The 286,188-nt window shown below is 43.7% G+C and overlaps 5 protein-coding genes and 3 long non-coding RNA genes across 15 annotated transcripts; 1 reads left to right on the top strand and 7 right to left on the bottom strand.

The window, feature by feature from the left end:
• Positions 1 to 10,341: 10,341 nt before the first annotated feature.
• UBE2I (ubiquitin conjugating enzyme E2 I) lies at positions 10,342 to 45,797 on the bottom strand. The gene is made up of 7 exons (XM_067534099.1): positions 45,407 to 45,797; positions 36,817 to 36,893; positions 36,475 to 36,558; positions 25,814 to 25,886; positions 21,592 to 21,701; positions 21,331 to 21,410; positions 10,342 to 10,998 (listed from the first exon to the last, which is right to left on the bottom strand). Exons 1-7 carry the CDS (start codon positions 45,636 to 45,638, stop codon positions 10,935 to 10,937), a joined length of 720 nt encoding a protein of 239 aa, XP_067390200.1. The 5' UTR covers positions 45,639 to 45,797; the 3' UTR covers positions 10,342 to 10,934.
• Positions 45,798 to 52,149: 6,352 nt separating this feature from the next.
• On the top strand, positions 52,150 to 61,742 carry LOC137144011 (uncharacterized). 2 transcript variants are annotated; one of them, XR_010917308.1, is made up of 4 exons: positions 52,150 to 52,685; positions 52,888 to 53,004; positions 56,334 to 56,427; positions 61,587 to 61,742. It is a non-coding gene; the product is annotated as an uncharacterized lncRNA (long non-coding RNA). The 2 variants fall into 2 exon arrangements; XR_010917307.1 differs by having other exon boundaries at positions 52,150 to 53,004.
• Positions 61,743 to 67,582: 5,840 nt separating this feature from the next.
• On the bottom strand, positions 67,583 to 111,490 carry KCTD5 (potassium channel tetramerization domain containing 5). 4 transcript variants are annotated; one of them, XM_067534096.1, is made up of 7 exons: positions 111,128 to 111,490; positions 96,541 to 96,649; positions 94,533 to 94,624; positions 91,816 to 91,911; positions 79,634 to 79,759; positions 74,381 to 74,439; positions 73,357 to 73,540 (listed from the first exon to the last, which is right to left on the bottom strand). In XM_067534096.1, the coding sequence occupies exons 1-6, from the start codon at positions 111,380 to 111,382 to the stop codon at positions 74,395 to 74,397; spliced, it is 723 nt and encodes a 240-aa protein (XP_067390197.1). In that variant the 5' UTR covers positions 111,383 to 111,490; the 3' UTR covers positions 73,357 to 73,540; positions 74,381 to 74,394. The 4 variants fall into 4 exon arrangements, with proteins under 4 accessions (XP_067390198.1, XP_067390197.1, XP_067390199.1 ...); XM_067534097.1 differs by lacking the exons at positions 73,357 to 73,540; positions 74,381 to 74,439 and adding an exon at positions 67,583 to 68,649; XM_067534098.1 differs by lacking the exon at positions 74,381 to 74,439.
• A 496-nt stretch (positions 111,491 to 111,986) lies between these two features.
• PDPK1 (3-phosphoinositide dependent protein kinase 1) lies at positions 111,987 to 199,951 on the bottom strand. Of its 3 annotated transcripts, XM_067534092.1 has the most exons (16): positions 197,427 to 198,160; positions 173,153 to 173,201; positions 172,615 to 172,687; positions 168,932 to 169,201; positions 163,524 to 163,566; positions 163,127 to 163,264; positions 161,374 to 161,518; positions 142,140 to 142,237; positions 139,535 to 139,610; positions 137,914 to 137,982; positions 137,194 to 137,290; positions 136,261 to 136,434; positions 122,625 to 122,842; positions 121,962 to 122,019; positions 118,931 to 119,083; positions 111,987 to 118,328 (listed from the first exon to the last, which is right to left on the bottom strand). In XM_067534092.1, exons 4-16 carry the CDS (start codon positions 169,142 to 169,144, stop codon positions 118,221 to 118,223), a joined length of 1,590 nt encoding a protein of 529 aa, XP_067390193.1. In that variant the 5' UTR covers positions 169,145 to 169,201; positions 172,615 to 172,687; positions 173,153 to 173,201; positions 197,427 to 198,160; the 3' UTR covers positions 111,987 to 118,220. The 3 variants fall into 3 exon arrangements, with proteins under 3 accessions (XP_067390193.1, XP_067390194.1, XP_067390192.1); XM_067534093.1 differs by lacking the exons at positions 172,615 to 172,687; positions 173,153 to 173,201; positions 197,427 to 198,160 and adding an exon at positions 199,420 to 199,951; XM_067534091.1 differs by lacking the exons at positions 172,615 to 172,687; positions 173,153 to 173,201; positions 197,427 to 198,160 and adding an exon at positions 199,070 to 199,197.
• Positions 186,424 to 189,322, bottom strand: LOC137144010 (uncharacterized). Its single transcript, XR_010917306.1, has 3 exons — positions 188,452 to 189,322; positions 188,258 to 188,317; positions 186,424 to 188,061 (listed from the first exon to the last, which is right to left on the bottom strand). It is a non-coding gene; the product is annotated as an uncharacterized lncRNA (long non-coding RNA).
• Positions 199,952 to 217,768: 17,817 nt separating the features above from the next.
• On the bottom strand, positions 217,769 to 226,726 carry LOC137144046 (interleukin-9 receptor-like). The gene is given in 8 exon segments (XM_067534158.1): positions 217,769 to 219,534; positions 220,611 to 220,695; positions 222,384 to 222,498; positions 222,767 to 222,950; positions 224,485 to 224,621; positions 225,494 to 225,669; positions 226,122 to 226,242; positions 226,648 to 226,726. Coding segments are annotated over 8 exon segments (1,437 nt in total). The 3' UTR covers positions 217,769 to 218,994.
• Positions 226,727 to 230,257: 3,531 nt separating this feature from the next.
• On the bottom strand, positions 230,258 to 236,037 carry LOC137144118 (uncharacterized). Of its 2 annotated transcripts, XR_010917331.1 has the most exons (4): positions 235,940 to 236,037; positions 234,338 to 234,628; positions 233,056 to 233,141; positions 230,258 to 230,315 (listed from the first exon to the last, which is right to left on the bottom strand). It is a non-coding gene; the product is annotated as an uncharacterized lncRNA (long non-coding RNA). The 2 variants fall into 2 exon arrangements; XR_010917330.1 differs by lacking the exons at positions 230,258 to 230,315; positions 233,056 to 233,141 and having other exon boundaries at positions 234,287 to 234,628.
• Positions 236,038 to 236,611: 574 nt separating this feature from the next.
• Positions 236,612 to 252,191, bottom strand: IL21R (interleukin 21 receptor). The gene is made up of 7 exons (XM_067534122.1): positions 252,109 to 252,191; positions 251,042 to 251,247; positions 250,045 to 250,196; positions 248,161 to 248,338; positions 245,371 to 245,458; positions 244,271 to 244,355; positions 236,612 to 238,709 (listed from the first exon to the last, which is right to left on the bottom strand). The coding sequence occupies exons 2-7, from the start codon at positions 251,229 to 251,231 to the stop codon at positions 237,777 to 237,779; spliced, it is 1,626 nt and encodes a 541-aa protein (XP_067390223.1). The 5' UTR covers positions 251,232 to 251,247; positions 252,109 to 252,191; the 3' UTR covers positions 236,612 to 237,776.
• Positions 252,192 to 286,188: the final 33,997 nt, after the last annotated feature.

The following is a 286,188-nucleotide window of genomic DNA, read 5'->3' as shown; positions in this document are numbered from 1 at the left end:
CAGATAGGATACCAGGCTAGAAAGACCATTGATCTAACTAAGTATAGCCATTCTTATTCTTATGTACTTGTGGCCACACTGATGGCCACAGCTCAGGGAAATGGCAAAAGGTGCTTTAAGCTGCACTGCCATTCCCCTGATCATGGGGCGATCTTACCTCATGGCGGTCCCCAGTGTAAATTGCAACGGCCACAGATGCAGACGTTGGCCGAGGGGGGACAGAGGCGTGGGCATGCCCATGGGGGCGCGTGCCGCAGCTAACACTTCTGGCGTCGACAGCTCTTGCAGGGGTGCTCCCCCACCCCCAGTAGTCGGGGGAGGCTCCCTGCGAGGAGATGCAGGTGCCGGAGTAACCTCAACAGCCCGTGGCCAGTGCATCTCCCAACTCCCCCCAGGCCGCGGCTGCGGTGCAGGGGAGACCTGGCACTCGGTGTCCTGGCGCTTCTTCTTCTTCAGCACCAGTGACTTGCAATGGGTCAGCTCTGGTGCCGGTGGAGCGCTCCGCACTGAGGAGACGCTCGGTGCCGTGGGCAAATGCGCTGGTTCAGAATAGCCGTCAAGCGCGCATCTCGTTCTTTTTGCGTGCGCGGCTTGAAGGCTTTGAAAATCTTGCATTTGTCCTTACGGTGCTGCTCTCCCAAACATGGAAAGGTAGCGGTCGTGAGGGTTGCTCACGGGGACAGGTTTGCCGCAAGCGGCGCAGGACTTGAATCCTGTTGTGCCAGGCATGGTCCAACAGTAAGCCCCTAAGGGCTTCTTATCTAATCTAATCTAATGCTAACTATACTTTAACACTACTTAACAACTAACTAACTCTAAATGTTCAACTATAAAGAACAGTTCAAATGGGGAAAGCTACTTGCTTGTAAGGCAAGAGGCAGACGTTCCAGTAACCATCACGGGCGGAAAGAAGGAACTGAGGGCCGACAGGATCGGCGGTGCCCTATGTAGCGCGGCATGAGCATGGTATTCCAGGGGGCGCCTGAGCCAACCCAAGGGGTCTGCTAAGAGGAAAAAAAGTTCCAGGAACCAGTGCACGATGGCGCACACTCACCTATATTGGAATGGATATGAGCAATCACTCGAAGTAGAAGCTGGGATTTCCCTGCATAAGTGGAATCCTCAGAAGAACTAAACTGCACAAGGCAGCCATAGACAAGAATAGAATCTGGCCCAAAGTATTTGAGAATTCATGGATCTGAATACAAAATAAGACCTTCACAAGACAGTGGTGACTCAATGTTGAATTTCCAACTAAGGAAAAATCTGTATGCACATAGTAGCCTGATTCTTTAGTGGTTATTGATTATTATTGATTTCCAAATAATGCTGATTTAAAGAGCTGGGGAATTGTAGGATTCTAGCCCCAGAATCAGGCACAACAGAATCAAGGTTATTAAGTTCATCATCTCATTGGGAACCCCAGTGTGCACTTATGGAGACACACTGTGGGCAAAGAAAAGCTTTAACCAGTTTTACTAGTTTAATTAGTGAAAACAGAAGAGCTCCAAATCATATAAAAAGATAGCAAAAATAAGGAAGTAAGATGATTTCTCATACCATTCCTCACTCATATGCTCATATACTCACACCCTTCCTTGGGGCTCTGATGGTAAGCAACAAGGGTCCAGCCCTGACCCTGGCATGCCAAATGAATCCAATGGTCCAGATCTTTCTTACATGGTGGTCTGGCCTATTACAGGGCCTAGGGGCTGTCATGAATATTCATTCAAATGCCCAGCCTCCTCACCCTAATAAAGTTGAGGTAACTTTATCCTATAGGTTAGTATATAAAGGATTTCAACTAATTATCATATATGACAATTCGTTGCCAAAGTAAATTCACAGTTAAGCATTTGCCAACCTTTTAGCCTAAAATAACCAAGTCTAGTATCAGCTCAGAGTTCTTGTGGTTACCTGGTATCATTATGCATAAACTCATTCCTTAAGCACGCTATTCCCAGGTCCCCAAAACTCAGGGTAACTGTTGGACCATTTTTATGCCAAAGGTCATAGACCTCGTATCCTTATGATAATTTATGCCATATGGTAACTGCTTAAGCTATTATCTTATCTAATACAGGCCTGTAGGTCCTTGCATTACTTCGAAGTGAAATAAAATGTTAAAGCTAGCTCTATAGGCTATAACATATTCCACTAGGGTGAATTATTTTATGAGGAACCATAGAAATCCAGGGCTCGAAGGGACCTTGAGAAGTCATCTAGTCTCCGCACACTACACCTATGCTGAGGAAGGATTAAGTATACCTAGACTATCCCTGACAGATGTTTGTCTAAAGCATTCTTATAAATCTCCAGCGATGGGGCTTCCACAATCTCCTTAGGTAACGTAGTCCAATAGCTTTATAGTGAGAAAGTTGACCTAAATGTGTTTTGCTGCAGATTACTTCTTGTTCTAACCTCAGTGGACATGAGAAGTAATTGGTCACCATCCTCTTTATACTAGTCCTTAATATAGTTGAAGACTTAGCAGGGCCCCTCTGTCTTTTCCCAAGACTAAACATGCCCATTCTCTGTTTTGTTTTTTTAAAAAAAAACCATTTTGATTGGTTAAATTTTTCTTTAAAATTTTTTTTGTTGCTCTCCCCTGGACTCTTTCCTCTCCAATTTGGTCACATTGCTCTTAAAGTGTGGTGTCCAAAACCAGACATCATACTCCAGCTGAGGTCTCACTAGTGCCAAGTAGAGAGAAACAATTACCTCCAAGGTCTTACATACAACACACCTGTTAATACATCACAGAATGATTTTTTTTGCCTTTGTTGCAACTGAATCACACTGTTGACTCATTCAACTTGCAGCCCACTATAACCCCCAGAGCTTTTTCAGCAGTACTACTACCTCACCAGTTATTTCCTATTTGTGCATTTACTTTTTGTTTCCTACGTGTAGTATTTTGCACTTGTCTTTATTATTCAGAGATTCCAAGGCCAGAAGGGACCATTGTGGTCACCTTGTTGCTTTCAGACCAATTCAGCAATTTATCAAGGTAATTTTGAATTCTAATCCTGTCCTCCAAAATTCTTGCAACTGCTCCCAGCTTGGTGTCCTCCACAAATTTGTAAGAGTAGTCTCCACTCCATCACCCAAGTATTAAATCTTGATGTGCTCCCTATGCATCATCTGACTCAACTAATGGCATTGTCATTTGTAGGGTTTATGCATCGGTTAAGAATAAATACAACAGCCCCTGTGCCATTAGCTAATTTAGTACCTTTTTTGCATTTGCTTAAATAAAATATTTTGTTTTCATATTGATCCCATACTCTAGTTACTTGTATGGATATTTTCCTGATTATTCTTCAGGATCTTATTCAAAAGCAAGTGTTGGAATCCATCCTAACATTCTCAAAAATGAAATTACTGAAGCGCGCCAAACTTTGTGCTCAATCCTTACTTGCCTACGTGCCTCCACTGCCACATTTGTGGGGAATTCTCTTTTGGCCTCGATTTCAAAGCGGTTAGAACTCCTGGAGGAGTCTGGATTAACTTAAGTATGATGGCTGATGTAAAATTTAGCAGAGTAAATACTTCAGCACCATCTGTGGACCAAATGCTTCTAATGGAAAAAAAGTCTCTCAGTTCAAATGTTCAGAAGTGACTAGTAGTTAGGAACACAAAAATCGCCATCCTGAATCAGACTCAAGATCTATCTAGTCTGGTATCCTCTCCCCGACAGTGGCCAGCACAAATATTTCAGAGAAAGGAGTAAGAATCATGCAGCAGGCACATGTGGGATAATGTACCCCCAACATTAGATCTGACCCTGATCTCTAATAAACGTAGGTTTAATATCCTTTCCAAAATTTGTCGTCACCTAGTATTAATTGTGGATACTTGTTATCCACATAATCATCCAATCTTTTTAAATCTTGCTGAATTCTTGGCCTCAGTCCGTTTTGGGTTCCCAGCTTGACAACTTAAAGGGACCTGATTTTTCAGAGTGTGCGTGTTTAGCACTTTCTGAAAATGAGGCCCAGATAAGGCATCTTGAATTGGACACCCAAAATCACTACACACTTCTGAAAATTAGGCCTTCATCTTTACCTCAGTGGGAGCCAAGTATCATATAATCAGATCTATATAGATCTGGGCTAAAACCCTGAGAATGGGGGATAGCTTTGCATGTTTAATTCATTGTTCATAGCCTTTATTTTCCTCGATTGTCAGGAGTGCTTTGTAGAAGGGGTGTTATGCAAACAGACTTTCCTTAATGGTGCATTACTGGAATTTGTTGTAGTTTGATTTCTAAAAGCATCAACAATTAAGCGATTAAACTAGCCTCAATTATTTCTTAGATCACATACTTATATAAAACTTTCATTTATCATCTGTTTTTGACAATGTTACTTACATCTCTGGATATCAAATGAAAAAGCTTATTTACCCTCTGAGGTTGCTTTATGAATATATGTATAATTTTGGTTATAAGTGCCCTGTGACCAGTAAGTGTAACTCAATTAGCATCTCAAATGCACTTCTCCATATTCTTCATTTTTCCCCACAAACTCTTGGGCCTCTTTGTCCACTCTTCCCTCTAGCATCTTCAGTATCAACTTAACTAGAGAAAAACAACATGCAGTGGAAGGTCAGCAACAGTGACAACAGAACCAAATAATTCAAATTTTCAAGCTAAAAATCTAGGCAGAGGTTTAAGCAGTAAATTATGTTAAAAAACCAAAAACAAAAAACAAAACAAAAAGATGGAGAGGAAAAAAGAAAAAGAGTACTGAGAGAGCAGTGGGGTTAGAGTGCCTGGAGTATGAAGGCAGAAGACAAGAGTTGGTTACATGAATTCTCCTCTATTGATCAGTCAAGTAAACATGAAACTGATGACTTTCCAAAATTATTCACTCATCCTAGATCATATAAATAGGAAGTTCAGGATTAAAAAACAGCAGCCGCAGCTGCTACTCTGAAGCCTACTGCAACTACTTAAAGATATACAATTCAACAGATAAAAGGTCCTAAAGTTGAGTTAGTATGAATTCTTTACCCAAGAATTTAAGGATATCATCAAATCCTCCCCCAAACTCCAAGAGAAACTCTACACTCTTCTACACGCTTCTCAAGATATGCAAAACAAGGGAACCCAGGCAGACCCATCATATCTGGCCATGGCACTTTTACTGAAGGAATATTGGAACTCCTAGAAACTATCCTCAAATCACTGATCACACAAAGGGCCAGCTTCCTCCAGGACACTACTGGCTTCCTCCAGAAACGCCACAACTTTAACAACCTCCCTCTGAACACTATCCTTGCCATGATGGATGTCACCTTCCCTGTACACCAACATCCCCCACAATGATGGCATCGCTGCCTGCTTCAAATATTTACAAGATAACGAGCAACCCTCAGATATCCACTGCAAACACATCACCAAACTCATCCGTTTCATTCTCTCCCATAACAATTGTACATTCAACAACAAACACTTTGTCCAAAACACAGGAACAGCCATAGGTAATAGGATGGCTCCCCAATATGCCAACCTCTTCATGGGCCATCTTGAAGAAGAATTTCTAGACAAATGCATCACAAAACCAGTGATATACCGGAGATACATCCATGATATTTTCATACTCTAGACAGATGATCTAAACTCCCTCATAGATTTCCACCACAACTTCAATCACCACCACCATCCATTAAACTCTCACTAGAATACTCCCACACTATCATCAACTTCCTGGACACCACAATCATCTTCAACAATGGAGCCCTATAGACAACTATATACAATGGAGCCCTATAGACAACTATATACAAGGAACACATGGATCACCATATCTACTTTCACAGATCCAATAACCACACAAACATATCAAGAAATCAGTTATCTACAGCCAGGCACGTAGATACCACAGAATATGCTCTGAGAAGAAAGTCTGGAATATACAACTTAACTCACTTATAAACCACCATCACCAAATAAGGATACTCTACCAGAGAAGTAGATTGCATCATGGAATGGGCCACCCAATATACCCCAAGAGAACCTGCTTCCATTCAGAAATAAAACCACCTCCAACTGCACACCTCTAGTTGTTACCTGATGCCCCACACTGGAACCCGTATGGATATGATCAAACAATTACATCCCATACTTGATGAGGACCATATCCTGAAATACATTTTTCCTGAACCCCCTTCTTCTGGCCTTCAAGCAATCCCCCAGCCTCTCCATGTTCATCATCAGAAGCTAGCTCCCCACAGAACAGGACACACCAACTCAAAGCAGCACCTGACTTGGTCAGAACAACAAATGCAAAACCTGTAGTCCGCGGCTATGATGATTAACACCCGCCTCCCCAAAACACCTTTCAAGATCTATGGGTCCTAACACTTGTCGTCATGGAGTCACAGGCACAGCACTATAGAACCGCTCTGATGAAAGCAGTCAGGACACTAGTGAAGCAAATTCAGTTTAATTAGACTTTTTATTGTTTTGCTTCTCATGAAGCAGCAGCATGCTGTTTTGAGTTTCCAGCACTGCAAGAAGTGATAAAAACAAGCCAGGTTCCCCCCACCATGTTTTGCCATGAATACATTTCCATTCATTAGGTCTTCACTGCTTACGGTTAGAGAGCCAAAGTGATGGGATAAACCCTCTCTCATGGTTACATTCCAACATGCTGACTTGGAATTCATCCTACATAATGTTCTTTCCAGTTTCAATTGGATGACACCTAATTTTCCCTCCTAAATTGCTGCATAGTGAGTGAGTGTTAGAGAGCTGTTGTCTCAGTCCAGGCATAGCTGAAGCAATGTCTCTATGTAACTTAGTGTTTTGCTGTTGTATCATAAACATGTTCTTGATAGGCTGTAAAATTCTGGATTTATACTTACATTGCAGAACTCTGTTCAGTTTTATAAAATGGTTGCTGTAATCTCACAAGAAAGGCTCATTTACTACAGCTGGAGACAAATTATACAGGTAAGGGACAATTAAATCCTTACACAGACCTAAAGCAAGCATTACTGATTTGAACTAAGATGAGCAGTCAAACTAGTTCCTGCATCTAGAAGATTTGCTTCATATCCGACCACCCACTAGTTTTATTTTAACGACGACAGCAAGGCAAACCTATCATTTTGATCCAATAACTTGTACAGGTAGAAAAAAGAATATGTGCAACTTATTCCTGCAGAAAGCTTAGTCCAATTCCTTATTTTTTTGTGCAGCAGTTACAGGAAACCTGATCTGAACAGACATACAAATACCATGTATGCAAACATTAGAAATAACTAGAGTTGCATTTAACAGGCCCTTGCATGGCATATAATTAAGCTATACAGAGGCCCTTTCTACTAAAATATTTAATATTTTAAGGTTTATCTACCATCATGACAGTTGGGACGTATTTACTTACCATAAAACTATTTACTTAATATCTGTGAAATTTCACATTTGTTGAACTTGACAGGATTCTTTTTGCAGCATCTGCTTGTAATGGCTGAGGTGCAAGATAAGAAAATTGACAGACTCTCCTAATCGGAAGGGAGTCTTAGTGGATCTCCTGGGAAAGATGGCTGCATATCACTCCTCTTCACCACATGTCTATCCAACAGAGGACAAGAAGGATGCAAGAGTAAGGTACTGCACGAACAGGAAAAAAAATTTGACATTATGTTATAGAACACCATTAGTCAACAGAGTCCCCTCAGATAGTCACCTGTTTTCCTCAACAAGTCCTTTCTATAGACGTCTCATAGGAAAAACGGTTTTTCATTTAAATTTAAACACTATCAGTGATCTTGTGTGTATTATCGTGAATGTATTACAAGAGTCACATCTTTATTAAAGTCAAGTATCAAGGTACAAGAATTCTACCACTGGCGTTAAACTGCTACCTTTTCACAGAAATATTAGCATAATGACATTACCTGAAAGATTCGTCCATTTTCATATGCCTGTTTAATCACTACTCAACAAAATGCTAGATTTAGACAAGTAATTACAAAAAAAAGGGGAGCAACCTATAGGTATAAAATCCATCTGAATTGTGTATCTGATTTCCTCTGTATTATAAAAACCCCTCAAACTGAGGAACATGCTAACTATGTACATCATCCTGCTAAACAAGGCACTTTGCCTCAGACATGATCATAGTTTCACATACCTAAAATCTTTTATCCCTTAATTCAACCAACCTTTAAAAGATTAAAAGTTAAATATTTTCCTAATGTACATTTGTTTTATTTCCTTTATTAAAAAAAGCATGTGATGCAGATGTTATTGTAAAACTAGAGCATAAGTTTCTGGAAACACCAGAAAAAGATTAGTCTCAGGTTTTTTTTTTTTGGTTTTTTTTTTTTTTGAACTCCCAGTCTGTTTACATTTAACAGTTACCAGCAAAGGAAAAGAATATAGGTATTCCATTTTTCCTAATCTAGAATATTAGTGACAACATTTAAACCACTAGTTCACTTAATAGTATGTTGGTTATTTTTTGTATTTCCTTCAGCAAGTACAGTTAGATTAGAATTTTTATTGTTTTGCTTCTCACGAAGCAGCAGCATGCTGTTCTGAGTTTCCAGCACTGCAAGAAGTGATAAAAATAAGCAAGGTTCCCCCCCACCATGTTTTGCCATTCATTTTAGATTTTGTAGAACAAAAAACCTGTTAGGTCTAAACTTCAGCATGCCTCTGAAAATCCTCCAGTAAAATTAGAGATCAGAGATTACTACTCATCTCTGATGTTACTCTCTCATGCCCTAGCAGGGATTTTCCTCTAAATCAGCCTCCTCCTCCCCCATTTTGGGGGAGCAGGTAAACTATCACTGGGTTTAAAGTTAGCAGGAGTGTTACATTTACTTCAATGGATTAGGATTTCACACTGGTTTTGAAAAAATAGATTAGGGACCTCAGGTAGCAAAAAACTCCCTCCAACAAAATGGAGGAAAGTTTCTTTCTAACTTAACATTTTTTCTTCTCTCCATAGGTTCAAAGGCTGATTTCTCAATTAGCTATCTTTAATTAATATGGTAAGACTTGAGGAAAGCATAGTAGCAGTGTGTTGGATCAAATAGGAGAGAGAGTAAGCAGCTAGCCTCAGATTCCAGGAAACATTTTCACACTTGGAAGACAACGACCATACTTAGATATAGCACTCAGCCTTCAGCCTTATTTACTATACTTCAGTAAAAATCAAATACAAATGGGATAGCAGGACAATTGATTATTGTTGCAGACAAGTTAGATTTCAAGGCAAGTCTAACTACAGTACTAATTATATACCAGTTGATTGAAGCTTTCAGCATGTCAACACCAGTGATACGGTCTTTTAAAAAAAAGAAAAAAAAATGTGCACACCACATTTTTACCTAGAGAAAAGCTGTTACATTTCAGAGTTGGGGAGGGGGGAGGGAGATGGTCTTGCATAGAATCATAGAATGATAGAATACTAGAGTTGGAAGGGCCCTCAGGAGGTCATCTAGTCCAACCCCCTGCTCAAAGCAGAACTAACCTCAGCTAAATCATCCCAGCCAGGAATTTGTCAAGGCACAGCTTAAAAATCTCTAAAGATGGAGATTCCCCCAACTCCCTAGGTAACCCATTCCAGTGCTTGGCCACCCTCCTAGTGAAAACTTTTTCCTAATATCCAACATAGACCTCCCCCACTGCAACTTGAGACTTGCTCCTTGTTCTGTCATCTACTACAATTAGAGAACAATTAATGCATATTAAATATAACATACACTGACTTTCATAACCATGTTTTTTTTTTTTTTTAAAAGCAAAATAATTTTAAATCTTTAAATACTGCAGATCACATGCACTCCTGCTTAGATAACATTTCTTGCATTGTTTACACTTCACCCTTCTTTGGAGTGTGGGTGTCAGGCATCCTATTATATACCTGGGCTTCAAAAAGTTTTGATATGTGAACCAGTCACTCTAAACTGGTTACCCTAAAATCTCAGATTCCTAAAGATGATCAGTTGTGCTTCTTGGCATTGGACAACATTGTGACTAAACTACAAATTTATCAACAGGCTAGTCAGCACCACTGTAAACATCAGTTTAGGTAATGCCAATGTGCTGGTCAGAGTTGACTTTCCTTAAAAGATCTGAGAAATTGATTCATATTAACCAAGTCTCAATGACTATCATTCAGGTGTAAAGGGTTAGAGAAGGGTCACTTCTACAATTTGGGGAAAGGGGAAGAGAGGGGGTAACAATGAAACAGGCATACAATATTAGAGGCCTTAATAAAAAAAGGAAGGATCACTGAATTTTGCTTTCTGAAACAACATTTAACTGGAAGTCTCTTCTCCTTTTAGTCATTTCAATGAAAATAATGAAACAAAAACCTTTATATAAACAGTTTATTTACTCTAAACAGCAACACAGACAAAACGCCATATAAACACAAAGGAAGTGATGCAGAATCAAGATGCTGGCTGACTTTGGATCTCTGAGGCTCTTAAGCAATAACAACCTAGTTTCTGAAAGATAGAAAAACAAATTAAGGGGAGGGAAGGGGGTGGAGGGTATGATTTTTTCATACAGCCAGCTAGAGTCTAAATATAGTTCTAAACATTTTAAAGCATGCCTGCATCAGATAGCAAAGTAACTAGAGATACTAGTGAATTTATAGAAGTATAAAAGTTTATAATTTTACAGCAGTTGAAATACTGACATCAATATTAAAATAAAAGCAAGTTTTACATAACAATCAAAAATACAAAAGACTGAAGGAAGAGACCCTGTATGAAAAAACTGGGGGCAATTCAGCGAGTTCAGAACTGTATACAAGTGGCGAATATGGAAAATGGCACACATACAACCCCCTCCCCTAAGTGAATATTAATTGTACATAGCAACATTAGATTTTGCAAAAATTTTGTAAACAAGTTCTTGCCAAACCAATCCCTTCCTTTTTAAGATGCTGTATGACAGGTGCTTATGATGGCGCAAACTTCTTGGCTTGTGCTCGAACCCTCTTTTCATATTCCACTCTGTTTTGGCTGGATATAAAAAATAAAAGGCATTAGACGTTTCAGATATCAATTACATCAAGCTACACAATAAATGCTATTTAAGTAGTTCTCATCCATACAAGACTCTCAAATTATTCCTTAAAGCAAGAGAAATTAGACAGATTAAATATTTTACATACTCATTACAGTAGAGAAACCCATGACTGAACTAACCAAAGGATAAATGAAAAAAAATCTTGGCTATACCAACAGCTCACTGTCCAAACACTGCTCATTTAATGAGAGGGTCATTTGTACTGCAGGACACATTTTGTTTGGAAAGAAGTGACTAGTCTTTAGCAGCCTGGTAGCCCGAGTAAGACAGAAACTAACACGTCCAGTAGAGTTTGCTGCAGGAAATAGGAAGATGATTGTATATCAGAAGTAAGAGCATTTTGTGGAAGGAGACAAGACATTTACAGAGTTACTGTTAGATTCACCACATAAATTGATGTCAAGCTTCAACATGTATTAACTGGTAGACTGAAAATACCATGACATTTCTATTATTTCATTAAGTGCTCGTCACATATTAAAGTAATTAGAGAGACAAGGTGGAAGAGGTCTTGTGTGTCTAATATCCTGGGGCTGATACGACTACTACTACACTGTATACTAAAGTAATGTAATTTCTTCTAAAGTTTCTCTTACACAGGTTGTATCACCACAGAATACAATCTCCTTCTTCCCACCCTAAAAGTCAGGCAAAAAAAAGATTCTGGGCTTAGGAGACTGTGTATAGATATGCAGTTTAACTTACTTTTTCTATATCTATCAGGAGGAAAAAGATAGGATAATTCTAGGAACTGGTAGTCTACTGTGTGGCTAATATTGTAGAACAACAGGCCAGTAGTGAAAGAATAGAGTACAGCAGAAATCTAAACAAAACATTGGCATATGAAAGAAATTTAATCTTGAACAGGGACATTCAACAGTTCATATAAAAGGACACCTATTTATGAAGCATCATGTCTTCCCATGCATTCAGATACCAGATTGAGTTGCAACTGCAACCTTTTGTTCTGCTGAGAGTTTTCTCTCACCATCAGTTTTTTCATTAAGAGTAGCCCAGAGACCCAGAATATCAATATCTGGTGCACAGAAACATCACAAGTGTATTTATTTGGATGATTTTTTTTTTGGTTGGGCTCTAGTTTATAAATATAGAGCTAAGTGTACCTTAGCTGTTCTTAGATTCCTGTTAGATAAAATTCCTCCAGATGTAGAGGTTAGCTCACCAAGTCTTTCACTTTGAGTGACCTCGATTTTAATCCTAAATTAAGATCAAACTTTGTTTCTGCATGTGCATGAAATAGATCACAGAATTCAGCACTATTAGGAGTCCCCGCTCTGAGGAGTGCTAGTGTAGGGTATACACAGTTGAAATACCTTAGCTTAGCTGCAAGAGAAGCTTGCACACCACCAGCTGCAGGCTTGCTGTAAAACAGTTCTGTGTAAGAATCCCTTCCTTATGAACATGAAATTTGCCTACAATTAAAGATTTAGTCATTTTCCTAAGTACTAGAGAATACACACAGGGTTCTAACTCTAATGTTTCCAACATACCAACAAACTAATGCCTCATTACAAGTGACCAGGCATAAAACACCCGCCAATGTGTTCTCTTGCTGCCTTATTCCAGAGACTCCAAACAAAGGGATCTAGTTTATTAACTGTTTGATTTTCCTTGTGTAGTGGCACGTTTTTCTTTAAGTTTATGCCTTTAAAATGTAAGTACATAGAACTGGAAGGACAGCTTGGGTCATCATGTCAGGTCCTTTACTATCACAGGAAACCATGTCATATAATCCCATTCATAAGATTATCAAGCTGCATGTTAAATACAGTTACCTTTCTTGACCCCACTACTCCTATTAGAAGGCTGTCCCAGAAGCTCACTTCTCTGATTAGAAACCTCCCAAGGTTCAGCCTAAATTCACTGATGGCCAGTTTATACCCATTTGTTCTTGTGCCAACACTGTCCTTTGGTTTCAACAGCTCTTTTCCCTGCTTGGTGTTTATGCCCCATGTATTTGTAGGGATCAATCAGATCTCCTCTCAGCCTTAATTTTGCTAGGCTAAACAAGCCAAGGTCTTTTAGTATCCTATTGTAAAACAGGCTTTCCATTTCCCTGATCATCAGCCCTTCTCAGCACCTATTCCAGTTTGAATTAATCTTTCTTGAACACAGGTGACCAGAATTGTAGAGTATTCCAAATGAGGTTTTGCCAAAGCCTTGTACAGGGGCATTAATACTTTCCTATCTCTACTGGAAACACCTTGTCTGATGCAAAAGAATTCCTAGGATGTCTTTTTCATGGACACTTCATACTGGTGGCTCACAGTCATCCTGTGAACAGCTAATACATCCAAAATCTCTCCTTTTATTGTTTACATTATGCCTCTTCTCCTATGACACAGTCTAGTGAGCTTTTTCTGGGGAGAAGTATTTTAACATGGAATTGTGAGTCCCTCCTCCAACCAGATACAGACAAATTCCTTTACAACTAGTCAGAAGTAATTGTGTCTGCTCAAGTTCACCTTTTTTTTTTTAATTATTATTATAACCATCACTGCTGAGGTCATTTGAGAGTTTCACATTGATAATGAGGTGCTCAAGCAGATGAGCTCAAAAAATCACCTCCCCATTTCATTGTTAGATTTTCATTTAACAAATGCAAAAATATCATCTTATTCCCTTCATACCTCATGGTAATTTACCTTTTAACATAATCTGCTCTTGCTCCATGCTAAAAACCCACCACTGACACTATTTGCCTCACCTTCCTTCATCTTTAAATTAACTCAATGCACTGTCTACAACCATTGCCTCCAATTCCTTTCCTCCAACTACATCCTGGTTCTATTCAATCCTGCTTCTACACTCTATACTCCATTCACGCTGTTCTCAAAGTAGCTAAAGAGGGTGTTTCAAAAAAAAAAAAAAAAGAAATCCCGGGGTCAATACTCCATCCTCATCCTTTCTTGGTCACTGTAGTACCACTCCCATCCACTCAATCACTCAGGTCCATAATCCAGGTGTCATTTTTTGATTCCACCTTCTCTATGAGCCTTCATATCCAGACTGTTTCCAAAACTTGGCACTTTTTCCTTCATAGTCTCCAAAATCTGGTCTTTTCTGTCCAGATGGCCAAAGCTCTCATTTACACCTTTATCTCATCATTTCTGGTCTTTACTACTGAGACTTTGATCCCATAAAGTCCATTCAAGACTGCTGCCAAAATAATTTTGCTTCAAGGTTACCACCCAATTTGAGACCTCCCACTGGCTCTACTCTTCACCAAATTCACAGATTCTAAGGCCAGAAGGAACCATTGTGATCATCTAATCTGACCTCCTGTATAACACAGGCCACAGAACTTCCCCAAAACAATTCCTACAGCACATCATTTAGAAAAACATCCAATCTTGATTTAAAAATCATCAGTGATGGAGAATCCACCAAAACAGTTGGTAAATTGTTCCAGTGGTTAATACTCTCATTGTTTAAAATGTACGCCTTATTTCCAGTTTGAATTTGTCTAACTTCAATTCCAGCCATTGGATCACGCTACACCTTTCTCTGCTAGATTGAAGTCTGTTACTAAATACTTGTTCCCCATGTACATATAGACTAAGCAAATCACCCCTTAACCTTCTCTGTTAAGCTAAATAGATTGAACTCTTTGAGATCACCACTAAGGCATGTTATTTAATCCTTTAGTCATTCTTGTGGCTCTTCTCTGAATCCTCTCTAATTTATCAACATTCTTCCTGAATTGTGGGTATCAGACCTGGGGACACAGTACTCCAGCTGTTGCACCTGTGCCAAATACGGAGGGGAAGATAACTTCTCTGATCTTACTCAAGATTACACTGTTTTATGCATCCCAGGATCACGTTAGCTCTTTTGGCCACAGTCTCACATTGGGAGCTCACATTCAGCTGATTATCCACCATGACACCCAAATCTTTTTCAGAGTCACTGCTTCTCAGGATAGAGTAAACCCATCCAGTAAGTATGGCTTACATTCTTTGTTCCCAGATATATGATTATATTTAGTTGTATTAAAACACATTGTTTGCTTGTGCCCAACCTACCAACAATTCAGATCGCTCTGAATCAGTGACCTGTCCTCTTCATTATTTACCACTCCCGCAATTATTGTGTCATCTTCAAACTACCAGTGATTTTATATTTACTTCCAGGTCATTAATAAAGATGTTAACTAGCGTAGGGCTAGGAACCATCCCTGCAGGACCCCACTATAAACACATCCGCTCAGTGATGATACACCTTTTAGTTACATTTTGGGACCCATCAGTTAGACAGTTTTTAATCCATTTAATATGTGCCATATTATTTTAAAATTGTTCTAGTTTTTTAATCAAAATGTTGTACAGTACCAAATCTAATGCCTTATAGAAGTTTAAGTCTATTCTGACAGCATTATTACCTTTATCGGCCAAACTTGTAATCTCATTAAAAAATATATCAAGTTAGTTTAAAAAGATCTACCTGCCATAAATTCATGTTTATTTAAATTAATTACATCACCCTCCTTTAGTTCTTTATTGTGTCCTCTATCAGCCAATTCATTATCTTGCCCAGAATCAATGTCAAACTGACAGCCCTATAGTTTCCCAAGTGAGCTCATTTACCCTTTTAAAAATGGGCACATTAGCTTTATTCCAGTCTTCTGGAACTTGCCCAATGCTCTGAGACCTATTGAAAATCAACATTAATAGTCCAGCAAGTACCTCAGCCTTTTAAAACGATTGGATGCATGTTATCTGGACCTGCTGATTTTAAAATGTCAAACTTTCTTCTGCTTAAACATCCCACAGAGATACTAGTGAAACGGAAAGTTATCACCATAGGATGAGACTGCATCATCTATTTTTCCTTATTGTCCCTAACACCGCTGACCATAGATTTTTCCTTGTGTCCCTTGACTTCCCCTATACATATTCTGCAATTCCCACTTCTCATTTAGAGTCATTACTATCAACTTCCCTTTTCTTAGATTTCTTATATATTTTTTTCTGGTTGCCTTCCATTCCCCTCTAAACCAGGTTGGTTTTTTTTAAAACAAGGTTACTTACTAGTAACTGCTGTTCTTCGAGATGTGTTGCTCATGTCCATTCTACTATAGGTGTGTGCACGCCTCTGTGCACAGCTACTGGAACTTTTTTCCCCTTAGCAGATCCCATAGGGCCGGCTCCAGAGCCCCATGGAGCCCTGCGCACATGCCGTGGTATATGAGACGCTGCTGGCCCTGCGCCTCCTCAGTCCCTTCTTTCTGCCAACTCCGGCAGCGAGGACGGGGGCTGGGTTGTGGAATGGACATAAGCAACACATCTCGAAGAACAGCAGTTACTGGTAAGTAACCTTGTTTTCTTCTCCAAGTGCTTGCTCATGTCCAGTCCACTATAGGTGACTAACAAGCAGTACCCTGGAGGTGGGCCAGACTTAGCGATGAGATGCTTGTAGCACAGCTCTACTGAAATCCGCATCTTCCCGCGCCCATTGGACAAAGGCGTGGTGGGACGTGAAGGTATGTACCGCCAGCAGATGACCTGCCCTGGCACTTCCGCTAGGAAGGCTGTAGATGGAGCTTGAGCTCTGTTGAGTGAGCTATGATGGCACCTTGAAGCAGCACTGTCACCTGCTCATAGCCAAATTCGATGCAGGAAGTTATTCACAAGAAAAATGCACCAGGCAGAGACTGGTGAACCTTTCATTCGGTTGGCTGCTGCGACGAAGAGCTGCATCGCTCTCCAAAACGGCCTTGTACACCTGATGTAGAAGCCAGGACCCCTCTCACATTTAACGAGTGCCACCCTCTCTTCTCCTCCAAACCGTGTGGTTTGGGGAAAACATAGGGAGAATAGATGTCGGTCACAATGAAACTGGGAAACCACCTTAGGCCGGAAGGCCCGGTGCAGCCTCAACTGAACCTTATCTTTATAGAATTCAAACCCCTTGGCAGAGGCTTAATACTTTTCTCGGCTCATTTAGATATCAGGCTATGGAGGAGGGGGGGGTTTGCCACCAGGCCCTCACTATCTTGAGCACCCCTTTGTAGACCGGGAGAGCTACCCACACTGTGGGGGCCCACTGCTAGCACATTAAAAAGACTGTCTGACACCCCTTTAGCTCCTTTGCCTCCAGTCCCAAAGTGGAGGCCATCTCTGAGCAGTTCCCAGTGTGCCCTAGAATCAAGCAGGGCCCAGGAGCATGCTTCATCCAGTGGGGAGGAAAGGGGGGATTGGAGGGCTCTGCAGGTTGCAGCACCTCTTCCCGTCGACAGGCGGTCCCCACAGGAGTCCCTGCCCATGAGGTTGAGTCATCATCCAAGGGCGAATGGTGGCCCTTTCCCTGTACCCAAGACACTGACTGCATCCCCGAGGGGTTGACAGACTGTGATCCCGTTCCCCCCCAGGAAACGCCATAGGCCTCCATACAGCCATTGGGGTGACCACTGCCTCTGAGGCCATCTGGGGCTACCTGCGCCTGGGGCTCTGGCACCTTTCGTTGGTGGTGGCTCCCACAGCGACTACCTCCCCAAAAGGACACCGAGGCACCATCAAAAGACCATGGTGGGGCTGCCCCAAAGGCTCTTACTGTGCAGTACTGAGCCCGGGCGGGAGGGGAGGCGGTGCCCCGATCCACAGGTACTCCATCAAGCGTCCCCTCGACATTGACAACCTCGACTACTAGGTTTGACGTGGGTGCTGCAGCCAGAGCAGGCGTATGGACAATGCTGTGGTGAGCTGGGCTGACCAGAGCATCATCCCAGTATCAAGGACTTTGTGCTCTGCATGCATCTTGGTGCCGAGTCAAACTCCTGCGACCAGGTTCTGCGCAGCCTTGGTGCCAAGTGAATTTCTCGGTGCAGAGTCTGTCTCCAGCAACCGAGTCTGACGCAGCCTCGGTGAGGGGGGCGAATCCTCAATGCCGAGGCTGTCTCCAGCATCCAGGTTCAGCACTGCCTCGGTGCAGGGGGCAAACTCCTCGGTGCCGAGTCTGTCTCCGGCAACGGGGTTCGGCACCGTCTGGCGAATTCCTCAGTACAGAGACTGTCTCCGGTGATTGGGATCAGCGCTGCATCATTGTGGGCGAACTCTTTGCTGCCGGAGTTGCGGGAACGGTGGGATGGACCTCACCCAGTGCCAGGGGGTCGAGACCAGCGCGAACAGGGCGACTTCGCTCTCCGCCTTGATGCAGGTCGATCTGGCGACCGCGACCTGGGATAATTTCTAGGGGAGCGTTTCTGCTCTACCCTAGGAAACCGATCTGCAAGAGATCTTCCTCCCTGTGCTGGGGATCTCCTGAGCCATTCAGGGGGTCCCAACGCGGGCTTCCCCCATAACACCAGCCCCTTCTTTCTCATGGGCAGCGGTGGCGTATGCAAGGCCAACAAGGCTCTTGCTGCCCAACAGCCTCCAAAGTCGACGGTGCCGGTAGGTGCTAACGGGCTCCCCCACTCCCAGGGAGTCAGAGGAGGCTCCCTGGCTAGAGACGCTGGCTCAGGCAGTGGGCCTCCATCAATCGACCATGGTACGGATCGGTGCTCCACCCCACCTGCTTAGACGGTGCGGGGGAGTGTCCACGCGCCAAGCGCTGATTCCATCTCTTTGCGTGCCAAGTCGATTCAGTGCCGACGGTGCACTCTGCACTGACAGCACGCCAGGTACCGCAGTAGAGCGGGTCGGTTCAGAGCCGGCTGGGGGCTCCATGAGCAAGGCTTTCAGGTGGATTTTCTGGAGGTCTGAAAGCCTTGCAGATCCATTCTTCTCCTTATGAAGGGCTTCCCCCCACACCTGTTAACGGGGGTCATTAACAGGAAAGCCTTCCTGCTGGAAGCACACGGCTTGAAGCCATGAGACCGGAGCATACCCGCTCCCAGCAAAGTCTCAGCCACACTATCTCAAAGTCTCTAACTACCACTAACAACAGTTATTAAGCTAATTAACACAAAAAATCATTGCTTAAAGTTCAAAACACAGGGAATTAAGCACTTGCAATGCAAGCACAGGCAGTTCCAGTAATGTCATGGGTGGAAAGAAGGAACTGAGGGCCAGCAGCACCTCATATACCGTGGCATGTGCACGGAGCTCCAGGAGGCACCGGAGCCGGCCCTACAGGATCTGCTAAGGGAAAAGAAGTTCCAGTAGCCATGCACACACATATAGTGGAATGGACATGAGCAAGCATTCCAAGAAGAACCAGTACAGCCTTCCTCAATTGTGGTTTTTGGGAATCTAGTAAAGGTTCTTAAAAGATAATTGGGTATCATTCACATTTTTCTGATTAAATTCTTCCTCCCAGCTGCTTTAGCTCCTAATTATTTTCAGCTTTGTAAAATTGGCCCCACTAAATCACCAAGTAGATATAGTAGAATCTCAGAGTTACGAACATCAGAGTTACAAACTGACCAGTCAACCACACATCTCGTTTGGAACCCGAAGTATGCAATCAGGCAACAGCAGAGACAAAAGAAGCAAATATAGTACAGTACTGTGTTAAACGCAAACTGCTAAAAAAATAAAGGGAAAGCAGAATTTTTCTTCTGCATAGTGAAGTTTGAAAGCTGTATTAAATCAGTGTTCAATTGTAAACTTTTGAAAGAACCACCATAACATTTTGTTCAGAGCTATGAACATTTCAGAGTTACAAACAACTGCCGATCCCAAGGTATTCGTAACTCTGAGGTGCTACTGTATATTACTGGTCTGGACTTTATTCTGCTTGCACATTATAAATGTTCCTCTTTATACGTTAGGACAAGGTCTAACATAGAATTGCTCCACATTGGCTGCAACACTTTTTGAATTAGGAAATTCAACTATGATGTTTAAAAATTCTAAGGATGTTTTTACACTGGCAGCATGAGACCTCCAGCATGTGTCTCTCAAATTGAAGTCCTCCATGATCTCATTTTTTCCCCCCTCTGCATTATAGATAGATGTGGAAGGAGGCAGCTATTCTGTTCCCTAGTGTGATTTAGTGGTCTGTAGCAGGAATCAGCTAGACCCCATCTTGTGCTTTATCTGTTAGGACATGGATCCATAAGCATTCAAGATAATTTTTTGTTAATTATCAGTGACTCAGAAACAGATCATGCCAATTTTTGGCATACAGTGCACTGTCCTTCCCCTTTTGCCTCTTTGATCCTTCCTAACTAGGTTATAATACTTGATTTTAATATTCTAATTACATGAATCATCCCACCAGATTTCTGTAATAAAAGTCAAATTTATCTTCATAAATGAGCAATGCCAATTCCTCTTCGTTACCCAGGCTCTTAACACTTAGTGTATAGACAATTAAATAATTTCTTCCCCTTGTGTCCTTTGGCTCCTTGATTCATTTTATCAACACCTCAATTTTCTGCCACCTGAGTGCTCCTATCTTCTCTCTTTTCACTGTCCCCTTTTGCTATGAATTTAAACCCCTCCTGACTATTCTTGTTAGCCTATCTCCAAGGAGACTGGCCACTCATCCAAGCTATAGAGCCACTCTTCCCATAGAAGGTGGAACAAAGTTCCACAAAGCAAAGCCCTCCACCACTTACCTAGCCAACAATTAACTTTCGGAATCTTCTATTGTCTGTCTTCCTTTGCTTGTAGGACAGGAAGGATCTCAGAGAAGATTACTTGAAAGAGATGTTCTTTCCTACCTTTAAGATTTCACAACTTAGACCTATCCTACTTATCAGATCCATAACCTCATCGCATCCCATGCCATTTCATTCTGCCCAAGTTCCCAGCCTTCACCATCCATTAGCCCACTTCTCACAAAGAACTCCATACTCTTTTCGATGCTGCACCATATGCTACCCTGTGCCCCACCATTTTAAAATCAAAATGGCTACAGAACCTGCCAGCTTATTACAATTAGGCACATAGTGAGGAACAATTGTGCACATAGTTACTGTACAGGACTTGTTAACTCATCCTTCCGCTCCCTTTCCTCTGCACATTAATTTCACCCATTTATGTCTTATTAACCTAGGATTTTGAACTCTTTAGGGGCAAGGACTCTCTTTAAATAACTGTACAGAACTTTGGGACTTTGGTTCCTGATTGGGGCCTCTATATGCTACTGTATTAACTTTCCTTGCTTTCACTGGACCTTCAACCTTAACGTTAAAGTTAGTTGTTTTGTTGAGGTTACCCTAACCCTAAACATCTATACATAAAACAGCCCCAGAATTTATTTTCTACACACTACTTTACCTGTCACACTGTCAATCACACAATGGAGACCAAGGGCCTACAACAACTTTGTTTAAAAAAAAAAAAAAAACTAACCAGTAAATTGTGTAAGCTTCTGCTTGAGCTGGGTCTTGAATATTTGGTTCATTTAGAAGTTCTTGTATTCCTAACAAGATCTGTATAAGAAAGAGTGGAAAGAAAAGAATTTATGTAAATATTACTATGAAACATATACCATTTGGAACTTCTATAAATGAATTGTAGAATTGTGCACAAGACATTTCAGAATCACACAAACAAAAGAAAAGCTGACAAAGCCAGCAAAGGTGTACAGTTTTAACAGAAGACTGTTATGACCTGTTTAATTGTGATTGCTGGCCTCCAATCCTTATCCTCCTCTAAGATGGAGAGACAGACTGTGCCTGAAGGATACACATTTGGGTGGAATAATGGTGGTTCAAATTTACCTAAGAGAGAAAAGAGTTCTTTATGTACAAATTTAAATTTTGTACCAAGTCCTCAAAATCAGAACATTTAAAAAGTAGCCTTCTAGTAAAGCTAGCCACTTCCCCTACACCACAAGGTAGTACAACCTCCTAGCATCACAATACCATTCAGAAAATCTGTGAAGTTTTTCTGTACTGCAGCTACCTTTTGTTCTTCCTCTTTCCTTGGGTCTACTTTTATCTCCACATCAGATCTCAGCCACATTACTGATTAACATGATCAGTCCTGGCCAAAATATGTTCTAAATGAACAATGTTTCCTCCTATCTTAGCATGGATAATAGGTTTTCGCTAATGTTAAATGGCATTAAGTGCAGTAAAAATATAAAGGGGATCATTTATTAGTTAAAGAATTCTATACAGAGCAGCTCACCCAAACTTTTACCACTTCCTTGCAGAGCTCAGATCCCACCACTATGAAATATGATTGACTGAAAGAGTAACACAGATATAGTCTTTACAAGTTTAAATTGCTGGATGGACAGTCAGTGGATATTAACATTAATGGGCACTGATATTATGAGGAGCACAATCTAGTTCCCAAAACAAGCACTGTGCCACAAGCAACTGCTCTTACACTAGAGGGCAGTTTCCCTTGCTATTTCACCAAGCTCTCTATTCATAATAGCTTTGTGATGGCAGAAGTGTCTCTAGGCCCAAAATGCAATACTACTTGTATCAACACTCCACACTCCTGCATAAAATAATAAAGTAAATGAAAAAAAAAAAAAATGAAAAAAATGACATCTAGAATTTTTCACCACTATTCCCCCACTTCATTGAAAGTGTTACATTAAAGAGACATTCATAGTACCTTTAAAAAGTCTCAACAAGCGTGTTTATTTTAAGTTTTTGGTTTTTTTTTCCTGTTTCACTTTATCTTTATGAACAAGACCACTAGTTGCATTCAGAACACAGAAAATTTTAAATTAAGCATAAATTGCATTTAAATTAAGATGTTTCTATTCCATTTGTACAATCAATTGTACAACCAATTTTGTCCCTAAAATTAAACTGTGTTTCTTTAATATGTCAGTTGCCTTTGTAAGGACTTAAATGCAAAGTGGCATTCATCAAGATGATAGATGACTGATTCAGTAGCAAGCCAGTTCCAGAGATATTCCCTATTTTTTAAATGAGGAATTCCATTAATACTGGCAGAATCTTTCATGCCAGCTGATATTTCTCAGGATGCCTCCTGTATGGTTTTACAAATTAAAAGGTAGGCTCTCTGTTATGTCAGCAGCATTAAGTTGGAGATCAACTGAAGTAAGAGACCAAATGCATCAGGAAAATTTCCAAGGCCCTGAAGAAACAGGACAAAACCTTTAGGTGGCATATTCTATTCTCTCAGGGAGTACCCCATTCAATTCATCATCCCAATTATATACAAAATGATGGGGTGCAAATTAGCTGTTACCAGCCACAAGAGAGATCTTGGAGTCATCATGAATAGTTCTCTGAAAAGATCTGCTCAATGTGCAGCAGCAGTTGAAAAAGCAAACAGAATGTTGGGAACCACTAGGAAAGGGATAGATCAGTGGTTCTCAACCCGTGGCCTGAGAGCCAAAAGTGGCCCGCAGGGTCTTTCAAAGTGGCCACCGCTCTCCTCCCAATGACTGCTGAAGGGAGCTGCAGCCCAAGGACCTAGGCAGAGACGATGCAGCGGGGCTACAAGACCGGTGCAGGCTCCCTGCTGCTGCCAAGGGGACGGGAGATCAGTGGTCCTCTCCCATAGGCTGTAGCAGGGAGCACAGCAAAGCGTTCCACCTGGGTTCCTAAGCACTGGGGGTCCTGCTAGAGCCAGAGGGAGGGGAGCATTGATCTCCCATCCCCCTGGCTGCAGAAGGGAGCCACTGCCTAGGGATCTAGATGTAGCGCACGGGGCTACAGGATGTGTGCGGTTTCCCTGCTGCAGCCAGGGTGATGGGAGACCAGCAAGGACTCCTTCTGTTTGGCTATATTGGAGGGCAGGAAGCTGCTGGGGGAGACTAGTGGCCCTTCATGGCTGTAGAAATGATAACTGTGGCCCTTGAGCCAAAAAGGTTGGGAACCACTAGGATAGATAATAAGACAGAAAATAGCATAATGCTTCTATATAAATCCATGGTACACCCACATCTGGAATACTGAATGCAGTTCTGATCACCCCATCTCAAAAAAGATATCAGAATTGGAAAGTATAGAGAATGTCAACAAAAATTATTAGGGGTATGGAACAACTTCCATATGAGGAGAGATTAAAAAGACTGGGACTGTTCATCTTAAAGAGACAATTAAGGGGAAGGTTATGAGATCTTTAAAAATCACAAATGATGTGGAAGAAGTAAATAGGGAAGTGTTATTTACCCCTTCACAACACAAGAACTAGGGATTACCCAATGAAATTAATGGGCAGCAGGTTTAAAACAAACATAAGGAAGCATTTCTTCATGCAACACCCAATCAACTTGTGGCACCGATAGCCAGGGTATGTTGTGAAGCCAAAAACATAACTGGGTTCAACAAAACACTGGACAAGCTCATGAAGGATAGATCCATCAGTGGCTATTAGTTAAGATGCAACCCCATGCTCTAAATGTCTCTACACCTCTGACTGCCAGAAGCTGGGAGTGGACCACTTGATAATTATCCTGTTCTGTTAACTCCTTCTGAAGTACCTGGTACCAGCCACTGTTGAAAGACAGGATGTTGGGCTAGATGGACCATTGGTCTGACCCAGTATGGCCATTTTTATATTCTAACTGGGAAAACTTAAATCTTGTCATCAATGAGAGAACACACGCCTGCCTCAGATGATGCTCCAGACACCCAAAAAGCAACAGCCTTGTTTCCAAAAAGACATATGTAATCATTTAAATAATAGTTTTGAAAAAATAATTTGTTCAAGAAAGCCAGTGATTAGCTGGGGCAACAGAACTCCATAGACAGAAAAATCTATGAAATGTAAAGACTTTCTGTTTTCCTACAGATTTCCCTAATGGGTACTGGAACGTTAAGATCAATAGTAGCTACATAGCTATTATAAAGCAGAAGTGTATAGACTCAGCAGCCAGAACAACAGTATTATAAATACCAAAGATAATCATAAATACAAGTGGTTTCCACAGCTTGGAGTAGGATAGAAAACTGCAAAGAAATAATTTATGTATTACTCTACATAATGTGTCCTGTACGCACAACACACACAAAAAAGCCAAACTAATGTTAATGTAACGTTATGATTATGGTATCACATGTTAAAGTGAGAACATACCAAAAAATGTTATTACAGTAAGTTTGCACATCCTGTATATCTTATAATACATGGGAACATTTAAGGGAAAGGAACAGAAAAAATATTAAGTTAAAAAAATTGATGGAACAATCCTAGCTTTTGAATGTTTGATCTCCCATCTTTAATATTTAATTAAAACTAGATTTTTAAAAAACAGAATGAAGAAAAATCTGGAGTTAAAGGGCCTGAGAATTCTTGCTGTGTCTATTCAGCTTATGGAGGTCTTTCTAAACAAGACTAGCTGCACACATATTCATAGTGCTTCCACTTAAGTGCAATCCTCTTAAGATACTTTTCTAACAAGAATGCACATTATGCAATTTTCAATAGTTTTTAAACCAAAACTAAGTAGATGCAACACACTATACTAAGTTTCATAACTGAGACATTTTTACTGGACCTGTATTAGGAAAAAGTGATCACTAATTAAAAAAAAAAAACCAAAACATTCCTTCATACACACACCTCCAAAAAAACCCCAAAATAAAAACAACCCACAGATTTTTCTAATCTTCCTGAACTTACATTGCTGAACAGCTTTCTTAAGCTTTCTAAAGAGGCAAGCCTGGAAAAATTTTATTCTAAAGATGAACATGTAAACGCACATGAAAATAGGAATTATAACCATTTAAATTTTTACTATAATAGGCATTAAGCACCCAGGATAATTAATGAAGTATTACAAAAACTCCACCCTACCATTAGCAGAAAATGGCTAGTTAGTTTTTCATACTACCTGAAGCATTCAGATTCAACATCATTCTACTAAAAACTGGTATTTTTTCACCTTACTTACATTTTGGGGGTGAGGAGGGATAGTCATCCTTGAAAAGCATCCGTAGTTTAAATAAGCCTCCTTCCCATGGTGTCTGTCGGAAAATTTCAGCAAAGCTAGTTAGAATATGGTAACAGCCAAAGTATGCCAAGCACTTTCAAAACAGATGGGGAGTTTGTAGTTTAAAGAGGACAGAGAGAGAGATTAAAGGTGTGTGCAGGGGACAGTAAGCAGAGCTGTTGTGTGACTATCTGCTATATTATATTTAACATTTTGTACGGGATACTTAACCCTCTGCCTGCCTATAGTTTGTTCTTTTATTTTTTTTTTAAACTGTCTTATTTCCTTCTTTAAAATGTATTTTGTGTTTTAAGGAATTAAGTTAATCTCAATTAAATGTTTCCTGGACTTTGAGGGATAAATGGGAGATTTCTAAAGAAGAGTAGCTTAAAACAGTGTTATTTTGCTATGATTAACATCCCAAACCTAACTAATACTATTATCTAACTGATAATTTTTCAATTTCCCAGTAAGAATACCACATCCACCCATGATTTAATGACAATGGGAATGTCACAATCCAACCTTCACTACATGGCCTCCCCTGAGGAAAAACAAAAGATGAAGCTGCTCTCAACCCCAAGACCAGAATGGGCACACATTTGAGTCTCTAACCACAGACAAGGAAAGTTCCATGAAGGTTGATTCTGATGATACCTTCGCTGCTCCAGCAGTCAATTATATCTTTAAGGCTGGAGTCTCTCTCTAGGGTGCTGGAGTCTTTACAGGCCATCCCTCTAGAAAGAAGTTGGTTGAGCTACCCAAGTCACATGGCTGTGGTAGAACAACGGCGGCCTAGTACCGTATCTGCTACCAGTGCATCTGGGTCAATGTGGCCTCTTGTCATTTAGGTAGGAAATACTTAGGTATACCCCTTAAAGGATGATGAATTTGGTTATGTCTACACTGCTGAGGTAGCAGGCATCAATACAGCAGCATTGATTGAGCGGGTCTGTGTGGACCCGCTCAATCGATCAGAAAGTGCTCTCTGGTCAACTCAATTAGTCCATCTCCCCAAAAGGAGTACGGCTGTGTTGATGGGAGGGTGTCTCCCCTCGATGCAATGCCAAGAAGACACCGTGGTACGTCAATGTAAGTACGTCGATGAGAGATACGCAAAATACATTATGTAGCTTGCATATCTCCCGATGACCACCATCACCAGTGTAGACCTGCCCTTTGATACAGAGTACAACCATACCACTTCTCATTGAATCTCACAATGGGAGATTACTACAGGAATACTCAGATGCTGCAAAAGTGGTGTCACTGTTTCAGTAAGGTTGGTCCCCCCATCATGTCAGGACTGTCCCAATACCCCTCTGTTGCATTAGGGAGCACTGTGTAAGATGCAAGACAGCACCCCTAAACGCTTGATCATTTACGATCCCCTAGTACCTTTGGCACCAGTAAGGGAGCTGCACCATCCTGGGTGAGTTCAATTTTGGCACATGTACTCTGCCTCTAACTTCTCCCTACAGATTCAGATATAGCATTTGTCAGTTTCTGACCTGGATCATTACGCAGAGTTCTGTCATTTGCTGAACAGCTGCATCATTCAATCATTATCTAGGTTTTATAACATCACCCATCAGGATATCTGAGCACTGAAGTGAGAGATTTGCATATCTAGTTTGTAAGAAATCCCAAAATTTGTTTGTGGTTGGTTGCTATGTACATTACCATAAAGAAGAGTAGCCAATACAGAACTCTAGTCACTTGCCAGAAAGACATCTTTCTTCTTACTAGCGGCAATTTATTTAATTAATGAGTTCACATGGTGAGCTATGTTTGGGCATTTGTATTTAAGAGTCAGAGACTCATAAGATGTTTAAGAGTACAAGTCAGTTTTTAGTATTGCAGTAATATCTCACAACTGCACCTGTGTACCTGTTGAGTCCATGTACATGAACAAGGCAAGTAGTGACATACAGATATGGTCAAGTAACTATCATATATAGAGAAGGCACTGACTGAAAAAACCTAAAACTTGCTCTGCCACTTAATAAACTTTATAAACACTTCAGTTTGCCAATAAGTATATGAAAGCATCTAGTATGAATACATCTGAATTTCACTGGGGACACACTATTATTTAAGTGCAGATATGCGTATGGCCATCAATAAGGTTTAAAACCTTATGGTGCTATATGTCATACAAACATATAAGCAACCCAACCCGTCCTCAAGAGCTCGCACTCAAAAGACAGATATCTGACAGACAGTGGAGGGAAACAGGGTACAAGATACAAACAGAATATTAATTGTTTCCATTGTGAAGTTTGATCTAAAGAGAAGAAAAGAATATCAAGAAAGGAATTCAAGGACAAACCGTAAAAGCTAGAAAGGCATTTTAATATTACTCAGTCTAGCGAGGGCCTAACTATGCTTGAGAAGGTGCTCTGGGCTTGTCTACACTTGAAATGCTACAGCACCACAAGCTGCTGTAGTGATTCAGTGTAGATGCTCGCTACAGTAATGGACAGGTGTTCTCCTGTCAGCACAGTTAATTCACCTCCCTGAGGGGGTACTTAGGTTAATGGAAAAATTCCTTCATCAACCTAGCACTGTCTACACTGGGGGTTAGGTCACCCCAACTACATTGCTCAGGGACGTGGATTTTTCCACATACTTGAGCAACTTAGCTGGGTCAACTTAACTTTTGAGTGTAACTTTTGTCTGCTGTAACAGGTGGTTCTCTTATTTTGGATGACTTTTTATGTATTAAGTTGGCAAATCTCATGCACTGAAATGAAAGATTCTCCTTCTAGTTTGTATATTTTTATACAAGAACTAAGAACGAATTTGAGGTTTGCAAGTTTAGAAATTCATACCAAGGAAAACCAGATGTCAATTTGATTGCAAAGTAACACTGAGGAAGTTGCCCAAATGCTCAAGTTACTCAAAAGAGATATTAGTCATTAACAGCAGAGTGATTCAGGATTCCGTACTAGGTCTCATGTTCAAATATATTTATTAATTATCTGAAAGAGGACAAGTAATGAGGTAGCAAAATTTGCAGATGACATTTATTTTGGTTAGTCAGGATTAGAGGAATACAAAAAACTTCAGAGATATCTAAACAAGTAGATGAATGGGCAACGTGATGGTAAATGAAGTTCTAGATCAATAAATATAAAGAATACACAATGGAGGAGAAGAGAATAAATTACTCATACACTTTCCAGGATTCTAAATAGTCCTGTGCATCATTATACATAATGAAGACCTCTGCACAATATGCACTTACAGTCAAAAAGGCAAAAGCAAGAATAAGATGCCTAAGGAATGGGATGGAGAATAAAACATATATAATGACTATTACAGTGGCATGGCAACACTATAGTTAAGGTTGCTTCCCAGCTTCTGTTTAAAGTGTGACCTAGTCCTCTAAAAACAACACACTAAGTCAGATTCCTCTGAAATTTGGCGTGCCTCCAGAGGGTTAGTGACCCAAATCTGGGGTCATTTGAGCTAGGAGTTGCAGTGATAAAATCCCTGAAAAAAACCCACCACTTTTCAAAAAGTTTCTAGATGGGTTTTTTTTCATGCAGAGCTAGAGATCAAACTATTGATACAACATAGGCCAAAATGGTCTCAACCTATGAAGTTTTATCCAAGGTGGTGCATGGCACCCAGTAAATCTTTAGGGGATTCAAACAACGTTTCAGAAAATGTACGTTTTTACAGTGTGCATGTACAGATACAGAAAATAGCTAGAGGGTTTACATTCCTGCCATTATAATATGCTTTAAAGCAGGGGTTCTCAAACTGGGAGGTCATGACACCTCAGGGGGTCACAAGGTTATTATTGGGGGGTGGGGGAAGGAGGGTATTGTGAGCTTTCAGCCTCCATGCATGCCAGTAAGGATGGCATGGCTGGGGGTCGGGGTCATCGCTTTTGTGGTGGGAGTCGTCACAGCCTGAAACATTTTCAAAGGGGGTCCCAGCAAGAAAAGTTTGAGAACCCCTGCTTTAAAGTTTGACTCTTGTAAGTGCTCTAAAATCTGAACCGTTACTCATACTGCTTTGAAATTTGGTGTGCCTTACAGGGTTGTGGAGTAGTGTTAGTGATCCAAACTTGATGCCATATGACCAAGGGGTTCCTGAGTTAACCTTCCAAAAAAATAAAATAAAATTTCCTTCTGTTGCCTTGTACTATTAAACGGACGACTAATGACTGGATGAATTACAGACCTTACTAAAATTGATGGCTGTGCACTCATCCTCCAATTAACATAACTAAGGTTAAAATAAACACAAGCCCCCACCTGAGACAAAAAGTTTTGCTGAGTAGCTGGAGATTGCTACAATTTGAGAGCAATGAGAGATAATTTTGGTTTGGAAGGAATGTAATCAAAGTCTTTTGGGAAGAAAAATTAAACATGTGAATGCTTCCTAGGAAGGATGAGGTATTAGGGCTGTGGCAAGGTGTGATGTGGAAAGGAATAAATGGAGAGGGGTAGTAGGAAAGGGGGAAGTGGAAGCATAGGGCACTGGGAAAGGCACATGAGAGTGAGTGGCTAGGAAACTGGGGGAGAACAGGGATAGGCGGCATCTGTCAGCTCCACATTCTCCCCTCCCATGTTTGCCCAGATCTGGGAGATTCTTGTCCCAATTGGGAGGTCTCGGACCTCTTCCCTGCCTCCCCCAGGAGCTGGATTATGGTGGGCCTTGCCCCTCTCGTGGTGTCTGCGCCTCTTACTGGCTGTCTCCAAGTGTGTGCCAGGATCTAGGGGCCTGTGCCCATTTACAGGTGTTCAAGATTCCCCCATGTAAGCTGGATTCTGGAGTGTTTGCCCTTTTGGGAGGGTCTCAGGCCCACTCCCTACCCCCCATGTGAGACTGAATCTGGGGAAGGTTTGTTCCTTTGGATGAGGAGCTGAGAACAGGCACCCTTCATGCATCACAATCTCTAAAGCACTCTGGAGGGGGCTAAGAACAGCCACTGAGATGAATGGAGCACTTTATAGGTCTACACTTAATGTGCTGCAGCAACAACACTACTACCTGAGAGAGCTTCTCCCTTTGGCACAGTTAATTCATCACCACCAGAGGTGGTAGCTACGTTGACGAAAGAAGTCCTCGTGTTGACACAGTGCTCTCTACATCAGGGGTTAGGTCAATATAATTGTGTCACTCAGGGATGTGGATTCGGTAATGTAGCAATGTAGTTATACCGAGAGCCCTGCGCGGATACAAATATGTGGATCGGCATCTGCAGGAATAAACTTTCACCCCACCCACAACCTGCTCTCCCTTTTTTAGATTTACCTGCATCCACCCATCAACTGTTTTGGAACCAGCAGCCCATCATCAGATAAGCCCCGCCCTCCCGCCTAACAGCTGATGAGCCCTGCCAACAGCCTAAGAGCTGATCAGCTGTTCACTGAACCCCTAGCTGGCAGCTGCTCCGCCCTGCCCCAGAAGTCACAGGGGTCCTGACCTCTGTGACCATCCAACCACAATCCACAAGAAATGGTCCGGGGATATAAAGCGGATATCTGCAGATTTGCAGGGCTCTAGTTATACCAATGTACATTTGTAGCGTAGACCTGGCCTCACACCTATTGTTTCAGGTTGTATTCATCTCAATGGGTGTTCCCATTCAACTGACAATGTCATATTGATATGAATGGTTCACACCTTTCAGAGCCTCCTGCCCTGGAGAGGATGTGTAGAGGGGCCCTTTCCATCCATCATCCCTGTATAGAGGATCATGCTTTTCAGTGCTCTAAAATCCATACGCTTGAATGGCTTTTCTTGAAATTTTTTTATGCCTCATGGGAGTGCAGAAGTGAGTGACCCAAATTTGGGGTCATTTGAACCAGGGGTTCCAGAGATACAAGCCCTAAAAAAAAAAAAATCTAACAGTTCTTCTAAATGTTTCTAGATGGTGGTGGGTGGTTTTTTGTTTGTTTGTTTGTTGGGAGGGGGTTGTGTGCGCAGAGAGCTAAAGATGTATGCTGTGATGTGGATCAAAATGACCTCAGTCCATTTTTATACAAGGTATTGCATGGCACCCATTAAGCCTTTGAGGGCCCCAAATTCTGAACAGTATTTAAGAGAATGGGTTTTTTTGCTTGCGTAGATGTGCATTCTGGAAATATTATGTTATACATGTGCCAATAAAGAAAAAAAAATGTGAGTGGATTTCCATGCAACCACCTTATGCTGGCCTGAATCGTTCAAGAGACTGTGCGAACACCACTGCCCGTGATAAACATCCTGCCATGGATGTTTCCAATCACGACTTTTGTATACCTGTGCAATGAGTTATTAAATCTTTGTTGCTTCCTACAAACTGTCTGTTACAATACAATATTCTCCAGACTAACTAAACCCAATTTTTTCAATCTTCCCTCATATGTCATGTTTTCTAGATCTTTGACCTTTTTTTGTTGCTCTTCTGTGGACTTTCTCCAATTTATCCATATCTTTCCTGCAATGTGGTGCCAGAACTGGAAGCCTTATCAGTACAGAGTAGAACGGAAGAATTACTTCTCATGTCTTGCTTACAACACTCCTGCTACTACATCCCAGAATCATGTTTGCTTTGTTAGCAACAGTGTTACAATGTTGACTCATATTTAGCTTGATCCACTCTGACCCCCAGATCCCTTTCCACAGTACTCTTTCCTAGTACAGGGCTCTGGGAGCCATGCCAGTACATAAAAGGTTGTTACAAGGAGGAGGGAGAAAAATTCTTCTCCTTAACCTCGGAGGACAGGACAAGCAGCAATGGGCTTAAATTGCAGCAAGGGCTGTTTAGGTTGGTCATTATGAAAACTTCTTAACTGTCAGAGTAATTAAGCATTGGAATAAATTGCCTAGGGAGGTTGTGGAATCTCTGTCACTGGAGATTTTTAAGAGCAGGTTGGACAAACCTGTCTGGGATGGTCTAGATAAAACTTAGTCCTGCCTTGAGTGCAGAGGACTGGACTAGAAGACCTCTCAAGGTCCCTGCCAGTCCAAAAAAATTCTGTGTTTTTATTTTATTGGGAAGTTTACTGTGTACACAGCAGAATAGGCAGCAGCCAGTCTAACCACAATTTTTGTTATATCAGGTGGGGAAAAGTTGGAGGCAAAAAACTTTGGGGGGGAGGAGGGGTGAGAGGCAAGCCTTGGACTGGTTTGAGAAAAAAGTCTATTTTACTAACCTCTGGGAGACAGATGGGGTGGGGGCAGAAGTGGCTCCTTCCTAGTCTTAGCACAGATTAATGTGGTTTCCAAAAACATGCAGTGTGCAGGTTTAGAACGGACAGTGCAGATACCTTGACCACTGAGGGGAAAGAAATGTGTGCTCCCAGGGTGGATTCTGCATGATTCTTGGATCACAAGCTTGCAGAAGTCCGCAGGACAGCAATGAGTGCACCACGAGATGGGGATTGCTGACTACCAGCTGATTTGGGTGGAGAGGTGGCTTATGTTGGCATCATGTTTTGCCCACTCTGCAGCATTTAACCGGTGATTTTAGAGGTTGTGCTCTATTCAACATTGTGTTGATTCACTAAGGTGAAAATTATCTAGGCCTTGCTCCTGCATGCATCTCACAGAATGTATGAGAACAGATTTGGACCTCTGAGATTTGCATCCAGGAACTGTGATAGTATTCTCTGATTTGGCTGAGTGTCTGAATAATTGTTACAATGACGATATAAAAAACTATTGATAAGCGCTGGAAAAATATTAAATCAGAAACTGGAGGTTCATGGCTGACCAGAAAAATGTATGTTGTCTGACATAGAAACATTACAATCTTGGACACCTCACTGTTTCTCAAGATGGGCCATATCCATTGGACAGGAGTCAGTGGATCTTCCTCTCAAACATAAGATTATCAGTAGTTCAGAACAGCAAACTTGTCTGATTTCCTCTTGCTGGCCCCGCAACAAACTCCATCCCTTCAACCATTTTGAAACATGACTAGGAACAACATTCCACTGTAACTGCATGGGAATCAGGTTATAGGCAGAGGGAAGTAATGGAAACAGAAACATCTGTTTATCAGGTGACAAGGACTCCAGGGAGATGCATTTCCTGCTTACTGGGGGGGAAGGGCAGGAAAGACAGCAAATGGGTCAGGGGCATGGACAGGGAGATGTGCCTGAGCAAGGCTGGTGGTGTGATGTGTGTTGGGGGGGGCATGGCTGGCGGGCGCAGCTCTTATGCAAACTGCTTAAGTGACTATTAACTCCTACCAAAGTATCTTTTCCTGATAAAAAACTAGAAAAAAGTCAATGGCAAAAAAGGACATTATCGCAGAGTTACAGTAGTTTAAGATATCCCCTTGCAAAAGGCTGAGTTAAAGAAAGGTTGTCCATGCTCTCTTTCACCAATAGCCCAATAGGGCCCGTTAACATATATACCTGTACTCTGCCAAGCCCAGTTGCTGAAATATACAAGCTCTTTGCCTCTTTTCACAACTCAGTCACTCTCACCCACAGGATTGCACCTAACTCTATTAAAAGATAAAAAGGGAGGGGGGGAAAGATTGCCCATGCCACCTTTCTTCTGCCCTCTTTGAGCAATGCCTCAATGTGTACATATTCACACTGGCCCTTAGCACTGTAAGATTCCAAAGGTTCCAGATCCTGTTGTACACTCACACACTTGGCCAACACCCTAGAAAGAATACCACTCGTGTATAATTTAAGAACCATTTCACAGCCTTTTAAAAGTTACTTACACTTAACCTCAGGTTACCATCTTAACTTACACTTTCATTTAACCATCACTAAAACATTAGAATCCTCTCATTCCACCTCACTACTGACAACATCCTTTGTAATAAAAGTCTTATGCCTTGCTACTGACAACCTACACAATTCAACATAGAAATGATGCATACTGCATCCTGAAGGTACCTATACACTCTTCCCTTTCCTCACACACAAGAGGGTAGAAAACAGATCACAACTCTCTCAAACATCAAAGTAATCCACAATTCTCCCAAACACACTTCTACCAAGCAGAGCTAACTACTGCCTCCATCTTCCAATACAGCTACACCTGACACTGACCCCATGGGATGCAAGCAGATAATAAATGTTTAGACTGCTCTCATATCCCAGCTTGCTACTAACAATACCCTGGAAATAAAACCCCATGCCCTACTAATTAAATAATGTACAGTTTTATACTAAACTGATGCATGTTGGATCATGATACACATGCAACTCTTCACACATGCAAAAGGTACACATGCAACTCTTCCCCTTGCTCACACACATCTGAGGATGCAACATATAGATTTTGTATCATAATCACAGCTGTCACACACTTCAAAGTAATTCACGCAAGTCTTCAAAACACAAACAGACCTTTACTAGGCAGCCCTACTGCTGCCTCCTCCATTTAGTGTACATACACCTAACACACTGGCTGTACCTAAAGCATATCCAAATTCCTATCGGATACTGCCAGCTCCAAAGAAAAAAAGAGGGGAAGTGGGGTGGGCAAGCTCTCCCAACTCCTTTTTTTGGTCCTTTCAGTGTTAGATGGAATCCTGGTGGTGAGAGTGAATGGGTTGAAAAAAGTTCAAGATCATGTATATTTCAACAACTGTGGGGTTGACAGAGTAAAGTATATTTGTTAACGGGCACCCTGGGACATTGCTAAAGAGAGTAGAATTAAGGTTCCCTGGGCTACCTTAAAATGTACATTTCCTGGTTTTCATAAATTTTGACTTTTGTTCCACTCTGTGTTCTGCAAGGGGATGACATATAATCAAGCAATCTTCACTGTACGTTAAGTTTTTTGCTATTGAACTTAAATCGATGGTGCTGTTTCACCTGAAATACTCTGTAAAGTACTGATCGATCACCCCATCTCAGAAAGGATACTGTAGAATTAACAGACGTTCTGCAAAGAGTGATGAGAATGATCAAGGATAAGGAAAAACTATGAAGAGAGACTGAAAAGATTGGGATTGTTTACCTTAGAAAGGAGATGAATAAGAGGGACATAAAAACATCAAATAAAAATACATAGATAAGGCAGATGCGAGAGGGAGAGCAGAAGCTCCCTCTCTCATTACCCAAATACAAGGACACACTCAATGAAATTAAAAAGTTGGAAAATTCAGAATTGTTAAAAGGAAACACTTTCATACAACTTTTAATTAAAACTGTGGAAGTCATGCCACAGAACGTCACTGAACCCAAGATTTTAGCAAGATTCAAAAAAGGTTTGAACATTCATTAGGTAAGAGAATATCCATAGTAATTAATGACAATATTTTAAAGGAGTATTAATCCTTATGTTTCAGGGCTAACCCAATCCAACTATTAAAGGTTATATGTTGACACTATGTAGGAGGAAAAGGGGGAGATTATCCCCATTTGATTACGGTAAGGTATTTGCACCTTCCTCTGAAGCATCTGGTACTGGCCACTGTCGCACACGGGACACTGAACTAGACTGACCTTGGGTCTGATCTAATATGGCTGTTCCTATTCCATGTAGCTTCCAAAGTACTTCTGGAATTTGATTAAAACTGGACACATGTTAAACTGTATTTCATAAACTGCACTCTAAAGTTGTTCATAGTTTATATCTGTCAAAAGCTTATGTTAACATCTATCTCCCATGCTGAAAACTAAATTGACAGTAAGTCTTACCCCTTTCTTTCCTGGAATAGCACATTCCCAATTCATGAGATTCATCGTGCCATCTGGATTTTTTGTAGGTACTGCTACAAATCCCTGAATTAAAACAGAAACCCAAACAAAGTAAGACTTCAGAAAGTACATTTAATGCTACTGCAGCAACAAAACATATCTGTACAACGTAATTCCTCTCTACTTCCATTGGCTTGTTTGATATTTCTTTATGCATCAGAGGATGATTTTTCAGCAGCTGCTTTATAGCTCCATTTCACATTAAAAAAAGGTCACCAAAAACAACCCAAGTTCAGTGTGAAGTTGCAGAAATAAACCATTTGAAAGTACTGTTGTACTTACAAATGGATGGTCTTTTCTCCAAGCTTTCCTCTCCTGTGCAAGTCTGCTGAGGGCTATCCCAGACATATTCAAAATCCCTGTAAAACACAAACAGTTGCCAGTTAGGGCAAATAGAACCCCTTAAGTTAATCATGCAGTGATGAATACACTTCAGACTCCTGTCCCCCCACTCCCTTTTTTTAAACATTAGATTGATTAGCAAACTATCACTTTTTAAGTCTCTACACGGTATGTAAATTCTGTTACAAATGGAAGAGCATTAAGATCAGCTTCTCTACACAGGGATGTTTACTGGCATTACAGGCATAATCTATACCAGTATAGGTTATACCACTAAATTTCCCCATGTCAACAAGCCTCTTAAGGTACTAGACTTGGACTAAATCCTTGAATACTACCTCCACCTTGTGTTTCATATTTGAATTACGATGGCAAAGGGAATTCTGTAGTAGTTTAACAAATATACTACACTGCCAGTAGTAAGAAAAGGGTTCAGGAAGAATAAGGATTTAAATTTTGAGAGCCAATATTCTGTCTCCCTAATGAGACCAATGTGACACTCACCTGCAAAGGAGGACATCTATGCTGCTGATCCTGCATTCTAAGCTTCTCTACCAGCAAAACAGAAAGCAGCAGCAGCAGAATGAAAAATCACCACCCTATTTAGTCGGTAAGCTGCTCCCTGGGGCACAAACTATTCTGCGCAGGAGCAACTAAGATTTCAAACCTTATCAAGATGGCATCAGTTTAGTGACCACCAGGTAATAGTTGGCAGAAACAGGAGTACAGATGAAAGAGGCTGGCAGGGACACAAGATAGCTGGCCCATGGTGGCATTTCAATTCTCTGGACTTGAAAGCAAAACTTAGTTGTGTCTTTCTGGAAGCAGCACAGGCTTTTAGAAGCAGGATAACTCCATGGAATCAAGGACACAACTGCAAAGTGTGCCAAAAAAATCTCAGACCTCAATCCCAGAGAAAAGGAGAGAAAAACAGAGATCCATGGTTGCAAGAGGAAGGAGTGACACACAATAAGAGAATGGGGAGAGAAGAAAGCTTTACACAAAATTCAAGAGGGGACAAAACTAAAGCAATGATAAAGCAAGAAAAGAAGGTAGTTTATTTTAGACAATTACATTGGTACCCAAAAAGTTAGTTACATTGTAATTACACTGGTACCCACAAGTTAGTTTATTAAATGGGTGGTAAGAAGCTGATAGAATCTCCTCACAAAAGTTTTAATCCCCCCAGCTTAAAAAAATTGCAGGTACTCGGCACCTAAAAAGTTAGTACTCAGCATCTCAGGCCAATAAGTTTAGTTTTCTTTGTGTAAATACATAAATCTGTATGATGATCAGAGAGTTCCCAACAGTTCTCTTTCAGTGCAGTCTTACAAGACTAACGAGATAATAATTGCCTCTTGTCTAAATACATCTAAATACATGTAATCTATAAAGGGCTTATAACTACTTTTTCCTGTTAAATTAATACCCAGACTGTTAGATTGTAGAATTTGAAATGTTCATTAAGTTTATTATTGCAAAGCATTTTAATTCCAATTTATAGAAGTCTTCATTTTAAAGCTTCATAATGGCTCATGTTATCTTCCCAGGCCCTGTTTAAATTGGAAATTTGTAACCTTCAAAATTTTAATATTTTCCACTTCAGCAACACAAAGAAGGCCCATAGAGATCTGACACCTTCTTCATACAAGTCTTGTGTAGGAGCATCAAATTAGACTTTGAAGAAACACACTCACACATTAACACATTCAATGATATTTCACAACATATTTTCCATTCAATCCTACTTCTGGGTTTCAGAGTTAGTTTTGCTTGAATGGATATAGTCCAGAAATGCCATAAATACAACTTGAAAGCTAACCATTAAATTCATGTTTATACACAACTAAAATTTCACTAGAAATAATGAGTTCTGGTTAGGGTGAATACCTGTAGTAATAATACGGTTTCCAGAATTCTTTAGTTACTCTAATTTTCCCTAGAATTCGAAACTAATCACTCATACACAGACGAAGTTAGATGAATATAGTAGAAGTATGTATCTGGATCTTCACTATTCCTGAATGTTTGTGGAGCTAGTTAGATACTGTGCTCAAAGAATACTGTATGTGCCTCCAATAATTTGTGCTGCACATGAAGGCAAAAACAGATTTCATGGAAAGGATGCTATCAGAATAAGATAGTCACTTTATGAGAGCAATACTTTGCTTCAAAACAACATTCTCGGTCATGCTATAAAAGGAATAATTTATTCAGTGTCATTTATAGGTGAACACTGGTCAACCCCCGAGTAAGAATCAAGAAACATGTGCAGTAGAAACCTGACATCATAATATATTCAGTAGTTCATTAAAGAGAGTGATGGTGAAAGTTGTGTATCGGCTGCAGAGTCTGCAGAGGATACAAAATCACTCAAGATAGTTAAGTTGTAGTAGGCAGACTGCAAAGAGTTACAAAGGAACCTCACAAAACTGGGTAAGAAAATGGCAGATGAAATTCAATGTTGACAAGTGCAAAATGATGCTAATTGGAAAACAAAATCCCAACTATATATAAAATGAGGGGGTCTAAATTAGCTGCTACCACTTAAGAAAGACCTTGTTGTCACTGTGGATCGTTTCTGCTCCATTTCCAGCAGCAGTCAAAAAAGCTAACTGAATGTTAGGAACCATTTGGAAAGAGGTAAGACAGAAAATATTATAATGCCACTACATAATTCCATGATACAGTCAGACCTGGAGTACTGCATGCAGTTCTGCTTACCCCATCTCAAAAAAGATATATTAGAATTGGAAAAAAATACAGAGAAGGGTAACAAAAATGATTAAGGGTATGGAACAACTTCCATATGAGGAAAGATGAGAGAGACTGGCACTTTTCATCTTAGAAAAAAGAGATGACTAAGGAGGTCTAGAAAATTATAAATGGTATGGAGAAAGTGAATAAGAAAGTTTTATTTACCCATTCACATAGGCACACAAGCCAGGGGGTCACCCAGTGAAATTAATTTAAAAACAAACATAAGGATCTATTTCTTCACACAATACCCAGTGCAACTCATTGCTAGGGGAAGTTGTAAAGGTCAAAAGTATAACTGGGTTAAAAAAATAGAATTGAAGAAGTTCCTGGAGTATATGTCCATCGATAGCTATTTGCCAATAGGGTCAGCGGCACAACCCTATGCTCTGGGAGTCCCTAAACCTCTGACTGCTAGAAGCTGGGATTGGACAACAGGAGACAGATTGCTTGATACATTGCCCTGTTCTGTTCACTCCCTCTGAAGAATTTGCACAGGCCACGGTCAAAAGACAGGATATTGGGCTAGATGGACCATTGGTCTGACCCAGTGTGGCCATTTTTAAGCTGTTAAGTGCAGTCAGCCTCTCTTTCTCTTCAACCACTAAGGATCTGTAGACTCATTACCAGACAGATACAGTGTAAGTAGCTGCTGGTCCACACTAATACTATCACTATACAAATTGAGAAAACTAGTTGTGTTTACAACCTAATCGAGTATCCCTAGTTATGAGATACAGAAAAGAGGTAACCTTTAAGAAACATTAAGGGCCACATTTTGCTCTCAGATACACAAATAACTCTTGTGAAGTTAACTGATTAAGGCATGGTCTGCACTAAAAAATTAGGTCAGTTTAACTACATTGATCAGGAGTGTGAAAAATCCACACCCCTGAGTGGCGCATTTAAGACGATTCAAGTCCCTATCTAGACAGCATTAGGTTAATGGAAAAATTCTTCCATCGACTTTGCTACTGCCTCTCAGGGAGATTCATTACCTATGCTGATGGAAGAACCTTTCCAAGCAGCATCTAGGCTGAAGCACTACAGCAGTACAGCTGTGCCCCATAGCGTTTTTAGATGTAAACAAGCCCTAAACTGCATATGTACATCTGAGGAAATATGCTGGCTTTTCAGAATGCTGTAACCTAGAGAGTATCTACAAGTTATTGCTAAACAAGGTTCTCAACAAAATGACACACTGAATCTCGAGCTACTATCTTTGGCTAAGGTAAAGGTCTTGTGTATCTTTCTGTAGCCTAGCTGCCTGATCCAGCAGCTATGCACTGTGTAATGGACTAGCAAGTCTACCATTTCTTCTTACACTGTACAAAGTTTTCTTCAGATTTCAATGGAACAGACATTTGACTCATCAAGTTTAGCATATTAATCAGAATAAATTCAGGCTACTTTCAAAAGGTATCTACACAATATTAAATCTATATTAGTGTTTTAAGTGTTTATATCTCAAGATTAATTTAAACTAATCTTGAGAAGGGCCTTAAAATCCCACTGAGGTAAAAAAAAAATACTTATACAACCTAATACATTTGACTCTCTACCTATCCCCGCCCCCATGTGAGAAATGGGAATAATTCTGACTTCTCTCATAGTAGTGTGGAGAATTAAGTTAGCATTTAGAGCTTTACAAATATTAAGTATAACAACACAGAAATCATTTTTCTTTTACATTACTATAATTTCAATCAGTGTTACATGGAAAAATAAACCACAGCCCTTAAATAGTACAGGATTCTCACCAGGCTACTCCAGCAGTTTAGTCTAGTAGCCAAATGGTAACATTTCCAAAAACACCTAAGTGACTTAGAAACTTAAGTCCCATTTTCAAATAGAACATGGGCACTTAGGAGCCAAAGTTACATTGAAATTCAATGGGATTTAGGCTCTGAAGTGATCTGTGAAAAATGCAACATAGGTGCTTTTGAAAATTTTACTAATGCACACAAATAGCTCAAATGAGTCTAATTGTTAGTTGACCTAATTATTTTACAAGAAAACACAAAGCCCCTCATGCTGTGAATTTACTTTTAAGTTCTAGAATTCATTTAAATAACTCAATCTGTACCTATCACCTGGGCTAAAGAATAATCAGTCTGAAGACCTGAACACGGATTTCATAGCACATAGCAAGTTTTCTACCTTAAAATCGCCTCAAGAAATACTACATATTTCATTCTCATGATAAAAATACTACAGATGGGGCTACAAATACTGTGTTGCTATTATACGAACCTAGACAGAAAACTGATTTCCTTATTTACAGGTTAATTTATAAGGCTTACAGACTGTCAAAGTGACTAGCTGGAAATATGGAAAAACAAGAAATTGAGAAGATTTTGCAGAAAAAATTTAAACTCAATAAAGACAAAAATCTGCCAAATATGACTTTAGACAAGTTAGTATTTCCTCTGCTCCTTTAATAGAAACATACTCAGTGAAGTACAACAATATTTGTTACACAAAAATCAAAAAATTATTGTCTAGTGGTTAAAGTGCAAGTCTGGAGTCTTTAGATCTGAGCTTTATTCCCAGGCTATATGGATGACCTTGGGCAAATTACTTAAAGGGACACAACCCAAGTTTGGCCCACAACATAAATTGATGTGGGGAAGTTTTATAAAAATGTATGAGGAGCAGAATGTTTCCATGTTGTCTCTTTAAATTCCAATAGAAAATTTTAAATATTCCTCTACAGTGTTTGCAGCTTAAGTATTCTAACCACCAAGCCCTGGGAAGTGAAAATGGCTAAACGTTTCAATGCTTGATTTTCATTGTTTACTTCATGTATTTCTTTCCACTTGGACAAGCATTTGTAAACACAAAGTAAAATTGGAGATTTCAAATCATTTCAGTTTCAGTAAATTAAGCTATCAGTGATATAGATTAAAAATGTATAATACAATTAAAGTTGGCCATTTATTTTAATCTCTGCCTCTGTTCACTCTTTTGTAAAACTGGATATGACCACCTACCTCATAGGGATGAAAAGATGTAAGATTAACAGCTATAAAACACATTGAAATCCTCAGACAGAAAATGCCACAGATTTATAAGGTATTATTTGCATTGTAGGGAATTGTTACATCTAATTTTAAACACTTTTTATTCAGAATCACAGGCAAGCCAAGAACAGTGTTAGAGCCTTTATTTTCCTTATTCTTCAGCAGCCTCCCTTTCGGATCTTAGCAACTTCCTCATGAAATACTCTAAGTATTTAGAGTGTGAACATTACAAAAAATAAAGCAGATGAGTAATGAAACTTGCCATTTTGTTCCTCCAGGTATTTAGAAATCTAGGAAATCATATGCTTGTTTGAGGTAGGGCTTTGACAGCTGCTGTAATTTTTGGTGACTAGTCAACACATCAAGTACCCTACATCAGCATTTCCCAACTGGTGTGCCTTCAAGCCTGAGCAGGTGTACCATGGAAGTTTTTGAAAAACTACTTGAAGAATTCTGGATTGGCTCATGAATATTCATGGATTCGTTTGGAGACTATATGGTGGTGTGCCTCAAAATAATTAAAGGTATCAAGGTGTGCCACGGCAGAGAAAAGGTTGGGAATCAGTGCCCTACGTTTCAATGACCCCTAAAGATAAAAAACAAGTATCTAAAGCCTGCCATTTCTTGTGCACCCACTGACTGTAATTATGGCAGAGCTAAAGGACTATATAAGAAGAGCCATTTACTAATGCAGATCTCCTAGGTTATGACTGTACAGTAGGAGAAAAGGCAAGCGACTGTCTAACCTCCAGTGAATGCCCCTTTGTTGTGTGCCTTCAATGAAAGGGCCTACCTAGCATTTACTGCTCAGACTGGATCACTGTTGGAGTTAGAAACTGAGGATTAATAGATTGATCATTTTGGTATACACTTTAGCAACAAGAGAAGCCAATCTAGCATCTCCTAAACCCATCTCCTCCCTGCTTTTCCACTAAACCACTCCTCAAAAATATTTCTAAAGGGTCTCATTGTTTCCCCTTGGCTTCAACTCCCCTCCCTAGTATTCTGTTCTCTATCTATTTTCCTTTAAAAGTAGCAGTTTTACTTGAAATGCCTGATTTTTCAGTTATAGCTCCTTGCTTTTGAGACCATTAGCAGTGTAAGAAGTTTCTAGTAATTCTATCTCACACTTTTTAACATCCAAAGTCATCTCTTTTCTCATGAGAAGTAAATCCTGTTAAGTCTGATTATTTTTCTACACTTGATGAGTTTACTAGTGGTGACTGGAACTGAACTGGCAGTCACGAAGACTGAAGAGGCCTGTAGAGGCCACTTGAAAACAAAAAAGCTCAACCTTCATTTCCCATTCACTCCTTTGCCTCAGAGCACCAACCAAGGTGCTGATTTTTTTATTAGTTTGCCATTGAACCACTAGGAACTAAATCAAGATGCACAAACTTGTTTCACATAAGACATCAAAAAAACACCACGTAAGACCTGTCCCTAACTACTTTGGCTGACTACAAACCCTACATCCAAAAGATGAATTGCTCAATATATCCCATTACTGATCTCCCTGGCTACCCAGCTTGTCTGGTCTAAGGAATCGGTTTGTTGCCCTGTGATGCAATGTCTCCAAAGCAGTATCTTTCCTGTGGTACAGCAATTAGGTCTGCTTACAATATTCCAAATGAGGTCTCGCAGGTGCCTGGAATAGTTACAGAATCACCCTTTTGTTTTGCATCTTGGTTACCTTTAACACGTCTATTTAGCCCACAGCAGAACTGTAGTATGAAAGTACCTTACACACCTACACCTCCTATGTGAGGAGTTAATTATCAGCACAGAAAGAAAATACACCTATGAATAATTTGTCCAAACAGCAAAAATCTTCTGCTTCTGTGAAGACAGGAGAGAACCTAAGCAGAGGATCCAACCAGGATAATGGCATAATACCGGACTGACAGAAGAAACTACCCTACTAACAGGACCTGAGCAGAAAAAGGGGGCGTCATAGCGGACACAAGGGTTATCCAATATGGAACAGTGAAAAGCGACTCTCAGTGATTAGCCCTATTACCTTACTCAGCTACGTAACTTTAGGAGGTCTACAGGAGTTTTCAAGGCAGTGCTCAGAAACGCATCACAGCGCTGCGGTACCGACACTCAGTAAGTAGTGCTGGTGCCTCAGCAGGCCCTGATAGTTAGTATGCTTCGCAGCAGAGACCAATTTAAGTTCCTAAGCGGGGCTGAGAGGAGCCATCTCCCTGTTAGAAATCTCCGGGGACCAATCTCCGAGGTCGGCCCTAGAGTGCCGCGAGAGCGAAGAACCCCCGGGCGATAGGCACTTGCGGCCGAGAGCTCCCCTCGGGGCAGGGACTCGGCCCGGCCCGGCCAACTGCCCAGACCCTCCCACGCCGGGCTCCGATAGCCAGAGCCCAGGCTCCGGTCCCCGAAGGTGGGGGAGGTGGGCTCCCAGAAGCCCGCCGAGTGCAAGTGACGCCGGGAAGGGGGGGACGCTGATCCCCCGCCCCTCCCAGCGCTTGCAGGCCGAGGCCGAGGCCCGGCCCGCGCTGGGCGCAGATGGGATGGGGTCCGGCCGTGGTACACGAGTATTTGGGCCCTCGCACCAGCCCAGCTCCCCCCTCACACCGCGGCTGGCGAAGCGGCTGGGCCCTGAGGAGCCGGCTTAGGGAGCAAGAGAAGCCGGAGCCCGACACCCCCAGGACTCGCTCCCTGCCACACAGGCTCCGTCACCAGTGCCGCCTACGGCCCCGCCGCCCTCAGGCCCTCGCCCGGCCAGGCCTCACCGTAAGCGGCCGCAGCACCCGCGCGTGTCCCGGATTGAGGCGGCGGCGAATGACCCGGATGTTCCCGACTTCGGCTCCCCCCCTTTGTCTCTGGTCCGGACTTTCCCTCCCTCCTTGCTCGGTGCGGAGCGCAGCGGCGCGGGATGTCCCTCAGTCCGATCCGTCCGTCCTGCTGCGCCGGCGCAGTATGACCCTCAATCCGACCCGTCCAGCACTCTCTACGCATCCTCATGACACAGTGACAGGAAGGACCTGAGGGTGGCTAGTACAGCGCCAGAGTGGAGACCACGGCGGGATGGAAGCGCTCTGTGGATGTCTTCCTAGCTCATTTCATTCGCTTTGTGCTTCGCCTCTCAGCGGCGTCGCCCCCTGAGAACCGGAGCGGATTTTTCCTTCAGGCACTGAGTTAGTGACCTGTACCTTTGGAAGGAAGAAAAGGCTGAGCCTCGTTTGCGAGCAGAGGGGGAGCGCGCAGAGACGGCGGCTCCGAGAAGAACGAAGGGGGCGGGGACCTGTGATATCAGGACCCCCCCGCACGACCCTCCCAGGTCGCCGCGACTCGTGTAATGTCTCGCGTGCCCCACTATGCGGCGCCCTCGGGCGCGGAGGCTCACGTCACAGGAGCCGGTTTGCGCGGCCTCGCCTTGGGCTCACGGTGGGGTTTTGTGCGCTGCGAACCCGGGTCCTGTCCGGGGCCTGCGCTGCCGGCGGCACCCGCGGCCTGGCCGCCGCTGGCCGGTGCGTGTGGCCCCGCGGGCAGCAGAGGAGGTGGGACGTGTGCGCGTTGTGGGGACCGGACCGGACCGGACCGGACCGCCCGGCGGCCTGGCAACGCAGCGCCCCGTCCCGTCCCGTCCCGTCCCCCACCTCCCTCACTGACGTAACCGGCCCGGCCTGCCCGGGGAGCCCGATCGCTGTCAGCGCCCCGGCAGCGAGGTGAGCCGCCTGCCAAGGGGACCTCGTGTCCCCCCCACCCCCCGCGTGGCACGGCTCCCCGCCCCCGTGGGGAAGTGGGTGCCCAGCGCAGCACCCCCAGCCGCGTATCCCCCGGGCCGTAGATGTTTTCTTTGTCATTCCTGCGTCCTGCCACCCTCAGCCCTCGTGTGTACAACGACCAGTAGCGTTCATGGAGCGCTTCACCCTGAGAACTTGATACAGCTCATTTAGAACTTCGTCACCTCCATCACAGTCTCTCAACCGGGGGTAGGGGACGTGAGACACAGGCGGGGTACTCGGGAAAAACAGAGACGGGGAGGCAGGCAGCAGCTGCTGACTTCTGAGGAAGCCTGGCAGCAGCAGCCCACTTCCCACCCAGTCCCTGGCTTCTGGGGAAGGCAGACAGCAGCCCCCCCCTTGCTTCCCACCCAGTCACAGCTCCCAGCTGGGTAGCAACCCCCAGCTTCTGGGGGAGGCAGTAGCAGCCCACCCCCACTTCCCACCAGGTCACAGCTCCCAGCTGGGAGGCAGGCCCCTTGGGGGAGGTAGGCGGCAGCTATCCGCCTCCCGCTGGGTCCCAGCTCCCAGGCGGAGTCTGGGGGCAGCCTCCTGCATCTCGGGAGCTGGGCTCGCAGCTGGGTGGCAGCCACCCACGCCCAGCTCCGAGCCAAGGGACAGCCTCCTGGGCCCTGGCTTGAAGACTGGCAGCAGCTGCCTGCCCACATCTCTGGGTCCCAGCCTGCGTGGAAGCCTCCTCTGCCCACCTCGGAGGGGGTGGCAGTCACCCACCTCCCAGGCTAGCAGCCAGGTCGCAGCCACCTGCAACTTGCCCAAGTAGAACCCCCCCCTCCCTGGCTCAAGGCTCACTACCCAGAAAACTTGTCCATTTCACTGCTCTAGCTGAGCAGTGACATTGACAACTATGACAGCCCCAGATTTTACCAGTTTAAAAATGTTGAGGGGCCCACCCGTCCCCCCTAGGGACAGCCATAGGGAGCCCTGCTATCCACTCTGGGCTGCTAGTGCCTGCTCATACCTCAAAAGTTCACACCTGTGTGAGGAGAACACCACTGTAACCCCTGCTATCAGGCCATAGTGATTAGCCGGTGTTGACCTTTGCTCCTAATATGGAGGAAGGAGGGGAGAGAGAGCAGGGGGGTTTGTGATCTGCCACAGCCACACAGCATTGCAGAACTCTCCTGCTTTATGAGAAACACAGTCATCCAGGAGTCAAGGGGAAAAAGACTGTTTCTCAGAGTTTAAGCATGTGCTAGTTTGCTGTAGTTTCCACTTTTAGTGTTTGAATGTAACTGGGCTTGTGTTACTGTTTTAATTTTACTGAGGGTGAGGGTGTTAAAATGGATCGTTTTCTTGTAAAAAGAAAGACTTCAGATTTAGAAGAAAGTCGTTCCCATACAAATGTGGAACAAGGGTTGGATCCAGAGGATCAGATTTCGAAAAAAAAAGTATCAGCAGTGAAAGTACAAAATCTTCACAGGTTCATACAGCACGTAGCTACGATCCCAGTGATCTGGCTTTCGGATTTACAACAAACAGAGGTATACCTCCATTACCACTTTGTGTGATCTGCAGTGATACATTGTCTAATCACTGTATGAAGCCTTCCCTTTTGAAAAGGCACCTTCAAACAAAAGATCCTGATCTGAAGGACAAATCAATAGATTTTTTCACATCCAGAAAAAACAGTTCACTTTACAGCTTGATGAATCTACGGATGTATCCAACTATACACAATGGATGGTGTTTGTCAGATACATTGATGATGAAGACGAGCAAGGAATACAGGAACAAATATATGACTGCAAAGAATTGGACACAAGAACAACAGGAGAGGACATTTTTAAGATCTTTAATGAGCACATTGTAAAAAATGGATTGTCATGGGACTGGTATGTGTCTGTATGCACAGACAGAGCAGCAGCAATGGTAGGTTGACGAAGTGGTCTTGTTGCTCACTTAAAAACTATAAATCCTTCAATCAAGTGGAACCATTGTATTATCCATAGACAAGCATTGGCTGCAAAGCAACTGAATGAAGATTTAAACAGCATGCTAAGAACAGCCGTGAAAATAGTAAACTTCATAAAAGTGCGGGCTCTGAATTCACGTCTTTTCCGATTGCTGTGCCATGACATAGGATCTGAACATATTACTGTACTTCTTCACGCTGAAGTTTGGTGGTTGGCACATGGAAGGTTGTTGAATCGCTTGTTCAAGTTGAGATATAAAGTTACTGTCTTTCTCAGAGATATGAAATCTGAATTCTTACAGCATTTTGAAGATGAAGTATGGATTTGCAAATTAGCCTATCTTTGTGACAGTGTTGATAAAATCAATAACTTGAACCTTCAGCTTCAGGGATACAACACAAATATATTTATCTTGCATGACAAAGTAAGAAAAAGTTTTAGAAAAAAGTTGAGGATCTGGAAAAATCAAGCTTTATGTGGAAATTTTGTTTCATTTCCACAACTCTCAGAATTCTTGAAGAAAACGAAATCACTCTGAATGAAGGTGTGAAAGAAAATATTAAAGAACACTTGATAAATTTGGAGTCAAATGTTGAACATTATTTTCCTAATGTTGAAGAGCATGAAGATCCACAGAAACTGGATTTTGAATCCATTTCATGACAGCTCTATTGAACAAGCAGGGATTCCAGAAAGCATGAAGGAAAAACTTTTTGAGCTTTGCACGAATACTATGTTGCAGAGGATCCAGAGCATGGGACTGGGAGACATCCCTGCATTTTGGCAGAAAATGAAACGGGAATACCTACAGCTGAGAAACATGGCTCTCACAGAGCTTATCCCATTTGCCTCAACATATTTGTGTGAGACCAGTTTTTTCACACTTGACTGGGCTAAAATGTAAGATAAGAAATCATTTGTGCCCGGAAAATGATCTGATTGTAGCAAAAAATAGTTTAAAACCGAGATTTGGAATGCTTATGTCATCCAAACAGGCCCAAGTTAATTAAATCCAGCTCTTACAAGAACTCATTTTTATGTTAGTTTGTTTGAACTATCAAAAAGTCCAGTCCAGTCCCCCATTTGTAGAACAATTCTAGAGGGGGCGTATCAGTTCCAGTCACAAAGATACCTATTTAGAGAGTTTTATTAATATAAATGTTTGAGTTATATTGTTTTTACTGTTCTATAATTTTTATGATTTGCGTTATTTTGTTTCAAAAGCTGTTGTAAAATTCAATAAGAAAGAATAAATCTTGCATTGTGAATTATTATATGCCTATTTGTGTGTGCGCGCGCGCGCACGCCTCCATGTCTGCTTGCACATGTGTGTGTCTCAGCATGTTGCTGCATGTGTCTGACTATGTCCTTGTGTCTTTTTATCTCTGAACTACAGGTCCAAACACTCCCTTCACCCCCTGCCACCACAGTACTCCTACAACCACAATCTTCCCCTCCTTCCCCCTCTCTCTCTCACACACTCTCTTTTCCTGTCTCTCTCTTAATCCTTCCTCCTCTCAAATCTATGGCAAAAAAATTGGCTCCCATTAGTCTGTAAATATAAAATCCCATGGAAAATTGAGTGTTGGGGTACTTATTAAAATTTTCAGATGTTAGGGGGTACTTGCTATTTCAAAGTTGAGAAACACTGATGTATATGACCAGATCCATTTTTTTCTTCCTCCAGTGACCCCCCCCCAACCCTAACACCCCCCCCCCCCCCCCGGTCATTCATAAATCTATTAAACAGTAGGCCTAGTACAGTGTATTGGGCCCTGTACTGATAACCTTTTGCCATGATGAAAATTAATCTTTTAGTTCAGCACTTTGTTTCCCATCTCTTAGCCAGTTGCTGAGCCATGCCAATACTTTGCCTCTCACCCCATGACTCCCAAGTTTCTTTAGTAGCTTCATGTGCAGGAATTTGTCAAAAGCCTTATGAAATCCTAAATAAAGATGTCAACTAGTTCTCTTTAGCAACTATTTTAATTACTTGGTCTAAGAATTCTAATACATTAGTGAGATGGGATTTTCAGGTGCAGAACCCCCTCACAACCCCGCTTAGATCCTATCATGGCATGATTTTCCAGGTGTCTTTTAGTTAACATTTTAGCCAGTTCTTCAGGTACAGTTTTAACATTTACTGGTCTATGAGTCCCCAGTTCATTCTTAATTGTTTTTTAAATTATAGGTACAACTGTTTCTAGCCTCCAATACTCTGGTACAGTAGTTTTAATGAGTGATTATATATTTTTGCTGGGAGCTCAGCCACCTTCGTATTTATCGCCTTCACAACTTTTGGGTATGCCCTCCTGGTCTGATGACTTACTGCTTTTTATATGGGTTTATTCTTCAGACATCTCACTCTCTCATAACACCTCATCTTCAGGAAGGAGCTGATCTGGGATAGTTATCTTCCTAATTTCCTCTTCAGTGAAGACTGATGCAAAGAAATTATTTAGCTTCTCAGCAATGTCATCTTCCTTAATTGCTCCCTTAACTCCTACTGCTTCAGAAGACCAATTAATTTTTTCACATGCTTCTGGCTTCTTAGGTACTTATATAATTTCTTTTTGTTTGCTTTTGTGGCTTTAGTCATTTGCTCTTTGAAATTTCCCTCTTTCATGTTGCCTGTTTGAATTTAGGCTCCTGTTTACTAGCTTCACTAGGATTAGAGTTTTAAATTTTTAAGGATTTCTGTTTGTTTCAAATAACATTTTAAACTTTGCCACTTAGACATATTGGTTTACATGGTGCCTTTGTGGTTCCCTTTTTGTTCAGCAGTAAGCATGCTTTCTGAGATTGTCTTACGGGTTTTTTGAGTAGCAACCATGCCACCTTTAAGGAATTTATTTCCTTTATGAGGATAATGATTTATTTGCATTAGTGTAGTGCCTGTTTTTATTTAACTCCTTAATCTCAGTGTGTTGATTTCTCAGAAAATTCCTTTATGATCCTGTCCCTGCTCTACTTCAGTTGTATTTTGCTTCCGACATGTTATTGGATACCCAGATGCCATTGTATTATCAACATCCTTAACAAATGCATCAGTTCAATTTATGTGCTCCTTGTCTCCTGCTTGCTTTTCCCCAGCTTCTAGTTTAAACATACAACCAAAACCCTATTAATGTTATGTGCCAGCAGCATGGTTCCACTTTGAGTAAGGTGGACTACATATACTCCTTACTGGGTTCTAAATATACTGTAAAAAATTCAGGATGCTAAATGAAGTGAGCCCAACCAGGGTATTAGCTGCAGGCAGGGCCCAAGCATAATTTTTTTGGGCCCAGTACAAACTTGTAACACAGGTCCCCTCCCACACATACACCCATGGGGGTTGCAGCCTGAGCCGGGCCCCAGGAAAGTGTACCCTTTTCCCCCCCCCTCTGGAGGCCCTGGCTGCAGGGACAGAGAAGAAAGTCTGGTCTTAGAGATGTTATGTAGGAAGAAGTAGAAAGATTCAGAGAGAGCCTGGATATTAGGATCTAGAGAGAGAGGGAGAGAGAGAGAGCACGCTAAATTGAAGGTGTTGGCCTGATCATGGACCTGAGTGATGGAGGATGATTCATAGATTCTTAAGGCCAGAAGGGACCATTGTGCCCATCTATAGCACCCTGCAAATCCATGGAAAAATTTTGCAGATCAGATAATAGATACAAATTTTATATCCACACAGGGCTCTAGTCATGTGGTCTGAACTCCTGTATAGCATAGGCCATAGAACTTCCCCAAAATAATTCTGAGCAGATATTTTAGAAAAACATCCAATTCTTATTTTAAAATAGTCAGTGGAGAATCCAGCATGACTGTTGGTATATTAACCATTGGATAATTACTCTCATCATTAAAAAATTATGCCTCATGTCCAGTATGAATTTGTCTAGCTTCAACTTCCAGCCATTGGTTCATGTTGTACCTTTCTCTGCTTGGTTGAAGAGCCCATTATTAAATATTTGTTCCCCATGTAGGACTTATAGACTACAATCATGTCACCCCTTAACTGCCTCATTATTAAGCTAAATAAATTGAGGTCTTTAATCTATCACTATAAGGCAGGTTTTCTAAACCTGTAATCATTCTTGTGGCTCTTCTTTAATCTCATACCAATTTATTAATATCCTTCTTGAATTGTGAGCACCAGAACCGGACACATTATTCCAGCAGCGGTCTCACCAGTGCCAAATACAGAGGTAAAATAAGCACTCCACTCCTACCCTTGTCTACTCTGTTTATGCATCCCAGGATAACTTAACTTTTTTGGCCACAGTGGGAGTGCACATTCATCTAATTATCCTCTGTGACCCCAACTCTTTTCCATGGTCACTGATTCCCAGGATAGAGTCCCCCAGCTTGTAAGTATGATCTACTTTCTTTGTTCACAGATGTATACATTTACATTTAGCAGCATTAAAATGCACATTGTGTGCTTGCTCCCAGTTTACTAAGGGAGCTAGATTGCAGTGAATCAGTGACCTATCCTCTTAATTATTTACCACTCCCCCCCTTGCTGTCATTTGCAAACTTTATCAGTGATGATTTTATGTTTTCTTCCAGGTCATGGATCAAGATGTTTACTAGTGTAGGTACAAGAACTACTCCCTGCTAGAACCCACTGGAAACCTACTTGGCTTAGTGATGATTCCCCATTTCTCAACATTTTGAGATCTCTCAGTGAGCTGGTTTTTAATCCATTTAATGTGTACCATGTTAATTTTATATCAGTCAAGTTTTTAATCAAAATGTCGTGCAGTACCAGGTCAAATGCCTTACAGCAGTCTAAGTTTGCACAATTCCTTTATCAACCCAGTTAGTGTCTCAGGCTCTATTTACCATAAACCCATGTTGATTTGCATTAATTATATTCCTTCCTTTAGTTCCTTTCTTTAGTATCATCTGCTCCATTATCTTGTCTGGGATTGATGTTAGGCTGACAGACCTATAATTACTTGGATTATTCCATTTACCCTTTTTAAAAATTGGCACATTAGCTTTCTTCCAGTCTCCTGGAATTTCCATTAACAGGCCAGCAATCTCTTCAGCCAGCTCTTTTAAAACTCTTGTATGCAAGTTGGCTGGACCTGCTGATTTAAAAAATATAAGACTTTAGTAGCTTCTATTTAACATGCTCCACAGATGCTAGTAGACTGAAAAGAGTATTATCATCACCATCTGATGAGCTGTATCTGCTTTTCCCCCAAATACAGACAGACATATTTACTGGAAGATTAAGAGCTTTGCTTTGACCACCTGGAGCCAAAATGGCTGGACATTAAAGAGGGCAGAAACATGAGATTTTAGTTAGGACAGAAGACGACAGATATGGAGTGTAGAGGTGGATCTGTGAGTTCTTAGCATAGAGTTGGTAGCTGAATTTCTTTGTGACTGAAGTTGCCCAGCAATAAGATGAAGAGAAGAGGGGCAAGGAGAGAGACTTATGGCACCCCCCCAGGAAGCTGGCGGGGTGGATGAGGAGGATTCTCTGAAGGACATTCTGAAGGAGTGAGCAAAATGGTAGGAGGAGATCCAGGAGAAGATGGAGCAACGGGAGAACAAGATTTTGAGAAGAGCATGATCAATGGTGTCAAAGGAGGCCGATAGGCTGAGGAGGATGGGGAATAGTTTCAAGCTTTCCTAGAAGAGAAAATTAGAGGTGTTAGTGAGGACTGTTTCAGTGATGTGCGGGTGATGGAAGCTGAATTGAAGAGGGGGTGTAGGATGAAACTGGAGGAGGGGAACTTCAAAACGGTGGTTGTAAATGATGCTTAGATGGTTTAAGGAGTTTAGAAGAGAAGGGAGATGGAGTCATAGCTGGAGAGGAAGTTGTGGGAGAAAATAAAGCATGCTTGTATTGTGAGGGAGGAAGGAGCTTGGGGAAAAGAAGTTGAGGAGAAGAGTAAGGGGGGGATGAGAGTTGTGGGCAAGGGAGATGGGATAGAGTCACTGGGACAGGTGGAGGGGTTAGAAATGAACCAATCAAACTTCTGAGTCAATGAGGGGAGGAGAGATCATGCTGGATCTTGTAAATTCCCTTTGAAGAAGTTAGTGTTCAGAGAGGAAGTGAGGTCAGAAAAGAATTGGGGGGCACCAAAGATGCAAAAATATGTCTGGGGTATGGGAGTTGATCAGGATAGAGTAGAGTTGCTTGGCTAAGAATGGCAGAACTGAAGGAAACAAAAATGAATTTGTAGTGGAGGAAGTCATCGTGGTCATGAAATTCCTGCCAAAAACACACTGCCTCCACAGGAGAAGGAATGAAAGAAATGGATTTTGGGCAAAAGCAGGATGGATCTTGTGATGGGAGAGAGAGTCCAAGGAGTCAAGAGCAAAGGAGAATATTGTACTCAGTAACACAGTCAGTTGAGGGGAGGGCAGGGAGAAGAACAAAAGTCATCACTGCTGATGGTGGAGGTTGCAGAGCAATAGAGAGAAAACAGCATTATAATAGCTCTCCTTCCTGCAGAAGATCCCTAATCACAGTTCCAGAGGGGTAGCCGTGTTAGTCTGTATACAGCAAAAACAGCAAGAGTTCTGTAGCACTTTAAAGACTAACGAATTTAATTTCAGCAGGCATAAGTTTTCGTGGGCTTCAGCCCACTATTGTCTATATTTGCTGTATTATTTCTACCAACTGCATCTGAAGAAGTGGGCTGAAGCCCACAAAAGCTTATGCCTGCTGAAATTAAATTTGTTAGTCTTTAAAGTGCTACAGAACTCTCGTTTTTCCTAATCACAGTAGTGCAAATGCCTCTGTAACACTAGAGGGCATTGTAGCACCACAGTCTTCATTTACTCCATAGACTGGTTCCAAAACTGACCAAATGTGCACTTTACTCCATTTAGACTGGGTCAGGAAGGCAGCTTCCTTGTGACACGTCAGCACCTCTGCACTGCATCCATCCCAAATGCACAAGTTTGGGGGTTTTTTTGTAGTAAACGCTGAACATTGGAGCTCTAGTTCTTTCCAACATTAAATTGTTGCTGTTTTCCAGTTACTGTGGGCATCCGTTTTTTAAAATTTACATCCCATTTGCAGCACAACTGGGTATGCAATTTAGGGGGCATGCAAGGTTTTTTTTTCTAATAGCTGAAATATTTACCCTTTCTTAACTTGACCTCACAAGTCAATGACTGCTTTCTTGCAGTGCAACTAGAAGAGATGTGCAAGAACCACCAGCACATTTTTAGTGACTCATAAAATCTCAAGCAATTATTAAATGGGGAGATTTCCTTAGAAAATTCTTTTCATAGTATTGAAGCAAAGCAAGACAGAGGAGAGCAAGTTGTTCACAGGCTGTCTGCAGCTACTGCACTGAAGCTAATGAATCTACTGCCACGAGAAGGTTCTGTCTCTGGGCTTGGATCCCCAGCTCCTTCCCCACTGCAGGAGAAGGCTTTGACTCAAATCCGAGTCCCAAAGTTTAACTGTGGCAGTTAAACTGATGCCCCCCATCCATTTACTGTAGTGCTGACTTTATGCTGGGATGCCTCCTCAGAGAGGTGAAGGGTCTGACTGGTTACTACAGTGAGGGGAGTTACAAAGGGTTGGGCAGAAGGCTGGCAGTGGCTTGTCAAATGATTGTAAGAATGCATAGTCTAATTGCACCTTTAGATAAACAGCCCTATTCTTTCCTGGCACTAGCCTGCCCAGTTCCTGCCACACCCTTATTCAGCCCCTCTGCTTATGATAAGCGGAACTGGGCCAGTTTTTAAAAAAAAACTGTTTTAATATTTTGAGAGTTGTGGGTTTTGGGGCTTCTTTTATTTGGAGGTCGCTTATTTGGACTTTTTTGTAATAGGTGACTTCCACACAAAGTTAGTTTAGAAATGCTTGTAGGTGTGGTTTTTGCTGATTGACTGGTGTCAATGTAGATGCATGTTGTTAGAATTTTAGAATCCTCCGTCTCCACTCATGTTCAATTAAGAGAAAACACCCAAATTTGTGCACTTTCTGGCCCACCTACTTGACACATCCTATATTCCAATTTTTTGTCCCACCCCAGGCTGTGCTTCCATGGTTCAACACGGGAATGTACCACATTGAAGCAACAGAGACCATGAAGGATGAACAGAGTGAGGATGGTCTTTTTTAATAATGTAAGTACACACATTATTTTAATGTGTATGTAATGCAGCAAAACTAGCACTACTAAAGAAATGGAATTTGTATGAACCCCCCCACTGCCTCCCTTAGAAATGGGCTGGGCTTGTTTTGAAAGCAGTGATTTTTTTTTCCTCATGAGAATTGGCAACACTGCTTATTGATCACTATGCAGCAGCCTGTTCATCTGCTTCTTCAGGCTCTCATCTGAAGGGGTGAACATGGGCACACTTATTACAACTTGAATTGTAGGGGTTGAGTGTTATGGTCAGCTTGACATTGGTTTATTCTGTTTATATTGCATTTATAGCATGGCCCAGAGATAAGCGTTGGGCACATTTTAAAAATGAGATCCCACAAATAATCTACTCAGTGGAAAAGTTGTAAAATTCAGACACTTCTAATTGTAAGAAGAAGTCAGGATTCAGGGAAATGCATTTGAGCTGTCAAAATGTTTGTGAAAGGGAAAAATACTTATAGGCAGCTGTCTATTTACCATGCCATTAGTCAAAATTGTGAGAAAACAGCCATAGGAGAGCTAATGCCTTGAATGCCTATTAGAAACGTGGCAAAAGTTGTTTGTTTTACTTAGGGAGTGGGAGGGTGGAGATCAGTTTGCCTCTTCATGCTGCAGGGGGAAAATTCTGAATTCTCGGGGGTCATAACTGAAGGGAAGAGCCTACAGATGCACTGGGCAGTTACCAGGGTGCAGAAGCAAATGAGCAAGTTACAACCATCAGGAGCTTGCTTACACTGAGCCATTGGGAGGAGGGGGGAAACTATTCTTGCTATCAGTTATTTTCCACTGACAATAGCAAAAATGGGAGCATTAGTATAGGCGAGGAATGTTTTTAACAGTGTCACACAGACCTGCTCTCCACAGCTGTGAATTTCACCAGTCTGGCTGCTTGCTTGGGCACTGTCCAAGCAAAATAAGAAGATTTAAGCCATCTAAATCTGGTCTTTAAGAGCCTCTTGTGTGAAACAGCTCAGCATTTTTGGTAGGAAGGTAACCCTCTCAGTGCAGATTAGCATTCAAACAGGCAGCAGCTATACATTTCCACGGTAGTAGCCACTGGACACACAAGCAGTTGTGTCAGGAGCATACTGCAGGGCAGGAACATCAGGCTGCATTGACTTAAGCAAATCAAATTCTTGCAGGGTTTCTGTTGTGTTTGTGCTTGAGATTGCTTCCAATGTGCCACCTAAGTAAGCAGCTGCAGAGGTCGGACATGGACACACCCAGGCTCTCCATGTGGAAAAGCAGAATGGATTATTTTGTGAGGCATGAAATTCATGCTAAAGCTTAAGAGGTCCAGCAGGGCAAACAGTGCATCCAAGTAGTTGCATAAACTCCCATCAAACTATTACAATCGCTCCTTGCATGCTGAGCTGTACATGATTTTAAGCCCCATGACTAACTCTAATGGGATTTGGACAAGACTGTGATACGAAGGGCCTGATTTTCAGAAGTGCTGAGCACCCAAAAGTCCAGCTGAAGTCAATGGAAGCCGTGAGTGCTCAGCACCTATGAAAATCAAGGCCAAGACTTCATGTTTTGGGATATGCATTTGAGGGGTTTTTTTGGCTCTGATCTTCAGAATCCAGAAACAGTTATATTTCCCAGACCAATAGCCCATGTAATCTAGCATCCTTGCTCCACTAGTAGCCAATGTTGGATGTTCCAGGAGGTATAAACCCTCCATACTCATGTAACTAATTAGATTTACAAGGTGAGATGGACTAGCTGTAGCTGGTCATCAGATTTATTTCCTATAACATGAATAAGAAAGACCTTTACATTTTGTCCTTGTTGGTGACACTGCAGATGCTGTTGTTACTCATGTTTGTTGTTAAACATCTAATCTTTTATTAAAACCTATTCAAGACTATTTGCATCACTAATATCTTGGTGCAGCAAGTTCCAAGAGGTGGTTACTTTTTATTTACCACACTCGTCCATTTCATTCTCACCCATAACAATTTTACATTCAACAACATTTTGTCCAAATCCTTGGGACAGCCATGGGTACTAGGATGGCTTCCCAGCATGCCAACCTTTTTATGGGCCATCTCAAAGAAGAATTTCTGGACATATGCACCATGAAATCAGTGATGTACCTGAGATACATCAATGATATTTTTCATGCTCTGGACAGCCAACAAACTCCCTCAGATTTCCACCATAACTTCACCCCTACCTCCATCCATTAAACTCTCTCTGGAACACTCCCCCAACTAGCATCAACTTCCTGGACACCACAATCAACTTCAACAATGCAATCCTACAGACAGCTATATACAAGAAACCCATGAATCACCACACCTGCCTTCATAGACCCAGTAATGACACAAACACACCAAGAAATCTGTTATCTACTCAGATACCACAGAATATGCTCTGAGGAGAAAGTCCAGGATATACACCGTAAACACACTCAAAACCACCTTTACCAAAGGAGGAGACTCTACCAGAGAAATAGATTGTATTATGAAACAGGCCACCCAAATACCCCAAAAGAATGCTGCAATTCAGAAATAAAACAGACTCCCACCCTTAGTTGTCACCTAACATCCCCCACTGAAACCCATATGGGAACATCACACAATTACAACCCATACTTGACAGGGATCCCATCCTAAAAGAAATTTTTCTTGAACTCCCTCTTCTGGCCTTCAAACAACCTTCGCTCCCCCAACCTAATCATTAGAAGCAAGCTCCCTACAGACCACGGCACACCAACTCAAAGCGGCACCAGAACAAAGATGCAAAACCTGCAGACATACCTCCACTGCTACAATGATCATCCCCGTCAAACACATTTGAAGATCCATGGGTCTGACATGTCTCTCGCTCAATATGTGGTGTATCTCATCCAGTGTACTAAATGCCCACAAAACTACTATATGGGTTAAACGAGATACTCACTAAGCTCAAGAATAAATTCACACAGGAAACTGATGAAAGACAAACACACATATGGATTAAACACTTTTCACAAAGCAATCGCACTGTATCTGCCCTATCAGTTCTAAGCCTCACAGGAAACTTGCACAACACTTTCAAAAGACGAGCCTGGGAGCTTAAATGCATAACTTTGGTAGACACTAAAAATCATGGGCTTGTGTAAACCCCTCTTCTTGTCCTATGACAACAGGGGTGTTGAAGGGCCATTTCACCGTGAATGTCCCTTAGAATGTGTAACTACTTATGCTAAACTAGCTGTGTGACCTTGTAGTTGTCTGACATGCTGAGTGCCATTTCCAGCCCTGAAGAGGAGCACCATGTAGATTGAAAGCTTGTTTCTCTCTCAGCAACAGAAGTTGGTCCAATAAAAGATATTACCTCACCCACCTTGTCTCTCTACTAGGTTAGTGGTCAGGCAGATAGGGAAGGGCTGCCTCCCCAGCCAGAGATGATCTTCAAGCACCTAGCATTGTACAACCCAGGAAAAGACAAGGCAGATAGGGAAGGGCTGCCTCCCCAGCCAGAGATGATCTTCAAGCACCTAGCATTGTACAACCCAGGAAAAGACAAGTAATGAACCATTAAAGTTAATGGGAAACAACTGAAAACTTGAAACTGGAAAGAAAACTGAGGGCTGTTCTACAATTCTAGAGACACCTTTGTCGACAGAACAGTGGCGGTGTACACACGCAAATATTCCCCTGCTATGCGGACATAATAAAACCACCTCAACAAGGTGTAGGGTAGGACTTAGTTAGGGCAACTCAGTATCCTTATAGACACTGCATCCCTTAAATCAGCTGTGGGGCTGTCATTCTTGTCAATTTCACTGCTGGATTGGTGAAATTGACAAGAATGCACAGAGAGGTGAGCAGTTGGTCTCCACTCCTGGCTGGGAACAGGGGAGAGAAGTCCAGGCACTTCTCCACCCGTTCCCAGCTGGGACCTGGGGCAGCCTTGTACTGTGCCATGAAATTGAGAAGGCTGCCCTGGCGGGGAGCAGGCAAGGAAGGGTGAGAAACCAGGGCAGCTGGACCCCACTTCCCACTCCCCTGGGAACAGGGAGGGGGAAAGCCCCGGGCAGCTTCCCCTGGCTCCTGGCATGGAATGGGGAAGGGAGAAGCCCTGTGCTGGCTTCCGGTGGCAAACGGGGTTGGGGGAGAGGGGCAGCCCACTGGAATCTTATGCGGCTTCTGGCAGGGAGCTGAGAGACTGGGCCATCAGCTTCCCCCACTGCCTCTCTTAGGTTGGTGGAAGTGCTCCTGGTGAGGACATGCTCCACCGACCCAAGGAGGGTAGCGTGGCCATCAGCCACCGCAATAATTACTGCAGTGGCTGAAAGTCATCCTATGTTAGGTCGACTTATTTTTCTAGTGTAGACACAGCCTATGAAACGAGGGAATTTTCCCCACCATGAATCACCAGTCAGAGAAAGATCCCCTAACCCATCCATTCCCCAATGAGGGACAGTCTCAAAAGACAAGGGGGCTGGCTGTAAACACTGGAGACCTTTCTTAGGGCTAAGGGACATGTTGAGAAACTGACGCAATAGGTAACTTGCATAATAAAAGAGATTTTTAAATCTAATATATGCGTAAAACCTGAGGTTACATCTTTTACTTGTTTGCTTTCCTTACTAGTTCATATTTGAATCTCTGGTTTTTCCGGTAAATAAATCTTAAGTTTATTTTTATGCCAAACAGGTCTCTATTGTGCAAAGGGCATGCACAGAGTGTGTGTGCCAAAATGAACTGATAACCGGAGAGCAGGTCTCACTTCTTCAAGGGGTGACAAATCAGAGGGAAATGTCTGCGTGTCTGGTAGCAAAGAGCTCAGGGTAGACAGAATTGGGGAGACTCAGGCCTGGAGTAAGGAGTAACTAGGCTGGAGAAAACTGGCTGATGGTGGCAAGGCTCTGAGCCATAGCAGCATAGCATTAAAGCACCCAGTTATAGGGCAGGTGGTGTGAGAACTCTTTGGTGTGTCTGATCTCAATCATCACAGGAAGTGGGAGACCCTAGGTCCAGTCTCCTTGCTCCAATCACTCTTTATTTATCCAGAATGCAACAGCTTCAACAGAAGAAACTGAGGCAGCCCACATCAGAGTATCCCATAGCTCAGTATTCAGAGCATCCTCCTGAGAAGAGACCCCTGTTCAAATCCTCTCTATTCTCTCTTCCTTTTCAGCTCCCCCAGAGGGAAGAATTGAACCTGGGCCTCCCACATCCTGGGCAAGTGCTCTAACCACTGGCTAAAAGATATAAGGGCAATAGCAGCAGCAGCAGCACTTCCTCCTCTGAGCGAGGAAACAACCCCACTAAATTCCCATAAAAAACTACTTATGCACTTAAGCTGCCTAATGCCACTCACAAAGCAAAGCTAGGTCCCTCTCTGCAGCCTGGACATAGGCACCTAGCTTCAAGATGGGTTAGGGCTCAGCACACACCGCTCCTGTCAGCCTCTTCCATTGGCTATCTTAGGTGGCTCCCTGCTTAGTTTGCTGGCTTCTGCGGATCACATTCTAAGGTGCTTCTCTCTCCCAATTCATTTTATAGGCACATAGGTGCCTGTTGTGGATCACAGTAGGGTTGTGCCTCTGATTTTCTAAGCACCTAAAAGTTAGGCAGCATGATGCTCAATGGTACAACACCTACCTCCTTTTTTGGGTCTGGGACTATGTTCTTACCCCCCTCCTCACGTGGGTGTACGGTAGAGCACTTTCCAACAGTATACACATTACGTGAGAAGATTATACCCACTGTATAGTAGTTAGCAGCAAAAGTATTTTTAATCTGACAGTGAATAAAACGTGAGTTTCTTATGTCTCTATTGAATACTCAAGGGGTATCCCAGAGTCTTTAGTAACTAAGAATTTTCAACGCAGTGTAGAAAAAGTGTTTTCTATCCCATATCATTACACAAAAGTGATCAGATTTAAAACTTGGTCAGTAGTTAACGTATTAAACTCTGGGGGTACCAACTATGATACACTCAAAATGTCAGCAGCCACAAAGGTTTGGGATAAAGATTTCAAACATCAGACAATTATTTTAAAAGGGAAAAACAGGTTTATTTCATGCATTTTACAATAAACTAGTGTTACGAAAAGGTTAAAAAATACCCACACACGTTTTAGTTGTATATTTGTTCTAAAAATGATGGGTAACTGCATCTACACCTTAAAACAAGTTGGGAAGCCCTATTAGAGGTTTATCCAGGGAAATTTCTGGATTCAGCTCCATGTCAATTTCTATGCTAATCATCTTGGCTAATGCAAAAGCATTAAAGCCATGTTAGAATTCAAACTTTGCTGCAATAAGAACACTTCAGAGATAATGAACTGGCACAAAAGGAAACTATTATTGCTAATCCACTATCCAGGAAATAAAACATTGCAAGTATATCCAGCTGGGCTCTAACACAAACAGCTGATGCACAACTTACTGTCAGACCACCAATAAAACTGGTGAATTGGGTAAAGGGGGCCTGGACAGCCCATAGGATATGAAGATTTTCAAACCCAGGTTCAAATCAGGCTCAGGTCTGCAGTGGATGAAAGTAGTTGGCATCTGATGTCTGTTTATTGATCTAAAGAAAATGGTTCTGTGGTCTCAGTTCAGTTCCTAGTAGTCAGATTGGCACTATCTGGCTCATAGTGCATAGGCACTTGCTCTTTTCTGGCAAGACAAGTGGACCAAGTTTACTTTAGATTAAGTTGTGCATAAGCTTTGGAAAAAAAATGCAAATGGAGCAGGAACCAGGCACACAAATACATCATCCACTAGATTCCAGAAGACCAAGACTTAGAGATGAGACCATTGTTAAGGTGGGTCAAAATTTAAGCTCAACAGCCTTGTGTCTTTAAACCTCAGAGGGAGGGCACTATGTAAGTGTTACAGTAAAAGCATGAAATTACCCACAAGTAATAAGGTAGCTTTCTATACACTAATGTAGATTTCTCTCTCTGCATGACAGTCAGTTAATGTAGCTATCACTAATATAATTAAGAGCCCTTTGAATATTCACTGACAGCTGCATTTGCAACAGCATTATTAGCTGAGTCTTACAAGAGTTTATTCCTTGTTAGGCCTATCTAAAGTAAAGGGAAGCTAATTTGCAATGGAATAAACCAGTGACTATTTCCTGAGGAAGGAGAACCTTCCTAAAGCCTCCTTATTCCCAGTTCTATTAAATGAATCAGTTACGTTTCAACATTTACACGAGAGCGATGAATGATTGTACTGTCTTTTGCACGTGCAATCCTACCAAGATGGAGGCTGCAGTGTAATAAAAATCCAAGAGCTCCTATTTGTGACTGGCTCATAATGTTTCTAATGTTTTCAGTTTGTATCTTAGAAAAATGCCATAGCTGCTCTTTCAAAGTATTTATGCATGTTTAATCACAACCAGAACTTCAAATCAGCCCTGGGAAGTGTGTTAGCCCTTCGTACGTCTGAATTCAAAAGTGCTGAGAATTCCTTCTGTCTGTGATAGTTACCTCAGGCAAACTGAATAATAAAGGGTGGAAGATTTAGCCCTTTAAAGCCTCTATTTGGCGATAAGCCTTTAAAGACAGTTGCCCATTGCAGTGGGCCACGAGATACTACGAGTTACCTTTCAAGGGAGTTTGAAGGATCTCCTGCACGTTTCAGTGAATACTCAGGGGACTCTCTCTGTTCCTGAGTCTCCTATTTTACATACACAGATCCAACTGGTATCCTGAGATTGGTCCTGAAGCAGAAAACAGATGCAATATAAAATAGTACAGAAAAACTGGGAGCAACTTCAGGGCTTATGTATTTCAAAATTGCTTTCTGTTAGCAATGGCACATTTTGAGCCACTGGCCATCAGAAGTTCTAGCCCCAGGCTCCTGAGTCGAAAGGATGCTGATGAAGAAAAGAAACCCTCTTTCCTAAGACCCCAGATGCAAGAGCTGACTGAAGAGCAGCAGTAATTTGAGATAGCGGCATTCACAACTCCTCAAGGAGAAGGGTTGTGATATGGATGGAATAAATCAAATAGGTACAAAGGAAGTTCAAAAAGATTCTTTCCCCACCCCCAGTGAATGCCACCCAAACTGCTGGCTCTTTTGTTCAGTTTCTACCTGAATGAAAAGGCGCATCTCTCTCCCATACTCCTCAGGAAGCTTTCACTGTCCCCAAATGCCAGACTGATTGGATTAAAGTGTACCAGCCAGTTTCTGGATTATTTACTTCAAACAGAATATGCTGTTGCTGTTCTTGCACCTAAAACTCCTTTCTGAGTAGTGTTGGCTAAGATATAGCAGAGGTTCCCAATGAACGTGAGAGTTCACTAGCTGGAATCGATTCCTACAGTGCTTCCCTGCTCAAACAGCACTTGCTAATCCCCCCTCCTCCCTCAACAAAATGCTCTGTAGCTTCAAGCGCAACTGTGTTCTCAAAAGTGGCTATGTGAAAACACTGCCATGTTTACTCAACAGACATGCTCTTCAGGTGTGAGTCAGACCTAGCAACGTTAGTGTCAAAATAAGTTTTTACTGCTTTTTACTTTTAGCCTTGCAAAACCAAAACAGCTATGGATGGGGCTGAATTATATCTGACGTTCATCGAGGGGATTGTTTACTAATTTTTCATCAGTTACACCTGTGAAAACCCACTGCTTGGACTTGAACTGTGCAAGTGTCATTCAGGGAAGAATTTGAAGACAATGGGGTGGCACAGATGCAACTGCAGAACCTTTTACTGGTAAACTGCTGAAATGAAAGATGGAAAGAGCCCAGCTGGCTCTCAGAGCCCAGACTGAATTCGCACGAGAAGCAGACAAAGTGCTTCCTTTTACTTGTAAATTGAGTATATGTGACACAGACTCCCCAAGGATCGAAAAAAAATTCCACAGCGAGGTCCCAGGTTTAACAGAGAAGCAGCAGTTTAAGTCTTAAATACAATCAATCTCAATGGGTTAAAATGGTTCATGGGACTACAGTTAAACTCAGATTGAACTATTGTTTGAAAAACAGCCAAAAGTGTTTGACTTACAGTTAATCATTTCCTCTGAATCCAGAAATTGGCCCTTACAAAATCCAATGCCAATAGTTTCACTTTTTTCCTGATTTAAGTCTACAGGGGTTTCTGTGGTAATAGTGAGTTTTACAAATTTAAACTTACTGTGTTTTTAAAAAGGTTTGCAAAACTTCTGGGTCTCATTTAAAATAGTTTAACGAATCCTACTGAAAATCAGTCTAATTCTCTACTTAAATATTCCCTTGGGTCCATTCATGGAGCTCCAAATGACTTCCATACACTTAGAGATGGAGAATGTTTGTACACCTAGTACGTCAGGAAATTTGGCCTGCCATAAAACAGCAATAACTGACTCGAGAGAAATTATCACGTGTATGAAAAATCACCTGGTTTTCTGCCTTGACCTAGTGTACCCCCATTCCCTTCTGCTAGAATCTACCCATGCTCACGATTTAAAATCTTAGGCTGTAATACTGTTTTCAGCTAGTGATAAAGTAGCTGTACAAATGCAAAGAGTCTGACCTGGCTATCCAGTCTACCTCTTGCTAGCATAGCTAACCTTACTCTGAGTGATCGGATTTCAATACAAAAATAAACCAAGTTTTGTAGAGGGAAACTCCTGGGGCCTTAGGAAAGTAATTTGATCATACATGCGCCTAAGTGAATGTCTCAACTGTTAAAGAATTAAGAAATTAACAAGGGTAACAGCAAGAACAGAAGATTAGTTGAAGAGGTTTGTCATAGCAACTTGCAAAATCATTTACCAGATATTTGCCTATTAAAATTTTCTTTTTTTTGCTGAAGTCAGAGACAGACAATAGCTCTGTGAGGTATCAAAACAGAGAAAGTGCAAAATGTTAATGATTCAAAATCTTCCCTAAAATAATTTTTGCTACTACAGGGGACAATATAAACCAGGGTGCAGATAATCCCACTAATAAAAACAAATTGATTAAACTGTAAAGTATTCCAGTGAAAACATCACTCTCTAAAAGTGACCTCTTTTCATATATATCCTCCAAGTTGTTTCAATTTGCTCACTTTCTTACTTATGTTTTACTGCTGCAATCCTTAAGGATATCAGGTAGCTTATGAAAATCAAATCTTCTGCCTTCTTTTGTTTAACAAAAGACAACACAAAAATACAGATTTTGGAATGATATCAATATACATTTTTAATTATTGTCAGGCATTAAAAGCCATTTAATCCAATGCTGAATTTACTCTGTAGAGCACAGCAGAAAAATAGGAAGCCTTAAAGGCTGCAATTCCATGAGCCACGGAGCCTGAAGAACATAGGTGGTATCAAGCTGCTTAAACACAATTATTTTTGCAGCAGAGGAAATGCTTTAATATGCATTTGAAGACAAACCACCACTATGCTTATCTTTAGATACACAAGATTATATGTTATTATTTAGGGGCAATTTAGGCATTAGCTTCAGGCTGATAAAACATGGATGCTTAAAAAAAGTATAAAAGTATAAACATTTCCCCCTACACAATAATTACATTTGAGTAAATTCAGTTAAGTTCTAACATCTTAAAAAAAGACAAATGCATTACTTGGTATTGTGGAGGGGCCAGCAGCTTTCTGTGCAGTCCACATCCAAGTGGCAAAATGCATAACAAACCCTTTCAAGCAATAGATGCATGGACAAAACGTTTGGCCCATTGCATAACCTGCTTCGTAGAAATGGTTTCACAAATTGTTTACGCCAAACTTATCAATGTACAATAAGTCTTAAAAATATAGGTAGACCCAAGATGCTTGGGAAACTGGTTTTCATGTGGAGGATTACACATTGAACTGGTAGAGGATATGGTATATGCAAACATTCTCAAGTTATTGAATGGAACAGTTTAAAATGCTTTTAGGATCCAATCCTGTTTAAACTCCCTCCACTGTTCCACCCAGAGCTAACCAAGCCAACAAAGCCGTAAGAGTCGAGAGTTTTACACAATCAATCAGGTTAGTTAAATCGGTTTTAAAAAGACATGCTGCTGCTTTTGTTTAAAACACAATGCACTAAAATGCTCCAGTCTTGTGTGTTAACATTTAACACGGGCCAGTCCTAATGCAGCTGTGTGAAAATGTTTTCAGGCAGTGTTCTTAGAAACATCACAAAGAACTGCATAGTTGAAACAATATAGAAAGATGACTGTAAACATCCTGAATATTCAAAGCAATTAATTAAGATTTTTAATTGGGTGAGCTTGTGTTCACACTTAGGGTAACTTTAAGCCCATTCACAGAGATCGGAATCTGACATTATCCAGCCATCTAGCAACACAGACTCCAGCTCTCAAAAACACCTAACAAAGTCCAGGAGTTTGACACTCGTAGGCATTTCTAAACTGTACAACTAAACATTTGGTTAACACCACACACTTCAAAAGAGACAAGATGTTCAGTTGTGACATTAAGAAATTTTGATTTTCCTTTCAAACATTTGGCTAAGACTGGAGCTTAACTTTTGCAGGATGAAGTTATTTTGACAGGAGAAACATCAGGAATGAGTCAGACAAAAAGGACATTTTCTCTGAGTTTAGTCTTTTTTTGACTATTAAAATAAGCCATCAACCCAGTCAGTGTTGTACTCCCATTCTTTATGGGAACCATTTGTCTGGGGTGTAACTTTTTACAAGGTAGTTTCACTTGATCTCCTACACCATTCTTATAGAATAGAAAATGTGTCAGAGCCATAGGAATGTGCAATACAAGACAGTAAACGGGCTGTTACTGATTCCAAAACCAACTATGTAGGCCCAAATATTTGCATTTATGGGCTGTAATATATATGTAGCACCAAGTACATCGTCCTTTAATTGTTTGCAATTAAAACCAAAATCATTTCAAACTGATCAACATTGGGTCATCCAGCACCAGGTGTAAGTGCTACATGTCTCAGAAGAAAATGAGTGCATGATTGTTTCTTTCTATGTGACCAATATCATTAAGCCCATGAAAGTACAACCATGCACTAGAACCAAGCTTAACACACACACTCACATCATCTATTCTCATTCAATAATCTTGTGATATTTTCAGCCAGCAAATTCAGTCTATACCAGCTTATAGGCAAAAATGGTTCAACCCAGATCAATAGAAAATTATCTAAAGCAGATTTCTTCCTCTCACAGCTAAGCCACTTCAATGGGACAATTCACTGCATCGTGGAATAAAAGAAACATTCGTCAGCATTCAATACGGTCTTCACATCCTGGAACCTCGCTCTTGCAAAATCTGAAAAAGAGAGTTAAAAATTACATACATAAAAATTTCTTAATACCATACTTAAAGTGGGGGAGGCAGAGATCAAAAGAAATCACTGTATTTCAATCAGGTGATAACACCTGAAGAAGCTGGTTTAAGGACTTTCCTGAAGTTAATGCCTTAATACAGAAAAACAGAGAATAGGCTATACTATATCATTAACACCTGAACAATAAATCACCATTAGTGTATTTGAGTCAGACTAATAAGAAGAAAGCTAGAGCATTTAAATATTGCAAGGGGGAAGTAAGTGTAGAAAGCAAATAGACAAATGAGTGCAATTGGTCATCAATAAAGTTCACAGCATAGGCCAAACACAAGAGTTCTTAAAAGTCCCAAGAAGATAAAAGAGGGAGCTGCAGGGATGGTAGGTGTATGGGCTAGGCTAGTTTTTCTGATCCTAGTAGCAATGTTGCCTACTTTGTAAGTTACCAGAGCACAATGGAGCACAACTGCCTTTTTCAAACCTTGGATTTTTTAAATTGTACTTGCTTTTGTAATATCTCCTGTGCTTTCCCATGTTTTATTTATGACCTGTGTAGCAACAAAACATGCATAAGCAGCACAAGATGCACCAAGGAAATCTTAGCAGGGACACTGCTATAGTGTGAAAAAACAAGCAGTCAGTGTTTGAAGGTCAGGCGCATAAGAGCTTGCATAGGCTAGATCAACTCATGTACAGAGTAGGTGGATCCACTAATCCTACAGTATCTACCCTGACCTCCTGAAGCAGTCCTCAGGTTTACTTATATGGTAAATACAAACAGCCAGATTCCTGACCCCACGGAACTGATTGTTAGGCTACTGATACATTAAAGTTAATGGCCTGATGTATTTTTTGAATATATATATTTGTGTTTGATCAATACTATTTAATGTATTTTCATGCAATAAACTGGCTTACACAATTTCTCTTGGGTCTGTGAAAAGTCACAGTACAGTCCATATGCAAACCTTTCCTTTGGTGGGATGGGACACTGTGGAGATCCACTTTTCATGTACTACTCGACCCATTACTGTTCTGCTCAGTGAGGTGAAAGAAAGGCAGTTAAGAGTGTGTGTATTTTGAAGCATATTGGTTACATTTTATAATGAAGTGAATTCAGTTCAGTGGACAGAGGGAAGAGAAGAACCACCACACTTTCGCAGGATTCCTGGGGCCCGTCTCATTACAGTTGTGAGACCTTATATTTGTAAGAGGAGACTACACTGAATTAGAGACCTCCTCTGCCCTTCAGATGCCAGTCTATAATCAGCCTATAACCCAGATAGGTGTCCCAATTGTGTGCACATGAACCCGAAATGCTGTTTGAAGGATTCCACTCTCCTGCAGTGAAGAGTGAGCACAGCTTCTCCTGGAGTGGGGCGAGGGGATGTACTTGTTTTGCCAAGAGAAACCCGTTTACTACAATATTCACTGCAGAAATCACATTCTGAAAACTGGAACAAAGTGTTTTCTGAAGACAACAGAGTTTAAGTATTTGCCTCTGAAGGTCCCTTCTTCTTGGCATCTGCTCACCACTTTTCCTCTGCTCCCTCTAGTGGTTTTGGCTTTCCGGCCACCACCCTCTTCATCTCATCCCATAGTAAAGGGCTCTAAACTCTTTTATCATTGTATCCAAGCACTTTAGATTAGTCTCTCACATTACCAGTCTCAATTTTTTCATGTAATAGGTGACCAGTTAACAATAAGCTCAGTTATGGTGGTGATTGGCACCACAGGGGAGCCTACAAATAAACTAAGGGGCATGTCTTGATAGCCGTCTGACAACAGACTAAACAAAGCTCTGAATGTGCTAGCCACAAGTACAGAGCACTGTGTGCTAATCAGTGAAATTAACACCAACTGGTCTTTACTCTCTCTTGGCACATGGCTGACTTCATGGTGCTGGAAAAGGCTTTGCAGTCCAACCTGGAGAAGGATGACAGACCAGGCACATTCCCCTGCAGAGGCAGCCACTGGTCTCTCATGCAGAATTTCCTTCTCTAGTCCTTGCAGTGGAATAGAATGTTAAAACCAGGAACATCTTACACTGATAGTCAGTAGCACCTTCTATCCCAAAGGGCCTTTACAATACACACATACACAAATCTCCCTCCCTCCATATTTACAGGGCAGAATATGGCAGCTGCTTAGTAGGGCACAGCAGCTCCACATTAATGAATGTACTAAAAAACTTGACATTTAACTTTCAGAGGGATTTCACATAGCACGTAATTAACTTTTCTAGTTTCAAAACCGGCCAACAATGGATAAATCTTTCACATCCATTAAGCCAATTAGGATAGTCATTCTTGATGTACATAATGCTTTGGAATCTTCAAGGATTACAATTATGAGACCCCTTAGTTGTATGATTCATCCTACAAAAGGTAACTTCAGATGCATAGCACCACAGTTGAGGCCTTGGTTAAGTGATGACTTAGGGAATGTCAACTCTGCAATTAAAATCCTATGGCTGGCCTGTGCCAGCTGACTCAAGCTAAAAGGCTGTTTAATTGCTATGTAGACATTCAGGCTGCAGCCCGGGCTTTAGGATCCTGTGAGGAACCTGAACCTCTACACCGCAGTTAAACAGCCCCTCAGCCCACATCAGTTGGCAGTGTAGACAGATCTCTAAGAGGGAAAGGTGCCATGTATTGACTCACCAACAGTACTTCCTGGAGCACCTGGATTTTATTTTGTGGTGGGAGGGTTCCTATTCACACTGTATACTGTTCCTGCTTAGGTTATGAAAGCAGATGAGATCACAACTAGTGGTGCGATGAAGATCCAATGAAAGGTTTTCTAAATGGAGTATGAATAGTTTCAAAGTATGTATTAAAAGCAAATGCTACATATTTCAGCATTAAGAAAATTCACCACCTGTACTTCCAGTTAATGAAAAGCATTCCATAAAAAACTGCCTGGAAAACAAGTGAATTCAGTGAGTAAAACTCAGGCCTTGAAAATTTAAACAACTGCTAGTAAAGAGATTTGCAATGGTGAAAAACGTGTGTGCTACCATGCCCCTTACAACAAAGCTAGAGAACAGGTAGATACTGTAATTGTACAATTATCAGCCAACATTTATGATATACACTGCACCAGCACCATGTCTGGTGCTTTCCAAAAGACAGAAAAGGGCACTCCTTACCCTGAGCAGAATACAATCGAGTTAACTAGCAAACTTTAAAAGCATGTATCTTACTACTAGGGGTGGTCAACTGGCAGGAAAATACATTGGCTATGTTATTCAATACATTTCACCATATGATACTCACCACCAGAATGTGACCACCAAGACTGAATACCACAAAGAAAACGATCAGTGAGTAAGTGATTTGATGAACTCCAGTGAGTTTGGCTAAGCGCAGAAGTTATGCCAATTTAACTAAAGAGGTGGTGCTGAACTGATTAATTAATTGAATTTAACATCACACATTTAGTTAAACCTGTGTATATAGACACTCATATCAGGCTCAACCTGGCTTGTATCAGTTTAGCTTGCACCTGTAAGTGACATCATAGAGTCCTAGAGTCAAGGCCAGAAGGGACCTCCAGATCATTTAGTCAGACCCCTGACAGCACTCAGCACCTGCACACTAAAGCCAATAACCAAACTCAGCCTGAAGTATTGCATCCCACAGGAAACTAAACTATTATCATGCGCCACAGGGAGAGAATAGGAGGGACTAAGATGCACACCACTCATAACTTTAGCATATCATTTAATTCTGTGTAAAGCAGATCACATTCAACGGGACGAACTTAGGCCCCCACCCTTTCGTGCTTTTGGTTACTTCACTTCCTCTTTCCTGTAATAGCTCATGGTGATGTTTCTCAAGTCATCTTCAAAATGTTTCCTAATTACCTTCGCTTATTCTCTATCTCACCTCTTTCTCTTCAGTGTGATCTCTACCTCCTGCCATATAGATTTTGGTTTCTTTTCTTCTATCTACCCCACAATTCTATTTCTCTCAGATTTTATGTGCACACACTGTTCTTCTCTTTCCTGGCTTATCCCATCAATCTCCCACTCTTTCCCTGTGCCATTCACTTGCCTTATCTAATCCCAGACCCCCCCTTCACCCACAGACACAAATAGGGTATGGAAATTTTACAATGTGCCCAGTAGCCAGAGAATTAAGCCCACAGACCTATATGAGATAAAGAGCAGGAGGGAGAACCATCCAGGGCAACAACCTGATGAGAAAGCAACTGATCCCCACCCCCCATGCCAAGCTGTTTGAGAAGGGTGTTGTCCTGGACTCTGCTCAGTGGCTTCATTTTCATATCAGCCTCTGGCTAGTCAGTGTCGGACACATTTGAATGCCTCCTACCTTTCACCATGGCTGGGAAGTAACATAGGTCTGGTTCTGATTTTCATTGCTGCCCACAGGATTCTGAATAGGAGTAAAAACTGACAGATGTTGGTCAGTATCACTCTGCCACTTAGGGAAGCTCTGAGCAGCAGCAGAAGCACTGGAGCTGATTGCTTGCAGAGCCCCTGGGTTTATGATCACGTGATGTACGGAAGTTTCATATGGACCCTAAGGACTAATAATTTAATTTTTAGAAAATGAAAGCTTAGATTTTGCACAAGGAGGCAACCTTCCCCAGAAGCAATTCTTGCTGGCCTTGGTGAGTAAGTTTTTCATGTCCTGGCAATAGTGATTGTTACACCATGCACGCTTTTCAAACATTTTATTACCTCAAGATAAATTTAACTTTTCCAACCCATATGAAAGCAGCACTGAAGGTATTTGTTAAAAGGCTGCCTTTTCAAATATACACGTGGGGATCTGACGTATGATCCTGTAAGATGCTGAATACCATCAGTTTCCAGTGACTTCACCTGGGCCTTGCAGTATTGGAGTCCTGATGAGCAGCAAGTAACAGATATAAGCAACAGCAGACTCATAACAGAATGATTGTAAACAAAACCATGAATTATTCTCCATGCGCTGCTTCACATTGTAAGGTCACTCCTTGGTAATTCCTAGTAATAATTTGAATTTCAATAGCACTGTCTATTCGGGGACCTCAAAGCAATTTACACACAGTAAATTAGGAGTTGGCCCCTCCATAGTGAGGGTTATTTCCATTTTATACATGTGAAAACTGGAGCACAGAAGTGACTTGTTTATATTCATACAGAGGGACTGAAGCAGAGCAGAGGAAAGAATGCAGGCCTGCTGATTCCCTATATTGTGCTTTAGTAGGACCATCCTTGGCTAACATACTTCATTCAGATGGACAAGCTTCTTAATATGTTGCCAAATCAGACGTTTACTGAAGATCTGTTCCACAGGTTTTTATTAGCTACCATTATACACAAAATATTTGACAAGAGAAAAAATAGGCCATGTAATAAACACAATTTCTGTCTAAAAATGTTTTCTCTCAAATTTGTATAAAGCATTTTCCCTCTCAGAATAGCTTTAAAAGACTGATAACGGCAGCGAGACTAATGTAAAAAGGCACAAGAGTCAGTACAGGTCTAATCATGTATTCACCATCTGTGCAACAGATCATATTATAAAACCTATTACCATTTCTACCACTGTGATTTTCACCTGAAACTAGGAATAAAAGGCAACTATGACTACGGAACAAATACACCACTAGGACTAGCCAGAGGATGGTACTGGTGAGGGGCGGGTGTAGATGGGGCAGAGGAAAGCGTGTGGGTGAAGTCCTAGGGCAGCTAGTGCTCACCATGACATTTACACTTAATCTGAGTCATTCATATCGTAATCCGTCTCTTCATCCTCGCTCTGAGTGGCATGCAGCATGCAGCAAGTATAAAGAAAGGAGGGAAAAGAAAAGATTGCAAGTGAGTCAGAGCCAAGGCAAAGTACAATCCACTTACATGTGAGGTAGGTGAGGCTATTTTACTTTAAACCCATTCTCCAAAAGGCAAGAAGATACCAGACAATTTAAAAGCAGGAACATCATGGATAGTAGGAAAACTAGTTTTCCCAATTGTCCCATGCATCAGCAGACTACTGCTAATAGTGCCATTCAATTCAGCATTCACTTGACACAATGAAAGGGCAACACTATGGAATGGGACAGCTGATGCAGAATGCTACAGATGGTACCTGAAACTTGTGAGCTCTGCAGCTGGCTCCAAGTGTCTGTGGACTCAGCACAGGTAAACTTAACTTTGTTGGCAGACATCAGGAAGAGCATTGTGTCATCCCTCCTAATAGAGCAGCTCAAGAAAGCGTGCAGGGAAATGAAGTTGATTTGGGAATGGAGAGCTCTTAGAAACACAAGTTGCCCTTCAGAAGGGCTCTTATGTCCTGCTTTCCAATTAATGCCATTGAAACAGTTTAAGTAATTGGCTCAAATGGGTTAGTTTACTCTCCCAGCTACATTAGACAGTTACATGTGCATTCCAGCTATAACAGGAATCAGAGAAAGGCAGTGGTTAAGTGGCATTGCCTTCCTCAATACCCACAAGAGATCCTATTTTTGGGGAAGCCGATAGATAGGCTGCTTTGGTTGTGCCTATGCAGTGGTGGTATAGCCATGTTCATCCCAGGATATTAGACAGACAAGGTGGGCATGGTAGTATATTTTATTGGACCTACTTCTTTTGGTGAGAGAGAGAAGCTTTCAAGCTACACAGAGTCCCTCCTCTTCAGTTTGTGACTGTCACTGTTCTACTGAACTTGGCCCATTTTAAATTTTACTTAAAACAAAAGTTGAAGAGTTTAGTAAACTACAATTAGAATCTGAAGAAGCCAGAGTGAAAATTAGCTTGAACAGAAATCCAAATCAGCAGCCAAATGACAAAAAAAATGAATAAACTATTCAAAAAGGAATTATGTTACACAACATTCATGCCCCCAGCCCTGGGAAGCCTGACTAAGGCTGTTTTCCTTACTAATTCCCCATGATTAAGGTTAAGATTCTGTCACAGGCATTTTTAGTAAAAGTCAGGGACAGGTTGCAGGCAAAAACAAAAAATTCACAGAAGCCTGCGACTTGCTCCTGACTTTTACTAAAAAATACCCAGGTGTTGGGGGGAGAGAGGAGGGAGAGAGAGACTAATAGTCAGAGTGTTCCCATGGGCTAACCTCCCGCAGCTGCTCCAGACCCACACCTGCTTTGGTGGCCCCAGAGCCCGCTGCTCCTGTGGCAGAGGCTGTCCGCCATGCTCCTGACCCAACCCCAACCACTGCTTCAGCCCTGAGGCCGCTGCTCCAGCAGCCCCAGGATTGACAGCTGCTCCCGCCCTGCCACTGGGCAAGAAATCATGGAGGTCCATGAAAGTCACGTAAACCGTGACAGAATTGTATCCTTACCCACGATGTAGTTCAAGCCCTGGGCTGTGTACATTCAGAGTAGGGCTTGTTGTGGGAGGTTCCTGTAAGGCTTTGTAAACACAAGTTGCATTTGAGGGTTGTTCTGAAACAGATAGTGGCCCTTCAGAATGCTCAGAGTTATTTCTTCCAAAGCAGGAAATTATTACAAAGCAGGCTACATGCTAAATTCACTTCATGGGAAATAGCTCATAGTGTATGATTTAATGGTCAGTCTTTTTATATACTTATCATGGTGTAATGCTGTCTCATAATGGAGCTCATTTTATGCTATTTTACAGCTGTAATTTACAAGGCAGGAAAATCTTCACTTATTAGAACTCACTGCCACTGTTTGAAGTTCACCAGTGTATTGCTCAGTATTAATAGCAAGTCACTTTTGGAGAAGGTCAATACTGTAGAACACCTTTCACTGGGGAAAGTTTAGTACCTTTGGAAATACTACTTTCAATTTTTAGTTGTGATTGTTTCTTGTTCTATTTTATTTAGACAAATTGTGTCTTCCATGAAGAGAATACTAGATAAAAAAAACACCAGAAAAGAAAGTGGAGAAGTCAGATCAGCTGGGGCTGCTCCCAAGATATGTTTTTTTCTGGTTTGTAAACCCACCACCATTAACAAAGATTCCGGTAATCTGGTGGGTGATGCAGAATACAATACAATGGCCCTTCCATAGCTGTACTGATAGAAGGGGTTTTTTAGATGTCATGACACAAGGGTTCTTGTGCTTTCCCCTTCACAGCAGCATGGATCAAAGCCACCTGAACAGTTGTCAATATGTAATTCAAGTTGACATTTATTACCATTTCAATGGAGTAACAAGTAGTTGAAGGTTAAATCAGACAATTTAGCAGATTATGGATCTGAGGCTAAACTGGCTTGAAAAATCCATCTGTTGAGAAGATAGATCCCAAAAAACAGTACTGACTCAACATTTTAGTACCTTCCAACCAAAAGGATTTAAAAACAAAACCAAACCCTCTCTTACAAATACCCTGTATGTCAAATGGAATTAAACATATATTAAATGGAAACTTCAAAAAGCTTCCCTCTTGCACCTGTCCAAAGACCCTACCCCACCACTCCCATCTTTTTTCCCTAATATGCCTTTTAGAACACCCTTGTCCAACAGTTGCACCAAACAGGCAACTTTATGTAGTTATGGTTCTAATACATTTTTTCCAAATTTATTCCTGCATTTTGGTGTTAGTCCACGTCTAGGAAAGAGAACTCTCCCATCCCGAAATCCCCCACTGGCCCATATACAGTGGAACAAAATTGCTAATTTCTGGGGATTCTTTCACTCACCTGCCCTCCAACATTATTTTATTCGGTATCAGAGCGAGAGCTCCCAATTGTATTTGCAGCCACGCATGAAGACTGTGCTTGTTCTTGGTTTTTAACTAACTCACATGGTTCTAATGTCATGCTACTTCCCACTGTGCCCATTCTTTCTAGTACAGGGTTCCCTTCTTGCATCAAGGCTCCTGAGGAGCATTTGAGACACAGCAGCGTTCTTCAGAGTCCATCAACCAGACTGTAAATTTCAGTGCAGAGTATAAATGTTGGCATCTCTCAAATGTCTCAATGCCCAAAGGCTGCACTGTACTTGTTCTGAACCAGCCCCTCCTTTTCAGTCCCCAACAGTGTTTGGTTTGATATTCTAAACATTTCTATTAACCCAGGCATCCAATCAAATTCCGGGACCTTCTGAAGCATGCTGTTGTAGCAGAGTCACTGATGTTCCTTGTAAAAATGTGTATTCTGTTCAGTAATTCCAGTTTTTGCTTTATTATTTTTATCACAGTGGGGCACACGTCCAAGCCCTGAACAGCTTACACACTAAGACAACAAGCAAACGATGAATGGTTAGGGATAGGAATGCAATTCACACACACACACACACACACACACACACACACACACACACTCTTGTTGCCTATGTTATATGTCGGTGTGGTATTTATCAGCTTTTCCATTTCTTTCAGGCATCATGGCAAAAACAGGTTTTGTAGAGGGAATGGCAGTGGGCTGACATGTCCATTCAGGGATAGCGATCTATAGGATTTTGTAGTTTTACATATTAACTTTTTATTTTTGGATATTTTAAACCCTATAAGAAGTTAATGTATGTTTATCTGAATTGTGACAAGATACATTTCAGCAGAAATTGGCCATTTCACTAGCAATGAAACAAAAAAGTTTTAAAATACTCAAAAGCTTTATGAAATAAGTCTCATTATTTGTACCCACACACCAAAAAAAGCTGCTTTCCACACTGCTGCTGTGCATGACCAAGAAATGAGCATACGGCAGCATGAAAAGCAGTAGTAACCTGCAGTAGACGGTAGTTTACAACAGACAATGTGAACAGGATAAAACTGCCATTGAAAGTTGCAGATCAATTTTAGGGGTTATTTTTCAGTGTTTATTTTTTAATGCTGACTCTTGAAAAGTCGTGCTTAGTGTTTTACTGGTTGTTTTCAATTTAAACCTATAAACATGCTAAATGAGTGGCAAACTTTTTTGTAGAAAGGACTAGGTTCACTAACCAATTTTAATATAGCCATCTCCCCCCCCCTTCACCCCCGAGACTCATTAGCATGGTGTAATTTGTACAATGCACACGTAGGGGAGGAACAATGCAATTCTTTTTCCATTTGGTCAGGGCCACCTATGATTCAGTCATGTCGCACACTGTCTTCCAGAGCTATTATTCCTGAAAGTCAACTGATCACACAAGCAAGATCTCATATCTATTACAATGTATCTGTCAATTCCATCATGTAGAAAAGCAAGAATTAGATGGAATCCTGAAATCTGCAGGCTAGCACAATACACTGCAAGGAAGGGACTTCATCTAATGCGAAGACTTTTATAGCTTACTGCATTTGATAATACTTTTCAGACAGAGTGTGTCATTCACATTCCTGGTTGTGAGAATTATGTATCCTGACTCAGGTAAGCACAGAAAATATCCATCATCTGTACTGGTGGCAGAATGAAAGCCAATCCATTGTGTGATAACCCAAATATGCATATTCTCAAAAGGAGACAGGAAGAGTCAAATAAAAGCATGAACGTCAGTAAGAATACATTTAAAGTTCTTGTTTTGTAATGTGCAAGTCATACTGACAATTAAAGTTACAGTAGAACCTCAGAGTTACGAACACTTCGGGAATGGACGTTGTTCATAACTCTGAAATGTTTGTAACTCTGAACAAAACATTACGGTTGTTCTTTCAAAAGTTTACAACTGAACATTAAACTTAATACAGCTTTGAAACATTACTAGGCAGAAGAAAAATACTAAAAAAATAAAGGGAAAGCAGCAGTTTACGTTTAACGCAGTACTGTATTGTATCTGCTATTTTTTCCCCCTCTGCGGCTGCCTGATTGGGTTCTTCTGGTTCCAAATGAGGTGTGTGGTTGACTGGTCATTTCATAACTCTGAGGTTCTACTGTACTTTAACTGGTACAGTTTAGGTTCTCTTGCACAATGAAAAGTGAACCATCATCAACCATGACAGTCAGATTACACACTATGCTTCACCTTCTTTTCAATAATAGTAATAACTAAGTCTAATTGTTTTGACTGGCATCTTTCATTTCCTCCCTCTCACGCCCAGCAACTTACCTTTGCTTTTTCACTAGGCTCGCTGGTTGTGCCATAGGGGGTATTATGCAGTTCCTTCGAGACAACACACAGAAATTCAGCCTGATCTTCATTTCCATAGTTATAGGAAGAACCAATACTGACCAACTGAAAGAGGAGAGAAAGGCTTAGGGATATTTCTGCACAAAACCATTGGTATTAATTTCCCTTAACTTTGGCTTTAACATTCCTCAAAATGTTGGCTGTTTGGAACATGATCTCCCACATTAATGCAAATAGAGGCCAACTTCTAATGTCAGGGTTAATGTAGCTGTTCCATATAAAGGTCTATGAGGCTACCAGTGTAAGGGTGCTATTGCAATAGTATCCTGAGTGCCCAGGCACAATCCTACAGAGACAGTCAATGGGGAGAAGAAACCTGCTCCCCACTGTATTTTGGAGACCTGAACCCTCCCACCTCTTCTCCACAGTTATTTTTTAAAAAAATCTGCATATGGTGCAATAGTGTGGATGGGATTTAGACAAGCATGGAGCTGCATGGAGAGAGCACTCTACCCTAGCGAGACACCTGCTATTGTACTCATGGAATAATCCTATGGTTCTATTTGGAATCTGCACAGATATTTAGAGCAGGAGGCAAAAGTTAGCATTTGACTGAAAAACAAGACGACAAACAGAATGGTGGGACTCCAGACCAACATTCCAAATTCATGCATATTGTTGCTGGGAATTTGGTTAAAGTAGCATTACAATTGCAAGTTATATGCTTGAAATGAAATGTTGCTTATTTACAAACTGCTAGAAGCTGCATTCATCTCAACGTGCAGTCTGCTCAGATGGTGACATTTTCTTCTGTACTATGCAACTACCTAAGGTCAAAGGATTTACTTAGCAAGGCTTAACCAGCCACTGAGTCAAATCAGATGCAGGACCTTTTTTTTTTTTTTTTTTTTTTCTTTAGGGGGGGGGGGAAGGTATATTTCTAAATGGCAAATGAAATACAGTTTGTGGTACTGTTATGTGGCTCCTGCTGACATGACAGACCAGAAAAGCTGTCCGCTGCACAGATCCTTTATATACATCCCAGGCAGTCATAACATCACCAAATCAAACAGTCAAATTCCCACAGACATGTATTAGCAGCCCTCTGTCCCCAGTTTGCAATATCCCTATTTTCAATCCCAATATGCCAGAAGTAATTTAGCCATAAGGTGCCATTAATCAGTTTCCATTTCATTATTAAAGTGCTCCTGGTATGTGTCCAGAAGCGAAGGTTCAGCATACTGTAGTTCAGAGCAGCACCATTTGAAACAGCCAAAAAGCTATAGTTCTAAAAAGTTTATTTCCATTACCTCAGGGGAGCCACAGAGATATATAAAGGCCCCGATGGACACTCCTGCACCCAGTTTGAGATGGGTAACAATGAAATCTTGGGCTACCTGGCCAGGGCATTGGAATTAGGCAGTTTGCCCACACAGGCAGAGGGGAAATCTCAGCTGAGAGCAGCCCCAACACAGTATTAATCGTAAAAAACTAAAGCTTCCTTCTCCCAGTATGGAATGGCAGTACAAAAATATCCAGAAGCTACAGTAAAGCAGCCATGTAAGTGCCTAGACAAATGTAACCAGGGCTCGCAAAATCTCTTACATGGGACACTGTTTGCAAAGGGTCAACTACATTTAAAGAGCAAAGATACAGGAAATGCATTGACCATCTCCTCAAAATTAACCCTTTTATAACTGTCACTTGCCAGGAGTGTTTGTCATGAACCATCCCCCAACAAACACTCCTGGTGCCTTCATACATCTGATGTATGCATAGGTAGTCAATAGAATAACCAATAGACCGGAGTATAAATAAAATTAAATCTTCTAAAAAGAAAGCGTTACCTTTTCCACAAAAACATTTCCAATGAGGTTACAGAAAACTAGTAATTTACAATTACTTCAAAGCACACCTGTGGAGAATTTAATGGTGCTATTTATCTCAACATGTCCGGGCACACCAGCTTTCCCCAATGAATACTCTGCTATTTATATCAAGAATGTCTAATTGACTGAAAGGGAAGGCACCTTGATTTTTCAGTCATATAGAATGAGCTAGAAATGACTGCCCTGTCCTGCCTTGGAAAGGGGCTGCCAAGATTAAAATTACACAGCCCACATGCGAGACACTCCAGTACTGAGGAAAAGAAAGAACTCCATACACATTAGTGACCACTTAACTCTGTTTCCAGTAAAAAGAAGGCACTGTGCGCACAAGTCTTTGGAAGAAGCTGTAAAGTGAGATTTTGGCCCAAACCCCAAAACTGAGCAATGAGAATTGTTAAATGGATACAGAATGAATACTGTATGCAAACACACACATGCACAGTCTCTCTCGCCACTTTGTTTCTCAAACCAGAAAGAGTATTTAAAACCCTTTATTTTAAATTAACTTAAACAATTCAACTCCCATTTAGTCCTACAAACAGCCAATTGTCTTCTTGCAAAATGACTTCACACTCTTCAGAATAACAAGGGCCAGATGTCAGATCAACTAAGTTTAGAACTGCAGGCAATTACTCTGCCAGTAAAAGGAGAAATACCTCATTGCTCACTGAGGGCATCTCAGCAAAAATAAATGTGCTCTCTGAAAACAGATGTGCAATTTTCAGATGTGCCTCAACCATGAGGCCCCTGGTTTAATATGGAAGGGATTTGGTGGCAGTGAGCTCACTAGGAGGGCTTTGAACTCAGTTTTGCTTCCACCCATCCTTGGAAACAGCCCAAATTTGTTGACTTTCTGGGCATACTGCTATGGTGAGAAGATGGGCTGATCGTTGGTCAGAGGGACATTAACCATCAGGATAGTAGATTTTGTTTTGTTGGTTGTGGTATGTCTGGATGGGCTAATCATCCTATTACTGATGAGTTTGTGTATTTCTAGAGCTTCATGATACAGGCTGTATGTAATGTTTATTAAACATGGGTTCTTTAAAGCTGGCCTGCATTACACCCATGTAAAGTGCTTATTCAAGAAAACCTGTGCATGTCTGCCACTGAGAATGTCTTGTATGTACAGCACCAAGAATGTGCTAAAAGTTTAACTCCAGAGTGTTTTCTACAGGGCATTGTTTGGACTTGGGGAACTCATTTATTTTAAAGCCCTATTTAGAGATTATGACTCAGTCTGTTCTTCTCAAAAGGTATTTCATGTCTGCTTGTGCCTTTTCTGGTGTAGACATATGCACTGTGCTGTTTATGGACTTGAACCTGTGTTAATGAGAGGTTTCCAGCCATTCCTAGAATAGCTCACCCCCAAACCACTGCCATGACAGGAGACCTTTTGATTAGGTACTAGGTAGGTACATAAACATCCTCAAACTGAGAGCAAGAACCCCTGACTCCTATTTACAGTTTCAAAGCAGGGCTCAGATTGCCCATGTGCATACATGTAGTAGAGAAAGATGCTTCCTCCACCAACCTTGCATTCACTGCCCATTTATACAACCTTTAACCAACTCTTCTCAGTCAAGAGTTATCTACAGTGGCCCTATAAAGTTACACTGCACAGGCTGCTCCCCAAACTATCAAGATAACTCATGAGGCAGAACCCTGGAGAGCTATTAACATTTAAACAGCAGAAGTTAGGGCAGATTCAATGTGTCTATGCACTGTGACAAAGTATCGATTCTGGGAAATCAGTTACGGGGAGAGACTGATTAACAGATTTTAAGGGCAGAAAAGACTCAAATGATCGTTCACTCTGACACTACATTACACAGGACATAGAATTTCTACCAAGTGGTTCCTGCATTAAACCCATAATCTTTTGGCTGAGCTACAGCAGATTTTTTCAAAAGACATCCAATCCTGATTTAAAGTGACAGAATCCCCAGCATTCCTTGGCAAACTGTTCAATGACCAATGTTAAAATGATACATTTAGCATTAACGAAACCCTAGAAGCTGAAGTTAGTTAAGGTCAACATGGAAATAATTTGCAAATTTTTGAACAGATTATTATTTACATTGCAGTAGTGCATAGACACTGCAGTCACAGACCAGAGATTCAGTGCCCTGGGAATTGTACAGACAGTCCATGCCTCAGTTAGCTTAAAATTGAAGTACAAAACAAAGCAATTTACCTCTTGTAATGAGAGCGCCATGGTAAACTGCTTTGCTCACCCATTCTCACCTCCTACTCAATGACAGTCATTAGCCCTCAAGTACCTGGCTTTCATCTACCTCCCCCCTTGTTCTCTATGCACTTGTATATCTGTATTTCCTATTTACCATATCATTCTACCTCTGCATCTGACGAAGTGAGCTGAGTCTCACGAAAGCTTATGCCTACAAAAATTAAATTTGTTAGTCTTTAAAGTGCCACAGAACTCTCGTTGTTTTTGCTGTATACAGACTAACACGGCTACCCCTCTGGAACTATTCTGGAAGATGTGATTTGCACAGAGGAAAGCGGAGGGAATTCAAAAGAGTGAAATTATTGATTATTACTCTATTATCTACATCTAGAATTTATATATAAAATTATCAACATAAAACAAGATGTTTCCAACTCCTGGCACTGAATGCTTAACTACTCACCTGAAAAACAAGTAATTTTTTTTCTGGTTTGTACATCAACCACCAACATGAGGTTCTTGAGTCAAAACTCAGCTGGCTATTTTGTGGGTGATAAATTCAAGTTGGAAGCCTAAGAACAAATCAACAGTATAAAAGTGTCCCTGAGAACACTTTAATGAAACTGTGTTCTACTATAGAGTTCATGGTATTGAAAGCTTACATGATTCTTTGACATATACATATATGCATATGCAGTTGCAGGAGAGGTGCTGCTAACTTTAGAGGAAGAAAAGAAAATCGAAGTGATTATTTGTTGCTAAAATTTTTGCTAAGAAAATTTCCTCAATCAAAAGTCTGGACAGTTACGTAGCTCTTACAGCCTTTTACAAGATGAACATATATGTGTAATGAAGTGTCATAAATATACAATAAAAACTAGTCATGACAATTATACACAGAACTACCAAAAGCTGCACACCCAGGAAGAAAGCAGAATGATCTGAAAACAGCAGAAATGCAAGGAAGCCATGCATATTAGTGTGAGGGTGAAAGCAATGATATGACACACCTCACTGCTGCATTTCTGGAAGCGTGTCTCCTCCCCTTTCACTTCCCGTCACACTATCAGCAGAAACTCTGACTGCTGGGCCCGGCCACAGCCAAACAGGGAACCTATACTGACAAGCTGCAACAACCAATCAGAGCAAAACACACACAAAAAAACCCCTTTGTAATGCTGGAGCACATAACTCATCTGAACTGTACACACAACAGATTGGCTCCTGTATATACACTGTGTTTCAGTAGCAAGTGAAAGTACTTCTATTGTGCAAAAATGAAAGCTACAGTTTATTTTAGTCCCCAAAACAGCATCCTATGTAACATATTTAAAACTCTTGCAGGTGGTTACAAAGCCAATTATGATTTGAAGGCAAATGCCCGTTTCTTATTTAAGTCTAACTGCAATGATAAGTCAGTAAACACTTACTGGACGTGGGGATGGAAAAATTATGGGAGATATTCTTATTACAAGGGAAAAGCATTGGTAACCCAATATACATTACTGAGGAAATATACAAAATGAGTTAAAAGGAAAAGTTATAAGAATATAAGAGTTTTAGAAAGAGTAATTTTACAAGGCACCAAGAAGGAAATCTCTTACACAGGGGTCCAATCTTGTTCCCATGAAATCACTGAAAAAAACTAGGCCCATAACAAGCAAGAATTGAATAATGCTGAAGTTCAGAACGTTTTCAGTTTAATTTTGTAGTTTCTCATTGGATGAATTATCTTCATAATATTCTGCGACACCTAATCCATGTGAAAGCATATGCATACCAGTGCACTTGAGAAGGATTTTGGCTTTAGATTAAATTTGAAGAGCTAGATACAAGATACTGGATAAGCAGCTGCCTATTCAGATTAAATAGTAAAGTAAGATTATACCAATGAGAGGTGCTGGTCCAAAACTAGGATACAGGATGTAATTTACTTTACAGTTCATATTATTATGTGAATAATTTTGAGGGCAACAGTTAAATACTAACTTTGTATAGTCAATCTACTTAGGAAGCCATTGCTGGACCAGATTTCAGCCTACATTTATTGCTAATTTGTATGATAGACACAGATTAATCAGAAAGAGCACAGACTTTGCAAAATTATTTATAAAATTTCTCATTTTGCACTGGATGATATTTAGTTTCTGAGCTCTTGCAAAGGTGGTAATTAAATCATTCTGGATAAATCATTCTCTTGTATGTTTAAAGAAACAGGAAGGTAATTCAGCAGTACAAAACCACATTATTTCTGTGCTAGGGAAAGGGTTGGAAGTTAATTAATATGGGCATTTTGCCTTTAAATAAACTGATCCTTCAGTAGTACAAGTCACAAAAGAAACTCAACATAAACCCACAGACTGGGACAAATTCACATCTTGCCTAATGGATAAGAGTTTCATTATGGACAACTTATTTGTCAAAGACAGGTGACAGAGAAATCCACCACCAGACACTTCCAAGTACTTTGCTCTACTGGAAAACACAATCCCTGAAGGTAGTTTGTGGAATGTGAACTAATGTATAAATGTGCTTTGCTAACATTGGTTTCGCTCAATAGTTATTGAGCTTCTTTACTGCCACCAGTCCCAGAAGTCTGACAATTCTCTCTCTCCTTAGATGATCACCATTAGGATGGAATTTTAAGATACTTTTTCAAAACACATTAAGTGAAGAGGAAACATTTTTGACCTGTTGATCAAATACAGCACTTTAAACCATGTTAAGTAAGGTGCAGGATTAGATAGGATCCCAACCCACAGGAAGAGTACTGCCTTGAAGAAGTAGATAACTGACTGTACATGGTTCTTATAATACACCACAGAAGGTACTGCATATTAGGCTGGGTACCATCCCACAGGGGAGAGAAATAGCACTGAAAGGTCAAAGGGATGTTTCAGAAAAAGGTCACACCATCACCACTGTATTCCCACTCTTGGAGACTAAAAAGCTGAAAGGGAGACTCAGGGAAAAGTCGGTTACGAACCTTCCGTAATTATTGTTCTTCGAGGTGGCAACCTAGGCAGCAGTGATCATGAGATGGTCGAGTTCAGGATCCTGACAAAAGGAAGAAAGGAGAACAGCAGGATACAGACCATGGACTTCCAAAAAGCAGACTCTGACTCCTTCAGGGAGTTGATGGGCAGGATCCCCTGGGAGGCTAATATGAGGGGGAAAGGAATCCAAGGGAGCTGGCTGTATTTTAAAGAAACCTTATTGAGGGCACAGGAACAAACCATCCCGATGTGCAGAAAGAATAGCAAATATGGTAGGCGTCCAGCTTGGCTTAACAAAGAAGTCTTTGGTGAACTTAAACACAAAAAAGAAGCTTACAAGAAGTGGAAGCCTGGTCAGATGACTAGGGAGGATTATAAAAATACTGCTCGAACATGCAGGAATGAAATCAGGAAGGCCAAAGCACAACTGGAGTTGCAGGTAGCAAAGGATGTGAAGGGGAACAAGAAGGGTTTCTACAGATAAATTACCAACAAGAGGAAGATTAGGGAAAGTGTGGGCCCCTTACAGAATGGGGGAGGCAACCTAGTGACAGAGGATGTGGAGAAGGCTGAGGTACTCAATGCCTTTTTTGCTTCTGTCAACACAGACAAGGTCAGCTCCCAGACTACTGCACTGGGCAGCACAGAATGGGAAGGAGGTGAACATCCCGCAGTGCTGAAGGAACAGGTCCAAGACTATTTAGAAAGATTGAACATACAAAAGTCCATGGGTCCAGACGCAATGCACCCAAGGGTGCTGAGGGAGTTGGTTGATGTGATTTCAGAGCCATTAGCTATTATCTTTGAAAGCTCGTGGCAACTGAGGGAGGTCCCTGATGATTGGAAAAAAGCAAATACAGTGCCCATCTTCAAGAAAGGGAGGAAAGAGGAGCCGGGGAACCACAGACTGGTCAGCCTCACCTCAGTCCCTGGAAAAATCATGGAGCAGGTCCTCAAGGAATCCATTTTAAGGCACTTAGAAGAGAGGAAGGTGATCAGGAACAGTCAACACGGATTCACCAAGGGAAAGTCATGCCTGACCAATCTGATTGCTTTCTATGAAGAAGTGACTGGCTTTGTGATGTGGGTAAAGCAGTGGACGTGATATACCTTAACTTTAGCAAAGCTTTTGATATGGTTTCACAGTATTCTTATCAGCAAGTTAAAGAAGTATGGGTTGGATGAATGGACTATAAAATGGATAGAGAACTGGCTAGAACATAGGGCTCAACGAGTAGTGATCAATGGCTCCATGTCTAGCTGGCAGCCGGTCACAAACGGAGTGCCCCAGGGGTCGGTCCTGGGGCTGGTTTTGTTCAACATCTTCGTTAATGATCTAGAGGATGGGGTAGATTGCACCCTCAGCAAGTTTGCAGATGACACTAAGCTAGGGGGAGTGGTAGATACCCTGGAGGATAGGGATAGGATACAGAAGGACCTAAACAAACTCGAGGATTGGGTCAAAAGAAATCCGATGAGGTTCAACAAGGACAAGTGCAGAGTCCTGCACTTAGGACGGAAGAATCCCATGCACAGCTATAGACTGGGGATCGATGAGCTAGGCATCAGTTCTGCAGAAAAGGACCTGGGGGTAACAGTGGATAAGAAGATGGATATGAGTCAGCAGTGTGCCCTGGTTGCCAAGAAGGCTAATAGCATATTGGGCTGCATGAATAGGAGCATTGCCAGCAGATGGAGGGAAGTGATTATTCCCCTCTATTCGGCATTGGTGAGGACGCATTTGGAGTATTGTGTCCAGTTTTGGGCCCCCCACTACAAAAAGGATGTGGACAAGTTGGAGAGAGTCCAGAAGAGGGCAATAAAGATGATTAGGGGGCTGGAGCACAAGACTTATGAGGAGAGGCTGAGAGAACTAGGTTTGTTTAGTCTGCAGAAGAGAAGAATGAGGGGGGATTTGATAGCAGCCTTTAACTACCTGAAAGGGGGCTCCAGGGAGGATGGAGCTAGGCTGTTCTCAGTGGTGGCAGATGACAGAACAAGGAGCAACAGTCTCAAGTTGCAGTGGGGGAGGTCTAGGTTGGACATTAGGAAAAAGTTTTTCACTAGGAAGGTGGTGAAGCACTGGAATGGGTTACCTAGGGAGGTGGTGGAATCTCCATCTTTAGAGGTTTTTAAGCTGAGGCTTGAAAAAGCCCTGGCTGGGATGATATAGCTGAGGTTAGTCCTGCTTTGAGCAGGGGGTTGGACTAGATGACCTCCTGAGGTCCCTTCCAACTCTATGATTCTATGATTCCATGTATTGCTCATGTCCATTCCCCATGCTAGGGGTGTGCGCGCGCGCTATATGCACCAGTGCTGGAGATTTTTCTCTCAGTGGTATCCATAAGGTTGGCTCTAGTGTCCTCTGCAGTGGCACACATATGCACTGGTATAAGGGCGCTGCTGCCTCCACCCGCTCCTCAGTTCCTTCTTGCCAGACAGAAGGGAAGGAGGGTAGGTTATGGAATGGACATGAGCAACACATCTTGAAAAAACAACCGTTACGGAAGGCGTTTGAGTGCTTGCTCATGTCCATTCCATGCTGGTTGACTCACAAGCAGTACGTCTGGAGGTGGGCCAGGAGTTCACAGACATGCCGATTACAATACTGCCATGCCAAAGCCTGCATCGTCTTGAGTTTGTTGCATGATGGCATAATGGGACATGAAGGTGTAAACTTGATTAACGATTATTTACACTACTACATGAAAAATCACTGGTTAAAGGCTTGTCAAGGCAAGGACGTTCCAGCACCATCACTGGTACTAAGAAGGAACTGAGAAGGAGAGGAGGTCAGCAGTGCCCGTATACTGGTGCATAAGCACACCACTGCAGAGAGCACTAAGCCAGCCCTATGGATACCACTGAGGGAAAAATCTCCAGCACCAGTGCACGTGGCACGTACGCACACACACCTAGCATGGCACGGACATGAGCAAGCACTCAAAGAATATTAGAATCACACTGCAACTGGAGAGTGTCTGCTAATAGCAGATCTGCAATGCAATCAGAAAATCCTACTGGGACCAACTATGGCTGGTGGGAAATTTGGGTAACTGGCTGACAGATTGTACACCTGTTCTGTCAATCAATCTCAAACCATACATCAAAAACAGAGCACCGTGGAGAAAAGAAAAAATGAATTAAAGCAGCAGGGAATTTAAAACCAATGGCATTTCCTCAAGAATGACTAACTCAGACGGCAATTTTAATTCTCGGAAAGTGCATCAGTGTTCAAACATGCTAGTCCCAAAGCATGGGGAGGTAAAGTGGAAGCTGTAATCAGTGGCGTACCTAGGGTCTCCGATGCCCGAGGGCCAAACCTACATTTGCGCCACCCCCCAGGGCTCATGCCCCCCTCCCCCCCCACAGGGCAGGAGGGGTCCTAGAGCTGCCCCCCAACTGCCTCGGGGAGGGGGGAGCTCTGTACCTGTGTGGGGGAGTCTGAGGCGCGGGGGGGGCACACAAATGAAGGCTTGGCTCTGCCACCTCCACTTCCCACACTTACCTGCCGCATGGCACCCACCTCTCCCACTGCAACAGCAGCCCCGCAGCCTGGTGTTGGCTTGGATGGGGCGGCCTCACCCCCCACCCCTCTCAGTACACCACTGGCTGTAATATTCTCTTCTTCAAATAGGAAAGACTCTTTCTGCAAGGTACCAGAAATCAACTTCCTACAAAGAAGAATGTCCAGGAAACCTATTCAATTTGTTGGCCACAGAATCGTCACATGGATCAAGTGAAATCTAGCAGGTACTCTCAGGTATCTGCCGAAAACAGACATCATCAGTATCTGGGTTGCAGAGAGGATCGTTACCACTTAAACTGGAGAACTTATTCATGAGAAGTTATTTATGCAGGTTTATCTAGATTTTTTCACTATGGCTATCAAAATGGGCGATCTAAACACCTTGTAAATTTCTAAGAGTGAACACAAAATGTCCTCTTTCATTTTCCTGCTGTTTTTAGGGCCCATTTTGTTTTTTAAATGCAACTTAGAGGAAAGGTTGAGTTAAAGTAGGTTTTACATTTACTTAAAAGGCACTAAAGTTTGTAGTCTGGATCTCTTCCAGAAGTGAATTCCCAGAGCTGTAAACTAGTCACCAAGAAAGCGGTTTCCTCAGCACACAGGTCTCACTCTGGGATTGAGAGTTACACTGCTCCACTGCTGATAGATGTGGTGGCCAGTTATGGTCCTGCAGGATGAGGAGATTTCTCAGGTAACTTCTTTATTACCAAGATTACCAAGTGTCCCCAGAGACAGGTCACACTGCAACCTTTAAAATGTGTTATTAAATCTAACCTGCCCTACAAATTTATTTCTGTGCTGTGCAAATTGAGCTTATTTGTCCTGATCTAAGAGAAGCAGCACAAGAACAGAAAACATTCATGGAGTTCACCTCCATTCCTCTATACAACCATACTGATTTATTAGGTGCCAACAACGTGCCTCGTACAAACACAGAAAGTTCAGATTTCAAAGCAAGGAACAAACTTATACTTGCAGCTGGCATTTTGATTTCCAGAACTGTTCCTACAATGTACTAATAATTTTTAGCACATTAACTAGGTAAATTGTTTTAATGATTATGGGAAGTACTGTATTAGAGCTTTGGTTTCTAAAGCGGTCACTTTATCCACAGAAGTTCACACTCTCAAGGGAGTTGCATTAAAAGCTTCCCCCATATTTTTCCCACAAGTATGCCTCAGCCCTGTTCTGGAAGGGCCATCTCTAAGGCACAAGAAACATCTAATCCCTTTCACCAGTGGGCTTTGTATCAAGCTCATCACCAACATAAACTCATAAGCGAAGTGTGATGCAGACTTCCACACACACAGGAATTAGATTGAGATGACTGAAGAACTATAACATAAATTTTCAGTCACAAATTGGCTTGCAGATGTCAATATGAATTCCATTCCCAATCTCTTTAGCCATCCATTCTTCGATAACGATTAAATTTAATTAAGGCACATATACAGAAAACAGTTTCTAATACATAAAACTTGAAAACTTCTTGCCATGAATATGACTGAGCAGTTCTATCAAGATAAATCAATGGAGTCCTCTGCTTATCTTCTTACCTGTTCAAATTTCCAGCCATCAGACATGGTGGAGACCATTTGGGTGAGCTCCTCCTCCTGACACTGCAGCACCCTGTATACATGTTTGACCGGCACCTTAAGGAAGAAACATCAGACACTCAATACAGCAGGGGGTAGTCAACAGTGTGTACTATTTCCTCGTTCCTTTAAAAAGGTAGTAAGCAGCAAAGACATTCTGAACACAACAGGATCAGTGGGGACTCTAGTTAAATCTCTGGGTTTGGTACTTTTGGCATCTAATATAGTGTTTGCAACTCCCTTCCTCAATCTGTAATTGGAACCAGAGTCTTCAAGCAATGGCATTCCAGTTTTGTGGCCCAAGAACTTACCCTTACATATCATACACACAGGAACACTTTTTTTAAGAGACATTTTCTCTGCTTTTTTTCCTTTTGCTTGTTCAAATTCTGTCATTCATTACCCTTTCAGAATAATCTTACAAAAGACCTGAAACACTTCAAACATTTTGCATGCTAAAACTCCTGAAACTACACAAATCAGTGGGTATCCTAGAACAATACTCCTTTGAAAGTAATATACTATGGAAATCTGGTTCTAATTCTAGGAAAATCATAATACCAGGCTGTGAGAAGCTGGCTTTCGCACAGTCCTCCAAACAGTCCAGATATACTGTCTACCCTTTTCCTAAATTTAACTTTTTTAAAAACAAAAAATATAATCCAGGCCACGGTTCCTCCCCAGGGCGATCTGCACCTCGGCTTTCACTCTAAGGAATGTTCAGACCAGATCCTAGACCCTCTCTGCCAAGAGATTCCCTTTCACTTCCTTTATATACAGGGCAGGGCCTCATCTACTGCAGCGAATCAGTAGGAATCTATCAGCATTTTCCTGAAGGGTTCCAGCTAACACAGTAGGTCAACAGAATAATCCTGCCACTCTGTGACCAGCCCTAAGGAGATCTGGCTGTAACAGCAGATCACATGAAGTCCCTGGAAACCAAGCTATCAGGCCATATCATAATACCAGCTCCAGGGAGAGATCACACTAACAGCAGATCCTGCATATAATTTTCCCACTTATAAGTATTTCTCTGTCACATTTATTGCAGGCTCATTTTTATGAAGAAACATTCAGATTGATTTGAGAAAGACTAGAATCCTTTCCCTTCCTGAAGGTGCACAGCGCTAAGGTAAACTGACTACAGGAAGCATATGACAGGAGCTAGAGGATACAATGAATAGCCTACAAGAAAGGATTAGAAGGGAAACTGTTCATACTCTAACAGGAGTGACTTAAGGAAATAACTGACAGGGAGTAGAAAGATTTGGCCAGTGGCAATGTATTTAGCATCATGCTTACAAAAAACAGACTGCGCCAGTCATACAGAGGTTTATCAGTTATGTTTCAACCTTTAATCCACTTCTGGCTCAATGACAGTCTAAACACTTTAAAATGTAGTTGCTTCTCTGGGGAAGCTATTAGGATATGGTTCATAGAATCATAGAAGATTTGAGTTGGAAAGGACCTCAGGAGGTCATGTAGTCCAACCCACTGCTCAGAGCAGGACTAATCTCAGCTAAATCATCCCAGCCAGGGCTTTGTCAAGTCGCAGCTCCTAGTGAAAAACTTTTTCCTAATATCCAGCTAGACCTCCCTCACTGCAACTTGTCCACATTCTTTTTGTACTGGGGGGCCCAAAACTGGACACAATACTCCAAAAGCGGCCTCATCAATGCTGAATAGAGGGGAATAATCACTTCCCTTGATCTTCTGGCAATGCTCCTACTAATGCAGCCCAATATGTTATTAACCTTCTTGGCAATCAGGGCACACTGTTGACTCATTCAGTTTCTTATCCACTGAAACCCCCAGGTCCTTTTCTGTGGAACTGCTGCCTAGCTTGTCGGTCCCCAGTCTGTAGCTGTGCATGGGATTCTTCCGTCCTAAGTGCAGAACTCTGCACTTGTCCTTGTTGAACCTCATCAGATTTCTTTTGGCCCAATCCTCCAATTTGTCTAGGTCACTCTGTTTCCTATCCCTATCTTCCAGGGTATCTACCACTCCCCCTAGCTTAGTGTCATCTGCAAACTTGCTGAGGGTGCAATACCCCATCCTCCAGATCATTAATGAAGATGTTGAATAAAACTGGCCCCAGCCCTCATAATAATGGCTTCTTCCTTTAATGGAAAGCAGATTATTTTAGATGAGATGAGAATGCTCTGGTCATTGTGCTTACCCAGCTCTACCCAGGATAAGAATTTAAACAGCAATTATCCCATAGTTAGGGGGTTTCCTATCACCTCATATGAAGAGGGTTTAAATTCAAAATCAGAGAGAATCTGCTGTGTCAGCTCTCTGTATTTTCTATACTATCCCCACAGAGTTTAAAGACCATTACAAGCAGGTTTCTCTCACACCGATATCCAGTCAAGCTTCTCAATGATTCAAAATCTGAAAGCATTCTAATGAACAAGAGTTTGGAAACATTCGGTCATGCTCTCTGGCCTCATGGAGCCACCAAGTACTGCAGGGCACTAACCATCCATTTTCTGTCCTTAGTCAGTGGGCTGAAGGCAGTATCAGACAGCCACAGTCCCAAATCTTGTTAGGGAAACGGTGAGTGAAAAAGGCACCCACCCAACGTCAGCAGAGGTGTGATAAATGACTGACATTAACAAGAACCAGCCCCACCTCCTATGTCAGAATCAGGAAGGTGCATTAGGAAAGGACCTCACCTGTGAGATTTTGCTGTCTCGCTCTCTTATTTTGTCCTTTACCAATTTTATTAGTGACGTGATGTTGTAGAATTCAGCTTCTTCCAGTACACCTGGTACGAGAAGAAACAATTATGCTTGAAAAGACAGTGTAAACAAAGATTGAAGGCCAAGGACTTCCAGTTAGTTTCTGGGAGGATCTCCTTCACTGCAACGGGAAAGAGTTTGCCTCATGAGCAGCTGCTTGAACAAGGTGAATGCTTCTGACCTCCTTCACTCATGTAATTCACGGTTTAATTTATCCTGAAGAACTGTCCTAGAATCAAAGCCAGAAAAACCTCTACAGGGCCATTTCAGGGAACTTGCTTTAGACTCAAAATACAAATGTTTTTTAAAGGGATGCACACATTTTTAGAAATGGCCCAATTAAAAAAAAAAAAAAAGTTTAATAGAGTTTAAAAGTTTAAAAACAGAAACACAATAAATGTCATTCCAGAGCAGACCTGGGTTCATCTAAATCCAGTGACCAGTCCCAGTTGCTTCAGAGAAAGGTCCAAAAAACCCTGCAGAAGGCAGCTATGGAATAACCAGGCCACAGGGAAAGCTTCTTCCTAATCCCCATTAGTTAGAGATTGTCTCATGTCCCAAAGTTGCTCAGAGGCTTTTTTCCTTGGTTGCCAACACCACATTGCAGTCTTATGGACAGAGTGCTGCCCACTCGCACTTTCAGCATTCCCTGCTTTCTCCCTCATATTGAGCATGTTTCACAATATTTTCCCACATTTAAATGTGATTAGTCCCTACTCACGTTTCTAACCTCTCTAGTTTCCTTTGTATCATCTCCCAGTCCTCCCATCTCTTATTTTCATTTCAACAACACAAGATTTAATCAATACACACAAATGATCAACCTGGATGATACCAGAAAATTAACAGGGAAGTCTAGTATTGCCCAACGGTGAAGGACTTAATCCCTGATAAATGCAAGTACTATCATAAATTAATTAAAAGTAATGGGATGAAAAGTAGAATAGTCTTTCAAAGGAGGTGGCAGGAATCCCATTGTTTAGGATACTTAAGACATGATTGGACAAATCACTAGAAGAGAGACAAAACAATTCTGCAATGGACCCCTCTCAGGGATAGACAGATGATACAGATTTTCTAATTTCTAGTTTCTGTGATTAGTAGAGAATGTTTTCAAAGGGGTCAGAGTTGATTTAGAGTATCTGTTGGATGGAATTCCTGGTGGTTTAGTATCCACTGGTCCCCATGGTGGAAGGACAGATTCATGAAACTGGAAACTAAGCAAATATACTTGATTTTTTTAAAACAGTGAATTTTTAGTCAACCACAGGATCAAGTAGCTCAGCAATGTGCTCCATGGCAACAGGTCACAATTTAAATCCCAAACTTCCAGGTCAGCAGGCGCTTACTCAAGGTAGCAAAATGCACCAATATCCGGTGTACGCACCAGTGGAGAGCTATGTCCAGGCTTCTTCCATCAGAGTGAAAGTGGATATGAATCAAGGCCGGTGAAGGAGTGGATTCAGAAAGAGTGCCCCCTAACGGATGTAATCTGAATCTCAGAAGATCCCAGCCCTCCCTTGTTTGTTCTTGGTTTACACATCATTTCACAGCTACCATTAAGAATACCGGAAAGGTCTTTCTTCCAAGATCATCTGTACTGTATGAAAGAGGTAAGAATGTCATTCTTAAATGATACCAGGCACCTGACTACCATGGCTGAATGTGTGCCTCCTAATAGTATTTCCAGTTCAGGGAGCAAGGTCAAGAATCAAACTCAGGTCTGTGCACAGCATTAACCAGCCTTAAGCTACTCAAGTCTGCCTGAAGCAGGGTAGTATGCTGTAGAGATCGGTCTGCAATGTAATGCAAAGATGAAAATGGACATTGATTTAATACGATCTTCCTTCCTCAGGCAAGCCAACTTCTCTTTTGTGGTTTTCACAGCAATTACAATACTGAGAAAGAGGAAAATAAACAAGGGAATTGGTTTAAGTCCTACCTTCCTCTGCTAGGTCCTTGTTAATAACGAGTTTTCCATGTCTGAGATAGTTCAGCACTGGCCCAAAGTAGGTTGGGTCTCTGTCTATTAAATAGGCACCTGTTTCATCCTGTTAAAAAAAAGCATCCAAGAAAACTCAATGGATTACATGCCCAATAGACTGTTGTGTTCAGCTATATCTACATCAGTCAAAGCCAATTTTAAAAAAAAAACAAAAAAACCCCCGACATTTTAGAAGAATCAGATGTCCCAGATTTAAATATTAGGGACTTGTCACTGCCAAGACAGTCCCTTTAATCTCACTAGTTTTCCTCCTCCATTAAGAGAGAGAGTGCAGAGACAAAAAGAACTAAAATCAGAGTTAAAGTTCACAGTGACTGAAACATCAGATCACTATAGATCACTAATAAAAGATCCAAACATTTAAAAGTTAAAAAAAATCAGCTGAGGTTAAAAAGCAATTCTTGAAAGTCAAGAAGCCAGAACGTTGCTCTGATACTTCAAAGAACCAGAACAACAAATGCTAGAAATGCCCCATTAAAGTACCAAAACTAACATGAACTGATTTCCTTTGTTCACACTTAACCTCAAAGACTGGTGGGAAAACCCTACTAGTGGTACTCCCAGGGGAATTCTGCATCACTGCACACATGCAGAATTCATGTCCCCTGAAGATCTCCCCCTCTTGCCCCACAGAAAATACATTCTGCTGGAGAGATGCTGCAATTACACCTTTCACCTACCAGAGGCAGCTGTGGCACCAGAAGAGAGGGCAGTTAATTAAAGGGCCTGGACAGCCAGCTGCGGAGAGGGAGGGGGCAGAAGCCAGGTGAGGAAGCACAGGATGTGGGGGGAGATGTGGACAGCACAGGGCACATGGAGCTACTGGGGGGCCACAAAAACTAGGGTTCAGAAGGCCTAGTGGGGCAGATGGGGTGGAGACACAGGTGCTAGTGGGATGAGAGCATTGAGACAGGGGCTGAATGAGACAGGGGGAGGAGGGCAGGTACACATAGGGACAGGGAGAGGAGGGTGGCTGAATGTGAGTACAGGGACACACAGGGACGGAGCAGATGTGCTTGACTGAATGGGAGAAGCTAGGAGTCAGCCAGGTCTTCATGGGGGAGGCTCCTGATCACCCTAACAAACCCTAACAATCCCTCACCCCTCTCCCAAAAATATTCCACACTTCTCTCACCCACACTCAACAACCCTCCAGATTCACTCCAGGCTCCTTCCCAGCAATTATTTCCCTGTCTATCAGCTCCTCTGTTACCCCTGACTCCCCCAATTGTTTGCACTGTTTTTGAGGGGTGCGGGAAATGTTTCTGTATTGTAGTTTAAATAGAATTATTACTTGGAGTTCTGTATTAATATGCCTAGTAAGGAATCTATTCATCAGAAAACATTTCCTGAATCTGTATTGTTACAGACATACTTGATGATATGTATTTGGAAATAAATTACCAAAATAACTGAAAATGGCATGATTATATTGTTAGTTTGACAAATAAAATATGCAGAATTTAAAAACATGTGCAGAATTTTTACTTTACTCCAGGAGTACAGTAGGAACATAAGGGGGAAAAAACAACAACGAAAAACCAAAGGCCTTCAACTGCATCTATAAATTACAATACAGTAGTTTAATCTTTTGCTTTAGGGTGAGATACCTGCAACCCCTATTTCCAGCCTGTTTCAGGTACCAGGGGACATCATGGGGTGAAGGATGGTAGTAGACTGAGGAAAGGTTGCTTGTGGACTACATTAAGGGAGCAATATGTAAGATGTGGTCTATTATCCATGTAGACACAGAAGGTTCAGATCACCAGTCTATAATTAATGCTTGGATTAAATATTTACAGTATGGCCTGTAGTGTTCTGTGGGATAGCGACCAAAGCTTGAGAATTCCACTTGGAGAGAAATTAGGAAACATTCCCAGTTACAGGGCTAAGGAAACCTGAATCATTACTTCCAAAATTTAAGTTTTCATTTTAAAAGAAAGTGTTCCAGATGTGAATGTATGTGACCAAAGCGGTGTTGCTCTCCCAAGTCAGCAGACAGCTCCAGTGCTGCAATTACACCTTTCACATACCAGAGGCAGCTGTGGCACCAGAAGAGAGGGCAGTTAATTAAAGGGCAGTTAATTAAAGAATGGAGAAGTTAACCAAACTGGTCAGTTTCATGAACGGTATTCAGCACTTTGCAGGCTGCAAGAAATTCAAGAATCAAGTATATTTCATTATTCTGCTGGGGAATGCTATAAACTGCAGAACAGATAGGCACTGGAGCTATTTGTAGGGTAGGACCATGCAAAAAATGGAGGATGGAGAAGAGAACAGATTAGCAGACACCTTTCCCCATAATCACCCAGGCCCTGACAAAGGTCTAAAACAGCATATACCTCTCCTTCTTGCAGTAGGCAAGAGGCTAAGGGAGGGGAATGAGGGCACAGAGGAAGGGCTATGATTGAGTAGCAAGACACCGATTAGTCAGATGATTATTTTTCTTTATTATCTGTAGTGCCTGGAGGCCTCAATCTGGGATAAGGACCCCATTGTAGGAGGCGTTCTACACCCACACAAAAACCAACAGTAACAGCCCCGAACTGCTTATAGTCTAACATGATATGGATTATGGAGCCTCCAACTAGGGTGCAAGGTCAGCAACCCTGATAAAAATCCAAGCATACTCTCCTTCCAGCTGGTGTGTGAGAGGTCTGCTGTTTTTCAGATAAATTTTCCAAGAAAGTCACACACAGTAATGTGCGTTTGGAAACTTATGCATAAGTGTAAAGTTCTGATTATTCAAACTACTATGTGATGAACACCTTGCCTAATTACACCTCAGCTTTTTTTTTTTTTTTTTTTTTTTTTTTAAGTCTCATGAGGCAGAAGATTATGCAAGTGAAATTTCAGGCAGATTGATTGTGTTCTGGTGAAGCTGTATGTCTACTTTGGGTTTAATGGAAAACTAGACAACCTTGACTACAAAAAATGACAAACAGCTGTCCATAATGAAGATGAGAACAAGTGATTATGTATGATGGAAAAATATATACAATCTTCAAAAAGGAATTAAGTGAAGGATTAATATTTCATACAAAATATCTGATCATTTATTTTTAACATCATAGACTGTAAAATTGCTCAGGATATGTCCATTACTACACATTACATAATAACTGCATTGTTAATGAACTGTAGTTTAGCCAAGTAGAGACCTGGTAATATTTGATAAAGTCTAGCCTTAATTATCTCTGTGAGCCAAGCTCATATGTAAGATTTTTTTTCCATTAAAAATTCTATTCAGTTAATGATATATTATAGATAGGTATAAAAAATAGCATGTTTATAAAATATTTATTAAATGTATACATTTAGATAAGTTGTTCTATATTTATAAAACCCAAGAGCAATGATCTGATGAATGAGCAAGCTATAAATTTACCCAATAAAAATTAAATTGACTAATGGGGACATCATCATGGTATGTGTTATAGATGATATATATAAGGTAGAGCAGGTAAAATATTCACCCTCACTCAATACAAGGGAGCATGAAACCAAAAGGGAAAACGTTTTTAAACTGATAAGAGGGAGCACTTTTAAAAAAACCTACACAATACACAAGTCTTTGGAACTCACTGCCATAATACGTCACTGAGACCAAGAGCTTAGCAATTAGACATACATACAGATAATAAGAACACCAACAATTATATAGAATTAAAAAGTCCCATGGGTATGGAGGGCTTCAGTTTTGTGGAACATTGGTTCATCTTCTATGGGGAGATGGGGCTGTATAATTCAGATGGCCTCCATCTCAGTAGAAGAGGGACAAATCTCCTTGGGGACAGGCTAGCTAGAATAGTCAGGCTTAACAGTCAGAATTAAACTAAGGCTATGTCTACACTACAGACCTTACAGTGGCACAGCTGTACCACCACAGCTGCACCGCTGTAAGGTCTCCCATGTAGCTATTCTATGCCCATGGTAGAAAGCTCTCCTGCTGGCATAATTAAACCACCTCAGTGAACGGCAGTAGCTTTGTCGGCAGGAGAGTGACTTCTGCTGACATAGCACAGCCCATGTGGGTGCTTTTGCTGGTGAAACTTATGTCAGTCGGGGGGGTGTTTTTTTCCCACAACCCTCAGATCAACAAAAGTGCTAGTGTAGCCAAAGCCTAATAGTAAAAATGAAGGGTAAAATGAGGAAAGATATGACCATTCAGCTAGCACAAAATCAAGATGTTGAGAACAAAAGCAATCAAGGAACCAAAGGACACAAAGAGAAGAAATGAAGTTGATCTACTTGGTATTACTGAAACCCTGGTGGGATGATTCATACTACTGGAATGTTAAAATCAATGATTATGAGCTATTTATGGAGGACTGAGCAGGCTAATGAGGGGGGAAAGTGGCACTCTGCCAAAAATGCCATTACCTAATTCCAAGTCACTAATAACTTGGAAGAAAACAATCTTGAATGCTTATGGATCAATGTCCTAACAGATAAAGCACATGATGGGCTACTAGGGAATAGACTGATTACTTCCTTATATACCTACCTATAATGTGTAGGGAAAAAAACGCTGTGTAATCCTGGAGAACTTCAATTTGAGTGACATATGCTGCAGGTCTAATGCTGCCAGTAATAAAACATCCTTGGAATTTCTAAACATTATAGATGACAAACTGAAAAAGCATTGCAACTAACATAAGGAAATTCTATATTAGATCTTGTCCTAACAGATAAAGAGGAACTGATCACAGAACTAAAAGTTAATGATAGTTTAGGTACAAGTGATCGTGATTTGATCACATTTATAATGTGCAAACAGAATAAAGTACAGCTATAATATATCTACTCGGTGCTTCAAAAGAGCCAGTTTCACAAAGCTGAAAACAATTATGAGCCAAATCAGCTGGGAGGAAGAATTTAATCTGAAAAATGTAAATAACTGGGAATCATTTAAGAACCCCTTACTAGATGCCCAAAAAGCCCCAATCCCACAACTGAGGAAGAAGGTTGCGCTGTTTAAAAAACCAACCCCTGGTTTAAAAGTGGAAGTGATGGCAGCTGTAAAAAATAATAATAATAATAAAATATATATATATAACAAATGGAAGAAAGGGGAAGTAGATAGTAATGAATGCAAATCAGAAGATAAGAACTGTAGAAGATTGGTAAGGGAAGCCAAGGGTACCAGGAGACAACTATGGCCAGCAGAGTTGACGACAATAAGGAAGTTTTTTAAACATACTAGGAACAAAAGAATCCTAACAATGGTATTGGTCCCTTACTAGATGAAAATGGTAGAATTATCAATAATAATGCAGAAGAGATAGAAGTGTTCAATAAATATTCCTGTTCTGTATTTGGAGGGAGGAGGGCGGGATGATGCGAAATCACCATATGATTAGACTACTCTTTCCATTCCACTAGAATCTCAGGAAGATGTTAAACAGAAGCTACTAATGTTAGTGTGACACTAGGTCAGAAAGAACAAACAGGCTTAAATAACCCAAAATCAAGCTTTAAGGACATGTTAAGAAAGTTTTGATACGGTACTTAGAGCCATTCCTTGTAGATAATTAGCCCAGCCATGTTAATAGAACCAAGTGTTTGAAGTGCATTGTTAGAAGTTATTTTTCTGTGTTTATCTCTTATAAGTTTCCCAATATGATTTTATTAGCAGGTAGATAATAAACTACTTTTCCTGTCTATTACTATATTCTGTTTAGGGACCAAAAGAAGATATTAACAGTTAGAGGGAATTTGAATATAACAATAGCATTGTGTTATTTCTCTTTGAAGTGTGAGTAATAGATATCTTTTAATAGTGATTACCTTATGCTAATGTACCTAATTACCGATGTACGACTAGAAAATAAATTTTACTTCAAAGACACAAGTAATTACCTATTTTTGACCCAAGGATTACTTGCTGTGATGTCTGCCTCAAATGACTGTCATAGCCCGCTTGAGGACTATAAGCAAAGCTTTGGATCTGATCCTGTTTATCTTAGGACTCCTTAAACCTTTAACGGGAGAGGTTTGGGTCGCAAGTCTATCTCTCATGGAAGAAATATACAGACGCTACATATTGACTATCTATTGGACAGTAACCTGAGAAACTTATCCTGATAGAACTTTTGCAACTCAATTTATCATCTCTGCCATGAAACTGACCTATGGATTCATTCTCATCTGTATGTACAATGATCTTTTAACCAATATTCTCTTTCCTTTTTTAAAATAAATATTAGTTTAGTTAATAAGTATTAGCTATAAGCATGTATTTGGCTGAGATCTGAAATATTCATTGACCTGATTGATAATGTACCCATTCCTTTGAGATTTGTAGAATTTTTTTTTAATATATGATGGACAAAGATTTTCAGTAATCTGCATCATATTTGACTGGGCTGTCTGGATGGAAGCCAGAGGGCTGGATGGCTTTAAGGGAACTGTGTTTTTGGCTTCTGGATAACCAGTAAGGTAATTAGAAGCTGGTTGTTGCTTTCTTGGTAAATTAATTTTTAGAAACCGTGATCAGTATTTGGGGGTATGCCTGCCCCATTCTTTACAGCTTATCCTAAATTGAGTAATCTCAGTGTGGCTCCCCTAGAGGCCAACATCACAGTTAGATATTTTAAAATCAGCAGGTCCAGATAACTCACATCCAAGAGTTTTAAAAGCACTGGCTGAAGAGATTGCTGGATCATTCATGTTGATTTTCATAAGTCTTGGAGCACTGCGGAAGTTCCAGAAAACTGGAAGAAAGCTAATGTTGTGTCAATTTTTAAAAAGGGTAAATGGGATGACCTGGGTAACTACAGGCCTATCAGCCTGACATTGATCCAGGGCAAGATAATGGAGTGGCTGATAAGGGACTTGATTAATAAAGAACAAAAGAAGGATAAATGTTATTAATGCAAATCAACATGGATTTATGGAAAAGAGATCCTGTCACAGTAACCTGGTATCTTTTATTGACGATAATACAAGTTTGATTGATAAAGGTAACAGTGTTGATGTAGTATACTTAGATTTCTGCAGGGCATTTGACCTGGTACTGCATGACTTTTTAATTAAAAACTAGAATGATACAAAATTAACATAGTAAATATGAAATGGATTAAAAATTGGCTAACTGATAGGTCTCAAAATGTAACTATAAATGGGGATCATCATTGCGTGAGCCTGTATCTAGTGGAGCTCTGCAAGGATTGGTTCTTGACTCTACAACAATTAACATCTTTACAAGTGACCTAAAAAAAATATATAAAATCATCACCGATAGATAGATAATAGAGAAAGTGATAATAGAGAAAGTGGTAAATAATGAAGAGGACAGGCCACTGACAGAGTAATCTGAATCACTTGGTATGCTGGGCGCAAACAAAAAATATGCATTTTAATACAACTTAATGTAGATGTATACATCTAGGAACAAAGAACATGGGTTATACTTACAGATTGGGAGACTATCTTGGGATAGAGACCCTGAAAAAGAGCTGGGGGTCTCAGAGGATAATCAGCTATCATCAGCTACCAGTGTGATGCTGTGGTCAACAGAGCTAATGCGACCCTTGGATGCATAAACAAGGGAATCTCAAGTAGGAGTAGAGTGGTTATATTTGGCACTGGTGTGACTGTTGCTGGAATATTGTGTCCCGTTCTGGTGCCCACAATTCAAGAAGGATATTGATAAATTCGGGAAGGTACAGAGAACAGCCATGAGAATGATTAAAGGATTAGAAAACATGCCTTATAGTGATAAGCTAAATAGATTGAGCTCTTTGAGTCTAACAAAGCAAATGTTAAGAGGTGACTTGATTACAATCTATAAGTATCTACACGGGGAAAAAGTATTTGATAAAGGGCTCTTTTATTTTTTTATATATATAAATAAAAAACCCACACAATCCAATGGCTGGAACGTGAAGCTAGCCATGAGAGTAATTAACCACTGGAACAATTTACCAAGGGTTATGATGCATTCTCCATCACTGACAATTTTTAAATCAAGATTGGATGTTTTTCTAAAAGATCTGTTCTAGGAATTATTTTGGGGAAGTTCTTATGGCCCATGTTACACAGGTCAGATTAAACGATTGTAATAGTTCCTTCTGGCCTTAGAATCTAGGACTATTTACAAGGGATATAAACCCTCCTGCTTCAGGAGCATAAATCAACCTCTAACTGCCAGGAATCAAGAAGCAACTCCTCCAATGAACAGGTTATTCTATAATTATGCAGCATGGGGTTTCTTGTATCTCCTCTGAGGTAATATCCTCCACTATGGTCAATACAAGACAACGGACTAGATCACCTGTGTGTGACCCAATATTTGTGTGTTCCTAAAGTACACATGTAAGTAGCTTGATTGTGCTGCTTTCATGTTGTAATCTCTAACTGAAGTTTCCAGCATCTCTGGCTATAGGCCTTGAGCAACAATTACTGTCATTTCTCACACAAGTCATCAGAATCACATGCCCTACACAAATGGAGCTCAGCATCTGAACTAAGTCCTATCACGGTGGATTCTATATACTCACCAAAATCTTAATATAACTAATTGGTTAAGTGGCTGAAAGAAAGAACTGGCCCCTCCAAGCTCTCTCCCTTGACCCACACTTGCCTGAAGCAGAGCCAGTAGTCTGTGATATCATCTGGACTCCGTATCCTAGTGTCCATATCAGACTTCTTGCCATCCTCTGACCCAGATACCCTCATATGCTATGCAGCCTCATTGATTCCTGCACACTATACATATCACCACTCTCTTTTCCTACCTACATTTCCTTGCGTCACCCATAGGACTTCTCACATCTTCATTCCTTCCTCTCTACTCTTCCATCTTCCCCACCCTTTCATCTGTTTTCCTCTCATGACCTACATCATCCTCTTCTCACCGTCATCAAACTTCCAACCTCACAAAATAGTCACCTAGAATATGCAAGAATCATAGCCAGACAAGACACCTACAAGTTCATTACTGAGCAACCCTTGACCTTGGTTACTCCCACACTTGAATTCAGATGGTCAGCTGCTGCTTTGTTATCTAAGTGCCACATAATTATGAAAAGGCCTAGAATCCAGAGTAACTGGTATTTCTCCCTCTACTTCCCCACACTATAGGTGGTGTGATTGTTACATTTATTTACAGGTATTCTTCCTAGGGAAAGGCTTTATTCTAGAGCAGTGGTTCTCAACCCGCAGGCCACTTGTGTCCCAAATCAGCACACAGCTGCAGCCCATGTGATATACTCAGAGACATATTGGTAGTATATATATTGAGTGGATGTGGCCCACGTAACACAGAGAACTGCGTATGCGGCCCACAATAGGTTGAGAACCACTATCCTAAAGGCATGCCTTCTACTTTGATCTACATGTAGCCAGGCTTGGGTTCTGTCTAGTCCTACCTGGGAAGCCAAGATTTAAAATTCCAACCAGAGAATAAATAGGAGATGCGAAGAAGGGAAAAAAAATGTTCCTAGGCAATGGGTGCAGGGGTTAAAAAATGGTGTAAAATGGGTTTTCCAAGCTTATTTACATTGAAGAGGCCTCCTCACTCTAAAAACAGATTGAGCTATCTGTTTATCCTTTAATAAAAGCAGTGTAGTTGTAGCTGTGTCAGTCAAAGATATCAGACAGACAAGGCAGGGGAGGAGATCTTCCATTGGACCAATTTCTGTCGATGAGAAAGCTTCTCTCTCTCACCAACAGAAGTTGGTTCAATAAAAGATATTACCTCACCCAACTTGTATCTCCAATATCTTTTAATGTGTGTAGAGAGACACATACACACACCTTCACCAAAAGCTATTTTCTAACTCCAAGACAAAGTGAGAACTTGAAGTTGAGATCACGGTTTAAAAAAAAAAAAAAATAAAGCTCATGCTACAGCTTTAAGGACATTTATATAACCATAAATCCACTAACTGCACACACAGCAACACTGCAAGTCAGCTGCTCCACCTAGAGTGGGGCTCCCGCCTGCAGCTCAGAAGATTACAGTTGCGTTCAGTCATCTTCAGGATTCTAAGTCTCGATTAGATTCTTCTAAATTGCTATGAAAAAGTCCCTTTGCTTGACATATAACTAGTTCATCTACACTCAAGGTTTCAATAGCTTCTCTTCCCTTCCCAAAGCAAGCAATTTTATCCTATGGTAGGGAAAAGATCAAATGTCAAAAGAGCAATTATTAATTATAATAAAAGCTTAATGCAACATCAAAATTGTACAATAAAATGAAAGTCAGGAAATACAAGAGTTTAAGAGAACAGCTGCTGCTTTGCATGTGAAGATTCTCTCTTACAATTCTTGTAACAATTGTGCCATTAGGGAGGATCCTTGATTTTGTGCAAAGTCAAGATTAAAAAAATGGAGTTAGAAGTTAAACTTCTAAATCTTTATTTAAGTTCCTAACTGAGTGGCCTGATTCCACAGCAGTTCCTCTCGAAGTCAGTGACGTCCCTGGGAATTGCTAGCACTCAGTATTTTTGAAGATCTTATTTAAGTGCCTAAAATATGGTTTTAGATCCTTAACCTTAGGACCCTCCCCACATTTTCTAAAATCTTGGTTTAAATGTTTAGAACCTACTTTGTCTTATAATTTCTCTTTTTGTACATCACACTAATATTTTAGGTCACAAATTTTATTACTACAGAGAGGCTGGTAGCAATAGAAGATGCAATGTGAAACAATAGAGACACACATTGGTAACATGCATGATGACCAAATGATAGTCAGATCTGAAAGATGATTAAGACACTTTTCTTTCATTGGTGGTTTAACATGGGCAGGCTTTATAAAAAGCATGTGTTGCAGGAAGATTACAATCTGAAAACATTCCTTCCTTAATGGATTCTACATCAGTAAAATTATCCCCAAGCTTCAACAGCAATTTAAAAATCAAGCTGGAATATTGTGACACAGCATTAAGAATGGAAAGAAGGTGGGGCCTAAAACCCTGACAAAAAGGATTATACCAAAGTAATCTGTGTTGATGGGAAAAAAAGGAAGACAGTTTTACTTTCAGGAGTAGTGAACTTAGGGCTCTCCAGAGCCTACAACTCTGAGTATTTAGATGAGAATTCTTTGCTCCAGGGGGATTCTCAGCATGGGGGAAAGATCATATTGGTCTTTGGTTCAGCTGACCAGGAGATGGATCTGCAAATGGAGAAGGCTAAATCATTCTCCAGTAGTACTAATGGCCTCCTCATCTGGAAAGGATATTGACTGTATACACAACAGGAGATCAGAGAGACAACTAAATCTAATAAAATGGTAATAAGGGGGCCTTTAACTACTTGCATATCAACTGGTCAAATATCAGCCCATGCAACAAACTCTTCACAGTATAAACACATATTTATGTAAAATATTAACATTAACTATCATTGTATTAAAGAAACTATTTGCATTCAAACTCATTCCATTGCTAGTAGAGAAAATAAATTTCTGACCAGTTAGAAGCAAATGAATCAGAAGATGTACTGCCTTGCTGTTGTGAGGGTACATGGGCCTACACATTCAAACTATTCCAAGGTAAGAAGAAATCCTCTACCAACCGCATAGCCACAGATTTCAAGGCAACAAGGGGACATTGTGATCATCTAGTCTAACTTCTCATATAATACAGGATATAGGATTTCCCCAGAATAATTTCTAGAGCATATCTTTCAAAAAACTTCCAATCTCAATTTTAAAACTACCAGTGATGGAGAATCCACTGTGACCGTTTGTAAATTGTTTCAATAGTTAATTACTCTCATCATTACAAATTCACATCCTATTTCCCATCTGAATTTGTCTAGCTTTAAGTTCCTGCCACTGGATCATGCCATATCTTTGTCTGCTAGATAAAGAACCCAATACTAAATATTTGTTACCCATGTAAATATTTATAGACATGTAAAGGCCTACAGTTAAAGATTTCCATAGAGTTCTGTGCTGTGGTGCTGTCTACAAGCATATCCTAAGAAGAATCTTCTCAAAACTGGATTTTCACAACTACTGTAATTTCAACCATATTTACTGCACTTCACTAAAAATGTCCATCCTTTATGTATGTACAAAATATTCTAAACTCTTATAAAATCTTAAATCTTTCTGATCTTTAGAAATAAATGCGATTTTTAAGTGTGCAATGTACAAGATAACTAGTATCTATTTTACAAACTGCCCAGTGTCAAATTGGACAAGGCCTCTCAGATGCATGTTCTCATCTTCAATTTCAGTCTGACTTCAACCTTGTTTAACTAGTGGGTGTAACCAAAGTAAACAGTGATGAGACAACACGATGTGCTTGTTAATACAGACTAACATACCGAGGTCTCATAGCCTGTGCTCTTACATAACAGTTTGATTAGCAGCACCTTGCCATCTTGTCATGAACTACAAACCAATTACTAATTTGCAACATTTCAGGCAAATAAATAGTTTAAGCATCACTATAACAAATCATAAACATATCAACGTCGTTAATGAAAATACTGAACAGTGCTGGACCCAAGAAAGACACATTCTGCAGTATGACAGCAAGCCACTGATATCTACTCTTTGAAAATAGTCTTGGAATCAGTTATGCACCTATATTATAATAATTCCATTTAAACTTCATTTCCCCAGTTTATGAGACTATCATATGGGACAGGGTCAAATGCCTTACTAAAGACTATATATATATCCTCTCTATCCACTAGGTCAGTTAACTTATCAAAGAAGAAAATTAGTTTGGTTTGACATGATTTGTTCTTGATAAATCCATGTTGGCTACTACTCATTTCTTTATTATCCTTTGGTTTTGAATAAATTGATTGTTTAATAATTCATCTCAGAATCTTTCTGGGTATCGAAATTAGGTTGACTTGTCTATAAATGCCTAGCCCTCCTTTTGGAGATAGGAACAATGTTTGCCCTTTTCCGGCCCTCTGGCACCTCACCCTCCATTAGTTCCCGAAGACAATTGCTAAAGATTCAGAGATTGCTTTGGCTAGTTTCTTCAGTACTCTAGGATGAATTTCATCAGGCAATGTGACTTACATATTTATCTAAATATTCTTTACACTTGCTCTTCCCTTATTTTGACTTGAGATCCTTCCAACATTGTTAATTGTGATCAGATGCTTAACAGTTATTAACATTTTAGTGAAGACTGACACAAAAAACACTAAATACTTCAGCATTTTGTGTCATTCATTATTTGCTCTCCTACCCCATTAAGTAAATGGACCTATACTTTCCTTTTTCTCTTTCTTCTAATATATTTATAGAACCCCTTCTTACTGCCTTTTTTGTCTCTTGCTAGTCATAACTCATTTTGTGCCTTAGCCTTTTGGATTTTGTTCCTAACATGCTTGTACTTTTCTTTTGTATTCAATGTACTCTTCTGCACAGCAATGGACTAATTCAGTTTCCGAAATCACAAATTGTCAACTATGGAATTATGACATTGCAAAATTAACAAGAAAGGGTTTCAATAAAACATCTATGCATGATGACAAATCAAAGCTTACTCAATAAGTAAGTGAGCCAGAAATTCAGATAGATACAGATCTTGTGAGTCTTTTAATAGATTTGTAGGGCACCGGACTACAAATGGTAATGGGTGTGGCACAAGAACCCAAACCAATTACCAATATAGGTAGACTGCAGGAATTGGGACTGTTCCAATCCCACAATCAATTTGCTTAATTGAACAGTTTCGTAACAGTATATTCACATTACATAACCTTAAAGGACTCCTCTGATTATAGTACTGCAAGTGCAACTGAACATTGTTAGCATAAATAAGACTATGAAGAAAAAGGGGAGGGGGCGGGGAAATGCATATCTGTGCTCAAGAAATGAAACTTTATACTTCACCCTAAACTATATGGCATTGTCTTCAATTTACAGTATGATTATGGCAAAGGGGGGGGGGGAAGGGAGTGTTGTCCCCCATTGTTAATTACTCTTATGATACTAAAGGTTCAATTGGTAAGTTACAAAGCAAAATTAACACAGAACATGTCTGAATACAACTAGCATATACCACTACAGAAAGCCTGGCATGTTTTTCAAAGCCTAGCCCTATAAAACAGCACGGATAGATTACCAAGGATATCTCCAGCCTTGCCTACCCCTTCCGGCTCGCACACTCTAGACACCTTCACCTCAGATCTCCCCTGCATTCAAAGTCTGCTGTTTGCCCCCCTAGTATTTTAGCTGGGACAGCGACACAGAGAGAAGGGAGATGACTCCGGGTGCTAGAAGAAACAAGGGGTGGGTGCCTTGGAAAAGAAGGGGGGATGTGGAACCACTCTCTCACCTAAGTGGAGTCCAGGGCAAGCTTGGGTGTCTCTCCCCCCCGGACCCAAAACGGGGCGGTGGTAGAGAAACGAAGAGCTCATGCTCTGACCGAGCTACCCACGGGCGGGGCGGGCTCTCCCCAGAACAAGCAGATCCCAACCTCCCTTCCCGCGGCCTAACCCTGCCTGAACGCCCTGGAATACAACAGAGCCCACGTGGCGGGAAGTGGGGGGGAGGGGGGTGGCCCAGATGACGGGGTCCACCTGTCGGCCTCACCTTGTCCGAGTCCAGGTCGGGGTCGGCTTGGCAGAGGCGGAAGAGGAAGGACTTGGGGTCCCTGCACAGCGTCTGCCGGGTGGTGAGGAAGCAGGTGCCCCCCACGTTCAGCCGGACCCATTTACCTGGGACCCCGCCAGGGGAAGCCCCAGAGCTACAACGACGGCAGGGCCCGCCCGGCCCGCCGCGGCCGCGGCCGCGGCCGAGGCCACCCATGGAGGGAACCGGGAACTCGCAGTGATTCTCCGCCGCCATCCTCGCTTCACCGCCGGAAAGGTCCAACCCGGCTATCGGCCCCCCGAGTGCGCTCGCGCGCACCGTATCCTCCAAGCGGAAGTATCCGTTCGTAATACCACTCCCCACTCCTTTCCTGCCGGAAGTGGTCCAGGAGAGATCAATCCTCACGGCTCTGCCTGGGGCGGATGGTTCCGGAACTTCCTGCTCGATAGTTCGGGAGCCGGAAGTGCACCTCGCGGCTCAACGAGCGCTGCTCCCCCCGCTCCTCTGCCCGCGAGCAGCGAGCCCGGCCAGCCGGCGCACGCAGCGCCCCCTTGAGCCCAACCCACACGCCGCCCCTCCCCCGCGGGAAGCGTCCGTCGGATTTCTGTCCCCGCGGCCCACGGGGGAATGCCACCTTCGTTCCCGGCCGGGCCGCGACACCGCCGGAAGTACCCGCCGGCAGCGCGACGCCTCAGGCGCCCGCCCCCCCGTTCCCCGCTCCCTTCAGTGCAGGGAGCGCTTCTTCCGTCTCAGCCCCCCGACGGCACCACCCCAGTCAGTCCCCGCTCGGGGGAGGCCGGGGCCGGGACCGCCCGCGGCAGGGCTGACGGGGGACGGGACGGGACGGGACGCGCGGCGCGGCGCGGAAGAAGAGGCGGGAGCCTCGGCCTAGGACCCTACATGCTTTTATTACAAGATTATCGAGCGTCAGTGAGAATTCGTCATCCAGGCGCAGCAGGGCGCGGCCGGGAGGAGACACACAGGCATTAAATTATAAGATATGATTAAATCATCGACCAATAGAAAATTTATATCATAAAGTCAGAGGTGAAAATATAGTTTACAATAAGTCTTCAGATTCAAGGCTGTACATCAATACATACAACACCATGGCCCCGAACGTGAATTCAATCCAAATAATTCATATATTAGAATTTAAATAACACAGACTGAACTAGAGGCCAACTCGAGCCAGCAAATAACCTTATAAGAATAAAAATACAAAACGGTGTATCCTAATATCACACTGCAGGATTTGCTTCTGTTGTCATAAGGTCTTTAGTTTTTGCTTTGCCTGTACATCACAGTCACAGCTACAAACCAGGTAGAGAATATTACACACATTATAACTGACTGCCACCCACCTGAAAGACAGCTAACATCTACCAAAACGGATTACAGTTCCCCATTTGGGTTCTTTGTTAGACAGATACAGCAGTTGTGAGTTCTGCCACAATTAGTAGACTTTGCCATATCCAATCAAACTCCGTACATAGGGCTTCTGTCCACATTCATTTTCACTCAGATGGACTGCACTAGTGTGTGCTTCAGACAGTTTAAGAAAGGATTTTCTATTTCTAAATTCACTGGTTACAGCTGTTTCTTCCAACACTGAGGAAACAAGTTATAGGAAAATGTAGATTAAGTTAGATTATAAATTTCCCCTCTTGGGTGAAAATACACTGCTCTGGGTCAAAGAGAATTACTTATGTACAAACTGACTGAAGAGAGTAAATATAATGACAATTTCTGGGCCATAAGGCATTGCAGGAGTGATTCATAGTTTGATTAGTAAAATATTTAGGCTAAAGACAAAATGGTAGAAGTATCCACCAAATGCTTCAAGGAATATAAATACCACACCTGTTTGTACAACTCTCAGTTCTGTTAAAACAGCAGTCACAAGAGGAAGAGGACAGTATAACACTCACAGAGCCCATCTTCAGCCAACCGTATACCTCCTTTCCCCAGCTAAGGCATTAATAATGAATATCCCCACACATAGCAAGGGCTGGGAATCTGGTGCAGGCAGCATATTCTGCTTTGAAGGCAAAACAATCATTTTCATTCATTATGCAGTGATCTACGGTTGTGTAAACGACAGTGCTATTAACTCTTGGATTTCCGATCTTCTTCTGCTGGAAGAATGGGAACAATGAAGAGATCCAAAGCAGACACAGAAGATGGAGATAAAAGACAGATTATATCTCACCTAGTCCATCTACCACACGTCAGTGCAGTTACTCCCTATCACATATGTTCTAGTGTTTAATTCCATCTAGTTTTAAAAAGGCCCAGGCCATGGAACTTTCTCCATTTCCCTTAGGAAACTACTCAGACTAACAGACTCATCATAGATGGGAAGAACTACAGTGGATGTGGCCCAGTTAGAATACTGAGCTCCCAGGCAGAAGTGGGGGTGAAAGAATCATACTTCATTATTTTAATTACTGCCTTCTTTATAGACACTAATGTTTGAGTCAATAGCACCTAAGTCACCAAAATAGTTGTGGTCCTTCACTATAAGACTCCTCTGTCCAGCATGAATAGTAAAAATGTGGAAGTGGATGAGTAATATTGCCCATCCAGTCACGGTTCTTCATTTTTGCATCATGTGATCTCTCCCCGCTTCACACATGCCTACACACTCATTTTCAGGGTGTCATCTAGGTCACAGGAGACATACCATACATCTGTTGTCTACATTATTTTAAAATTGAGGACATTTCTCTCAATTAAACTTGGATTGCCAGAGTCAACAAAAGTAACAGGAGAAATTTTCTGTCTTCAGTCTGTGAGGGCTAAGTCCACAGGATCCTTTGAAAGTGCCGAATAAGGCTTCATTAGAGGCCAACATACCGTCCCCCATGTGATACTGCAAAAGCTGAAACACAGCTACAGAAAAAACATTGTGGGGTGGGTAAAAGTATATAATCCTGCAGAGTTCAACAGTGTTATGGGACAATGGCAACACTGCACAGTTATAAGATACCTTAGAGACTCCAACTCTGATAGTACAGCACATCTTAAGACCGTTGTGTTACACTGTTCGTGACAGACACAACAAATCTCTAAAATACAATGCTCCTGTAAGCTAGAACTTAACTGTCCTTAAAATAAACCCAGCCTGAAGAGGGCTTAGGACACTAAGACAAATGGCGATAAAGCCAACTCTCAACCTGGCCAAGGAATCTTGAACATGCTTCCAAAAAAAAAAAAAAAAAAGCTGTACAGAAGACAAGACTGGGTCAATATCCCAAGGGATAGGAAGATGGGTTAAATATACTTTCTAGCACCAATCCCCCCGCCTTTTCTTCAACAAGATTCCATTCAAAGGAAAGTAGGCCCATCCCTAATGTTGAGTAGTCTTCTGGAGTCAGAACTGCAAACTAAATGTTTCCTAATCTGAATTACATCCACACAGATTCACAATCGTTCTGGAAATCTTGGTAACTGTATCTGGGAAAGGAGAGTGAATGAATCAGTAGGTTCTGCTCTTGAAGATATTTGGGGCAAGGAGTGCAAAGAGGCTGCTAGTAGCCAACTACACTCTCCCCTCTGGAGACCACATGAACACAGTATGGAGACTGCTAATGGCCTGCTCTCAGCCCTAGATGAGGCTATTTAGCATTTCTCTATGCACTCTCCTCCATGCATTCTCATGAACCTCTTGGTATATACCTGCACAAGCCCCTCAACTGCTCCATCCATGAGAACACATTCCCATACTGAGATATACCTATCCAATACAGGAACCAGTCCACCATAATACATGGCACCTCCTGATATGTCCCCTAAGCAGGCTTCAAACCTGTGGAATCTACCCATTCTACATTAGTGAATGTCTTTGACTTATCCTCCCCCTAGTCTGAATCTTCCCACTACCATATGCCCATCCAACAGGCCAGTAACTAGGAAAAGCCTCTCCCAGAATAGTTTTGGTCCCCTCCTAGAAGTGCAGTAGCAAGAAGCAGCCTTTCTTAGCCTATTCTCTTCACTGGAGAGGAAACATGGGGGTGAGTAAGTTCACTTGACCTGCTCCTCCTCCAATAAAGCAAAGATTAAAGAAAGCAAGCCTCTAACTCGGCTTTTGCTCCCTTCCACTGCAAATACGAGTCCTTACCTCAGTTGACACTTGTGAATTACAGTTTGGACTGAGTGGGTAACCTGAGAAAAAAGTGGAATGTGAAAAAACATTTTTGGAAGCTGATTTTGTTATTTGTGAGGTGTCACCTACTACAGAAGGTAGTGCTCAATATTGTAAACTGTTCTAGGTCAGAGTAATAGCCAAAACTACTCAACCTTTTTTATGGGCCAAAACCCTACCTGGTGAGTGTGGCTTAATAATTAAGAACACAAATGTTCAGGGGAGAGGGAACTTAATGCAGGAGTCCCACTGGAGGAGAAGTTTCCAACTGTAATACTGTCTTTTTTTTTTTTTTTTTTTTTTAAAGTGAAGCACGCCTACTTTGCAGGCTCCTACATTTACTATCTACACAGCAGTGACTGTAATCATTCTTGCTGCCTTTCTCAAAAGACCTTCTTTGGGTGAAAGTGAGTGCAAGGTTAGATGTTATAGGGACAGTTTTAAAAAAGCAGCGGGCAGAAAGGAGGAAATATTTCTTAATGGCGAGAAGGGGTTGCTAATCTATTTAATGTTACAGAAAATGTGGTTAGAGAAAGAATAGGAACAGTTAATCAGCTAAAATGAACAGATTGATGGAGGTTACTCTAGCCTATGTTCAAATTAGTGGAGTTAATGCTACACAACATAAGCCACCACTTTGCAAAATTGTGTGTTTTGCTTGTAGATGCCACACAAAGTAACAGCAGTGTATACGTTTGAGCTGCTGTACAGCTCCACCATCACCGGACTCTTCTACAGAAGACAAGAATGGTACCTGCCTATAGCTCAGTGTTACAGGCTTGTAATCCAGAACCTGCTGCACTGCCTCAGACCGAGTTGACACACAGGTGAGGGTTGATAGCTTTGGCACTAACAGGTATCCACTGCCACAAACTCAAAAAAAGCAATGACAAGTTACCTTGGCTGTGACGTTGGCTCTGGAGTTAATGCAATTGCAGGAGTCCTTTGTTACTCCAAGAACTTCATGGCAAGTGGTTTGCCTTTGAAGGAGGAGTAAAGTCACTTTCAGACCAACATATGATTTTAACAGGAGGAATGCCTCTACTTTTCCCTTTATGTGAGGAGCCTGAGAGGCACTATAACCCCTCCACCCCTAAAAAAACCATGTTACTGAATTTGTTGTAGAGTATGGGTGTGGAATCTTTTACTACAAGATATAAACTGTATACTGGTACATCTTCAAAAAGAATTCTGAGGAAACTAGCAACTTAATCAGATTCTCTTTTACAGATCTGAAAATACTGACAAACTGAACTGTTCTCCAAGGCCAACCATGCACTATTCTTAAATGACATACAACAGGCCTCTTTAGGTGCATCTGGAAAATCTAGCATTGCTGGATTACTTCTAGGACATTCAGACTAATCAAAAAAATGGAATCCACCAATAGTCCTGACACAACAGCATGACTATTTTCCTTTTGGGAGGGAGGGAGAAGGGGGGGAGGAAGAGTACTTTGTACCAAAACAATTCAAGTGGCAAAAGAGCAAAAAGTTGAGACATTTCTGAAAGTGGATGAGTGAATAGGTGTGGTATTTATACTGCTTAAAACATGTGGGAGGAATGTCTTTGTCCAGGCATGGGTCTGTTCTTTCCAGGGGATCTGGTTAACCAGAAGCACAGATATATGAAAAACACTATTAGAGAAGTTATTTTTAACACGTACAAAGCGAAGTCTTTGCTATGTCACAGGAAATGTTTGACCGCAACAATTTAATTTGAAAAGGATGAAGCAGACCGATATGAAACAAACATCTTCATTTTATAGATATGACTAAAGTACCATACATTTTCTCCTTTGTATCAACATTTTCATTTGAACTTTCAACTCTTCAGATTAGTGTATAAACCTATTATATTTGAATTGTTTAAAATATTTTCAGAATTGCTAAAAGGTCTGCAAGTTGTTTGGCCAATGACCAGGACAAGAATATTTGTACATCTCATTATACAAAGAGACAAATCAAGTCATCAATCGTACATCAAAGTTTTCACTCTTCCTTCTCTACCCAAGTAAATAGGTTGGCCCCGCTAAAATGCACAATACATGCACACCCTGGAAAGAAAGCTACTTGCCCTCATCTCCTGAAAAGGTGAAGAGTCTATTTACTACCTCAATAGTAACATTTTATACTAACTAGTTAATTTTTTTTAGTTAGTATTAGTTAAAAGCATGCTGGTAAATTTATTGTCCCTTGATTAAACATGTAAATGCATCAAATTAAAATTCCACGTTTAAAACTTTATGAACTTCAAAAGCCAAAATTTCAATTTTAGAAGATTTTCAGTGCCATGTTCAGCATTTTACTTTCTTACAACCTGCATCATCGGAGTCTGTCTGCCAGACACATACATCTGATTTACTCACATAATTATAAGTACCACGGAAATCCTGCAACCAGAACTATATCAGGAGTTATGCAAGGGTGCAACTGACCTGACTGCAAATGCCAGATACCAGTAAGCAAATAAAATAAAAGTAAAAAGAGAGGAGGTGCTGGTTACACCTCAGCAGAGGCATTTAAAAGCTCCCTGATGAAATACAGTTTAATGATAATCTGAAAGTCACAGAAATAATCCCAGCCCCATAAAGTGCAGGACCGGTACATGATCTGGGGTGTGTGCGTGTAGATCGGTTTTAACTGATCTTAAGTGAAGCTGGTAAGGCAAGGTCTATCCACTAAGTTTGCAGCAGAAATTGAGCTGAAGTGCACAAAAGCAAGATCTTCACTGCAACGATATGCATGTGGAAGCCTCAACAGAAGCACAAAGAGCAAGCAAAGCGACCCTGAATTCCATTTATGTTGTTTAAAAAAAAAAAAAAAAATTCAGACATATGCTTCCCCTTGAGATGGATAATAGATGGGTTGGGAAGATTCCTCTGATTGGCTGCACATGGAGTTCTAGCAGCAAGTAGGGAGACTGGGACATTTTGGATGAGCTTTACTATTTAGCAGCATTCTGATGGTATCTGTGCCGCCAAACTTCATGTATCTTTTTGCACCATTTATGAGCATTCCCATTTGGGTCCATCAGGTAATATGTCCTGTTAGGCTACAAGTAAATAATAGTTTAATGGCTATTTCAACAACAGACAAGACAAGAAACAGAAAAGCAATAAATATCCTACTACTAGCAAGAAAACAAATTCAGAATCAAATGATTTAAAAATATGTTCTGGAACATATTAGCCTTACTTGTAATAATTCAGCAACATACTTTATTTCTGGAGAACTGTACAGCTGGTAGATGTTTTTCCATTTAAAATATGTAGACTGATTAACTGATACCGTAATTCATTGGCACAGTTCTAGTGAGTTGCCATATGCAAGAGTGCTTTACTCAATTTTGAAGAGACTAATATGAAAATCAAACTCTTGAAGCATTTCTTTCTAGACCACACAATCCACTTAAAGTTTATATTTCTTTGTTTAAAAAACCCCAAAAAACATATGATTCAATCCTCTCTTTTCCTAAAAACACACTAATACCAGCAGCCTAGCATTCATGAGTAACAGTACAAATCCTTGTTAATACACAGGCAATGACAACATTTCTATAAACAAGAAGTTTCTAATTAATTTCTAATAATTTATCAATGAATATTGATAATTATTTTAAGACTTTGGGGGAAAACCCTCAAGATAGTCACTTACTGTATGAACAAAAAAGGTCTTAAAATTCTTGGCTTCTGGTCGCAGCTCTAGTGACCATGGAATTTCTCCTTTCAGAACTTTGTTGACAGGATCCACATAATACAAATGGGGTCCTTCAGTGAGCAGTAACTGGCGCCGACGAGCAAATAATCCCTGATAAGGAGAACAGCAGTAGCAACACAAAGTATATCAAGGCAAAGGAAGAACTGCATATTACTAGTAGATCTATTCTCTCAGAGCTGTGTGTGGGTATTTTTCTTACTTTTGTGCCCTACAGCCCTCTTGCAGCATGTGCTTAAGTCAGTGATATCAATAGGCTTTAGTAGCACTTGCTTATATACTTTCCTGAATCACAGCCCTTAATGAAGAGCAGGGAACAACTGCCTTCAGCATTCTATTTCATCTTATCAGGAATTTGTCAATCCTTGGTGTGTACTGTCAGGCAGCACAATCACTATATAATTTATGCATTCTAGTCTTTGTGCTCACTAATAAAATAATTTTTTTTTTTTTTTTTTTTTAAATTAAAATAGATGGATAAGGTAGTGTGGGATTCTGAGTCTCTCAGGGCATCATTATGGGAGCAGATTTAATACAGGTTGGCTAATTTCAGAGGTGGACTTCTAGTAAGTTTCTAAACAGTTTCAAAATGTTAGAACATAAGAATGGCCATACTGGAACAGACCAATGGTCCATCCAAATACCCTGTCTCCGACAGTGGTCAGTGCCAGATGCTTCTGGCAGTTGGAAATTTAGGGACATGGGGAGCATGGGGTTGCACCCCTGACAAACATGGCTAATAGCCATTGATGTACCTACCCTCCACAAATCTATACTTTAACCAATTTATACTTTTGGCCTTCACAACATCCCTGGTAACAAGTTCCACAGGTTTACTGTGTGTTGTGTGAACTACTTCCTTTTGTTTTAAACCCGCTGCCTATTAATTTCATCAGGTGATCCCCTGGTTCTTGTCTTATGTGAAAGGATAAACAACACTTCCCTATTCATAAGGTAAAGATTTTGTCATGATTATTTTTTAGTAAAAAGTCATGGACTGGTTGTGAGCATGGAAGTCCATGATCCATATGTGACTTTTACTAAAAAATAACCATGACAAAACGGGTATGACTGAAGTCCGAATTTCCTCTCATTTTGTTGCCCGGACAAGGTGGGTGAAGTAATATCTTTTGTTGCCCAGTTCATTGAAATCCCTTTGTAACTCTCTGCAGTAAGCTTTGGTCTTAGCTATCTTGAGTAATTTTGTATCATCTGCAAGTTTTGCCACCTTACTGTTCAACATACTCTTAATGACCTGGAAAAGGGGTGAACAGCACTGGTCCCAGTACAGATCCCTGGGTGACCTGCTATTTACTCCTCTATATTATGAAAACTGAGCATTTATTCCTACTTTTTGTTCCCTATCTTTTAACCAGTTACTGGGATTTATGAGAGGACTTCCCCCCACATCCCGACTGCTTAGTCTGCTTAAGAACCTTTGGTGAAGAACCGTGTAAAAGACTTCTTCAAGTCCAAATACACTATATCAACTGGATCACCCTAGTCCAACTGCTTGCTGATTCCCCCAAAGAATCAACAGATTTGTGAGGCATGATTTCCCTTTACAAAAGCCATGTTGACTCGTCCCCAACAAATCATGTTCATCTGTGTGTGAGAATTCTGTTTTTTAATTATAGTTTCAACCAATTTGCCTGGTACTGAAGTTAGGTTTACCAGCCTGTAATTGCCTTTTAAAAAAAGTTCAGCATTACATTAATTTCCCTTGTTTGGTTTGTGGTTTTTATATTATACACAAATGTACACATGCACACGTGTGCTTTTAAACCAACATACTTGGAAAGTAATACCTACAAGAGACTTGTATGTGTGCGCAACTGTAGCAGTTTCTTTGTGGGGCTGAGCAAGTTAATAAAAATGTTTTAAAGTAAGTTAACAAATGACGAGAGACAAACAACTTCATGAACATGTTGTCCCTTCCTCACCTGTTTCCCTCCTTGTCTACTCTCTTTCCCTACATCACATGTAACTTGCGTTGTAAGTAATCTGGGCAGGGACTGAGGCTGTCTGTGAAGCTCACATAGAACTGTATAAATAATTTCTGCTTCCTGACTGCATCTCAGTACATTGCTGCTGTAGTGTCAATATATCCAGCATTTTAAATAGTCAACCTCATCTATCAAAGTTCCAATATAACCTTTAGAAATAAAACAGCTGGTTATATAGACCTTGTAGCAGAGCAACATCCTTTTCAGAGATTTTCGCTCCGTGCAGTGAACAATCAAAACAATGGACTTCTGAAGAGAAAAATGCAGAGTGACAGATAAGCAGATATGACTGGGATGAAGACACCTGCTGCATTTGTAGGCAGCAGACCATGACAACTAACTGGGGCCAGCTAAGTGACAATAGCCTTAAATTTAAAATACTTCAGTAACTTATCTTAATGCCACCTCTGCCTTCCTCTACAGAGTAGTTTTAAGTCAGATGTAGAAGAAAGGGAAGGGAAGGGAAGTGGAGTTGCTCTTAGAATGACGATTTGTTTCATTCTACCTCAGAAGGATTAAAAACTATGTTTAGGACAATAATGACCTGTATTCTAGCTTCAAATATTAACAGTCCAACACACAAAGGAAACATTCCTATCAACAACTGAAAACTGAGTGGTATGCTGAACTAATCAGATTGATAAAGGAGGACAGAAGTCATCTCCATTCACAGCTGATTACAAATTGGAAGCACCATCAGCTAATCTGACTTTAGCTTTCATTCAACTAAGTGTGTACCAAAAATTTTTAAAATATGGGAGGATATTAAATTTGTGAAAAGCTGTTTGCTAGGAAATGTTATGACATCTTTTATAAAGGAACAATAGATTTGAGACAGAGCTAACAAACCTATACAAATCAGGGAACCCCAAAGACAGGTTTCTTAAGAATATAACTCTCAGAGGTGCAACTGTGCAAGAACAAGGACATTTTACATTTTTTTCGAGGGGGATGATGAGACTTACCTTTCTTTTGTCTACTGGACCCATTTTTAGTATTAAGTTGTTTTCTACAAACGGGTGCCTAACAAGAAAAAAGAATGAATTATTGTCATTACAGAAGCACCTCTTCCCCACAAAATATAATCACTATTACCCTAGTTATTTTCTTTTTCTTTCAAATCTTAGATATTTACAAAAGATCCATTGCCCTGGAATCTTTAAAAAGTTCCAATTTCTCTCTATATGTCTCCCCTCTCTTCTCCATGAACCATGCACATGACATTACATACTAGATGAATTTCAACCTCTTCTTCCCTACTCCCAAAAAGATTTGCTAGATATCAGTATGTTATAATTTATTTGCAATTTAATTCCTATTGTGACTGAAGACTGATGGGTTGCACCTATGTGTTATTGATGGTATAATCTGAAGACAGTGGGGCTGTGTTGGTGTAACAGAGCTTAATTTGGCTTGAAGAGCTTCTATTATTGGTGCTCATATATGAGACGCAAAGAACTGCTGTTTTTCAGAGCCCAGACTGATTTTACAGGAGTAGCAGACAGAAAAAGCTTCTCTTTACTTGTGAGACAAGTACATTTGATATGGAGTCATGGAGAGAAAACACATCCCTCCCCCATCCCTATCCCCCCCAAAAGGTCTCAGATCAACCATTTAAAATGTTTTACCATGGATTTCCACCAGCTTGTTTTGCCAGTAGTAGCCTTTTCTCATCTTCAGAAAACTGCAAGTCCAACTCAAAGGAATTATTGTCAAGATCATGAATGTATTGTTCTATGTTGTTGCCTGATGTTTGTGGATGACTCGTCTCTGGGGCAGATAGTGAATGGGAGGATGCTGAACCAGAAACTTGCATGCAACCAAATTGACTCAGGAGATTGTCGTACTAAAGATGGAAAAATTATTAAAACAAATTTGGCAGTCATTTGATTTTTAAATAAAAAACTATATTCAACATTTTTATATAAAACAGTGACGTTGCTTTTAACTCTAAAGTTTTACTGCTGATTTGCTAGAATGACATGCTCTAAAAAAAAAATATAACAAAGAAATTACTTGGTTCATAACAGGGAATACATCACCACAAAGTTGAATTAAAGTATGGTAAGCAAAAGTTGTAGAACAAATGGGGCAACTTATTGCTTGTGTGTACACATGACAGAAAGCCAGCCATGTTTCAACATTATTCAAAATGGAATTAAAAACCAGGTCGTAAGTATCAGAAAGCAGTGGAACTTTAATTTTAGGAAAATCACTAAGAATGTCACTAGAATCTTATATTGTCTTTCCCACCTCTAGCTTTTATGATTGTGTTCTGTTGTCATGATCCAATACAAATAATGGTTAACTCTTGTATAGTTTTTCATCCATAGATCTCAAAAGGACTTTACCAAGGAGAGTAAATAGGTCATCAGTTAAGTTTTGATTTGTCTCCAGTAATGACACTTCCATAAACTAAGACTAGTACATAGCCAAACAAATCTTATTAGGAATTGTCATTTGCCAGTTTCATCCCACTACTCCTAATTATTTGGTCTTATTATTTGTTAAGCAGCATGCACCTTAAGATATGAGCTAAGAGCACCCCTTAAGAGGTGTAACAACAAGTATCTTCCCTTGCGTATCCTGGAACTCCGGGAGGCCAAAGGATAGAACCCACAACATTACTTAGATACCAACACCCAAATTTAGGTACCTAAATCCCCCACTGGGATCCACAAAACTCCCACTGAACTCTAGGGGTGTAAACTCATTCAGCACCTAAGTTTGTGCTTCTGGGAATGTGCACTGCTGCTTCATTCTAGGCATCTGACACCTCTCCCCCATCTGAGCCCAAGGGGAAGACAGGCATTCAGATGCCTCTCTTGCCCAATTTGATAGCCAAACTAAAACTGGATCAGGCCCTGTTTAAAAAAAAAAAACACGAAGGTAGTGGTGGTGCTGCTGCCGCCACTGCCCATCTTGTAACTTTTAGCCCAATGGTTACAGTACTTGCCAGAGATCAATTCCCTTCTCTGCCAGAAATGGAGAAAGGATTTGAACAGGGTCTTCTGCTCTGTCAGGTGTGCGCTCTAACCACTGAATATGGGACATTATGAGGTGGGGCTCTCAAGTCTCTCTTGTTGAAGCTTTGCCACTGTGGATGAAGAAAGTGATTGGCGCAGGGGGACGTGAGTCAGGGTCTCCTGACCCCTAGGTGAGTGCTCTAACCACCAGACTATAGAGCCATTCCTCCTCTCTCTCTGCCCAAACACTTTCTTTATCCTCAGTGAACATCTTAAACAGGAGAGACTGAGGGACTCTAACCAATGGGCTGAAAGTTTAAAGATTGGCAGGTGCTGGCGCCACTGCCTAATGGCTGGTGGCAGTGGTTGCAGGGAGTGAGGCAGGTGCCTAACTCATTCCCACAAGAACCTACACAAGTGCCTAAGCCAGGAGATTGATTCATGTTCATGGATCTCTAGCAGATCTAGGTGCCTCCCTGAAGGCTGGATTAAGTGCCTGTCTCTGAGAAAGGGATGGGATTTAGAACAACAGCCTCTCCCACCGGCTAAATAAGGCAGGGAGCACCTAGTGTGCTTGCTTTTGTTGACTGCATTTTAAGGCGTCTGTCTCTCCCTGTTCACTGTATAAGGAATTTAGGCCCCCAACTCTGCTTTGCGGCTCAGTATGGTTTCTGTGATTTTCTAAGAGCCCAACAGCTAGCCAATATGATGCTCAGTACTGCAATACCTAAGCCCCTTTGTAGATTTCATCTACGTCTTCTGAGGCTCCTGCTGGACAGTGTCCACACTGCTCCTCACAGAGGAGGCCATAACAGGCATATCTGAGCCTGTAATTCCAACCTGATCTGCTTTCAGCAAACATCAGACACCCGGTCTACTAGTAAAATAATCAGAAGTTCCAAGAGTGGGGCGTATAGTGAGAAAGCTTTGAAAGGAATTCAGATGATGCAGTGGAACAATCAATAACTTCTGTTCGGAGACTATGACATCAACAGCTCAGAAATAAAAGTGCCCCACCCATTCAATACCATAAACCACTCAAGGGAGATAAGGTGGGGAAGATATCTTTTACTGGACCAACTTCTGTTGGTGAGAGACACAAGCTTTTGAGCTACAGAGCCCAGACCTGAGGAAGAGCTCTGTGTAGTTCAAAAGCTTGTCTCTCTCACCAACAGAAGTTGGTCCAATAAAAGATATTACCTCACCCACCTTGTCTTTTTAATATATTGGGGCCAACACAGCTACAACAACATCACTGCATAAACCTCTCAAGAAAGATAGTAGCAATCAAAAAGAGCACATCAAACTCCTCACTAAGGCCTTATTTGCACTACAGAATGTTGTCGACAAAAGTCAGCTTTTGTTGACAAAACCGTGGAGGTGCACATACTACAACACTCCTTCCGCCAACAAAACTCTCCTGCTTTGCCAACAAAATAAAACCCCCTCCACAAGACGCATAAAGCTTTTTGTGGCAGTTATATCAATAAAGTGTCAGAGTAGACACTGTGCTTGATTATGTCAACATAAATGGCCTCCAGTTGTCGTCGCAGGAACTTAGATACCTATGATCAGATCTCTCATGGCATGTTGGAGAAGGTCTATGAACGGGACACACAGTGCCATGCGAAGATAAAGGAGCTGAGGCAGGTGTACCAGAAGGCAAAGAATCCAAACCGCTGCTCTGTGCTGTGCCAAAAACCTGCCGCTTCTGTAAGGAGCTGGACACCATCCTCAGTGGCAACCCCACTGCCAAAAGTCCCTTGGACTCTGCTGGAGACAGCAGAGTCAACCCTGAGGACAAAGTCGCAGACAAGGAGGTTGAGTTGGAGGATGAAATAGGACAGGCGACAGGGTTGTCTGGTACACAGCAAGCCAGGATGTCCAGGGTTCGAGCCAGTCCCAGAACTCTGTCTCTGGTGCACGTGATACAGGTGAGGGAAGCTCTGGTGTGTGATCTTTTAGTCGATGCTGCTGCTCAGTTATCTGAGGTAGGGCTGTCCTTTGCTTTGTTATATTCTAGAAATGGGTGAAGGGATAAAAATGTACAAGAATAGCTGTTCTTTATGCTTCACTTTCCCCTATGCAGCTAAGCAGTGTGGTGGAACACTGTGTAATGCACACTGAGATTTCACAGGAATCCTCCAGAGAGATTTCTAGGAAAACACTTTCCTGGAGGTACCCGCCCATCCTCTGCTGAAGGTTCCTTGGAAGAGCTGTTTTGTTCCTTCCACCATTGTAGAAAACGTTCCAGCACCAAAGCAGCACAGGGACGCGGTCTGAAGCCGTACACATGCAGAACATGCACACCCTTGCATCTATGCTTACCCTCAGGAATGAGACATTGGCTTCAACGACCCTCACCTGTGGAAAACTGTGGCAGAATTTACAATTTTGTCCCTAGTTGCCTGCAGTGATCCCCTTAAAAAAAAAAAAAAAAAAAAATCACCTACAACATATGCCCCATGTTGAGCACCGCTACCCAGTCTCTCTGGGCTGAACTCATCATGTTTGGGACGAACTCATGTTTGAGGTGGAGCCGTGTGCTTGCCAAGGGACAGTGAGAAACGGATTTGTATTTTTTTAAAAAGTGTCTTTTACTATAATGATTTGATGCGGGGAGTGCAACAATGATGCTTCTGTTTATTGTTTCTTGTGCTTCTGGCAGATGTGTCCTTCAGCAGAACCCCCTGCACACTGGCAGAGTGTCTCTGCCAGATAAGGAAGTGACCAAGGAGGAGCAAGGACGACATGTTTCCAGGGGCTCTCCAATCTTCAGAGGTCAAAAAAACAAGAACTCAGGGCCTAGAGACTAAGTGAAGATTATAAAATAAACTGGCAGGACAGAAAGAAGAGCCAGGAGTGAATTTTAATGGACCAGGAGTGATAAAAGTGATAGAGGACCAAACGAGACGTTGAAGTCCCTAATCATGCTGCAGGCAGAATATATTTATGCTTTGCCCACTCGCAGCAGATACAGAACTGCTTGTCATGCCTTCCCCAAACTCCTCCCACACGTTCCTTGCAACTTCCTGGCCCCTCTTGGTATATCATTCATTCCATCCCTTCAGACAGCTTACAAAATGATAGCTGGACTTACACACAGCTATGAGCGCATACACTGCTCTTCACAGTTCTCTCTCTTCCCACCAAGCATTTTGTTTGTGTTAATTGGTATTTAATAAAGACACACTCTCTGAAAGATAATCTTTCTGTCTCCGACACATGGTGGCTGCAGCTGCAATTAATATACAGTGGCTATAGAATCATTTGCACACTACAAATCATGGTCAGGAATCAACATTTTTCATGTAAAGCGGCAAGTTAAAGCATAGCAGAGTGCTCTATAAAAAGACATTTCTGGTGCTCATTGTCAAAATGGTACTTCAAGGCCTCCCTGGTTCAAATAGCCCCGTTACGCCTCTCTAATAGACCTGGTATCTGGCTGCTCAAAATCAGCCACCAGGTGATCCACCTCTGCACTCCATTCTGGTGAAAACTTTTCACCCTTAGCCTCACAAATATTATGGAGTGTGCAGCAGACTGCTATGACTGGGAATATTTTCCCCATTTAGGTCTAAACTGCCATAAAAGTAGTGACAACACACACTGTCATTCTGCACTTGCTCAGCCTATTCATTGAAACGCTCCTTGCATCTGTCCAGGTTTCCCATATAAGGTTTCATAAGCCAAGGGAGTAAGAGGTACACTGGCTCTCCCAGAATCACTATGAGCATTTCGGCATCTCCCACTGGAATCTTCTGGTCTAGAAACGAAGTCCCTGCTTGCAGTTTTCTGTGCAGGCCAGTGTTCCTAAAGATGCGTGTGTCATGCACCTTCCCTGACCATCCTGTGTTGATGTCAGTGAAAAGCCCACAGTGATTCACAAGCATCTGCAATACCACAGAAAAGTACCTCTTTCTATTGATGTACTCCGTTGCAAGATGGTCTGGGGCCAAAATTGGGATGTGCGCACCATCTATTGCCCAGCTGCAGTTAGGGAATCTCACTACTGCAAAGCCATTCACTATTTCACACATACTTCGAAGAGCCATAGTCCTTCTTAGCAGAATGTAATTAATGGCTAGAGTACCAACTGCAGACACACTCCGCTGAGAGAAAGAGCGTTGTGTGAACATGCACAAGCAATTAATTATAGCTGTTTTTGATTGTTGGTGTAACTTGTGTCAACAAAACTCTAAGGCAGACAAGGCCTAACTCCTGCACATTTCTCAGGATGCAGTTGAAAGCTTTTGAAAAACTGCTATTTATAAGCAAATGCCACCAATATATGAAAATTGCACTAGTTCCTCAACTCCTAATGACTGCAGTCAAGGTTTGCACTTGTTTAATAGAAATAAGTAAATGCATGTGAAGATTGGAGGTTTCTCTAATTAGTGAAACTATTAATCCTAAAAAGTAAAAGGGTTAATCTTACTTACCTTTCTCCTTGTCTTAGAATACCATTTCTCAAGTGAATAGGTACTATTCTTAAAGAAGCCCAAATCCCAAATTTTTTCCTGGTGAATTCTATACACATCCCCTAATTGGTAGTGAATCTTTTAAACACTGATTTCTTGTGATCTGTTGTAAAATGTGGTCTGTGCAGCCTGATATAAACATCAGCCTGCTCAGTTTCTGTGGTCTTTTCTTTATTAAGCCAGTTTTCTGGGTTTTATCAGAGATATTCACCCAACAGTCTAAAGGGAGCTGATTTTATATATTGAGGTGCTTTTGACTAAAAAATGGTTATATGTAGATAATCTATTGCTATCTTAGTAAAACCTTGCAACTATGTATAGACCATACCCTGTCCCCTATGAGAACAGTTTATAGGACTTCTAAACAGGGTATCTTGAAGACCTAGTTTAGATTTAGATTGGAAGACAACTTATTGCCAAGATAACAATGTAGCTAGAATAGTTTGGTTTCTTTGCATACAAAGCCAGAGACTCCAACAGGTACAATGAGGGAGCACATGAAATTCTGTGAGCAAGATAATGATAGAAAGGTAAGGAAGGTGTCATCTGATTTATAAAAATCTACAGAATCATTTTCAATTATGTCACCCTCTGCAATATGGCACAGGGAATTCACTGCCCAGTCTCCCAGCTCACACGTCCTCTGGCTGGTGGAAATTTTGATAATACAGTGTCATCGGAAATGGGTTGAGTTGGGTATAATTTGAAAGCTCTTTCCTTCCACAAACACAATAGCACCAAACATGACAAACCTAAAAGAATCATGTAGATATAGATTTGAGAAAATGTTTTAAAATCACCTTTTTTTTTAATTATGTTTTAAACACAGGCAAGTCACACATGCAGCCCTCACAAAATTAAATTACAGCCCTCAACTGGCAGTAAAGTGATGTCAGTTTAAAGTTCAGAACAGGATACCTGATTAATATTTTTAGTGTTACAGATTACTATAAATGGAATCAGAGCATCAAGTTGATTTGCTATCATTGTCAAAAAAGCAGTTCAGTGGTATTGATCATTAGCTTTGTTTATTATTCCAAAAGGGTTGGAATGAGACACTGGTTAAGACGTCTGCATCCAGACAGAAATTACTGGAATCCATCCGCAAATGGTGGGCACAGTTACATAATACAAAAATTAATTCCAATCCAAATAAATTATTACAAAATCCTCGGTTTTACACTGATCTTGATCACTTTTAGGCATCAGTGGGGAGGTGAAGAGTACAAACTAGCAGCTGAATCTTTGGAGAACACTGCTGTGGAGGACCTGGTTAAACAAAGCACTCAGTAGCACTTTACATGCTATAAGCAGCACACAAACTGAATTTGGTAATATTGGAAAGGAAGTACATCAAGCAGCAGGAAAAAGTTGAACACGCTGGGACAAGTGCCAGTTGTGGATGAAACTTACCTTACACTAGGTCTCATAGCATGCATTTTGAGAGGAACACCTGGTTCTTCTGCAGTAAGCTGGAGGCCCAAAGGAATCCGTTAAGCACAGCTTCAACAAAAGACAAGTGAATAACAGTATGAAGTAGTCACTCTGAGCAAGAATGTGGGATGGAAAGTCAAGTGAAGTGGGTGCATGGCTGGATTGACTTTTCCTGAAGTAACCAAGCGCCATCTAGACTCATTAAATGCTGTTAAATGTCAAGAAGGGGCAATTTTAAAAGCTATAGGATGAGCTTACTCACCCTGGAAACCCACTTGCATATGACGGACCAGAACTTAATATCATGATGAAAGCAGTCTTCAGTGATGAGAGAGCTAAAGATGTCACAGGTCATGACTTGGATAAAGCCTTCAAAACCCAAAGAATTATCCAAGGCTCTGCCAAACTATTGGCTCCAATCAAAAAGAACTGAGTAAAGCTGTACTCAAATGCAAAGACGAAAGTCAGAGTAAAGATGGGAGGGACTATTACAGAATTAACCACAGACAGGCCATTTTTGCTGACCTCCTGGTCATGTCCAGATCTCAGCATGATGTTGACCTATGTGAGACTTTGGGAAAGTAGGAGTTCTCAGCAATACTACGATCAATGTTAGAAAGCGACAAAACAATGCATAAGTTTCAGGTGAAAAAGCAAACTAATGCACATCTCGCATTGAGTTCCAAAGCCAGAGCCTACTGAAAATGTGATTGGTACCTTATGCCAGCAGGGGCCTTTCAGCAGCCAATCACAGATGGTATGGCTGATGTACAAGCTCTTGACAAACCAGAAACTATTAACACCTGCCAAGATTTTGTGAAACACTTCGTTACGAGGCTACCGAGAGAATACTGGACCTATGACAAAGTCCACCTCACGTCTGAGGCACATGCAGAGAAATCAATTCAAATATTACCGGAAAAAGAAACTCCATTGTATTGCACCTCTCCAATAAAAATTCATTGACTCCACAAATATCTCCAGTGTCACAATGAAGCTACTGTTTCATACTCAGCACAAGGCATGAGTTAACCATATATCTTGCAGGAAAAATGCTCCAGTATGCAAACAATTGCTCAAAGAATTATGTTGTTGCATGGCGAAATGAGCTGCTGCATCACACTGTTCAACAGAGTTTCTTCATAGTTCCCATGAGGAGGCTGACACTAAAATTATCTTGCATGCCATCAACTCCAGAGAGAGGAGGGTGAAAAGACCATATTTTTGCACAAGACAGATGTTCCAGTGCTCTGAGACATTATACCCAAGATTAATGCAAGATGGTTTGTGCGCTTGCTCCTAGGGAGCAGAATTGGTGTATATCCCTCAGAGAGGTGTTCCTATTACTCAGGCCATTAAAAGCTGCTGCAATGCTAGCTTATGATGCCCTTTCAGGATAGGACGTTATTGGAAAGATGGCTGGGAAGACCAAATTATCTTACTGGAAGGCATTTGATTCAGCCTCTGAAGACGCTCTCCTTGCTCTGAACAGCTGAGATAGTCACTGATGAGGTCATAAATGCACTGGAAGTTTACCATTTGAAGACCAACATTACGACACTTCAAGAGCTATGTTGGTGGATGGTTTCCAAGAAGCAGACAAGCGGAGAAAACTGCTAATAGCAAGGGGTGCATTTATCTCTGCTATTAAGGCAAAATATCAAGCAACGGAATGGCTCCAGGATGTTGGAGTGCATCCCAAAACTACCTTTCCCAAAGGGACATAAATAGGTCTTGCAGGATGGACTGATCACACCAGTTATGTATGAAAGAATCATGTACTTCCAAATCAATCCTTCAGCTAATCAAATACTCATGTGCAAAGACCAGACGCTCACCACCCTGCAAATGTTTGGTCAGCAGTCTATCTTGTATGGCACACAAAATGAAAAGTTAAAACAGAAATGAAAAGGTACAGTGTCAAAAGTAAAATCCCTGCAAGCTGCAAAGAAACTTTTAAAGATACCATAATAAAGGCTCAATTTAAATGTATACTCTAAATTAAAATATACTAAGAGGACCAAAAAAGTGCCACTGTGGCTAAACAAAGAAGCAGTTAGTGGCAAAAAGGCATCCTTTAAAAAGTGGAAGTAAAATCTTATTGAGGGAAATAGAAAGAAGCATAAACTTTGGCAAGTGAAGTGTAAAAATATAATTAGGAAGGCCAAAAAAGAATTTGAAGAACAGTTAGCTAAAGATTAAAAAAAATTTGCTATTACTTTTTGAAAGTGCATCAGAAGCAGGAAGTCTGCTAAACAGCCAATGGGGCCACTGGATGATCAAGATGCTAAAGGAGCACTCAAGGAAGATAAAGCTATTGTGAAGAAACTAAATAAATTCTTTGCATCAGTCTTCACAGCGGAGGATGAGAGGGAGATTCCAAAACCTGAACCATTCTTTTTAGGTGACAAATCTGAGGAACTGTCCCAGATGGAGGTGTCCGAGAAGGTTTTGGAACAAATTGATGAATTAAATAGTAATAAGTCACCAGGACTAAATGGGATTCATCCAAAAGTTCTGTAGGAACTCAAATGTGAAATTGCAGAACTACTAACTGTGTTATGTAACCTATCATTTAAATCAGCTTCTGTACCAGATGACTGGAGGATAGCTAATGTGATGCCAATTTTTTAAAAAGGCTCCAGAGGCGATCCTGGCCATTAACAGCCAGTAAGCCTAACTCCGGTATCAGGCAAATTGGTTGAAACTACAGTAAAGAACAGAATTATCAGACACATAGATGAACACGATTTGTTGGGGAAGAGTCAACATGGTTTTTGTAAAGGGAAATCATTCCTCTCCAATCTACTAGAATTCTTTGAGGGGTCAACAAATATATGGACAAGGGTGATCCAGTGGATATAGTGCACTAGATTTTCAGAAAGTCTTTGACAAGGTCCCTCATGAAAGCAAAGTAAGTACTTAAGCAAAGTAAGCTGTCATGGGATAAAAGGGAAGGTCCTCTCATGGATCAATAATTGGTTAAAAGATAAGAAAAAAAGGGTAGGAGTAAAGGGTCAGTTTTCAGAACGCAGATAGGTAAATAGTGGTATCCCCAGAGATCTGTACTGGGACCAGTACTGTTCTACATAGTCATAAATGGTCTGGAAAAAGAGGTAAACAGTGAGGTGGTAAAATGTGCAGATGATACAAAACAACTCAACATAGTTAAGTCCAAAGCAGACCATAAAGAGTTCCAAAGGGATCTCAAAATTGGGTGACTGGGCAACAGAATGGCAGAGGAAATTCAATGTTGATAAATGCAAAGTAATGCATACTGGAAAACATAATCCCAACTATACATATAAAGTGATGGAGTCTAAAAACTAGCCATTGCCACTCAAGAAAGATCTTGGCATCATTGTAGATAGTTCTCTGAGAACATCCACTCAGTGCGCAGCAGCAGTCAAAAAAGCTAACAGAATGTTGAGAATCATTATGAAAGGGAGAGATAATAAGACAGAAAATATCATATTGCCTCTTTATAAATCCAAGGTACACCCACATCTTGAATACTGCCCGCAGATCTGGTTGCCCCATCTCAAAAAAGATATATTGGAACTGGAAAAGGTACAGAAAAGGGCAACAAAAATGATTAGAGGTATGGAACAGCTTCCATATGAGGAGAGATTAGTAAGACAGACATTTCAGCTTGGAAAAAAGACGACTAAGGGGGATATGATAGAGGTCTATAAAGTCATGACTGGTGTGGACAAAGTAAATAAGAAAATGTTATTTACTCAGTCTCATAACACAAAAACTAGGGGTCACCAAATGTAATTAGTAGGCAGCAAGTTTAAATCTAACAAAAGAAGCAGAGCCACTATTACTCCTGTTGTCCTAGATGAAGTAATTGTCACCAGGAAGGCAGTATTCATTGACGTCTGTAAGCGAATAGGTCGCCTTGGGTTCAGAGGGAAGCCTAGTGAGACCTTTCAACACCAGGTTTAGATCCCATAGAGTTGTGGGATGTTGGGATTGTGGAAAAAGATTTACTATACCCCATAGGAATCATTTTGTGGTTGGGTGTGATGGTACTGAGTACCCCTCTATTTGTTGGTGGAAGGCTGCTATAGTCACTAGGTGGATCTTGAGTGAACAGAGATAGTACATAGTATAGGATCTTTGAAAGTCACAGATGTTGGAGAAATTCGTTGGGAATTACACCAAACCTGAAACATGGACCACTTTTGCAGGTAAGTACAGTGTGTTGTGGACTTTCTACTATGTAGTAATACTTCTTGTACCTCCTCCAAGCAGGAGGTTTCTATGAGCTGGAACCATGAAGAAGCCAAGCCTTGAAGTGGAAAATCCCCAGGTTGGGATGCAAGCGCATTCTTTGTTCTGCGATAGGAGGTGTAGGCTGCATTGGAGAGAGATCAGCACACGCACATTTAAAGTTGTGACAGGTAAGGGTACCTAGTCTGTCTCAGCCAAAGTGGGAGCGATCAGTATGTGTGTGCTCCTTCTCTTTATTTTTAAGAGCACTTTTGCCCATAGAGGAAATGGGGGAAGGCATAGAGAAGATTTTGTCCCACAGAAGGAGAGTCACCCAGGAAGTGCTGTCTTGGCCCCACTCTGGAGCAGAAATGGGGACATTTCTTGTTCCGATAAGTGGCAAACAGGTCCGTGGTCAATGTTCCCCACTGCCTGAGTAGGTCGTGAAGCACTGCTAGGTTTATCTCCCATTCATGGTTGTGTGGGAACTTGTGACTGAGACTATTAAGTTTGGTGTTTCCAGAAGGTAGGTTGCTGATAGTGTGATGTTGTGGGAAATGCACCAGTTCCATAACTTGTGCCCATCAGGTCTTTAGGAATGTCAACAGTACCTGCCATTCCAGATCTTCATAAGCCATGGGAACCAGGCTGGGATTATCTCGGTGCCGACGGTTCTGATGACAGAGCGTGCTGGAGATCTTTTGCAGCTAGCTCAGAGGACTCACTATTCCCTTTTCTTATAACTTACAAGAGGGGTATGCGGCTGATTTCTTTGACCCACAGTCCTGGGATGTTGAGGGTTGCGGGGAAGACTTGTGCTTTCTGGATGACTCTTGGCGCGGATCTGGTAAGGGTTGGAGGGCTGCCTCCATGAAGGTGATCCTCTGTCTAAACTGCCTGTCCTTTCGAGACCTGAGTCTAAGTTGTTGACAGACGCCACACTTCTGCGGAATGTGGCCTTCCCCAAGGCAGCATATGCAGTGAGAATGCTTGTCTGCAACAGAGATGGCCTCTCTTCAGGAGAGGCACTTCCTGAAGCCCGGAGAGCTGGGCATACCCCACTGCGGGAAGAGGTCTTTGACAAGAAAAGGGGAAAAATAAAGTCTTTTTGGAAAGAGAAAAGAAAAAAATTACAATTAAGTCTAAGATTACCAACTACCAATAAGAATGCTAAAGAAACCAAACTGTTCGCAAATTGATTGCTAATGGCTCTGTCTCTAGCCAGGGGCAGTTGAGAAGGAACTGAGAGAGAGGTTAGCCCGCATGCACTGCTTAGCCTTGTGGTGGGGCACAAGGGGAGACAGCGCATGTACAGGCCTAACAGACACTACCACCAAAGTTCTTGCATCCTTGCACTGCCGATCGGCGCACACCTACAGTTGTGCACCCATAAGGACACTACTCAAAGAAGAATCAATTGGTTACAGGCTCCAACAAATCAACAGGTTCCTTATAGCCATCATTTATATCTATTAACACCTTAAAGAGATGTGCTTATAACCATCTCTAACACAAACTGCATAGATCTACCACGTTTGTAACTAGAGCTGGCTGAAAAATGGATGGTGTTGCCCACCCAGGGATAATTTTGATGAAAATTGTTTTCATCTAAAATTTTAGATGGAAAATTCCAGTTTTTCCACCAGAAATAGAAAACAAAATATTTCAATTGGGAAATGCTGCCATGGTGCCTAATGGGAGCATTCTCCTCTCTAGGCTACGGGGGTCCCTGGTTATTCAGCATTCCCAGGATGCATTATAGTTTCCCCTCTTGAAGAGTGGAGGCAGTGCATCATGGGAGATATAGTCCAGCCAGCAAGCCAGGCCCAGGGAGAAGAATGGGGAAATGACACATCATGGCAACATTTCCAAATAAAACCATTTCAGTTTTCAAGTGAAATATTTCTGGTTTTGGGGGGGAAAATAAATTTAAACAGAAAGCAGACACTTTTCACAAACATATTTGGTCAAACCCCCAATTTTTCTTCACAATTTTTCCATTTCAGTCGGTTCTTGACCAGCTGTACCTGTAACGTCTACTAATGATCTCAAGATAAAGTGTGACCAAAAACAGCTTCAATAAAAACATTAGCTTGGCAAGACTATTGGCTCTTTGTGAAGGCCACAGGTGCAACATAGCTGAAGAGAGCACAATCAACACTTACGTTTCCGTAACAATCCTCATCATCTTCAGACATAGCAGGTAAATACGCGGTGAGCTTTGGGGGTGTCTGATGATGCAGATTCTCCCATGTAATGGATTCAAAGAATGGATGTGCCTTAAGAGGTCCATACCCTCCCATTTCTTCACAGCCTAATCTCTTTGTAGCATCCAGAACCTCAACAAGTTAAAATGAAGTTAGCACTTCTTTAAAATAATGGCAAGCAGTTTCAAAACAAAATCTTAACTTTATAACAGCACAATGACAAACCCTTCTGTGCAGGGTTTTAACCTGCACATTAACATGCCGAACCATTACTATTAGTCTGTCCGGCTTTAACAAAAATATGCACCAACTTAGGGTAAATATTTTCTTCAGGATCATTACACTCCTCCTAACCCTCAGTGATAAGACAGCACTTTTTAAAGGCTCACACCATAAACATCTGTTACCATAATTTGAAAGCTGGTAGTCTTACAATGATATGTGATATGGATTAAATTCTTTGAAATGCAATGCAAATTAACTCGAATTTTACCAATAATGGAGCTATTTCTGTCTAGTAGCTAGAGGAATGTTTTCAGACCAATAATGCATCATACAACTTGTCAAGAGATAAATTCAGAGTATAAGAAGCTTGTAAATTTGTGCTATAAGTTGATGTGTTGTTTTGTGTGATTATCTAGAATAATTTGTTTCAACTTGGCTAATAGAGGTGTTCCTTGTACATACATCTTCTTCACAATTCAGATGAAAGTATATGTAAAGTGCTGTTTAATAAATCGATGCTTACTTTCAAGATGACAAGTTTTCTCCCTATATGGCCAAGAACTTTAGGGTTTCTTGCATACAAATGTAGGAAAACTTCATAAATTCAGCATATCATGCAGTTCCTATGTAATTTATTCATAGGAAAATAATAACTTGAATGTTTACCAAAAGCTTTTCCACAAGGTCTTTTGCCTTGGGGAAGAATTTTTCTGGGAAGTCATATTCCAACTTGATTATCTTCTGAAATATAAGATATTCATTGCTGCAAGAAAATAAACAACATCTGATGACTAAACATTATACTTACCTATGATACTTTTATCCTGGCATTGCACAAGCCAAATCAATAGTATATAGAGGATTCTTTTAAATTAATCCGTTATTCTTTAAATGTTAAGGGCCAGATTCTGGCCAGTGCCTGCAAGAATGCTCAAAAAAAGAGACCAGAGGGAGATCACAAGCGGTCTCTCACCTTTATAGCTCTGAGCAAGGGAGAGACAAAAATCCATAAAGGGAGAACAATTTCCTACTTCATGTGCCCTTTTGGGTACTAGATGCCTGAATGGGGGCAGGGATGCTGAAGTGAGCACAACTGACCCAGTGTAGAGGTGGGAGTATGTTACACCCAGTCCAAGGATGGAGTAACCACCATAGTGATGCAAACTACATAGCAGCTCCAGGAGAATTTTGACTAGTCCCTGGGATCTCCTGGTTGCAGAAGGGCACAATCTAGCCCTAAATGATTACAGAAGTAGATATACTGAATCATTAAATGAGAACATTCAGGGTGAACTGTCGTAAATTTCACTTTAAAAAACTATGCAATTAGTGAAAACTGAAACAAAACTATACTTTATGTATAAGATGTGATCTGAAGTCTCTTACCCAGCTCTAAATGGTGGCAATCCGGCTACAAGCTGGTATATTATACATCCAAGAGCCCAGAGGTCAGAACTTTAAAGGAAAGGGAAAAAGAGAAGAAAGCCACACTAGTTACTGTCTTTGTACAGTAAGCCTGGAAAATTTAAGTGGGACAGGATTTCTTAGTCTCAACTTCTACTAGTCAGGATACCAGCAACACATACAGCTGAATCAGTCTCTTCTGTTGGCACTGACCCGATCCAACCCACTGACTGACTCTCTCTCTCTGATTATAATAAAGGAATATACTAATCATTTCATAATATATAACTCAAGTTACATCTAAGCTTGCTTGTTTCTAAAACACTGCTAGCCAGCATACCTAACAGATCAACCAAAAGAACAGGAAAGCAACTACTGGAGCAATTTAAGGCACTGATTTGGATTCAGCTGTGTGCACTCCTCAAGAACTATTGCCCTCTTTGCATTTCTTTTAGAAGAAATTACAATAACAAAGCCAATCTTTCATTGAAGACTTTCATTTATGTTCAAAAAGCTAATGAGACTAAGTGGCATGTGAGGCACTTTTTAGGAGGACCACTGTGTCACAAGATCTTTTTGATATGCTGGCTTGAAAAGCTGCTTACTAATCACTTACTGAACATACATTATACCCAATTTGGTGAAAGACTTCGCATTAGCTTTTCTTTGTTAGGATAGGGCTTCTATCTATCTAAAGAGTCTACACCAACCCAGAAAACACAAGCTCCTTGTAAAGACAGAATGGGTAATGTCACTTCTAAAAGGAGATGGCTAACCTTCTAAAGAGTCCTTCACTAGCCAAACTCATTATAATACCTCTCTAAAGCAATGAATACAGAAGGTCTAATACTTACTTGCATTATTGTAAAGCTGCTAATACACATCTATTTCTAATCACTAATTCTCCGTTGTGGTGAAGGAACAGATACAACAGCGTGAAACGGATTATGCAGGGTGACAGGAACTAATTCCTGTCACCTTGCATTCCTATGTGAAAAACATAAGGGTGAAACTGTGAGAGACACAAAGCTAACTCCTGGACTACAGAAGAGCTCATGTGGAGCTCTCTGAAAACAAAAGTGGACTGAAGGACCAAACCAGTGGACTAAATGACTTCACTGCAAGAGGTCATGACTCTCTTCCCAACTACCTAAAAAAAGGCAATATATTCTATTGAATTTACAACAGAAGTTGTTCATGTTGGAGCTGACTTCTGTTCAAAATGGATTGTGAAAAGGTGGTGGCTATTTGGATGCAAAACCATGACTAAAATTTTGGTTTATTATTGTATTTCCAGGACATATATCCTTTTCACCATCAACTTCCTTCTCATGACAAAACCTCAGTCCTGTAGTAAGCCCCTATGTCTGTAGAACCCAGAACTCATGAGCAACCCAATAAGTCAGTGCTCACACATGGAGCAACATTTGTCAATAAAGGAAATGTATTTCAATTAAAAAACTACAAGAGGCTAAAGTGAATTTTTTTTTTTTTTTATGTGTAAGATTTTAAATACTATTTTTTCCTCTTAAAATTTTATTTAAGCTAAACCAATGGTTTTGTCAGAAGTCCATAAAGTTTTCTACATACACAGACTACTTACCTTTTACAGGCAGATTTCTCGGTCAACAACTCTGGGGACACATACTGTGCTGTCCCTACAAATGAGTTTGCCCGTGCTGGGGGAAAAGAGAAAGAACACACACACACAGTTAGACAAACCAAAATTTTATCTACTGAACAACATGTAATGCTACAGAAGCCCACCAAAATTCCATGTGTCTATGGAAAGTACTCTTTTCTTGGAAGGGGAGCTACAAAATTTCCCTGCCACTTTTATTCTTCTTGGGAGAGGGCAGGCAAGTAGGCATTTTGACTGGGCTGGTACATTTTAACAGTTTTGCCAGACTGCTACAGGATATTACAGTTCAAATATGTTGGAGTTATCACATCTCTCAACAAGAAGCTCATTCAGCTTGTGTTCTGTTACTTTCTGTTCCCTGCCTGGCACTTCAAAAGCCACACTCCTGGTGCCCAGAATAGTATAAACCACACCTGTAGGGCTCCTATGATGTTGCTAGCTTGTGCTGCAACTAATCCACTGCTTCACTTGTAGCACATGTACCACTCACCAGAAAACAAATGTTAGATGAACAGCAAAGCCATCTGGCATCACTGGAGGACATGTGTTATGGTGGTGTCACAGCCCATCAAGATTTGCATTGAGGGAGTAAGGGAAAGTGCTATTGGGAGCAAGGAACCCCACAACATTTACATTTAGCAAGTCTGAATTTGCAAAATCTTGACCCCGAACACACAAGACAGGAATTACCCCCTTCTGGCCCTCTTCTCTTTCAGGAGCCCTAAACAAGCCATGAGCAGAAGTTTAAACAATTACTCAAAAATTTTCCTCAGGGCAGTGCCTTGTTATGTTTAGTACTATATTCTATGTTCCTTCACCCAAATGAAGAACGTACACTGCATGAAATGACACAGGATGGCTTTGGGTTCACCTCATACTATTCTTACTTCTCACTCTACTGAAGAGCAAGCAAATCAGCAAGCTGTTACAACGTACGTCAGTTTCAAGGCAACCATTAAAGATGGCCATTTATTAAACTTTTATCCAAGTCTTTCTTTTTTAGATAAATTGTATAGTCAATTGCTTGACCTCATTTTAGTTCATTATGAAATATAAACAAATGCATTTTCCACACTATATATGTATGCATTAAGCACAAATATTACAGCAGCTATAACACCTTGCATTAGCTGAAGTAGCTTTGGCTTAAGTCAGTGGTCTCCAAACTTTTTATGTTGCCACCACTCCATTTGCAATCCCTCCCCCCCAGCTGGGGCTGGAAGCAGGGCCACGGTTGGACTGGGGGCTGCGATTAGGAGCAGGGCTGTGGCAGCTGATGGCCAAGTCGGGAACAACGGGCGGGCGCCAGGGGCCAAGGCTGCAGCCAGGAGTGGGGCTGCGGTGACCAGCTGCCAAGGCTGGGAGTGGAGACGGGGAGGGGGGCCAAGCCTGGGAACTATAGCCAGTAGCAAGGGCTGGGGCCAGGAGCCAAGGCTGGAGTCACGGTTGGGTGGGGCAGAAGTAGAGCTTGGGATAGAGTGACACTCCCTCCCTGCCCCCAGGAGGCTGGCCTAGGCCCTGCCACGCTCCCCCAACGTTCCTCCATGCCTCCCTAGATGGGGCGTGTCCCACAGCGTGAGAGTGTCTGGTTTAAGTAGAGCGGAAAGTTGTCAGGATCAGGATTTGTGATTTTACCATAACAGGTAGGGAGTTACTCTCATAGGCCAGTATTGGAATGTCAGAGAACAAGATATATAATTGTTCTATCCTAGTACAAACTTAGGAGGTGCTTTCACGTTTTTGGCATTTCGAATGCATGTGTTCAGAACAAAAAGATAAGAGGTACACCATACTACCAGAAAAACAAGGTAGGAAGCAGATTGGTTAAATGTAGGTTTGTGATGATGTACATGTTACCAAAGTATATAGTTCTACAAGAAATGATATAGTGTAATGTAGTGTGTATGGACATACATGCCACCATATATTGGTCAACAACATTTCCTTATCTGAAATGTGTCAAACACACTATAATACTATCACACAGACCCTGCCATTGCATGGAAGATTGTTCCTAAAAAAAACCTTACGAATTAAATCCCCAAATGGTTGACATTTTCCAATATGTTCAGTATTATAGAAGTTACCAGCAAAAGCCAGCTTAATGCTGGTTATATTGTTTTAAAAGATACCAAAACAAGACGCCAGGAAGTTTGTTACTGAAAACACAGGGTATTAATCTACCATTATTAAAGTCACTAAAATACCTGCCTCACTCAAACTTTTAAATTTTTTCTGAACTTTAAGTCACTGCTATGGGGAATACACCCTAGCACATGTAATCAGAAAAGACTAGGTTTTACTGGACAGTCAGAAGGATATATTGTTTTTATTTCTTTTCTTCAGAAACAGAGAAGAAATAATTAAGCTCCCTTACATTTTAAGATGGATAGAAAATTGGCTTTATTCCAAAACAAACTAACAGTTCTAAATTCACACTGTATGATCTGATCTACCTAAGCAGAAGTTTAGAGTCAATTGTTTTACAAACAGCCAACAAAACTATATTTAGACTATGGTATAATTACATACAATGTTCAAAGTTGATGACAGTTCAACTGCATACCTTGTCTACTATCTGCAGATAATACTTTTGCTGTTCCAAAGTCTGTTATTTGAATGTGCATCTCTTCATTTAGCAAAATATTCTCTGGCTTAAGGTCCCTGAAAAAGGTGGAGTCTCAAATTTAAAATTAAACGTGAAAACCAGATATCACATTTCAGTTCTGAAGTTAATAGTCTTAAAATGAATTCTACAAGTTATAGCACTGTACACAAACCTTTGTACATAATTAAATCCATCAAGAATGCACAGAAATTCTGTAAATACTATTGTGGCAATTTTCATTTGACATGGGGGAATCAACATTCAGAGTGAGACTAGCAAATTTCATAAAGCCCACTAATTTTTCCAATCCTTCTAAGAGTTAAAAAGAGTTAATCACAAAATGAGGTCAGCATGCATCTCACTTGTTCAACAAAATCCACCAAAAAGAGTAGTAAAATTGTAAACATGACTGATATGGTAATACGGACCTGAAATTTACACTAAATTTGACTATAACACAAAACATCACTAAGTCTTAAATATCAGGGGCCCAAGAAAGACCATCCCACAAAATTGAATCAATAGGACAGAGGTGAAAACTAAACTAAAGCCATACTTGTGCAAAAATTTACACACTGACTTTTGTAGGCCGGCCTCTGGTTGTAATAAAAAAATAAGAGCATGTCAACCAACCAAAACGTAGATGTTGCAGGATGCTGTAATTAAACTTACAGATTGGCTCTACTTAGTGTACATGAAGAATAGCATTGTAGTGTTTCACATTTATTGTGTCTGTTGTATCAAAATTTGCCCAGTTTACAAGTGGTTTTTTTAAAAAAAAAAAAAAAAAAAGGGGGGGGGGGGAGGGGAGGAAGAGTTTTCCTCCAAGTGCTAGCCCTGAAAACTCAGATCTAAAAGTCAAGCTTGATTCTTTCTGGCTCATGCTTCACCAGTGAAAAAAAACTTTGCAAGTCAGTCAGTCAAATGCTACTTTCAGGAAAAATGGTTACTAACCTTTCGTAACTGTTCTTTGAGATGTGTTGCTCATGTCCATTCCATGTTGGTGTGTGCACGTCCACATGCTCGGTTACTGGAGATTTTTTTGCCATAGTGGTATCTGTAGGACTGGCTCTGGCACCCCCTCAGTTCTCTCTTGCTGTCAACTCTGATGGCGGGGATGGAGGGCGGGTCATGGAATGGACATGAGCAACGTATCTTGAAGAACAGTTATGAAAGGTTAGTAACCATTTTTTTCAAGTGCTTGCTCATGTTGATTCCATGTTAGATGACTTACAAGCAGAATATCTGGAGGTGGGCTTGGAGTTCATGAATGTGCTGTTTGCAACACTGGTCTACTGAAGTTGGCGTTGGTCCTTGGCCTGTTGGATGACAGCATAATGGGATGAAAAGGCATGGACTGAAGACCAGGTAGCAGTTCTGCAGATGTCTTGGATTGGCACCTGCCTCAGGATGGCTGCTGAAGAGGCATGTGCCCTGGTCAAGTGGGCCAACACAATCGCTGGTGGGGGCCCCTTTGCTTGTTCATAGCAGAACTTGATGCAAGTGGTTAACCATGAGGAGAGCCTCTGGGAGGAGACCAGCAGACCTTTCATTCTATCCGACACCACAACGTAGAGCTGCATCAACTTACAGAAGGGTTTAGTCCTCTCGATGTAGAAGGCCAAAGCCTGTTAACATCCAAGGTATGCAACCTATTCTTTCTGGATCAGTGTGGTTTCAGAAAAAACACCAGAAGGAATGTGTCCTGGTTATTGTGGAACGTAACACCACTTTTGGTAAGAAGGCTGGGTAGGGGCACAGTTGTACCTTGTCCTTATAAAACATTGTATATGGTGGTTCTGAGATGAGTGCCCTAATCTCGGAAACCCTTCATGCTGAGGTGACTGCCATCAGGAAGGAGACCTTTCAGGAGAGAAGCAGCAGAGAGCAGATAGCCAATGACTCAAGACGGGGGGAGCAGACGGGGGAGGCTCTGAGAGACCCAACAAGATTAGGTTCAGATCCCAAAGGAGGATGGGTTCCTAACTTGAGGGTAAAGTTTCTCCAGGCCTTTTAGGACCGGATCATCACATTATTGGGGGGGATCATCCTATTATTGGGGGGCGGGGGGGGAGAGACGACGACCAAAACAAAAACAAAAAACAAACAAACAAACACACACCTGATCTACCTTGGATCGTAGGCTGAAATAGCCGCTAGATGATCTTTCAACAAGGAGAGAGCTAGGACTTGATGCTTGAGATGTAACAGGTAGTTCAATACAGACTGAATCAAGGCTTGGTAAGGAGAGAGTTTCCAGATTAAAGCCCAACAGGAAAACTACTTCCATTTGGCCAGGTATATTGCTCTAGTAGAAGGCTTTCTACTGCCCATCAAGACCTGCTGAACTTGCATGAGCAAGCCTGCTCCTCCATATTTAACCATGCAGCAGCCACATTGTCAGGTGCAGGGACACTAGGCCCAGGTATTGCAGACTGCCATGGTTCTGGGAAAGGAGGTCTGGCCAGAGTGGGAGCTCCAGCGGGGTTGCTGTTGACAGTTGCAGTAACATGCAGAACCTGTGCTTTAGCAGCCATGTGGGCACTATCAGGATCATGTTCGACTTGTCCACTTGATTTTCAAAAGGGCCTCATGGTATCGGCAGCAAGACATACATCAGCACCCGTATGTGGGTGCAGGAAGGCACTGGAACCCTGGCGAGACCACAGACAGAGCAGAACTGGTTGCATTTCCTGTGCTGGCTGGATATGAACAGGTCCACTTGTGGAGTTCCCAATCTTTGGAACATCATGCCGATAGCCTCTGGGTGCGGAAACCACTCGTGACAAGATGAAAAGGACCTGCTGAGGAGGTCCGCTAGGGCATTCGTGGCACCCGGGAGATGTGAGGCCATGATATGAATGTTGTTCCGCACACAAAAGTCCCACAGCGGAGGGCTACTTGCCAAAAGGCTGACGAACGGGCTCCACCTTGCTTGTTGATGTAAAACATCACGGCAATATGGTTTGTTAGAACTTGGACCGCTCTGCTGGTCAGGTAGGGAAGGTACACCTGACAAGACAGTCACATTCCTCCATATAAATATCAGGGAAATCAAGGCAAAGTCCTGTGTCCAGAGCCTTTGTGTGCTTACATTGTTGAGGTGGGCTCCCCACCCCAAATCCAATATGTCTGAGACCAGCATCACCGAGGAAGTTAGTCCTTCAAAGAGTATTCCTTCTAATACTGAATGACAGTCTGTCCACCAAATCAGAGACAATAGGACAAGCAGTGGGACCGTGTAACCACTGTATCTGCTAGGGGTGGGGTAGACCGATGTTAGCCACAACTGCAGGGGTTTGAGACGTAGATGAGCATGCTCGACAACGAACTGCAGACTGCCATGTGGCTTAGCAGTTTGAGGCAAGTCCTGACATTTGAGAGAGGATAGGCTCGAATGTGCATGACGAGATCTGTCATGGTTCAGAACCAGGGCTCCGGGAGAAAGGCCTGGCCTCGGTGGAATCAAGGACTACACTTAAAAACCTCCTCTATCTGCTGAATAGGGACAGAGAGTTGACTTTTGCTCATTCACAAGCAGGCCCAGACCCTGGTAGGTGGCCCATACCAGATTGAGGCTGCATTAAATTGGAGTTTGCAACTCACCCTGATGAGCCAGTCATCCAGGTAAGGGTAGATCTGCACCCCACTCAACATCTTAGTTAAGCAGTGACCACTACCATGCACTTGGTGAAAGATCCTCAGGTAGGTGAAAGGTAGTGCCATGAATTGGTGATGGCCTTGGGTCCACCACAAACTGGAGGAACTTCCTATGACCGGGGAAAACTGGGATGTGAAAATAAGCATCTCTTAAGTCAAGGGTGGCATACCAGTCCCCTTGATCCAAAGAAGAGATGATGGGGGTAAGGAAACCATGTGAAACGTCAACATCTTGAGATATCTGATGAGGTGACACTAGTGCAGGATAAATCTAAAGCCTCACTTTCTTATCCCGAAGGCCAAGGAACAGGAATAAAACCTCTTTCCCCACATGCCTTGAGAGACTTCCTCCATGGCCTCTCCCTGTTGGAGTTTTTACCTCCTGGATGAGCAGTTGCTCATGAGAAGGGTCCCTGAAGAGGGACAGGGAAGGGGAGTGGAAGGAAGGAACAGAAGAGAGAACTGCAGGGTGTAGCCATTTGATATGGTGTTGCGGACCCAACAGTCCAATGTAACCTGGGTCCACGCAGAAAGGAATGAAGCCAGACAGTTGAGAAATAAACGTGGAAATGGATCCTGAAGTGAAACTGGGATGCCGTCCTCGAGCACACCCTCCAAATGACTGACGTAGGCCACTAGGGTGGTGCATAGAGGCCAGCTGAGTCGTGGAGGAGGCTGGAACAGGATGGAGTTCCCGTCTATGGGTATGTCTATACTGATGGCGGCAAAGTCGCCGCCATCAGATCGATCTTTCTGGATCAACTGAGTGGTAAGTGTAGACCCGCTCAATCGATCAGGAAGTCGACTGAGTAAAACCATCCCCTCAAGTAGCATAATGCTGCGTCTACGGGAACTGTGTTCCCGTTGGCGCAGAGCAGAGAAGACAGCGTGCAGAAGGGAAGAACAGCAGTCAACGGGAGTTACGCAAGCTACTCTGAGTAGTTTGCGTAACTCCCATTGACTGCCGCCGAATCTCCAGGTAAATTTAGACCAGGGCTCTCTCTTCTCTTATAGGTGGAACTGCTTCCGAGTGGCCTGGGAGGTGTACAGGCCTAGGGAGTGTAAAGTGGTTCTAGAGAGTCTTTCGGGCTATGGAGCCTATTGTCAGTTTGCTCAAAAAAACCAAAAACCCCAAAATGGCACTGCTGTCAAAGGGGAGGTTTTGTATGGATTGCTGAACCTCTAGGACAACCCTGATGACTGCAGCCAGGAAGTGTGCACATGGACACTGCAGAAGCCATTTGCCTGGCTGCTGACGCAACTGAGCCTAATGCTCTTTGCAGGGAGGCTCTAGCTCCAGCCTTGCCTTCCACTAGGATGGAGGCAAACTTCTCCCCGATCTCGTGGCAGAGAGTCCTTGAATTTTGCCACAGAGTCTCAAATGTTGTAGTTATATCCCCCCAGCAGCACTTGCTGCTTGGAAATTCTAAGCTGAAGACTAGCTGTGGAATAAATTTTTTCCAAAACAGGTCCAGCTTCTTTGCTTCTTTATTTTTAGGCGTTGAGCTTGCCTGGCCCTGCCTATCCCTCTCATTTGCAGATGGCACTACTAGAAAGCCCAGGGTGGGTGTGAGAAAAGATATTCATATCTCTTGGCTAGAACATAATATTTTTCGGCCCTTTTTAATGTTGGTGGCAAGGAGGACAGGGTCTGCCATAAGACCTTAACCACCATAAGCACCCCTTCATGCACTGGCAATGAGACCTTGTTCAGTGCTGCAGCTGTCAGAATATTAAAGAGGCTGGCTGTGGGCTCCTCTACCTCTAAACCCACATTGGAGACAATCCTTTTAAGGAACTACTGGTGGGCCCTGAAGTTATCTGGTGGGATTGGAGGGGCCAGGCTGGTGACTGCTTTGTCCGGGGATGACGGGGAGGTGTTCAGTTGAGAATGTTATGTTCCTTATTCCTTGGGTAAAATCCTCAGTTTGGGAATTATGTCAATTAAGTGAAATGTTTACACTAACCGCCATTTTGAAATGGCAAAAGAACAACTAGGACTCCATCTTGGAGGTCTTCTTCCCCAATGTTTCCCGCCCTTTCTGGGGAAAAAGGCAGGAAAAGTAAGGTGGAAAGGAGTGTGATCTGCCTGGCAACAGAACTCTATAAATTGTGGTGAGCCAGTCAGCTCGGGGCTGTCCAGCCTAGAGGCAGCAAGGTATCATCACATGCAGGAGTCACTGGAAGAAGAGAAGCCTCTAGGAAGAACATCTCAGATAGCCCTCCCCCCCCAAAGAAGATCAGCATACCTACCTGCAGCAGTTCCCGAGTTCATCAGCCGATCCTGAGTTCCTGGCTCATCATCCTGGGAGTTGTGAACTACACCCCAGGAGGGTGAAGAAAGACCTTGAGTAGTACTTATTAACTTTGGGCCTGGGTAGTTTAGGTTTAAGCTGGGAAAGAATCTGGAGTTAAGCTCCACCTTGTTAATCCCCTCACTTGTTATTTGCCCCCTGAATAAATTGTTCCTTGTTTTGCTTTATTCTGAGTTTTGGTATTTACCCACCTGACTGCTCTGACGATAGATGCGGAAGGGGGACCTAGACACTGTGTAATTGTTGGCAGGAGGGCTAGGGATCTCCCATAAAATCCTGTTTATTTTCTCCAACAGAGGGGGTGGTATTTCCTCCTCTTCCAAGGCAGCTGCCCCTACTTCCGGATCTTGCAGTTTGGTGCCGGAGTTGGAACCCATACCCTGTTCCTGCACCCGAACAGTCGGTACCACAGACCGTTTTTTGGATGTGGTTACGGACGACTGGTAAGAATAGGGTTATGGCATCATGGGGATCCCCCATGGATTCCAGTACGGCCATTGAACCAGCCACCGGCCCTGGGGCTGGCTTCCTGCCATGGGACCCATACCCAAAGCCTATGCACCCAATAGCTGGTGCTACTGGGGTTGGTGGCTGGATTCCCCTTCCGAATCCAAGGAGGACGGTTCTTCCCTTGGAGACCATGATGGAGGAGACGGTGTTTCCATCTCTCGACTGCAGTGTGGCACCAAGAAACGGTGCCAACAGGAAGATGATCGGTGTCAGGCTTCCCGAGAGCAGTGTCACATGGGTAAGGAATGGCGAGATGGCGGCGGGTGGTGCGGTGCTGGGGAATAGAACAAAGACCAGTAACCAGGGCGACTGAGATCGGCGATACACAGCCAGGGAGCTGTACCTTGGAGCCGAAGACTGGTGACAAGAAGACAGAGACCTTTGCTGAGGAGTGAGACCGGGACCAAAGTGTTACAGACTGGTGCCGGGATTCAGAGGAATGGCATTGGCTGGTTGCCCACTGCAGTGCCCCAGAGCAGGTTGTCCCCTGGAGGTGGATGCCTTCCCTGATTGCTGAGGGAAGGTTCGGAGCAGTGGGGGACACTGATAGGGCCACAAGATCCATGGCCATTAGAAAGGCCTCTTGCAGCAAATGCACCACTGGTGGGGAGGCCCCCCCTCCTTCCGCTCCCAGGAGTCAGAGGTGATTCCCTCAGCGGGCTTGAAGCCCTTAGCAGAGAAGCTGGCTCCTGCTGCTCTGAGAAGGGCTATTAGGATGATCAGCGGAATGGAAAACCTTTCTTATGAGAGGAAACTCAAAAGTTTGGCTTGTTTAGCCTAACTAAAAGAAGGTTGAGGGGAGATAGGATTGTTTTCTATAAATACATCAGAGGGATAAATACCAAGGAGGGAGAGGAATTATTTAAGTTCAGTGCCAATGTGGACACAAGAACTAATGGATATAAACTGGCCATTAGGAAGTTTAGACTCGAAATTAGATGCAGGTTTTTAAACCATCAGAGGAGTGAAGTTCTGGAATAGCCTTCCAAGGGGAGCAGTGAGGGCAAAAAACCTAGCTGGTTTCAAAACTAAGCTTGATAAATTTATGCAGGGGATGGTATGATGGGACAGCCTAGTTTGGCAATTGACTGATCTTTGACTACTGGTGGTAGATGCCAATGGCCTGTGAAGGGATGGTCGAATTCTCTAACAACTCAGAACCCACCCCATCTTTCTTGGGTGTCTGGCTGGTGAGTCTTGCCCACGTGCTCAGGGTTTAACTGATCGCCATATTTGGCGTTAGGAAGGAATTTTTCCCCAGGGCAGATTGGCAAAGGCTCTGGGGTTTTTTTGCCTTCCTCTGTAGCATAGGGCAGGTGGATTCTTGCTGGTGGATTCTCTGGACCTTTAAGTCTTTAAACCAGGATTTGAGAACTTTAATAACTCAGTCATAGGTTAGAGGTTTATTGCAGGAGTGAATGGGTGAGGTTCTGTGGCCTGCGTTGTGCAAGAGGTCAGACTAGATCATATTGGTCCCTTCTGACCTTAAGAGTCTATAAATCTATGAAGCAGGCAATTGACCTGACAAGGATCCTTGACCCGACCCCGCCTTCTTGGGCACAGGGGAATGACCTCTGTCCACAGTTTCTTCTGCAGTTTCTTTGCCATTGGCAAAGGCAAATGGCATCAAGAAGGGCCCAGTGCCAGCAGTGCGCTGTGCACCAATGCTGAAGTACTCGGCCCCAAGTCCGATTAGGAGGGTTCTGAGGCCAGTGAGAGTGCCGCCTCCATCAACAGAGCTTTCAGGCAAATGTCTTTAAGTCCGTTGCCTGGAGCCCTTACAGATCTTGCACCTATCCCTTACATCCGTCTCCCCCTAAACACTTCGAACAACTATCGTGGAGATCCTTAAGCAGGAAGGGCTTGTAGCAGACAGAACACAGCTTGAAGCCTGGGGAACAGGGCATGTCCCATTCCAGGGTGAATGTCTCTAGTGGGACCACTAAACAACTATAAAACAACCATGAAACACTTGCAGTCACAAGAGAGAAGCAACTGTCAAAGGCAGAAAGAAGGAAGCAGAGGGCGCAGGGCCAAATGGCACCTCATATACCGGCGCATGAGTAGGGGACTCCTCCGTAGAGCCAGCTCTGGCACCCTCTGATCACTAAGGCAAAAAAGAAGTCTCCAATAGCCATGCACGTGGGCATACACAGTCCTAATATGGAATCAACATGAGCAAGCACTCAAAGAACCACCTTGTGCAACCTGATTTTCCTCAGATCATGCTAGTTATATCTGTGCAACAAAATGCTTTTTAATGGTAGATTTCAACTGAAAGTAGAATGTGAAATCTATGGCCTTGCACAGGTGGCAATGCAACTGAATAATTCTATCAACAATGCATAAACCAGAAGGTAGTCCAGTTCATTCTCCCACAGTTGTTTCAATTCTGCAGAGCAGATAGTAGTGAAAGCTGATTGAATACAACTAGGAAACAGATCTGCTGAAAAATAAGGTTACTCACGTTACAGTAACTCAAGTTCTTCGAGAAGCCTTTATCCATACAGATCCCACTGTAGGTGTGTGCCCCTCCATGCACGCAAGTCTAGAATCTTTTAGCCAGCTATGGGCCATTGGAGAATGTGCTTGTGTCCTGCACACCTTAATGCCTATCATTCTCCCCCCCCCCGCCCCCAAGAATATAAAGGGTGGAGCAACCCCAACTGCCACTCAGTTCCTTCACTAATAACAGATATCAAATAGAAGGACTGTTCGTGGGGAAGCAGGATGGATCATGGGATCCACGTGGACAAAGGCATCTTTAAGAACTCCAGTTACGGTCAGATAAGTAACCTTTTTTCAGCATTTGTCCACACAGATCCCAATGCAGGTGACTGACTAGAAGTTACTTCTTAAGGAAGTGGGTAATAGGAGTTTTATTTAAATAATGCCTACAAGACAATTCCACAAAAATTAGCATCTCACTTAGAAGCTGTCACAATAGAAAAATGTTTAGCAAATGTATGCGTTGAATTCCATGTAGCTGCCCTACAAATTTCCGAGACATAAACCCTCCTGAGCCATGCCACACAGGAGCCTGAGCCATGGCAGAAAATGCCCTGACTGAATGTGGAAGGGGAAACTTCTACTATAAGAATTATTAACAAGAGAAATCCATTTTGCTAGTCCCTGCGGAAACTGTCTGTCCTTTAGATTTACTGCTAAAAGCTATGAAAAGAGGAAGTTATTTTGTGCAATAACGATGGTTCAAGATGTGTGTCGCTATGGGTGCTCCACTGTAGATATATCTGTGTCTCTGCGACTCTATATGGAGATTTTTGGTAGCACTGCATGTACTGGCTGAACGGACACTCCCCCTTCCCCGTGGTCTGCCTCAGGACTATCTAGCGCTGTGCAGGTGAAGCCCCCCCGTTCCTTCTCTACCACAGAGCCCATTAGGGAAAACTCCAAAGTATAGGGCAGGAGGGCAGGTTGTGGAGCACCCACAGGGACACACATCTCAAAGAACCATCGTTACTGCACAAGGCGAGTAACTTCCTCTTCTTTGAGTAGTGTCCCTATGGGTGCTCCTCTGCAGGTGACTTCACAGCAGTATCCCCCATGGAGGGTTGGGGCTTTGGAGTGGAGTCTGTTGCTACAGAGTACTGTGGAGCTGAAGATGGCATCAGAGGCTGAATCACCAGTGATTGCATAATGTTCTGCGGAAGTGTGGGCAGAGGCCTAAGTCGCTGCTCTACATATTTCTGAGATTGTCACATGCCTTAAAGATGTCCCTGAGGTAGAGACTGACCTCAAGGAGTGCATACAGACTCTGGATGGAGATAATAGCTTACGCCCTTGATTTAATGCAACCAGAGACCTTTTTGGAGAGTCTTTACGCAGATATCACAGAACCTTTGGATCTTTCTTCAAGTGAAAGGAAGAGTTATGGGGACTTCCTGAGGTCCTTAGTCCTGTCCAAGTAGAATGCTAGTGCTCTTCTAATATCTAGCATATGCAGAATCACCTCCATGTTGTCACTATGTGGTTTTGGGAAAAAACCTGGAAGATGGATCTGTTGATTCACAAGGAAAGCGAACACAACTTTAGAGAGAAACTTGGGATGCAGCCTCAGATTTACTTTGTCTCTAAAAAAAGGCTGTGTATGGTGGGTATGCCATCAGGCCTCTATCTCTCCTATGCGCCTAGCTGAAATGATGGCAGTTGGAAATGGTGCCTTCATGGATAGATGTAAGAGACAGCAAGTTGCCATAACTCAAAAGGGAGGTCTAGTCAAAGGCCTGAGACCTCAGTTAAGATCCCAGGCTGAAGCGGGCAGTCTCATCTGCGGGAAAGGATTCCCAAACACCTATAAGGAATCTACGGATCAGCGGATGAGCCTACACTGAGTATCTGTCTACCTGACAGTGGAAAGTCTATATCGCCACAGGACGTACCTGAAGTGAACCAAGTAAGAGTTTTGATATCTTGAGGTCTAAAATGTAGTGTAAAAATCAGAGGACAAGGTGACAAGGTTGAGTCTAATTGTTTCCATTTTTAAAGGAAAGTTTGTCGAGGAGTTGACTTTCAGCTGTGTAGCAACAGGTCTTTCACCTTGTCAGAGCATTCTACCTCTAAGCCTTTGAGCCAAGAAGAAGCCAAGCCTGGAGTCAGAGGACCCACAGGCTATGGTGAAGGATTAGCCCATTGGTTTTGAAAGAGTAGGTGAGGAATGGGCCAAATAGGAACCAGAGGACATATTGCCATCTATGTCAGGTAAGTAGCAAAGAGGTCTGTAAGTGGGTCTCCCCAAAGGGCAAATATGAGTTCAGTTCCCATGAGAGAAATTCTGACAGACTGTCGGCTGTGATGTTTCGTGTCCCTGGTAGATAGACTGCGGAGATAAGCACATTGTGATGGATGCACCAATTCCAAAGTTTGAGTGCTTCTGTGCAGACAGATTAAGCGCCCCTGTGACAATTTATGTAAAAAAAAAAAAAAAAAAAAAAAACACAGCTCATGGTCCCCCATGACCTTCATGTGGGTGTTCTTGATAAATGACACAAAATGTGCACAGATGTTCCAGACAGCCCTTAGCTCCAAAAGACTGATACAGAGGATCACTTCTGTGGAAGACCACTTGCTGTGAACCTTGTGGGCATGTAAATGAGCTCCCCAACCTATTAGGGAGGTATCCATCATTAGAGTCAGCATCAATGGCAGTTGCACAAATGGAATGCCTTCTCAGACAGTGAATGGGTCTTTCCACCAGTCCAGGGAGTGCTTTACTGCAGAGGGCAGTTATAGCAGTTTCGTTAGACTATCCCTGTTCAGGGAATAGACAGAAGTGAGCCACATCTAAATGCACCTCATGAAAATCCAGGTGTTTGGGTGAGGAGGGTGCATGCTGCCATATGACCTAGCTGCTGCCTCTATGAAAGTTTCCTGTATGAAACTCGTAAGGCTGATGAGCTTGTGTAGCAGGAGGAACACTCATTTGTACTGCATCGAGGTCGGCACCGATAAAACTCCAGTCACTGTACCGAGGTTAGTATTGATTTCTGTAATTTGAACAGTAGGCTCAGATGCACAAATGTACACATGGTCATCTGGGTGGCTTGTATGGCATCCTAGAACAAGGGATCCTTGAGGAGGCAGTCATCTAGGTATGGGTAGATAATGCTCAATGGTTTGTAGACACACCACTATGACGGAGAGAACCCTGGAGAATACCCTGGTGTGGACGAGAGGCCAAATGGGAGCACTCTGTCCTGATAATGGTTCTGCCCAAGGTAAACTGTAGGAATCTCCTGTGCAATGGTCATATCGAGATATGGAAGTAGGCGTCTCTGCAGGTCAAGGACAGAAAACCAATCTTCTTGCTCTAGAGCTGGAATAATGGCTGTTAATGTGACCATCCTGAACTTTTGCACCTTCATGTATTTGTTCAATGCCCTTAGATCTATAAGTGTTCAGGCCCTTGACCAACCCGTCAAAAATGCTTAGAAGAGGTGGTCTGAGAGATCGCAGATTGGGATGCTGACTGCTTCCACTTTTGAACCCTGGACCTCTTACGCTGCAGCTCGTAACAGCCCTGAGACAGTGGGTATTGACGAGGTTGTGATCTGTAAGGGAAATCAGCAGCTCATCTGCCAACTTCTTGGTAAGATCCTGAAAGTTCTTAAAATTGTTACCTAGTGATGGGGGCAGGGGGCGCATTACAGCTTCATCTGGAGAAGACTAGGAGAAGTTTGCTGGGGTGTAGCTTCCCCTTCGAGCCCTTCTTCCTGTTCTGCAAAAGCTTCCTCCTCCCCTGGCTCAAGGGCTCTGGACAGCCAGGCTGTAGAAGATTATCTGGTGGACTCTCTCTTTGAGGGACACTGGATGTCCATGACGTGTATGTCACCCAAGAATCCCAATACAGCCATTTGGAGGGGGAAGGCTATGGGGGTGTCCCGAGGGGCCCCTACCACAACCGTGGGTCAGATTGATGGAATTGAGGAGGACCCTTGTATTGTGTTGGCAGGCCACGATGAGAAGCCAGAGAAATGACATGCTCCTGGTCACTGTCTGACTCACTGGATAAGGATGGCACTGACTGGAACTTGGTGGTACATGGCCCAGTGCCAAGAGTGATTCTGGATCTTATCTACCAATGCAGAGACTCCAGAATTTTCAGGGTAACATGCATGGGCAATTACAGTGTGTGACTGACAGATAAATGGATGAAAGTGTTGAGGCATCAGATCTAAAAAGGGATGCCAAATTACATTTTTGTTTTTAAAAAGTAGAACCCCTTGGCAAAGGCACCATCTCAAATCAGTGAAGACTCCTAGATATGTCAACCTGCAGTAGACTGAAAAGGGAATTGGCACAGACCAAAATTAGACAGAGTACTCATGTTGAATAATTTCTAAAAACTGATCTTTTAATTGTAGTTGCAGCCCATGGTTTTTTTTTTTTTTTTTTTTTTTTTTTTTTTGCGCAAAGAGAGGCAGTTGCCAGAGGGAGGCATAGGAAAAGATCCCCACAAATCGGTCCACAACAGTAGCATCAAATCTTGTGTCTCTGATCTGAAGATGAATAGGTTGTGCCTACGGATGAGGAAGAGACTCTTCTCCCCTCCCACCTCTCTCCCAAGACAGCAAGGCTCTTATCCAAAAGGTCTCTGATAACACCGAGGGCCCCTCAGGCCTTCGTCTAGAAAAAGAAGGTGGCTTAGATTGTTTCCTCCTCTGATAAAAGCCTCCATTCTCTAGAGCTCTGTGGCTCTCTCAAGTCCTTCAGGTATAAAGTGCTTCATCTGTCCTTAAACCGAAAGACCAGTACCTTCAACAGCTAAGTCCTTGATCATAGTTTGGACTTCTTTTGGGAGTACAAACAGCTGAATCCACAGTGATCTGTGAATTGTTAATACTGAGGTAGCTATAGCCCTAGCTGCAGGATCAGAATCTAATGATGCATGATGAGCAGTCTTTGCCACAAAATTTACCCTCCTACAGCCACATTACTTATCTCTTTCTTAATGTCATGTGGGAGTTTTTTGTTCAGCTGCATAACCTTGTCCCACTGGAGAAAACTGTACTTAAGCAATCAAGTTCTGATGGCTATCTGCATCTAAGGGCTTGCCAAAGAATATGCTTTCCTAACAAGCAGGTCCATTTTCTTGGGTTCTTTCTCCCTGGGAATCAACTTAGGGGGACCACATTGCTTGGACTTTCAGCAGGTACTTTTAGCCACAAGAGACCCTGGTGTTAGTTGTGCAAAGAAATACTCAAACCCTTTTGGAAGTTCTTGACATTTATGATCTGCTCTCTTAAAAGATTACCACAATTGAGACAGGGGTTTGTCACAGTTCTTTAGCAGGATCAAGTATTATCTCATTCAATGGCATGGCCAAATGGTCTTGAGATTCTGGATATAAAAATATCAAAAAGTTTGAGAATGCTCTTGAATCATCTCAAGAGGAATTTCTGAACAGCCTTGGCCTTCCTTTTCAGCAAGTCTTGAAAAGCATTGAAATCTTCTATCGTGGCAGATGACAGAACTGCTTCATCCAGAGATTAAGAGGATACTGCAAGCAGAAAAGACTGAAAGTCATATTCTTTCGAAAGCTCTCCATCTTCTCCAGAACAAAAACCCTGGACAACCTCTTGCATGATAAGTTGACCTGAAGAACGTACAGGCCTGAATGGTTCTTTATGAGGTGACCAATTCCCTGACCTTAACATAAAAGGGTCAGGATTTGGAAATTGCTGTGGGTTCAATCCTGGCCAGGAAGGCCACAACTGCATCCCATAAGGATAAGGTATGGGATACCACAGTGGTGGAAACAATGAAGCTTGAGATCTGTCAGACGCCTGAGACCTGTGATGAGAAAGTTTCCTCCTCACCTTCCTTTCCGGGATCATATCTGGAGAATGATGAGAAAACCAAGGAAGACTCATACTGTCACAAGAAGGAGGAGTCAGAATAGTAGCACTTCTCCATAGGATCTCTATATCTCCTAAGAGACAACCATTAGTACCAGTGATGAAGGTCAAAGGGATATCTTCATGTCTGGTACCTTTGATTCCAGTACCAAAACCATCTTAGAACCCATAGAATGCAGAGAAAAGTCTAGTAGAGGAGACTCCAGTTCTGGAGTGATCATTTAGTCCACTGGAGCTATAAAAAGAACACTGAAAAACAATAGGAACTGGTACCAATGTAATCAGTACCAAGCTTACTGACAGCTGTTAGCACAGTTCCAAGAAATCAGTGATAGATGGTTCTGAAGCCATTAGTACTGATGAGCTGGTATGTTCAGCAGAAAATTGCTAGTTGATAGTGAAGTGGAGAAATGAACCCTTGCAGGGTCTGGTGGTACTCTGTGTCAGTCTGATTTGAAGATAGTCCACTTGGAAGTCTTAGCATAATGCAATTTGGATTTTTTCTTTATTGGTAGTGGAGACTGACTAACACAAGGTCTCTCTGCCTTCCTGCCATAGGCAGGAGGGATCTCTGACTGACCTGAGGAGGAAAACTGAAACCCAGAATGTTTGAGCCTCATAAGGTCTTTTGAGGCTTGCCTTCACTGAAGACTAACTTGAACTAAACTGAGTTTTCCCCTTAAACACTCTCCAAGTGCACAGCCATACACGTCAATCAGTGCTACACAGCACAGCAGCCACCACTTCATGAGCTAAGAGCAGACAAAGAGGTAGCTATTAATGTGTATTGCTATCCTGAGGTGACTGTAGTGCAGATGAGCAGCCACAGCAGTCCAATCCCTTCCCATAAGCCCCCGACGGGAAGCAGACTATCAATCTGCCTCTGCTCAAAGTTCAACTTGCTGTTTGCCTGCTTGCAATTTCTCCAGCTTCACACGTCTCTAGTGTTTCATACAAACACAACAATGCCTATTAAAAAGCCCTTGTATCAGTGTATAGCTACCAGAGTGGGCAGACAAGTTGTCCTACAACACCTGTGAACGTAAACAGAGGCATAGTGAATTGTGGTGCTATAAATCTTGGGATAAATAAATACCCAGACAGCTGTATTCCTTGGCACAGCCAGATACAGCACCCATTACGGATGCAGGTCATGACAACACAATAGTGTGGTCATGATATTCTGGGTTAGGCTATCATGGGTAAACTTACCAGTAATTGCTTACCCCCATGCTTAGCATGATGTGGAGGCATAACAGGTCTTCTGCATCCAAAGCTAACACCTAGAGTGGTATCCCTGGTAGCCAAGGCACTGACAGACAATGGCTTTAATAGAATAGCATTCTTGAGGAAGTACGGGGTCTGATACCACTCCTTGTAGATTTCTACAAGGATATCTTGTAGGATAAACTTTCAGACAGGCATCATGAGCTCTATGACTAGGATTTGAAAATGACTTGCAAAGTGTGTATAAACTTTCAGACAGGCATCATGAGCTCTATGACTAGGATTTGAAAATGACTTGCAAAGTGTGTATTTGTCAGTTATGAGAGAATCCAGCTAGCAGAATAAAACATTTTGCATGAGCATCACTTGCAGGCATGAATGAATCATAAACTAAGCCAATTTTAAAACTCAGGGACCAGACTCAGCCATGCATGAATCATGGTACCAAGGGAAAAAACAAGGCAATTATTTGTGTGTGTGTGTGTGTGTGTGTGTGTGTGTGTGTGTGTGTGTGTGTGTGTGTGTGTGTGTGTGTGTGTGTGTGTGTGTGTGTGTGTGTGTGTGTGTGTGTGTGTGCGTGCGTGCGTGCGTGGCCGGCCAATGGGCTCTGACAACTAAAATTTTTAAAAACTACTAAGAATAATCTGAATTAACTACTTATATCCATGATGTAGTGGGGAAGCAGAAGAAGGATTTTGTGTTGCTCCAACTCACTGCCATAGGCAGGGAGAGGGAATCAAAGTGGTGCTTTGGGCTTTTCTGCCTTTTATACACTCAGGGTTGGGCATGAGGGTGTACATGCACAGACTTCTAAAGATCACGGCAAGTTAAAAGATTCCAGATTCACACTCAAGGGATGCAGACACCTGCAGTGGAACCCATGTAAACAAATATTCAAAGAACAGAGACATTTCTACCAAGTTATTTTATTTTATTTATTTATTTTTTTTAAAGAGTAGAACCACTTTAAGAGGTCTGGCTATCTGATGTCATATTCCTTAGTGTTCAAGAAAACTCCAAGAGTGTTTCTATGCATTTTAAATAGACTATGGTCTCCTACTTAAGTCAACTGTACAATGATTGTGAAATCAGCGGAAACAATCTCACCACCAGTACTGAACTGCCCATGACTGCCTTCATAACATTCTAAATTTAAAAGACATCTACAAGCAATTCTCTTCTAATTCCAGATTTCTAAAGGTACTTTTATACACAATTTTTAAAAATGTGATTACATAAAAGAAAAAAATTGAATATAGGGAACAGTGCCCCTCTTTCCTATAAGTAATTAAAATATTAAATAAATTTGTTTTTTTGACCTTTGTAGAATCTCCCTCCCACACAACATATGCTACTGCCAGGGAAATTGGGAACCCTGAACTCTTTTATAGCGTGTATTCCATCCTAGTGTCTCATGGACACCTTCTCTCAGTCACAATGCATGGACTAAACCTTCCTCCCTTTTCCCATTCACAACTGTTTATACCCAAAAAGTATTAGAAAATAATGTATTTTTAACTTTAACATAACTAGAAATAAGAGACAGCATCACGTGATCAGCCAACTCTCCAGAGACCCTGGGCAAGCATTCCATGAACCACTATTTGGGAACCTTTGGAATAGACAACATAATAGAATCTAAAATTGGGAAGAGACCTATGATACAATCTCCACTCACCAACCACCCCTGCCCAGTTGGCTATTGTTCCAAATAGGATTACAATCTATTTATATTTAGCAAACGAATTTTGTATCCATGACAGAATATTCTCATTCAAACAATAGGATTGTAATTCTTCTCGTGGGGCTCTTTGGCAACCCAATTAAAAGTCTTCAGTAAGGTCCAACAGTTTTTCTAGTTTGACCTTAAATAAAGATAAATATTAAAACTAATTTTGGTTGAGTCCCTTGTTAAGTGCACCCTTAGCTTTGCTGTCATCACTTTAGATTTAAACTAAACTTTAAGGGAATGTCTACAAAGACAAGAAAAACTCATGCCAGTGACTTGGGATCGTAGAGCTCAGGCTGCAAGGCTGCTTCATTGCTGTGTAGACTTCTGAACTTGGGCTGGAGCTCTAAGCTCAGGGACCCTCCCACCTCGCAGGGTCCTAGAGCCCAGACTCCAGCCTGAGCCCAGAAGTCTACACAGCAATGAAACAGCCCTGCAGTCCAAGCCCTGTGAACCCAAGTTGGCTAGCACAGGCCAATTACCAGTGTCTAGTCGCTGTGTAGACATAACCTAAATTGTCTTTTCACCATTTGTGCTCTTTGTCCAAGCTGAGTAGAAATGCGAAATGTAAAAACTGGACTAAGTCAGTTTTACTTTTGTTTCTATCGTCTCCTGCACACTGAAATTCACAAGTGGAGCCCTATGCAGGACTAATTTTTAATCCCATTCCTGCTCCGCAATATCCACTCCTGTATTGTTTCTTGCATTTTTTCCTGCTCCCATCCACAAAAACCTTCGATCCCACAAACCCCAGAAGAGAGACAGATTCCCCCATGTTTATATATTTTATATTATAAATAAAATACAGAATTCAGACAATTTTTACTACTAAAAGAACATAAATCTTGCTTAAAACCATGTAAAAATACTAACACCTATTATAATAGATATAAAATCTTTCTATCCTTCATTTAAATTAAAGCATTAAAAGCATTATTAAAAACTTGCTTTATATTGCTGAAATTCTATGTATGACAAACTGATGAGAAATTTAATGTTTTCTTGCAAATTAACAGAGTCTGGGGGTTTTTTGCTCACCCAATCCTGCCTGCATCCAAGTACATTTCACCTGCTCCTACTATTATGGCAGCAGGTCCTGCAGGATCCTAGTCCTGCTGCAGGGCTCTATTCACAAGCACTAGCATGAATCTGTTTGATTTTGATTCATAATACAGCAAGGGAATACCTAGATTCACAAATAAAGCTAATGCAATTACATTTATATTAGTGTTTTTGTTTTTCGTTTTTACAAAAAAAAAAAAACCTATATATTTAAGTCATATTTAAACTATCACAAGTGAGCTTTTAAAAAAAATACACTACCCTTTTATTACATACCATTGCAAATGTGGTGGTCTCAATTAATGGTACCTTACCTGTGAATTACTCCCTTCCCATGCAAGTACTCTAATGCGGATACAATTTCAGAAGTATAAAATCTGGTACAGGTCTCATCAAATGAACCAATTTTTCGTATGTATTTTAGAAGCTCTCCATTTTTGGCATAGCTAAGTCCAAAATCTGAGTATAAAAGTTAAGGATCATCAGGACATTTTAAAATAAATTCAAAATTATATTGCAGACTAGAATAAAAACAAGATTGAATGAGAACTATGGAAGGGATATGGGAGTCTAATTCCAAACTGGCTTGGTACTAATAAAAGGCAACATTTTCTGACATGATCTCCATTTTTATGGCATACAATTAAGGTCATTTAGATTCTTAAATCACCTATTTTGAGGCACAGTTAATGTATCTAAATCACCTAAATAATGGATTAAAACTTCACCTACAGTTATTAGCATTTGAAAAAATGGAGACAGTTATGGCCAGGCTGAAAATTGACCCTAAGAGTCAGACCATCTGACTGCAGCTTGGAGAGTTATGTAAAATGCATCGGTCTCAGTCCAGTTTGTAGTGAGCAGGTGTCCACATTACAAAAAGGACTACTACACTGTGCCCTTTGTTGGTAGCCTCAACAAGTATATCAAGGATTGAATGACCCCTGGAAGGAGACTAGATCTATCCATTCACCCCTAAAAAGGGCCACTCCAGAGCAGAAAGCTCAGAGGGATGTTTGCCATAGCCTGGTATTAGAACTGTTTTATGGATAAAAAGGGGACCTCAGACTCTGGGGGGTCTCAAGATAGAATACTTACAAACATAAAGTTAACTTGAAATAAACAAACTTTTAAGACCAGTTGGAGAGAAATGTCATGAAGAACTACATGTTCCTGTTGGGACACTGAGGATCCCCTTCTTCACACTGTAACAATAACCAGCCAGGTCTCTTGCACAGTAGCTCTAAGAACTGTTACTAAAAAGGCACAAGTAGAATCTCTTCAGATTACTCTGCAAGTCATTTTAGAAGAAGTTTAACAGCTCTGATTGTTTAAAGGACACAAATTACTGGATGTAAAAGAAGGAACATGGCCAAGATTTTTTTTTAAATTTAGTTTGTTTTACCTCCTATATTGAAAGTAAAACATTGTAAGAAAACAGATTTTAAACAATCCAATCAAAAAAAAAAAAAAAAAAACCCAATCTTATCTTCTACTGATTTTGACAGTGTCAATATGATTAATACTGATTTTTTCTTCTTCATCTCTTATAAAGCACGGGTATATTCTGTTTATTTTAAAATCTGTGTTATCGTCTTAATTGTTAGCAGAGTTCAGGATAAAACGTTTGTTTTCTGTTTCTAGTTAATTCTGCAACAGCACACAATATGTTAGCTGCTATATAAAAAAAGGGACTACAAAATAATTTCTTGGAAACACTGCTGACTTTAAAATATATAATTTCTGCCATATGGTGTTATTTAAAGGGACATGAAATTTTGGGTGTAGGCTATATTACTATGTCTACTTAAACTGGCATGCACAAATATAGTGTTACATAAACAACTTAGGAGACCTCCTATTTGAAAATACTTGACATACTTGTGTTTTAATATAAGTAGCTATTTCAATAATGATTAAACGCTAAAGAGTTTATCACACCAAAGAAAATACTGCTCAGTTTCTTTCCATGTTTTTCTCATTCCAGTAAAGGATCTATATGTTTTAATGAAATAATTCACTTGCTACTTCAAACACATTGTAATAAATATTTAATTCAAAGGATACACAGCTTTTCATCATCCTGAAATGTGAAGTAGAGTTTTACAAAGAAAGGGTGATCCAGACGGGACATTACATCTCTCTCTCTGGTCACATAGGGTACCTTGTTTTCTTTTATGATATGACGTTTCTCTAGAATTTTAACTTGAAGAAGAAGATGAACAATGAAAATGCAGAGGACTTGAGCCCAAACTCATTTTGTAAACTAAGCAGTTTTGCAAATTCATTGATTAGATTTTGGCATTCTAAGAAGTGCCAAACTTCGCTGGTTAATAGTTGCTCCTACTGTCCCTCTCATTAGAAGGGAAGGAGATCTCAGAATAATTTAATTTGAATAGAGTTAGATACTTACTTATTTTAATGTTATGCCTGAAACATTTAGCTTGAAGGAATCATTACTTACTGGCATATTCTCTGGAAGTTGCCAATTCTCGGGCCAAGACAACCTGGGTTAGGGGAAAAAACCCACATGTAACAGGTTCATTAAAAAGATATTACAAGGATGTCAGCTTGGTGTTCATTCCCAGTCACAGTTGGAATTTCTTATTAACCCCTCTGCCAATAGATGTTTAGTGTCCCCTTGCTATACACATTCCTCATCATGGCCCCAATCAGCAAATCAACTAAGCATGTTCTTGAGTCCCATTGAAGTCAATGTGTTTAAAGTTCAGTACATGTCCGAGTGTTTTGCTGAAGCAGGGCCTATAGTACCACTGGTAATCAAACTAGTATTTATTTTCCTCTTCAGAAAGTTGTATTGGTTACAACGTAATATGCTACAATAAATCATTGATTATCTTTCTACAAGAAGACATGCATCTCTGCTGTGTGTTTCTGTTTGGCAACAATTGCTTTTAGGCAAATTTTGCAATAAAAATATTTCCTGAAGTAATTTATTTTTAGAAGAGATTCGAAATATGCTTTAAAAAGACTATCATAGTACCTTTCCATCTGTTACACGGTGTCCTTGAGCACTTAAATTTATTCACCAGATTAAGAGTTAAAAACAACAGAATGGCTTCCAGCATAGTAAACTGGTTTATCTTGTGAAATTGAAGGTTGATGAAGGGGAGTGAAAGAGTTCCAAACAGCAGGAATTGGGGAGAAGGGGGGAGAGAGAGAGGCTTTCAAGCCAATGGTTCTAAATTTTTGAAGAGAAAAAGTTTCAGAAGGAATGTGTTTAGTATAATGCAAGTGAATTTACAGTATGTATGGAATAAGAAGTTTCATAAAAGTGGAGTTTTGATCAGATGCACACAGAACACAACAGCTAGAATGCACGTCTCCTTGCCTGAATACAAGCAAGAACGTCTCTGCTACTCTAGATAATCTAGAATGGTTCCCAGCCAGTGGTGTGGGACCCCCTTGGGCACCAAAGGTTACAGGGCGTCCATGAGGCTTCAGTAATATTGAAGTAACGGCCCCATGAGCTTCGCAGCGCCCCCTGAGCTCCACGCCAGCTGGCTGCAGCCCCCCTGAACTCCATACTGGCTGGAGCAGCCTTGAGCTCTGCGCCAGCAGGAGCAAAGAAGCAGCCTCCTCAGAGCCGGGCACCCAGCCGGAGAGGAGCAGCCCCATGCCAGTCGGGGTCAGGAGCAGCCTTGGCCGACCCACCAGGGTTCACCTTCAGTACCCTCAGGCCATGAGAAACGGGAAGAGGTGGGGCCACATGGGGTTTGCAGTGGCAGCTGTGCCAGGGAAGGCTTAGCTTCTTGCTCAGGTAAAAGTAAATTATTATTATTATAATGTAATTTAGTGGCACCACCACCACATGTGTTTATAGGGTTATATGTGTTTAAGGTTGGTGAGGGCGGGGGTGTGCGTGTTTTACATAATGTTAACTAGTGGGGCTTTCACTCAAAAAGGGTTGGGAACCACTGATCTAGAAGGTTCCAGTAAGTTTTCATATTAGGTTTCTAACAATGCATTAGGAGAGAATCTATACTGTACCTAGTTTTAGAAAATAGTTTGGTGTAGATTATGCAATCATATCATGCTTGCTCATATCCCAAATATTTTTTTTAAGTTATAGTAGAGTACTCCAACATCTTAACTTATTTCAAAACACATGCTATTAAGTGAAATTATTATACACTTCTTAAGGCTAGTGGTCTTAAACCCCCTTTTCAAACTAAATAGGTTTATGTAAGCAGAGTTGCCCACTTCTGGAGCAGTATCTTTTGTTGAAAGTTTACTTCTCAATTAAACTGTAGGAGAGTTGATCAGACCTTTTATTCTCAGAAAATAGAAAAATGAAGTTGACAGAAGCAGATCAGAAGTCAGACTAGAGACAGTCAGGATTTAAAAATTATGCATTTATAAGGAATTTTTTCCAAAGATATTGCTTCTATGTATATGATTAACATATAACAATATTTAAAACATGTAACCCTCAGGCTATAATATTGATCATCAGATTTGGTCAAAGTGCTTTATTTGCCCCCTCCCCCTTCTTCTTTTGAGAAATTTCTTCCCCTACACCAACGCTATCATAATTTCAACATTTTTAAAATCTACCAAACCACCTCTTTTAAAGATCTGTTACTTAAATACCAACATGCCAGGATGTATAGAGCTAGCTTTCTTGCATTTTGGGGAATGGATATATTTATATTTATTTGTGTTAGATAGCTCATGGCCAACAGTCAAGAAACGATACGAAACATAGGCCTTGATCCTGTAAACATGCACATTAATTTTACACGTGACTGGTCCCAGTGAATTCACTGGAACTACCCAAACATGCACAAATGACTTGCAGAATTGGGGATTTACATTGTTCTCTTGATCTCTGCACTATATCCAATTCCCCACCTTGATAACAAAAAACACATGTTTACAATGACCCAGAAAAAGCTTACCGATTGCCATAAATTAAAACCCATTTAAAACAAATTTAGTTACTGTGTAGCCAAATTGACTCTTACACTCATAGTAATATTAGATCTGTATAATGAAAAAGCCACTTTAATGGAACTTTAACAAAGCAGTGTTAAAGTCACTGGAAAACATGTCATAATACTAAGGTTTCAGCTGCAACAGTAATTCTACCTCACTGCACTTCCCATACATTTTACTAGGAACAAGTCAGTAATATATTAAGCTACTCATTTAAATCAGGAAACAAATTGTTGTGTGTAATCTTGCCAAGTTAATTTGCTGTTGAACTCGGACATTAGGATTTCCAGATTTTGGTGAGTATCTATGCAGTCATTCATTTCCTATATATGTGCACTTTTTAAAAAGGAAAAATAAAATTAAAAGGTAGAATAAGAATTTTGACTGAAATCCTTACAATGATATGTTTTGAGGCACATTAAGTTCTTACAATGGCATAAACCCCTAACCCAGTTCAAATCCTTTAGACACAATCTTTTAAAGTAATCTTAAATATTTAAAAGAGCATGAGAAACTCCAGCACCTTATGGCACCATAAGCCCTTAAGCCACTAAAAACATACAATGGGACATAAATGTCTTCTGAAAACTTAATTCAAGCCTTTAAGGCAGAATGGTGCCTTCTATAGGAGTGGAAGAGTGGATACACAAAGGACATCATGTAAAAACCACATCTTGAAGTGAAAATTAATGATATTTTCTACCGTTCGCTGAGAACTGGCACTTTTTAACACTCAATTTTTCAATCATTTTTTTCCCAACTTGGTTGAGGATATATTTTTCAATGACCTTGTTTACATGCCAAATTTAAGATTTCAAAGTTCACCCAAAGAGGTTCTGTAGAAACTAAAGGGTAATAACTTTGCAAAAACCAAAAATGGATAAAGCATTGCTTCAATCTCACAAAACTGAAATTATGAGCATGTGAATACCTACTGGTCTGCACCTGTAGCCTGACCAGAGTGCAGAAAGCAGTGATGGGTGCAGTATAAGAATGTAAGTAGACAGTCTGTGAAACTATTTCCATAACAACAACAGTCGGTACTATGCACCTGCAATAATTGAATATATTGTTCAGTGACTCAAATACTGTCAGGAAGCTATTGGTGCTTTGATCTTTACTCAAATATTAAAGGGGGAAAAAAAAAAAAATCAAAGAACAGAATGTTACTCATCATTACCAGTGTATAACATCTAGGAAGTCATACTAGGTGTTTAATGGCTATTTTGTTTCAGTCTTCACTAAAAAAAAAGTCAATTGTGACCAGATGCTTAACACAATTACTATTGACAAGGAGGAAGAAACCATTTAGAATATTTAGGAATATTTAAGAATATTTAGACAGAAGTTAGATGTATTCAAATTGGCAGGATCTGATGCAATTCACCCTTGGAATTAGCTGAAGCAATCTCAGAACCACTAGTGATTATCTTTGAGAACAGGTGATGTCCCACAAGACTGAAGGGCAAATATAGAACCTATCTTTAAAAAGGGGATGAGGACCAGAAAATTATAGACCAGTCAGTCTAACTTAAATATCTGGTAAGATACTGGAACAAATTATTAACCAGTTTGGAATCAGTAAAGGACAAGTGGTAGCCAACATTGATTTGTCAAGAATAAATTATGCCAGACAACCTAAATTTCCTCTGACAGGGTTACTGGCCTACTGCACAGGTGGAAGCAGTAGACGTGATACATCTTGATTTTAGTAGGGCTTTTGCCACAGTCCCATATGATACTCTGAAAAGAAAACCAGGAAAATGGGGTCAAGATTACTGTAACATGGGTGCAAAGCTTATTAAAAAAAGCACACACAGAATAGTTATCAATGGTTCGCCATCCAACTGGAAGGCCATACCTAGTGGGGTACCGCAGGGGTCTGTCCTGGGTCTGGTACTAGTCAACATTTCCATTAAAGTCTTGGATACTGAAGAGGAGAGTATGTTTATAAAATAGGTGAATGAAACCAAGCCTGAAGTGGTAAAAAGCACTTTGAAAGAAGGATTAGAATTCAAAATGACCTTGACAAACTGAAGAACTAGTCTGAAGTCAACAAGATGAAATTCAGTAAAGACGAGTGAAAAGCACTACACTTTGGAAGGAAAAAATAAATGCACAGAAAAGTGGAACAACTGGCTGGCCAGTAGTACTGCAGAAGAGGATCTGGGGGTTATTTAGGGGAACACAAATTGAACATAAGCCAACAGTGTGGAGCAGTTGTGAAAAAGGCTAATATTCTGGAGTGTATAATACAAATGTTTTATGCAAGACATGGGAAGTAATTGTTTCATTCTGGTGAAGCCTTGGCTAGAGTATTGTGTCCAGTTTTAAGAAAGATGTGGACAAATTGGAGAGAGTGCCAAGGACAGCAACAAAAATAGTAAGAGGTTTACAAAACTTGACCTTTTTGGAAAGGTTTTAAAAAAACAAAAACAAAACAAAACAAAACCTGTACATTTAGTCTTGAGAAAAGAAGAGATGGAGGGAGGGAGAGACCTGAAAAAACAGTCTTCATATACAGTAAGGGCAGTTATAAAGAGGACAGCGATTGATTGTTTCTTATCCTTCCATCAGTGGACATAGAGCACAATCAGTGTAATCTGCAGCAAAGGACATTTAGTTTAGATATTAGGAAATAACTATCCTTATAGTTAGAAAGTAAGTAGTGGAATGTTACCAGAAAAGGTGGTAGAATCTCACTCATCCAAGCTTTTTAAGAAAGGTTAGACAAACACCTGTTGGGGATGGTCTAAGTACAGTTGATCCTGCTTCAGCACAGGGAGGGTGGGGTGAGAGGGGGAATTAGATGACCTCTTGACTTTTCTATGATTATATTTTTGTTGAACCAATATAGCTTATTAGCATTGCAGGCCTACTGCTAAAGGAGCTGAAAATAGCTATATTACTCACAGTTGAGAAAGATCCTTCACCCAGAATTTTCCCAAATTTGAAGTCCTCGGGTCGTTTTTTTCGAGGCTGAGGAGGCTGTTGTCCTGAATGTTGCTGTAGGGAGTTTGAACTAGACCTTGATTCAGCTGCAGTTCCCTCCATGTTAGACCCCTGTCTGCTGCCACAGTTGGAAATGACAGATGGAGTGCTGGAATCTGTCTGGTTCCTCACCATTGATGGGGATGGGCAGGAACATATAACCACACTTGACTGGATTGGAACAGCATCATACTGAAAAAAGAGGGGTGAACATATTCATTTAGCTTCATTTATAACTGGAGGGGCCCAGCAGCATAAATGTACATGACAATGTACCAAGTATAAAAGTGTGCCATATAGCAGAGTCCTTCCCCTGAAGAAGGACGATAGTATAAACTCATAAGAAGGTACAATACACAACAAAACAGAGCTGCAATGCTTCACAGAACTAGTGCGTCTTCAGGAGTGATTCACCCCACCTCCCCAAGAGGAGGGTTGATATGTAAATATTGATCAAAAGGCTATTTGAAGTGTAGAGGGCTGCATGGAAGGAAGCTGGAGCCAGGAATGAGAAAAGGAAGCAGTCAAAACTAATTAGAGTAGAGCATAGGAAGTGGGTGGAGTGTAGGAGACTGAGAATAGATATAGGCTTAGACACAGCTACTGAAAGTGTGGCCCAATGAACTGGAACTTTAATACAAAGATTATATAAAAGGAATGAAGATGCAGATATTCTAGTATCTACACTCTCACTCTATTTTATCCAACTCATACTATAAAGGGAAGATTATTTTTTACTTCCCCTCCCATGATGCAGATACAGAGCTAAGTATGAATTGGTTGGTTAAGAGAATTTAAGAACTGCCAGGGATACCTGGGCAGAGTTCGTATTTGCGAGCCAAGTTCCTTCATTTTCTCTTTTCCTTCCCTCCCACTTTTTCCTTTAACACTAGGAAATTAAAATAATTAATAGTTAATGCAAAGCTACAGTTGAGAGAATTAAGTAAAAATGTTAAATTGTTCCAGTAATATCACCATTGCTACTTAGTCATTTCTGTGCTTTCCATAGCTAAATAAACCTGCTTTACTTGGATGTTACTGAACACCATCCAGGGCACAGGATGTGCAATACAGTGGAGTGAATATTGCCAGACAAATCAACTTTTTTGGAGCTTCCTGACCTCCTGTCCCTGGTTCTAGTACAACAGTAAGTTAGTGGAGGTTCAGTACAAACCAAGCTCTAATGAGGTTCTCTTACTGAGGGAAGCATCTCTAGCAGTTGACAGGCACACAACCTCCGTTTTGGATGTCTGCAGTCTCAGCATCTTATTGGACCGATCGCTCTGTATTCCCTCTTACTAAGTATGACTCAAAGCTCCTTTTTCTATCTTCGGCGGCCAGGAGATGGACCTTTTCTCTCCCTGGTGTGGACACTGCCAAAGCCATAATACCTTATGGAAATCACAGGATGGATGACTGCAGTATGCTCTATGGGCCTTACCCTGGGAAACTATTCAGAAGTTGTAGCTAGTGCAGAATGCTGCTACTTGCTTCACTGAGTGAGTACATAGGTCCTGTTCTCAGGGTTCTGGACTGGCTATCCATTTGCTTTTGGATACAAGTCAAAGTGATTATTTTCCATGTGAACAGCTCAGGCAGTCTGTCCTCTATGCCCCACTTTGGTATCTGCAGTGTTCATCATTTACATTTTAAAAAAGCCAAGTATGTTAAGATATGTAAATGTACAGTTAGGGCACCCAAACAGAGCCATCTGGGGGGGGTGGATAAAGGGCAGGTTTCCTCTGGCCCGCTGTTTGAGTGGGCCCCTAAACTGTGGCATTGTGATCTGATGCATAAGGTAGCAGCACAACTACCATGAGGGAGGGAAGGCCAGACCAAACCTGAGCAGCGCTGCAAGCCCATATGCTAGGTCACAAAGCCCGGAGTGGGGAGCCAGACTCCATCCCACAAGACAGAAGCCACCACAGTGGGTTAAATGCAGGCTTTTCTCCAATCCCCCCCACTAGATCTCACCTCAGTGAGTATTTTCTTGGAAGGGTAGAAGGCCTCAGTTTCTGATTTTGCCCAAAACTCCAAAAACAATCTGTGCAGCCCTGCCCAAACCACCTTAACTCTGCTTTTTCAGACAAGTCACTTTTCTCAAATAGTTAAGGATTCAGTGAAATCTTGGAAAGTAAAAAAAATGGTCTTTTTTGCCCCAACTCATCATTCTTTGTTGCTGAAAATTTGTTCTTTAGCAGAAACTTCTCTGTCCTGTAGTGATATCATGCAAAAACTACACTGATCTGGTACAGCATTTCTCACACAGTGAAGTTACTTTATGGGTGCATTAGGACCCAGGCAGTACCTCCTCCCACCCACCTCCACAAACGTTGCCATGGGAGAAAACTGCAGAGCCAGTCAAAGACTCCAGCCAGTAGGGGCAGAAGCAGCAATCTTTGGTCTTTACAACATTTGGAGAACTTTCTACAGTTCTGGCCAGACTCTCTCTGCTCTCTACTGAATAGCAGTTTGCCCCAACCATCTCCCCTTCCTCATTCTCTTAATCTCAGTTTTCTTTCACACCTGCTCTTCTCCCCAGTTCTGTCCCTCCTTCCTATCAGTGTCCCCATCTTGTCCCTTCAGTTTATCTCCTAACGAACGTGCAAAATGTGATGTGTGTGTGTGTGTGTGTGTGTGTGTGTGTGTTAGACCCCCTTCCCCACCCTCTGTCTGTTTAGCATATTCAGATTGTAAACCCTTCAATGTAGGGACCATCAAAACAGGATTATTACTAATTACAATATTAGTTCCTCATGAACTGAAAGTCATGGAGAGTTCATATTTTAATTCACTTTAAAAATTAAATTTGAAAGAGGTTGACACATCCAAGTATTAACTTAACAAGCAACTATAAAGATGAAAAAATCCACCATTTTTTTATTCCAAAGAACCAACAAAGCTGGATTGAAAATATAACAATTTAAATATAATTTGGTGGTTTAGAGTTACACACTTTGTTGCATTCTTCACACCGAAATTATACAAGTACTTCAAAAAGTATTTCCAGTCACCATCTAGGAATTGTTGAGCTGGTGTACAGGCTTTACCAGTAACTAAGCCCCAAAAGCCCCAATTACCAAGACATGAATGTTACCCTCCTATATAAACATGTAATCTTGTCTGTCTCCTGTGCCTTGCTTTTTCTTCACTCCACTCTTTTGGTCCTAAACTCTATACTTAGGGCGATATCCATTTATGCAACTTTACTCAACTAAACAGCTGCACTGAAATCAATGGGACTTTAAAAATAAGTGTACACCTTTTAAAGCAGTTTAAAAACCTGTGGGTTTTGCATATGCATTTTTTTGTCAGAGGACAGCACCACAAACTCGTACAAAAAACCCATTATTACCACCATGGGGGAGGGAAGTACAAGTGAAAGTTTCCCTTCAGACCTCCAAAAGGGCAATCGATTGCTCAATCATAAAAACAATAACGCTTTAAACTCCCCATTGGAATCATCCAATTTTTCCTGAAATAATTAGCATGCCTTCTATTCACCACTCAAAACAGTTTCCTTAATTTCTTACAAGAGTTCACATCTCCTAGCTTTGCTCTGGCCAACAAACTGAAATCAAACTTGGTTTTAGAATAATCCTTACCTAGTTTAAATGCTGTCACATGCAGGGTTGTTGTAGCCATATTGGTCCCAGGATATTAGAGAGACCTGCTGATCTGAAGAAGAGCACTGCATAAGCTCGAAAGTTTCTCTATCAACAAAAACTCGCCCAATAAGAGATACTACATCACCCAGCCTATCTCCAATATTTGTCATGTCATTTTAAATTGTCTCTCAGAGATCAGAGACACTGGGGAGAGTTCCATTTAATGCTTGCCAACTGACATTTTGGTTTATCACACCTGTGCACGTTCTTCGACTCTTGCATGACACTCTCCTCCACCCACACTGGAGTTCATACCTCCGTGAGTTGAGTTATAGGTGGAAGGAGCTAGTTCTCATCTTTACTGCTGCTGCAATTGTCTCCTCCATGGAAAAAATGCTAGTGCTTTCTGCAAATTCTATCCTAACCAAGCAGCTGAGAGATGTAACATTACACACCATATTTTCTTCTGCCTATGACACTAAGGCATGTTTTGAGTATTTCTACTTCAAAGTTCAATAAGACTTCTATAACTTACCTCACCAACTGCTCTCACAGCAGTTGCTTAAGAATAGCAGCTCCTGGACCTGTCAGAGTGGACAGGGAGAATTGGCATATGTTAGGGTAGGCTCTGCATTAAACTCTGCTAAAGCCTTAGATGTTCACAAGGAAGATAAACCAACTTTATTTTTAAACTGCCCCTGCACCTAGTAAACCGTGAACTAGAGAAATTAGACCAAAATTCAAATGTTTAGTTATTACAGAGCACTGTACAATAGAAGGGCAAAATTGGTCCTCTGCTACTACAGGATTACAGTCTAAGAGAACAAGCTGAAACAGAACAATACTTAGACCAAGGGAGCCAGTGTATATGGACTGCATCAGAAAACAATGGGGGCTTGCAGAGTCCTTAGAGAAGGAGTTAGGGAGATCTGCCTATGCTGGTTGGGAGGCTGGCCCATGTACAAAAAGCAACACAGAAAACAACCTGAAGTAAATGAAAGACACAAAGGGAACAGTGAGACAGGTGAAATGGAGAGAGATTAAGACCACTGAGCAAACTTCAGCCATTTTTGCCTATGCCATTAAAAATGTGCTGTTTTTACATACTGTGTCACACACATGCATATATACACATGCACACTTAAGACTCTCAGAGCTGCTTGTTTTCAAAAGACAGATCTCTCTTTCAGTCTGTGTCCTTTACAGGTATTTGTTAAGTCTAGAACACTGGATCATACAGTGGGACAGGAGGCCACTAGGAACTGAAAATGGAATTATATTATTAATTATATGGAAGCAGCAGTCATGGCTCCATTGTTAAATTTGAGTTTTGCTTTGCACTTGAAGCAGAGATTTCACCTCTTATATAACACATCTTTCCCAAATTTGACACATTGAGTCTAGAATGAATTTTGAGAATTATTTACAAGTAAATCCATTGGCTTAGGAGTTCAAGTTAATTAAAAACTGGGTCCTTTAAGAAATTTAATATCTCTCAGTCTTTTCTTTATCATGAATGACCTTAACTACTCACTACAATCTTTTTGTATTGTTAATATTCATTTAACTCTTGTGCATAGCTTTATTACAATCTAATTTCTTCAAATATAGCCTAAAGTATTAATCCTTGTCTCTGACCTTTTAGGATTATATAGATTGCATACAGTGTCAGGTCAATAGCTCAGGTAACTTACCTATGCCAATATTTTTAAAAAGGTAAACAGGATGATTTATAAAATTATAGGCCTGTCAGTCTAACATTGGTCCGAGGCAAGATAATGGAGCAGCCGATGCGGGACTCAAAGAATTAAAAGGAGAGTAATAATTAAATGTCAATCAACGTGGGACTATGGTAAATAGATCCTGCTAAAAACAATTTTTTTTTTAAATGAGATCACAAGTTTGGTTGATAAAGGTAATAGTGTTGATGTAATCTACTTAGACTTCTGTAAGGCATTTGATTTTGTATTGCATAACATTTGGATTAAAAACCTAAAAAGATAAAACTAACATGGCACACATTAAATGGATTAAAAACTGGCCAACTGATAGGTCTCAAAATGTAATTGTAAATGGGGAGCTGTCATGGAATGGTTGTATTTTTATTGGGGTCTTGCAGGGATCAGTTCTTGGCCCTACACCAGCGGTTCCCAATCTGTGGGTCATGACCCCAAATGGAGTCAGGCCATCAGCAGATGGTGTTCTTCACATACTAGGGATTGCTGCAAACCCATTTTGCTCTGCACAGCATGACCTTCCATGTACGGTGCATGTGAGGTCACACTGTGCAAAGAGCAAAATGGCATCCTCCATGCTGTCTGAGGTCCCAGCAGGAAATACTTCATTAAAATGGGGTTGTGATGACAAAAAGTTTGAGAACCCCTGCCCTACGCTATTTAACAGTTTTATCAATGATCTGCAATAAAAAATAAAATCACCAATAAAGTTTGTAAGTACACAAAGACTGGGGGAGGATAGGTGTGCTAAAAAGAGCACCGGGCATTGATAAAGAATGATCTGGACCACTTGGTAACCTGGGCACAAGCAAACAATATGCATTTTAATATGGCAAAATGTAAGTATAAACTTCTAGGAACAAAGGATAGAAAGTACTGACTCTCAAAAAGATTTGGGTGTCACGGCAGATAATCAGCTGTACATGAGCTCAGTGTGATGTGGCCAAAAGGGCTAATGTGATCCTTGGATGTAGAGAGGGAAGACTCAGGTCATAGAATCGTAGGACTGGAAGAGACCTCAAGAGGTCTTCTAGTCCAGTCCCCTGCACTGAAGGCAGGTCCAAGTATCATCTAGAAGATCCCTGACAGGTTTCTGTCCAACCTGCTCTTAAAAATCTCCAATGATGGAGATTCCAAAATCTCCCTCGGCAATTTAGTCCAGTGCTTAAGTATCCTGACAGTTAGGGGGGGGGGGAAAAAAAAAAAAAAAAAAAAAAAAAAAACTTACTAATGTCCAACCTTAACCACCTTTGCTGCAATTTAAGCCCACTACCTCTTGTCCTATCCTCAGGAGCTTAACAAGAACAATTTTTCTGCCCCCTCCTTGTAACAACCTTTATGTCCCCCCTCAATCTTCTCGCCTTCAGACTAAACTATTTTTTACATCTTCCCTCATAGGCCATGTTTTCTAGACCTTTAATTCTTGTTGCTCTTCTCAAGACTTTCTCCAATTTGTCCATATCTTTCCTGAAATGTTGCACCCAGAACTGGACACAATACTCCAACTGAGGCCTTATCAGAGCAGAGCGGAAGAATTACTTCTCATGTCTTGCTTACAACACTCCTGCTAATACATCCCAGAATAAGGTTTGCTTTTTTTGCAATATAGTGTTACACTGTTGACTCGTATTTAGCTTGTGATCCACTATTACCTCACATCCCTTTCTGCAGTACTAGTTCCTAGGTGCAGTCATTTCCCATTTTGTATGTGTGCAACTGATTGTTCCTTCGTAGGTGGAGTACTTTGCATTTGACATTATTGAATTTCATCCTGTTTACTTCAGACCCCTTCTCCAGTTTGTCCAGATCATTTTGAATTTTAATTAGAAAAACTGGTGTAGAGAGGTTATTTTACTTCAGTATTTGACATTGGTGCAAATGCTACTGGAATAGTGTGTCCAGTTCTGTGGTCCAAATTTCAAGTAGTAAATTGATAAATTGCAGAGAGTTCAGAGAACAGTCACAAGAAGGATTACAGGATTAGGAATTCATGCCTTATAGTGATAAACTAAATAGATTGAACTCTTTGAATCGAACAAACTGAAGGTAAAAGGGCCACTTGATCACAGATTATAACTACCTAGCCAGGGAACAAATATTGGATAATGGGCTCTTCAGTTGACAAAAGTTATAAACACAATCTAATGGCAAGAAGTTGGTGCTAAACAAAATTCACACTGAAAATCATGCATAAATTTTTAACACTGAGGTTTATTAATGATTTGAAATATTTACCCAGGATCTTGATAGATTCTCCATCATTGGCAATTTTTAAATCAAGACTGGACATTTTTCTAAATGAACTGCTCTAGGAATTGCTTTAGGGAAGTTCTACGGTCCCTTCTGTCTCCATAATCTACAAATGGAGAGAGGCACTGCCAGAGGAAACAACCCATTACAAGCAATTTTCTACAGTTAATTCATATACAAACTAATCTATTAGTGGAAGTGGGGAAAGCGGTGGACGTGATATACCTTGACTTTAGCAAAGCTTTTGTTACGGTCTCTCAGAGTATTCTTATCAGCAAGTTAAAGAAGTATGGGTTGGATGAATGGACTATAAAACGGATAGAGAAATGGCTAGAGCATGGGGCTCAACGAGTAGTGATCAATGGCTCCATGTCTAGCTGGCAGATGGTCACAAGCAGAGTGCCCCAGGGGTCGGTCCTGGGGCCGGTTTTGTTCAACATCTTCATTAATGATCTGGAGGATGGGGTAGATTGCACCCTCCGCAAATTTGCGGATGACATTAAGATGAGGAGAGTGGTAGATACCCTGCAAGGTAGGAATAGAATACAGAAGGACCTAAACAAACTGGAGGATTGGGCCAAAAGAAATCTGATGAGGTTCAACAAGGACAAGTGCAGAGTCCTGCACTTAGGAAGGAAGAATCCCATGCACAGCCACAGACTGGGGACCAACAAGCTAGGCAGCAGTTCTGCAGAAAAGGACCTGGGGGTTACAGTGGATAAGAAGCTGGATACGAGCCAGCAGTGTGCCCTGGTTGCCAAGAAGGCTAATGGCATATTGGGCTGCATTAGTAGGAGCATTGCAAGCAGATCGCAGGAAGTGATTATTCCCCTCTATTCGGCATTGGTGAGGTCACATTTGGAGTATTGTGTCCAGTTTTGGGCCCCCCACTACAAAAAGGATGTGGAGTAAGTTGGAGAGAGTCCAGCGGAGGGCAACAAAAATGATTAGGGAGCTGGAGAACAAGACTTATGAGGAGAAGCTGAGGGAACTAGGCTTGTTTAGTCTGCAGAAGAGAAGAATGAGGGGGATTTGATAGCAGCCTTTAACTACCTGAAAGGGGGTTCCAGGGAGGATGGAGCTAGGCTGTTCTCAGTAGTGGCAGATGACAGAACAAGGAGCAACGGTCTCAAGATGCAGGGGGGGGAGGTCTAGGTTGGACATTAGGAAAAAGTTTTTCACTAGGAGGGTGGTGAAGCACTGGAATGGGTTAGCTAGGGAGGTGGTGGAATCTCCATCTTTAGAGGTTTTTAAACTGTGGCTTGACAAAACCCTCGCTGGGATTATTTAACTGAGGTTAGTCCTGCTTTGAGCAGGGGGTTGGACTAGATACCTCCTGAGGTCCCTTCCAACTCTATGATTCTACTGGTTATAATGTCAATGGTTTTAGGAAAACTGTACACTGCTTGAAAGACTCCCCAAAGCACTGCTGTCTTTGCTCCACTGAGCACCTAGGCACCACTGACTGGGAAACTGACTGGAAGGTAAGCGGATCCCTTGAAATGAAGGTACATTAGAACAGGGAGCTGAGTTCCCTCCTGCCCCTCCTTCACATTTGGCCAGTCCCTTAACAGTTCCCTAAACCAGTAAAATCAATCGCAAATTAAAGGCCAGAGCCATTAGTACATTGCTTTCATCTGCTTTCTCTCTGGACTCTTATATGGCATCTGCAGGGCAACGTTCTACAGATGCAGTTGTAGGTCCATAAATCATTTCAATGTCTCCTCTGTGAAAATCATCCAATTCACTTCTGAATCCATATTTAGGGCACTGCATTATGTTCGATGGTTTGGATGTCCTCACTGCAGTCACATGAAGGGGAATCGGATTTTCCACTTGGTTTGTTCAGATTTGGTTCAGTGTGGTCTAAAATCTGTGTGGCAGGTTGAAACTGGGAAGGTGGCTTTTTGGGTCAGTAACAGAGTGCTTGTTTGGAATGGTAGAGGAGGTTCAGACACTTTGCCCTTCCCTGGAAGGATCCAGAGACATGGAATCCATAAAGCTTTTTGCTATTTCAGGTGTTGTTGGGGTATGTTGCCCATAACCTGCCAGATGGGAAGCTCTGGGTAGTCTTTGGCACAATTAAGTTCTTGTGTGTGGCTATATCTCAACGGTTACCTAGAGGTTTGATGTTTGCTAATACAGAAAGCCACGGAAGAGGTGTTTATTTTAAAGTTCCTGGGATAATTCCCATGGTCTGATTCAGCTGCCTAGCCACAAGTTGGGTATGGCCGCTTCTTGTCTACACCACTGCACAACACTGTGCAACCGAGTACACCAGGGCCAAGGCTGATGTTCGTAGCAGCGAGGCTAACTTGTTCCAGCTAGCTTTTGAATAATGTTGATGCAAGTCTTTGCTTTAGAGGCTACTTTCTTGAGGTGGTTATGAAAGCGTGCAGTCAAGAATGTCATTCTTGACAGAGATAGGTTGGCTTTGGATCATAAAAGTTTCACTGCAAAACTCAAGAGTGTTTTGTGAGATTCAACTGTCAAAGGTAGAAAGATACTACGGATTTGCTCAGATTTGGTCTCAGCTGCCACTTTTGGAAGTACTCCTCCATTATCTTAAAGGTCAGATGTAAGAGCCACTGCAAGTTCTTTAAAGCTATGAGCCTGAATTGGGAGTGTCAAATCATCAGCGCACACAAACTTCTGTGGTATCATTTCAGGCATATTGCTCGTGTATACACTGAAGTGTGTGGAAGCAAATACAGAGCCTTGTGGTAGCCCATTATTCAAATCACGCAGCTTGCTAGTTTGACCTCCGAGGTATATGTGCATCCTGCAGCTGCTAAGCTTGGTGTTCTGCAGCCTGAGAATTGGCACACAGGGACCACTTGGGCCAGTTTCAGTAGCAGCCCATCTTTCCAGATTGTCATGTGCCACTGATAGATGGATGAAAGCAGTCCTACCAGTCTTGAATTTTTATTGGAATTCAGCCTCAATGTATGTAGTAAAAACAAACAAAGTCCTGTAGCCCCTTAAAGGCTAACAAATTTCTGCGGGCATAAGCTTTGTGGGCTGCATCCCACTTTGTCAGAAGTTGCAGCCCACGAAAGCTTATGCCCGCAGAAATTTGTTAGTCTTTAAGGGGCTACAGGACTCTCGATTTTGCTGTATACAGCCTAACATGGCTGCCCCTCCGGAACTTTTCAATGTCTGTAGTGAGGGCCAGGACCTGGTCACCATAACTTCTGTGCAGTTGAAAACCAGTTTGATCTTTGGGTAGGCTGAAATCCACAGTGGGACTGATTTGATTCACAATCATATGCTTCATCAACTTGACGACCATGCTCAGGAGGGAGATTGGCCTATAACTAAGAAGGGGGATCTGCAGGTTTTAGGAGTGCAATGATCTTCGCTTCTCTCCACATGAGAGAAATTTCACCGATCTCCAGGATGACACAGCTTTTCCACCAACATCTATTTCTGTGTCAGTGGACTCCATGTTATATAGGAACTCAGGACAGATACCATCTTTTCCCGCTGCTTTTCCTAATTTCATAGCTGCATCAATCTCTTTACTTGTGAATGATCCAAACCATTGGGACAATGGAGCTCATGTGGCCATCACCTGCTGAAATTGATGATGGATTTGCCTATGATTCTGTTTGTCCACTCGCCGTTTTGATGTCCACAAACATTTAGTAATGATTGCACTTGCTTTCACCTCTGGCCTAGTGGCACATGGGGGATTTGCAGCCTGCAGGTGTCTCAGTCTCAGCTGATTCCAGATGCGTCTGCCCAAGCGTGTGATGGTTAGCCCCATACACATTCAAACCACTATTTCTGCCATGTTACATCCAGTGACGCCAGGAGGGCTTTTCCAATTTCTGGGTCTCTATGCCTGTCATATTTGTGAAGGAGCTTTTGGCTCGCTGCAGTCCAGCAAGGAGCATATGATGGCCCGTGCCCCCAGAAATGCTGTTCTTTGCAGAGGAGATTAAGAGAGCAGTAAAACGGTCAAAAGTCTTTGATGTATGCACTATTGTCCACAGTCAGAGTGAAACTGGCCCAGTCTGTTTTTCTGAACTTCCACCGTGGCACAGGTTTTGAGTAAAGAATTAGGAATTGAATGCTAATATGGATCAGTCCTCATCCTCAAAAGGAAACCCGCACAACTTTTTCAGAAGACAAGCCTGGAAACAAATTCATAACTTTGCTAGATACTAAAAATCTTGGCCTCAATATACACACTGTATTTATGGCTTATTACAACAACCCTCTGCCGTTTCCCCCCTTTCACTTTCCCCCCTATGACTGGAGGGGTGCTAATGGCCCACTTCACCTTAACATGTTTCAAGGGCCCATTCAACCACCCACGCTAAACAATATGTTCCACCTTGTACTCAGAGTGTCACAGTTAATACACTTCCCAGACCTAAAGAGCTCTGTAACTTGAGGATTGGACGTTGTAGCCACTTGCAATGCTGCAGCTTGACACACAGTAAGTGAACTGGTTTGGGGCTTAGACCCATTGTCTTCTGAGATGGACAGTTGCCACCATAAGTAACTATGATAGACAGACAGATAAAATGCTTTATGAATAATCATATGGTTATCGCCTGGTTTCACTACAGGATTAATTAAGAATGTTAGGATGCTTTAACTGCATTTACATACATTAACATGTGGATTTCTGTTAAGTGTAAATATCTTTTCACTCTGAATTTCTGTGCATTTGAAATACTTCATTTTGGAATAATTCTACTATGTTTTTTATCTTTTAGTAAAAGACACATACGCTCAGTCTTCACAGGTTTTTTGTTTACATGTCTAGGAATATAACTGGAACCCATTTTGCAACTTTAACTGCAGCAGGGATATGTTTTGCTAACAGAAATAGCTGTCTATCAAAACATCTATCTACTCTTCCAGAAGCTGAGACAAGCCTCCAAATTTCTCTACCAAATCAGAACTTGCCATTTAAAGTGTCTAGTTACTAGACAACCACGCAAGCAGAGAGTAGCCATTACTCCCAAAACAGGATTAAGAGGCAAAACACCAACTCAGTTTACACTTATTAATTGGTGCCATCCATTACATACTTCTAAGACACATTCATTTTTCCCAGTACACTGCCAGCAACCTGGCAATCATGGCACTAAACATTCCCAAAGAGGGCTGCCAATCTATTTTTAATTTCTAAAAAGAAACATTTACTGACTTGTCACTGACACCCAACATTGTTATTTTCCCACAGGCTGATGACTTGACCCTCTATCCAGGTTAGTCCTCCATTTTATACCTTATGCTATTACGAATAGCACCTGTTGGTGGATCTCCAAGCGCTTTATAAACATAAAGCTGTTTTTGAAGCTTAAGGTACTGTCCTTAATTGAGAAATTCTGCACCTCAGTTTCCTTAAGTGATTTTCCCAAGCACACAAAATGTCAACTTCTACTCTGTTATACTAGTGCAGTCTGAAGTAACTCTGCTGTCTTCAACAAAATTACTCCAGATTTACTTCAGCAAAGAGAGCTGGGAACAGAACCAAGAACCCCAACTCTCAGTGTTCTATCCTAACCAAAGGAGCAGAATGCTTACTGCCCACTGTCATTGAAGGAGTATAACAGTGCAAGCAGAAGACAATGTGAAAGCTCAGGAGAGCTTTCTAGTATGAGCCGAATTAAATATTCGATTGTCAAATTTGTTGATGCACAGAAGCATAGGAGACAGTCATCTTAGTGATGGATGGGAAAAGGGGATTAAATTAGACGTAAGTATAACTCATCAGCTATTTACTGCATATGCTCAGCTGTTGGTTTACAAATTACAAAAAAGAAACAATTTAAACCTGGTACACACGGATGCCAGCGGTCGACAGAAGAGAGATACACAAGCTACGTACCGTAGCTTGTGTATCTCCCATCGACTTACTTACATTGCTGTACTGTGGCGACTTCACTTAACTGCATTGATGGGAGACTCCCTCCAGTCGACACAGTCTTACTCTTTTGGGGGGTGAGGAGGGAGACAAGTGGATTAACGGTGTCGACCAGAGAACATTTTGAGGATCGATTGAGTGGGTCTCCACAGCATGCTCAGTCACTCAATCCTGCAGTATCGATCCACGCACTCCAGCAGCACAGACATACCTCTAGAGTTTCTCCCACTTTAAAATCCAGTTTCAGAAGATCACAGCAAATATTCATATGAAGCCAATATGCTTCTCTATTTTCTGCACAAACCAAGAGGTAATACAAGACGCAGATCAAGTAAAATTTCTAAAACAGTCCCTCTAATGCCAAAGTGTTCAAGATAGTGTACCTTCCCCAAACATGGCTGGAGAGAATTCCGAGTCACAGGAATTACAGCAAAGCATAATATCGCCAAGCACAGGTTAGATAAAATTACATTTGTAAATGAGAATCTATTGTAAAATAAATTTAAAATGGACATCTATAGGAGATTGTTGTGAAGCTATGGTATTAACTGTGATTATGGGATATTTTTAATCACAAGTTAAAGTATCAAAAGAGGTTTTTATTTACCCTCTGAACAGGAATCAATATAGTTAATGTAGCTTCAAATCCAAAATTTCAGAGAAAAAGTGCAGCAGATCATCAAGATATGAAAACTGGTGGGATTATGCAGTGTTGCCTAGCATCTAAAAGGTTTTCAGTTCTGACATAGTAACCCACATTTTGACAAACTGATTTACTATGCATAAAAGAGACACGAGTTCAAGAGACAGATGTGAAAAGCACTTGCTCAATTACCCTCAGGGCATAGCAAAATGACAGCCTGCCTAAAAACTGTTTATACTTTTCTTTTTCTTGATCAGAAAATTGTGTTTAGGCGACCCTCCATTTACCTGAAAGCTACTAAAAGTTCTCCTTCAAACCTGGCTGAAAACAAAGATCTCACCAAGATCTAAGACAATCTATTGGAGTTTTGTGAAATGTATGTTACATAAAACCTTATTCTCCGATTTGACTGGTAAAGAAAGAATACAATTTCCCTTTGGAAAGTTAGATCTTAACATTTTATAGCCTCAAATGTTTGATCCTAACTTGTTTAGAAGCTAACCCATGAGCCAAAAGTGATCTTTTAAGGGCTTTTGGCACCAGAACACTGCATTTTTCCCTTTATTCTAGCATTCAATTTGGACTAACATGCATTTATACGGGGTCAAATTCTGCTCCGCATCTGTGTGGCACAATGCAACTTACATCAGGTGTCAGCCTCTGGGGCTTATATAACAGATGTTGCAACAACTAAAAATCACAGAATCACATAAGTGTAGGGTTGGAATGGACCTCAAGAGGTTAGGTAGACCAATCTTGAGAGACATCTGTCTAACCTGTTCTCAAAAACATCCAATGACAAGGATTCCCCAACTTAACTATACCAAGGTGACCGAGAGAGAACATTTTTCCTTGTTACTTACTTAAATCTCCCTGGATGCAAATTCAGCCAAATAATTCTTGTCCAAGCATTGGTGGACATGGAAAACAGTTGATCATGGTGATGTCCTGTCACCATCCTCTTTATAACAACCTTCATCTAGACCTTATTTCTCTAATTTGTTTATGAAAATATCATGTGGGACTGTGTCAAAAACCTTAATGAAGACTTTGCTTCACAATCACATGGCTAGCAAAAGAGCAATACTCTGCACACATCTAGAAAGAATGTGCTCCACAATTATGACCAGTATGTTTTATTACCATACCCCTGGGATCTGCCCCCAGTGCAAGGTAATAAAAAAGTCAGGCTGAAAAGTGATTTGAGATGTCCCCACAACTGAAGTACTTCTATGCCCTCAAACCACCATCCTAGTATCTGATCTCCACAGAACATCACAGGACCAGCAATTCAAATAATTGGGACAAAAAACCCACTTCAATTACCCATCCCTAAACATCTTATTTCCAATGCTCACACCCTAAAAATAAGTAGCCTGAACTTCTTTCAGGTCAGTGCTTATTGTTTTAGGAATATAATCTTCTAAGACAGCGATTCTTAAATCACAGTTCATTTGTGGCCCACTCAGCACATGTGACATCCTCAGGACCAAAAGGTAGCATACATACTGTGTGGATGTGGCCCACATACCATTGTGGGCCACACATGCCGCACTCTGTTAAATAGGTTGAGAACCATTGTTCTGTGAAGAGTGATTTTCTAATTAAAGAAAGAGCTGGGAAGTTGGTTTAAAGACCACTAATTTAGTCACTCTCCTGAAACAGTAATTTTACCCAGTTTCGCTCTGAAGATCCCTCCTCTATGCTGCAGATCACCAAATCAGTCCTGAATTTTACCCAAGACCTGAAACCCTTTGGCCTGTCAATGCTTGAGCACTCAATCCAGGTATAGCAGCTCTTAACTTGTCAAACGAATCATTAGCCTGACTGAAACATGCCTCAGTAATATCTACAATAGCACAGACTCAGACATGTAACCAGAAACCAGAAGGCATTCAACTCAAGAATGCAGCCTTTTCAGGGCTTGCCTTTAAGAATCTCTTAATACCTGTGGATCAAAATGTCAAAGTGGTATCTGCTATGAATTAATCTGAACTTTAAGCTTACTTCAAATTTCTGGAGCCTTAGAGAAATCAATCCATCTTGTGAATGAATAACTGTTGTATACTTTCAACGAACAATAGCCTTGTTTAGCTGTGCACTAAACAAATTGAAGCTTGTAAATCACACTGATTAATTTTCTAAACTACAGTGAAACATACAAGGAAAAGTTAAATGATGTAAAAATCCTAGTGAAAATAGACACAAAAAGGACAAATGTTTTCATTCGCAGACTCTTTAGGGGCTATTTCATCCTTTTCAGATTTTAACAGAACCCCCAACTTCTCAGTGGTATTTCTATTCAAAATGTATTTTGGAAGGGAGAGAGAACGTGTGGGGGCGCGGGTTACAAAAGGACAGGAAGGAGAACAGCAGGAACTGAGTTTTACACTGCCATCCATATTTGACGGTTTGTTTTTTAAATCATTGCCCTGCCTTGTAGTCCCTTCCCACCAGAAGGAAGGTTTCAATATTTAAATTCCAAATATGGTCACAAAGAGATATCCTAATTCCAAAACAAAGTAATAGCCAAATATAGCACTGAAAGGAGCAGAGACAAGAAAAGCCTACTGAATCCTGATTTGTAATCTAGATGAGAAAAATAAGAGAAAACTGTTACATCATTTTACCTCCTTCGAATCCAATTCTCAAAAATCATAACTGCAAGCAGAGATTACTCTCCAGCTATCAGTGACATATTGCCATTAGTTTGTCACATGTCTGCTGTACATGCTTGCAGCTGTGCAGGCAATATGATAGTATTGCTGAACCTTTCTGAAATTAAAACCTAGCTGCACTGCACTGGGGAATTTTTCTTAAAAAAAAAAAAAAAAAAAAAACCACACACAACACCCCTCTAGGTTTAAACACGGTTTTAAACTCAGTGGGTACAGATCCTTAAAGACAGTCTGGCAAAACAATGCATAACTTACTATGAAGCAAGCGCCAGACAGTATAAACCTCACAAATTCCATATTACAATCTTTCTTGTTGAAGCTCAAAATTGATTTTGCATTTTTATAGAAGGGGAGATTTTCCATTTCACAGGTTTCAGTCTGTGGTTATACCAAAAAAAATATGCAACATTTCAACAGGGCTCAAAACAATTTTCTGGATTTCAGTAGGAATGCTCTTTGAAAAGGAATCCGACCTGCACTCAGCCATGGGTTTGGTTTAAACGTTCCATTCTAAAATGGAAATTTAAAACTACTCACCAATTTGGCATTCTACAAAGTAGAGAAAGACTGCCTCTCTCTTCTCCCCCCCCCCCCCCAGTTAAACAGCTCACTTTTTGAGATAAACATTCAACACACACAGAACTACAGCTAGGAGACTTTGTCTGTTCACTCAAGCAACAGAGTTATGGAAAGGAATGATAAACACAGATGTTTTCTAGATGGACAGAGACTATACCATGTCTGTTCTTCAGGAACTGCAGGCTGTGCCTCACCCATATCCCAGGACTTGAAAAAGCTCTACTCATTCATGGTAAATAGGTGGCATTTGTGTGAGGCCCATCAACTTCTGCAGAACAGAACCTGTCTTTACTAAGCAGGCTTTTATTCATTATAATTGTATGTCACCTTCCAAAACGTGAACCAAGAGGTATAAAAAGAAAGGATAGTTACTTAACTGTCTGGATTTCTTCATGATGTATTGTCCATATGCATATTTAATATACTCCAGTTTGGGAATGTAATGCCACTCAACAAGTTTATGAAAAACAGGTCCTGTCAAATGAACTGGTTATCATTTTTTGATATTACATCAATGCTGTTACATCGACAAGGCATTTGACTTAGTACTGCACGGCATTCTAATTATAGTTAGCATCAAAGAATCCATATAGCATATACTAAATAAATGATAAAATGACTAAAATCTCAAAGGGGAAAATCATCATCAATGGGAATGTTACCAGCAAAGTCCCATAGGGATTCATTCTCAATCAAAAGCTATAAAACTTATATCAGTGACTGTCAGAAAAGATCTTTGCAGATAAAGTTTGCAGACAAAATTGGTGGAATGATTGCTCTATATAAGTAACCTGTCTATATCATTATCAATCTGGATAACTTGGTAACTGGGTGCAAATACATGGCTTAATACAGTCAAAAGTAAAGTCCTACATCTAGAAACAGAGAAGGTACTTCACACTACAAGGCTGTAGGAACTGTATCCTGCAAAGCCATGTCTCTGAAAAGAAGTTCGTGTTTCCACAATAACCCCTGACATGATCTTTCAATAAGATACTAAGACGACTATTTGCCCAAGCACTTGAGGGAGAAGGGGGAAAAATGTCTGATAAGGACTACCGTTTAAGGGTGAAGAGGAGTATTTATTTTTGTTGATTTTCTGTTTTGGGATGAGAGGCTGCCTGTTATTATGCAACTGAGTTTAATTCATGAAAAAGGCACCTAGAGTTTGAGAGGAGTATATCAAAATAATCCCAAATTGGAAAAAAAACCATTTATTCTTCCCAGTGCAATCCCACAATGCTCCTGCACGCTACTTCAGTGGCAGCTGTGACAGATCAGATCACAGGTTGTCACATGATAAGACACGAAGACTGTAGGCCTAACAATAGCTAAAGTAATATTCCAACAGAAATCAAATGCTCCCAAGCCCCCAAACTCCTGCTTAGGGTAGGCCTGAGAGGTACTTTTATTGCTTTCCATTCTATCTGGTCACTTCCATTCCCCACACTCCAATCCCCGTACTAGCAAAGGATGCAAATAAAATGAAAAAATAAAATTTTATCATCACTGTTTATAAGTGAAACATTAACTTGTGAATCCCCCAGGGATTCATTTACAAAACACAAAAGGTGGAAAGATCTAAAGTTACAGACAAACACATGGATTTTATTGGGAGTGGCCACAGAAATGCAAAAGCTTCCTCAGCATCATCTTCTACACTACTTAGATCTGAAAGAGAGCACAGAAAGGTATCAATTAGAGGCACAACAAGGCTACCCTCTTGGTCCCCCTTACCCCAATGCAAATGCACAAGATGATTCAATACCTCCCCATCACCACATCCACACTCTGCACAGTGGAGCAATACATCCTCTAGAGACCTTAATATGCTTCAGAAGAAAAAAGGACTTGCTAAGCCACTCACTAGGGCCCTGGATGGATGTCCTCCCCATGGATGTGGACCCGGACTACCCCCATCTGACACCTACAGGGAAATCCAAGAAGAGGAAGCTTACTTTAAATTAAAAAAAAAAAAAAAAAAAAAAAAAAACCATAGAAAAAAGAAAACACTTATGGAAATAGTAACTACAAATAATTAAATCAAGCCATGCTCCTTACCTCCTGGAGCAGAGCTCCTCAATGGTGGTGGTGCTTGTCATTAGCCCCGTCATCCAGGTCCAGAGTTTGTCTGGCAGTGATTGTCCAGGACTCTAGTAACTCCCATGGCATCTGCACTGGCACAGCTTGTCATCACTACAGAATTAACTCTGGCTCAGCTGTGGGTTTTCCCCTTAACACAGTACACGTTCACACATCCACATGACTATCAGTGCTACATGGCAAGATAGTCACCACACCATGAGCTACAAGGCAAACCCTGAGGTAGCTGTTAACATGTACAGTTACTCGGAGGTAATAGCAATGAAAATGCGCAGTCTGAGCAATCACAACAGTTGGCAATGGTCTGCCAATCCTTTCCCATAAACACCCTTGACACCAATTCCTGTATACTATCTCACCATTTGCCTGTCCTCTGACCCCTGACAAGAAGCGAACTATAAAACAGTCTCTGTTCAGCATCCTGCTTGCAGTTTCTCCAGCTTCACTGATCTCCAGTGTTTGCTATAGAAGAATGCCCATTAACAATCAGCTGAGACAGTGAAACTCTTATAAAGATTTCAAATCCTTCATTTCAAACTTTCCCTCTGCCTCAAACTTCTTTTGTCCAACTTGCAGAAGTTGAGGTTTTAGTAAGAACCATAACACCTTGCTAGCCTATTCTCAGAGACTTGACTCATTAAAGCTTTTGAAGCTAGGTAAAGAGAGAAACGTGCAAGGTTGTAAAAACTTTCTTCTCTCCACTTGTTCTTACCATACAGATCATTAAGAGAATAGTTATTTTGTAACTGTTCTCTTTTGACTCATTTTGTTCTGTATTATTTTAGATCATTTCAATTCCTTTTGATTGGTTATATAGCCAATGCCAAACCAAGCAATTTACTAAGTGTTCTCTCCATTAAACTTCTCACTGTCCCCATAGTGGGCAGACAAGTTGTCCCACAAGACGCTGCAAATATGAGCTAAGAATGACGCAGTGAGTTATGCTACTATGACTCTTTGGATATGCTCCCAGATAGCTGAACTGCTTGCCATAGCCAGATAAAGCACCAGTGATGGAGTGACCATACAGTACATGCAGACATGCTCTTGCAGGTTAGACTACTATAGTCTAACCCTGTGACTATTTACCCCACAATTAGCATGTCATGGAGACCTAAGTATAACATGAGATGAATTGGGATGAATCCTCTGTCCTACCATCAGGATCGAGGCATGTGCTCAAAGGAGCAGAACTATTCTAAGCATCCACTGGAACAAACTAAGATTGTGAACAGATACAAACAAACATTAAAAATCAGAGCCCTGCTAAGCGTTGTAGGATAGGGGTAACAACCAACAGGCCCTGCAGAGCTGAACATGTGTAGCCATAGTGCACCATGCACACTAAAACAGGATGGCTAGTGTGATTTAGTCCTCTGATAAATCTTTCATGCCTTATACAATTTAGTTCACTAACATTTTAAACCTGTTAGCTGAACACCTACATAAGAAACACCCTTTAGTGCTCAAAGAGCTAGAGACTGTAATGGTTGGGTTGCATCTTACAAAACAGCTAATAAAAAATAAGTGAATTTAGTATTATGATACAACAAGTTCATTAAGCATTAACTTGAGCAGTTCAGATCTTGGAAAGACATCCTTAAGAAGACTGATAAGATGTATAATGGACAATCCAATTAGTGATGAGATGGCCACTCTACAGCAGAACAATGTAGTTGAGTCAGGTGAAAGCAAGAGTGTGAATTCCCCATTTTAACAAAATAGGACTGTAGTAAGTCAGAGGTACAGAAACGTTGCCACTTAATGCTTTTTGTAGAGAGAAAGCTGTTTCCATAGATTATTAAGGGGGAACTTAATTACAGAAGGGGACCAGTATGACCATCTAGTCCGAGTGCCTACATAATACAGGCCACAGCACTTCACCCAGTGATTCCTGCATCAAGAGACCATAATTTCTGTTTGAGCTAGTCTCTCTTTTTATAAAGAATTAGAGTCTGTATCAACAGACTGCAAGTGAGGGAGAATCCATCACATCCCTACATAAGTTGTTCCAGTGAATAGTTACCGGGACTGGTAAAATTAGTGCCTTATTTGTAGTTTGAATTTGTGAAGTTTCAGCTTCTGATCCTGCATCTCCTTATGGCTTTTTCTGCTAGATTAGAGAGCTGCCTATCAGATATCTTTTCTCCATGCAAGTACTTGTGGACCATGTTCAAGGCACCTCTTAACCTTCTAAGATCAGAAACTTTATATACTTAAATTTAAGTGTCTCACTCCAAAGCTCGTTTGCCAAACTTTGAATCATTCTTGTAGCTCTTTTCTGAGCTCTTAAATGTATCAACATTTGTCTTGAATTATGGACACTAGAACAGGACACACTATTCTAGCAGCTGCTGATGGATCACCATGCCAAGTACAGAGGTAAAATAACCTCTCTACTCCTATTCCAGATTTCCCAGTTACTTTTAGGAATCACATTAGCCCTTTGGGCTATAGCATTACACTGGTAGCCCATGTGCTGCTGATTTTCCACCATGACCCCCAAACCTTTTTCAGACTCTCAGCACCCAGGATAAGAGTTCCCCATCCTGTCAATATGGTCCACATTCTGAGTTCATAAATGTATACTTTCAGCTGAAACAAAATATATATTGTTTCTTTAGATCCAACATCCCAAGCGATCCAGATTGCTCTGTGTCAGCAACGTGTCCTCTTCATTATTCACCAAATCTTTGGGCAATTTGCAAACTTTATCTGTGATGATTTTCTGTTTTCTTCTAGGTCATTGATAAAACTGTTCAAGAGTGTGGGGCCAAGAACCTATCTTAGCTACATACCCACCTGATGAAAATTCTCCATTTACAATTACATTTTGAGACTGTATGCCATGTTAATGTTGTATCGTTTTAGTTTATTTAATCAAAGTGTTGTGCGATACCAAGTCAAATGCCTTACAGAAGGCAAAGTACATTGCATTAACACTACAGAACAGCATTGGAAGAGTGCTGAGCACCTTGAATAGCCAAGAACAGATCCCCTCTGTGGAAGCCCACTAAAAACATCCCCTTTGGATGATGATGATTCTCCATTTACAAGGTCCTAAAGATCTATCAGTTAACCAGTTTAATTAGTTTAAGATGTTTAATATTGATGTGTTGACACTTGCATTCCCATTAGGGAGTAGACTCAAACAACTCAGTTAGTCAAACTTCTACCTATATAAGACCCATTTCTCTATTCTTCTCTTCCATTTGATGTCATTAACCACAGAACTGGAAGTCCTGGGATTATGAGCAAGCCTAAATAGGAGAAATACCACAAAACCATGAGAGGTTAAGCTAAAACTGCAGCAATGCTTTATTTAGGTTTATACTTTTACGTAAAAATAAAAATAAATAAATCACCGCTTCCAGGCCCTGGGCACTCCTGATACTCAAAAATATGATTATACATTTGAACAGATACAAAGCATGCTGGTAGTTGCAAAATTTTAAAAACGCAATGTTCCAATCTCATAGACCCCTCACAAATCTCCCCATCCCTAAAAGCGGGGGTGGGTGAAAATGAGCCTCACATCATGTCCTAAAGTTCACAAACTCTGGTCATTTCAGATGAATAGGGAACAAATTCCAAAGACAAAAGGCCCTAATGAAGGACACCTTGCCAGCATTTATAGCTTTAGGAGAGGATATAATATCTGAACTGATATATTGAGTAGTACAGATTGACAAACTAGGACTTTTCTTAAAAGGGAAGGTCAAATCATACAGTTGCCATCTGACTGTATAGTAAAGGGCTCAAAAACTGATGGTTAAAACATCTATCAAGGATCCAGCTGGTAGGCAGCAAAACAACATTCTTTCAAAGCAGTCTTTTTCAGATGTGAATTTAGTCTCCCACTGGCATAGCATTGTCAACACCGGCACTTAGGTTGGTGGCTTATTCACATCCCTGAGTGACATAAGTGACAGTGAAGACACAACCTTAGAATTTAACCCTGAAGATTAGGCATATCAGTGAAAAGAAGAAATCTGAAGCAGACACTTCCAAAAGACTCTGCTCTTATTAAATTAACTGGGAGCTTTGTAGAAAGATGGTGGAAAGCAAAGGTAATAAACACTTAAATGAAATTCATTCACCATCACTGTTTTAATTATAAATTGGATCTTCATTTTATTTTAGTTTCTCTCTAAATCTTTCAGCATCCATATAGCTCACCGAGTATTTTTGTACAGTCTGCCCATCATATTCACACCCTCAATACCATTACTAGATAAAAACTATGTTAACGTGAAGTTAAGGCTGAGAGTACATATCAGTACTGTAGGGTAAAACACATCACAAGATATAGTAATTATTTCAAAAAACAAGCATTATAAAAACAGGAAATTCAGAGTTAAGCTTGCAGTGATGCCATGCAATATCCATATAGTTAGTAGTAGTAGTAACAACAACACTTGTGGTATCAGATTAGAAGAAATTGATTTTTAAAGAGGTTAGAATTTTTTTTTAATTTTTTTTCCTCATGGCAGAGCAGTTAGTTATCAGGATGCCTCAACTGTGTATTTCTGTACCTTAACATGTTTTGATTTCTTTGGCGTTTAACCTTAGAAAAGGAGAGATTACCAATAATCATTAGTTTTAAATACCTAACCATTCCACCATCTCATACTCCAGATCCACCATCTCTGCCAATTTCTGCACAGATAAATAATGCCTGAACTGAGAAAAAGCACAAAAAAGACACGCAACACTAAAATTTCTTAAGGGACCCATTTAAAAATTAATTTTAACTTCATTTAATTAATAGGGTAGTAAATTCTCCATAAACTCATGACGACATTCATGATGATATGTTGGAGATGCGCTATATTTTTCACATATAAACCAATAAACAAACTGTTTTAAGTGCAAAAAACTCACTCAACTTTAACTATGGAGCCACGAGTGCCTCCTTAATAATCAAATGTTGCTATCATTTTTAAATGACATCTATCAGTATTTACCTATAAGTTAAGTGAGTAATAAAAAATTTCTCATTCCTAACAATTGGGTCATTGCTGACTTTGCATGAGGAATTTAAGGAAGTCTAGAGAATACCTCTGCTACAGGTCCTTTACCTACGAGACTGATGTTTTGTTCCTACCAAAATTAACTTAGTTCTTTATCTAGAATACAACATTTAAGTCATGAAATCCAAAACATATAGGGCAACTGCATATTTCTGAACCGAACCACATTACAGATAGCTATGCTATTTTCTGTTCATTTCTAGAATTCCAGCTCCAAATTCAGGTAATGATTTATGCTAATGAGGGAACTTGTAGGAATATGCATACAAACTACTTACCCTCTAACCCAGTGTTTCTTAACCTGGGGGTTTAGAGGGGTCGCAAGTGCAGAGCTGGTATTGGGGGTGGCAAGAAAGGCAATTGCCTGGAGCCACAGGGGCGCCATGAAACTAAGTTACATGCCTCAGCCCCGTGGGGGTGGGACTCAGGCTTCAGGGGTACAGTAGTTTGGAAAGGTTAAGAACCACTGCTCTAACCTCTTCTATTACTAAGCAAAGAACTTCAGTTTCCAGCACCTTCAGGGTCCAGAGCCAACATCTGAAGGGCTTGTTTTATTGTTTAATAAACCTCAAACTGATGTGAAGCAGAAAGCCACAGGAATCTCCAAACACCTGTATTCAGCCTCTAACCCAATTCTCTATATATGCAAATAAGTCACTAACATTTCTTTCACACTGGGTCATCTGGCTCTTTTATAAACTGATCCAGTCCAACCCAGACAAGAAAAGAACCAAAATAACTGGTGACAGCTATAGTTTAGATCTGTCAGTTATATTCTTTTAACAATTACTTAGAATCTGAATACCAAATTTAATAAAATCTTTTGCAAAGAATGTGATAAGCAAGTTAATCCTTGCAATGCCTCCCCTAAAGAATATTTGAAAACTGTTAAACAAGTATATTTGTCTTTTAACTAGGCTGCAACTCTCAGCACAACATCACCCACCAAAACCATTTATTGCTTATGGCATTTGTCAGTCACTAAGGCTGAAATGGGATTCTAACACAAGCTTCAAAGTTTCTTTACATTACGCCATTAGCTATTTTATCCAGTCCTTTTACACACATCCAACAATTGGGCCTCAATAATGTCTTCAGGTATGCTTACTTTTTTAAAAGATATCTAAAGGAGAATGTGAAGGTAAACAAAATTGGTTGGGCTGGTTTTGCTTTTTAGGTATAAATTAGTTTAAAAAAGTTTCCCACCTCAAAAAGTGTTTCCTGTTTTTCAACTTTCAAATATATCAGAAATACCAAAGCTTAACTTCCCTGGTTTTATTCCAGTACTTTATGGAGAACACCTGTAGATAAACTCCTTAACAGAGGGCTTTTATTCCAAGTGTGTGTGTTAAACAAGTTTTGTTAAACAGTCTGTATATAAAAACAATCACTTTACATTTATATCAGATCTCATTTGCATAGTTTTTCTGCTTTCAAAAAGCTGAGTTCTACAGTCCTCCATAGAGTCTTCCAGGAAAGTTCTGAGTTATTAATGTGAAAAAACAGACATTTAAAACCTCTGATTACCTTCAGTGGGTTTAATAAAGAGGGTACTACCATTATTTATTTAGACATAGCTAACATCTGCCAAGCTGTACTCTCCCCTAATATCTATACTTCTGTAGCCTCTATTTTTGTTTACTTCCTTTGGAGACTATGTCTCTTACACAGGTTAAGAGTGGAGAGAGGAACAAGCATAGTGATCCAGTCAGAGTTACAAAAACTGTGTGAAAATGTGTTATTCCCCCCTCTTACAAGAAATCTGTCCACTCAAGAACTGGACTTGCTTTTATAAAAAAAAAAATAAATAAAATGGTACCATGCTGTGGATGCATTACGTTTGAAAGCTATCATACCCAAACTGTTGTCTGCACCACTGTTCTCTAGACCAGTTATTTCTAACACATGTATGTACTTAGCCATATTAATCTATTTATTTGCCCTTGAACACTTTTTAACATTCCAGGTTTGCATGGTTTTACTCCACCTTTCAACTCCAGCCTGGTTTGGGATCAGTTTTCTCTTAATCTTTTTACCAATCAAGAAGTTGAGAGCCTATGTGTCAGTGATACAGACAGAGCGGTCTACTGATAAATCAAGTGCCGGGGATTTTAAAGAGACACTATCAACATGAAAACAAAACAAAAGACTGAAAGATTTGTACATACAAAAGTTACAAGTATAATGTAAGAGTACTATAACCTATTCTACACTAGAGAAGATTTGCCTGTATAGCTAGAACAACAAACACTTCTAATGCAGATGATATAGACATGAAAATGCTTTTGCCAGCATAGTTTAACACAAAATTAACCCAGTTTATGTAGGGTGGGGAGGGGCAATCCATATAATGAGATTCCAGGATTGTCGTGTGTGTCACTCTAAAGCCAATTATATCTGTCAAGTCGGTGTGAGGCGATGGAAACAGCTACAAGCATGGTTGAGGGCTCACTGTTCAGAATATCAGCATGTTGAATCAATGGATTGATGGTCTGTTATTATCCAATTTTTGAGTTTTCAGGATATTCTGACTTTACTAGTTACATGTGTGTGGCATAGAGCTATCCATACAACCCATGCTAGGAGTACTAAATCACAGATCACCACCCTTACTCTCTACAACTCATCTGCATGAACCAGTTTCATTGCAATATCCCCCAGACAACCACAGACTGTGGGTTACTTGGCCCAACAGCCACACACCTGTGCCCAGCTGCTATCTATACAAATCTGCCAACACAACCTCCACAGACAAAAATCAACACAACCACCCATCCAACAACCCCAAACAATGCTCTGAAGCCTAGAATATGAGTCAGTGCAAACCAATGGAAATAGCTACAAGCATAGTTGGGAGCTCTTAAATCAGATGACTACCAGTTACCACCACGGGATGGTAACAGACTGCAAACTCCTAATTATTATTTTTTTTTTTTTTTTTTTTTTTTTAAAAACAAACATGCTTTTACAAAAATCACACTTGTGCAACAGAAGAGTCTTTCAGCTACAAATTACTGATTATTAATAGAGATCCCATTTATTTATCAGTGACTACAGTTAAGGTTGTATTGAGATTTGTACCTAAAGCAGGACTAAAATAACTTTCACATCTTAAATAACTGAATTCAGACTCCAAATTCAGTACTATAACTCTTCAGAGGACAATTTTTTTTATTTTTTTTTGGGGGGGGGGGGGGGGAAGAAGAAAGAAAGAGAAGGGGGTTGTTTCCAAAACAAATTACTCTCTTTTGTAGAGGGGGAAAAAAGTCCCATTTTTCTCACATTTCTTTAGGTTCCTATAGCTAAACAACCATCCTTCCCACAAATGCCACACTTCTCTCTCACAAACTTTGATAACATCTCACATGCAGAACACTTTTGAACTTAAAATTAAAACTGTTACTTTCCCTTATTTGGCATAACCTGAGTTACACTAAATTTAGCTTGCAGATATTCACAGATCCATCAGGCTTCTCTTAATGTCAGTTGATTCTCTAAGAAGCAATTACAAAATAAATAAAACTGGACTTGCGGGGGGGGGGGGGGGAGGGGAGGGGTTGTGTGTGTTAGAAATTTAATTTTCAGTGAAAATGAACACTGACTGGTTTTATCCCAATTCATTAGCCTTGCTCTGCACATAATCCTCAGTGAGGATGGTCAACAGGACTGCTTCAGTGAGACTGCTAAAGATAGGAGATTGAGCATGGATGGGGGACAGGGATGTAAGTGAAAGCATGGCTTCAGCGGAGAGGGGCCCAAGGAAGAGCTACACTGACAAACCATCTGTGGTTCAGAGATGAGTTGTGCTGGGGAACCACTATGGAGTGGAAGGGAAATGCGGAGGTGAGGCGATACCATGTGGGGATAGTCGGGGGAAAAATAAAACTTGAGTTACGTCACCCTGCTCAGCTGACGCCCCATTTCCTCATATCCCTGCACATGCCCCATGACCTCCCAGTGGGCTGAAAAAAATGTATAAAAGTCACTATGTATAAAACCTAAAAGCTGAATGTAGTACAGAAGCAGGTAGATAGAGTGGAGGATATGTTGTGGAATGGGGTTATGCCATCACCCCTAATCAGAGGGTCCTTCTGAGTAACAGCCAAGCAGTGGAAGCAATAATGAGAATAGAGTTCTACAGGAGAGACATCAAGGAGTGAAGCTCTGCAGCAGTCAAGAAAGGGAAGTAGAGCTCATGGACACAGGCACATCAGAAGTGTAAAGGCACACGGGGTAATACACATCAGTACCATTGGGACTTAGTTCCATGGACGGCTATAAATGTTGACAGTTATTAAATCTGAGAAACTGCCCTATAATAAACTTGAAGTTTGCTAGACTACATATCCCACAAATGCAGACTATAAGAAACAGTTCAGTCAGCTACCTCCCTTCCATCAGTCAGTGCTCACAATCAGAAAGTTAGTCAGCAGCTATATCCAAAAGGCTTATTTTAGTAGTTGCCTCTGAGGACCCTCTCCCTCACTGCCACTGCCTATGACTTGAGTTCAGACAATTGGTATTAAGGCAAAAAGAAACACGTTATAAAATAGCAGATGGTCCCTCTCAGGACAAAAGCATGCTAGTGCCCTTTCAGTAGAAGACTGCATTAAAAACAATCTCAACCCCTGAGTATAATGAAACTAGACGTGTACTTTCAACAGCATTGTTTAGTCTCTGCTTCTCCAAAATACAAGCACCAAGAAGCAGTTGTTTTCCTTTCGGTATCAGAATTAAAAGCATGGAGAAAAAGTTCAATTTGTGGGCATGTTGTACACTCCATAAGTCACAATTCATATAAGATGAGCTTTTCAGCTTCTCTAGCATAAAGAGAAAATGTTAGTTTCCTAACCTAGTGATCATCTTAACCAGCTTCATTCTGTACAGCGAAAGGCAAAGCACTTCACTGTACACGAACTATGCAGCAGTTGAAGGCTGTTATTACAGGTATTTTATACATGTAGTGCCCCCCCCACCACAGGCCCTGACCGGGGGGGGTTCCCACAGAGCTCATCGCACCCAGACCACTGGTCCCAACAAGGGGGAGGTCCAGCAGAATCCGCTGCCCTTATTTCCTGCCTGGTCCTGGTCGGGGGGGGGAGGGGCGGGCTCCCGCAGACCCCTTTGCGCCCAGACCCCACCCGCCCAGGCCGAGAGGTCCCACAGAGCCCCCGGCCCAGTCCCAACCGGGGGGGGGGGTGGCGTCCCGCAGAGCGCACCGCGCCCAGAGTGCCCGGGCCCCACTTCCAATGGGGCGGGTCGCACAAAGGCCCGTCCCGGACCGGGCGGGGTCCGCCTAGGGGTTGCCGTGCGGCGCCCATCGCAGCCAGCCCGCGGAAGAACTTGGCGGCGCCTTCCGGGCGGTTCAGCGCAGCTCGGGAAGGGCCGCCCGCGCCTCGCGGCCTGGGGCCGGCCGGGCCCGCGGGCCCTGACGCGGAGGCCTAGCCCCTCCCTCAGAGGGCACCCACGGGCCGCCGCGGCCGTTACAGCCCCCCGCGCAAAGAGCCCGCCCAGCTCCGGCCCTGGGCCCGGCCCGTACTCACGAGGTAGCTGCTGGTGCTGGCCATGGGCCCGCCCGGCCGGCCCGGCCTCCGCTGACCGCTCGAGTCGCCCTTTAAGAGGCCAGCTCACGGCAGCGGAGCCCGAGCCAATGGGGCACCCTCATCCTCCGCCCGTGACGTCACCCACAACAATGCCCCCGCCTCCTATGGTGAGGGCGGGACTTCCGCGCCCCCACACTCCCATTGGCTCAGCCGCCTGCTACTCACGGGCAGGCCCAGGTGCAGTGTCAGAATCTACTCCTCGCCAGACTCAGCTCCATGCAGCGAATGGACGTGACCGCACGGCTCTGCGCATGCTCAGTAGTACCGGCGACGCCACACGCTGCCCTCACCTGCCGTCACGGTCCGCTCGGACTCGGACTCGGACTATCCCGGCCCTGGGCGGGCTGGGCTGGGCTGCGGGCCAGCCCTGCTCACACTCACTTCCGGGTTGGCTGCCGGCCAGTGAAGGATGCTGGGAAGCGGCCCGCTGTCGTGCAGTCGCACACCTATTGGCTCCTCAGCCCGACCCAGCCGCTCTACCCAGGGTGCACTGCGCTACCTCCCCAGCCAGGCCGGCCGAGATCGGCGCGGCGCGGCGGGGCGCGCACCTGTCCCGCAGGACCAGCCCCACCCACAATGCACCTGGCCCACACGTAGCACGGACCTCCTCCCCCCCCGAGCCCGGGACTCGCGCAGCCTGCCTGCCCCGCGTGCAGCGCCGGGCGCTCCTCGGGGCTGTGCCCAGCGCGCACCGCCGGGCCAATCCGCACCCGCTAGGGGCCCCGCCCAGCGTGCAGCAGGCAGCGCCAACCCTCGTGCAGCGGGTGCTCCTGGGGGGCTGTGCCCAGCGTGCACTGGGATACGCCAACCCTCGTGCAGCGGGTGTTCCTGGGGGCTGTGCCCAGCGTGCACTGGGATACGCCAACCCTCGTGCAGCGGGTGCTCCTGGGGGGCTGTGCCCAGCGTGCACTGGGATACGCCAACCCTCGTGCAGCGGCTGCTCCTGGGGGGGTTGTGCCCAGCGTGCACTGGGATGCGCCAACCCTCGTGCAGCGGGTGTTCCTGGGGGCTGTGCCCAGCGTGCAGCAGGCAGCGCCAACCCTCGTGCAGCGGGTGTTCCTGGGGGCTGTGCCCAGCGTGCACTGGGATGCGCCAACCCTCGTGCAGCGGGTGTTCCTGGGGGCTGTGCCCAGCGTGCACTGGGATGCGCCAACCCTCGTGCAGCGGGTGCTCCTGGGGGGGTTGTGCCCAGCATGCAGCGGGGCAGCGCCAACCCTCGTGCAGCGGGTGTTCCTGGGGGCTGTGCACTGGGATGCGCCAACCCTCGTGCAGCGGGTGTTCCTGGGGGCTGTGCCCAGCGTGCAGCAGGCAGCGCCAACCCTCGTGCAGCGGGTGTTCCTGGGGGCTGTGCCCAGCGTGCACTGGGATGCGCCAACCCTCGTGCAGCGGCTGCTCCTGGGGGCTGTGCCCAGCGTGCAGCAGGCAGCGCCAACCCTCGTGCAGCGGGTGTTCCTGGGGGCTGTGCCCAGCGTGCACTGGGATGCGCCAACCCTCGTGCAGCGGGTGTTCCTGGGGGCTGTGCCCAGCGTGCACTGGGATGCGCCAACCCTCGTGCAGCGGCTGCTCCTGGGGGCTGTGCCCAGCGTGCAGCAGGCAGCGCCAACCCTCGTGCAGCGGGTGTTCCTGGGGGCTGTGCACTGGGATGCGCCAACCCTCGTGCAGCGGGTGCTCCTGGGGGCTGTGCCCAGCGTGCACTGGGACGTGCTAACCCTCGTGCAGCGGGTGCTCCTGGGTGGTTGTGCCAACCCTCGTGCAGCAGGTGCTCCTGGGGGGCTGTGCCCAGCGTGCACTGGGGCTCTGCCAACCCTCGTGCAGCGGGTGCTACTGGGGAGTTGTACCAACCCTCGTGCACTGCACGCTCCTTGGGAGCTGTGCCCAGTGTGCATTGGGGCTGTGCCAACCCTCACATGCCAGGAGGTCCTCTAGAACTGTGTCCATTCAGAGTCCCGCTGGTTTTCTTGCTTTGTCTTTTGTGTGTTACAGGCTCTTGTGCCTGTAATGAGGAAAAGGGCCACAAAGCTAGCTGGTAACTCCCCTGGAGCTGTGAAATCCACAGATACAGAACTGGTTCACAATCTCTTCACCACCTTATTTGCAACCTCTGGCATGACCAGGGGAAAGATGGCATTGCTATAACTGCTGTACAGACTCATTATTTCCAGCAACTTCTTGGGACCATGGACAGCCAGAGCTAAATTAGAACTGTCAATAACAAGCAGCCAAACAAGCCTCCAGCCAGCTCCAAAATTAGGGAGCTGCAAAAATGGAATAAAGCTATCTTTAACCACCGGCTATCCCTCAGCACAGTACTGAGTCCTGTAATATTGAACGAGCACTTTAATAATAGAGAGGAGAATTAAAGGGGATTCAGAGCAAGGCCATGAGAATGATCAAACACCTGGAAAATCTCTCCTATGAAGAGAGACTGAAAAGATTAATGTTGTTTTAGAAAGCAGATGAATAAGGATAAGGAGGAACACAATAAAAGTATATAACATAATGAATGGCAAGGAGAAGGTATGTTGGGAACTTCTGTTCTACCTCTCTCATAACATAAGACCAAGGTGACAGTCAATTAAATTAAAAGGTGGCAAATTCAAAACCAATAAATGGAAATATTTTTCCCTCAGCATGCAGTTAAATTTATGGAAATCATTGTCATAGGATATTGCTGAGGCCAAATACTTAGCAAGATTCAAAAAGGATTTGGACATTTATATGAATAACAATAATATACAGAATTCATGCTTAAAGGCTTAAATTGATCTCTAACTACTAGGTATAAGTGGGGCAATGGGCTTGCTATTCTGGGGAACTTTCCTGGCTCAAATACTACCCCGGTGGAATTGGTTAGCAAGAGGATCTGAGTCCTTGATCCCACTCCCTTTACCCAGAGGCCTGCCTGACCTCGCAGGTTCCCCTCCCACTCTCCTGTGAGGCAGAGTCCCTGTAACCCCGACAAGGTTGGGCCCAGGATTCCTGGAGGCTCAACCCAATCTTGTGGTCACTTAGGGCAGGGGCTAGGGTGTCCCCACTCTGGGTTCTAACTGCACTGGGCGCTTCCCTGACCCACTAATGATTGCATACAGTGCAAAGCAAGACAATTTATTAAACAAACAGCAGTCAAAAATCAAATGACAAAATAAGAAAAGAGGAGAAAGGTTAAAGGAAAACACCTAACGCTGCCCCCTGGCACAGGGGAACCACACACAGTATCTGTGGGGTGTAAGGGCTGTTCCTAGTCTGTTTCTCACACGTCGCAGGACTCTTGCCCAGTCCCTGGCTGTGCTGCAGGGACCGAAAGAGTCAGACACTTGCTCTGACAGTGGCCACATGCCCCCAGGCTCTAGGGGACAGGGCCACCCACCCTGTTGGGGTCACAATCCCCCTCCGAGTCTGACCTGCAAGGCTTCTTGGCTGGTGATGTCTCCCTGCGCTGGGTCCTGCCCAGGGTCCCCCTTGCTCCCCCCAGCTGATCACTGCACCCAGCTCCAGACGGCTCCAGCCGCAGCTCCACTCTGCTTCAGTGTGGCTCAGCTCTGGTCAACCCGGCTCTCTGGGATGCTCCTCGGGCCCCACTGGTTCAGCTGCTGTGGGTCAGCTCAGGTGAGCTCCCTGGGCGTCTCTGGATCCCACACCCAGCTCCAGATGGCACCAGCCCGAGCCACAACTCTGCTCTGCTCAGCTCAGCTCCTTGGACTGGTTTCTCTGGTTCTGCTGCTGTGGGTCTGCTCAGCTCAGCTCCCTGGCCCGGCTACTCCATGCAGCCTCCCAGCCACCAGCTGCTTTGTCCTTAGCTCAGCCCAGCTCTCTGCTCAGGCATAGGCAGGCAGCTCCAGCTCACAAGGAGGGGGGGGGGCCCTGCTGGCTCCCTCACTGGCCTGTGCACCCTATCAATCAGGCTGACCTGGTGCATAGGTCTCTCCCCATTGACCCTGGGGGTTGTCCATCTTAGGGTCCTGCTTCCTCAAGAGATGACCACCAAAAAAGACCCACTAAATTTGCTTAATCTGTATCGGTGACCTGTCCTCTTCATTATTTATCACTCCCCCAATTTGTATGTCCATGTCCAAATATGGGTCAGGCACAACTTTACTTAGTGTGAGAGAGCTGATGCAAGTACTATGCAAGGTGTGACAGCTACATTCTGCATTTTGCTGCTGTATCATAGAGAGAGACACTGACAAGATAACCTGGGGTTAGGGTTGCCAACACTGGATTTCAAAAACACAGGACATACTCTGCTCCCCCAAGTCTTGACTTGAACCTCTGGGATCGAGTCCTTTCTCATCTCCGATCTTTCTTAGGGCTTTCCTCTCTCCAGGTTTGGCCACTGCAGAAAACTCCGGGCTTCAGGTGCTGAGCCAGACAACTGCTGTGAGTCCTGTTTAGGTTCTGCATGGACACCAAGGGATGAGTTGGAGCGTCTAGAATGACACAGGGGTGCCTGAGCCAAATTTGAGTGGCATTGTGACACTAGTTACCAGGTTGAAATATGTCATAAAGGCATCCTGTATTGGTTTAGTACAAGACAGGCCTTTTTTATTTGAATAAGGGACATCCCTTATAATGCAAGCCTGTTGGGAGCCCTGCTTCCTTTACCAAAAAACAAAGAACGTCCTAAGAACAGAGTGCAGCACAGAATGGCTGTGTCACACGTTTCATACACCATCAGCATGCAATTCCAAATAAAAACGACCTCAGTCCGTAAAACTCACCCCAGCTCAGATATGAAACTCACTGCAAATTCATTCTTTGAGTTGAAGATACTGCTGGAGACTCACATGGTTTCTCTGGCTATTGCTATGATGTCAGACTTAATGTTGGTGCTGTGGAGGACTGTACAGGTCATAGAATCATAAAAGATTTGGGATGGAAGGGACCTCAGGAGGTATCTAGTCCAACCCCCTGCTCAAAGCAGGACCAACCCCAAGTAAATCATCCCAGCCAGGGCTTTGTCAAGCCAGGCCTTAAAAACCGCTAAGGATGGAGATTCTACCACCTCCCTAGGAAACCCATTCCAGTGCTTCACCACCCTCCTAGTGAAAATGTTTTGCCTAATATCTAACCTTGATCTCCTCCACTGCAACTTGAGGCCATTCCTACTTATTCTGTCAACTGCCACCACTGAGAACAGCCTAACTCCATCCTCCCTGGAACCTCCCTTCAGGTAGTTGAAGGCCACTATCAAATCCCTCCTCACTCTTTTCTTCTGCAAACTAAACAAGCCTAGTTCCCTCAGCCTCTCATAAGTCATGTGCTCCAGCCCCCTAATCATTTTGGTTGCCCTCCGCTGCACTCTCTCTAACTTGTCCACATCCTTCCTGTCGTGGGGGGCCCAAAACTGGACACAATACTCCAAATGCAGCCTCACCAATGCCAAATAGAGGGGAATAATCACTTCCCTTGATCTGCTGGCAATGCTCCTACTAATGCAGCCCAATCTGCCATTAGCCTTTTTGGCAACCAGGGCACACTGCTGACTTATATCCAGCTTCTTGTCCACTGTACCCCCAAGTCCTTTTCTGCAGAACTGCTGCCCAGCCACTTGGTTCTCAGTATGTAGCTGTGCATGGGATTCTTATGTCCTAAGTGTGATTCTTTTGTGTGTGCACAGTCGAAATGGGCTCTCTATCCTTGGCCCCACAAAATGCATGCGGAACATTCCATTTTCTTCCATATCTCCCCTCTGTGAAGGATCAGCAATAAAGAAGGTACTGCTTTACAATTCATTACTCTTTATTTATTGATAAAACGGGAATAAAGGGAGGGAAATGTGTGTGGGGGGTGAGGAATGGATCAGAGGGGGAAGGGGAAGGTTGGGGGGAACCATACTGGTTCACATTTCATTACTGTTTATTTATTGGTCAGAAGGGAAGGGGGGGACTGGAATGGTGCATGAGGGGAAATGGGGGGAACTGGCTCGGTGGGGGATCGGTAGGGGAGGTGAAGTGAAAGCACAGCACAGATAAGCAACACACATTGCTGTTGCATCTCGTTGCAAAAGTGTTTTTTCAATGCTTCCCTGAGGCGCAGCACTCTGCGATTGGCTCTCAGCGTTGCAGGGGCATCTGGCTGCTCAAAATTTACGGAGAGCCTTTCTGCCTCCACAACCCAACCTAATGGAAACTTCTCCACCTTTGTCTCACAGACATTATGCAGCATACAGCAGGCAGAGATAACTACTGGGATGTTTTTTTTTTTTACTGAGGTCTAACCTAGTGAGTAGACTTCACCAGCATGTCTTTAAATGTCCAAATGCACATTCCACCACCATTCTGCACTTGCGGAGCCTATTATTAAATTGCTCCTTCTCGCTGTCCAGGTGCCCCGTGTAGGGCTTCATTAGCCAGGAGAGCAAGGGGTAGGCAGGATCACTATTGGCATTTCAACATTGCCAATATTTATTTTTTGGTCAGGGAAGAAAGTGCCCATCTGCATCTTTTTTAACAGACCTGAGTTCCTAAAGATGTGTGCGTCATGCACTTTTCCAGACCACCTCCCAGTGATGTCGGTGAAGTGTCCCCTGTGATCCACAAGGGCCTGCAACACCATTGAGAAGTATCCCTTTTGGCTTATGTACTCTGTGGCAAGGTGGTCCGAGGCTAAGATAGGGATGTGCGTGCCATCTATCGTCCCCCCCACAGTTTAGGAACCCCATTGTGGAAAAGCCTTCCAATATGTCCTCCACATTTCCCCAAGTCACTACCCTTCTTAGCAGGTCTATTAATGGCCCAGCACACTTGAATCACAGCTGCTCCCATGGTGGATTTACCGACTCCAAATTGATTCCCAACTGACGAGTAGCAGGCTAGCGTTGCTAGCTTTCACAGAGCGATGGCTACCCTCTTCTCCACTGTCAAAGCTGGTCTCAATCAAGTATTCATGCATTTCAGGACTGGGGAGAGCTCTCTGCAAAGTTCAAAGAAAGTGGCCTTTCACATTCAAAAGTTCTCCAGCCACTGCTCATCATCCCACAACTTTATAATGAGGCGATCCCACCAGTCACTGCTTGTTTCCCGGGACCAGAAGTGGCATTCCATCAACTGCAGACGGTGCGTGACAGCCTGCGGCAAATGGGAATTGTTTCGTTCTGTGGCTTTTAGCAAGGTGGCCTCTATAACATCGCAATTTTCAGTGCTGCGGCTCCTGTCTCTCCCCTGAAAATACTGCAGAATAAGTCATGAGGAGTTTGTGATGCTCACAATAATAGTGTAGAGCTGAGTGGGCTCCATTCCTCTCAGGCAGAGGCATATGCGTGGCAGAGAGTGAAGGGTTTGAAAAGGAGGTCGTCTGTTTGTTTTGGATTGTGACAAGAAGTGGGGGAGAGTATATTGCATCATGGGAGGATGACAACCTTCCCAAAAGCCTCTGTGGTTAGTTGCACTGTGAGATAGCTACCCATGGTGCACTGCTTTGATTGTTGACCCAAGCACGGCTAGTGGGGATGCAATTCCTCGACGCAATGAGTGTGGTCTGATCACACTCCTCTGACTTCTAAAATTCAGCAGGTGAAAGTCGATTTAAAATAAAATAAATCGACTTTAATCCCCAGTGTAGATATACCCTAACAAGCACCTCTTCACAGTACTATGGACATAACCCTCCCACTTCCTGGAATCTTTCCCCTGGCTGAACTCAATCTGCCCATACATCCCCCAGCAGACTTGGTTCCCAGTTACATGCTCATGTTGTGTGACCCAGGAGCGAGGTGCTGAACTCAGGACCCTCAAAGAGCCAGCTCACATTGTCACAGTTACATTTAGCCTCCACCATAGCATTCAACGAGTGACATGATGCTCTCACGTGCATTTCACATTTCAAAAATCATATTAATAAAATGGTCTCTGCTGCTTTTCTAGATTTGTTTTCTTTAACTATCAGGCTTGCTGCCTCCCAAAGCACCTTCACAGAATAAAAAGGGAGCTGAAGTGATCTACAAGAGAATTTTATAAAGGAAGTCAATTCCTGTCCTGACAATGACTTGGAAAAAGACATTACAATCAGCAAAAGATGTGTAAACCCAGTTCACAAAAGCAGCAGCCCTGGCAATAACCCATGAATTTATGGTTAACAATAACCTAAGAGAAACTACGAGAGTTCTGTGGCACCTTAAAGACTAACAAATTTATTTGGACATAAGCTTTCGTGGGCAAAAACATCTGACGAAGTGGGTTTCTGCCCATGAAAACTTATGCCCAAATAAATTTGTTAGTCTTTAAGGTGCCACAGAACTCTCGTTGTTTTGCTGAAAACAAACTAACACGGCTACCCCTCTGGAATTAAGAGAAACTATTATTGTACTTGCAAAACAAACTAGACATAGTTAAAACAAACATTTCCCAAGCATGCCTTTCCCTTTTTCACTTTCTCTTGTCACGTTCACAGAGAGAGCTCATTTCAGGGTAATCAATGCAGCATTGGAAACACATTGCTATGGTCCAAAACCCAGAGTTCTGAGCTTTAACATGGGTGTCAGTGTATCCAACCCTCTGACAATAAGTATAGTGTTTCTATTAATGCTTGCAAAAATGCATCTTACTTCTCTGCAGTGTTGGGACTATTCATATCCTGCAAACTGGGTTGTTCTTATTAAAGAACATCTTTCCCTGGAACAAATAATGTACTAGCTGATGGAGGGTAAGACAAAATATTGCCTTTCATTTCCATACTAGTTTATGGATATTTAGAACTGTATTTTCCTAACCCTACATTGGGTGAATGACTTCTCACTTTAAAGATTAATTCCCCCCTATTTTTCTGTGTGTTTACCAGTGGTAGATGGCAAGCAATAAACATGTACCAAGATGATAGATTAGATGGAACACAAACAATATTTTTAACAAGAGCCCGTGTGATCTTAATGGTTTCTTCTGGACTTTAAAGCTATGAAAATGGGGCTTTTCCAGCAGAGGGCAATAATGTGCCATCAAGAAATGGAACCATGATGTGAAAGACAGTAAGAGCTAGTGGAATTGTGCAATGCAGTCTGTTTATTCAGAGCTAGGCTTCCCCTCAAGCCTCCAGGTCTAATAGCTAGAAAAAAAAAATTACTACATTAGGCAGTTCAGAGACAAAATCAAGAGTCTGGCTAATATAGCCTGTAATAGGGTCCTCAGCCCTGGAGTGCCTTCTGGCAGTCCAAATGCAGTGCCACCATTGTAGCTCTGCCTCAGTTTCCAGGAATGTGAGTTTTAATAAATCCACTGAAGCCTGTATATTGAACTGCACTCCTTCAGGGCACTAGATTATTCAACTCCAAAGGCAGAACATTGCAGAAATAGGCCTCTCCCCAGTATCTATATCTGGAGCGAGGAGGGGCTGAGTCAACTTTAGTCCATCAACACCAGTGTCCCTTACCTGTAAGGCCTTCATGACCCAGAATCCTCTGCTGGAGTCAGGGATCTCTTGGCACTAACTGGGGAAGGAGTTCTCCTCTTGAGCCAAGGTCTCCAGCCCGCACAGAGGCCAAACCACAAAGACTGTTCCTCAGGACAGCATATGATTCCTCTGATCTAGGGCTTCTGTTTATTCCGTTGGAAAGGATCATATCACATGCAATGTATTTAACCAACACTGTGTCTTTTAAACCAGGAAAAAGGAAAGATTTACTTTTGAAATGTCTGAAAATCTTATTTTAACAGGATTTGATTTACGCAGACTAGATGGTCACAATGGTCCCGTCTGGCCTTGGAATCTATGAACCGATAGTCTCAACATGAGCCCAAAAAGACTTCTCACCAGTAATTCACGCCACGTTTTATAGTGAGCCCAGTGCATGCTGGAACAGACTTTGGAAATTTCCTCAGGACCATTTGACTACCTAGGCAGGGCAAAGATGATCAGTTTAATTATTAGTATTGCCACAGAAGAGGATTATAATACCTATCCTGGACCTGTTCTTCACCGGTAATAAAGATGAGGTACTACCAGAAGTTGAGGTGTCAGAAGAAGTGCTGGGGCAAATTGATAATTTAAAAAGCAATAAGTCATCAGGCCCAGAGGACCTGCATCTAACAGTTCTGACGGACCTAGAGCAGTGTTTCTCAATTGGTGTTCCGCGAAATCCTGGGGTTCCGCAGGAACACTGTTAGGGTTCCGCGAGCAGCTGTTCTCCGATGCCGCTGAAAAAGAGAAGATGTCCCGGATTTTTTGGCGGAGGGTATCGAGTGTAAGTGTAATTTAATTTATGTTTCATTGAGAAATGCTGACCTAGTTGTTTGTATATAATTTGCTTATTTCGACATTTTTTTTGGCCCCATATGTAAAAATACTGTTAAGAGTTTGGGGGGTTCTGCAATTATTTATCGAGTTCAAAAGGGTTCCGTGGCCAAATTTAATTGAGAAACACTGACCTAGAGTATGAAGTGACTGCGCTGTTAGTAGAAACATGCAATATTGCACTAAAAACAGCTATTATGCTGGAGGATTGCAGGGTAGCAAATGTAGTATTTAAATTTTGAAAGATTTTAGGGTGATCCAGGGAATTACAGGCCACTCAGCTATACATCAGTACATGGTAAACTGGTTACAACAATAGTTTAAAATAGAATAATAAAACACCTGGAAAATCATGATCTGATAAGGCCTAATCGGTATGGTGTCTACAAGGAAAATTTACACCTTGCTAATCTGTTAGAATTCTTGGAACATATTGATAAAGTAGTCAACTTTCAAAAGGTCTTTGACAAAGTACTTTACCAGAGACTATTCCAGAAGCTAAGTAGTCTTGGGTTGAGAGGCAAAGTATTGTCATGGACCAAAAACTGGCTAAAAGCCAGGAAATAAAGAGAAGGGTTCAATGGTCTATTAATCATGGCAAAAGGTTAATAGCGCAAGTCTCAAGCTTCTGTACTAGGTCCTGTGTTGTTTCGTGTATTTATTTATGATCTAGAAAGGGGGTGAGCAGTGAGGTAACACAATCTGCAAATGACACAAAGTTTTTAGACAGACAGTGTGGGTAAGGTAATATCTTTTATTGGACCAATTTCTGTTGGTGAGAGAGACAGAGTTGGTCCAATAAAAAATATTACTTGACCCACTTTGTCTCTACTATCCTGGGACCAACTACACTGCATACAAAGTTTTAGGTTAATCAAATCCAGAGAAGAGTCTGGGGAACTTAAGAGACACCTAACCGAAGTAGGCACATGATGGCAAATGAAGTTCAGTGTTCAGACACCTTACAAGGTTCTAAATGAACTGTGTCCACTCAGGACGTGGACCTAGGTATCATTGTGGACAGCTCAGTGAAGACTTTTGCTCAATATACAGCTATGGTCAAAAAAGCAAACCAGACATTAGGTTCATAAGGAATGAGGTACAAGATAACAGAGGAAAATATTATAATGTTCTTCTGTACATAAATGTTATAGCATCATCTGGAATACTGTGTGCAATACTGGTAAATTTATATTGTTGACTTAGAAGAGGTTCAGAGAAGGATGACAATATTTAGGGGCTTGGAAAAACTCTCAGAGATGTTCAAAGGATTTAGATTTTTAAGTTAGAAAGGAGGTGAATAAGATGCATCGTTGACGTATACAAATTCTTCTGCTTTTTCTTCCTGCGTCCTTGTCACAAACTAGATGTTTTTCCAGAATGGAGCACAAACTACGGCTCTTTCCATTGCTGAAGCAAGATCTTTCTTCATACAAGTCTCCCCAAAGAGTATGCAAACAATATACATTAATGAATGCTGGAGATAAAATTGATTGGAAACTTCTCTCCTCCCTGTCTCATAACTCAAAGAATAAAGAGACATTCAATTCATTTCAAGTTGGTAAATTCAAAACCTTTAAAAGAAAGGTCTTTTTCACTCAATGCATAATTAAATTGTGGAACTTGTTACTACAGCATGTTGTTGAGGCCAAGAACTTAGCAAAATTCAAAGAAGAATTTGATATTTATATGGATAACAATACTATCCAATTATGAAAAGTAATGCTTGTCATAGTTCAGGGCAACTGCACCTGTATTCCCCCTCTGTGGTCCAGCAAGGGCACCCACTCTACACTCCAGTTTCCTCAGTCATCACCGCTCTTCTGAGGAGCCACGTGTAACTCTCTCCCTTCTGACTGGGATATTTCCAGGCTGCACAGTTCCCTGACTTTACTGTGATGTCCCCAGCAAATGCCAGTCTGTCTAAGCAGGCCTGCTTCACTTCTCTACTCAGAGATGATAGACAGTGTAACTGCCACAGTTAAGTTACCATCAGTTGTTTCTCAGCAATCACATTTATTCTTCAGGTAAAAGCATTACAGAGAAAACATATTAAAACAGAAACTCCATGCATGCTAATATACTTACCAGAGATCACCCCCTTACTCCAGCAAAGGCTGTGATTGGTCCGTCAAACCCCACACAGGGTTTTTCCTGTGGTCACAAGTTCATCACAGCTTCCGCTCACAAACACCCAAGTCTTATGGAGTCTCAGTGGACCAAAGACCTTCCAACTCTTCCCTAAGGCTTGCCTCCCCTCCCCCACTTGGACCAGAGGTCCTGTCCATTTGCTGGATCAGAAAGAAGGCCCTGAATCAGTTTTAACTCAGGCTACTTAACCAAAAATCCTTTGTTTGTGTAATGGTCCCACTGTTCTTAGTTCCTGCAGGGCTATGGTCCCCTTCCCCAGGGAAATACGTAAAATCCATCACTAGTGCCTAAACATTTGCATTTTTATTACAGTGAACTACTAACGTACTTACACTTAATTCAATAAGGCTTGGCCAGGATATTGTCATGTCTAACACAATGGTAACAAAAATTTTGCAAGCAATATGAAACCTCATGCTCCAAGGTTCAAACCAATCTCTATGAGAAATAAGTGTCAGACCTTCATGGTGGGCAGATTATTCCACGTCTCCCTATCGTGGGATTTCTAGCACTTTCATCTGAAGCATCTGGTGCTGGCCACTGTCACAGGCAGGACACTGGACTAGAGAGCTTTTTAATCTGCCAGATAACGACATAACATGAGCCAATGGCTGGAAGCTAACGTTATTAAAATTCAGACATGGAGTAAAGTGCACATTTTTTAACAGAGAGGATAGTTAACCATTGGAACAATTTACTGAGGACTGTGGTAGATTCTCTATCACTTGATCTCTTTAAATTAAGACTGGATATCTTTTTAAAAGATACACTATTGCTCAACCACAAGATATGGCAGGATGCAGGCCTCGTTGGATACAGTTCTCTGGTCTGTGCTATACAGGAGGTCAGCCTAGATGCTCATAATGGTCTTGGGCCTTGGGCAGATTTTGTAACCAACGTAACAGAAGTATTTGCACTGAAGAGCGTTTAAGCAGCTGGGGAAGCAGCTCAAGAAGATAATCCTTACAGGGATAAGGAAGGAAGAAGGTCTGCAATGCATCAGGTAGGTGTCAGGGAAGAGAGCTGGGCCTGCACATTTCCTCATCCAGAGCCCAGTACATCATTCCAGAAAGCCAATGGGTGAGAGGAAGAGTGACAGAGCAGCTGCTGTCCCCATGTGAACTCTGGTATGCTTTGATAGGCAGCCGGTCTCTCTCTGCTTTGGCTTCCTATCATTCATTTGGGAGCACTGAAGCAGTATAAAGGCATTAAACCTGTGTGACACCGCCTCCAGAGTCCTGATGGGGAGTCCAGGGCCTAAGCTGTGTATGCCCCACCTTGTGTCCCTCATGGGAAGTCTGCTATAGGAATTATCCCTGTGTGACCATCTCCCCTGACTGCCCTGATGAGGAGTCTAGCAGGAACAGCCAAAGTCAGGGCCCTAGAATTTATCCTTCTGCCGCCTTGAGACTGGGGACCTTGGGAATTTTCCCAGTTAATACCATTATCCTGAGTATGAGCACCAAGGAGAAAACAATACAAATGCTGGGGGCTGGTATTGAGCCTTGACCCTGACTGGCCTAGTGTTAATAAGGTCTTCATTCACCCTCTTTGCCAGCAGTAGGCGATCATTTGTTAGCTGCTGCTAGTACAGGAATTTGCATCTCATCAGATAGCATGGTTTGCACTTTCAAAATTGATAGTTGAGATCTCTGTATTTGATTAGTGCTTATCTCTTCAGAAATGCTGTAGAAACTGTGGCAGGAACAGATCTTTAGATTAGATTTAATTACTAAAGATTAGAATGACTATTTTTAGCATCTGGTGATTTTATTGCCTGGAAAAGGGTAGGTGGGGTTGCGTGGGTGGGAAATGAGCAATGTGGAGCCCTAGAGTTAGAACAGCATAGGGTACTGCAGGGCAAGGCAGAGGTACACTGCCAAAGCTGAAAGTTTGAGCAAAGTTGGAATAATTAGGGGTGAAGGAGAGGGCTTCCACAGGCCAGGATTATTAAGGGCATGGGCAGAACTGTAGACACACCTTGGAACATGAGTAGCTGGGGCAATGGGGGGTTGGAACTGAGGCTCATTGGCAGAGCTACATAAGGGGACCTTGCCCAGCATTTGCCAGTTCCTCTGACTGTAACCAGTACTCTCTGTCTTCCGCTTTATGCTCATCAGTTCCACCAAAACTTAAACCATTTCTGTTTCCAGAATTACTGTCACCCTGTGTCTTTACTAAATCAAGAAACAATTAATACTTTCGTTAGCCAGTTGCATCACCTGAATGGGCCGTGCCCTCATCCACCAGCCAATAGCAACAACGGGGAAAAAGAAATAGTAGTTATTGCAGGCTGGGCTTCTGCTGCTTTGAGGTGGAGTTTGCAGAACAATGATCCGTGTGCTCTGCAGCTCCAACTCTGTGTTCCAGTCACGCACTAACCTTTGACACTTAAAACACATTGTGCTTTGAATTAATAGATAGAAGCCATGTTGTAAAGAGAATCAAATCTCTAACTCAGAGGATTTAGTCTGGGCTGAACCCCTATGTCAGGAACAGGTTTTTATTTCTTTTAAAATTAGTTTGCATTTGTGTCACATTACTTATATTGCAGACAAATGGACAAAGTCTAATCTTCTAATCACCCTCTCCTGACATGAATATACAGATGACTAAACAGCACATTATCTGGTATAGATACCAAGGCAGCTTTTCTTGCTGCTGCACAGTACTGGAGAGATTAATATTTCATAGTAGCACCTGTTAACATTCAGCTTGATCCTGTTGCCAAAATAGCTTGAACTGAAATGACATAGTTCATAGAGACTTTGGGGATTACACTGGGCTGAGATGAAGGACAAAAATATATGGAAAATGTTGGTAAAAGCTGCTGGGATTTTTCTCCAGGTCTGTGGAATTTGTGTGTGCGCGCGCGCACGCGCGTGTGCATGCATGCCTGTCAGAGTGAGTGAGAGAGAGGGAGAGAATATTTTCCATCTTGTTTCCTGGAATCTTAGAATTTGGCACTGGGTATCACTGCCAATCACAAGAAGAATTATTCACACATAGTGATTAGGTTTCTAAAGAAATAGATCTTCTATACGGAGTGTCCCACTGGCTGCCCTAGGAGTTTAGCACTTTGTGGCAGACAACATTTTAAATGTCACTTTCAGACTAATTTTTAAAAGAACAACAGCAGTTTTCCATTTAGGGTCAGTCTCTTGTTTCCCCTCAGATCCGTGAGCCAGGCCCTTGTGCAAACGCATTACTGGCCAGTCCTTGTTCCTGGCATTTTTCCTTTTCAGAGGAACTTTTTGTGTGTGTGTGCGCCTTTACTCTGAGTTCCATTACTCTCATCCCAGTGTCTATCACTGCTGATAGCATTACCAACCTGTCTGCCACTCAATCCTGACTCCCCCTTCACTCCACAGAACCAGATGGTGTAGAAACTCTGCTGCTGTCTCCTCCAGAACTATAGCAGGGCAGTCTGCCCCTTCAAGGGCCTGAGTCCAGGAGAAGCCCAGCAGGTAGGTGTTGGGAATCAGCCAATCCAACTAAGCAACAGCTAATGATTGGCTCTGATTCCCAGCTGGAGAATATAAGGAAGGACCCAGCTGTGCAAGTGGGGAAGTAAGAGAGACAACCAAACACTTTCCTGAATAGTGATGGTTGCAATAGGGTAAGTTGGGCCTGTGGTCCCCCTGAAGCTAAGGGAGGGACTTGAGACACTGTCGGTAGGACACCCTGCAGTATCAGGCCAGGTCACAACAATTGGTTTTGTTTCTTGTCAATATTTTTTGCCTTTGTGTGGCAGAGGAATAAAAGCCTGTGCTGAAGGCTAAACCAGAGTTGGGTGTAGCTGACTGATTTATCCCCAATATGGTGGACAAGCCACCAGATTACATCTGGTAGAGAACGCGGGCAGAGTCTGCCACTGCCCAGGAAAAGCATGGTTCCTGAAGACCTGTTGAAACAGATGGGAGAACAACAGCAACAGCAGTTACAGCAGCAACTCTCATTACAACCGTTCCAACAAAAGCAGTAGGAGGTGGAACAGCAGCAGTTTATGCTTTGCCTATTAACCTCAGAGAATTGGATCCCTCAGGTAGGTAGGGACTGCCATTCACTATGGAGAAGTCCTTTCCAAAATGGGGCCAGAAAATGATCTGTGAGGCCTTCCTAGAGACTTTAGAGCCAGTGGCCAGGGTAGACCTGTGGCCCTGGATGGATCACACCCTATCTGCCAGGAGAGGTCCAGGTGGAGTCTCATGCCCTGGGGTAGAGGTGGCAAAGGACTATAGGGCACTCAAAGCCATTATACTAGACCACCTAGGACTTAGCAAAGAGGGCTATCATTGGTTATTCCAACATGAACCATTCACTCTAGACTCCTGGACAAGAGTTGTTGCCCCCGTGACTCTGGGATTTTTGTTCTCACTGGCTGAAACCAGAGACGTGTTCTCCAGTGAAAGTTGTGGAATTGATGTCAGAACAATTTTGCTGAATTCTGCCAGTGGGATCCAAGGACTGGGTCTGCTGCCATCAGGTGACTCACGTGGAGGAGGCTGTACACCTCACAGAGAGCTGAATTAGAGCGTGAACCTCCAGGAAAACTGGGGAATTCAAATATCCAGGGCTCAGCTCCAATAGGGAAAGGGGTCCAGGCCCCAAAAAAACTCTTGGGAAGGGCTGTATTGGGCCATTCATGGTACCCCCCAGGGGGGTGGAACCTGGACCTGGCAGTGACCAGCTGAAAGAGTCCCAGCTGAGAAGAAAAGGGGTTCCCTAATTTATTTTATTTGTGGGCAGGAAGGCAACAGATACAAAGATTGCCCCACTATGCAATGCAACTAACTGTTCCTCAGAAACCTTGGCCTGATGGCCTACATCGTCCCAGTTACAGTAGCTGGGGACTGAGGTGCTGGGCCTGGGTGACTCAGGTTCAGGGCAGACATTCATACAAAAGCAATCGATAGCCCGCAACTTTCTAAAATGGGCCAAATGGACATATGTACATGTACTCTTGGTGACATTCAGCCCTACTCTTTGGCTAAAGTCCGATTAACAGTGGGAGGGAGTGGTCGAGAGTTCAAAACATCAGTGGCTGTGGCCTGACACCTGCTCTACCCAGTGGTATTGGGCCAGGATTGGGGAGCTGTAAACAGCCTTCTGAGGGCGGCTGGCAGGGTGAGGTCAGCACTCAAACTAGAGACCCCCGGAGAAGTTAAGCTGAAAGAAGTTTTCCCCTCTTTTGACCCCACGCTGTTTGGTCCCAAAGCAAAGTCATGTCAGGAATAGCATCAGGTCTGAAGGGAGGCACGTTAGGACCAAAAAGTCCCTGGAAAGAGATGGGGGGTGGGGGAGTATCGGGGGGCAGTGTAGTTTGTAGCTTCCTGAGGAATGGCCATATGACCAACTTCTCCCTTGGGGCAACCTGCTGGTCTTAGATGAGGGACCCAACTTCATCCCAATTCAGAGGGTGGATCAGTCTTCAACCCACTATCTGGTTGGTTAGCTGGAAGGATTGCTGGTTAATCCTGCTCAAAACACCCACTACTCCATTTTGAGCTGAAAGGGGATCTCTTAGGGAGGGTGGGTCAGGATAAACAAACCGGAGCCTGCCAAACCCAACTCTTGGACCCTGTGACAGGGGGCTGGGAGAGACCAGGCAAATTCAGCCCCCTGCCACTGGTCTCCTGAATCGCTTTTGCGGTGTGAGGGAGACCCTGGCACATATCAATCTGGAGTGCACCAGGTTGCAGCTCCTATTCCAGCTCCTCCAGAACCTCCTCCTGTGGTTCTGGCTGCACTTCTCCCCACACCTCCTAATCTACGCACACCCCATCTGTGGCCCCACAAAGTCATGGGACCTCCTTGTCAACTTCCTCCTCACCTTGGCCAAGGCGGCCATCTACAACACCAGGGAGAGGAAGCTGGCCAAGGAGGTGCTCTGCTATTGCGGGACCTCCTTCCATTCCTCTGTCCGATCATATCTCCGAGCAGAGTTCCTCTGGGCCCCGTCTGCTGGCTCCTTGGCTACCTTTGAGGAGCAGTGGGCACTGTCTGGGGTCCTCTGCTTGGTGTCCCCCTCAGGTTCCCTTTAGCCCTTTGACCTTCACACCCATCCCTGTTTTCTCATTCATTGTCCCCCCTAATTAGCTGAGTCCCAGTTCAGTAGTTATTCCCCTTAGGCTTAGGGGGAGGGGCTTTTAGCTGTGAGCGGGTGGTACTCAGATAGTACTGGTGTCCGAATTGGAGAGAATTGGAAAAGGCTGAGTAAACCCTGCACAGAGTGGGGTGATGAGGAGCCAGGCACTCTAAAGGCTCCCAGGAAGGAACTGCAGGGGGAGGGACAAACAGCCAGCAAAGGGAGACGTTACAACAGGGGGGTGCACGTCCCTTAGCCCATGGCTGGAGCAGGGAGGCCCTGGGCCTGTCAGGCCGGACTCTATCAGAACAGAGAGTGGGGGGATGTCAGTTGTCAATAAAGAGCACAAAGCTGGGTCCTGGAAGATGCACAGTGGTTCTATGCCTTCTGCCCCCACCCTGCACGAATGGAGCCTTGTAGCAGAGCAGTCTGCCCTTTCAGGGCCTGCGCAGCCAGGGAGTAGCCAGCCCTGGCCCAAGGAGAAGCCAGCAGGCAGGTTTTGGGAGCCAGCTAAGCTGCAGCTACTGAATGGCTCTGATTCCCAGCCGAACAATGTAAGGAGGGATCCAGCTCGGGGGGGTGGGAGGGAACACTTTCTTGAACAGCAGCGGTGGAAGGCTGCAACAGGGAAAGTAAGTCTTGGGGTCCCCCTGAGGTGAGGAAGAGCCGTGACCCCTGAGCCACTGTGCATGCCCCTAGAGAGTGCGGAGGAACGATCAGCAGCGCTCAGGCCAGTCCCGTGTGGTGGGGCTTGGGGAGGGACTGCCATCTGCACCCCCGACTCACCTCAGCGGGCCACCCAGCCTGTCTGGGTTTGGAGGGGGTGCAACCAAAAATTGTAGCTCAAAGTAGGGGCCCCAGCTCAAAAAGCCCCCCTTTGCGTTACAATTTTGCAAATTGTAACAATTTTGCGTTACAATTGTGGTTGGGGGCAGTGCAGCACTGCTGTGCCTCAGGGGAAGTCTGGGACCACTGCATCTCAGCAAGCACAGCATCTCCCGAAGCTCCCTGGGGCACAAAGGGAGCCTGTGCCTGCTGCTACATCCCTCAGGAGGGTGCAGGAGGAGTTCTGCTGCTGCCACCAACTTCATGGCTGGTGTGGGGAAAGGCATGGTCCCACTTTTCTCGGGGAGCCTAGCATCTTGCTAGCCTGGCACAGACCCAGCTCACCTGGTCCCAGAAACTACTTGTGCTCAGCCCCGGCACTGAGTGGCGCAGCAAGGGAAGGGGGTTCCTTGTGCCCTCTTCCTTTGCGCCCACTGTGCAGGGACTGGACATAATTTGCTTTTAAGAAAGGATCTCCGGATCTGGCCCAAAGTTAACAAGAGCCTGTGACTGCACAAGGGTTTCAGATGGGCATCTGGACACGTCAGAGCTGGTGAATTGTATATGCAGCAGCTCTCAGTTAGGGGCTGTCATTCCCATCATTCTCATGCTTGTCCAGCCTATCCTTCTCGGTGAGCTGTAGCAGGTCAGCAGGAATGGGGCCACCCGTGCTGTCACTGCCACACAAGGTACAATAGTCATTACTGCAGAAGGACAAACTTTCCAGCTCCAGAGACTCCTGTGGCATAAAGAAGTCACCCACACCTTCCCGTAAATATGGGGAGTGGTTCCTGCTCACGTCTGGGCTGCCAACGGTGGTTTCACTTGTTTCAGAGACGTCCAGGGCACCTGCTTCATCACAGTGGTGTTGTAGACACAATGATGGTAGCCTGGCTTCCACCTTCCCACTGCTCCAGGGGTGCTGCTGGTCTGGCTTGGAGACAGAGCTGCAAATCTCCTTCAGAAGAATCATTTTGGTCTTTGCCAGTGACTTGCAGGAGAGCTGGGAAATGGCTTCATGAGCACTGAGATCAGGAACTCCATCCATAGTCACTTTGTTTGGGTTGTTAGCCTCATCTCTGCTGAGCTGGTCACATGTCTCATTGGGTCCAACCCAGTCCTAAAGCAAGAGGTGATAAATACTGCTTAGTGGGGAGAGGTAGAATTTGCAAAGGAATTCTTAAACCATTGTTTTCCATACAGCTTTGGCAATGCAGGCCATGGGCTGGATTCAGTTCTACATCAGTGCAATGCCTCTGAGTAAACCACAAGCCGTGGAGAGAAGCATCAGGCCCCTGCTTGCGCTGATGGAAGGTTTTATGCACCAACCTTCAAACTTTCACTGCTGAGCCCTACCGTGAGCAGCCTCTGCTGCCAGGGCTCCCAGGGGGACAGGGAGCAGCATCCAGCAGGTATGTAGCAAGGCAAGTAGGGAGGGATAAGGAAAAAGGCAACTGCACTAGTGAGCCAACAAGGCCCCCAGGCTTTGAATTTGCACTTTCCAAGCGCTGGGCCCTATTGTAACTTTCTGCTGTAACTGTCAGATTAAGTGCTAATTTACCCAGAGGGCCTCAAAGCAACAAGATCCACCCAAAAACCAGCCCCCCGCATGGGCAGGAATTGAGAGAAGAAAGGAAGGAGACAACGCTGTCTCTGGCTCATGGGAACTGCTTTCAGGTAAAAGGAAAAGGATTGCTGTATTTTTAACCTGATAAGGAGCAGTAACAGCCCCTTCCTGTTGATGCCCTCTCAGTGCATGGGGTAAGAGCAGCTGGATTTTAGGACAGTGTAGATGGGCTGTCCCTGGATAGCCTGGTCTGACTGATTCTCCTGCAGTTATCTGACTAGGCAAGCAAGAGGTTGAGAGCAGCACTTCTGGGTGTGATCTGGAAAGGTCCAGTGGGGATTGGGCAGGTGCAGAAGGCGGCGGTGTAAAGGAAGAGAGGTAGTAATTGAAGATGCCCAGGATGGGAGGCTTTTGTTCGTAGGGGGAGATGAGTTTGGTGAATAGCTTTGATGGAGCAAGAGGAACATGGAAGCAGGTGTTGAATGGAGAATGATGAACTTCCAGGCAGACTAAAGCAGTGTTGGAAGGGGCCTGGTCTGGCCACTTAGTGAAAGCAGTGATGAGCACCCACACATCACTTCCCATATTGAGGGGAAGGATCATGCAGAAGAAAGACAATTTGCTATTACCTTAAAATTTCCATTGTGCAAGGTGTAGAGGGGCTGGAAGAAAGCAGCTGGGGTGGGAACTTTCAGGCAGAAGATGTTCTTTGCTCTGTGGAGCAAGAATGACACATATCAAATCCAGAGAAATGTTCCCCCTTCTATTGCAACACTGCAGCACATAGAGAAAGATAAACCCAAAAACTTAACTTTCTTCTGGAAAGATTCCAGGAAAGGTCCATTTCATATGGATCCTACCATCTGCTTGTGCATGGCTACTCAGCTGTATGTGCATATAATATAAACAGTGCAGGCTAGCTGGAGACAACTGTAGTCCAGATGGATAAATGTGTTTGCAAGTTCTCAGTGCAGACTCCTTCATAGGTTGCTGAGTCTTAATACATGTTGCAGTGTAACTGAACTGTTCCCCTTTGTATGAATTCAGCTAGAAGGCATTTTATAGCAACTGTTTGATCTAAATCACCACAGAACCTTTCCAGGAATGAAGCATTTTACAGAAGTACTAGCATCATTACATTTAGAAAGCACAATCCTGCACTATTCCTTTTGTCATCTGACAAGACTTTCGTAAGCGACCAGGGTGTAGGCTGTCTTTCTAGCAGCCACAGCTGGTCTGAGGTCTTCTCACCAGAGATGGGAGTTGCCAGGCCAGAGTTGGAGGAATTGCAAGGCCAGGTCCCATAAACAAGAGTCAGGGTCAAAATCAGGCTGGAGTAGGAGACTGGAAGATGAGGCAAAGGCTGGCATGGCAGCGAGCCAAAGTCTGTGTGACTGCCCAGACAATTTCCTCAGGTAACACCTGGGGTTAAGTAGGGGCACTTGGCCAATCAGAGGGCTGCAGGGTACTGTCATTCTGAGTGGTATTTCCTGTGGCACCTCCTCTCTACAGTACTCCCTGTCTGCGCCTCTGCATGGCCTCCTGGTGGCACTGTGGGAATATCAGATGCCCCAGGCTCTATTCCCTGGATCCTTACATCTTTCCCCATAGCTACTAACACAGGCCAGATTCTGTCCCTTATTCCAGCATCTTCACACCACGTGGGAAATTGCCCATAGAATCCCCTTGTCATAGGGTAGAGCCTCTGCTGCTGCATAGAGTGAAGTCCATTTCAGAGCTCCCATGAGTTAGGGCATGAAAGCAGCAGGTTTCAGACAATTTTTTTCTTCTACCCCCTGATCCTTTGCTCTGCCCAGAACTTATGAACCACAGAATATGGTTAGTAAGCTTAGTCACGTGGGCATTTCAAAGACTGGCTGTTGTAGTGCACATTGGCAGGTCTCCAGGGAAGATCTAAATGTTGATGACAGATTAGAATCATAGAAGATTAGGATTGGAAGGGATCTCAGGAGGTCATCTAGTCCAACCCCCTGCTCAAAGCAGATTGATAATCAATATCTAATGCTCCACACCAGTCACTCTTATTTTACATCTATGCAATTTTGTACAAAGTTTAAAACAATTCTTTTAACTATAAGAGACTCTTTGTAGTCTGAGCAGTGGTCTTTGGTTGAGTTCAGGTTCCCTGCAGTGCACCCTGCACCCTCCTGTTCCTTGGATATTGGTTCACTAATTATTACAAGCAATGGAGACAGCATGTCCAAGGGTGTTTGCAGAGCACATTCCTCTGAGCCCCTGACATTAAAAGATCTGACTGGTGCAAAGGCCAAAACACAGGCCTGGTGTGTGGTCACATGATTTACACTCATTAAACTTTAAAACTAGAAACTACATTAAACTAGAAAAGGCAGCTGTGGCTTGTGCAAAGGAGTATAATGTACCTTGAGGGAAGCCTGAAGTTCAAAATTATGTAGAATATGAGACCAAGACACAGGGGAATGAACAAAATCCGTGTCATGCTTGTGTCAAAGGACTTTTCAGGCACCTGTAAAAAACCTAAAAAAAGAATTATTCCGTTAACAGATGAGCATGACAAGAGCAGAATTCAATCCAGATTCTTAAACAAACAATTGAAATGAAACAAGCTACTACAACCTTGGAAGAAAGTGACCTGACTATAAAAGGCTTGAAGATGATGTTCTTGATCCATGAACCTGCTGCTGATGGCTCCTCTATTTCCCAGAGTCTCTCTCTTGCTCTCTTTCTTTTATAAAGTGAATTTAGGGCTCATACAAAACAAAATGGGACAAAACATTTTTTGCACCTGTGGTGGTTGCTCTTTGAAATTCTGTTGTCTGGCTCCACTCACTCCAGTGACTCTTATAACTTTCCTCTGCTTGGGAAGTTTTGCAGCGAACTCTCGCAGTATAAGTGATGCCTGCTTCAAACTCTATGGCCTCGATTTGTACCTCCGTCACTGAGTTGAACAGCTTTTTGTGCTGCGCCTGCTGAAAATTATTAAGAAAAAACACTATTAGCAATGCACACTGAAAGGCTGGTACTCTCAACAATTTGACCTCTCCCCAGCCCAGACCCTGCATTCTTAGATGCACATTTGAGATGAGTGAGTCCTCCCCCTCTGAACCCTGCATTCAGGAGTCCTCTTGTCTGCAGAGCCCTGTGTGAATACAAAAATGTGGATCCTCATCCGCAAGAATCAACTTCTATCTGGCCTGTGATCTGCACTCCCTAATTCACATCTATCTGCAACTGCACTACGCCCGCAGGCCACCAATCAGCGGTTGCATGGCCAGCTGCTGCCGAACAGCTGATCAGGGGCCAGCCCTGTGGGGGCCCACAGATGATTGGCAGCCAGCCCCGGATGCAGATATCCGCGGATATAAAGTGGATGTCTGAGGATTTGCAGGGCTCTACCTATCTTCCTCCAGGATTGTGGGGTCAGACTGGGAGGACGCACAAACTTCAAATATCAGTGCCTTGTAAAGGGATGCATAAACCTCAGTCTGGGGTGCCAAAGAGGCCAGCCACTCCCACACCCAGGTGCTGGGGACACCTGGATCTCAGGTGAGAGAGGCAGGTGTGACACATGGCAATTTTCTGCAATATACTCGGAAAAAAACCTTACTGAATTAAGTTTAAGTATCTTTGGAGGCCATTGAATTAAATGCAAAGTTTATGTATTGCTGTGGGCTGGGATCGCATATAACCTTTCCGGAGGGAGCTATGATGTGAACCATGGGAAGTGTTGTGAACATCAGAGGACTGTACTGCACAGTGTGCCAGATTAGAATGGACTTTGGGGACAGACAGTGTAAGTGATTTGCCTGGGGAATCAGTAGGGGGAGGCGAATGCAAATTTCACACCTCTGGCTATGGAAACCCAGCCTTTTGAAGCTGCACCCTAAGCAGGGGTCACTGTCTGCTGATCACCTGTTCCTGGAGTCTCAGGATCAATGGCCCAATCTGTATAAGTGAAGGACAGACCCATTCATGGGGAGGCTAGTTCTGAGCTAAGACCATTGTGACCTTGTAACCATAGAAAATACCCTTGGTGAGGCTGGAAGGACAGGCTTCTTCCAGAGCCCTTATTGAGTGGGCGGTGATCTCTGATAAGCATTTTTGCATGCATGTAGCTTCTTCAATCATTTTTAATATGTTTTCTCTGTGATGCTTTTACCTGAAGAATAAATGTGCTTGCTTAGTAAGGGCTTTGTGGTAACTTATACCTGTGGGCAATCACTGCTGTTCATAGCCTCTGGAGAGAAAACAAAGTGCAGATGCTGGCTTGTTTAGGCACGCTGGGAATATCACAGTGCCAGCAGGGAACTGTGTGATTGGAAAACCCCGTCAGGAGGGAGAGAGACAGTGGTCTCTGCCCAAGAGAGGTGATGGCAGAGGAGTTGGCAGCCTAGAGTGGGTGCCCAGGTGGACCAGAGAGAGGAAATGCAGGTGCAGTTGCCCTGAACTGTGGCAGCAGGGATCTGTTCCTGGCCCGTCCATGCTGAGAGCAGGTATAGTTACCTTCCAGGATGTGTTGTGTTTCTTATACTCCAATTCGTACTGCAGAATCTCCTCTAGAGGCCATGACACACTCCATGAGAGCTGGCACTTACTGGCACTGATGTTGCTCTGCAGGTTGAAGGGGGGATCATACTTAACTGGAAACAGAAAGAGGAATTACTCCAAATATTCAGCTTTGGGAGACTAGCAGATCAAAGAGCACAGTCCTAGGCTGGTCACAGCTGTGGATATAAGGGTGATTCTATGGCTCCCCGGATCCTGGGGCCAGGAGGAAACCAAACAAACAAAGTGCAAGTTAAAGCAGCCACAGGGCTGCTATGCCAATGGGGGATCATGCTCCAGCCCTCCCTGCCATGAACCTGCATGGACACGCTCTGAGCTGGGTGCAGGGACTAGAGGTGCTCCTGCAAAACTGGCTTCTTCCCCATTGGGAAAATCCTCATTAGCTGCTTTGAGGGAGCTTTCAGGCCCCTCTCTGACACCTGCATTGCAAAGTGACCTTGGGGGTGCAGGGGCTGAGAATCAGGTCCATTGTCCACATTTCCCCAGACCCCCAGTCCTTCCTCTGTCACAGCAAACAGTGCTTCTGTCTTGCTGTGGTCCTGACATTGGGTCTGCCAGCAGGGGAAGCCCCCAGTCTGCAGACTGCTGTGATGGTCTAATCACAAGTATTTGGGAAAAGTAGGTGTTGCCCAAGGTAGATAACAAAGCAAGGGAGGGTGGTAGCAGAATGACCCCTGAGGATGGGCTGGGCTGCTGCAGAACCAGCCCCGTGGGAGGTGGAAGAACAAGAGACCCAGAGAGAGTACTGGGGGGGCATGATAGGACTGCCCTCCACATTTAACAGGCACAGGCCATGTTGCCCAAGGATGTGCTCTGGCTGCATCCCATCAGTTCTACTTGCTACCGCTGAAGTCTCACTCCTCAAAGAACTTCCTGGGGCCAACCAGTCTCATTCCCAAGGGACCAGGCAAGCCCCAGCCCCACAGCTGTCAGGGGTGGTACTCACTGTTCAGTCTGGGCTCATATTCCAGGAAAGCAATGTATGTGTGAGCCTTCCCAAAGAAACTACCCTGTAGAGAGACTCTGTAACTGTCCATCTCTGAGAACATCTTCGCCATGTTAACTGTGCAGTGATGCAGGGTCTGTAACTCATCTCTGGCAGTCAGTGTACAGGTGGAGTCCGTGTTCTCCAGGTGGAGGCTAGAATAACCAAGGTGCCGAAAGTTTCTCTTATGCTGGAGAATAATGGGTTTAGTTGCTTTAAGAGTTCAACCTTAATTATTTGTGGGAGTGCTGATCACCACAAGGGGAGGCACTGGTAGTGCCTGTTGCCACTTGGGGGGAGTGGATATGGCCCAGCACATGTCACTTTGCACAGGGCCCATAGAACCTGGGGTCTTCCTGGTCTGTAAATGCAAAGGAATGCAGTCCTGGGGCCTGACCTGAAAGGGGACAGTAGGTAAAAGCCAAGCCAACAAGTGAGGAAGTGGAGAACACACAAGGATTTGGCTAGCAGGGAGAGTTTAGGGTCAGAATTCAGTACCAAGGAATCCAGAGAGCCCTGCCTGTCCTGTGAATTTGCCTGCCCTCCTGCCTGACCCAGGTCCCTAGCGTGGCAGACAGTGAGAATGCATTGATCTTACTGTGTGAAATACACGTGAAAGGGTCCATCCCCCACTCTCTCAACCGTCTCCCATGTACAGTCCATCCGGTAGATGTAGTTATTCAGGCAGCTCAAGTTGCCAGGAAATTCTGCTGAGGAGGGAGATAAGAGACTGTCAGAAATTAAATCCATTTGTCATTCAGTGCCAGCAGCCTCACTTTGGGCTCCAAACTCCCAACACATCAGCAGTGCTGTGCACTAGCCTTGCCTTTGCTTATTACTGGGACCCAGTCTGACCTCTCCCGCCGCCAGCACACTGTTTAGTTGGCCCTTCATTGTAGGAAATTAGACTGTAAACTCTTTGGGGCAGGGACCATGTGTGCAGTTTATCTGCTCTCTTAGCTGTCCTGAGTGTCTTTGTGGATGGGATATAATAATAAATACCTGATCTCTGGGCCCCATATTGCCCTCTGACTTGTCCAGTTCCTGGGGCGGGGGAGCATGTGTGGGTGTGTGAGAGAAACAGCATGATTGCCCCAATACGCTTCGCTCCTTACCTCTGCCTTCTCCTCTTCCAGAGAACACAATGGCAATACAGCAGAGCTGCAGGCACACATGCCAGATGTCCTTTCCCATTGTAAATGTGTCTGAAATACAAAATGTGTTAGGAGTAGAAAGGGCTTTGGGTGTCTCTATGGCAACATGCCAAGGCGTGTCAATCACCTTTCCATGTTGGAGCTGGCACTAGCCCCGCACCTGCCCTGCGTAGCCAGGATCTGCTCTCCTCCCTGCAGCTAACATGCTGTGGACAACGGAACTGAGGGCACAGGCAGCACTGCAGGCATTACAAAGCCTGCGACATCTTCTCCAGCTCTAATTCTGATGATGCTTTTAATTCCTTCCTTCCCCCCACCCCTCCTGGACCAGGCTCCATCTGCAGTGACGCACATTGCAGGGACTGGGCTGGCGTTCATGCTAGCTCTTCTTCTCTCGAGTGCCTAACAACTGCCCTTCCTTGCCCTCTTCTCATCTCTGCCTGTAACTTCCCAGTCTGTTACTGAGACATACGCAGCTGAACCTCTCCACTGGCATCTTTAATGGCTCGTCCCTACTCACCCTTCTCTTAGCCTCCTGGAGGCCCCATTCACCTCATCGGGATGATTTCATATTTGAGGGGCTTGTCCTTCAGCCCAGTTGGTATTGGCCTGCTCTGTGGTTACAGGGTCTAGTGGTGTTTCTGTGAGCTGCCTCCAGCTCTCACAGGTGTGGGTCTTTGGAAACAAGTCCACTAACTAGGGGAACCCCGGCGCTGCTTTACGGGGTCAAAGAACCAGTCTGAAGACCAGAAGAGGTGCAGTAACCAGAGCATTTGGGGGAAGGGAGCACAAGTTGCAATCTTAGCCAAAACCAATTAATTAAAAAACGCAAATAGATATTAAAGGAACATGGTTGTGCTGCTCGCCCAGCACTGCCGCCAAGCAAACAGCTGAAGAGAGCGCAGCATTTCCCAGCTCTCTTTCCCTGCTTGCACTTTCCCTTCTTGCTAATGAAATACTGAAATATAAAAGAACAGCCAGGTTCTAAGACACTGATCAAGCTTCATCCCCTGGGAAGGGAATTGATGTCTCACACCCATCTTACATAGGCTGCAGATTTTATTCTGAGCTGGGGTTGGAGAGGGGAAATGTCACAATTAACTGACTTCAGTGGTGAGAGGCGCAGTATTAAGTCTCTCTTCCTTATCACTCTAATCAGGGCTGCTGCTGATGCCTGTGATATATGCAGTAAGATTGACTAAATATGACCTTCTGAAAGATGTATGAATGCACACACACACACTGTGGCAAACACAGATCAGAATAATTAAAAGAGAACCGTTTCTAGGTTATTGTCAGAAAACTAGACAACCTCACACAGAAACTTCCCGTCAGTTCTATAATTTATTACATGTCTCAGATATCACAGGATAAGCTGGGCCCACTTCAAGAACACGCGTTTTAATATAGCTAAATGCAAGGCCACACATATATGAATCAAGAATGTAGGTCACACACAGGAAGGCGGGCCCTCATTTTGGAAGGCAGCACCTCAGAAATGGACTTGTGTGAGCTGAGCTCCTAGTGCAATGCTGTAGCTAAGATGACTAATGCAAACCTGGGCGGTATAACATGGGGAATAGTGAGCAGAAGCAGGTATGTGCATATCGCGTTTGTCAGACCATTGGTGGAATACGATGTCCAGTTCTGGTATCCACATTTCAAAAAGATTATTGAAACATTGGAAAAGGATCAGCAAAGAGCTACAAGAATATGAGACCTGGAAAACCCGCCTTGCAGTGAGAGACTAAAGAAGCTCAATCTATTTAACTCATCCCAGAGAAGGCTGTGCCCCAGGGAGCTTGTGGTGCCAACTGGCAGTGGTGTGTACAGGGCTGAAGGGATCCTGTGGGTCTGGGATCAATATATTAGTTCACCAAAGACTGTCATGTATGGTCTCTCCTGAAAGCCTGGGCCTCATCATCCGTGTGAAATGTAGCGATGGATAATATGGAAGGAGTTATGTATATAGACTACCAGTTAGGTTCTTCAGGGCTGAGACTTGAGGCTGGTCACCAAAAGGTGTTAAACAAGATTCTTTCAGGCAGAAAACGTTTAGCTGTCTGGCTCTATGTAAATTGAGTATTGTCCAGGTCACAGTGGATATCATGTGCAGTCTGAGCTGATTGCTAATGAAGGGGTTGCGAAATCTTCCAGGGAGGGAGTTTATAGGAAGAAATAAACCAGCAGGAGGGCATCCTTTTTGCAAGTGAAGATAATGGATCTTTGGACTTACAGCTGTGGGTGCAAAGGTACACCCACCTACACTTCACCGAGCAGATGAGCTGCTAGGCGGCTTGTCTTATCCACAGAGGATCCCAGCCACTCTGGCTGTTTGATGCTGGGAAAGAAAGTTGGGCTGAGGTAATCTTTCTGAGCCAGGGGAAGGTCTCATTAGTTAGTTTAAGCGTTGGAAAGCATGTTACGATTTTATTTGATGTGTCACTATTTGTGTCCATCAATTCTATCTTTGTTCTTTGTTCAACAAACAGCTTGCTTTACTCTAACCCTAGCTAAGTGCTGTGCGCTGAGAGGAGCAGTGAGCCGGAGATGTGAGCAGTGAGCTGGTGTGTGCTATTCCCCTGGGAGTAGCGAATTCTGTGAGTGTCACTCCAGGGGCACGCTCAGTATGCTCGAGGGCTACTGTGCGCCTAGCGCTAACCTGCCTAGAGAGCGGGGTCTGCAGAGGCCTGGCAGGCTGTGCTGGTGTTGCCAGAGGCTGGTGAAGGTGGGAGCTGCCCCACAGCAGGCGGAGACGAGCTCCTTCATGCTAAGGGCACGTGGTGCCGAGGTGCCCTACAACCCTCGGTACCCCTGGGAAGTGTCACAAAGTTTCAGCGGTGACTTCACCAGAACAGGCTCCAACACTGGAAGCTGATGCTAGACACATTAAAACAAGAAATAAGGAGCAGATTTTTTACAGTAAGGGGAATTAGCCACTGGAACAGCTCACCTAGGGATGTGTGGATTCACCATCACTCCCAATTTGTCTGTCAAGACTGGACATCTTTCTAACCGAGGCACTAGTGCGCACACAGACACGATGGGCTGGATGCGGGACTCACTGGGGGAGGCTCTGCAACCTGTGCTATACAGGAGGTCCAGCTTGGGTGACCAGCGATCCGGATATTATCTGGACCATCCCAATATCGGGGGCTTTGTCTTATATAGGACCCTATTACCCCACCCCCATCTCAATTTTTCACACTGGTCACCCTAGCTCAGACTAGATCATTGCAGTGGGCCCTTCTGGCCTTCAGACCTGTAGCATCCACCCCCACAAATGTAAAGCTCAAAGAGCTTGCCAAGAGACACTGCTTGCCTGGGTGGCCTCCCGGCTTCTCAGTGATTTCCCAATAGGCCTGGTTGGGAGGAGGGAGCCCCTGCTTTCTCCTTATTGCCCAAGAGAGCATCTGGCTACAGACCTATGTCCATCGTAATGGAAGTCAGTGGAGAAGTGCCTGTTTATCCCAGTGGTGAATGTAGATCATCACGAGTTAGCTTTCTCCTGCCCAATATCGTAGGGCCAGAGTCTGAAAGTCTTTTCCAGCCTCCAGATTTTCCTCTAGAACTGCTGTCTTCACATCTGACAGGATTGGGCCCCTCTGTGTGTTCTGAAGTTGTGCAGCCTAAAGAGGGATTGGTGTGTAAGGATCTTTGTGCAGCCCGGTACGCTGAGGGGTAATCCTGTCGGTCGTATTACACCATCCATGCAGTCGTGCTGCTCTCTCAGTCCATTGTGAACACAGCACTGGGGCCTTGTTGCTGGTCTCTACAACATTCTCTGAGGCAGGGGGGCCTGCTTTTCATCCCTGGGACCTTCACCCAACACTCACACTGACGCCCACTGGAGCTTTCCCTGTGGCTGGAACTGGGCCTCACTCTGTCTATCTGTGGGGGGTCTGCTCAGTCCCAGCAGGAGGAATTGCCAAGCTCCCATGACAGCCTGACCGCAGGTGAGATGGCCTGCCAATCCCATGGGAAGACTTCTGTTCTGATAAGCTCCCCAGCCCGTTCTGCAGACCCAGACAGCATGGCAGTTACCCAAACCCCTCCATTCCATGCAGCTCCTCTGGGTGCTGGAATCTCAGAGCAAGCTATCAAGAGGGTCCCTGGTGAGGCAGTGTGGAGGCATCTCTCCAGCAACCTCAGTCAGCAAGGACAGGGGCATCTACAAATCACAGGCTGAAAGAGGCTGCCAGCACTCCTTCACTGCATGTCTCATAGGGACATCCTCTTAGTGGCACTGTCAGCTTGACCCAGAGCAGCAAGGAAACGAGAGGCAAGCAGTAGCCAATTAGAAAACAAAGATAGCCAGTCAAAATCCATCCACCCAACAACTGGGCAGTGACCAGCGAGCAAGCGGGTGGAAGCAAAAACACCCATGTGACATTCAGCTCTGTGCAAGAGTGCTGAGTGAAAAGGGCAGAGCATGGCTGGGGAACCAGGCAGCTGGGACACATGGCCACTGTGTGACAAGGCAGCTCAGCTGATTTTCAGTATGGTAAAGGCAACTTCTGCAATGTCACCAAACTGTGGATGACTGGCAAGAAATCCCCATAGGATCTACCCATTCTCAGGGATGAGGACAGCAATCACAGCCTGGGGAAGAAGAGGCTGCGTTGATGAGAGCCGCAGACTTCCTGCCAGGCCCTGGCTGTTGCTAAAGAGCAGAAGGGTGACGTTACTTTGCAGTGAAAGTGTGAGGATCTTAGAAGTGCTAAAGTCCCTTTGCTGCACGCAGTGAGATTGTGTGCAGGGGCTAGGAACTCCCAGACTGGGAAGATCAAATAGCTGCTTAGGGAGAGTACCGGGAGTCAGGACGCCTGGGGTCTGTTCCCAGCTATGGCACTGAGGGTATGTCTGCAAAGCCTGCGGAAGGAGCTGCCCAGCCTAGGTCACCAGATTCAGGTCAGCAGGGCCCGCGCTAGCACTCTGAAAATAGCTGTGTCGACAGAGCTTTGAAGTCGTGGCTCGGCCTGGGGCTTGGGCTCTGTCGCTGAGAGAGCAGGGTGGGCTTCAAAACCTAGCCTGACCACTTCACAGCACTGTCTAGGCAGCTGCTTTCAGAGTGCTAGCACGAGCCACACAAGCCCAAGTCTGCCAGTCCGCTGGGAGGCTCCTTCCAGGGGTTGTGGAGACAGAGTTTGGCTCTTGTAATGTTGGCATGTGCCTACAGGTGTTATTTCTCCCTGTTGTGGTTCACACATACAGGCCATTGTGTTCTTCTCTAGCTGGCGGAATTGCATTTGCAAGCGAGGTCACTGCAGACTGAGCTATTCTCCATGCTGCTCTCTGCACTTGTGCCTCTTTAGGATTCCATGAGTAGAATCCAGTGAACGCGGGTTGTGGGGATTCACCAGTTCATTGAATGCTCTGTTTCCTTTAATAACCACCTGTAAATGGGTTACTCCTTCCTGAGCAGAACCTTCTGTTCCTTGCTAAGCTTCTGCCAGCTGCACCAGCATCTGGCATTTCAGTTCTGAACAGCAGCAGAAGGGAAAGAGGAACATTGAACCATACGCATATTAAACTTAAATACAACAGAGCTGGCACTTGGCTACAATAAAGGGCTGGGGCCAACTCACTGTTGGCATTTCCTTCATTCAGGAAAATACATGTCACAATGGGTTGGCAGGCAGACAGATATAAACAACACACATACACACACAACGCTATAAAGGGTGAGAACCTGCAGAGTGGGAGGCTAAAGGGAAAAGTAATAGAGATTTCTCATTTCCACAGAGCAACAACCCCTCCAAAATGACCAGTCTGTTCCTCCTGTCATCCTCAGAGGGATATTTTCCCAGAACTTGATGCATGTGGCAGCAGACTGCAGTAAATCTAACAGTCCAACACCCTGGAGGCTGTGAAAAGCCTTTTTTCACTGGTGAAAAGTATAGTGAAATAACACCACTTAGCAATGCCATACCCAATTCTGCATGTGCATGTATGTGCATGTGTGTGTATCTCTACAGAATCCAGCACACTGACAGCTGTAGTCAGCTAGTCATTCATTAATCCACTTGAATTGTCCTCAGCTGGTTTTCCCTAGAAATGCACTGTTAGGGGTGATGCCTCCTTCCAACCTAGCCCTGACCCCAGCATAAACCCTTCCTCACTGGACAGTTCGCCTCTTTATTGAGCTTTGATTGACAGCAATGTGCTGCAAAATGCAGCTTGATGTTCTGGGATCTCGTGGAACAAAATTGCAGAGGCTATCTGGATCATTACAGGTTTATAGCACAAGAAACACTATAAATCTGCACTCCTAGAATTATGTATTATTGGTTAACATCTTAGTTCAGTAATTTCTCCTAGCATTATCCAGCACAATACAAAGCACAGCGAGAGCATAAGCCTCCTTACCAGCGTAAATTAAACTTCAATTTTCATGCCTCGTCTGTTTCTTGATAGGTTAGAGTGTGTGGTCTGTTCGTCAAGCAGACGTAGTTCTGGTAGAATAAAGCAGAGTTCAGGGTGCCTCATTTTAAAGCTAGTCTCAATAACCAATGAAAAGTTCTGAGATTATCAGACTGATATGAAGGAGCCACATCTGCAATTACTCATCAGTGATGGAGCAGTTGATGAATATATGTTAAGGGTTAACATTACTGAGACCAAACTATTTGTTGAATGACTTAAAATATCTTTAGACTTTTTTTTTTTTTTAAATGAGCACAAGAGCTTTTTATAAGTGACCTAAAAACACTTCCTAGCCCTGCCTGAGTGTGAGGCAAGACCGCTGCCATTCTCATGCCCTGCGATCAGCTACATTTTACGCCATAAACACCTACCGTACTCAGTGCTCTGTAAGGTAGCAAGCAAGGTCCTCGAGTGCTGGGTAATAAGAAGTATCCATCCCAACACTGAGCTCAGACTCATTGTGGGTTTCCCTTGTCTGAAACCTAGAAAAGCAGTCAAGGATAGTGGACTCCTCATTTGATCATGGCCCCGTAGGAGTAGCTTTACTGTTAGCTTCCCTAACTGCACAATCATTTACACGATGGTATCTGAGATGCAGCACAACAGTCCGAGGAGGAGGGAGGGAGAGATTAAAGCCAGCAAAGCAAGGCTTGGAATCCCAATAATCTCTTTGGTCCGTGTAACATCAGAAGGGAGAGGCGGGTAGGCAGTACGAGTGTACGTGTGACATTGGGAATAGTAGAAGTGGCAGCCCGACATCTAGTCCTGTGCTCCTCAGGGTTACTCTGCGTGTTCATCCCACATGTAGCGTTGCGGTGGGATTTTCCAGCGTGCTCAGCACTGGCCTAGCTCTGCTCCCATTGAAGTCACTTGTAAAACTCTCATTAATGCTAATGGAAGGGGCCAGGGCATCATCACGGGCCCTGGGATATGCTCCCATAGTGCTCATGATGCATGTTTGCTTCCTAGACATAAACCCTCCAACTCTGAATTAATGCTAATACAGAAAGTCTGAAAAGGGAGCTAGTTCCTCAGTATCACCCTGGGACACACAGAACCTGCTGACCTCAGAGCAGGAGGCATATACACGGGCTGCTCAGAGTGCTTTACAAACTGGTTACTGTGAAATTGGCTCCTCCTCCCCCTCCCCCCCCCCCATCTGCTGGAGAGGGGACTTGGGGAATGGCCTGAATTTAGGGTCCCGTCACTGTGGCTTGTGACTCACTCTGAAGGTGCTGGAGTCCATCTAATGTCAAGAGCTCTGATGACTAAGCCAACTGTGCAGTTGAAAGGAAAGCATCAACTCAGGACTTCAGCAGCAGCTCTAAAAGCCTAAACCTCACTTCCAGTTTCATTTGATACTGATGTTAGCAAACATGGGACTATTCTCCACATGGGAATTTAGTATTGGAGCAGGTGAGCCTTTGTGGTGGTCCCAAGCTGCCTTGGTCTCGCTGTGCTGCTGCTCTGCCTTCACCAGGGCAGACTCAGGGAGTTAGCAAAGTCATCGTGTGTCCTGCACAAGAGAATGAGACTGTTTTCCAGCTACATGCATCCCCAAGTACCGTACAGAGCCTGAGGCACAGCACGCTGGGTCAGGGCTGATTCAGAGCAGAGAGTGCCCCTTCCTCAGTCCCTAACAGCACAACATCCTGGGTTTTCTCTGGGTGTCTCCCATCAAAATACAAAGCCAGCCCGCTCCGGTTTTGCTCACGAGATCAGCCCAGATCTCAGCGCGAGGTGGTAGGGACAGTGTAGCGCCAGGCCGCATTGCCACACTTGAGACCCACGAGGCCCCTCATAATCAGCAGCTCTACTAAATGAGCTGGAGGGAGCCTCTTCCCAGCCAAGCAGGTAGGAGCCAGGCTAAGCTGGTGCCAGCTGGGAGAACCCTCCCCTGCCTGTGCTGAACTGGTCTCTGCTGGGAGTCCCCTCCAGCCGGAAGCACTGCTGCCAACTCTCATGGTTCTGTCATTATGTTGGTGATATCTGATGTTTCTCTCAAAGTCCCAGCTCTTTGAGTCATCTGATTACATGAGAATGTTCGGCTTTCATTAACAACCATCAGAGGGAAGTTTCTAGCCCTCATGGTGGTGGAGAAAAATGAGACCCAAAAGCCGATGCAAATGAGAACCTCATTTATTGTTTGTAAACTCCCATGCTGGTTTGGGGCCTAGCTCATGAGTTTTGACCCTCGAGGTTGGTGACGCTGTGGCCAAAGGGGGCCATCGTGGGAAAGCATCTCTTTGCAGATCTTCAATGTCACATGTGCCCGGCCAACGGTGCAGGCTCCCTCCCTGGGGCTATGCACCATGAGCCGGGTTTCGTGTCCCAGTCAGAACAGGATCTAGTATCTCAGAGATAACCAGACTCGGAAAGTGACGGCGTTTGTTTCAATGAGTCATTTTCTGCTACTGGTCCTCTGACTGAGCAGCAGGAGATGGAGCAAGCATCTGCACTCCTCTGCAGCCCCCCTGCGGGCGAGTGGAGTAACACACCCTGCAGCACCATGGGGAGGCTGCAAGTGCAGTAAGTGCTGAGGCAGACAGCCAGCTTCCCTCTCGTGGTCTCATGCTTTACTCCTCGTAGTGGGCCAGGGGGTTGCCCATCACCCCATCTTCCCTGGGGAGGGGGTAGGAACCCAGGCCCCCCCGCTCCTCCAGGTCCCAGCCCAGGGGCCCTGTGACTAGCAGCTGTGTGCTGCTAGCACTGTATTTGCAGCTGCAGTCCCTTTTCCCCTGGGCTACTTCCCCCCCATCCTTCTGGCCTCTCAGGCCCTGTTTTCCTTGTTGCCCCAAACTGGGCTTCCTGACCCAGGCCCTGGTACCTGGGGAAGGGTTTCAGTCTGGCCAGGGGCAGGTTTCCCCCTCTCTTGGGGTTCCTCCATCCTTCCACTACTCTCCAGTCCACAGCACAGCTACTTCCTCCAGCTTATGCCCTGTTTCCCTGGAGCAGTGGGCTTTTAACCGGCAGCTGGCTGGGCCGTAATTGGCCTCAGCTGCTCCTGATTGCCCTCTCCTGACTCTGGCTAGGCTGCAGGGAATAAAGCCCTGATCATTCTGGGGCTTATATACCTCCCTTTGCATCCTCTCCTGCTGCTCTCTGTCCTTGCTATATCACAGTACCCACAGAAGGAAGCAGACAAGGGGGGAAACTAAGCTGCAGGAGTGGGGAGGAAGTTGGGGCTAGAGGGAGCAGTGGTGCCTCTGGAGACTGCATATGGGGATATAGATTGAGGAGGCCAGAGGAACTGTGTCAAGAGAGGGCTGTAGCCAACGGACGGTGGGGCTGGAGAGGGAGATAGAAGGCTAAGGCAGACATGAAGTTTCCTCTAAACCTGGCTTGATACAATTCTGGGTTCAGGGAGGAATCCCTGGGTTGAGCCTGAAGGCAGTATGGCAAGGGCTCTCCTCGCTCTCGACGAGCAAGTCAAGCTGTCGATTTTGCAGGGAGGCTATTTCCTATAAACACAGGCCCAGGCTGAGCCAGAGGTTCCCTGACGGTGCAGAGATATTCTGCATGCCCACAACAGGTCCCCTCCTGACCCTGGCTCATTGATCCTTTGCTCTGTGCTTGTAAATGGTACCTGATGCTGCCCACTGGATGATGTCTGAGCGCTCCTAAGAGACCTGGTGACACTGCAGGAATTCCAGATAACAGGAGGGCGGGAAGGCAGGTGGTATTTATTTGCATCACAGACAGAACAGGATTATTGCATGACACTGGAAATACAGTGGACTGCAGGCCTGGGCCCTTACAATATTATATTAACTTTACAATGTAGTTATCCTAACTAACACAAACAGCAGTCACAAACCAGCCCGAGGGAAATGTTTGCCCGATCCCAGGGCATGTGTCATAAGCAGCTCCCGTCACGAGCAGGAACAGTCCAGTCCTAGTACCATTGAACAGTCATACTGCAGTAGTGCCCAAAGGCGCAGTCAGGGCTTCATTATAGACAGACAGACAGACAGACACACAGTCCCTGCATTTCTTGCATAAATCTAAAAGCCACTACAATGCTATCCTTAACGTGCTTAGAAGGTATTTTGAAAGATGTTGCTTACAGAGGTAGCGCTTAACGTGATGGGAATTTGTTAGGAGTTGGAAGGTGTTGCTTTGCTGAGAAACTACTACATTAAGATGTAGATTCAAAGAATGAGGGGGTAAGATTCTGGTTTGTAGATATACTGTCAAGCCCTACAGGAACTGAGCTCCTGAAACTTGAGTTCTGTTTAGCTTCTTGCACACTAATTTTAGGTGATGATGCGTACAAAAGTTTTAAATGCTACCAAACTCCCAGGCCAAGTGAGAATAGTGAGGAAGAGTCATTTTAAAGTTTCATATTCTCTTTATAAATTTGGCTTCAAAATGTCTTGTGCAGCTGCTTTTCCTGCTTGGAAGAAATTAAATTCCATAGCTCAGTGTGCACCAGTCTGACCAGGGAAGCGGTAAAAAAATGGTCATGTCAGATTTGATGAATGTGAACTTAGGGTGTATAGCATTAGAAAAAGGCAAATTTCTGTGGAGCTGCTAGTTTAAGTTGCATGAGATACAGCTTGCGCTAAGCAAATTTTGTTCTGTTCTGTTCCTGTTATGATACTTAGTTTTTCTTAGCTCCTGTATCAGTGTACAAACTTGGAAATAGCAAGGAGAACAAGTCCTTAGCTTGTCTGAGTTCCACTGGGAGGTGTGGCAGAGCGGCAGGAGACCCACTGTTTTACGTAACTCCGTGGGAAGTCCTCTCCTTCATTTTCGAGAGTGATGGATCCAGAGCTACCACCTGAGTTGGTCTGACTGCTTTTCTCAAATTCACACTCTGTTGGACTCCCACAATCCGAGTCTACAAATCCACTGTCAATGGTGTCCAAGTCCAGGCAGATTGCTGGGTAACCATCACCAATGCGTGTATTAGGAGAGAAAAAGTCATAAGGGCCATCGCTATAGGAAACACTTTCACCATCTGGAGAAGGCAGAGAAGTCGGACTTTCTAAATCCCATTGCTCAGGATGCAGGCAAAGGGCTTCTAAAATACTCCCCATCCCTCCTCCCAGTGCCTCTTCCATCGGGTGGTGCACTGAGGGACTTGCACCCTTCCATGAGTGCTCTGTAGACACAGAGCCTGAGGAAATGATTTTATCTTTTGCACTCAGGGCAGCCAGAGGCAAATTGCTGGCAATCTCACTGTTGCCATCATCCAGATTAACCTTGGGGTAGCCATCCTCTCCATTATCATCATCATCTTTATCATTCAGATGCTCATCATCCCTGTGAGCATTGTTACAGTTGCACTGTGGGTAACAAGGTGTAAATTCATCAGCTACAGTTACTGTGTCAATAGAGAGATGGCCATATGACTGGTCCTGTGTCCCTCCAGGCCTATTCAAACTGGACAGATGGGACTGGCTGTCCTGCCCATGCATGGCGAGGCAGGACACACAGGTCTTGAAGTGGGGATCTTTACTGAGTTCTTTCAGCTCCTCAGCTGAAGTGTTGTGAGAAAGATGCTTGCTGTAAACTTCTAAAACTTCAGGGAGGACAATTCCCCACTCAAAGAAATCCAGTGTTGCTTTGGTACAGGATGCACCAACCCACTTCTGTACAAAGAAACACAAGGAGAGAGGTTAGAAGCACTGAACTCCGTGGTGGCCAGAAGCAGCGGGCAGAGTTTTGTGAGATGGCTGCAGGGCTGCACACGTGTGCCAAGGAACTGAACTGTTTTTCAGAGGGAAATCTGGCTCTAAACAACTGGGAATGGCAAGAATTTCATTGGTATTCTTGGCCAGAAGCTGGGAATGGGTCACGGATGGATCATTCCTGTTCTGTTCTGTTCATTCCTTCTGAAGCACCTGGCATCGGCCACTGTCAGAAGACGGGATACTGGTCTTGATGGACCATTGGTCTGACTCAGACTGGGTGCTCTGATGCCAGGCACAGCAGGTGCAGGAGAATTATCAAGTCAATTAAATTAGGCAGTCTTATGTAGCTCTTCATTTCATTGTTTTGTACTTGCCCTTCAGGCTTGGAGAGTGTCCCTGCCTTCGGACTCTGATTCTTCAGGTTAAGCTCCTGGCCTGGCCTTTGAGGCCCCATATCACACAGCGTGCCCCTCCCCCTGACCCTGCCTCCTGCTGCATCTCACCCAGCAAGCTAATCTTCATGCCCTCTGTCACCCTCTCACACACACATCTTGGCATGTTTGCCATGCTGCCCCTTCGATCTAGAATGACCCACACCCCATTTGCTGCACCACTGCCTTGGCTTCAGAGTGTACATGATCAAATCACCTCCCGAGTTTCTGTGCGTGACCCTGCCCAGACCCAATACACGCCCCCTCGGTTCTGGTCATGTCATGTATAAACTCTAGCTCATAAGCCACTTGGGGCTGGGACACTTGTGTCTGGAATGGGAGGCACCTCATGCTCTTTGGGCATGGCCCAAAAAAGATTAAAGACTTTATTTTCTTTATTTCAGACATCGTTTCTGGCGGAATCATCAAATTCCCTTTGCAACTCTAGCTCAAACCAGGGGTTGTTCCAAGGGCCCTGTACTAATTTATACCAATAATGTATATTGCAGAAGTGCCCAAACTGTGCTGGGCGCTGTACAGACATCTAGAAAAACACAGTCTCTGCCCCAAATTGCTCTCAGTTTAGCTAGACAGACTATTTCAATGTAGGGGGTCAGGTCTGGAATACTGCTTGTTGCTGTCTCACATGGAGACATGTTGCTACATGGAGAATATAAATTTAAAGCTGGAATCATAAGGTTTATGTTGATTAATTTGTTTTTAACCCGGGCTGTACGTGAGCTGTAAAGGATGGGAAGATGCTCCTACAGTGCAAAAGGCTGTTTAAAGAAAAAGCACAAACCCCTTTTCTTGGAGTTAAACAGGCAGAATGTACTGCCGCTCACCTGCTATCTCTCGCTCTTTCTCCCAAGGGCCCAGGTCTACACGGAGTGCAACAAGAGTTGTATAAAATAACTATTAAGCAAGTAGCTGCTTTCAGTTCTGGCTTTATGTTCTCTAACAATACTGTCTGCACTAATGGGAATCACTTATTTACTGCCGGCCAGAACCAGGACTGGCATATGCAGGGGCACATCCACAAACAAAAATGGAGAGGCACTTCATTCCACCAGCTCTGTACTGGGCTGGCATATGAATTTTGATGGAATAAATGGGCCTAGAGACCCAAAGGTGCTGGGCTAACAACCTCTGTACATAGAGCAGTTTTGGAGCCAGTATTTTTCATTCTTCCATAATCCAGAAATTACTGAGCAGATTTTCCTTGAATTAAAACAAACAAACAACAACAACAACCAACCCTAACCACTCTGTGGGCTAAGTCCCTGCATGAGGGGAGCAAAGAACTAGAAATCCTCATGAAGTAAAGAAAGAGTAAGTGAAAGCAAAGCCATAACTGAAACTCACACTCACAGCACTCAATATCCATAGATGCTACCAAGACTTCAACGCATCTGAGAAGGGACAAGCGGGGCAAGTGTACTGAGTCTTGGGCTCTGACTGCCTTTTCCCTCAGCACTACCTGAAGAGAATTTCCACCTTATTTGCAAGAATATTTCAGCTATCTAGTTTTGTGCAGACAGACTGTGCTTGACTGTGTCTCAGAACAGTTGTTTTTTGCCAGCCGGTAATAAAGTCCCTGTTCAGGGGTTAGCAAGGTCACCACATCCTCTGTAGAGCCCTTGTCTGTGCATTTTGCACTGCGGCTGATAACTATGTGGGCGACTGTTGCTTAATTCTGCAACTTTATTAATTTCCCAGAAGTATCTCAGCTTCAGCCTTTTGTAACTTAGAAATGAATAACCTTTCATTCCCTGTCAGCAGCACCCACCAGCTTAACTAGGACCAGAGCGGGCTAACGCCTCTGTCCCATTTAGATGGAGAATGACTGCCACTTGTCCACCACAGAGCAGGATGAAGTGACCTCTGTCCAGAACACTTTGAGCTTCTTTGGGATGAGCAGTGCTCATGGCAGGGCTGTGGCGGACAACGAAAGGGTCTCTGCAGGGTGCAGTTTGGACACCCGTCACCTTTTGAGGCTGGGGTTTACCTCAAGGACGCTGGTTTAACTCAGACTGACACCAAATCAGCAAACGTCTCCAAATGTACATTCCTCCTATGGAACCAACAGGAAAGCACAATTCTGCAATGGCTGCTCCTCTGCTTCCCCAACCTGCTCTACCTCAGTGGCTGCTCAGCATGGCCCCTGCCTCACCCCGCCTTTCGTTTCAGGGTAGTAGGTAGACTTGGCTGCACTTGCTGAGTTCCAGTGGGCATTGCCTCCCTGAGTCGCCTTGGAACCACAGCTGGGAATTACTGTCGCTCCCAGCCCTAGGCTCTTGTCTGACTTGGCACAGCCTCTGCTTAGGCACCAGAGAGATGCCTCTTGAGGGCAGCACTTGAGGGTCCCTTTCTGGGAGTTCGTAGAGACCTAACCAGCCTTCACTCTGCTGAGAGGGAGTTTCTTCTTTACCCTGGCAAAGAGCTGGTTTATGCCTGGAAACAGGCGAGCTAAATATATAGAGTTTATCGTCTCCACTGTAACTGGGGCTGCACTTTTAGCAGCTACACAGCTGGAATCCGGCTAAGCTCTTGGCTGCAATGATACCTATGGCAGTGAATTCCACATGCTCGTGATGACTTACATAAAAAAATCTTTCCTGTATCAATTTTAAGTATGTTGCCTTTCCTTGTCCTTAGGTCTTTTTGCTCTTGTGTTATGAGGGAGGGTGAGTGGGAGTGTGCAGTGATTCTCCTCTAGACCAGGCAATATTTTGTATACCTCTATCAAGTCCCGTTTTCTATGTTTCCCTCTGCACTAATTATAACTATCTTGTCAGTCTCTCATGACACACACAGTCTCAAGGCCTGTAATCAATGTACTTCTTTGTCTCGGAATGCCTTCTGTTTTTGCTCTAGTCTGTTGGAGATGGAGTTACCAGCATAGCAGATGGTATGCCATGGGCAGACCTACCATTCATTTCTAGGACGTCCAGATAATATTTTCAGTATACTATTGTAGTCCCTTCTTTGTACACTGTCATTTTCTGCCTTCTGAGCTAGCATCTTGTGGCGCAAAACTGGGGATTTGTTGTGGGAGTCAGGTGCTGCTTGGATGTGAGGCTTAGGTAACTGCTCAACTATCATGCAATAAAGGTGAGGTGATGTGCAGGGAAAGCTTTTTGCGCTGAGGCATCAGAAGGACTCCAGTGAGAGATACATGATGGCACACTCCCAGGTGTAGATTCCATGGCTGATCAGCCTCAGGGAGAACCCCCAGGAATAAAGAAACGTGTTTCAAACTCCTCAGCAATAAGTGAGGTAAGAGGCACGTGAAATGCTTGATAAGTTTAGTGGAGGTGCAAGAAGGGAGCGGGCATCAGAAGGGGAGATAGATTTTGAGGTGTCTCTGATAAGAGCTGCTTTAACAACAGGAAATTATGCAGGAAGATAATGTGAAATCTGCCTTTGGACACAGGTACTGTCCTGCATTCATCCATCACATGGCAGGGTCCCCTCGGACTATGCACTGAAAAGCTCACTTGCGTTTCAGTTTTCTCCCTTCACTTTAAAATCCATCAGAATTCCATTGTAAACTCTGCTCTTTGCATGCCATTTAGCCAGAGAGGGAAATGTGAAGGATTAAAGCAAAAAAGAGTTTGGCTGGTTTTGACTGAGAAAAGAATCAGGATAAAGTTATCGACTTCAGAGAGATACTTGCCTAACTCAGAGACAGTTGTAGCTTGAAGAATGTTACTGAGCTGGTTATTTAACCCTCATCCAGGTCTAACCATGTGTATAGGCTGATACCTACAACTGCTCTCTGCATTAAAAGATCTCCTAGAGGGGATTGCTAGGGCTAAGTCTGGGTTCCTGGCATAAGCAGAAGATTGGAATGAGCGTGATCCTAGATTGCAAGCTCATTAAGCACTCAGGTGGTTACTGGGAATACAGTAGAGTGCTTGGCAAACTATGTCCTGGATGTGAAATCCTGAGGATACTAAGGCGCAACACAAGAGCCACATTCAGGTGCAGTGTAAATACAGAGGCCCAAATACAAAGCAGCAGGGAGAGGAAAGAGAATGGATGCTCTCCGGCTGTTCAGAGCTGATTTAGCTCCCCATGTGTTGAGTGAATCTGCTGTGCTGCTGCTGTAAAAAGGGCCCCAGGGGGGAAAAATAACAAAGTGTCTAAGAAATTTTAAGACTGGAAAATGAAAGTGGGGAGCTAAAGACTCCCCCAAACAGAGAGAGGTCCAGTTTGGTACCAGAATAGGAGACTCCAGTTCCCACTGAAGGCAATGGAAGCCTTCTACTGACTTGAATGGTAGCGGAGCTGGGGCCGTAGAGAGTCCAGCCATTCCCCTGCAATTTTGCTTTTTGGGGGAGCCCAGAATCTTCTCGTTGTCTGCACCTCAGCTCTATGAGGCTGCCCCAGACACTGGGGCCCATGCATAGCAAACTTCCAGCAGGCCTGCTCTTTCCACAGGCAGATTCAGGGCCGACCCTAGACAAAATGGCGCCCCAGGCAAGGAGCATCTTTGATGTCCCTGCAATTGCCCCCCTCCCCCCCCTTGGCGCCCCTCCCACACGTACACTTCCACAATTACACAATACAACAAGGTTCACATACTGCAGCTCACTTCACTTCACTTTGTTCTTATATCTCACTGACTGATTGGCACTGCCCTGCCCCATATATACTTGCACAGGCCTGGCTGACAACATTCGAGGAGGTTAGAGGAAAACGTCATTCTCGGAAAGTCTGGAAGGTTCCACAAGATTCTACAAAGGTCCAGAACTTTCTAGGAGGTTAGTAACAAACGAATCCACATACAGAATACCTGAAACATATTATTTCAAAGGTTCTATTTTCCCTTTTGTCTCTAATAACAAAAACAGCCCCTGAGGCCAGCACCCCAGCCAGTCGCCTGCCCCTAAATCCAGCCCTGGGCAGATACACTGGTAAATTCAAACCTGCACCCAAGTGGCACTTGACATTATCTTGCAATAGACTCCACCTCCTACTGCTTCCTCTGGAAAGCCCCAGCTGAAGAGAAGGAGTTGGGCCATTTATTTTAACTGTGCAGTGTGCCTCTCTGATCATTAACATGCTTTATTCAATTTATACCTTGAAATCTCCGTTGTGTATCATGTAAAGTGGTTTGAAAAAGGGAGCAGGGTCCGGGATGAAAACCCCCAGCTTCTTCCATATGCTGGAACAGAAAACAAGAGCAGGGATTCAGTGTCCAGCAAGTGCCACAATCCCAAACCAAAGCATCTAGGATTGAGCAGCTGGAGTTGCCTGCCCAGGCCTTGTGCGGAGCATAATTCCCCTTGAGTGGGTTCTGCTAAGGAGATAGAGGGATCTGCCCCCTTGGTGATGTTCCATCCTCGGTGCTGCAGGATGGGCCAGGCTAACGGAGTTTTTGACTGGTGTGGTCTCCAGGCTCTGTGCAACAAAAAGGTGAGCCTTGACCCCTGCCTCCCAAAATGCTCAGACCCCCGGATCCCTCCCAAAATGCTCAGACCCCCGGGCCCCTCCCAAAATGCTCAGACTCCAGGTTTGTCTAGGAAAAAGGCTCCCAGCTTTTGCCCCAGAACTTTGTGGTCCTTGCCCCTTGTATACACATGGCCACCCAGCCCAGGAAATGCCAGAACCCAGGTTCCCCCCTAGGCTTCCCGGAAGCCTACAAATCCCAGGGAACCTTCCTTCACCCAGCCTGAGTGTGGAGTTCGTAACAGCTTGGAGCAGGCACACTTCGCCTGGCCTGGGTTCTGCTCTCAAGTGCCCCAGTCTGCGTCATTAGCGACGCTACTCTCACGTCGCCCCGGATGTTGTGGGTGCCACACAAGCAGTAATTAGCAGTGCTCCCAATTCCAAAGGGAGGAGAAGAGCAGTCCAGCCCAAGTGAGCATCGCTGGAGGCAGGGCTCCACCAGAGGGCAGAGCGGGCTAAGGACTGTGCGTGCAGAACTCACTGCACTGTGGGCACTGGCAGGGCTGTGAGTGGAGACAGGAGAACACAGTGGAGGGTTGAGTCTCTGTGCCTTTCATGGTGTGATACTACACTAAAGAGGAGTCCCCTCCTGGGGGCAGCAGTGCTGTGCAAACAGTAGCCGATTAACTGCTGACCTGGACTAATAAAGATCAGCGACAGCCTGGGACTGGGAGGTCACATGTAGCAGGGGCCGAGCGGGAGCGTTTGTCAAACACCCCGTGTGCTCTTACCTCTGGTGTTTGGTCAGAAACACTGTGATGGAGACAGCGACCAGAGCAAAGCCAAGCAGCAACACCTGCCATCGCACTCCTGTGATCTCTGAGTGTGAAACAAGCAAGGTTAGTGAGTTCTTAGCCTGCATTAAAGATACCAAAGAAAAGCAGGAAAGGTCAAGGACAGAAGGGTGGAAAAGCACTGGGCTCTCTATACGCAGAATCCCTTCCTGTAGGCTCTGAGGCTCTAGCGTGGGGCACAGCTCCCTGGAGCTGGGGTCAGGCACTTCTCCTCCTTGGGAGCCCAGATGGTATCGCTTCCATGGCAGGGGTCTGGGTAGCACAGAATCTGATAGCAATTTGGGCTTCTGTCCATAGCTCTGGCAGAGCCACATCCTGCGGACTTTGCACTTCCTTGGGTCACATCACATGGCATGTCCTATTAGGAGCTAAAGTGACACAGGACTCCTTGTGTAGGGTAGCTCCCTGTACCAAGGGCGCCTGCTCTGGTGTTGGTCAGCTGTCTGATTAGTGCCTCCCTGGGACATCTTCCATGGGCTTCAGAAGTATGCTGGGAAAGGGAGCCTGAATGATGAGGCAGGAATCATAGAATCATACAGCTGGAAGGGACCTCAGGAGGCATCTAGTCCAACCCCTGCTCAAAGCAGGACTAACCTCAGCTAAATAATCCCAGCCAGGGTTTTGTCAAGCCACAGCTTAAAAACCTCTAAAGATGGAGATTCCACCACCTCCCTAGGTAACCCATTCCAGTGCTTCACCACCCTCCTAGTGAAAAACATTTTCCTAATGTCCAACCTAGACCTCCCCCAGTGCAACTTGAGACCGTTGCTCCTTGTTCTGTCATCTGCCACCACTGAGAACAGCCTAGCTCCATCCTCCCTGGAACCCCCTTTCAGGTAGTTAAAGGCTGCTATCAAATCCCCCCTCACTCTTCTCTTCTGCAGACTAAATAAGCCTAGTTCCCTCAGCCTGTCTTCATAAGTCATGTGCTCCAGCCCCCCTCATCATTTTTGTTGCCCTCCGCTGGACTCTCTCCAACTTCTCCACATCCTTTTTGTAGTAGGGGGCCCAAAACTGGACACAATACTCCAAATGCAGCCTCACCAATGCCAAATAGAGGGGAATAATCACTTCCCGCGATCTGCTGGCAATACTCCTACTAATGCAGCCCAATATGCTATTAGCCTTCTTGGCAACCAGGGCACACTGCTGACTTATATCCAACTTCTTATCCACTGTAACCCCCAGGTCCTTTTCTGCAGAACTGCTGCCTAGCTCATCGATCCCCAGTCTGTAGCTGTGCATGGGATTCTTCCTTCCTAAGTGCAGGACTCTGCACTTGTCCTTGTTGAACCTCATCAGATTTCTTTTGGCCCAATCCTCCAGTTTGTTTAGGTCCTTCTGGATCCTATCCCTACCCTCCAGGGTATCTACCACTCCCCCTAGCTTAGTGTCATCTGCAAACTTGCTGAGGGTGCAATACCCCATCCTCCAGATCATAAATGAAGATGTTGAACAAAACCGGCCCCAGGACCGACCCTTGGGGCACTCTGCTTGTGACCGGCTGCCAGCTAGACATCGAGCTATTGATCACTATCCATTGAGCCCTATGCTCTAGCCAGTTCTCTATCCATTTTATAGTCCATTCATCCAACCCAGAAATGGTCTGGGGTGTAAATAAACATGTGGCCTGAGCTGATATCCTAACCCTACAACACAGAGCAGAATGCATCCTTGGCATTTGCCTTGGGGGAGAGGGAAGCAGAGCCCAGCTCTGACACAGGGACGCCCTTTCCATATGTTCATAGTCATAGTCCCCTCCACCAGCACAACTTGAGGGAACACTCCCCTAATGGCCTGGTGGAAACACCCCCTGCCCACTTGGCCAACTACGCTACTTACATTGCCTAGGCACTCGCACGAGCTCTGTGCCTGAGTCAGAATTCCACATGGTATAATGTGAATGCCAGATCACTGAGCCAAACCCCAGTGTCAAAGTCAGAGCCCTGAACTCAATCCCCATCTGAATGCGGGATCCTGATCTCCAGCGGTGGATCCTGCTCATCCCAGATTGCCCCGGTGTCTGAAAACTATCAGCCAGCAGAACCCTGAAGGCCAACATGTAACAGAAAACTGGAGCTAGCACTCACTGCTCCCTCGTCAGAGGATGGGCCCTCTCTGGGCATGCCTACATGGCGTTTTAAAATCCATGGCAGTGAGTCTCAGAGCCCAGGCCTACACACTTGGGATCGCCCTATTGTGCTAAAAACTGCTGTGTAGAAATTCAGGTTGGGGCTGGAGCTGGGGCCCTGAAGTCCAAGGAGGGGGTGGGGTTCAGAGCCCAAGTTCCAGCTGAGCCCAAGTGTCTACACAGCTGTTTTTAGTGCTATCGTGTGAGCCCTGTAAGGCTGAGTCTGTAGACCCAACCTCTGAGACGTGCGGCCACAAGTTTTAAAATGCTGTATCCTCCCTCTAAACTCAAGGTCTACTACGTATTGTAAAACCAGTGCAAAGTGCCCACATTACAACAGCATAAGCTCAAACCCACTATGCCTCAACATAGCCTCCCCAAATGTCCCCCAAGCTAAGAAAGGCCCATAATAAATCTGGACTCTGGCAGACCAATCTGTGGGCTTATGCGCTCTGTTAGAGGGCTGCACAATGCCATGGCTGAACACTGCGCTGTGACTCAGCAGCCATTGTCCTGGCTTCTGGAAACATTCTCTAGCATCAGCCAGGTAAGGCGCAGCAAGGACAGGAAGACAGAGGGGCTGATGCTCTGTTTACCCTCAGGTTCAGTTTTCAGGGTCAGCAGGGGACTCCATTCGCTCCAAACGCCCAGGTACTCGGAGCCCGGCCGGGGCCTGGCTCGCACCTGGAACTCATAGGCAGTGTCCCTCTGGAATTCCAGGGGCAGAAGCACCACACTTCTCTTGTCCTCTGGAATCACTTTACTCTTCTGATGCTGTGCAAAGTGAAACACCAAAGCAGCTTTTAGCAGAAGTTGAGGTTCATTCCCAGCCCTCTCTCTCCACCCCCAAAGATTCTGTTTCTGAGAAGTGTCAGTTTCAATATTAGTCCAACTAAATGTAACCTTTCAGAGCCATCTGGCCCCCTTGCTTTTCCTTCTGTCACTAGAGACAGGCCCAAGCCCACAAAACAGATCTGGCGTGTAAACATCCAAAGTCCGGGGGAGCCAAGGTCTGGGTTTTCACGCCCAGCTGTCCTTATTCCAGCATTGATGGGCTAGCACTTCAGTTCCTAGCTGAAGGTGATGCTGTGACCCCAGCCACGCTCTGAAATGCCATACCTGGCTCTCTCACGCTGTCGGTAGCTAGACAGCTCTGAGCACGTCCTAGAAAATATCCCTGTGATCTCAGCTAAGAGAAACACTGGCAGCACCCACCACCTTGCTACGTATGCTGCACGCTGTGCCCTGTGCTGCCTACACAGCAGAGGGAAGCAGGGGGCTGTAACCTCAGCGAGCGAGCTGCATGTACATGCTGAGCAGAGGCATTCCATAACACCCTCCTCTCTGCAGCCACAAGGCAGGAGCTTTGCTTTGCAGGCTGAGGGAGAGGGGTACATGGCATGTCCCTCTCGCGGGAGCAAAGGCTGCAATGCAATTGCCTTAAGCAGTAACTCTAAGATGTTTATACCTAGTAGTATCTAGGGCGAATGGGGAGCCATGCAGCCAGGGTCTGGATCTCTGCAGAGGACCCAAGATCCTTAGCGTCTCCTGTCCTGAGCCATTCCCACTGATTGCACTCGACACTATCGTGAATGGGACCTCTCTCCTGGGGTAATGCCGCCAGAATGGCCAGGGTTGTTCTGCATGACCAAAGACCACTTTCCACTTCTAGCACAGCTAGGGCTGACAGCAGAGTCTCACTGATACAGTCTAGTTCCTCCCCCGCCCACTCCCCTCCACTAGCGTATACACTGTACAGTCCGGGGGACTGCAGCAGCCCCTGCACATGGACAGCTTCTGCTTCTTGCAGGGGTGGTTGTTTATGCTGATGGGAGGGCGCTCTCCTATCAGCACACAGTGTCTTCACCTGACTCGCTGCAGTGGCGCAGCTGCATCGGTCCAGCTGCGCTGCTGCAGCGCTGTACGTGTAGACGTGGCCTTAGTCTCAGGCCTGTCCTCCACCAGATGAATCATACAGCAGCCAATGCTGCAGCCACCCAAGGACTAGCAGAGGCTGCTCAGCCAGGGTGCTGTCCTGTCTGGGGAATGAGAAAATAAAAGGAGTGTGACATAGGTTCTCCTCCCTCCCAGCTAAGTGTGACACTCATAGCTGTTAGCTCCACAGACGAGCATCTTAGCAGCAGGATCCGTGTGCAGGGCTGCTGCAGCAGAGAGCTCCCATTCATGATAGTGTTGTGGGCAATCAATAGGAAGCTAGAAGTCTTTCCTTTCAGAGACAGAGTCCCTCAACCACAAGGATAAATTATCCTGATTGCCAAATCCTGCTTCAGTTTTAGTTCTCTTTCCAACCAAGACAATCAAATGAAAAAACACCCCGAGGACAGCCTCTCCACATCCACCCACATCACAGAGACGGGTTATTATTCTATAAGTTCCTATCTTCTCCTGCTTTGGTTCATGCCTGCACATGCGTTTTGCTGGCACATGCAATTTCATGGGTATCCTTGCATCCCTCTTACCTCCCAGGTGTCACTCCTCTTCTTATACCGCAGCTCGTATTCCAGCTCATTGTCCAAATAGTAAAACAGAGAGTTCTGATAGAGGGTTTCCCAAGAGATATTGTATCCATCTGCAAACACGGCAGTCAGATTGAATGGGGGGTACGGTTTAACTGTGGGTGGGAACAAAGAAAGACAAGATTTTCACTGAACTGAGACACCCAGCACCACGAAGAGATGCACAGTTTTGGCTCAAGGGACTGGAATTGTCTCCAAAAGCAGCACTAGTTACTCATTGCTCATGTCCATGCAATGTTGTCCATTTTCCTGTAATCTTTCTGACGCTCATCTAGACACTTGTTACCTGAAGTTTCATTTTCAGAACAAACCGGATACTGAAACTCTGTCAGTGGAATACATCCCTTTGTGTGTCCAGTTGGCTTGTTGGACACCCATTAACATCATGTTTTATTGCAGGATTCGGGGATCAGCAACATGCTATGTGAACTGGCAGAAGAGTCGATGCAAGAATCCACCCTGAACTTCCCATTATGAAGCCTAACTCCCTGGTACAAGAGGTGACCCCCTGCCTGCATTATTGTAAGGATATTTTATGCCACCAGACAGGGCAGTAACATCATGTTGCTCTTTGATTTCCCACTGGAAAGGCAGCTACAGGGGATGTTTGTGACACGTCCAATGGAAGTGACCCTTCACTGTCACTTCTGAGTCTGGCTAAACAACTGATATTGTAGTTATTTGGATCTGGAGCAGATCTGAAGTGAGAACAAGTCACCTGATACTCCAGGGAAATGACATATCTAGCGACCAACACATGCATGCCACTCCTGCCTGGTCAGAGGGATAGTATCCTTATGCAGCAGGCCCCTACCTAGCAACATGCACGCACAAGCCCTTGATGCTGTCTTATGCACCCAAAGGAGACTCAGAGCTACATATGCCTAGAGGCACATGGACCTAATTACTGAAAGCCAGGCTCGTACTTCTTTGTACTTACTGTACTTGCTCAGAATAAATTCTTTGCATGCTTTGGAAGTTGTGTATTGCCCGTCAGCTAGCTTTGTTACATCTACTCTGAACTTGTCATCAGAATTGAATTCCATCAGGTTCATGGAGCACATGTACTGAGTGTGGGTAGCAGTTCTGGACGACTGGAGAAGATTGCACGTGTGCTCAGCAATTTTCATCTCTTCTTCAAGGATCCTTTAAAAATCAAATACACGTCCTTTAATGGGGCTAGTCTGCAATTTGTTTAACAGAACATAGCTAAATGAGTTAGCAGAGACATTGATGAAAAGCAAAAGGGGCACAATTAGTTTTTCAAATGGAAATTCACTTCTGAATTCAAACAAATAGTTGCAAAAACTTTTCCTTCTATTGACTCAGCTGTAAGCAGAGTTATGAGAAAAATCTTGTGACTACAGTGAGCAGAAAACAGCGTAAGGAGAGATAGGACGTTTCAAAGTCAACGAACAGGATGTTCTAGGACAGGTTAACATACAGGTTATCTATGAGTTGCCTGGGCTCTTTCATTCAGGGACGTTCCTATAAGTGAGCTCTCTTAGGATGCAAAGGCAGAGAAGGGTCATGGGTTGCAGCAGAATGGGAAGCACAAGGTCACAGGGCTGGCCAGAAATAAACCCACATGCCAGCAAGGAGTAGCCAGTAGCTTTAAGAATGCCTGTGAACAATGGCCAAGTCCCAACTTGAATGCTCCAAATGAATGAAATCCCATTGTCCAACAGCAAATCCTGAAGAGACAAAGTCCCTTCCAGGGTATGGGAGGAAATGAAGCAAGGAAGAGATTAGAGTCAGGAACATGCTGGATGCTAGGGCAATGCAGCCCTGTTATGGGAGCCAGGAGTCTGCTGTTAATTGGGCAGTCGGCTGGCAGCTGGAGTGTGAGTGGGAGAGCTGGAGAGCAAGAGTGAGCTAGGCAGTGAGAAAGCGCTCAGCCCTGGCCCTGGGAAGGAGAACAGCACCCTCATTTCCTAGTATTCGGGCAAAAGCCTCTGGCAAATCACAGCACATTTCCTCTTTGTTCTCTTTCTTATTAATACATACCAAGTTGCAGTGAGGTTATACAGAGTCTCACTGGGGTCAGTTTTCTGGATGCACGTCAGAGTCTGTACGTAGTCCACAGAACAATTGAGATCTTCACAACATGTAGCTGTAAATTCAGGGAGAGAGAATAATGCAATAGTTTCTATGCTGGACCAAACTGCACCTCATGTCACTTACACTCAGGCTCAAGGCTGCACATGGCAGAGCAACATGACACAAATTGCTCTGTGTGCCAGTTCACCTCAATACACAGTGCTTCATGTGTAGTGAGGCTTCGTAGGCAGCAAACCATTTTAAGCCAGAGATGTTTTTAATAACGTCCCTAAAGAACGTGAAGGCTGCAAACAAAGTGCTGAAAAGTCAGGATATGCCCAAATTGTGGTTGAATGTGCAATCCTAACTCAGCCCCTTTTATGTACACCTCATGATACGATCTTTAGTTACATGTGATTGCTTTTGCAACAGCCCTGACTTACTTAGTACACAGATTGTATATGATCATTTAGAGACTGCATCATGCACAATTCTGGCATTTCCTAACCTTTGAGTGCTTTACTTTGCAATCATATCATTTTTTAATGGTTTTTGTATAGCATTTCTAAGACACTTATTTTGTGGAAAACAAATCTTTTAATAATGCATTCTTTTCAGTTCTCGCTGTTAATAATTTTTCACAACTCAGTGATTACATTGTTAGTTCTTTTTCATATCTGACTCCAGAGGTTTGGAAAAAGCTTTTTTCTGAAATCCTGACACAAAGATATTTTAATTTGTATTTGTTATAATCTGTGTACGGTGTCGAGATGGCAAAGTGAGAGGTGCGATTTATAACCCTTTAAATAAATAACTGAAACAAGTTCTAACATACAGGAGAAAAATGTCAGAAAAGACATACTGGGATTTGTTCGTGTTGAAAACTGACATATAACAGCATTTGATGCTGCAGAGCATTCTGTTCAGATGTTAGCATTTGAAATGTATTGTTATGGGAGTGCGGGATCCTGCGTGGTCCTGAGCATGACACGCAGACAGTATCCCCAGGGGATTATGAAGGTGAGAGAGATTTCAATAAAGGAGTAAGCCAGTGCTGTGGACCTCAGCAGTGTATAGTGCTGAGTGTGCTAAGAGAAAGATAAAAAGTGTAGTAGTCTATGCTAACTTAACAATAACCAGTGTGCACAGCCCCGCCCTGCTCAATGGGGCCCTGATCTGATTGGGGCTTTTGGGTGCTACCATAGAATAAATACATATAAAAGATATCAAGACTAATGAAGCTGGTGCAGGAAACACAACCAGTGTCTGCTGGTGCAGTCCCACGGGGTCACGCCCACAGTCAGAGTTGGAGAAGGCTCTTAGCTAATTTGGTCTCTTCAGCCTTCAGCATGATGTTGTTTGAAAGAAGCAAAATTCCCATTAGTCAAGAGCAGATTTTAAGACTATGGCCCCTAGGAAGATCCTCTCTTCCCTCAGTGGCCTCAATACTTGAGCTGGGGCCCTTATTGCCATGTGTCCCGCTTTGAGTCACTCAGAAGGTGGCTTGGTAGCCCCTGCTGTCACTGCAGTTGTACGGACACGTAATCTCAGCTGCTGCAAGATCCCTAAGTCTGGTCAGTACTACGCCAGCCATAAGGTCAGCTTCTTTCACTGTTTGTTCCTCTGGGGAGAGACAGGAAGGACCCTGCATTTTAGCTTTGATAACAGTGAAGCTAGGGCCCGACAGTAAAACAAGCCCAGCTGCGTACTTCCTCTCTGCTGTGCGCCTTGCACTATTCTTAGCTGCAGCGCTGGGGCTGTGTGCACTCTGTCATTCAAGCAGTTGTCTGTGACACAGCAGTGTGTGAAAGGCCTAAGGGGACATTCAAAACAGCCACAAGCTCAGTTTTGTTCAGTGTTCAGAGTGTGGGTGAAGTGAAAGCTGCCTGCCCAGAGCTAACGGATGGAGAACGCGCTTCATTTGTCAGATCAGCCAGAAACGTCCACCACCTCCAACCACCTTCATATCAAATGCAAACCCTCCCCCCACCATAATGCAGCTATTTTTAGAGCAACACTGTGCTGACTTTAGTTTTGTGTCCAGTTGAGGCTGGAGATTATGATTGAGAAGAATAAGCTCAAACCAAAATAAAAGCTAAGGTTTTCCACTGACTTCACTGCTGCCTTTTGTTTCTAAGTGGGGCTCCATTTCGTCTGCTGTTTTCTCCCATCAGGTTACAATCTGCTCTCCAGGTGCAGCCTAAAGGCACCAATCAGCAGTGGCATGCAAGAGCCCCAAAAGGAATTGTAACACTGACAGGAAAAGAGGACAGCTGAGGATCCTCACAACACCCACCAGGATGGGAAAATGGTAATCTCCAATAATTAACCTATGGCTGGGTGGAGACCCCTGTTTGCCAAGTTGGGATCAGGTGGACAGGGGGCTAAAAATACACGATAGTGTGAGGCAGCATGTCTGAGCATGGGACCGGGTGCCAGGGGCTCCTGAGTTCTCATCCCCGTTCTGGTCCTGACTTACTTGGTGTTCTTGGACAAGTCACTGTCCCACTTGGTGCCTCAGTTTCCATTTTTGTTAAACTGGGAGGATAAGAGTGTTATTGGTATCTATTGTCTCATACTTAGATTGTAAGCTCCGAAGGCACAGACTGTTTCTCTGTTGTGTGTCTGCACAGCGCCTAGCACAGAGCGTGGGGCCCTGATCCAAGACTGAAGCCCTTAAGTCCTACCACAACACAAAAAATCATCAGCAAAGATTATGTGAGTGCTGAATATTATATTAGTATCATCCCACCACGGTAATCCTCCTAGACTAAGATTGGGTGTGTGAGGCAGCAGCAGAACATTAAGCCCAGAGAACTCTGCATTTGAAGACCTGATTCAAGTCCTCCCATGCCAGCTCTTGGATATCCTAGCATGGCAGATATCTGATGAAAGACAGCAGGATGCCTTGGGATATGGGAAAAACAGCTATCTGTAAATGCAATGCCCTGTGGGGGAACGCTCCCCTGGGAAGCCTGCTCCTTCCGGGAAGAACTCCCAGTGAGATGGAGAAGGACCATTTCATCGGGGCAGGGCATCTCTCGAGCTGATGTCTGAAGTCTTGCTGTGGCATCCTGACACCTGTGTGAGGGGCCTGCAGCTCATCCCTGCTGCCAGGTGGGCAGGATGCGGCTGATCTAAGGTTTATGGATTGTTCTAACTCGAGTGTGAAGTTGGTGGGGCTCCATTTAGAAACAGAAAATGAAAATCCAACCACACACGTGTTTCCTGCAGATGTTATTTGTGCTGCTTGTTTCTACTTTGAGCAGGGGTTGGACTAGATGACCTCCTGAGGTTCCCTCCAACTGTCATATTCTATGATTCTACTCTAAACTCTATTGGCTCAGTTAAGGTCCAAGCAGTGGCCAGAAGTCTTTGATAAAGGACAACGGGCCCCCACAGAACACTGTGAAGTGAGTAATGGGACAGGTGTATCCCAATGGGTGGCTCACCTTGTGGGTCCCAGGCAGGTAATTTAAAGGCAGGTTGCTTCTCTGGAGGTGTTGAGCTGGCCATTCTAGACCACTTGACCCTTCATTTATAGCCAGCGTGATTTGGGGTTATTTTAAATCACCCACCTGAATAGAAGCCGTTTCTGCTGAAACCCCCACCAGCTCTGAATCTTGGGCTATGTCTACACGTGGAGCTGGGGTGTAATTCCCAGCTTGAGGAGACATACCTGCACTAGCTCTCATCAAATGAGCACACCAAAACGGAGTGTCGACGTGGCAGCACAAGCCGTGGGAGGGGCTAGCTGCCCCAAGTATGTTCCCAGCGGCCTGGATGGTGTTATCCAAGGACCTCTTGATACCGACTGGCAGAGGACAAAGGATACATATAGGTGCAGGGATCCCATGGGTTCACCAAAAGAGATCATATAAAGTCTGTTCTGAAAGCCTGTGTCACACTGATCATCATAATTATTGTGAGATGTATGGATGGAAAATATGTGGGGAATCATTCAGATATATATATGAGAGAGAGAGAGAGACTAAAATTATGTTTTCTAGGTCCGTAGTTAAAAGCAAGTCACTCAAATGTACTGTATCTTCAGACAAACTTCTCCAGGCCGGGAGTGGGAGACACTTATCGGCCTGGTGGACCATCGTATACAGTGTATCTTACAATAGGAGTCTATTAGCATACTAAGTCATACCAAAGACATTAACAGGAAGAGGTGAGTAGCAGAGGGGAGGGCTCTATTTTCAGGTGAACATCAAAGGTCTGTTCTGGTCGTTTGGGGGTGTAGAGAGACAGTCGGGAATGCTTTCCGGCTGTGAGGACAAGCTGCCAGCAGATTTGATCTTAGGAGAGAGTTCTCAGCCAAAGTGGTTGAAAATGCTGGGGAAAGAACTTGAGGCAAGCTATCTGAGAGGAGCTAGGGGAATGCCTCTTAGTTACGGTTAGTCTCTAGAAAGCATGTTATGATTTTGTTTTGTATGTAACTGTTTGTTTCCCATAGTCTCTCTCTCTCTCACTTGAATCCCTTATTTGATAATAAACTTATTCTTATTTTCACTATCTGTGTATCTAAGTGCTGGGCGTTAAGCAAAGTGCTGATCTTAAGCTGATTTGTTCTCTTCTTTTGGGAATAGCAAATCTAAGGGCTCTGAGAGTGTTCAGTGGACAGGGGCTGAGCACTCCACAGGGATGCAGAGGACTCAGGGGTGGTGTGTGCCTATTGCTAACCTATCCAGGGAGAGGCGTGGGTTCGAGTTGCCAGAGGCTGGTGGTTTCAGGGAGCTGCTCCACAGCTAAGGGCAGGCGGTGGTGAGGTGCCTCAAAGCCCAGGTACCCAGTGGAAATGGCACAGATGAGTGTGTCTTGGGGCAGCTACTCCCTGCCACGGCTGCACTCGACTTTTAGCAGGCTCGCTTGATCAGAGCTAGGAAATCACACCCACAGCTTGGAGTGGAGATGGACCCAAAAAGCCCAGCACTTGGCTGCATTGCTATCAACAGGGACAAAAAGCCAGTTGGGACCAAATACAACTGATCTTGAACCTTTACCCAATAAACTTTATCCCTGGATATCTTGAGCTTCGGCCCTTCATTTGCTCTGACCCATTTCAGACAGTTCAACAGAGCCCTTAAACAATGGTCAGCAGGATAAGAAGCCTCACAGAGGTGAAAGCCTGGGAAAGAAACCTGGGAACTTACTGTGCTGAAGTAAAAGAAAGAAGGGAATTGCCTGGAGCTGCAGTTTGTGCCTCATGCTGATCCCAGTTGGCTGTCCTGAAAAACAAAACATGAGCTCAGCCCAGCCACCAAATCATGTGTGCGTGTGCACGAGAGACAGGGAGGTGTCAGAGAGCTTCACATAGCATTGGGTTGTAGTTCAGTAAGTGAACAGTCACACGTATTACAGACCCCGCACTGGGCTAAGCTAGAGTCTTTGCTCACTTCTGGGTGCCAATGGTTAGAAATGTCTTGGGACAGTGAGCACGAACATTGCTGCACCTGAGGGGGGTGCTTGCACCTGTGTAGAGCATGGCGCTAGGTGCTAGAGAAACACAGCAGACAGACAGACAGACAGCAGCTATGGAGACAAGCAGATCTGGGCTCCCTTCTTTGTTTAAACAAACACTAAGCATCTTGTTAAACACCCTCAGGAGAAGTGTCTGCATGAAACAAAACAAAGACGAGTGAAGCAAAGCCTGTCTCTCCTGTGTCACACGGAACATTGAGAACACACTAATTCATTTCCAGTAAAGGCTGTTCTGATACCATCGGCTGAAGAGCATCTACAGGAAAATCTTTCGATTGCAAGGAAAAAGGAGGTTGATCAGATCTTTGTTTAAGATGCATTACATGATAATCCAGTGACACTGATAAGTCACTGTTCTGCTCAGCCATGAAACGCTAAGGCCCATGCTCTGAAACCAACCCCTGGGACACATGTGGCACAGTCAGCCCAAGCTTGTTTGTTTGCTGAATGGCTAAAATTTACTTTTATGCCAATACAAAGGTACACGTTGAAAGAGTGAAAAATAAAATCCCTGAAGGGTTTGGGCTGGAGCTCCCCATCATCAATACTCACTACAGATTCACCTTCTGCATAACACTGCCATCCCAAAGGGGCCAGCAGTCCCCCAAAGGAAGCAGGGAGCGTCTTATGCCAGGAGGTTTTGGGTCCCAGAAGCACATGGCTTTTGCAGTGGGAACTTGCAATGGGAGGATGCTCTTACACAGCGTTGTCAGATTCTGCTGGGAGGCGAAGACACCACATTGCATTACAATACTGTTGCTGGTGTGATGAAAGTGTGATTGTCCTTCAGGACAAACTCCAGCCAAAGCAACAGGAGCTAGGACCTGTGGTCTACTCAGGCAGCTGGGCTGGGTCACACTTTGGCAACCCAGATTCAAAAGAGGCACCTGTAGGAAAAGTGCTAGGAGTGAAGCCTAAGGGTGCAGGGCATGAAGCTACTGCAACACATCTTCCCCACAGCGCTGAGCAGAGGCCAGCTCAGCTCTCAAAGATTCCCGGCATCTTCCTCCTTTCTCGGCTGTCCTCAGTCTCTGGAAGCACATGCACCACATCAGCACTCAGTGATGAGGACACTAACTAAGTTCTTCTAACCTGGGGAATATTCTTCTTGTTTAAAAACTTTCCGGGTTTACTCAAATAACGAAAGCAAAATAATTTTAGTAACCAGTGAAAAGCCCCTTTGACGCCTGAGGTAGTTCAGAGACTGACTCTCACTGAACCGTGGCCCCAGGGTGAGATTACCAGGGCATGCTTATAGCTGAAACACTAGCAGGGCCAGATTGAAAGGCAGGAAAAATGTCTCACATGCAGCTCCACATCCCCGCACGTAATATGGTAGCAGGATACATGCCCATCATGTCACTGTCACCCTTATCTCCGAGGTGTAAGGATTTGCTTTTTTTCTGTCAATAAAATATGTTCTTGTTCAACCATCAGTTACTGGGCCTGAGGCAGGAATCAGTGAGGGACAGTCTGGACTGTGTTGTGGGGGAGAAGGGAGGTCAGATTACAGGGTCTCAGACTCTAAGGTCAGAAGGGACCAATATGATGATCTAGTCTGATCTCCTGCACAACGCAGGCCACAGAACCTCACCCACCCACTCCTGTAATAAACCCCTAACCTATGACTGAGTTATTGAAGATTATTTGAGAATCATGGTTTAAAGACATGAGAATCCAAAGAGAATCCACCAGTAAGTGAGCCGTGCCCCATGCTACAGAGGAACGCAAAAAACCTGCAGAGCCTTTGCCAATCTGTCCTGGGGGAAAATTCCTTCCCGACACCAAATCTGGTGATCAGTTAAACCCTGAGAATGTGGGCAAGACTCAGCAGCAAGATACCAAAGAAAGAATTCTCTGTAATAACTCAGAACCCGCCCCATCAAACGTCCCATCACAGGCCATTGGCATATCTACCATCAATAGTCAAAGATCAGTCAATTGCCAAAATAGACTGTCCCATCATAGAATCATAGAAGATGAGGGTTGGAGGGGACCTCAGGAGGTATCTAGTCCAACCCCCTGCTCAAAGCAGGACTAACCTCAGCTAAATCATCCCAGCCAGGGCTTTGTCAAGCCGCAGCTTAAAAACCTCTAAAGATGGAGATTCCACCGCCTCCCATTCCAGTGCTTCACCACCCTCCTAGTGAAAAACTTTTTCCTAATATCCAACCTAGATCTCCCCCATGGCAACTTAAGACTATTGCTCCTTGTTCTGTCATCTACTACCACTGAGAACAGCCTAGCTCCATCCTCTCTGGAACCCCCTTCCAGGCAGTTGAAGGCTGCTATCAAATCCCCCCTCACTCTCCTCTTCTGCAGACTAAACAAACCTAGTTCCCTCAGCCTCTCCTCATAGGTCTTGTGCACCAGCCTCCTAAACATACCATCCCCTCCATAAATTTATTAAGCTCAGTTTTGAAGCCAGCTAGGTTTTTTGCCCCCACTGCTCCCCTTGGAAGGTTATTCCAGAACTTCACTCCTCTGATGGTTAGAAACTTGCATCTAATTTCAAGTCTAAACTTCCTGATGGCCAGTTTATATCCATTAGTTCGTGTCCACATTGGTGCTGAACTTAAATAATTCCTCTCCCTCCCTGGTATTTATCCCTCTGATGTATTTATATAGCGCAATCATATCTCCCCTCAGCCTTCTTTTGGTTAAGCTAAACAAGCCAAGCTCTTTGAGTCTCCTCTCATAAGACAGGTTTTTCCATTCCTTGGATCATCCCTAGTAGCCCTTCTCTGCACCTGTTCCAGTTTGAATTCATCTTTCTTAAACATGGGGGACCAGAACTGCACACAATATTCCAGATGAGGTCTCACCAGTGCTTGTGTAACAGTACTAACACATCCCTATCTCTACTAGAAATACCTTGACTGATGCATCCAAGTACCACATTAGCTTTTTTCACAGCCACATCACATTGGTGGCTCATAGAGTCATCCTGTGATCAACCAATAAGCCCAGGTCCTTCTCCTCCTCTGTCACTTCCAACTGATGCGTCCCCAGTTTATAGCAAAAATTCTTGTTATTAGTCCCCAAATGCATGACCTCGCACTTTCCACTATTATATTTCATCCTATTTCTATTACTCCAGATTACAAGGCAATCCAGATCGTCCTGTATGATATCCCGATCTGTGTCTGTATTGGCAATACCTCGCAACTTTGTGTCATCTGCAAACTTTATTAGCACATTCCCACTTTTTGTGCCAAGGTCAGTAATGAAAAGGTTAACTAAGATTGGTCCCAAGACTGATCCCTGAGGAATTCCACTGGTAACCTCCCTCCAGCCTGACAGTTCACCTTCCAGTATGACCCGTTGTAGTCTCCCCTTTAACCAGTTCCTTATCCACCTTTCAATTTCCATATGAATCCCCATCTTTTCCAATTTAACTAATAATTCCCCATGTGGAACCATATTAAATGCCTGACTGAAATCTAGATAAATTAGATCCACTGCATTCCCTTTGTCTAAAAAAAAAAATCTGTTCTCTTCTCAAAAAAGGAGATCAGGTTGGTCTGGAAAGATCTACATTTTGTAAAGCCACGTTGTATTTTATCCCAATTACCATTAATCTCTCTGTCCTTAACTACTTTCTCTTTCAAAATTTTTTCCAAGACCTTGCATACTACTGAGGTCAAACTAACAGGCCCATAGTTACCCAGATCACTTTTTTTCCCTTTCTTAAAAATAGGAACTATGTTAGCAATTCTCCAGTCATACAGTACAGCCTATGAGTTTACAGATTCACTAAAAATCCTAGCTAATGGGTTTGCAATTTTATGTGCTAGTTCTTTTAATATTCGTGGATGGAGATCATCCGCCCCTCCCCCGATTAAGCTGTTCGAGTTTGGCTTCTACCACGGATGTGGTAATTTCTACCTCCATATCCTCATTCCCATTAGCCACCTGGCTACTATCCCCAAGCTCTTCATTGGCCTAATTAAAAACAGAGACAAAGTATTTGTTTAGATATTTAGCCATGCCTAGATTATCCTTAACCTCCACCTCGTCCTCAGTGCTTAGTGGTCTCACTTCTTTCTTTGTTTTCTTCCTATTTATATGGCTATAGAACCTTTCACTGTTGATTTTAATTCCCTTTGCAAGGTCCAACTCTACTTGGCTTTTGGTCTTTCTCACTTTATCTCTATATGTTCTGAGCTCCAAGAGGTCGCTTTCCTTGCTGATCTCTCCCATCTTCCACTCCTTGTAGCCTTTCTGCTTTCTCTTAATCATCTGTCTGCTTGCTTATCCAGCTTGGTCTACAACACTTATCTATGAATTTTTCCCCTTCCTTGGGAGGCAGGCTTCAGATAGTTCCTTCAACATTGACTTGAAGTAATTCCAAGCCTGCTCCACCTTTAGATCCATGAGTTCTTCAGTCCAGTCCACTTCCCCAACTAATTCACTTAATTTTTTTAAGTTAGTCCTTTTGACGTCAAAGACCCTAGTTACAGATCTACTTTTGTTTATCCTTCCATTTAATTTGAACTGAATTAGCTCATGGTCGCTTGAACCAAGGGTGTCCCCTACAACCAGTTCTTCTATGAGGTCCTCACTACTCACCAATACCAAATCTAAAATGGCATCCCCTCTTGTTGGTTCGGTAACTATCTGGTGAAGGAATCAGTCAGCTGTCACATCCAGGAAAATCTGGGCCCTGTTATTACGACTAGCACTTGTCTTCCAGTCTATATTTGGGAAGTTGAAGTCTCCCATAATGGTCCCTTTTTAACATCCATAAATATCAGCTCACCTGAATCCAGGGTAACAGTCTCCCCCAGTCCTTTTCTCTGTCCTCTCTTTCTTTGCACCCTGGAGCTTCTCGTGTCATCCAGCCCTTAAAAAAACTCCCTTCTTTCCTTCACCCCTTTGGTCCTGAGCCCCACTTCTCCCTACAGAACCGTAATTGTCACTAACTTTATTTCCTCTGGAACTTTCCCCAGTTCTCTAAAACCTGGGCCACTGTCAATCCCCTTCTTACAACTTCCCTCAGCTCCTGACTTTCTCTTCTACATGTCCATTGCCAAGGTGCTTTCTCTCATCTCTCCAGTCACATCTGTCACAACAATGTCCTGACCTGATTTCATGCTGAGTTTGGCCATAGCATGGAAACAGCTCTCTGCCATGTGATGAACAAACTCCTCTCTGCTCATGAAGGCTCCTTTTGTTTTCTCTTTGTCCTGGCCCTCAGTGCAGCCTTTGACACTGAACCATCCTCCCAGACCTGCCTCCATAACTGTGCAGGTCTCGCTAGTTCTTCAGCGGAGTTTATGTACAAAGCGCTGTAAGTGCAATAGGGGAGCTGTTATAAACAAACAACAGGCTCCTGCCCCAAAGGGCACTTACTCTATGGACTGTGTCATGGTCTCAATTCTCTCCTCTCCTTTCTAGCTGCCTTCTACCTCTTGTGTATCTTTGCATTGAATACTACTGCTGTGCTAAGAATATTCAGTTGGCACATAGCTCACAATACCATCGAAGGCCCCACTTTGCCTCCCACTGGCTGCCCTTTGTAACCAAGTCCACTTCTTGCTTTGCCTCAACTTCCTTCCACAGTATCTCAAACACAGAAGTCCTCTTGGGACAGAACTTCTTCTCAAGAATCACTCCCTCCATGTTGTCTCCTTCTCAAAACTCCAGTTTGTCTTCAGTGCCTGTAATCTTCATGTCATCTTTCATCCTGAGCTCTCCTTTTCCTTCCACATGTCCTAGATTTCTAGATCTGGTTATTGTTATCTTGGTATCATTCCCCACGAAAACCACTCCTAAATTGCACCTCACCCAGACTTTCATCTCTGCTCTCCTTGACTGTTACAGCTCCCTTTGCTATGGCCTCCCAACGTCCCAGCTCTCTGGTATGCCCAGAGTGCGGCTACCTGCCTTCTCATATGTAGAAGGAAGGAAGACTTACATCACCACCACCTTCAAGCAGCAATGCTGAATCCCTGTTTATTTCAGGGTCCAGTTCACAACTGCTGTCCTAAAACCATTGGTAGATTCGCTACAGCTGACCCTAATGGACTTCTTTTCTCCCTTTCCACTCCATCTGCTCAGCCAATACAAGTTACATGTCTGTTTCTCCAAACCATCCGGGGATCACTTGCTCAAAAACCTTCTCCTATCCATCTCCTCCCCTGCTCAGAGACTATTCAGAAAAAAGCATAAAAAAGATCAAGGGGCTGGAGGGCCTGACACAAGAGCAGAGAGTCAAAAGTGCTACATGCCTCTATCTTGGCTAGGAGATAAATAAGTGGGGACAAGATTACAGGCTGCCACACAAATATTTGAGAGGAGTTAACAACAAGGAAAAAGAGGAATCATTTAGGACGTATAGTGGGTGGAACTAAGAGTGATAGGGTGAAATCAAGAAATGGAAAATTTAGTCTTAATATCAGAAAAAATATCTCAGGACTGACATCTATTAGGCGTTGGAATTATTTCCTAAGGGAAAGGGATGAAACTATCTCACTCGAGATATTTAAAACTAGACTAGGCAAAATATTAGCAGATGGGAATAATCATGCACTGACTTGTGGGGTGGGCTGGATGGGACCTAATCCCACCTCTAGCTTCTATGTTCTCTTGCATCTAGAACACGTCTCCTGATCTGAGGCCCCCACACTATTCCTGTTGCAGTTACACAGCATTCCCAGTACATGGATCCTACAGGATATACGTCTGTCCTCAGAGATGCAATAGAATGTAGGCATATTAATGCATTCAATGCATTTACCTAATCCCGGAGTGGTGTATGTCTCTCGCTGCTTTTCCCCTTTGTCTCTTAGTCATAGAGTCCAAGGCCAGGCAGGACCATCAGATCATCTGATCTGACCTCCTGTATATCCCAGGCCACCAGCACCACCCAACACCCACACACTAAACCCAACAACTGGAATTAGACTAACGTATACAGGAGACTAGACTATGATGTGTCACAGGCAGAGAATAGGAGGCACCAATGTGCACCAGTGCCTGAGGCCCGTGCAATGGCAGGGAAATGACTAAATGAGATACACCCAGGTAATCCTGCCAAATGATCATCCTCCCTCTTCCTCGCTTAGTTCTCTTTCATGTTTTCTCTGTTCTCTGGCGTTTCTCATTCTCTCTTTGTGGAGCACCCTCTTTCCCTTCATCCCCTTTGTTGTTTCTTTCATGGCCCATGTTCTCTGTTGTCCAACCTCTTGCTCTTGCCAGGGTCCCCCAGATCTCTCTACCTGGCATCCAAAACCTTCTCTCCTTCTCCCAAAACATTTTCTGACATAGGATGGTAAAGAAGGAGAGACTGCTGCTCTAAGAAAGTCAGGGTGAAGTGTGCCAGCCAATGCCGGCATCTACTCCCTAGATTTTTCTGCTTCTGCTCTGGGCTACTGTGCTGAGACACGGAATGGGGGAGGCGACCTAGCGACAGAGGATGTGGAGAAAGCTGAGGTACTCAATGCCTTTTTTGCCTCTGTCCTCACAAACAAGATCAGCTCCCAGACTCCTGCACTGGGCAGCACAGAATGGGAAGGAGGTGAACATCCCGCAGTGCTGAAGAACAGGTTCAGGACTATTTAGAAATATTGGACATACACAAGTCCATGGGTCCAGACGCAATGCACCCGAGGGTGCTGAGGGAGTTGGCTGAGGTGATTTCAGAGCCATTGGCTATTATCTTTGAAAGCTCATGGCAGTTGGGGGAGGTCCCTGATGATTAGAAAAAGGCAAATATAGTGCCCATCTTCAAGAAAGGGAAGAAAGAGGATCCAGGGAACTAGAGACTCGTCAGCCTTATCTCAATCCCTGGAAAAATCATGGAGCAGGTCCTCAAGGAATCCATTTTAAGGCACTTGGAAGAGAGGAAGGTGATCAGGAACAGTCAACATGGATTCACCAAGGGAAAGTCATGCCTGACCAATCTGATTGCTTTCTGTGAAGAGGTGACTGGCTCTGTGGATGTAGGGAAAGCGGTGGATGTGATATACCTTGACTTTAGCAAAGTCTTTGATATAGTCTCCCACAGTATTCTTATCAGCAAGTTAAAGAAGTATGGGTTGGATGAATGGACTATAAAATGGATAGAGAACTGGCTAGATCATCGGGCTCACGGGTAGTGATCAATGGCTCCATGTCTAGCTGGCAGCCGGTCACAAGCTGAGTGCCCCAGGGGTTGGTCCTGGGGCCTGTTTTGTTCAACATCTTCATTAATGATCTGGAGGATGGGGTAGATTGCACCCTCAGCAAGTTTGCAGATGACACTAAGCTAGGGGGAGTGGTAAATACCCTGGAAGGTAGGGATAGGATACAAAGTGACCTAGGCAGATTGGAGGATTGGGCCAAAAGAAATCTAATGTGGTTCAACAAGGACAAGTGCAGAGTCCTCCACTTAGGACGGAAGAATCCCATGCACATCTACAGACTGGGAACTGATGGGCTAGGCAGCAGTTCTGCAGAAAAGGATCTGGGGGTTACAGTGGATAAGAAGCGGGATATGAGTCAGCAGTGTGCCCTGGTTGCCAAGAAGGCTAATGGCATATTGGGCTGCGTTAGTAGGAGCATTGCCAGGAGATCGCGGGAAGTGATTATTCCCCTCTATTTGGCATTGGTGAGGCTGCATTTGGAGTATTGTGTCCAGTTTTGGGCCCCCTACTACAAAAAGGATGTGGACAAGTTGGAGAGAGTCCAGCGGAGGGCAACAAAAATGATGAGGGGGCAGGAGCACATGACGTATGAGGAGAGGCTGAGGGAACTAGACTTGTTTAGTCTGCAGAAGAGAAGAATGAGGGGGGATTTGATAGCAGCCTTTAACTACCTGAAAGGGGGCTCCAGGGAGGATGGAGCTAGGCTGTTCTCAGTGGTGGCAGATGACAGAACAAGGAGCAACGGTCTCAAGTTGCCATGGTGGAGGTCTAGGTTGGATATTAGGAAAAAGTTTTTCACTAGAAGGGTGGTGAAGCACTGGAATGGGTTACCTAGGGAGGTGGTGGAATCTCCATCCTTAGAGGTTTACAAATGGCGGCTTGACAAAGCCCTGGCTGGGATGATTTAGCTGAGGTTAGTCCTGCTCTGTGCAGTGGGTTGGACTACATGACCTCCTGAGGTCCTTTCCAACTCTAATCTTCTATGATTCTATGAACCATATCCTAGTGGCTTCCCCAGAGAAGCAACTACATTTTAAAGTGTTTAGACTGTCATTGAGCCAGAAGTGGATTAAAGGTTGAAACATAACTGATAAACCTCTGTATGACTGGCTCAGTCTGTTTTTTGTAAGCATGATGCTAAATACATTGCCACTGGCCAAATCTTTCCACTCTGTCAGTTATTTCCTTAAGTCACTCCTGTTAGAGTATGAACAGTTTCCCTTCTAATCCTTTCTTGTAGGCTATTCATTGCATCCTCTAGCTCCTGTCATATATGTCTGTAGTTAGTTTACCTTAGCGCTGTGCACCTTCAGGAAGGGAAAGGATTCTAGTCTTTCTCAAATCAATCTGTGAATGTTTCTTCATAAAAATGAACCTGCAATAAATGTGGCTTGACAAAGCCCTGGCTGGGATGATTTAGCTGGGTTAGTCCTGCTTTGAGCAGGGGGTTTGACTAGATACCTCCTGAGGTTCCTTCCAACGCTAATCTTCTGTGATTCTATGCAAGAGCAGAATAGCCTGGGAAAGGAGCAGCCCCTGTTTTTCTAGCAGCTGATGTCATTATGGCCCTTTGTGACTGGATGAGCACATTGTTTCAACAAGCACAAGATGCAGCCGAGGGCCTTTTCCATTCCCAAAGCCTGTTGAGGCTCTGAGTCTCTGGGCACGACTAAAACCTCCCCCTTCCTTGCCTCATTGACTTTCCATTTAATTTGTAATCAGAAAACACATCTCTCCCCTTTCCCTACCCGTTGGTTCACCTCTGTTACTAATTTGGAGAGTCCGCATGGTGTGGAGCAATGAGCAAGGGGCTGGGAACCGTGGGTTATATTCTCAGATCTGCTACTGACTCACTGTATGACCTCAGACAAGTCATGTCCCTTCTCTAGGGCTCAGTTTCCCTGGCTGTAAAAAGAGGACAAAGCTACAGACTGAACTCCTAAGGATTTGGGGAGGCTTATAGATTCATGCTTTCCAAGGCCAGGCGGGACCACTGATCATCTGACCTGAGCTCCTGTATAGCACAGGCCAGAGAATTGCCCCAAAATAATTCCTAGAGCAGATCTTCTAGAGAAACATCCAATCCTGATTTTAAAATTTTCGGTGATGGAGAATCTACCACAACCCCGGGTAAATTGCTCTAGTGGGTTATTACTTTCACTGTTAAAAAGGTACGGCTTATTTCCAGTCTGAATTTGTTTATCTTCAACAGCCAGCCATCGAATTGTGTTAGCTCTTTCTCTGCTAGATTGAAGAGCCCATTATTAAATATTTGTTCCCCATGTAGATACTTACAGCCTGTGATCAAATCACCTCTTATCCTTCTCTTTGTTAAGCCAAATAGACAGAGCTCTTTGAGTCTATCACTATAAGGCAGGTTTTCTAATCTTGTAATCATGCTCATGGATCTACTCTGAACCCTCTCCAATTTGTCAACATCTTTCTTGAATTGTGGACACCAGAACTGGACACAGTTCTCAATTCATGAATGCTCATAACATGTCATGCATTATAGAATTGCTAAGCACAATTGTTTTTAAATCTGTACAGCAGTTTAAGGTACAGATTGCATGAAAAGCACTGTACTAAATAAAGATGTCTGGTACTGTCTTAGTAATTTTTATGGTGCTAAAAATGATAATAAACTACAGTGTGAGAGATGGAGCTTATACCAACATGGCATGTTCAAAGATACATAATGCTAAGCATCTGGAGATATGGAGCAGCCTGAAGTCCTGGCTTTACCTGGTCTAACCCTGTGTTTGTAAATGGTTATATGAACTGTATACATGTGCATTTATAGAAATAGTCTCCAAAAAGTCTAACTAAGAACTCAGTTATAAAAACTAACATGAAATAAAGATGAAATTATAAAATTCCCAAACACAGAAAACAATTTCTTAGTTACAGCAAAACAAAGGAAAAAGACAAGAAGGTCTACAGAGGTTAACGACAATTCAATGAAATGCAAAGTGCTTGTCCCTGAGCATGGAGCTTGGTGATGACCATACACAGCAAAATTGGAACAACATCTGACCATAGGGTTAGAGCAACAGGTAAATCAGAAAGGAAGCAAAATAACCCTTATTCTGTACAATGAAATACAAAGTATGTCACCAGAGGTGGAAGTACAGTATCAGCGCTAGGAAAGATTTTAAATCTAGACAAATTTATCAACATAGGCATTAACAAACTGCCTCAAGCTGGCAACAAAACTCGATGGGAACTGGTAGAAACACGAATATTACCTCGCCTCATCTTTTCAGATGTCCATTTCAGCCTCCCAAAAAATCCATAGGGCACTTGGCTGGTTAACACATTACTGTCATTGCAGATACTGAAAGCAAAGGCTATGAAAAGCAGGTGGAGTTCATCAGCACCGAATGAGTAAAAACTAAAAAGCTGCTAGTGAGCAATAAAGAGCAGTAATGTATTGGAATATACAGTGATCTATGGTGGCTGACGTCAGCTCTGTATCAGTATTACTGTGCAGATAGAAGGATGTGGTGAGTACATTAAACGCAGTGAAGGCATGACTCCAACACCCACACAGTGCTCCGTGCTGTATTTCTCTGCTCGCTAACGGTCACATGTGAGAAAATAGTGGGAGAAGTGGAGCAAACCCACAAAGCTTGGCTTTAAAAGGTCATTTTAAGTGGTTTTGTGGGGCTGGTGGATTCAGAGACCCACAGTGCAGAAGCTTCAGTACTGGGCCCTTAGACTGTTAATTGAACTGAATTGTTCAACCCTGCATGGCTCACTCCCCATGCTGTCATGTCAGAGGCAGGCACAGCTCTGCTCAGTGCCTCTGGCTGCCCCTGCTGGGCTGCTGGCAGCGAGCTGTGGGAAATCCCTGCCAGGCTCAGCAGCAGGAGGTGAAATGCCTGAGACTGCAGGGCAATGGGTTAGTGCATGGCAGAGCAGAGAATGCGGCTGAATCATGGCTGTGCTGTGCCAGGACCGTGCCTGGCTGTGGCTTGGCACTAGCTATCTAGGCAGGCCCTGGGCAGAGCTTCTCAATGCAGAGAAGCATAATGACTGATGGGCCATTCCCCCTCCGGTGCCCTGAGCTGTGGAGCAGGGATGGGGAGATAGGAACCCATCCTCACACCCACAGAAGCAGCCTTGGGGGAGCAAGGCAACAGAGCCAGGAACAGCCTGAGCTGGCCTGGAGAAGCCAGAGAGACTCAGGGCAGGCTATGGAGGAGGGAGTCTGGGGGTCGTTTGAAGATGGGAAAGTCTGAGGCAAGCTGAGGCAGCCAGAGGGTGTTGTGAGGTGCACTGGGCATGGGCTGAGGCCCAGAGCCTGGGAGTGCGTGTCTGGGGAGCAAGGTGAGGTCAGGAGCCTGGCAGACATTGGGGGCTGGGTGATCCCAGGGACAGGTGCCCCCATTCCAGAATTGCCAGCTTCAAGCTGATCAGCCCTGCGGCCAACCTGTCTGCGCACGATTCCGGTGCGACTATCTGTTATCACAGCACCGCAGAGCCCCCATCATGGCTCAGGGCCCCGTGGCTCCAGGCACTGCACAAACACAGCGCAGCAGACAGTCCCTGCCACGAAGAGCCGACAATTGAAAGAGACCAGCCAGACCCAGGCGGGAGAGGGGCTGAAGCAAACCAGCAGACAAAAGAGTGTGGTGGCGGCGGCAAACATCACGTTAGTGCCACATTTGGGGGTGAGAGGGGGTTAGTTGGGGGGGATGAGCTAAAACAAACAGTTTAGCTGCGTTTTAATACAGCCACATGCAAAGTTACAGAGCTGGGAGCAAGGAATGCAGGCCGTCCCTACACAACGGGGCTGTGTGCTGGGAAGCAGTGCCTGAAAAGGATCCAGGGATCATAACGGAGAAAGAACTGAACATGAGCTCCCAGCGTGATGCCATGGCACAACGGACTCACATGATCCCTGCATGTGTAAACAGGAGCAGTGGGTATGAATAGGGAGGTGATTTGACCTCTGGATACAGCATTGGTGAGACAGATACTGGGTATGGGGTACAGTTCTGGTGTCCACATTTTAAAAAGGACGCTGGAAAGCTGGAGAGGGGGCAGAAAAGCATCTCAAAATGATTCCAGGGATGGAGAAAATGCCTGACAGTGAGAGACCTAGAGAGCTCAATCTATTTAGTTTATCAGAAAGATGGTTGAGGATTGACTTGTTAACAGCCTATAAATGCCTTCCTGGGGAGAAAATACTGAGTACTAAGGGTTCTTTAACCTAGCAGAGAAAGGCATAAACAAACCCAACAGCTGGAAGATGAAGCTAAACAAATTTACATTAGAAATTAGGCACAATGTTTTGCAAGCGAGGATGATTAACTGTTGGAACAAGCTACCAAGGGAAGTGGTGTAGTGTCTATCTTCTGATGGTTTCAAATCCAGACTGGAATCCTTTCTGGAAGATATGATTTAACTAAGCACAAGTTACTGGGCTCAGTACAGGGTAACTGGGTGACATTTAATGGCCTCTGACATGGAGGAGCTTAGACTAGACGATCTAATAGTCCCTTCTGGCTTTAAACTCTAAATCTTGACCTCTGTGATTCTGTTCTGTGGGGCAGGTGAATGGCAGCCCAGGGACAGCAGAGCATGTGCCCTCTACCTGCTCAATTCCCTTTCTCCCGTAGTTGTAATGAATGCAACCTACCAGGCTATGCCTAAAGCTGGTCAAAACTGGGAATTTTTGTCCAGCAGAAAATTGAGAAATTTAAAAATTCGGTTTTGTCCTGAATTGGGACAAAAAGTTGAAACTTTGGAATTTTTTGCAAAATGAAATATTCTGAAAATATTTTGTTTCAATCTTACCAAAACACTTTGTTTCTATAAGGCTGCAACATTCCATGTTGACTAGTGTGTCAACTTTTATATTATATTAGTATAATGTATATGTTTATAATATACATGACATAATATGTAAATTAGAATACAATATACAGGTAAAAACAAAAAAGATGAAGCAAAATGTTGAAATAATTTCCCATGAAAATTTTGATATAATCCATATGGTCTTGCCAAATGCTTTGATTTCGTCAAATCACCATTACTGACAGAAAGCCACTACCAGACAACTTCTGACCAGCTCTGATTACCTCCATTGCTCCCACTGCGAACTGACCTCCCCTGCCCTTTCCTTCCCTTCCCCAGGTGAGCCGACCTCCCCCCCCAACCCCTCCACTCTGTATCCACATGGTAGTTACTGGGTGGGGCAGGGATGTAGTTGTAGGAATGGGGTAGGAAAGGGTGGGGGTTTTATATGGTGGTGGGGTATGGGCAGGGCTGGGGTAGTGATCAGTGTCTGGGAAAGATGGAGGGGTAGGTACTGGGGTGGGGTGGGGTGAGGCAGGGATGAGGGTAGTTTTCAGGATGGGCCTCATTATGGGGTTGGAGGATGAGCAGGGCTGGGGGTAATTCTTGGGGTGGGATAGGGATGGGGTGGTAGTGATCGAGGTGGGGTGGCATAGGCTTAGTTATTGGGTTGGAATAGTGGTGGGGGCAGGGCAGGGCAGGGCTGGGGGTGGGATGGCCAACCATGTATTTTGGTTTTTAGCCATTGTTGAACGCTCACATCTCGGAAGTTTTCTTTCTGGAGGGGCGGAGCCTGGAAAGAACCAGCACAAGGGACCAGGCCCAGAGCAGAGGGTGGGAAATGCCCCTGCTGTGTATTGTGTCTGTGTGGTACGGTGAGGCTCATTGGTTTATTCTTCTGCGTATCTGGGAGTAGCCCCTGTGAACACGGTCGTGCGGACAGCACCAAAGGCGGCTGTGCCCTGTGCCTCATGGACCATCAGTGCCAGAAACCTGGCACTGTAACATAAGGGTCAGTGTAGGGCGCTCGAACGCTGCACGGGCTCTGTTTGTAGCTTTCCACACAAAGCATCTCACTCTTCAAGCCCACTAGGGGCTGGGACCAGGGCCACGTACACAGCTTCTTGGAGTGCCCCTATTTCTGCCACTCCCAGGGCTGCATGAAACACTCAGCAGAGATTTCTCCTGCCTTGCACAAGGCAAGTGCAGTGAAGCCGAATGTTCCATCTCCACGGTATGTCAGTGACACTGCACCTCTCACAACCGCACATACCAGTCTAGAGAGTGACTCTTCACTGCACTCGTGGGTGTCGCTGACTCTTCCGCATCAACGGCATCAGAGTTTCCATAGTCAACAACACGCTCGACAGAGGCAAAGGTGCACGGAGCTTAGAAATGCAAATCTAAGCGTCCCTGTGCGATGGACTGGGATATCAGACTGTTCCCCTGATATCGACTGGTGGCAACTCAGACTCAAGACAAGAAAACATTCCTGCTCCCCAAACTACCCCAGCTGTAACCTCTGCACTGCAATGGATATTTCTGTGGGAAAGGAGAGGTTTTGGGGATTGCCGGACTTGTATTATTAGAGTCGCAGACTCTATGAGTCATGGCAGAGGCCTCTTAGATGGGAGACAGGCATTTGTTTGTGGGTAATTACAATTTCCTCCTCTACAGTGTTTTGCTAATTAGCGCTTCTAACTATTAAGATCATGATATGGAAAAGCAATAACTCTCCATATTTCCTGCCTGTAACAATGGAAATAAAACAATCTGCTAAGGAACCATCATGGTGCTAAAAGTTACACCCCTAGCACTACCCCTCTACAGTCAAACCATCTTTGCTGGCACCTGGAATTTATGAGGAAGATAATCTGCATATTACCAAAAATAATGAGGTAAAGTGACAGCAGAACAGCTGAGAGCTAAGTAACATTCTTCCACCGGAAGGAAACAGCAAGAGAAGAAACCACTTTAAAGCCCAGGAAATGAGGTAAAATATGAATGAGCCTTGCAGAATGTGGAGGTGTTAGTCAGCAAAGTGGCAAGCAAGAAAACAACAAAGAAAGCCAGGGAGACTAGTTAATATAAACCACGTGCTAAGAGGAGGTGAAGCTAACATGGCCCATGGCTCCTGGAGAACGGCTCTTGTGGGATTCCAGCCAGCAGAGAAAACTGCCACAGAGAATGGTGAAACCTGGATTTACCCCGGAAAAGCAGGCTTGGACAGGGGGGGCCCACGCCCGATGCCTGGGGCAGTACCACGCTCTGCATGCAATGCTGATGTGAGGAAGAGGGGCGGGGTCAAAATAAGCCCCTCAGTCACAGAGTAAGGGCGACAAGGCCTGCTTGGTGAGTGCAAAGCTGTTCCCTGCAGAACACAAAGCCCACCTGCCATGATTTCTCCATCACCGAGGGCCTGTTCCCTTCCCTGCACCAAACCTGCATTGATTTGCACAAAGCAGCTGTCTCCACCTGGCCCCTCAGAAACCTGGGCAGCCTGCCCCATCTCCCTTCTCATTCTTGCTAGTGCCCACCATGACACTGCTAGTTCAGGTCCAGCCCCTGGGTTGGACTGGAATGTATTTGTTTTCTGAATGTGCATTAGGCCTGAATTCACAAGCCCCAGGATCTCAGGGGTGGGGTGGGGTTGGGTGGTGGTGTTACATTTCAACTCAAGCAGGAGGGAAAAGGACTTACCTTAGCAGAGCAGTGATTGCCTCTCTCCAGTAGCTACTGAGGAGGATCACATGGAGACGCTTTCATTTTCTCTTTGGAAAGCACCAGTTCACAAACTAGTAAACAGAAACCGGAATGACTGAGCGATTGTGTTCCCAGACCCATATGGAACAGAAACCCTCTGGCCTTGCTCAGGGTTATCCCTATTGCCCTATCTGACCCATTGTAAGCGGGGCAATGGGCCCGCTATTGTGGGGAACTTTCCTTGCTGGTACAATACCCCGGTAGAGTTGGTTAGCAAAAGGATCTGAGTCCCTGCTCCCACTCCCTTTACCCAGAGGCCCCACTTGACCTCGAGGGCTCCCCTCCCACTCCCCTGTGTGGTGGGCTGCCTGTAACACTGGCAAGGCTGGGCCCAGGATTTCTGGGGCTCGACCCCCAATCTTGCCGTGGTCCCTTAGGGCAGGGGCTAGGGTGTCCCCACTCCGGGGTACTAACTCTGCGCTGGGCACTGCCCTGCTCCACTGATCAGTGCATACAATACAAAGCAATACCATTTATTACACAAACAGCAATCAAATCAATTACAAATTAAGAAAAGAGTACAAAGGTTAAAGGAAAACATCCTAACACTGCCCCTGGCCCGGGGCACCACACACAGTGTCTCTGGGGTTCAGTGTCTGTGTCACACGTTGCAGGCCCACTGTCCAGGCCCTGGCTACGCTGCAGGGATGCAGAGTCAGCCCCCTGCTCTGCCAGTAGCCGCACACTCCCAAAGTCCCTTTTGTTCTCCCCAGCTGCTCACCACACCCAGCTCCAGAGGGCTCCTGCCCCAGCTCGCTCTGCTCCATGCAGCTGTGCTTCGCTCTCTGGGATGCCCCTCTGCTCTGCTGCTGTGGGTCGGGTCAGCTTGGCTCCATTCAGTTTTCTGTGCACCTCTTCCAGCTGCTGGCTGCTTTGTCCTTAGCTCCGTTCAGTTCTGCCCCTGCCCGCCCCAGCAGGCAGCTCCAGCTCACAGGGAGGGCTGGGCTCCCCCCACCCTCCTGGCTCTCTCATTAGCCTGCCCGCTCTGTCAATCAGGCTGACCTGAGTTGGCCTCTCTCCACTGGCCCTGGGGACTGTCCATTCCAGGGTCCTGCTTCCTCCAGAGATGCCAATCAAAAAGACCCACTAGTTTCAGTAAGGGGCTAACAGACCCCTTATACCATCATGAGCCTGCCTGGTGAGTGGGGCCTGGGAGCAGTGAAATGTGATCCACGCTGCCCAGTCCTGGTCACCTATGCTCCTTCAGAGCAGAGAATCCTCACCCGTCTTTGAACAATGGCTAATTCAGCTCTCCCCACAGTCAGGCTGTGCGGCCCACTTGCTCTGAATCACAGGATGGAAGAGACCTGCTAGACCCCACCTAGTCCAGCCTCACAGATCGAGACTGGTCTTCCACATGTCTGCTAGAGCTTTGCCCCCAGAGACGGGGCTCCCACCCCTTCCCTGGTGGGGGGGCTATACCAGAGCCTCACAGACAACATCAGAAACTGTCCCCTGCTATTCAACCAATGTTTCCCTTCATTTAATTCTCCCTTGTGGTCTTCCTGCTCCCCTCTGCATCTCCTCCCCCTCGGTGATTGGTTTCAGATTCACCTGTTCTCAGTGCTGCTTAGCCCAGGCACGCCAGCCTGTGTTTGTGATTGCTAGACTGGTGCCCAGGCCTTCACCCCACCCTCAGCCTCACACTGCAGCTTGGATGCTGAGTGAGGACAGCAACCCATAGAGAGAGCCCTGCACGGATACAAAATTTGTATCTACATCTGGTCGGATATCTGCAAAAATGATCCACAGCGATCCGCGTCTGCAGCTGTGCCTGCAGATATCTGTATGTATAAAGCAGGTATCTGTGGATTTGCAAGGCTCTACCCATAAAGTATTGCCAGCTGCACTCGCCCGGCCTGTGGAGGTGACAACAACAGGCAACTTCCTGCTGCCCCGGGACAGCATTAAACTCATGCAGATCAGCACAGCGCTGTTTGTTCTGGCACCGATGGCCTAGTCTAGGATAACAGCATTGCTGATGCCCACTCTGCTGGTATCATATTGCAAGCAGATATTGGGTTTGCTGCCCATTATCACTGCTATGTCTCTTGGAATTAGTTCTTACAGTCATTAACCTTTCCGTAACTGTTCTTCTTCAAGCCATGTTGCACCATTGTTGGTAAGTTTTTCCCTTCGCGGTACCTGTTGGGGTGGGGAAAAGGCCCCCCACTGCCGTATGCACTGCATGCAGGCATAAAGTGAGGGACCTGCCCCATTGCCCCCAGTTCCTTCCTACCAGATAGACCCCGAGAGGGGGAAGGAGGGCGAGTCATGGAATGGATATGTGCAGCACTTCTCGAAAAACAACAGTTATGGAAAGGTTAGTAACCAGTTTTCTTCTTTGAGGGATTGCACATCTCCATTTCCGTGTAGGTGATGTCCAAACTGGAGTGGCTTGGAGTTTAATGGAACAGGATTGGAGGACCGTTCGTTGAAATGTAGAATTGTCTCTAGATCTTTGGGGGCTTGCATAATGAGAGGCGACCAAATGCCACAAAGAGCAGGCTGCCACTTTGCAAATGTCTGATATGGGGACGTGAACTAGAAAGGCTGCAGAACCTGCTTGGGCCCTAGCTGAAGATCCAGCACTCAATCCGGAGACTTCACATTACTCAACTAGTAGCATAACTGAATACAATGGGAAATGCAAGATAAGACCCTTTCGGTGGGTACTGGACAGCCTTTCATTCTGTCTGCAAATCTGATGAACAGTTGTATCAAAGACCTAAAAGGCTTGGCCCAATCCAACTAAAAACTCATGCTCTTCTGATGTCTAAGAGTGAAGCCTCTCCTCACCCTTACGACCATGAGGCTTTGGAAAGAAGATTGGTAAGGAGATTCCAGTTTTCATATTAACTAAGCAAACACCTTAATAAGAAACCTTGTATGAGGACAAAGGTAAACATATCTATGACGAAAACTGTTTACAGCCCTAGGTTCCTCCACTTTCCTGGCCGATGTACTAGCCATCAGAAATGCCACCTTCATAAAAAGGTGCAGTAAGGAGCAGGCCACTAGAGGTTCAAAGGGGGGGCCCACTGGCTTTGCATAGACTAGATTCAAGTTCCTTGGGGGCACCAAATCCTACACTTGCGGGGAAAGTCTGTCCTGGCCCTTCAGAAATCTCATGGACATCAGGATGGGACAAAAAGTGAGTAGTTATCAGTAGGTGGATGGAAGGCTGAGACAGCTGCTTGGTGCACTCTGATTGAAAGTAATCGTTAACCATTGATGATTTAGCGACAGAAGATAGTCCACCATGTGCTGAAGAGATGCAGGGACCAGGGAAGCTTCTTTCAGTCTGGACCAGATGGAGAACCTCTTCCATTTAGCCAGCTAAGTAGACCTAGCTGATGGTTTTCTACTATCTATCATCACTTCCTGGACTTCCCTAGAGCAGGACCCCTCTGCAGATATCAGCCATGAAACCTCCAGGCCATCAGATGAAGGGGCTGTAGACTGGGATGGAGGAGGTGGCTGTGACTCTGAGAAATCAAATCTGCGTGTAGCGGGAGTGACAGAGAGGGCTGACTGCCAGGGCTAACAACACTGAGAACCAGTGCTGAGAGGCCAGTCAGGCATGGAGGATAAGGTACTTTATTTTGCACAGAACTCTGGGCAGCGGAGGAATAGGTGGAAAGCACACAGAAGGCCGTCAGATGATGTCAGTTGAAAAGCGTCCATTAATGAACCTGGGCTGTGACCTGCTTGGGAGCAAAACCAGTGACTTTTTGTTGTGTTTGACTGCAAACAGAGCCACTTGGGGAGTTCCCTAGAGCTAGAAAACGGACCTTGCTAGGTCCGGATGAAGGGATCAATCATGGAGATTGATAAACAGTTTGCTTTGGTGCTCTGCCAGAGTGTTCTGGATCCCTGGAAGTTCAGCTGCTTTCAGAGGTATAGAATTGTCAATGCAGAAGTCCCAAAATAGAATCATTTTCCAACACAGCAGCAAATATTGGGCTTTTCCTCATTTCCAGCCATTGTATTCTCAGTCAGAACAAACGAGCCCCCTCCCTTGATGTGTGGCAAAAATGCCATGCAAGCTAATTGGATTGCTCGTAATTCCCTGACATTTACATGCAGTCTGAGATCTTGGGGAGACCAGAAAGCTTGTATCTGTATGAAACACAAGTGAGCCCCCAACCCAAGTCAGAGACACTTGTGACTAAGGTGAGAGATAGCTAAGGCAGGGTGAAAGGAACTCTCTCGTTAATGGTGGCAGGATCCATCCACCAGCCTAGGGAGGATAAAAGTCGATTAATAATCTGAACTATCACATCCAAAAGGTCCTTCAGAAATTGCAGAATCCAATGGTCCCACGAGGTGTGGAGGTGAAGTGGTTGTTACCTTTGGTGCTGATCTTAGGAGAGAACCTTGAATTCCCAGGGAAGGTGGTACCAAGAGATTAAAAAATGCTCTCACAGCTGCAGATGCTTTGGGAGTAGAGGGTACTGGGAAAACGTTCTGATTCTGCGACATCAGGACCTGAAGTGGGGTCTGGAGTCAACAAACTCCCTTGTTTTGGGGTGTGCTCTGGGAAGCGCCTCCTTTCTGAGCGCATCCCTGAGTCCTTGGCAGAGCTCGACCTCTTCGCCTCGGATTTTGATATGCCCAGTACTGAGTCCTTAGGTGACTTACGGTACTGCTTCTTTGGCACCGGTGAAGCACTCTGCCTCTCAGCACTGGCAGGGCCAGAGGAGCACTGCTGACTGATGCAGAGGCACTTGGCACCCAGACTCAGCTGGATGGCTTTACTGGAAGACAGAGCCAATTCCAAAAGCAGGCACTTCAGTCTGGCTGCCCTCTCCTTTTTAGATCCGGGCTTAAACCCCTTACAGAAACTGCCTCTGTCACTCATGTGAGCCTCCTATATGCAGGGCAGCTGGGATGAGCTCGCTAACCAGCACAGGCTTGAAGGCCAGAGAATGAGGCCTAATTCAGGCAGCAACACCACTACCCAGCCGGGAGCCTGTGACAAACAAACTACTCCTTTTTTTAAACCAAGCTAAGCTAAACTAAACTAACAAAACTAGAGACTCCCTGTAACAATACCGGGCACTAACTACAAAGCTCTGAGACAAGACGGTCCTTACACGGGGCAGAACGAGAGCTCTAACAACGGTGCCGGGCAGTCGGAAGGAGCTGAGGGAGGCTCCACACTTTATGCCTGTGCTTAGTGTGCGTTCCTGCTGCCCTGCTGGGTACCATGAAGGGAAAAACTCTGACAATCATGGCCAGACACACACATACACTCACAATGGAATGGACATGTGCAGTCGCTTGAAGAAGACTTGTCTATTTGGAGCCAGCCCTGCAGCAACTTGCAATGGCTTCCAGACCACTCTGCAATAAACTGGTGTTGAGGTAAGTGGATTTCAGAGGTGGGCTCCTGCCAGGTAGGTTGGGGACACAGCCATTACTATGTCAACGGCAGCCTTCAAACGTCACTGGATAGCATGGATTACTGAAGGCAATTCAATCGTTAGCACATCACTGGAGTTGGAGATGAGCGGAACAGTTTAACCATGGAACTGTGGGCTGCAGGGAAGGTGTATTGCCTTGAGCAGTTCAATCCAGTCACGTCAATGCCTCGGCATCTGCCTCGGTGGAGAGGCAGTCAAAAAGAGCAAAAGCCTGGAAGAAAAAAAAAAATCACAAAACTGCCAATCTTATGGGATAGTCTAAATAATGCATCTCATTGAACGGCCTAGTACGGCACCGGTCACCACCCAGGATGATGGAATGTAGCCCCAGCACACAGGGCCAGCAAGCAGACAGCAGGGGCTGGAGAATCCCTACACAGCATTGACCTGGGCTGCGAACAAGGGTCTCAGTGGAATAAGGAAGAGGCCTGGATTGCCTCTTTGCTGGTTTGTGGTTGGGACAATAGTGGCTCCACACCGCACCGCTTTCACATCCATTCCCCTTCTGCACTGCGAATACACAGAACTGGAGAGTGACAGACATACAGGAGGGGTGGTACAGCTATGGAAGAGGCCAGCACCTCTGCGGTTGGTGAGGAATATATAGGGATGCCACAGATACAAGGCACAAGATCCAGGCCCTCCAAGCCTCAGAAAGCAGAGCTGCTGCCGAGCTGGGGGACTGTAAGACACAATGGTTAGTGATGCAGGTAACCGTGTGGTCTGAGCTGTGGTAGGAGCTGGGGCTGCTGCTGCTGTCTCTGGACTGGTCGGGACTCAGGAAGGTGTGTTGGTGAGTGCTCCGCACCTCTCAGGATCAGGCCACACATTGGGTTTGTGGGGAGCACAAGGCCAAACCACGAGCCCAAACTCCTACCCACCCCTCCCTGAAGCTGTTGCTCTATGTGGCTGCAGAGAACGTGGTTTATGGTCCTAACATTTAACTTATCATCCCTGTCCCAGCATGGGCCCCTTGATGTTCTTCTAGGGCTGCATCCCCGCCCTGAGACTCCCTGTGTATCCCACTGGCCCCCTGCTTTTAGATACAGAGGGAGGTTTGTGAATACCATGCAAGGGAGTGAGGCTGCTAGAGACGCAGTCTCCTAGTGCCCTCTGCTGGGAGCAATCCGCGATGGCCAGCTATGGACATGGGCTTTCACTCTGCCGGGGGTTCTTGTGCTGCTGGGGAGGGTCGGGGCGCACGGCTGTTGTGGTGAAGCACTGAATGGCCACAGCGACAGCTGGGATGCCCCGAGTGGCCAGGGCCTGGTTACAACACTGAGCTAAGTATGGAAATTCTCCCCACAAAAGGCACCTTTAGTGCTTTCCTTAGAGCCGGTTTTAACCCCCACGGCCATGTGGGTGGTTTATTTTAAACAAACTCAGCAGCGATAGAAGTGGTGAGAGGCAGCCTCCACCCATCACCCCCAGCCAGGGTAAATCCCCCCATGTCTCAGCGCTGGGGAAATAGCAGCAAGTGGGAAAGTCCCAGCTGCACATTAGTCACTGGCTCAGTCACCCTCCAGCCCGGGGCACAAACTCGCGTGCTGCTCCTAGGGGCTGAGCACGTGTATCGGGGAGCACAGGAAGGAGTGGGGGAATCCTAGAATCATAGAATATTAGAGTTGGAAGGGACCTCAGGAGGTGTCTAGTCCAACCCCCTGCTCAAAGCAGGACTAACCTCAGCTAAATCATCCCAGCCAGGGCTTTGTCAACCCTCAGCTTTAAAACCTCTAAGGATGGAGATTCCACCACCTCCCTAGGTAACCCATTCCAGTGCTTCACCACCCTCCTAGCGGAAAACTTTTTCCTAATGTCCAACCTAGACCTCCCGCCCTGCAACTTGAGACCATTGCTCCTTGTTCTGTCATCTGCCACCACCGAGAACAGCCTAGCCCCATCCTCCCTGGAACTAGCCAGTTCTCTATCCATTTTATAGTCCAATCATCCAACCCATACTTCTTTAACTTGCTGATAAGAATACTGTGAGAGACCGTATCAAAAGCTTTGCTAAAGTCAAGATATATCACATCCACCGCCTTCCCTACATGTGAACGCAGGCAGCCACACCCAGCATTGCAGGCAGGGCAGGATCTGTGAAATGCAGCTCATCACAGGGCCCGTCACACAGCAGAACATGAAGATGGGGCCGCAAGAGGGCCACTGCTCCTTTAAAGACGGGATGGTAGCCTCAGCCAGGGCTGTTCCCATCTCCTTTCTTAGCATAAAGACTGGCCAGCAGGGCATTCCCCACAGCAACAGGGATCAAGCATTTGTCCTCTCCCCCTACTGCCCTCTCCGGTCTCCGGGAAGGGAGGAGCTACTTCACCTGCTGCACAGTTTATGACTTCCCCTTCATGAGCCCCAGTGGTCAGCACCAACCTCCACTTGTCTGAGGGGCCACAGCTGTCGGCTCTTTTCTCCAAGCCTGGCACTTAAGGCCATCCTCTCGGTGGGGCTCTGCCGCTCGGCCTGTGAAAGGCGCTCCAGCTGTGGCAGGAGCCCATTCGTAAAGAGAAGCTACCTTGAGACCATGGAGGAACGGTGTCTCTGTTAGAGAACCTGCCTATCCAGCCCGTGACGAGCTGTGTACGGCTACATCCCACTGCCTTTACACAGCCTCACTCGGCTCAGCTCCTACTGACATCAGTTGGTTTGGCCTGAATAAGGGAGCCTGGGCTCAGCTGCTGGGTGTTTATTGTGCGCAGTGTGTGGACGGTAACAATGAATTCTTGGTTTGGAGGGAGAGCACAGCACAAGTGTCCATGAAAATCAGCTCCTGCCCTTCCACTCCCCACCCCCACCCAGATTAGCAGCCTCACCTGAAATACGGGAGCAGAGTATTTTTTGTCTGAGAGAATCTCCAACACGGCAAGAGCGGGGCAGGTGTGGAGACCAGAGCCTCTGTCACTTTCGAGTGCGATCACCTGGGAGAAGCAGAGCAATGACACTCCACAGAGGAGCAGAGCAAAGATCTGTACAAAAGCAACTTATCACAGATGTCTGAGCGCCCCTCCTCCTGGTCCCTACCGCAGTAGGGTCTGTCAGCAGCTAGTGAGTGAACAGTGCTGTGGGTGTTCCTAACTCGCGTAGATACATCGTAAAGAGAGACACTGGTACAGGGATGCTGGTGTGAGAATACAAGTGAGCATGAGGGTAGAAGAGAGCCAGATGAGTGTATGGAGGGGTCTCTCTCCACACTCCGTGACTAGGCTCTTTCCTTTGTTTCTGCTTTGAGAGGTAAAGACCCTACTGCTGAAATCCAGACTGCTTGGCTGTTCTCATGCCACGTGCTCCATGTCAGCAAGTTCACGTACAGCTTTAGCGCCACTTCTCTCCCCGCCTCCACGGCGCAGGAAGCGGCAGCTTCTGTGCTGCGTGTTAGTAGGGGAGTGTAGCACGGGGTGCGGTCCAGCCCCGCGGTTGTGGCCCTTCTTCAGGCCCCAGCTCGGAGGAAGGCCACCGCACCTTCCTACAAGGGGAACGTTAGTGTCTGTGAGGCATCCGGTGCCCCGGCCCTGTGACAGGGCAGACAGCCTATCGCCTGGCCCTCGGCAGGGCGGGCAAGCAGCAGTGTCCTTTGGTCAGGAGAGCAGGGGACAGCACTCACTCTCTGGGTGGCTAGGGAAGGGGGGAGGGGGACGCAGGCCCACCCGTCTCCACTGCATCCCAGCCCAGGGCCCTGGCAGTGGCAAAGGCATTGGCACTGAGTCGGCGGGGCTCCCGAGGCAACACGCCGACAGGGCTTGCCCCTGTCTCAGCCACGGCTATGGCTGTCCCTGAGCCACTTCCTCCCCGTATCCCCGGTACCTATATCGGTGGGATCCTTGGTGTCACTGGGGTACACAGCCCGGGGTAGACCAGCCAGTCCCTCCTCATCCACTGGTGGCAAGCTGGGGAGCTCCTCTGCTGTGAGAGGCAGCTCCTCCCGGTCACAGGGCTCAGAGGATGGGTCGGCCCCAGGCAGCTCCTCCAGGTCCGGTCCAGTCTCTGGGGGCTCAGCATCCAGCAGCTCATCCAGGTCAGGTCCAGCCTCGGGGGACAGGGAGGGGGGGTCTCCCACTCCTCAGGCTTAGGGGACTCGGTCCAGTCCTGGAGGCCTAAGGTGTATATCCTGGATTTTTTCCTCAGAGTATGTTCTGTGGTATCTGAGTAACTGGCTGTAGACAACAGATGTCGTGGTGTGTCTGAGGGGCCCTATCCAACCCCAGTGGTTGGTCACTGGGGCCGCTCCCTGGGTCCTCGCTTGGGGCTGCAGCCACCTCCAGGGGCAGCTTCTTTCCTGCTGAGCTGTGGGGCCTGCTTTTTATACTCTCAGCCCTGGCTGAGACCCCGCCTCTCTGGTGCGGGATTGGGCGGCCGGCCGGACCTATTGCTAGCCAGCCTCCCAGTTGCCGGGCAGACTGGGCGGCCGGCCCTTTTACTGTCCCACCCCGCGGTTGTGGCCCTTCTTCGGCCACCGCACCTTCCTACAAGGGAGGGACTGTGCACAGCTGCTGGCACTGCAGAGTCATTACCGAGTAGAATGAAAGATAAAAATTCAGTGCAGCAAATGATCACATGAGGCATCATTGTTTGCTCAGTTCAAACGCTGCCCAAAATCTTTCACAATCTGCAGAGGCGGGGGAAGGGTGTCTCAGTGTGCGTACACGTATGTGTGTTTGTTTGTGTATTGCAGGCGTAGCGTTCTCTGGAGGAGGCTGGAAACATCGGCCCCTTATGCAGTCCCCATGCATTCAGAACATACACGTCAGAAATGGCTCTGACACCTTAGCTGTAAATTCCACAGATCCCATGCCATAAAGATCTGTCTGTGGACAAAAACCTGCCTGGGGGGAAGAAGCGCTTGAAAAGCCTTATTGACAAAGGATTGTTGCCCCATAGGCATAGGTGCTGACTTTTGATTTTGCTGGCGTGTCCTACCCTGCCCCCAAGACCCCGCTTCTGATGTGGCCCTGCCCCTACTCCACACTAACGCTGCGCCATGTAGCTACCATCCCCATTTAATGGGCAGGGAAAGTGAGGCACAGATAGCAGAAGGCACTTGAATTCCCCCACCAGCCTATACCCTGCATCCATGCTAGAGCTGGGAATAAAGCCCAAGAGTCCTGACTCCCAGCCCCCTGCTCTAACCACTAGACACCACTCCCCACCCAGAGCAGCAAACACGTTTCACCAGCAAAATGAACGGCTCAAACATGGAAATGGGCACCCCAAGCTGAAAGCAAAGACAACAGACTCTGCTCGGTGAATCACAAGTGCTTGGGAAACAATTAAACTTTCAGATGCAGTGTCTCCCTGGAGCTCTCACTCTGTGTTTTTATACTACACTCACCACCGGGCTCCCTGATTTTCCCTTTGTAGAGATCTCCAGTTCCAATGCTCTGAGGCCACTCATCTCTTTTCAAAGGGCTACTGATTCCCTCCAGTCAGAATTCAGCTACAGGGCTTGTCACACAAACTCTGTAGCACAAAAGCAGACAGAGACCTGGATAAACCGTATGGGTGAAATGCTGCCATACTTGTGAGCCTGCAGCATTTCTGAAGCGGATGGACTAGTTAGTGAGAACAAAACCTGGCCGAGGCTGGCAGCCTCCAGAACTTGTCGGCTGATGGAAGATATTAGCCGGGTTCTTTAAATGACGGGAATGTAAACTTCCAGTAACAGAAGACCAATACTAATAATAGGCAGCAATTGGGCAGCTTGTTGACAGGGAGCCTCCTCAGCACAACAAAGCCCAGCTCATCCAAAATTCAGGGAATTCCAGGATCCCAAACGTTTCATAAAGAACTTCTTTACTGGGCTTGTCATGGCTAACCAGGGTGTGAAACACCATCTTAGGTATAACAGTACTGAGACCTGTGCTAGGATGTTGTTAGTTTAATTAAAGGCATATCTTTTCCTGAGGCTCTGTGAGGTTCCGCAGCATGCTGAGGTTATTCGTAGGACAATATCAGACGCAGAGAGAGCAGGAACCTTCCCGTTTTCGTATCAGCTCAGAATGTGTCGAATAGGCTCGGTCGCCCACAGACTCTGCACCCTGTTCCATTTAATCTGTGTCCCCCGTGTGTGGACACTCTTCAATTGATGTAAGAGCTTTTGAAACCAGTGTAGCTCAATTCAGTAACAAACTAAATAAAGATAAACTGATTGTATGCACTTGTAAGTGGATTTCAGCACATCTACACACAGGGTGCTAAAGGGGTGCAATTTGTGGGGGGCGACCAGCCCTGAGAGACAGAGAGACCTGTGCACTGACTCGTTGCTTTACTTCAGGAGGGTGCTAGTGGTTGGTTTGAGCAACCGCCAGCAGAGACATAGGGGGCTGTTTCTAATCACGCGTCTGCTCTGTCTTGCTTTGATGCCTGACTAAACTAAAGCTAATGCATGCTTTAGAGACTTTAGCAAAGTCTTTGATACAGTCTCCCACAAT

This window comes from Emydura macquarii, unplaced genomic scaffold (genome assembly GCF_026122565.2).
Source record: "Emydura macquarii macquarii isolate MOO-44397 ecotype Brisbane River unplaced genomic scaffold, CSIRO-AGI_Emac_v2 contig_3390, whole genome shotgun sequence".
NCBI classification, from domain to species: Eukaryota; Metazoa; Chordata; order Testudines; family Chelidae; genus Emydura; species Emydura macquarii.
Note: the sequence above shows the minus strand (reverse complement) of the source record. Positions and strands in the feature narration are given on the sequence as shown.

Excerpts from the sequence above, each read along its gene's own strand:
- IL21R (XM_067534122.1), bottom strand. The coding sequence starts at position 251,231 with ATGAAAATTGCTGAGCACACGTGCAATCTTCTCCAGTCGTCCAGAACT. Across the intron at positions 250,197-251,041 it reads ATTTATTCTGAGCAAGTACA|TTAAACCGTACCCCCCATTC; the intron begins GTAAGTACAAAG and ends TCCCACCCACAG. Across the intron at positions 248,339-250,044 it reads AGAGGAGTGACACCTGGGAG|CATCAGAAGAGTAAAGTGAT; the intron begins GTAAGAGGGATG and ends CACTTTGCACAG.
- PDPK1 (XM_067534091.1), bottom strand. The coding sequence starts at position 199,093 with ATGGCCAGCACCAGCAGCTACCTC. Across the intron at positions 161,519-163,126 it reads TCAGGATGATGAAAAGCTGT|ATTTTGGACTTAGCTATGCC; the intron begins GTATCCTTTGAA and ends TTTTATACTCAG. Across the intron at positions 122,020-122,624 it reads CAAGCTGGTGGAAATCCATG|GCACCCGTTTGTAGAAAACA; the intron begins GTAAAACATTTT and ends TTTTCTTGTTAG.
- KCTD5 (XM_067534096.1), bottom strand. The coding sequence starts at position 111,382 with ATGGCGGCGGAGAATCACTGCGAGTTCCCGGTTCCCTCCATGGGTGGC. Across the intron at positions 91,912-94,532 it reads GAGACAGCAAAATCTCACAG|GTGCCGGTCAAACATGTATA; the intron begins GTGAGGTCCTTT and ends TTCTTCCTTAAG. Across the intron at positions 79,760-91,815 it reads ATGGCTGGAAATTTGAACAG|TTGGTCAGTATTGGTTCTTC; the intron begins GTAAGAAGATAA and ends CTCCTCTTTCAG.
- UBE2I (XM_067534099.1), bottom strand. The coding sequence starts at position 45,638 with ATGAGGATGCGTAGAGAGTGCTGGACGGGTCGGATTGAGGGTCATACT. Across the intron at positions 36,894-45,406 it reads GGGTGCTGCGGCCGCTTACG|GGATTTTGAATATGTCTGGG; the intron begins GTGAGGCCTGGC and ends TGTGTTTTACAG. Across the intron at positions 21,702-25,813 it reads TCCCTCCTCACCCCCAAAAT|GTAAATTTGAACCACCATTA; the intron begins GTAAGTAAGGTG and ends TTTCTCTCTTAG.